The sequence below is a fragment of the Argiope bruennichi genome, chromosome 9 (assembly GCF_947563725.1).
Source record: "Argiope bruennichi chromosome 9, qqArgBrue1.1, whole genome shotgun sequence".
NCBI lineage: Eukaryota > Metazoa > Arthropoda > Arachnida > Araneae > Araneidae > Argiope > Argiope bruennichi.
The window spans coordinates 102,943,855-103,201,720 of NC_079159.1; the positions used below are offsets into that span (position 1 = coordinate 102,943,855).

At 31.4% G+C, this 257,866-nt stretch overlaps 1 protein-coding gene across 1 annotated transcript; it reads left to right on the plus strand.

The window, feature by feature from the left end:
* Window positions 1-11,728: 11,728 nt before the first annotated feature.
* LOC129985037 (sodium/potassium-transporting ATPase subunit alpha-2-like) lies at window positions 11,729-229,325 on the plus strand. The gene is made up of 36 exons (XM_056094964.1): window positions 11,729-11,827; window positions 16,439-16,642; window positions 18,426-18,539; window positions 26,561-26,813; window positions 28,206-28,474; window positions 36,184-36,382; window positions 38,719-38,827; window positions 42,327-42,462; window positions 66,204-66,405; window positions 77,211-77,380; window positions 78,919-78,981; window positions 99,183-99,319; window positions 105,525-105,742; window positions 106,242-106,398; window positions 114,023-114,177; window positions 131,420-131,550; window positions 137,129-137,230; window positions 157,477-157,536; window positions 160,509-160,709; window positions 164,370-164,483; window positions 168,071-168,323; window positions 170,682-170,953; window positions 172,321-172,516; window positions 173,647-173,758; window positions 180,197-180,323; window positions 183,177-183,372; window positions 187,047-187,222; window positions 192,068-192,201; window positions 195,292-195,509; window positions 197,862-197,963; window positions 200,809-200,963; window positions 207,546-207,640; window positions 210,487-210,661; window positions 218,578-218,708; window positions 224,086-224,187; window positions 229,083-229,325. The coding sequence occupies exons 1-36, from the start codon at window positions 11,729-11,731 to the stop codon at window positions 229,204-229,206; spliced, it is 5,661 nt and encodes a 1,886-aa protein (XP_055950939.1). The 3' UTR covers window positions 229,207-229,325.
* The last annotated feature ends 28,541 nt before the right edge of the window (window positions 229,326-257,866 follow it).

Here is a 257,866-nt window from a genome sequence, read left to right on the forward strand (position 1 = left end):
CAAAGGAGCATCCAAGGTAGAATAGTGATTTCGAAAACTTCAGATTCAACATATATGAATATTTGCTAAAAAGTCCAAATGGAAATGCACTTCGCTTGACCAGAGCAGTTTAAGACTTTCGGAATTGATTCTGTCACGAGGAAGAATTCATAGCAGTAACTAGAATAATATATCAAAAATTACGTTGAAAGAATTGCGAGATGAAGGATTTTACAGATAACATGAATGAGTATTCTGTTGGACACGTATACTGTCATGATAGACGTAATGGTCTTCTCCTGCATTACTTTCACAAAAGTGATATTTTCGCTTCTTCCAAGACGAACAGACAATAACTGTTTCTTTAAAAATGATGGAAAAAAAATTGAACCTTATTATCGTTTTCTGATGCTCTTCCACAATGGTTAGACATTTTTGGAAGCACTTCGTAATCCAAAGTTCCTTTGGAGGCTTCTGGCGTTAGATCAGTGATTTGATAAAACAATTTAATTAATAAAGTGTAATTTTGTGAACTTAAGAGAATTGTGGAGCATGCGAACAGCGCAAATAAGATATTTATAAATGCTTGAAAGTTTTTTTAGTTACTACAAAATGTTTACTCTGGATTCTTACTATAACATATCATTTGCTGACAATATTTTGAGATGGAGCTTGTTCATAGAATGTTTACTCTGGATTCTTAAAATAATATATCATTTGCTGACAATATTTTGAGATGGAGCTTGTTCATAGAATGTTTTTTCTATACCTTTATTAAGTAGTTTTCAATATTTCACACTTTTTTGGTCAACGGTTATGATTGCAAACAGCTAATGAACTAAATACATCTAATCATGTATTTAGATGTATTTTTGCCATTTGAATAAATATATAATAATACTAATAGATATTCTATGTGCTTAAAAGAAGTTTATGTACAGAATAATTTAAAGCATCGGACAAAAATGCAAAAAAACAGGAGAGAGGAATAAACACATTTTGTAATGACAGGTTTGTTCAGAAACAAGCAATAATACAGACGATGATGAGGAGTTTATTCTTAGTTGTGATTAACACTCATAATTCTTGACTTGGAGCAAATGATTTATAAAAATCATATCGCATGCCTATCAGAATAAATGTCCATTAAATATTCAGTTGTATGATACACAATAATTTCCTACATTCTTTTTTCGACGATTGGATAGGTGATGTACAGTTTTCTTTCTGCAAGATATCTCACCGGAATTTTCCGATGCTCTTCAAACAATGCAAATTCAAAAACGTTTGTCTTACTATAAAGAGGTACTTCATTTCAGTTATAAAACTAGAAAATACTTCGTATATCTAAATTGTTATTTAAATTAAATAAGATTGGATTAGTTAAACATGTACTCGACAAAAAATTCATCATGTAAAAACTACAGTTTCTGTGACTAGATTAACATGTTAAACGAGTTATGCTGTGCCCAATGAAATACTGAATCTCAAATTGTCAGTTGCTGTTGAATACTTGCTTCAAATACCGCATACATTTGCTGCTTTAAGCTTGATTTAAGTCACTTTCAAACCACAATCTGTAAAAGGGTGAATGTTTTTTGGGGGCATAATCGATCTTTCTTTATCTGCTGTTTATGGTTTGCATTTACACGCGCCATTTTCATACCGGCAACTCATTATAAAATCTGCAGATAGCTGTCCTTTACATTTATACTTTTGCTTTTTTTAGTATCGCAGATATCTTAAAAAATTGTAGAAACATATTTTACTTTATAAACCATTGCTAAAGTTTCGACTTGTATTCAGTCTGATCTGTTTCTGATTATAATCATTCAATAGTTTTAGAAATGTAAAACAAACGGGTATTTTACAAGCAAAATAGCTTTTTTTTTGAAATATTTTTATTTCCAATACTCTAAATGCATTACAGAAAATGAGAAATTATTCTAAGTTAAAGTAAGAGCATATCTGTGCTTATCAAAAAAAAAAAAAAATTACGACTTTCCTATGAATACAAAAATTCTGAATTAATATACCTAAATATTCCATTAGCATTCCAAAACCAAAGCCTCATTTTTTTTTTTAGCTTGTTAAGTATCTGCTCTAATTTTTTAGTGTTTTTTATTTACAATTAAATTTTTATATTTTATAGGTTCAAAACATGTTTTATTTTAGTAAAAGCGTTTTCTATTTTTAGGAGTGGCACTGTATTCCTCTAGATGAATTAGTGGAAAAATTAGGTACCAATTTGGAAAAGGTAAATTTAAGAATTATAAAATTTCTATTTTATTAAAATCGCTTATAAATGGTATCTGAATGAAACTGTTTTTAATAGTTTCATACTTTAGAGAATAATATATTTTGAGGAAGTATTTCTAAAAAAATGTGCTAAGTAAGTTGGAATCTTTTGCTAGAGGCATACCATGCGCAATTTGGATATAACAAAGTAAATAACGTTGCTGCTGTTTAAGAACGTTTTTTTACAAAACAGCTCATTATTGTCAATTACACCCGCGAAAAAGTAATTCAGAACAAATTTCATCAATTAATCGATGAATTTTAGATTACGGAAAATTCTAAATAACAGTTTCGTGTTTCACAGTGGATAAACAGTTTGTTTGCATCGAAAATTCCATAGTCTAGGGATGATAAAAATATTTACTGTTTCTAATGAAAAATATAAAGGGAAAAAACTAACAAATCTGCAATATGAAGACAAAACTAGTGATACAAATATCCCATACTTAAAAAGTAAATACCTTTACAACCATGTAATTTGCATCTCCATTTAGGAATTATGTATGGAATTTTCTAAAAGTCTATTTGGCAAAATCTGTTACTAAAAGATTGCAATACAAAGAGTTTACTGCTTATTTTCTGTTCGTGACTAAATGATATTAAAACAGAAATAATCTATATTATTGAAGGTGCTAAAAGCGAATGAGATTAGATTGCTCAACTTAAGTTTCCTTGCAATTATAATTTGTTTCTTTTAATATTTGGTATTATAAGAATGCTCCTCATAGATTTCTCTATACGAAATAAAATTCCTGTTAGATCGTGTGTATCTGCAAAGAATGCGCTATGAATTCAGCAAATCAGAGTAACTATCTGATAATGACAAATTTTCTCATCGTTAATATGGGAACTATTGAGAAAAGTAACTGATTTTCAAATCATACAATTTATAGGTATAATCCCTGTATAGTAATATTCTTCAAAGAATGTGCGTGATGCCTATTTCGATAAAAAATAAATATAATCTGTTTTGTAAAATGGGAAGATTGGACTCAAGAATTTACAGCAATTATTATTTTTATATGGTTGCTTTAAAAGAATTAGACTACCATGGAGAAATCTTTTCCCTTAGTTGATATATCTTTCAATAAATGCGGTATCCTGTTGTACCCTTCGACACGATTTTTCATTTCATAGTAAGATTCATTGATGAGAAAGAATCTGGAATAACAGTAAACCCTCTTATCAGTGTGTGTCTGTGTGTTATTGCTCTACAGCTACCAAATTTCTTACGTATATACCTAGGAGGGCGGAAAAGTGCATATTGGAAGAATTTGTTTGAAACTTTAATTAATTCAGATTTAAGCTGACTTTTGAGGTTTTTCCCGCGATAATTTTCCAAAATATTAGTGCACAAAAATAAATTTTATAGTGTTTCAGAATTCAATTTTTTTTTTCAATTTTCAATGTGATTTTTTTTTCTAATTTTAGGCATTTTTGAAAAAAAAATATTTGTCTAATTCCTAATACTAGATTACATTGTTGATTTGAAATTGAAACTGCGTTCATTGTTTCATTAAACATTTTATCACGTGATTTTCTTCCATTTCTTCCATCCACTAAGGAAGAAACATTTTATGTAAGAATAATAAAGAAATAAAGTTACGGTACCTTGAAATGCTGAAGAAAGAGGGATCGGACAATTGTGTTTTTATGATGTTATGGAGCTGGTCTTAATCAATAAAGTCTATTTGCACAATGAGCAGAACATATGTAAAACTTAAAAATGACACGTTTTTCACGGGAAATTTTATAGAATAATGAATATCGAATTATTCTTAAGCAGTTTGATTTAAAAGGAATATAACCAATGTTCCCGGCAAACCAGCTGGTCGCCAAAGACGGCTAGTTGAAAATATATGAGAAAAATAATAAAGGAGACTCTGAGTCGGATGATTTTCCTTTTCTTTAATTTTTGCTGTGAGAATAGAGCTTAAATATAACAATGATTATATTCATTTTTCGCTCACTTTTTTTCCCTTCACCATCATGTCCCATTCTTTCAATGTTTTGTCTTGTATGGGCACTAAAAACGAGCAACCAAGTCTGTAGGAGACAGCAACGTGTTTCATCCATCATCACATTAGAAGTTCCACCGACCGTAAAGGCTAAGAAAGAAGAACACCATTTCACGATCCTTGGCTTTTTCTCGAGCGTTAATTGTGAATTGTGTCTCCCGAAGGCCTCTCAAGTGCTGCGCTAGAAATAAGAAGTAGGATGTGTTTTCAGACGACGTTATATAAAATAAAAAATATTGAATGCATCGTGTCTCAGACCTGTGTTGCAATAGTGTGCTGATTATTCTTTCATCAATAGAAAGCAAGCCAATAGAAATAAAAATATTATAAGAATTTCAATGATTTAAAAATATCAGATATTATAAATTTGAATTTAAACATAGGAAACAAGTAATGCGAAGGCTCTCTCTGAAATTTTCTCACCCACTTTCTTTTAAAAAAATACTACCCTCCCTCCTTTTCTTGCATTGGAATTGTCTAATTTGGTCTAGGTCATCAACGCCACAAATGCTCAGATTTTTATTTTTACATATGGGAGTTGCGTATTTTTAAGTACATGCATAATTGTTGTATATGAAAGAAAGACGGGATTTTTGAATTAATTACATTAGAGAATAATTATAATGAAAAACTGTTCTTTAATGCAAATCTAGAATTTCAACTGAAACTAGTGTGCAGTTTTTGACTATATTTTTAGGAGATCAATTACTAGCAATAATCACTTTCTTATGCACAAGTATAAAAAAAATCGAGTATATATTTTGGGCTCCTTTTTTTTCTAAGCTATTAAAAACAAAATTTAACACACCTACATTTGTATTCCAAGATCACATACAAAGTTTCATTTATCGAAACTCTCAAGTTCTTGAATTATTGTTTTCTTGAATGCTATAATACAGACTGACACACAATCAATCCATTGAGAGATTTGGTTCAAAATTTGAATAGATGCTTTAAGTGTTAAAAATGTGAACCAGATTTCATTTACCTAAATTATTATAATTTAGAATTATCGCTTTTACGTGCATGCAGACCGACCGACTTTCAGTGTTTCAAAGTTTTAGTTCCAAATTTAATATTGCTCTACATTTTCTAAATTTAATATTGCTCAAACCTGAGTATCAAGTCTTATAGCGCTTTAGGTTTTGCAGAATCAAAATCACTTGTAATTTGCATCTAAATGGATTATATTAAATTTAAGAAGCCTATAAATTTAAAAAAGAAATCTTTAAATTTAATGCTAACCACAAACGAAATATAAGTAAATATTTATTACGGCAAATTTCGTCAGTCTTTGTTTCAATCAATTGTTTGTTTTTGAGTTACAACACAAGTAAATATTTATTACGGCAAATTTCATCAATCTTTGTTTTAATCAACTCTTTGTTTTTGAATTATAGTATCGACAAATAGATAGCCAGTGAAACATAATTTCAAAAATGTATTTTACGAATTTCAGGAAGTCAAAATGTGGATATTCATCAAAATTTCGTATTCGGATTTTTTGGCGATTACAATACTTTCTTTTCGTATACGAGTATAAATGATAATATAAAATATGGAAGAATGCAAATCATGTCAGAACAAAGAGTTCAAAAAACTTTAAACACTTTAGATCATTCGCTATACTGTTATCTTGATAATAATGGCAGCACGAGCTTTCATAGAATCGAACTCAAAACACAAAAGATTAATTTAGCTGAACTTTAATTATTTCCTATAAAACGATATTTAATAATAAGGATTTCGTATTCTCTAAGCATCAAAAAGTTGGCGAGTCTTTAAAAGCTCATTTTTATAGTTAAATTCAGGCCATCTTGTTTTTAAAGAATTAAAATAAATTATTTACTTAGAAACTGGAACAGCCGGAACAAAGTTACCCAAGTAGTCTGGACGTTTTTTATTTGATGCAGCTTTTTTGCATTATTACGTCTCAATGAGTTGTTATTCGCTGTTAATGGTAGATAGCATTGTCCTTACAAAAACTGTATCTTAAAGGTCCGTAAAAGTTACTTTTATTGTTTCAAAAATTTTACATTCGTTGCTAGGATTTAGATTTCCTTTCTGTTAGTTGAACTACAGTTTTGAGAACTGTTGAATATGAAGCCATTGAAATAAAATAAAGACCCTGCAAAGATATGCTTTTTTTTCTTCCTCATATACAAAATATAGAAGTATTGTAATCGTTAAAGATTTCAAAATCGAGATTTTGATAAATTACCATGGTGCTGAAAACACATTTTTGGAATTATATCTATCTGTCTGTGAAACACATTAAAATAAATCATACATCTAGCTTTCAAACACTTTGAGAAAGGTGGATGTAATTTGGTAAATGATTTTTACACCAAATTTGTATAAACTTATCGAATTTTGAAGAAAATCCATTTTAAGACAGTCTTTCTGGCTTCTGAAGGGCAAGTAAGCAGCAAAACTCGAAACAAAAAGATCTAGATAGATAAAATTTGGTACTTAAATTTAATGTTTAAAATCTACACTGCTATCAAATTCAAATTAATTCCGTCTTGTGTCATTTAGAACTCATTCCGAGAAGGAATCAAAATATTCATTTATATGTATCATATTAGTTAGAATCATGTTCTAAAGCCGTTTGAATTAGCTAACGACTGCTTTAAGATTTAAATTTCAGCTTTCTCGTATATAAAGTCTGCAAAAAAAAAATCTGAATTGCAATGGATAAAAAACAATCACAATTAGAAATCTTGACAAATAGACACAACCTCTCTGATTCCGAAAACAACACATTTTTGAAATTGTATTTGTCTGCGAATACGGTAACACATAAATGCTTTGAGCTGACGTATAAAAATCGGTAATGATGTTTGTACCATATTTGTACATTTCTATCCCTTATAGGGGCCGTGGAAACCTGGTGGTAAGGTCTCAGCTCGTGAACCATAGGGTTTCAGGTTCAAGACCCGATTCTACCGAAGAACCGTCGTGTAAGGGAATCTGTTGCACGTTAAATCCGTGAGGATCAAACGGCCTCCCGCTGGTGTGATGTGGAGAGGGGGGGGGGGTGCCAGCTCAGGTGCCATCCTCGTCATCTGATCGCAGTTCAAAATGGCGAGGTCCGTCCCAAAAATAACCCTAGTGTTGCTTTAACACGGGGCGGTAATATAACTAAACTAAAATCTATTCCTGAGCAAAATCCATTCAGAGAAAACATCTCTCTCCCTTTTCGAATATAAATTAACACGATAATTTTAAAACGAAGAGAGTTGGGCAGATAAAACAGAGTGAACATCTAAAATACAGATGTTTGTCAAATTTTATTTCAAATATGTCAGCGGATTGACCGTCTGTCGCGTTATAGTTTCTCAAGCAAGTGAATGCGATAGCTCCAAAAATGCAATGATTTATGTATATATATGAAATTTGGTAAGTGATTTTGTAACTACTGTGTCAAATTTTGGTTTCAGTAGGTTGGGACAAAAATTTGATTTTCGGTTACTATTAAACGCACGCCAAACATTAATCGCCCTCCCCCAAAAATCGCCAGGATTAGGATTCCGCTTTCGCCAATGCCGTGGAAGTCATAACCTTATCCCAGATCCGCAATTTTGCGCGAAGGCGATGAGATACACCGTTATTGGAATGTATGAGAAATTTGGGGCAACCATTTCTGTTTGTAAATCAATTGCACAATTCGCTTGCTTCTGCCATTATTAATATTAAATAGCTTTCTAAAGACATTTTTATTTTTACTTTTAATACACAGAGTAAAAACCAAAATCTTAATATGATCGTGTAGAATTTCTATTTTTTGAAATTACTTGTAATTTCTTTAACTGTTTAATCTAATTTTATCTCATATTTTAACACTCTCTTTGAAATTTTTTCAGTGTGTCCAACAGGTATACCATCAATATTTTTCTATTGTTTTTCAGCTTGAGTTTACTTCAAAGGTTTTATTTTACTTAATACGTGTGTGACTTTTTATTGCATTAATAACCAGCTAATCCACCCGAGAAATTGATTATATTTAATATCTGTTACATCGTTTAAATAAAATTTCACATCCATGATTCTGTGATATTGTCAGGGATTAAAACCGCGTTATTTTAATAGTTTTGCATGCGTTTTATACATTGTGCTTATGAACTTTGAACTTTTTAAATGGAGACTATTTCCATGACATCGCAGTTTTGTTAAAAGCGTGAATGTCTCCGGTTCCCTTATTTTTTATATTTTATGTTATTGTAACTTCACTTTTTTTTCTTGTAAACTAACAGAAATTAAATATAATACTTCTTGAGCTTTCTATAATGGAACAAAATCGGGAATTAAATATTTGATGAATTCTCAGCAATGAAATATGTTTAAAAGTTAACTAAACCTAGACTAAAGAATATTACAACAACAGTATTCGTATCATGGAAAAAATAACTTTATGGGGCTTTAAAATGATGTAAAAATAAATTTTGTATGGGAATCATTTCGGAAGTTTTGCAAAAAAAATCTAGCTTAATTTTTAATTAATTAAAATTTTAAAAACCTCTTCCTGTTGCGAATTTTTATCCGCAATATCTGTGCCAAATTTGGAAGTTGTAGGTCAAATGGTTTGCCCTGTAGAGCTCGGACATATACACACACGTTTATCTTTATTATAAGTAGAGATCATTTGCCAAATGCGAAACCAAAACTGTCATTCATCCTAAAACTTTAATAAATTAAGCATGCAGACTTGCAAAATTTGTTTAAAAAATTAATTTGGAAGCACATTTTTCAAATTCTTATTCAGCTATTTTACTAAGAATCTTAGAGCCATTAGTTACAACCATACATTGCAAAAAAAAAAAAAAAGGGGTTTGCAGTGTAATGGTTAATATATCTTGGTATACCCACTTTCATACTTTTCACTTGGTATACACACTTTCTTGGTATAGTATTGCTTGGTATACTCACTTAAAATATGACATTCATTTTTGTCAGTGACGTATGGAGTTTTTACAAAACTTGACATTGAATATATAAGGGAAAAGCTAGTTATTTTCAAAATATTTAAATATCTTTTCTTTTACAAATTTATTATTTATCAAATCATTGGGAACGATTTGCTGAATTATATGAATAAGAGCAATTACTATTGTAAACACATTCTGAAATTCCTAAATCTTGTTTTATTTTGTTCTCCTGAAAGCATCTTTTAACACTTTGTTTCTTGTAGGCAGTATGTAAGTCTTCTCAGTACAGCATCTAACAGCAGTCCACCACCTTGCATATACCACATAGAAGACGGTGGTATATACGCTCCCTCTCAGTGGCATCTTAGCGAATTCTTTCGCTCTGTGGATCACAGAAAGCATTGAAATGCTCAGAAAAGTAACTGAAATAAGAATTAAAGAAGTACGCTTTCAAACTCATCAAACAACCCAAATCTCTGAATTCCGTTAACATATTTTCCACGACACATTTAAAGCTGCGGTTATTAAAATCTCTTAAGGCCTTTCACTTATTTCTATTTTACTTCAAAAAGCTTAAAAACGCTTTCGAATATCTGAACAGAGGAAAACACCTTTAAATATTTTTGCTTCCGGCAATCTTGGAAACTTTCCAAGATATGTAAAGCATTCTCCTTCTTTTGACTGAGCCTTAACAAATTATTTGATCCAGCCAAGCTTGATGTGAACGGAATCAAGAAGGTTTGACTGAGATCAACCAAACTTTCTTTCTTTACTATATTTTTGTTCCCAGTTTTTGATGCTTTCCTATGCAACCATTCCTTTTTAATCCAGTGACTTTTCTTATCCCCAATTGTCCCATTCACACACACACACACACACACACACACACTACTTGGCATATACTGTTTATTGTTTAAGAAACATGGAAAGCAGTTTTCGATCGCTGTATAATATCCACACACTATTTTTATATTTCAGTTTGGTAAAAATCGAAGCTAAATTGTCCTAACATTCTTTCAAATGCACAAAATGACAAATGGCGCTGAAGAATAATAATTACTATTATGCAAAAACACTGCTTTGAGACATTTTTTATTTGAAGGATCCACAAACAGCCACAACTCGCTCACGTTATGCTGTATATTATACATCTCTATCAATATAACGCCGTTTTTACTGTAAATCAAACCATTATTTTGAGGAACGTATTGAATAAATATCGTTTCTCTCTTTCTAAACCATAAAAAGCGGTACCAGGAGCCATTATATTCAATTTCTTTAGTCTAGACAAATAAAAACCATTTAGAAATAAAATCTGCTGAAATTTTTTGGAATATTATTTATCAAAAATTGTTTTTCTTTTTTAGTACCCCAGTCTGTCCAAAAAATCTCCAATTTTTGTAAATAATCAGTTCAGTTTTTGTAAGTTATGGAATTGCAGGCTCAATTCCTTCTTTAGTGGATTATAACACAATGGATTGGTGGCTACGAAAATCAAAATTTTCTATTTGTAAAAAAATGATATATGATGGAATTTTTTAATTTTCCTGAAATCAGCAACTAAAAATTTATCCGTATCATCTACTGATTTCTAAACACTTTTGAATAGGCTGAGGTCTGTTTTAATATATACAGGGTGATTGTAATTAAAGTTACGATTTCAAAAATCGATAATTTTAAAACTACTGGTCAGAATGACTTAATATTTTAGCAGAACAATCTTGAGGCAATGGAATTTTGTTTTGCGAAGGAAAAATATTCCAAAATGTGCCGATAGATGACGCTGTTAGGGGAAAGACCAAAAATGGATTCGTTAAATATAGGAATATTGTTAGCCAAAAGGAAACAATGGAGTTCAAGAGTTTACTAAAAAAAAATTTAGCGATAAGACAAGAATATATGTTTATAGCGACAACAGTGATAATGACCAAAAAAAAAAGTTCCATGGAACAAACACCTTACTGATGGGTGGGTAAGGCATAAGTTGTTCGATATGCCCTCTGCCTTGTTCCACTATTAACTGGAAGCGCAAAATGGCATGCTCCACAATAGATCGGAGGGTATCTGTACTGATACAATGGATGTGGTATGTGATGTTTGCCTTCAAGTCCACTAGATTCTCAATCCTTCCGCTATAAACAACATTCTTCAAGTACCCCCAAATCCAGAAATCATACAGGTTTAAGTCGGGGGAATGTGGCGGCCATGCTGTTGGAAAATGTTGGCTTATGATCCTATCATCTCCAAAATGAACACTCAACAGCTGCTTCACAGGAGTAGCAATGTGTGGAGGAGCGCTATCTTGCATGGATATTATGCGATCGACAAACTGACGCTACTGAAGTGCCGGAAGGACATGGCTACGCAAAAGTGCTTCATACCGATTGCCAGTAATTGTGCAGATAACGGGACCCACAGATGGAATCTCCTCGATGAAAAATGGACCGACGATAAACGCTGTCATTATACCGCACCACACAGTGACCTTTTCAGGCTGAAGTGGTAATGGCTGTAGCTGGAACGGATTCTCGGTCGACCATATCCTGCAATTTACAGAACTGTGCAAATGGAAGTGGGATTCGTCAGACCACAGAATATCCCATGGTCATCCGTTGTCTACTTCCATCCGGCAAGAAATTGTAGTACAAAAGATTTACGTGCTTCAAGGTCCGCAGATTGAAACTGCTGCACATGTTATCTTGTCCGGATAACAGCGCAAGGTGTTCCGTAGGACTTCCGTAGACACCGTGCTTATCAGCATATTCAGTTTTCGGCTAACTCCCCGTGCACAGCTGATTCCAGCATCGCCGTTAATCTGTTTTCATAATTCTGTAGCCACATCTTTCACTTCAAATGAACCGTTCTCTTCGAATTTAGCAATTATTTTTCGCAGACCATTAGTGGTTATTAGACCCGATAGTATGGATTTTAATGCCCGAAACTTCTTAATAGGTGTAAATACACAGTCATCATTCTTATTAAAAAGTTTCAAGTGTAGAGCGCGATCCTTCATAGTAAGAATCATGATGAAGCATTCAGGCAAAGAGCTGCTGCTCTGCATTTTTATGATAGCTATGTCTACCGTGCGCATGTCATGTATAAGTAATTCGTTTATCTCCAGACAATATGAACAATGACAGCGTCATCTATCGGCACATTTTGGAACTATTTTTTTCTTCGCTAAACAAAATTATATTTCCTCATCTGCTAAAATATCTTATTCTGACCAGTAGTTTTAAAATTATCGATTTTTGAAATCGTAACTTTAATTATAATTACCCTGTAGTATATATATATATATATATATATATATATATATATATATATATATATATATATATATATATATATATATATATATATATATATATATATATATATATAATATATATTTGGCTTAAGTAGAATGCAGGTTCGAAGCAGTGAAGAGACTTGGTATTTTTAATTTCGTTTTAATATCCATTTCGGGAAAGAATAATTATTAACAAGAACACGCAGCGCGGCACAAACACAGAAGTAAGAAAAGGGCCGAACAAATGATCACTAGTCTTATATAACATAGGATTCCTAACCAGGTACCAATTCAATACACGTGTTACCTTTGACACCTTTTCAAGGGCAACCGAAGATATGTAGTACTGATGGCGCATTATTTTTACAGAAGAATTAATTAAACCGAAAGTGGAATTGGATCACCGAATAAGAGAATATTTTTAGAATGAAGTTACTATGGGCTAAATTAAGATAAAATCTTGGAAATTATTTAAATTGAAATTTGAATTAAAATATCATTACATATATATATATATATATAATATACACACACGTAATATTGCTTTTTTAAATAAACTCAGGTAAAATACAACTAAACACAGGTGAAATCAAGAGATCTCTGGCTTGTTTTCTGAAAAGAGGGCACATAGTGGCACGTAATTCCAAAAATGGCTGTTTTAATTTTGAATTGAAAGAGACCTGAGACGTCGAATTTCACGAAGACCTTCGAGTAGCAATCGTTTTGAAGATTTCACTAGGATGTTTTCAGCATTGTATAAGGAAAAATCTTTGAATGTAAAGCAACGTGCGCTGAGAAATTTCAACCATTTTATGGGCACAATTTGCTTAAAACCAGCCAAAATGATATCCCAAAATTTCTAGCATAATCTCTAATAAAGATGTTATCCCAATGCACGCCTTGCATGCGATTGATGTACAATAGTTACAAAATATTAGCCTTTGGCGTGCATTTTTGCAGAACCTTGCGTGTAATCCTTGGCGAGTATTTTGGCGATAAATCCCTGCCATGTGGATAAAAGTATCCAAAAGTCGAATCTGTGTTTTAGGCACATTCTTTCCAACTGATTGAAACAAAACGAAATTTAACACTACACTAGAAATTGCAAAATCACATACCGAATTTGATATATTTAAGTCATTGTGTGTTTGAGTTATCGTGTTTACATGTTTCTGAAAGTACAGATTGACAAATGGTTAATCCCTTATTGGATTTTACCACCATCTTTCTACCGAAATCTTAGGTAAATCTTTGTACCGAATCTTATCTATATAGCTCTCTTCTTTTCAAGTTATCGTAAAATTTATATTCGAATAGCCGGGTAGATAGACTTCCTCTGAATGAATTTTGCTCAAAATTGAATAGAAATCTACATATTTGGTTTTAAACTTGTATACCAAATTTCATCCTTTTAACTCAAAGCGTTTTTGAGTTAGCTTCGTCAGACTGATAGACAGACATTTTCCAAAAATATATTTTTTCGAACTCGGAGAGCTCTAAAATGTGAAGATTCGTCAAAGTCTGGAGTTTGTTACTATACCTCGTTTACGAGAAAGTAAAAGTAATGCAACTTTTTTTCACGCTTGCTATTAGATTTAATGTCTCATTGTTTCGGTCTTAACCAACTTTATGCAAAAAAGCTTTTAAAGTGCGTGAAACCTTGGACATGTTTTAAAAGTTACTTTCATCTTCTGTTGATAAAAAATGGGGTTTGAATGGTAAATCCATTGCCGCATTTTAACGGCTGTAGACATATTGATTTCCCTCAATAGCAGTCGCAAAAGTGAAAAATGGACAGATCCTTTCTCGGAGTCAATGTTTGAAGTTCCGTCTTCTTCGCTATCGAAGGAAAAAAAGATCTTCTGCTCGAAAGGATTAATTATTCTGCCACAGGGAGTTTAAAGAAGGATTTAGAAGCTGCCTTCCTTGCCCTTTTTTCTTTCCGGACGGGTTCTCTTTGTTTTGGCGAATTCTGTAAACCGAAGGCCTCTTCGTTGGGGCGCTTCGTTGCTGAGATTAATGTACCGTGAAGTTTTCCCAAATTTTGCAAAGTCATGGTTCTTCGTGGGTGGTTGGAACAGAATTTTGATCGTATACATAGGAAGATTTGGGAAGATTCTAAGTAGGGAAGTGAAATGAAAACACATAAATGCAAATGTGAAACTGGAAGTATTTGTTATCGCATCTTCTTATCTAAATAAAACGAGAAAATTATTATAAAATTTCAATGAGGATTGAATTTAACATTTTCTTTACTTTTTTAATTTTATATAATTTTACTCATTATATGGATTTTTTAAAAAATATGCTTTTTATATTCGAAGACATGGTACAAGCGTAATTGGACATGACATGCAATTAGAAAAGGCCGTAAGCTGTGGTGTGATGGCACGTATCTTTTGCATTTGGAATGGGCTATTAAATTAACTTGACGAAATATGTATAATATAAATTGACCCCATTTTGATTTTTTTCGCATTTTTTCTTGTCTAAATTCACATTTGATTACCAAAACTCCTTTCATTCAAATTTGTCGTGACTCTGATGCAGCGACATTTTATTGCACCCTATATGATTAAATGGAAATAAGTGTCGATTTAATAGTGCATGGATTAGATGTGCTATGTATATTTAAAGTATTTTTTGACTATTCAAAAAATGAATACTTTATTGAATTAAAAAAGCAAGCTTAATGTTTAAGCTAAGGCTGTTTTATAGATCAATATATTGTTATGAATTTGTGGTTCCTTCAATTTATTAGTCGGTAAAGAAACAGTACTTTAAAAGTCTGTAATATTTATTCCAGAAATTCCAGTGAATTCAGGACTTTACACTAAGAAACAAATATACAGCCAAAGGCACGTAATACACAGCAAGCCGCAATCGGTAGTAATAGCAACCACAGCACACTAAGCGGCCAGACAAAATTAAGCAGCAGAAGGAGGGAATCTACGTATATTCTACGGTGTCTCCAAACGCCTACAATTCTCCACTGTCTTCTCGCTTTAGCTGTATCCAATTGCCAAATCACTGCTACACGACTGGCTACTTCATATACGACTCGATGTTGCCTCTAACTCCTATAAACTCCAGGATTCGGCACACAGCTCCACACAACGCTTGCGCTTCGTTGGACTGATACAACTATTCTCCGTTGACTCGCTATGCGACTCTAAACCTTCTGGTGACTCTTTCTATAACTCTTCAGCTTAGACTGCCGGCCTTTTATAGTTCCAGGAGCCGGGCATAGAAGGTTATGGAACAAACAGACATATTTCGGCTCCTATGGCTTCTATCACCAAAATTCTCGAAGATTCCAGTGTTATCTATTTTGACGCCAAATTCGTCACCAAACGTTGACTAGGTTTGTCGCCAAGCCCTGGGATTATTAATTCGGCAATCGATTAGCATTCAGAGCTGATTGTAAAACAGTCTTTCCATTGATTGAACTAACCGTGGTAGGAAGCAATATTACAGATTTGTAACAATATCAATAGAACAATGCTTATCTCAAAGCTATATAGCCTTAAAATATTTATTTGGACTTTTAAAAAAAAGTTTTCATAGATTGCACACATGCAAACGTTTTGATAAACCTGTCCAAAAATGTTTTTAATGCTTGTCATTTGTGCTATCTCATTGTATCGATCACATCACTGACATGATTATAAAAGAGAACGGAACAGTATATCAAAGTGAAACAAACATTAACTTAAATATTACTAAAAAAATATAAATTAAATCAAGTAACAATTAAGTTATAAACAGCAATCAGATTTAATTAAATACCAAAAGATTTAATGAATTAAATATTCTTAAAGACATTATGAACTCTCCAATGTCGCTGAATGAATTTTGTGTATGTTTATCAGTTTTCAGAGAGAACCACTAACAATTTTAATTTTCAATTTTTTCAATTGTAGGGCATAACGTTCTGTCATGCAGAACATTGCCTATCAAGAGATGGTCCGAATAAGTTGACACCTTTAAAAGAGCCACTGCGTTTGTTCCATTTTACCCGGCACCTCAGAGGCATCATTTTGCCCCTCATGATTGCTGTATTGCTATGCTTCATTACTGCCACTATGCCGGATTTGCAACCCATTGGATCACACTCTCTGGACAAGGTAAACAGATATCAATTACCTTAATTTTAATGTTATAATTTTTTTACAGAACTTTTTTTAAATTATTACGACGTGGAAATATTGTTATCAATATTCCTACTGTTGTTATTGATGAATTCACCCACCCTTGGTTTTAGAACTACCGAGCTTAATAGGATTAGCAAAACAATTGATACAGTTGGTGTAAAGAGGAAGCACTAGAATCTATACTGATAATATAGATGAATGTGCGTGCGTGCGTTGGTATTATACAAGCCATACCATGAGATCTAGAGCTACCAAATTGGACACATGCATACCTTGGGAGTCGGGAATGTGCACCTCTGAGGAATTTTTTTTTTTTAATTTTAATTTTGGTCTTTTTCTGCGATAACGAAAATATTACTACATAAAAATAAATTTTAAACCATTTTTTAAAAAATTAAAACATTTTCTTTTTAATGATACCAATTTTATAATTGCACAAAATTTGTTTGAATTTTTTTATATATATATGTACTTTTTTTTTACTCTTTCTCAACGTTAGAATACATTTTTGCTATGGAGTTCCAACCGTTTTCATTGTTTCATCAACTATCATGAGATTTTTTTTTCATTGTTGAAAGATAGAACTTAGATTGTTTGTTTAAGCAAAAACCATCTTACTTTAGCCAATGTTCAATCGCTGTTCATGTTTCATATGGTAGGGGGCTATTTGGTCAAGATAAAGATCCATCAGAGTATGACTTCGAAAAGGTTGACGATTGCACAGGCATTGATATGTGGATTATCTTCCGCATTAAAAAAACCCTCTTCTTTCAGTCTAAATTCATGGCACTTCTTTAGAATGAACGTGGTACATAACCATGGATACAGAGACGCTAACATGTAGCGGTTCGTTTCATCCATAAGCCCAGCGAGCGCCTTGTCTGTTACAGCAATAGAGTTCACATGTTAGGAGCATATCCGTGAAACCAACCATCCTATTATTCATACGATTAACTGTTTTTCTTTTCATTTGTGCTTAGCTTATTCTTTACACTTACTTTTAAAGTTTAGGAAATCTTACTCAGGTGATTGGAAATGACTCTAAACGTGACATTATATAAAGAAAAGAAGTGCATTCTGAAGTGATAGTTACTTTTGAGCTCGAATGGGAATAGAGAACAAAAGGATCTTTATAGTGATGATAAATTTGTGATTCAAATGTGAACTTCAGATAAAAAGATGACTGAATTTAGAATTGACAATAACGTACTCAAATACTTGATGTTAGAAGTATCGACCCCTTTCCCCTCAAAAAGAAAAAAAACACATGTAGTCATAAGATTTTAATAATAAATCTAATATCTGAAAAATTATTTTGGAATAGTTTTGTATTTGCTTTAAAGGTTTTATTTTTAAAAAAAGTTTTTATTTCATGTGTTGCTTTTACTTGAGTTCTTTGCTATCGAATATTTTTATAGTATTGTAGAAGATTTTAAAACTTAGAGGAGAGCAAGCAACATTAATAGAATTGAAAATGAAAGCCAGCTTTAATCAAATGTGTTACTGAGTACAAGGTTACCTTTTTAAATTGGAAAAGAATTTGTATCAGACAGAAAAATGCTGCCTGACGCTGCACTAATATAGAAAAAAGAGATACAGCATGCAGAGATCTGTTTTGTTCGATGATCAGCATTTAATCAAAGGATTTTAATTAGGAACGCAGTCTAATCATTTGGCACAGAATAAACTTTTTGTATCAGACATTTGTTTGATTTTTTTTATTAGTTTGAAAAAAAATTTTCTTCTGTGATTACAGGTATATCTCGGAGTTTTGCTAATTCTCTCCACGATTATCGTATGCAGCTTCTCCATCATAGTAGAAAGAAAAAGCAAGCAAGTGTTAGAATCTCTAAGAGACCTCTATCCTCAGGTAATCGATAGTTTCATCAAGCACCTCGTACCCTGATGGTAGCAAATATTTTATCTCTTTAAGGTTAAAAACTCTTTTTTGGAGAAAATTTCTCAATTTCTTCTCTGGAACTACAATCAGGGATAACTGATATATGGACATTTCAGAATAGCAGCAACTTATTTCAGTGAAGGAATTTAGCAGTTACTTTATTGAATATACCATATCTAAATGCAAATACATGGATAAATTAAATTATTATTCACTTTCATCTTCCACCGAAAAACAAATCCACAGTTCAGTTGCTTCCTTAACCTGTTAACTGGGTATGATGAAATATTTCAATGCAAAATGAATTGAATACAAGTTAATTAACAGGTTAAGAAGGAAGAAGTTTCTTAAAGGACTTTAATTGTCCTCAGTTATAGCATCTTTTTGCAGCAGAGATTAGCTTTTCTTGAAACTTTCTTTTGCTTCATTACTGCTTTCACTGAAATAACAAAGATGTGCGTTCTCATGTTTTTAAAGTACAAGAGCTGCAGAAAAGTTTGGCTCCAACGATGCTAGAAACGGAACTTTAAAAGTACACTAAGGAAATTTTATAAATAAGGAACAATATTTACGAGTAAATAAGATAAAAGTAAAAATAATAATACATTTTATAAACGATACTATAATTTGTCATCATGTGCCCCATTTAAATTTTGACATTAACTCTGTCAGTACTGAAAGGCTCCAAACATCTATTCCAAGAAACTCTGGAGGAAGGCGCGGTAGCCGTCTGATTTTCATTACGGAATATCATCACCCTTTCGTAAAATGAGACTTATTGAGAAATGAGACTAAAAATTATGAGACGAAATGAGAAATATGAGCATCCATGGCGCATATTTTATTTCTTGAAGATGCCCAGGTGGGTTTGAGAGGTAGGGTCATTTTCCGTGAATTCTCAAAAAATGTCTGAGCATACATTTGCTTCATAATCATTAAAGAAATCGGAATCTGTCATTGAGGTTTCCGAGTTGGGAGGGAGGTATGGGATTTTCTTATGTTTGAAAAAAAAAATATCGGGCGTTCCAGTACTCAGAGGTATCTGAAATAGAATCATCTTAGGAATGAGACAAAAAAAAAAACAGTTGTTTTCCTTTCGGTAATTAGTTATTGCATTTGAATGCGTTAATTTCTGTTAATATCATATTTTATTTATTGAATAATAAATAACAACACAATTAGAAAATACAGGAAACACATTTTGTATTTTTGAATGTATTTTATGCATTTTTCTTTTGGAATGTAAATGCTTGCAACGTAAAAGATTTTATTTTATCAATTGCGTCAAATCTTAAATCTCGTTCAGATATATTTCAGTATGTATTTTAACTTGATTCACCCGCGATGACCTGGTGGTAAGTTCTCGGCTTCGGAACCGGAGGGTTTCAGGTTCGAGACTCAATTCCACCGAAGAAGGGTCTGGTGCACTTTAAACGCCCTGTCCAAACGTCCTGCCGCTAGTGTGGTGTGGAGAGGGGGTACCAGCTCAGGTGTCGTTTTCGTCATCTGACCGCGGTTGACATTACGAGGTCCGTCCCAAAATAGCTCTAGTGTTGCTTTAAAACGGGACATTAATATAACTAAACTAAACTAATCTTGAACTTGAGTTGTCTCAAATAATATTCATACCTATACGTACTTTGCATAACTAAATATAGACTTACGAGCCTTCTGTCTGATCTTTAGCTAATGATAAAACCTAATATGATTTCATGAATATTTTGAAAACGTTGGAACTAGTGTTCCCAAATCGAAAATGGTGTAATATAGGGGGGGGGGGGATGTAAATTACAAAGTTATAAAATGCAATAAATTTAGTGCAACAAAAATGCATTTTGTGTATATTAATACTAAGAAAATAAAGCTTAAAATATTTATTCTGAAACTGTGATGTCACAAAGCATGGTTAAAAGAGAGAGAGAGAGAGAGAGAGAGAAAAAAAAGGTTACTTTTCAGGGAAAAAAATATTCCAATCTCCTCTTCCTTGTGGGGATAACTCAAACAGCAAACATAAACAAACAACAACATTGTAACATTTCTGCCAACATTGCTAGACGTTTGATGAGGCATTAGTAGTGTTTGTACTAGCGCACCAACTGATATTCAAACAATGTCCAAATCATCATTGTAGAAAACGGAGAGCAGTTTAAATAACGAAGACATAGGTGGTAGCTTTATGTTTCTTCTCTTTTTAATACAATTTGTGGCGTTAAAAGTCGCGAATAAACAAATAAGCAATTTGAGTGTTTGTACTTTGCGTAAATGTCTGTCTGATGCCTTTATTGCTAAATTAAAAACTTTAAACTTTATTGCTCTACAACTTTGAGTCTCTTATTGACTTGTATTGTTATCGAGATAGGAAGCTTACTCTACAGTTTTCTGTCAGATGGCATAATAAGTGGTCTCATCATATAGAACTTTAATATACCTAGATGTCACTTTCATGACTATAGCTATCGTGATTCTGTTGTCTAGGGGGTTTAAAGGTTTTAAATGGGTATTCTGTATTTGCTACATTTATATACTTCTGAAAAGAATTAGCTTTCTACCTTTTAGGAGAATCTTTTGGATATACGATAGGTTATATAATCGCCTATAACTTTCCAGAAGTTATACAGCTTAAAAATTGTTTGATGCAATCAATATACTTCATTTTAACTAAAAATTAAATTACAGATTGGAAAAACGATTTTGTATCTTCCATTATTTAATATATGAAGATCTTTTTTGTTAAAAATATCTAATTCATTTTTAAGAAATACATTTATTTTTGTATCCATCAACTGCTAGAAACTAATTATTTCAAACTAAATAAATATTATCTAAATATTAATTTCCCTATATTTTAAAAATATTTTTATCCCGAGTAATGAGTGAACTTTAGGTAATAATATGTAATAATTGGGAGATTTCAGCTTTCTTGAAATCTAAAAATTTCCGCCAAGACAATAGATTACCCTAGAGATGGCGAAACATCAGACTATTCCAATCCATTCGAAATGACATAACTGCCATCTACGATTTCTGATGGAGATGTGCTCCAGCCATGAGGGAACCCGCTCCCACCACCGAGGGGGTTGTAAATTAGTCTCTGAAAACCAATCAAAAGAGTCGGGAATAAATCTAGCTAATGATCTTTTATTCCGTTGATATCTTACAAATTCCTATTTATTCGGTAGGGTTCCCTCTCTTGGCCTCACATAACGGAAAATTTATAAAATCAGTTACTTTTCCAAAGTATGGCCGCTTGACAAAGGATCTCGGCGGGGGACATGAAGAGGCGGCCTTGGCAGCGTGCGCAAGTCGCATATTTTACGCGCGCACACATTTTGCTTGTCATACTTACCACTAAGTATCCATGTCATTTGTTACCATCGTGGGCACGTGTCTGTTTCAATATGAATGGAGATGCTGGTGATACGAGGCCTAACGCCCTCTTATCCGACGGAGCGATGACTCAGAATATTTATTCGATCGTTAGGAACCTATTACATAAATTGAATTCGACTCTTATAAGATGTCGGTTGGTGCTTGAGGGTCATTATTTCAGCGGGACAACTTAAAAGATTTGTGTATAAGCAATGTCAAGTTCCTATTAGATGTGTTTTCGTTTCATGCACTAATTTACCGAAAAAATGGGTGGCATTGGTTAGTCTGTACTATCTCACATTAAGCCATGGGTCTCTACAATTTCGTCACCATAACCATTATAAATGAGATCAATTATTTGACTTTAAAGTTATTTATTTACAAGTAAAAAAAAATTCTTGCAAATTGCTGATATCATGCAAGCTATAAAAATATTATGTCTTAAAATATCAAATATTTTAATGAATTTAAGTTCATTCTTAGTTGGTTGTTTTCCCCACTTCTATTTTTAAGCATATCTTCATGATCATAACGGGTGACCAGAAAAAAAGCTCCCCAAACGTAAATGAAACAAAAAAAAAGATTAAATAGGCGTGTTTTATTCCATTTATAGAAAAGATATCTATATATTAATAATTTTATTGTTAGTATTGTTTATTCCCAAAGTTTGAACGATTTACGTGCAGTGGTTTTCGAGATATTATAGTTGCTTATTGGAGCATTTATTAGTGGTCAGCCTGTCTTATGAAAAAGTACAATTTTTTACGTTTTCAAGCACTGAAATTATTAATTGAAAATATTCAAGTTGCAATAATTTTCTTTCTTTCTTTTTTCTTTTTCGATGAGCCGAATGGGAATTTGAAAATATTTTGATTAAACACTAAAAAATATTCTATCGTGACAGGAGATAACAAAAACGTATATGTCGAATCTGCCATAAAGGCATGGTGTATTTCAATTTCATATAAAAGGAGAAAAAAATCAGAATGTGCAGACACATTTGCCGCGTTAATAATGTTCAGCAATATAATTGTTTCAGAAGTAAGGTTATTCACTCTGATAAGATTAACATTCAAACTCGACAAAAGGCAAATTATTAGACAAAAAGATACCGAATTTTAAATCGAAAATATATTAAATTCAAGTCAATCTTGATGAAACCGTACTTAGAAAAGAAACTACTTGTCTTTATTTTTTCATTATATAACTTTTTCTCCTAAAGAGACCTTTTCTTTCTGTAGAGGTAAAAGCCATTGCAAGAAAGCGATATTTTCTCATTTAAAAAGAAACGTATTACGAATAATATGCTCTTATACAATAAATTATTGTCCTGCATTGCGAAAATTTGAAATCGTTGGTGTAATATTCATCGTATATAAATCAGCAAAGAAACTCTTTTCTTTGAGAAACTCTTCTACCGGAGGACATCACAATTGCGTGGATGCGAGATTGACTCTCGACTACTTAAGTAACGCTGTATGGTCGAATTATCTCCATGTCCATGACGGAATGCACCTCCTACTATGGATTTGAGCTATGGAGATGAATACTGTTATTTAATTACTAGTTCTTATGACTCATGGTAATTTTCCTTCAGAAGTAGTGAGGATTATGGTCATTCAGATCAGTATGAATGCATAAGCAGTGCAGGATAATTCAATTGAAATTATGTTATAAGGAACATCGGAACCTGTTTCATTTTCAATCAAGGAAATAGAAATGGCAAGCTCTCTCTGATTGCAATATGCGTCAAATATCACTTCAAATGATAATGCCATTCAGTATACTCATAAAATCCTTTCTAAATGTTGCTTTACCATTCTTAAATATCTTATGTATTTATAAACTTCGATGTATTGATGCATCCATTTTCACCTTAACGGGGATATCAACAAGCACAGATGTAGAATTTGAATCCAAAAAATTGTTTGATATGGAATCTAAGAAAACCTGAATATATTTTCTTGATACGAATCAAGAAAACAGGAAATTAAAATTTTCTAAAATTTCATTCCATTCTTATCTAAAGTCGCAGCATAACCAGGTTTTACTGTCATATTCACAATTAGGTTTTTTTTCAACAGCAGTCTGTGAGAGAGTCATAACATCTATCAGCAATATGCCAGTTTATAGAAAATTCGAGGGATATAAAGTAGAATGAATTTTTTTGAACACGGAATGTATTATTTCTACTAGTAATAGAACTGAATGTGTGTTTTGGTTCTCTACAAACTATACTGTTTGATCTACAAGTACCAAACGTGGAATATTTATAGATATAAAAGATGGAGGGTGGAAACATGCACCTTGAAATGCTATTTTTTAAATTCTGAAACAACTTCCGAAATGCATTTCAGCAAAAAAAGAAAAAATCATACCAAAATTCAAAACATTACCTGTTCTAGGATACCAATTAGTTTTCCGTGTATTTTTTAAAAAAAATTCCATCAATTTTTAAATAACGCTTTTACGTAATATAAGTAATTGCAATTCATAATTATGTATTTCATGATACAAGAGAAATTCAAATAGTTTTAATTGTTGCATTCATTTTATAATTCCACATAAATAGCACAGAAATAGGAAAAAATACCTCCCAGTCCAAAGAGATAAGTTCAGATTGATTCCTGATCACGCTGTCATCTTTCAAACTATTTTTTTCCAGCGGAGAATGTCTGTTCATAAAATGGACCTTAACAAAACCATTCTTTCAGAAGGAAAAACGCATCTTCTCCAGATACACGATCCAATCTGTTTCCAAACTTTTCTGTACAGCTACATTGGGTATTCTTTCAGATATTCACAGCCAGATGATGCATGCTAATTTAAATTACCTCATTTTATCTTGTGCATTGCTATTATTCGATTGTAATTAGAATATCAAAATATTATTGATATTTTCTTTTGGGAAAAATTTAAACCAATTTACTGAATATCGGCATAATCTGTGTGACAGAAAAGTCGTTCAAAGAGTATAAAGTAGCCGATAGAAAAATAAATTCTGCTCTCATGTTCTACCATTAATAAAATAGCATCATCTGCTTCTTAAGAAAGAAACGACAGTGCTTTAAAATAAAATAGAGCGATGCTATTATTTATTTTCTAAAACCTTTAATTGCTGTTTTGCTCATGCATGGTCTTTATCGAATGCACATTTTAGAGATACCCTTTTTGTTCCTTCGAAGGGGTTTAATTACTTTCTACAAGTAATTAAATGCATATTCCTTTTCATTTTAATATCGCACGGCACAGATGGCGATTTTCCGTGAATAAAACCGTGATTTCGAGGATTAAACGGAGCATGCCTCTGAGTAGCTGTTACCCTGAAATAAATAGTGGCTTGAATTTGTGTTCTTTCTTCCATTATGCAGAGTCTCATTAACTTCGAGGACTCGAAGCGCAGTTTTGTGAAAACTCTCGATTTTTTTTAATATGCTGGATTAATGTTTATTGTGGCATGTGGAAAAAATAGTTATTGAATTTTCTGGAAATTACCTGGTTTTCTTCTTCCTACCATCATGTAAAAAAGAAGAAATTATGATGAAACTTTAAAATTTTAGAATAAAAAAAAAACCTTTTTCAATAGATCTTGAACAAATGATATTAGGATTTTTCTAAAGGTTATAATTATTTCTTTTCTCCTTTAAATTTCTTTTTGATATTATTTTAGCATTATGAACTAGTAGAGCTGGTCTCCCCAAAATTTCCTCGCATACTTGGTAATAAAGGTGTTATCCTAGAGAATGTATTGCATAGCATTGGCGTACAATAGTTACAAAAGAGTCATCTTTGGCGATAATTTAGCATTTTCCCTCTATCGTGTCAACCTTGGTGAATTATTTGGCGATTACTCCCTGGTATGCCGATAAAAGTAATCAAAAATTGAATGGTGTTTTATATGGGTTCTTCTTAACCCATTGAGACAAATATTTGACATAAAACTATACTTAAAGTTGCAAACTCCAGCACTAAATTAAATGTATATAAGTCATTGCGATTTTGACTTATTGCGTTTACATGTTTCTAAAAACATAGATCGATAGACAGTCAAACTCTTGTTGAATTTGACTCAAAATTGACAGCTATCTAGATTTTGACAGCATCTAGACAAGTACCTAGACGTATCTATAGATATTAATTCTGTGAATCAAATTTTATCTATGACGCTCTCTTCGTTTTGTAGTTATCGTAGTAACTTATATTCGAACAATCGGACTGATTCCCTCTGAGCGGAATTTGCTCAAAGTTTAATGGAAATCTACAAATATGATATAAAGATCGTATGACAAATTTCAGTCTAGCTGAAAGCCTTTTTGAGTTATATCTGGGACACACAGACCAAAAATTTGACCAAAATTTCCACAAATTTGTTCTTTGAACTCAGAGAAGTCTAAAACGTGGAGATTCGTCACAATCTCGAGTTCGAATTTTGGACGATTACAATACTTTATTCTACTTATACAAAAAGAAATGAAAACTCTTTACATCCAGATAACGTTGAGAGGATTACTTTGTATAATTTTGCTAAATGATCTAAAAACTATCAATTGTCATTAGTATTATTATAGTTTATGGTACAAGTATCAGTGCTTGTAAATATAATTTTCATTCTTCCCTTATAGTTTGCAGTAGTTCTACGAAATGGCGAAAAATGGCGAATAAGAGCCAGAGACATCGTGGTGGGCGATATTGTCGTGCTCAAACAAGGAGATTATGTTCCCGCTGATATCCGAATTTCTGAATCGACTGATCTCGAAACTGATGATTCGAGAATCATCGGTACTTTGGAATGGCGCCCGAAGAATCCGTACAACGTGAAGCCAGACCCTTTGGAAACAGAGAACTTGGCCTTTTTTGGAACTTATTGCATGAGAGGTAAAATTTTCATTTATAAGGCTTTAAATTTCAGTGAAATTTATATGACCTAGCATATAGAATTTCATTAGCACGGGTACATGCTTTTGAACGGGATATAGTTCTCAATATGCATCAGAATCAGATAAGTATTATTGCAAGAGGTGCATTCCTGTATTTGACAGCGTTGGAGAATTCTCAGTGTTACTAAGTCATAATCAATGATTTTGATTCATGGTTATAAAACTCGCTTATTATGTTTACATCTTATATAGGAATCTCTCACTTGAATATCTAGATGTATGGTATTAACAAATATTTATCGGTGAGGCTTTGCTAAAATTTTTGAACTAAGAGCTGGTCGATCGGTGTTTGATGAATGAAATATTATTTTAGCAAGAATTGAAGGAATCATAGAAAATTGAATTATCATGGTATGGCTAATTGAAGTCTTTTTTTACTTTTTTTCTGAAAATCTTGATAACAATTTTTGTTAACTCTGATATATTTCGCTGTTTGATTGCTTTATACTGACATTTTGATAAACGAGTTTTTTCCATATTCTCAGGCAATAAATATCACATGTCAAAAAATATTTTAAAAGTATCGTGATTTAAAACCTGATTTCTCTGCATTCAGTAACTATTCTGAAATGCATAAAATGAAAGAAATTTTTTCTCACATTTATTCCCGTTTTTCAAATTTCCAAAAGTTTCAACTTTTTCGAAATTTTGGCTACAAGGAAAGCAGCGAATTCAAGAAAGATACTCCACACATGCATATTCAGTTTGTTGGAACCCTCTTGCTGGCATCCATTGAGAGTTTAGGGAGAAAGCTCTAATTCAGTGTTCCCGTTGTAATTAAAAATCGCGATACTCATACTCAAAGATCTGTATACTGTTTTAAAACGGACTCGAATCAATTTATTTTTCATGACATCACTTTATTTTGAATGATTTGATGTTGCATGTTTTTATTGTAGTTTATTACAATTTCATTTATTTTCTGATATAGACAGTAGAAATTTATTGTAATTATTTACATATATATCAAACATTTAGGCAAAAAAAATATATTTAATATACTATATGGATAAATTTTTTAATATACTATATGGATATCATACTCGGCCACGTTTTTTGAATGTGAAAATTTATTTTCTGTTTTATTTAGATTCTTATACTTATCTTTTATAGATATGAGAAATATTCTCCATTTCCTATAGTTTTTCTGAATTTTCTACAACTTTTCAAAGTTTATACGTCTAAGTTGTGAATGACTACATTCAATGCAATGCCATCAAATCAAGCACATGAATGATGAAATAATCCTCTATGCACACCCTGAGAAAAATTTATAAGGATTACCTCTAATATTATTTGATTTACGGATATAGTTTTCTATATTCCTCAGGTTATGGTAGAGGTATCTGCATAGCGACTGGTGACGAAACGATTTTGGGGCAAACTCTGGACCTGACTGTGGCCCTTGAAAAAAGAAAAACGGCTATTTATAACAGCATAGAAGGTCTGGTTCATTTTCTGGCTACCATGACTGGAGGTCTTGGAATTATTCTCTTTATTTGCAGCTATCACGTTGGCTGGTTTTGGCTGGATACCGCTCTCTATTTGCTCATTTTAGTCATCGCCAACATTCCTGATTCATTACTATCTGGCACAACGGTGAGTTGAGTACTTCAAAATTCAGTTTTATTCTATTGCTGAGTGATCAGTTTTTACAGCTTACTCCAATCAGATTTCTAGTAAAATGTATTTAGTCTAATGCGCTTTTTTTTCAACATCCAAAGCAATTCACAATTAATGAGAGTTGCCAGGTATCCTATGTTGGGCAACAATAACTTTCGGCGTAATTTACATTTTATTTTTTCTTATTAATTTTGAATGATTTAATTATTAGTCAATAAAATGGTATAATAGAACTTTTGAATTGATGTAAGGAAGAGTTAAAAAAAATTTCCGTTTTTTTTATTGACTTTCATTGAAAATATAACTTTAAAATGAGTATTTTTGTCTATTTTCTTCAGTTTTGATAAAGCACTTTGTCTTTCAAAGCTCTGTCTTTCATCTTTAAAGGCAGGATGAAATATGATTTAACGGTACTGACTACTGGCATTTTAAAAAGTTCCTGATTTGCATAACGACACAATAAAAATTGTGTGAAAATTGTCATCCAGCGATGAAAATTTAAACTACTTTTTTCCGATTTTCTTTTTCTATTAACCAGAATGGACTATGCATAAAGCTGAGTAAGGCCATTTTATTTGTAAGTACTTTGTACATAAAGAGAAAATATTAAAATCTTCAAACAATTGGACACTGAGATTCCGTTGAACCATCACGTTCCCTATCTATCCATTTTTAGAATTATGTTTGTGTCTCAATGAGATAATTCAAAAATCCTTTTAACTGGGGAAAGTAAATTTGATATACAATATTAATACTAAATTTGTAATTAGTGTATTTGTCTCTCCGACTGCATGTAAAGCCGGTAACTCAAAAAGAAAGATTATTGATACATTCTCTAATAATGCACTAATAAAATTTGAAACAACAAAAATCGAGTAGAAACTTTTTCATTTCTTTGAATAAAACAATAGTTTCTCGAAATCATTCTAATTAAATCATCATGAATATAAACGATGAAAATGGCTTTTTAAAATATCACTGAAACTTCTGCACTGGATTTCCGTTAGCAAAATTTCCTGATTCGGTTATCTGGGAGATAGCCCGATCTTTCGGGGGAAATGGTGAGGGATTTCCATTAAGGCTTAGGAGCGGTCATCGCCGTTCTTCTGTAAGCATTTCTAGAGTGCATCATTGGTTTCCTAACCTCCCGGAAAGTGACGGGAATCCTGTAGTAAATCCCGATGGGGGGGGGGGGATTTAGTGCTCATTGTGCGCACCATGTGGGTAACGATACATTAAGCAGACGTAGTCTTTTGAAGGGAATTGAAAGAAAATATTTATGTTGTCTCAGTATACAAAAATATTCAGAAGAGAAAATTCCTGGTTGTTTTTGAGTTAGCAAACATACGTTATTTAATAATTACGCGGGGAACTATCTGATACTAGCCGTCTTTGGCGACCTCCGGTTCGCCAGTATTAATGCTCGCTGAAATTTTCAATTAAATATTTTAAATAACTTGGTCTCTTAATAACTTCTTCAGCAAAATTGTTTAAGCTTCAAAGTTTTATAGTCCTATAATTCATTTATATAAGAATGGAGGTCTTGAGCCATTTTGTTTATTATACTATGTATATCTTTAATTTTCAGTCAGCCCCCGGGAAATTTCAACTTTAAATTAAAGTGGAATTGATTAAACTGCAAATAATATAAAATAGTTTTTTTTATGGAAGATAAATATATTATTATTATTTAAAAATGAGTACAGAAAACAGAGAAATTGGACGTTGAAATCTTATGTGCACTACAAAATAATTTTCATAAGATACCTCAAAGATTTATTCTGCAAAAATTTCTCTGGTTCATCATAAAATTGAATTTTTAGTTTTACTTTCAAAAAGATTTAAAGGATGTAAATAATATTTTGTTTTTGTCTATAAATATATTTCAAAAAATTATGAAGTCTAATTTTATACAGTACTTTGGTTATGGGGTATCATATTTTGCAAAATATATTTATTATTTTATAATATTTATTTATTTAAAAATACTTTTAAATAAATAAATAAACGTTTCTATCTCAGCGATCAAATCTGACCGATTTACGAAATTTTAAATACTACTATTTCAGGCCAATCAACATTTTCATTATCTTAGGCCAATCAGGTTTGAGAAACCCAGGACGTTTGAGAATATTGATGCCTCAAGAATATTTTACCAAATATGATCCCCCCCCCCCAGAGTGAAAGATCTGTCCAACATTATAAAATTCATAATTCATTAAAGCATTCATTTCTTAAGTTACATAAAATATTTATTTCATTGAGACCATTTTGTAGCAGATGTATGTCTATTATTAAAGGTTTACAAATTAACTGTTAGGCTTTGATTAGAATGGATATACAGTATATATTAAGCCATGTTTGCTTTAAATAAAACTAATTTATTAAATTAGTAATATAAAAATTGTAAAAGGTCATAGAAACCTTTTTCTTGCACCATGTTTTTAGAAAATTTCATAATTCATATTTATTTCATTCCATACAGACTCGTGTAGAAAATGACATCTTTTGAGGTTTAATTTGCAGTAATAGTTAGCTTAATCTTTCAGTTTGAGATTTTGTCAATATAATGGCAACTCGTTGATATAAGCTAATGTTTTCTCATGCACGCGTCACGTGCTGATGTAAGTTAAATTTTATTTTGTGCGAAATAATTTGTTGGATAATATGTTTAAAGTACTTTTTTTTTATTCATTAAAAATAGAAAAGTGATTTTTCAATTTAAAACACTGGTATCATTGAAAATATTATTTTTTTAAAGTTTAAAAGAATGTGAAAACCATTTTTGTGTTGTAATATTTTAGAAGTCATTATGTAAAGATGGCAAAATTTCGCTTAATTTTTAGTTAAATAAATTAAAATTTCAAAACAAAAATCTTTTCGAAATGCATATTTCCACCCTCCAAAGTATGTATATACCAATTTTGGAAGCTCTTCGTCAAATGTTCTGATTTGTAGAGCGCCAACGCACTCTTTTCTCACTTACTCACACACATACACATTCATCTGTAATATAAGTAAAGATTGGCTAATACAATAAGTAATAAAAAAAAAACTCGGTTCGCTTTATTTATTCGAAATCAAACTTTAGTATGGCTATATACTTATTATCTAAAATACAGGGTTAGCAAAAAATAAGTTACCCACTTCAGAGGGCTCTAAAATTCTCTTGGTCAAAATAAGATAAAATTTGAACTAGATATTATTCATATGATGCGCTTTACATTTATTAAATAAAAACATTTAGTACAAAAATTTACTAATAGAAGGCGTGGAACACAAATGCATTTGCATATATTGAAAATGTGAAACATAATGTGCGTTACAGTGCATGTTTATTACCATTTTTCTTTGGACGAAAAGAAGGCGGATTCTGCACGAACATTAGTTTTTTTTTTCTGTGTACCATGCCTACCTTGCAAGAAAAAATGCTGCCGGTGAAATTGTTCTACCAGAACCAACAAAACTCCGTTGCAGCTCTAAAGAAATTTCGTTGTATGAAGCAGATACGAAGAGGTCCAAAGTCTCCAGGTGCCCTACGCAAGATGATGCAGAAATTTGAAAAATCTAAGCAACTTGGCATTCTTCCAGGTAGAAGACGGAAAAAAAATCCTGTCTTCCAGCGTTGAAAATGTTGCGACCGCGCTCGTTGAAGCCAGCAGTCAGTCGCCGCATAATAGTGTGAGTTTGCGAGTTGTTTCCCGTGTTCTGGATATGCTGTATTCAACTGTACGAAAAATCGTATGGCAGATTTTGCATTTTTATCCATACAAAGTCAAATATGTGCACATGTTGCAGGACAGGGACTTGGAGGTCTAGAAAATTTTGCATTTCAGTACCTTCCTCGAATGGTGGTTGACACAACTTGGCCACAGAACATTCTGTGGAGTAATGAGGCCCACTTTTGCATGAATGGGCAAAATGGTCGAATTTGGGCAGAAGAAAACCCTCACGTTATCCAGGAACAACACTTGCATCCTGAAAAAGTGACAATATGGTGTGGATTTACAGCTACCTTTATCATTGGACAGTATTTCTTTGAAGAGATAACTTCAAATGGAATCCAAACCTGTTCCGTCACAGGACAACGGCACCATGATATGCTGAGGGATTTTGTAATTCCAACTCTTCTACAACGTGGATGCCTTCAAGACATCATTTTCATGCAGGATGGTGCACCACCTCATATTGATAGTCGTGTAAAATGATTGTTAATACAACATTTCACAGAAGCACGAGTTATCAGCTGTCATTTCCAAATAGCATGGCCTCCTCCCTCGCCGGACAGCACTCCTTGCGACTTTTAATTCTGGGGTTATTTGAAGGACAATATCTACCGTCAAAGACCATCATCACTACCAGATCTGAAGGACAACAGTCGTCGCCATATTTTTAATATTCCGGCAGACTCACATCGGTCATCTATAGAAAACATGGTTCCCCGATTAGAGTATATTGTTAAAAATGAAGGACATATTGAGCAATTTTAATTTTACTTTATTTAACAGTTATAATCCATATTAAATGGTTTTATGTGTATTGCAACTCCACCTAATAGTGAATTTTTGTACTATTTTTTTATTTAATAAATGTAAAGCGTATCATCTCAATAATCTGTAGTTCAAATGTTATCTCATTTGGATCAATAGAACTCATTTTAAAGCACTTTGAAGTGGGTAAATCATTTCTTGTTGACCCTGTATTTAGGAAGTATTCAGATTTGAATTAGGAGAGAAGTCTAGTCAGAGTTTCTGCCAAAAATCAATCTCAAGTTCCGAATTCCAGTTATAGTTACGATTAGAGAAAATACCGGGAACCATTTCACATTCCTTAAGTGTACTTTCAGAGTTTCATCGATCACATCTGATGATTTGACCGCCCGTGTTTACATTTATTTAATCGCACAGTTGCGAAAGCAATCAATACCTGCGAAGGCCCGCGAGTAGAATATTTTACCTTTGACCTTTGGAATTCTGAACTGTCTTCTGTTACTGATTGATTATTTCGGTTATTTTTGGGAGCAAAGGCAATTTTTTTTTCGTTAATACTGAAAATCTAATAATTGAAATCAGTTTGTTAATTTCCTTCTAATTTGTACTTTCTCTTATATTAAGTATACATAAAGAATGTTTATAATCGTCGAAAAATTCGAACATGAATTTTTGATAAATTTCAAAGTCTTGGACTCCCCTGAGTCTGGGAAACACATTTTTGGAATAATCTCTGTTGAACAATGAACACGATAATAACACGACGCTTTAAGCTAAACAGATGAAATTTGGTTTGCAGTCTTTACATGAAATTTGTAGATATCCAACAGATTTTAAAGGCAGAATATTTGAATTGGTGCATAGAAAGTCTTTTTGGCTATATGAGTTCAAATGAACACAAATTTCGCGTTTGAAGAATATATTTATATTACATTGGGGACCAAATCATCAGGGGATTGACCATCTCCTCTTCCGCATGCATGCAAATGCGACAACTCAAAATCGCAAAGGCCAAATGATATTGCATTAACTCAAGAAAAATGAATAATGAAATTTACTATGCAGTTTTAGTATCTGAAGTGCAGATATTTATCAAATTTTGTGCCAAATCTGTCAAAGAATAGAAAGTTTGCCAATCTGTACTTTCGCATCATCTAAATGTGATAGCTAAAAAGCATAAAAATTTCGTTAAAGAAAATTCGGTACAGAGTTTAAACATCCAAAATGTTGATTTGGGTCAGATTTTGAAAAAAATCCGTCAAATAATTGTCCGTCTGTTTTATAAACACGGTAATTTAAAAATTCCACAATTTAGTATGTGGTCCTGTGAGGCCGGGATAGCCTGGTTGGTAGAGCGTTGGATTCGCGTCCCTTAGGTTGCGAGTTCGAACCCCGCCGGCCGAAGATTCCCCTATTGCTTGGTGGCTGACGCGCGTATCGTGATCTCAAAGTCCTCCATGTCGAGAGTAATAACACTGGTGGCACTGGATCAGGGGTGATCGTTCTCTGATTCAGGTCTTAATTACGATCTGTGGATGAGTGAATGAAATGCGAGAATGAAGGGTTGTGTTGTTCTTCCTGTTCTATCTGTGAGATGTGTGAATGTGCCCTCCTGTAAAAAGGGGTTGTGCAAGCGAAGGAATGATGCGTGTGTAGTTAAGTCGCACTCTTGGCCCTAGTTGGCTCTACGATAAAAACAAGAGGCGCTCCTCCTTAGGCTTAAATCGGCTGCCTTCGAACAGCGGGCTTGTCCGGGGCAAGTTCCATAAGTAACAACAACAACAACAACTGGTCTTGCAACTGTAATTATAATTCTGTGTCTGACTTTGGTTTGAACCGAGAAAAAAAAAAGTAAAATAATACATATATGCATATTTTATTTCTTTCTGTTCTACGAATCGCAAAACTCTTTTTTGCTGGAAAACAAAATTTGATCTTGGCTTGCCTAAATCCACAATTTTTTTTTTACATGAAATAAGAGGGAATCTTTATCAAAGAGTGTGCAAAAAAGATTGACTATTCTTGCCATTTCGAATGATATTCATATTTGACATCTGGATAGATTTGCACACAAGGTTTCTACCGTTTCGTATACGTTTTGAGTATAGTAATCGTCAAAAAATTCTAACTCGCGAGTTTTGCGGAATTTTAACGTTTTAAACTTTCCCGAGTTCGGAAAATTCATTTTTGGAAAATGTCCGTCTGTCTGTGGCAACATGTTGATAAAAGCTATTTCTTTTCCCTTGCACGCATGACTTGTTCGAGCAGGTTAAATATTATTTTTATTTTGGGAGAAATAAATTTGGTTCAAGTTTTTTGTACTTTCTCGCATACGTAGTATAGAGAAACTATTCTAAATCTTTAAAAAAATTCGAACAAGAGATCTTGATGATTCTCCACATTTCAGACCTTCCTGAACATTTTTGTCATTATGATTGTTCTATATTACAGATAACTCAAAAACACTTTTGAGCTAGATGGATGAAATTTGGTATACAGTCTTTACGCTAAATCTGCAGATTTCTGTCAAATTTTGAAAAAAATATGTTCAGAAGAAATCCGTCTGTCCGGCTGTTCGAACATAAGTTAATACTACAATTGCAAAACGAAGAGAGCTAGGCAGATAAGATTCGGTACACAGATCTACAGCGTAGACATCTGCCGATTACGTATTGACCTTCTGTCGTTTTTTCACTTTCAGAAGCATGTATACGCGATAACTCAAAATCACATTGGCTTAAATATATCAAATTAGGTATGGGTTCTTGTGACTACAAGTGTAATTATGCATCAAATTTTTGTTTTAATCATCTGGTGAAAGCGCATCTAAAACAGAAATTCGATTTTCGGATATTATTAACCATACTCCAGGGATTAATCGCCAAATAGCTCGCCAAGGATGACGCGATAGATTCAGTAGAAATGCTAAACCCTTCACCCTAAAAGATAATATTTTGTAACTATTGTCCACCAATGCCATGTAAGGCGTTTTTTGGCATGAAAAGTTTTTTAGAGATTATGCTAGAAGGTTTTGAGGAGACACTACGGCTGATTTTATTGATAAGCAAAAGATAAGTGTAACACCAATAAGCTCGGATTAAATATAGCTTCCCAATATGTACCACTTGTTCTATATTATCCTGTCATTTCTTGGAAAATTCCATTTATCAACTACCAGATGCCCTTTCTTTCTAGGCGAGTCTGGCAATATCGGCGAAACGCATGGCCTCTCACAACTGCCTCGTGAAAGATCTGGAAACCGTGGAGAACTTGGGGGTGGTAACCGTCGTTTGCTGTGGGAAGAAAGACGTCATCACTCAAAACGTGCATACAGTTCATTATCTGTGGCTGGACTCGAAGATCTTCCCCATTAACTTACATCACAAGGAATCAGGTAAAGAATTTGAGTCAAATCGAGTATCTTTTAGATTACGGATTAATCAAATTTGAAAGCAATCGTTTTAAACTGGAATTCTAGCTGAGAAACAGGAGAAAGTCCTGTTTTTCAATCCTTTGCCAGTTTTGAGGGCAACTATTTTTTTTCCTTCTTCGTAATATGTAATAATGCATTGTATTTAACGCAATGTAATCCTTGCTCTATTAAGCCAACCAACTAACCAGTTAAACATAGTTCCTCTCTTTAGCCATCAATTTAGTTATAGTAAATGTAATAATATGTAATAATGTTTTGAATTTCCTGCATCTAAATTATGAAATAACTGGAAATCTTTTTTTCAATCCATATTGTCACTCGTACATTTTATTAAAAGATTCGAAGCATTCTTTCCTCAAAGTTTTGAGTCATTGCATTGATTTAGTCACTTCACTTGGCATCTTGATTCACAGTTACTTAATCAGAATCGTATGATTTTGCCAGAGCGATAACCATAGTTGATATATACATCTACTGAATCTTAGCAGAGTATGCGTATGCTTGTCTTTTCTATGCTGTGTGTAATGTAGTGTATGGGATTTTAAAAGTCACTGTTGGTATGGTAGAACGAGCATCTGCTGAGTAAGATGCAGCTTTCGAAACTCTAAATACATTCTAAAAGTGTGTTCATCTTAATAAATGTTATTTTAAAAGTATTCTTTGGCCATACCTGACGAAAATTGCTCATTCCATCATTCACTAAAATTCGACAATGGTAAAGAAAGTTTTTTTCGTAATCTGGAAAAAGTGTTTTCGTAATCAGAACTTTAATTCAAGATTCCTGTCCCTGATATAAGATTTATGACCTTTATGGATTCAAATGGGTGAAAATTAGCAAGGGTACTTGGCCCTAACAGCAAATGCTGAGGAGTAAAACCATCCGCAAAATGCTTATTGGATAAATAAAATAGTTTTGTTAAGTAAAGAATTTTTGGACGCAAAATGCAAAGTGTGCACTGGGGACCAATTTATAATGGTGCAGCATTACTCAGAGTTGTTATCTCAATTTCTCAGAGGGTTTATATTGTTTTTTTTTGCCCAGAGGTTTCTAAAAATTTATTTTATTCGTTAGAATAAAAGCGAATTACTGGATTCTTTGACATTTCAACTGATAATAATCATAAGGATATCATTTTTGTAATGACCAGGTATTGAGACCATGAGTTAATTTGATGACGTTGTGGTGGAATTTGTATATCATTATTACACTCATTTGTGCCACATTTCTTCTTTTAAAAATCGATACGTGCAACTGCCGATCAATCGTTCCTCTCGCCACTCGAACTAAACAAGAATTGAATTGTTGAAGCAAAAAAATCGCAAAGTGGTATTTTCGGAATCGGAACACATCTTGATTGTGATTGCTTGCCCGATCTTAACCAGAATTTTTATCCGCAATTTATACCAACTCTTTTTCCATTCTAGGTTCTAATTCTGGTCACAAATAACAATAAGAAAAGAAATAAATCTATCTCCAACATAATGGTTGCAATATTAAGTACATAAACAAGGGATCTAAAAAGATTATAATAATGATAATTTTTTGAAACAAGCTCATTACTTAGTCTAAATTCAATTGGAATTTTTTTTCTCAAATTTTCTTTCCTGCCTGTTTCAAATGCCACATTAATGGTAATAATATATTAATACCAATCAATTTTGATGAAATATGTTTAAACAAAACAAAGAAAATTATATTTTAAATTACAATTGAGTAATAATTATAGAGTATTCTGATAGGTTAGCTATCCTTGTTGAACGTTGAAATTAATTGGCAATAACAGTTGGCGAAATCAGTTCAGTTATTGAAGCCACAGACATTTTATGTTGTAATCGCTTTGGAAATGGAATGAAAGGATGATGATGACTCTTAAAGACATTTTAAAGTTCCTGAAATATCACAAGAAATAAAAATGGACTAAGTAGGTTTATGGCATATTTTATTTAGTATCTGTTACTAGAGGATTCTTCCACTTTTGTTCCCCAGCGAGAGATTTTTTAAAATTTCTCTCTGGAATGAAATCTTGTAGAGAATAAGAGAACAATGATATCATTAACTTTCATATGAATCAAAAGTTGGCGAGATAGGCACTATGACTCTCTCCGAGCGACTGATTCGTTGGCTTTTTTTCAAGTTCTTTAAATATACATGTGATCAGCTCGTCGCCAAAGGTGACTAGTAATGAATAACTTCATGGCAAAGAGTATATCCATCCATTTTTATATATTCAATACGATAAACTGAAATTTGAATTTTTATTTATTTATTATCCTTATTATTCTTTCATGTGTTTCAGAATTCAGTTGTATTACGGCCTCTCCAGGGTGGGTGGACTTCGTTCGAGCGGCTTGCTTGTGTAATTCTAACGAAGCGCAAACTTCCTTCACGAAACTCAACTCTAGCAAGTACGTATTATATTTAAAGTATCAAATTTAATTTACTCTTTAAATTACGCCCAATGGGGGGGACCTGAAAAATGAGGATGAGAAGTTTCCGGTATGATGTCTGATTTTCGCCAGCCTTGTTGGGTACAGAAAGAGACGGGAGTTGGCTACCTGCCATCGATGACTGGACATACTTCTCAAAGGAAAGGTTGTGCCGTAGCCGGCGATGGCCCTTAGAACTGGACCACAATTCGAGACAGTGTTGCTGTCACGGTGATCATGCCATTCATTTTTTTTCCATGTGTCTACTGGTGGGTCAGAGTAGTCAGTGATTACTCTTTAGATTAAGGGCTGAAGTTTTCTCTTAATATCGGAATTTAGAATAAGAACTAAGATTCCGTAGGAAACCTTTCTCCTTTTCTTCAAAAAACTGAAGATTGGGTCGAAGTCGTTTTGACGTTCAAATGAAGTAGTTCATAATTTCATCTCACATGGGAATATACAATAAAATTAGAGAGTAAAAAATATATCTATATAATAATTAAGATATGTATTTAAGGTATTTATGTAATAATTTAAGCGTAGGGTATATATATATATATATATATAATATAGGTGTGGGTTTAGTTTAGTTTAATTTAGTTATATTATCATCCCGTTGTAAAGAAACACAAGGGCTATTTTGGGACGGACCTCGTAATTTTGAAACGCGGTCGGATGACGAGGGCGACACCTGAGCTGGCACCCCTCTCTCTACACCGCACTACACCAGTGGGAGGACGTTTGGTCTGACGGATTTAACGTGCAACAGACCTATTTACAAAACTGTTCTTCGGTGGAATCGGGTCACGAGTCTGAAACCCTACGACTCACAAGACGAGACCACCGCGACCTTCATCTAGGTGTAGGATATATTATATATTATTTTATACACAAAAGACAATATCTACACAAAAGTTGTATAAAGACGAAGGAAAAATACTGATAGTGCATCTGAATCAGCTGTAAGAAAATGGTTGATTCTAAAACAAAGGATTTTTATTGACAATATTTTGTAGATGCTTCAATCTAGAATATATAAATCAAAGGAAGAGAAGCATAAATGTTTTTTTTTCTTATACACTCAAATTAAAAGACATAATACAGAGTTATGAGTTAAGTCATGCCATATCTATGGTATAAATCATTTTACCTTTACTTTCACAGGACTATAATGAAACTAATAACACATTTCATAAACAATAATGCACTTGAATTTAAAAAACATCTGCAACCAAAATTTCAAAAAATACAAGTAGAATTAATTTATTGCTGAGTGTATAATAAAAGCGCATATTACTAACCGTTAGAAGATCTCTATGAATTCCCAACTTAAACTGAGAAATGAAAAGCAAAACATAATCCCTCAAGGTTAACTTCTATACTGACTGAACAACTAATGATATACCATTAGTGACCAACTTTTACCAAGGACAGCAGGAGGTTTAATTTAGTTTGCCCAATCCCATGAAATTACGCGATGGTAATTGAAAGGCCAGACGAAAGAAGCGAGAAATAATTTTGAGAACTAACTATCAGACGAAACTAACACTGCATAACCTCAAATACTACTAGATGGCTAAGCAAAAACAGCCGAACCTACCATGATTGTATTATAGGTCGTAATGCTGAGAAATCGAAATCCCAACGATATTTAAGTCCAACCATTGAGCCACTTTTTAATAAAATATTACGAATTACTAATTCACAGTTTTTATCATTTAATTACAAAAAAATCAACGTTGAAATATATTTTGAGGAGTTGTTGTCAAAAACTGAAATTGAGATTTACAAAATTCATTTTATGAAAGAAAAAAGAATGAAAGAATATAAGAAGTGAAAGGAATTAAAAATCATTTACTCTTCCCTCAAAAAATTTATTATCTGTGCTCAATAAAAAACACTTTGTTGTCTGTAATGCTGTAGAAGGAATGTATTGGAAAAAGCGTAAGAAATCAGAAGCGGAAATTCAACTCCCAAACCGTAGAAATAAATAAATAAAATAATAACAATAAAAAAAACACAACTTCACAGAATAAGATCGCAAGAGAAATAGTAAACTTTATCTCAAGAATCCTAATTAAGTTGAACGATTGGATTACGGTCAGGAATCCCAAGATCATGTCAGAATTTCAATTCTGTCAAAATTTTGGGACAGTTATGTGCAGTCGGCCATTTTACCATTACTGAACTGCGCAGTAAAGACAAAAATGCGACCGACCGTTGTTTAAATCCCTCTACAGCTACATCGCTGGTCAATTTATTAAGCTGATATCTTCTTAGGAACGTCCAACCCCTCCCCTGACTCAAGGGACAGGTATTTTAAAACAGTCCCATGCCTGTAGCCATCAGTCAAGACTTTGAGACAGACGGGATTGGGGCTTATTTGGCTGCCGAGATCAATTCTGAATACAAATAACCGCCATCGCTTTATTGTCCCTGTTCCATTTCTTCAAGAACAACTCAAATTTTAAATCTATAATAAATTTTCCTTGCAATTTTAATTTTTACTTTCTCGTATTGGCAGTAAAGAGAAAGTATAGTAATCGCTCAAATAATTCTTACTCCAGATTTTGACGAATCTCCAGGTTCCTGAGTTCGAAAAACACATTTTTGGAAAAAGTCCGTCCATCTGTCTGTGACAAAGATAACTCAAAATCTCTTTGATCTAGACGAATGAAATTTGGTATACAGTTTATATAACAAATTCGATTTTCGGATACTGTTAGCCGTATGCTAGGGATTAATCGCCAAATAACTCGCCAAGATGACAAGACAGATTCAGTAAAAATGCTAAATTCCCTTCAAAGGTTAATATTTCGTAACTATTGAACGCCAATGCTTGGCAAAATGTTCTCTGGGACACTAATTTTATGCAAGAAAGTTTCAGGAGAAGTTTCGCTAGTTATTTAACAAATCGTGTAAAAGTTAATGGGCATAATATTGTAACAAAAATTATGGTGGATGGTTCGAGAAAGAAAAACAGTATTTGATATAGAAAACAGGGTTGCAAATGACTCATTTCAAAGCTTCTCGTGTGCTCACAACAATCAACCGACCGGATCACGAGATCTTCAAAGAATCTATAAACGTTTCATAAATTAGTTGCTTTAGATGACTACAGAAGAAATCCAATAGATTTGGATTGGGAGGGTATTGTCCACCTCTCAACACGTCATGTTTTGAAAGTATCTGGCAGCAATGGTACCTGTTTATTTTTTTCAAGTGTAAACATAAAACATAGTTTTGTTCATTTGCCATTCTTTATTATATAACTTATTACTTTAATTTTTGTTATTTATCTAACCATATTTTGATGAAGGTATTCCTCTATTAAAAAGTAAAATTTTTGTTCCATGAAAAGTAGGAAAAAAAGTGCAAGTATTTAAATGATATATAAAACCCACAAAAGTGAGAACTTGTGCTTACATCATTTACTCTCGTATTACTGAATTAAAACCCTATTTTTCCAAATTTTTAGAGAAAGTTCTGGCAACTCCTTGGAGGAAGCTACAATGGTATTCCTGAAGAAGTGTGCTGTCGACGTCAGTCATTATAGAGAGAATTACACGAAAGTATTTGAACTGCCTTACAATCCGAATAGGAACAAATTTCATGTAAGAAAGTAGTTTCTTTTCAAGATTTTGAATAAAAATTTCTTATAAGTTTCCAAAATAAGTCTAGATGAAATATATGATTGAATGCAAGAGCAAATTGATTAGTTAATTAGTATTTTGCCCCTTGCTAAAAAAAGCTTTTTATTTTTCTACATTAAAATGGGAGTAATTTAATCGATAATGCAACTTCATGAAAATAAGTTAATATTTTTGCGAAAGAGTAATCCGACAATCTGTTTGGTTAAGTAACATACTTTATTTGTTTCTTGGAACTTGAGGTGACTAAATTGTGCTTTTCTTTGTAAAAGTAGTGAAATGAAAGTCTTAGAGAAATTCTAGGGACAGAATTAAAAATTAAAGAATAGTTAAAGTAATATATAATTCCTTTTAAATGTTTTATATACGGAATGCTGAAGACCTTATGCTTTCTTTAAAGGAAAAACCTTGTTAATTTCTATGCATATAAAATAAAAGTTTCTAATGGCGTACAGGTTCCATAAATTTGGTTTAGATAAAGAAGTGATTTCAAAGAAGTGATTTTTTTTTATGTTTGATCATTTTTCTTTTATTGCTTGATGATATAGTTTTAAACCAGAATTTCATCAAAATTTTTTTTTCTTTTTCTTTCGACGTTGCATATTGTGATTTTTTTTTCTGCCCCTTATCTCAACAGCACATACAAGATGAATAAGAAAATCCACATTTAATTATATTATAAACATTCAGTAACTTAGTTAACAAACTTCAATAAAATGTTTTTGAAACTAAAATGCCTTAAATGATTTTATTTATTATTTATGAATAAGATAAAAGTTGAAGCTACTAGATTTAATCCAAAAACCAAGGTTCTATAACTTAACTTCAGTTTAAGTTGAAACCTATAATGTGAGAAACTCTGATTTAAAAAAAATATTCAGGGGAAAGAAATATTTGCAACAAAATGAAAATCCTGAATGTTTTAGTTTCTCTTATATGGAATCTAGAAGGAGAGTAGTATTTGCCGAAAAGTAATAACTTTAAATTTTAAAAGTTATATTATGTATTGATAAATTTTATTTGTTTTTAAACATTCATTAGGAAATAAACTTCAAACTTCAAAATAAATATTCAATACTAAAGAGCTCTACTTTCATAAAAAACTAGATTTTGTATGTTCTCGAAGAATACTAATATAAAGTATTCGAAAAGTATTTATATAAAATAAGGAAAGCAAAAGTGATTTTTTAAACAGAATTGAAATTGGCTGTTTCTTTAGTTCCAATGTGTCTAACAAATACTCCAAATAATTTTCTCCACCTCTATATTATTATCCGAAATGTTCGCCAAAATTCCCTAAATGTTCCTCAGTCTATAGAGAATTAAGCAAAAGTTTCCAAAATGCATGCATTAATTTTCATAAAAATCAGTTTTACGATAAAATAAAATTTTAACCCTTTTCACTCGGAAAAGTAATTCGATGCATAATTATTCACCTAACACAAAGACGTTTTTATTGCTCCAAATATATATATAAATTGCTTTTAGTTGAATTCACCGTTTAATTAATTTGTATCTTATTATTACTCTGTAGGTATTTTTAACACTCAAAATTGAAAAATAAATAAAGCTTTAAAATGATGCATTGTCTTGAATGGTGAGCGAGAGTCATCATTATAGTACAAAGGGTTAAAATTAAAAGCATTCCATTAACATTTTAAATCCACATCAGGTTAGAGCTATTTAAAAATCTTCTTCTTAAATTTTTTTTTATCATGTCAGAACATGTTGTTTTAGTTGGGGGGTTTTGGAGCTCGAAATCGGGTAGGCAATGAATAAAGCATAAATGGCAATTTTCATTCGTCATCTTTTAGTCGCGTATATTTTTTTACCTGCTTTCACCAGTATTGCATTATTATTATGTATGCTTCTTTGACAGCAGATGCGTTTTTAAAAGGTTGACGTAGAACTATGACATCATAACTGTTATTTCATCTCAAAATCGGTCGAGTTCCAAAACTTTGCTTGCCAGCTAGAAAAATTAAAACTGAAAGTTTAAAAAAAATTATATATAGAGAGAGAAAGGGGGGGGGGGGTAGAGACCGATAGAGAAGTCTCATGATTGTTTGAAACCGGTTTAAAGTGGTTAATGACTTAATTTAATTAGAATAAATAATGACTTGAAAATAATAATGTTCTCACATGATAACTTGAAATTTGTGATCGTAGATTTCATTTTATTTTAATTTTTATTTAATTTTATTCCAATCTTGCTCTACTAGATTTGTAATAATAAGGTAATGTTATCGAATGATAAAGCGTCTGCACCAGAGACTGTTCTATCTTTCTCTAGCGTTTATTCTAAGAATACTTTTCACACCATTCATTTCCCTATGTTCTGAAATGTGCAATACTGAGGTTTGGAACTCATTAGTTTTTTTTTTCCCGTAATACTCCGAATAAAAATGCCTTAATTCAAGTAACCAGTTGTGCTCGACTTGACGTGCAACCGGAGTTGTTTGTTTTCTGTGGCATTTCATTAACTCTCTGATTTCCACTAAGCTCTTAATATTCTGAAGACCTTGCATGGAATGACATTTACCAACCGCAGAAGGGGATGAATCTTCATATTTATCTATAGAAACAACTCAAAAGAAATTTTTTAAATTAAAATTTAAAGTTTTTCTTTACAAGCTCATATTTTCTGTTTCAAGAAGAAACTTAATATTTGTTTTACATTTCTTTATACTCTTATCTAGTTTGAACCATTTCATGTTCCTAATTTCCAGATACGATTGCGTGTTCCTGATAATAATAACTATTTTTATATTTTTAGAATTTGATTTTCAAAGAATGGAATTGATTTAATTAAATTTTGATTCGATACAATTTTTATCAAATTTTAATGAGTTTTAAGAAGAATTAATTTCTAGCTTCAATAATGAATTATAAATTTAAATACTAAAATGAACGAAACAATTAAAATGAAATATGCTTCTACTTTTACAGTAATAAAATTATTTAAAAAAACCATTTTTATGGAATTTATTTTTACTCATGTAAAAAATTCTCAAAGGGAATTCAACATCTGAAGATAAAATTGGTTCTTTAAGTTTCGCTAGAACTATTTGGCGACTGATCTTGTAATTATAAGCCAATCTGAGTGCGAGTTCTAATCTGTCCTTCACATTACACCAACGAAGAGGCATCTCACTCGAGTTATTAACACTAACCTCTTTTGGCTACCAACCTATTCGGTCAGGTTACTGCCTTTTTAGGTTGTTAGATGATTAATATAAAATGTATTTTTTTTTTTTCATTTCAACTGACTTCTTGATACAGCTGTAAAGCGTGAAATTAATTGAATCAATCTATTACAAATTACTGAGCGCACAAATTAAAAAGTGCATATAGTACTAAATAAAAGTGGAAATAAAATTCCGACATTGGAGTTAATGATTGGTAAAAAATATGATCGAATGCTTTGATGGATGCGTTTGAGTTTCATCAAAACTTTGTTGCAGATTGTACATCAAATTAAATCTGAAATTATTATTAACCAAAAAATATTGCACGCGAAAAATTGATATCATTAAGGAAATTTTTGAATTTTAAGATAATGGGAAATTTTTTTTTTTCTAATGTAATATTTTTGGAAAATATGAACATTGCCCAATTGACGACGGTTAAGCCTATTTTCGCTCTCAATAAAATTTTCTTTTTTACACTGTTTACCCCTCATCTACTTCTTTAAATATCTAATTCTTTAAACTAAATAAAGTACTGTGACATGGCGAGCCCTATTCAGAGCTTTTCCAACAATATTTTGCAATTACGTTAAGTGAAGCATTGCGTGAAATGCAACCGAAAAAAAATATCTAATGAAGCAATCTGAAATTAGTACAATAATTTTTAACATTAGATTATATAAGAGTGATTTTTGTTCCACGTATGTTAGTGTTTTCTATGTAGAGATGCGTGAACGATTGTTAGCTTTAGTGCTCAATACAGTTTGTTGAGATTGCACAGAGATTCTCAATAATTTCTGAAGATACAATACAAATACATGCATATTGGTATGCATTAAAAAACATGATACATGTTTGTAGGGATTGTTGAGAAATATTAAAATATTAAAGGTCCATTTTATTAATTGAAGATTCAGCAGAAGAAGTGATAATAATAAAATTGGTATACAAATAACAAAATCTCGAGATCGAATTCGTTGATGATTGCATTTCTCTTTTTTGCAATGAGAAAATAAAAAAATGCAGTTAACTTATATTAAACGAAAATTCCTCTGTTTAAAACACTGAGGTTTCCGTCTTTTAGACGATTTAAAAAAAGCGGCACTTTGTTTTTATAATCTACTTAATTTAGGAAACTGCATCTGAGCGATTGTCTCGACAAAATAAATTTACAAGTGCAAATCGTTATTTTCATTTTCAATTTAAAAAAAGTGAACTTTTAAAATATGTTTATTTTCTCCTGTTATGCTTAACAATTTTCTGTGAATAATAAATTTAAGGGCTGTAAAAAAAAACAACCTTTTGGTGCTATATGTGTTATTCTGGAAACATTTTCTTTATGTGGATATTAAAAATGAAATTTAAAAAAGAAAGGTCAAGAGAAACAAGTAGAGAGAAAGGGCGAAATAAAGAATGCTAGTTTATTTTCCCTATGACCTTTAGGTAAGTCATTTCCTCCAAGTATTTTTCACGATACACACCGAGCACAGTTATAGCTATTCCTTGCTGAAAGTCCGACAGTTCATGATTTTAATTTCGACACGTCCAGATGCTTTGGGAAGGATGGAAGGTTTTTCTCTTTTCCAATAAATTTTCAGAATACAACTAATGAATGCAGTCGGACAAATCATGAATTGTTAGGAAATAAAATTTGATAAATGTTATGAAATAATCTAATAAATATCGCTCAGAAGTAATATGTGCTGACGAGGGTATGTTAGTTATAGTTCTGCATTCCCAATAGACGAGCCACCACTACCAATTAATCATACTGATCGTAATATATATATATATATATACATGTGTGTGTGTATGTGTGTGTGTGTGTGTGTGTGTGTGTGTGTGTGTATGTATGTGTGTGTGTGTGTGTGTGTGTGTATATGTGTGTGTGTATGTGTATGTATACATGTGTATGTATGTGTATGCATGAATATGTGTGTATGTATGTGTATGTATATGTGTGTATGCATATGTGTGTGTATGCATGCATATGTGTGTATATGTGTGTATATGTGTGTATATGTGTGTATGTATGTATGTATATGTATGTATGTATGTATGTATGTATGTATTCAATAACGTTGGAGACAATAGTATATTCTATATAACAAGAAATGACATACCTATCTTTTATTATTAATATAGATATAAAAGAAAGTTTTATGAAGACAACAATAGGATAAAGAATACTAAAGTTAGTAAAAAAAAAATCCCTTATTTTACGGATGTGTAGTGTGTGAAAAAAAGAGCTAGTGAAAAACGAATGTTCAGTCTAAAAAATTTTCAAAAATACAATTGTGCTTTAACAATTACAAGAAATATTTTAATTAATGCAACTTTCTTCAAAAGTACAATAATAATTATATAACATAAGTATTATATAGACATAATAATTAAACAATAATTATAATTATAATAAAATATAATTATAATTAATATTATTTGATGGAAAAGTATACTTTCCATCAAATTCTTTAATCTTTGCATGCCGTTATGGCGGTTGGCAAACATTTACACAAAGTTTTCAATGAATCTGAAACCTAGATGTTTTTCATCTCCTGCAAAATGATGTATCTTAATTCGTTATATAATTTAATAAACAAAATTAATGAATTAAACTATATTTATCCAACAACTTGAATGAATTCCTTTTCATAAGTCGATCACAATTCTAAAATTATTTTAATGTACCATTTACAAGAAAAAAAATGGCCCTATAAAGGGTAAAATACTGATTCACCATCATCTGAACTAAGAATCATTAAAAGATAGCTCTTATTTAACATGGTATCGCAATTTGTCTTCGTAATATTTTGGCGTCCCTGTAAACCAATTTAAAAGAATTGTTTTATAGTTTGATTTACACTTTAGGCTGATGGAGGCATATAAATTTTGTTGCTAGTACTAAACATTTTTCTTATAATATTTGTTTTGTTTGCACTCTTTTTCCAAGGCTTTTTTTCCCCCCACTTCCGATAGTGTAAGTTTGCGGTGACTTCTTGGCTTGCTTCGATGCCGGAGGATTGCATGTTCGAAACTCGTTTCTTGCAATTATTTCCATTATAATTTGGCATCGATGCCCAAACCTCGCACCATTGGTGTGGTCCATAGTTAAAAGTTGCTCCCAGTTCAGTTATCGTCATCCTTATCTGACTGCAGTCTAAAATATTCCACCAATTATTTCAAAACAAGACATTAATTTACTGATATGAATGTGATAAGAGAAAATATGTTTTACAATCATTGAAACCTTCATTGTTTTATATATTATTTTGTCGTATCGTCATATCACTGACTCTCTGAGGCGCCTCAAAGGCATACAGATTAAAAAAAAAACTGAATGACTGGACCACCGCTACAGTAACATTAGCGGCGAGAACTGTGGTTGAGTACTAAGGGCCATCACCGGTCACGGTACAACCCTTCCCTAAGGTAGTACGTAGCGTCATCGATGGAAGGAGCCAGACTCCCACCTTTTCGTGTGCACTCCAGGGTGGCGCGAACCAACCACTATGGCGGAAGCTTATCATCCTCAATTACAAGGTGCGCCCCGGGGGTTTACTTTGTGGTATTCCTAATTTTACGCGAGTTAATTTTTTCTTTCATATGTATTTAATTTTTTATCATGTTATCTTACCTATCGATTTCATCCACTCTCAAATGGAATTATTTGTATAATGTAGGATGCCATGTTGCTTAAAGATTTTTTCACACCCCGACACTCAAACTTTTATACAGATCGAAGATTTTCTGTGATAGAAGATAATTTGTAGATAGTAAGTTCACAGATAACACTTTTAACCTGTAATTGTTGGCCTATTTTATGATACTTTCGCAAACCATCACAAGGTCTTTTCTTTCTATCATAGATTCAATTAAACCTATTTAAATGAACGCAGCCTTAATTTATGGAGGCAAGCACATTTTCGCAACCGCTGAGTTATTACGGACGGCCATCGGGCCATAAATGACACATGCACTTGAAATCGTCCATTACGAAAAGGCCGCGTGTCCTTGGCACTTTCTCCGGCCTTGCACGAAGTAATTCTCTCTTCCTTCCTGGTTGTCGTCACGAAAATTGTCTATCTTGTTTGTTTTTATGGTTCTTTATCGTAAGCGGCAGATTATCGGAGATGCTCGTGTCGGCTGTTAGCGGAGCCATTACGTAGGTTGGCAGCAGGTAAATATTCCCGATGGTACTTGACTGGCTCGGATAAATGATGTGAAGATTATTTTTATGTTCGGGAATTTACAGCGAAATTCCTCGTCTTGACCACTCGTATGCGGAAATTGTTATAATAATTAGTGGGTCCACTAAACATAGAAGACAGAAAGTAGAGAAAATAAAGACAATGGAAGAAAATAAAGTTTTCTTTCTCATACATGAGGAGAAATAAACGAGTTTTTGCTATTTAGGATACAAACAAACATACGAAGAAATTGAAATCTGTTATCGCAATTTTCACGTTATCATGTCAGAACATTATTATTTTTAAGCCATTATTTGACTTTATTATTTTAAGTCATTAAATAATTTAAACCGGTTTGAAGCAATCAAGTGGCTATCAGATTACACATGCGTTATTTAGAAAATCTTTTTTTTTTTTTTTTTTTTTTCGTCTCAAAATCATTCGAGCTCCAAATTTTTATCTCGAGACCAGAATGTTTTGCAAAAATCCGGTTTAAACTGGTTTGAAACGATCACGTGACTATTGTATTGTGAAATCAACATTTAAAAAAGTGATGGTTTTAGCGATGGCTCCAAAACTTCTTTTTTGCATCTAGGAAAATTAAAAATTTATATATATATATATAATATAAAACTTTCGATACCTTTCCTCGCTGTTCGCGCTCTCCCCATTTTCTTCTATGTGTTTCTTTGGGCGATAGTTTATTTAATGACCAGATAGGAGAATCGGGTGCACAATGGACATTGTAACTCAGCGCCGAATTGTAACTTTTTGCTGGTGATAAGTCGCCAAATGTGACAACCTACTTTATCGTTTTCTAATAATCCTAAAAGAGAAAAATTGATGCTTCAAAAGCGATAAATCGCCAATTTTCTCACGTTCCTTTTGTGGTTTCAAAAACCTGAAGCCAAAATAAGATCTTGTTCTAACATAATAATAATAATAAACTTTAATTTTGCACGAAATACGTTTTACTATCTTACCACCCTAAGATTCTGCTTCCATTTTAAATTCATAATGATTTTTTTTTAATCTTTCTTTTTCATAGAAATAAGAAATAAACCACTTTACATCATTTTGCAATCAAAAGGAAAAGATATGGTGGATTGATGTTTATCTCATATTTAGATTTTAAAAAAAACACTAAATTTAAAAAATTTTAAAGGCAAATTTTTGAAAATTTAAGCTTAACAAATTGCAAAATTCTCTAAAAAGGTTTGACAAAATAAGAAGAAAATTGTTATCAAAAAAATTCAGCATTTTGGAAAGCTCTGATGAAGCAGGAATTAGGCTTTTTATTTTGAAATTAATGCAAGTACATTTTTTTTATTGTTCCGAAAAAATTAAAGTTTAACATATTAGTCATTTCAAAAATATAAATTAATCATGCCAAATGTGGTAATGTTTCTACTAATTTATCAATTAATTAAAGTAATGTATATGTATGGGTTATAAATGTTCCATTTTCCCATATATTGTTAGATTTAACGTAAGATGTTGATTGTTATTACTTTGAGCTTTAATTGTTAGAAAATAATATTAACTGCCCACTTTTGGCGACCTATTTGTTTGCCCAGAATACTGACTTTTCTGGCTGCTAAACTATAAAACATGGAATACATTTATTATACTTTAGCCTTTTTATTTAGTTAGACAGAAAATTTTTATTTAAATGGAAGCAGTCTATACAAATTACTACTTGGGTGAATTAAAATAAGTATGAAAGACCGAAATCTAAAGACTATCGACTTTCACCAGTGAATGTAAACACTGACATAATCACTTAGTGCATATCAGAAATATTTGCTAAATATCCTCATTTCTCAACTTGCACTAATGGCGAATGTTGAATATATTGGAGATTTGCATTTTCTTCTCCGTATATTAGGTGCGATAAAACGTCACACGGGTGACGTAATTTTTTCGCTTCTCTTGCTGACCGGAGTGACCAATCAAAGTCAGGACAGGATTTCGTCACTCTTTAGAGACGTTTTCACTGCGGGATTAACCGGAGTATTTAAATGCCTTGGTGAATTTAAAGGGCAAAGCAGGATTTTTTTTTTATAGACATGTAACTTTAGATTACAGCATGAGAAGAAAGAATTACTTGACTTCTTAATATTGATAGTAGCTGTACTTGGATAAATGTTAAGCATAAAGATTTTAGTTTTGTTTAGTCAACAAAAAACATGGGAATTATACCATTCTTGACTTTTCTGCTATAACCACGGCATTAGCCTTCGCGAAGAAATATCTTCTCCAGAATAACTAGAATAAAAATATTTTTGCTACGTTTTTAAATCCTACTTTATTATTAAGGCGATCAAGTGCCCAAAAAATCTCAGAAATATCAACTTTTTTTGTGAAAAGGAGAATGTAATAATATTCAAATATTTCTTTAATAATCATACTCATAAAAAAAGAAAACGATTTCAAAAAATCCTCATTACTTTTTACGTTATTAACTTTTCAATTAGACCTCTTAAACTTATTTTTATATAATAAGTTTTAACAGCATATATATTTGTTTGTGGTTGTGTTTGTTGTTTCTTTTCAACCTCCAACAAAGCATATCTATGCTTGTCGACATGATATATTCGGTGATGGTCTGATTGTATAAGATACTGAACAGATATTCGATCTTTCACCGGCATATTTCGTATGTGTTGACATTCGCCAAGTGAAAGTTGACATTTTCCCATTTTGGTCTTTCACAGTAATATATATATATATATATATATATATATATATATATATATATATATATATATATATATATATATATATATATATATATAATTTCCATTAAAATGTAAAATTGTTATTTCATATTCCTAGTTCCCAAACTGACTGATAATGGTTATTATTTCCTACAATTTCTTGTTATTTCATAAAATAATGTACTATATTGTATGAAACAACGGATTTCATGCTTTACCGATGCAACTCACAGCGATAATCTGTCTAACCATGATTAAGCCTAATTTCATACTCATTTGAAAATTTTGATATTAGAATCTTTATTTCATTTGCATTTCTTTCCTCTTTCCATATAGAGGTTTCGGTGACGTACCTTTTTTGGAACCTTTTTAATACTTTTTTGTAGTTACATTTATTAATTATGAGAAACGTTGAATTTAATACAACTTTTAAAGCGTTCGATAAAGAATGTAAAATATTTTTATAATAGTTTGTTTGCATATTTGACAATACCATTTGGCAATAAATAATAAGACCGATTTCTGTGCCTTTTATATTAGCATAACGTTAGAACATTGTATCTTATTAATTTATTATTTCTCTTTCATTATGTTAATATGAAATTATCCATTTTTAGAAGTTTTGTCACCAGTTTTTCGTGTTTAAATAAAAATTGATAATCTGAAAAGAAACATTTAAACTAAAAGTGGTAGGTATCAAAAAGATCTATACAGTGTGCTATAGAACGTAATAATAAAATGAGGCGTAAATATTTTAAAAAATACGTTTGGGAAAAATACTTTTTTTGGTTATTTGTTTGGAATTTTGGAATGTTTTTAGAGTTTGTGTTTTGGATGTTTGGAATGTTTGGAATTTTATTTAGTTTATAGAGAAGATAACAATTAGTAAAATTTTCAAGTCACATTCTGCATCTTTTTTGAAATAGCGAATTTGTTTAAAAAAATAGCGTCGTCAAAAAAAAATTTATAAGTAATTTTCTATCTCTCTTATCTTCGTTACAATCTTAATACTTTTCTTCTTATCTTTCAGATAAGAATTTTTGTTCAAAACTTTTTAATAGTGTGAAAGTGTTCTAGCGTTTATATATAAATAATTCATTTATATATATCTACAAAATAATGTTTTTCCTTCTCTTTTAGCTGCTTGCATTTAAGGTGAATAATTTTTAAAAAAACGAATTTATAAGTGTAAAATTTTAAATAACCCTTGTACATTTTGTTTCATAATAACGAAACCAATTTCTGCTTAATTTTTTTATTATTTTGAATGAGTGAATTTAGATGCAGTATATACCTATTCTGAATTTAAAATGTTATACAGTGTTCTTAACAGCTTCAAATGTATTGTTTTTCACCAGTGAATAAAAACACAAATTTAGAAATAAAACTATCAATTTTCACGAATTAAAAATACTCAAAATCTCAATTGTTAAAGAACATAGAAAGTCAATGGGAGCTGTCTTTCTTCATCTTTCTTGCTCAGATACAAAATGTGCCACAATTTAAACTAAAATACAAGGTAATTTGAAGATAATTGAGCATCCATTCGTACTTTCCCTTTTTAGCCAATTAGTCTCAAAAGGTGAAACTAATTATAAGTTTTATATCAAAGCCATAAACGAAATTTCATTTATATATCTCGGTGGATTTCTCAGTTATCTTGTTTCCAAACCCAGGAATGACAGACTTTTTGATAGATTTCATCCAAAATTTGATAAATATCTACAACTTTGATAATAAAAATACAGTGAAAAACTTCACCAATGTAAGTAATGACATTTTTCAGTTTTTTTATTCATAGCTCAGGTACACAGTTATACTTACCGACGACGAATTTTATCCAAGTTTCAAGGAAATCTGCACTTTTCTTGGCCAAAACCCATTGCATACAATTCTGAATTTTAATGATTTTCTTCATAGAAAGACAGTCTAAAGATATAATTTCAAAAAATATTTTTTTCTGACTCAGAAAGGTCTGAACTGTCGAAGGTTTGAGGTGGAGTTTCGGAGAGATTCCAAATTTCCTCTTTTAATACGAGAAAATAAGTTATCTTTAAAGAGCACCATCTAAAAAAACGAATGATTTAATTGAATAACAAATATTTTCAAAATTTTTTGGATAGATTTTCTATGACTGCATGATATTAAAAATTCTAAAACGAAAAAAAAAAAAAAAATACCGCTTGTTTTTCGACTAATTACATCACAATTTTTTAATTGCTAAGATTATAATTCTCCTCAAACAAGATTTCTGGAAGCAATCATACGAAATTTTTTTTCCAAGTCTTGAAACATAAGATAGGCTATTTTTTACTGTGAAATGCGCATAACCCCGAATTTTGATTTGTTGTCAACTATTTTTAAACAGTTTTAGTCAATGTTATTCCAAATAAAGAGCTATTCCCTGTTATTGAATACCCATTTTTAAATCTAGGTATATCTACTAGTTCATTAGAGTGACATTATTTGTAATTGATCTTTGTATAGTTACAGATTGTTTTCCTATTTTCTACAATCCTACCAATTCTTATGGTGAATTTTTAATCACTCTACAAAATAATGGATTCGGCATATACAGAAATAATAAGTCTTGGCAATAATTTCTTCACACAAATTTTCTAGTTTGAAATTTTAATTTCGTTGGGATTCTATCTCAGAATTTATGTCCCAAATAAAGCTCTCTTTCTCAAAGTATTTTTTCCTGTGCACACTCCGCCGAGTCTCCGAGACTTATTCGATCCGGGAGAGGCTTTAGGGCGAGATAAAAGTGTTAATCCTTTCCTTCCAACTTCCAATTACAGCTGACGTCTTTGATTTCTCGGAGCGGAGATCAGTAATTGTCTTCACGACTCCATTACTTGCCACATCCAAGGAATTAGCAATGTTGCCAATGCTGAAAGGGACAGCTGTTCCCAAAAATGAATCATTCGTAGAAAATGAATAAGAGTTAGAAAAAGATTTCGGGCTCAATGATATGAAAAATGTTATGAAACAACTGAAAATAATTGAAATAAATGGTTTTTTTTACCCATTCCCCTTCCATCAGATGATTATTATCGTTCCCTTATTTTCAGTCTTACAAGTGAAAATAACTGTGAGTTCGTCTTAATATATATTCTTCCTTCATTTAATAAACATTTGTTACCCAAGTATTTTTAAACAGCTTTCTGATAAAAAACAATAACTGAGATAAGGAAGCAAAAAAAAAAAAACTGCCTCTACTATTATCTGTCTTTTCCTTTACTTTTTCATACATTAAGAATGCAAAGTAGAAAATCTTCAATGATGAGAACTCATTGAATCTTCGCATTGTAAACCTATAATTTAAACCAAGTACGAATTCAACGTTTTTATTGCTAAGTATCTCTTCACATGTCTTTGAGGAATCGATAGGGCCGCGGTGGCCTTGTGGTTAGGTCTCGGCTTTGGTACCGGAGGGTTTCAGGTTCGAGACCCGATTCCACCGAAAAACCGTCGAGTAAGGGGGTCTGTTGCACGTTAAATCCGTCAGGGCCAAACGTCCTCCCGCTGGTGTGGTGTGATATAGAGAGGGGGTGCCAGCTCAGGTGTCGTTATCGTCATCTGAAAGCGGTTGAAAATTATGAGGTCCTTTCCAAAATAGCCCTAGTGCTGCTTTAAAACGGGACGTTAATATAACTAAACTTGAGGAATCGATAACTCGTAAATTTTGGTGAACACTTTATACTAAAGTTGTAGATTGCCTTCAAAATTCGAAGCAGATGATGCTTGTGTTCAGATGTCCGAATACAACAGAGCACAATTACTATAAAATGTAAAATTGTCAAAGCTTGGAACACAAGCTTAGCATCTAATATATAGATCTGCATGAAACTAGGATCTATGTGATTCAACAGATTGACCATCAGTCGGTCCGTACTCTTGCACACGTGTAAACGCGATAACTCAGACATGTAATAATTCAGGTAAAAGAAATTTGGTTCCCAGTTTTAGCATCTGAAGTATAGATTTTTATCAAATTTTCAATCAGATCTTCTAAAGGGGTGGTCGTCTGTCATCTTACTTCTGCATGCATGTAAATGGGTTTAGTTTAGTTATATTAGCGTCCCGTTTTAAAGCAACACTAGGGCTATTTTGGGACGGACCTCGTCATTTTGAATCTCAGTCAGATGACGAGGACGACACTTGAAAGGGACAAATATATTTTTTAGAAAATATGCGAGAAAGTTTTGGATAGACCACTTCCGCTGGTTTTTCGAGATTACTTTAAATACCAGTAAACGTACTTGCACCGCAATATCAAAACATTATGAACATAGTCAATGTCTCCAGGGAGATTTGGACTTCGCAGTGGTGTATTAGGTAGATAGATTTATTGAAAAAGAATATTAGATACAAATTAAAATGTTTCTCTCTTATTAGGCAGATCTTTTTTTTTAATTTCATACTTCTAATACGTTTTAAAATGCAGCCAGAGATCACTGATTACTTTTTAATTTTCTTATACGAGATTAAAATTACAGTGGCTGATATTTATAACATTAACACTGTTTTGCGATTAGCATAATTTACATAACAGCTTCTGTTGTGAAAATTGGAAGAAATATATTTTTTAAGACATAGTTTAAAGTATTAAAAATAAATACGTAATCTTAATTAAATTCGAAAGCTTTAGCAAGATTTTTTAAATGCAGGCTTTAAAAGAAAATTTTTTTTATCTTATGAAAAATGCTTGAAAAACTTTTCTCTTTTATCGATGATTTAATGGTTACAAGATTGTATACAAAAGATGAGACTCCCGCATGGCCTCTGGCTAGTTCGGGGTATTGCCTGCATCATACAAAAGATGAGAAGTGGCTTTTTTTCAATTTAATCTTTTTAGCAAGTCTAATACTTTGACTTCAGTGAGGCAGAGGTGAAAAAACATTCAAATGTGGGAGAAAAAAAGGAGAGAGAGAGAGATTTTAATCGCCAGTTGTTAGAAAGAATGGTAATATAAAGTTATCTCCTTGATAAAAGTATGTATTATTATTAATTAATAACATATTTTGAATATATATTATTTTCATAAAATATTTTATTATTAATTCAAAACATATTTGGAAATATGTTATGATTTAATAATAATTTTTCAAAATTATATATATATATATATATATATATATATATATCCATATTTACAGCTTGTTGTAAGAGGTCAAATAAAAAAATCGATATTAAAAAACTATGTTTAAAACTAAAAGCCAATAACTTAATTCTTTTCCGAATCTCTATAAAAAATATTGTGTGATAATATGATTCGAAATATTGAGGAAAATCGTTAATATTTCAATCAATTTTTGATTAATTAATTGTTTACTCAAAATTTTCCCAAAACTTTTTACTATAAGAAACTACTTCCCTATAAGTAATTTCGTGTGTTAAATGTGCATAATAAACTAACCTATAAAACTCTTAGAACGTTTCTTTGTTATACACGTTACATGACGCAATTTACAGGTAGTATCCAGACGATTACGTTATTTTAAAATTTTCTCTCAGAAATAACGCAACAAAATTTTTATTTCAAATTGCATTTATTTTATTCATGTGACTTTCTATTCAATATCAACCTGCAACTGTCTCATATTAAAATAATAATTTTTAAATCGGAGAACACCAATTCAAGACCCAATTCCTTCAAATGTTCAGCACATTTAATGCGATACTCCTCCAAGGTCTTGCGTTGATTTAAAAAAAATTATTGTAACTAATGGAATCTAATAACATCTAGGGCGCAGCTAATTTAACTGTAATCTCCTTTTTAATACTTTAACTATACATAAAAAAAATTTGACAAGAAATAAATTTTATAAAATTTGTTGATGTTGTTTGTTTGCATTTACATTCTAAATAAAAGGAATTTTATTCTTAGTAGAAAAAGACATCCGGTAAATACCTAAGAAGTAACTACGTGTCGAATTATGTAGTTCTAGATTCAAAGTGGAGCCATTTTATTGATTAAGTGACTATGAAGATTCAGTTTGCATGAGATCACAGTGACGGTCAAATGTGGCTACAAATAATATCTAATTGTACGTTATCCTGGGCTGTGCTGATATTTTCTTTTCACCAAGACCGATGATTAACTTAATCGGCGTGATAATGTTGTTGTGTTCACTGATCAAATCAGGCAATTTTCTACTTGCTTTTGAATATCTGCATGACTTTTATTTCATTTAGCATCAATATAGCAAACACACACATTTTTTTTTCAATTCAGTATAACATTTTGACATATTTTTAAATTCACTTTCACAAATCCCGTGCATTTAATTTATTATAAACGTAATCGCTTTTGGAGACTAGCTGAGGATATTGATGCTTGATTTAAATTTTTAAGTTAAAATAAAAAAAAATGTTAGGTGTAGTTTCTCCTATTCTTTTTCATTTAATTTAATTCCTCCGCTTCCATTAAATCGTCAGACATAAAAGCAATGTTATTTCAATTGTTTTAAAATTTTCTATTCATTATGCACATAAACATTTCTAATAGGGACAAGTCCCATGACATCATAGCGATATGAAGAAAATAAATATCTTGTAACTTTTTGGGGTATTGAAACTTCACTTTTTTATTTGTTTAGTAAACAACATAAATATTGAACAAAAGGTTTCTTCTTTTGCTTTCAATTATGGAAGAAAACCACGAGATTAAATATTTGATGAAAAATAAAAGTTTTTTTGAATCATAAGGCAATAATGTAATCTACAGGAAATTAGGTAAAAATAGATAAATAAAATAAAATAAAATAATGGGGAAATTAAAAAGGAAAAAAAAAAACGCGCGAATATTTTATTAGTATCATGGAAAAGAAAAAAATTTGAACTTCTAGATAACATAAAACTAGATTTTTATGTTATAATAGTTTTGGAAGATGGGGTAAAAATGTCTTAATGTCAATTAATTATTAATTAATGGAAATTCTAATTGAATTCTTTAAATAAATAATGCTCCAAGCCATACATTTCCACACTCCATAATTAATATGCGCCATTTCAGTGGATCTAGGTCAACTGGTCTGGTTTATACAGCACCAACACACACGCATTCATTTTTATTATTAGTAGGAAAGAGCACATACCATCTTTTTGTATTTAAAAAGTAATATTTGGCGTTCCATTTTACCCCACGGAAACTGTCAGAATGCCATTTAGAAAGAAAGTAGGTATTATTTCGTATGGTTGACCTTCATTCGTCATATAGGAACGTTTAGCTTCTTTTTGTGCTTCATTTTTCTTCTCATGTGTCGCGTGCAGCCCTACAACCCCCGTTACCCTCTCTTTTCCGAAAGTATACTGGATCCAGCATCTGTGTAATGGAATGGGCTCGAAATAGAACAGAAAAAAAGCTATTTCCGTAGAAAAAAAAATGAAAAAAAAATATTAGAAATCCTTCTTGCAACCCCTCTTTTGTTTTCCATGGCCGACAGAGAGATTAATATTAGGTTGTTTGGAAAGTAATTTCTTCTTATTTTGTGAAGATGAAAGACGATTTTCTTATAGTGAAAAAATATCTTATTGAATTATGTGCTGTCCATTCTGGTCCAATACCTTTTTGTCACCTTTCTGGCAGTAGCATAATTCCACGCTCATAAAAGTTTTGATCTTTGTGGAAAGAAAACTGATCCAGATGATTTTTGATCTTCTCATTTGGTGTAAAGGTTTTGCCTTCTAAAATTTTTTGTAGAGATAAGAACAAATAATAATCTGAAGGTACAAGGTCTGGAGAATACGGTTGGTGTAGTAATATATCCCATCCAAGCTGTAAAAACTATTGGCGAATTACCAAACTTATATCAGGTCTCGTATTATCTGGGTGGAATACTATACCTTTTCTAATAATCAATTCTGGCTATTTCTGTTCAAGTGAGTCATTCAATTTGTCCAGCTGACGACTGTACACTTCAGGTTTGATCATTGTGTTGTCCATTAGAAGCTAAAAAAACGATTGCTTTGAAATTCCACCAAACAGACAGCATTGCCTTTTTTTTTAATGAATATTTGCTGTTGAAGTGCTTTGAGTCTGTTCTTTTTGACTACATGATCTCTTGCGTTTAACATCGTTGTAGACGACTCATTTCTCGTCCCCAGTGATGATGTCCTTCAAAAATGGATCGTGTTTTTTTTTTCAATGTTTGAGAAAAAAATTACAGACGTCAGCGCGACGGCACAGATTTTTTTCCGTAAGAACATAAGGAATCCGTATGTCGAGCTTTGAGATTAAACCTAGGGGTTTTAAATGATCATGAAAGGTATAATTCAATCAATTTAATCTCTCTGTGATATTCACGAGTAAATTATTCGTCGGTTTGCATCATTTTATCGTGTCTTTATCAGCTTCAATTGGTCTTCCAGAACGTGGCGCATCAACAACATCAAAATTGTCGGATCGAAATTTTGAAAACCAGTTTTGGCACAGGCGTACTGTCAATACATTTTCTCCATACACATTGGGTAATTTTTTTCTTTTTTGTACAGCATTTTTAACTTTTCAATAATAAGAAAGCAAAATATACCGAAAATGTTGATTTACACTTTGCATATTTGAAAGGGCACCAATTAAAAACTTTTGCGTAGAATTAATCATACTTTTTCTAAAGCAAGCCTTGCTGTTTCAGTTGTCAAAATATATCATGATTATGCGGCTTAAGTGTGAAGTTGGCCGTGAAAAAATATAATTAAGCCCACTGTTGGAAAAAAAATCATTTTTCTGACAACCTAATAAGTAAGACTGTCCTATTAAAAAGGAAATAAATAATTAGTTACTTTTACAGTGTAATCTAAATTGACTGCATCACATGTAAATTGTGCTGCAATCATAAACATTCTTTAAATTTTGCTTACAGTTTCTTCTCTTTACTCTTCGACAAGAATTCTATTCATCAATTTTCCAATTTCTTGAATTTGACCTCGTAAAATTTGAAAAATTGGATTTCATAAATTTTATCTAAATTTGGAATATATTAATCTAGTAAACCGATTTTTTAAACAACTTCAAATTGAAGGATATTATATCAGTCATTCGGCGATGCTTGTTTATAAGCCTCATTCGTTTCTCTGATTTACCCAGTTTTTAAAAAAATGTTATTTTTTAAACTGGGTTTTTCTTAAAGTGTTTATGTTTTATTAAAGAAGAAACAGCCTGAACAAAGAGAAATAGCTTTAATTTTTTTTCTTTGCGAGGAATAATCAAGTGCGTTTTTTTATAGATTTATTTTCAAAAAGATATCTTTTTTTTTTTTTCTTCTTGATGGGTTTTTTTTTTTTTTTTCGAATCCTTTCTAATTTTTCTATTTCTAATTTTTAAAAGTGAATGTGCCTTAAATTAAAGAAGTAATTATGCTTTTTTATTAATAAAGAAATATATAAATAAAGGATTACAATATAAAATGCAAAATATAAAATTCTTTAAATTATTTTCATTTTTGATTATTTTAAATTTATAAAAAGAAATATCAGATTTATATGGAATGTAAGTTTCCTAAAACCATATATAAAATGAAAATATTTACTAGAATAGACAGAACAATCATTTATTTTCCAACATATTCACTACTGAAATCAAGACATTTGTCTTGTCGTGGAATCACGTTCCGTTTCCCTTTGTTGTTTGGAACAGAAATCAGTATAGGCCAATATGTGTTTGGCTATCATATTCACCTGGCTCTTAATTTCTGAAACAATAACTAGTGACAGCGTCTAATAAAAAGGTCTGGGAAACCTAATCAAACATCGCTAATAACGTAACAATAACGAAAAAGTTATTGTTGAACTCAATGATCATCAAATGATTTTTCTCAATTATCAAATCTCCTTTGTCATTATATCGTCCATTATCCTTTTGAACGTAAATTTTGTGGTGACTTTCGAATGAACTTACTTGACCTTCAAGATGACCGACAGACTTTCACCGACATATCATCAAAATTTCCAACTTTATTTTAATGCAGTTACATTAACGATCGTTTTAAAGCAACCCCATGGCTATTTTGGAACTAGTATAATCAGTAATGAGGACGATGCCTGAGCTGGTAGCCCCTTCTAAATATACCCTGGCCCATACTAACAGACAGACAATGCTTTGAGGGAGAATTAGTAAGAGCTTTCAAATTCTGTAATTACAAAAATTCGAGCTATACCAACAGTTGGCTGTAGCATATTACAATCATCCTGTAAATTTCCCAAGCATGAACACAAATCTTTTGCATTGCTTTCGTCTGTTGAGGTGGGAAAACGAGTCTGATTTGTTAGAAAGAAACTGAAAGTCACGAGTCGAAATTTCTGTACGTAGCTCTTTTTTCTTTTATTTAAAACAGCGTATTTAATTTCAAAACTTCGTCTTGGAAATAAAATCGCTAGACGTTCTTAGTAAATAAGACTTTACACTTTAATCTAGAATAAAAAAAAAAAAAATGAAAACATTAAAAAAAAAAACTTTTATTTCACTCAACAATTTAACAAGGTAATTAACAAACTTATCCAATCCGACTTTGAAACTAATAATGGATGGATATCCTTTAGAATATAAAATGAATTAGATCTTTAATTATTTATGATCCTCTGTAAGATTTTAACAACAGATTTTTCGAGTATTCCAGATTAAGTTAAATGATCAATTTAAAATAAAAACCAAAAAATACAGATGACATTCGATTGTTAATTAGTAGTTCGGCGATCGAAACTTCATCTCAAGATATCACCAAGTTGTATTTTAAAAATAGTCATAAATTTTCAGTCGAAGCTAACAACGTGATTATCTAATTGGCTACTTATTTTTTGAGTCGTCAATGATAATTTGAATGAGATCAAAGTGAATCCTTTCAACTGACTTAATTGGATTTTTAATGAGGATAAGAACTAGAGAGAAATAAGCTGTAGCAATTACCATTTTAATGAGTTCGTAAATGAAACGGGTGATACTTCAAAAAGTTCCGCCCTTTTTTTTCTGCCAGAAGTGCATCAAGTGCAAACATGCAGCAGAAATACACAGTATAGAAGAAGGCAAGCATATATTTCTGTATCCTCTTCCTGTTTCAAAAGTTATGAAGAAAGTATTTATTTCTTGTTATACAAACATAAATATGGCTTCTTATAAATGAGGAAGATTATCTTCTGTTCTATAACACACAACTACCCCCCCTTCAAATGATCTATGCAGAGCATCAGCAAATCATATAAGTAGTGACCAGATGCTTTACTTATAAAGATTTCAAATTTGCAGTTCTCTCTGTTAATATAGTCCATTACAACTAGAGCAGTAAGAGGAAAATTTATAATTTTTTAAAATGTTTTCAAATACCCTTTTGATCTTACGAAAATGAGGAACAAAAACGAAATAAAAAGTCCCAGCCCTTGAGGGAGGTGCCCCTCCCGACAACTCTCCCTTCTTGGCTTTTGAAAACGTTAAATCATAAGAGGGTTGAATTTGGTTTATAAAGCTTACATGTATCATAATTTTGCTGCAACAAAATATTTTATAACGAATAAATAATAATACCAGTAAAATATTTTTCTATGATATTTTTTATAAAGTCAGCCAAGAAAATCTATTAAAATTTCAAGCTTAAATTCTGTATAAAAACTTGATACTAATTTTACGCACTGTTTTACATGTGTTAATATTTATGCAACGCAGCCCATGCTTTTTTATTTTTCTGGCACATTTTACTTAAGAATGCTCTTTACATGCTTTTATACATGCGTCAAGAAGAATACATCATTTTTCCTAAGATGAACATTTGGAATATAGTTATAAATTATGTGTTTAAGAATATCGAACGTGTGAAAAAAATCTAGATTATATATCAATACAAATTATTTTATTTCAAAATACTGTAATCGTTAAAATTATTGCTGGGTAACTCATGCAAAACAATGTAATTGTATTGGATTTACTTCATAGTATCCTTTTTGTTATTTCGGTATTGGAGTAACTTTGATCTCGGCTGTTGTTGGACATACATCTGATGCTGACATATCAAAACAATGATCTGTTGGAGCTTTGTGCAGTAATTTATACTGACACAATAAAGAGATTACTTAGAATACATATATTGATATTTTGCAATCTTTCCAGTAAGGTCGTTCCTTATGAATTCACTTTTGAATGCTGATGCTTAATTAAAACGAGTAGGAGTGTTTTCTCAAAAACTATCGCATACACTGTAATATAGGTGTTATCTTAGAACAGCCTTGCATGGCTTTGGCGTACATTAGTTAAGAAGTGTTATACTAATTTAATTAATTAATACTGTTAATTTAGCATTTTTACTGAATCTATCATGTGATCCTTGGAGAGTTTGTTTTAAGGATTAATCCCTCGCAAGGGGTTAAAATTATCCGAAAATCCAATTTGGGGTTTAGACGTGTTCTTCCCAACAGATTGAAATAAAAATTTGACACAAAATTACACTTGAAATTGCAAAACCCCATACCAAATTTGCTATATTTAAATCACTACGCTTTTGACTTATTACGTTTGCCTGTTTCTAAAAGAACTAACCGACAGATGGCCAACCTCTTGTTGGATTTGTCTCAGAATTTTATAGGTGTTTACACTATAGATAATTATTCTGGGTGCCAAATTTTATCTGTCTAGGTTTCTAGTTTTTGTAGTTAACGTTAATTTATAATCGAACAGCTGGACAGACAGAATTCCTCTAAACGGATTTTTCTCAAAATTTGAGATAAATCTACAAATTTGGTATAGTTCTCTTTTGTTTTCAGCATCGACAAGAAGTCCAGAGCTAGTCGCGTTAAAAATAAGAAGCTCTCTGTTAAGTAAAAGCACTTTCAGTCTTCTCTCTGTCTCTGAAATTGAGGATTTCAATCATAATTCTCGTGATAACAACTTTGCAGTATACCTTTACAGCATATGAGATAATAGCACAAGATATGCTTTGAAGGTTTTGAACTTTGCAAGAGAGATATCATTCACTTACTCGTTGAACTAATCCCACAATCAGAGTTATGTCAGATTCCAGTGCACCTAAAAGCTTTTTTGTACTAACATCGATGCCAATGATATGTTGCTTCAATATATTTCTTGCAGTATTTTTTTAAACTTGTTGGATGCTTTTGCACAGTACTATCGAATCCGAGCTTCCCTCAATTGGTTCAATTGGCTTTCTGAAACGCACCTTTATTTCTATATTAGAAATCTCTAATAAATGAGCATTGCCAGTGTTCAGTTCAAGGAATCGTATTCTCAAGGTATCATTATACACTAAATTGAAGTGGTTATTGAACGTTTTTATATCTCAAATAGTTTTTGAGATGGTTGATTCTCTCCCCACTTCGCTTCTAGAAGGCACTGTGAAGGCAACCTGATCAATTCCACATAACCATTTTACTATATATTGACATTACTCAGTTTTGAATCATTCTTTTAGTTCTTGGAGAATGTTATTGAAAACAATGTATATTAAAAATGAAACCCGTTTTGAATGCTAAAATTGCTAAGAAACAAGAGGTGAACTTTTAATAATTTTATTATTTGAATTAGCATTTAAATATATCCTATTATTCTCAGAGGAGTAATTCCTTGGATTTACAACAATTTTATTTATATATTTTTTATTTAACAGGTAACCGTCCATGAGGAGGCAACAACATGTGAAGAGCCAAATGGCAATTACATCTTAAGTGTAAAAGGTGCACCAGACATAGTGATGTCTTTTTGTTCCAGCATTTTGGTGGATGGTGAAATGAAGCCACTGGACAAATTTTACTTGAATGATTTCAGTCAAACGGCCGAGAATCTTTTATCTAAAGGAGAAGTTGTCATTGGTATGCAATATTTTTTCACCTAACTTTCTTATATGACAATATATTCTATTTAATTTCGATGGGATCGGATACCTTTAAGTCAGCTCGAAGAGGGTGGCACAGCATCATTGTAATTACAATTGATATCAAAATAAAATACATAATGGATTGCAGGGTTTAGTTTATAACTTACAAATACACTAAATAAGAAATCAAACCATTGTAATAGCAATTTATTATTAAGGGTAAGTCATATCACTGACTCTCCAACCCACCCGAAGACAAAAGAATACGAAATAATTCTATAAAAAATACTAATACTAATATAATAAAGAATACTAATTTCGGGACCGCCGCAACAGCAACACTAGCAGAAACTGTGGTTGAGTACTGAGGGCCATCACCGGCTACGGTACAACCATTTCCGAAGGAAGTACATCCCTCATCGATGGGAAGAGCCAGATCCCCCACCTTTTTATGTACCCTCCAGAGTGGTGAGATCCAACCACCATACCGGAAACATGTCATCCTCTTTTTGAGGTCTATTATTAAGGGTAAGTCAGCCATCTGACTCTCCGACCCGCCACGAAGGCACACGGATTTAAATCATAAAAGTTGAATGACCGGACAGCCGCAACAGCAACATTGGCAGGAAATGTGGTTGAGTCCTAAGGGTCATCACCGGCCAGGGTACACCTCTCCCCGAAGGAAGTACGTCCCGTCATCGATGGGAGGTATCAGATCCCCCACCTATTTGTGTACCCTCCAGGGTGGCGAGATCCAACCACCATCCTCATTTCGAGGTGCATTATTAAAGAGTAAAAGAAATTATGTACTGAAGCTAAGGTTAGTACATATAAAGGAAGGGAAAATTGCCACTTTCAACACACTTGCATATTTTTTTCTCTGCAATAATTTATCTTAAAAGTGGTTTTAATATTGTTTCAAGAATAATAATTTAATATCCGATAATCGGGTTATTCAGTAAAAGCGACCAAGATGTAACATCTTTTTCCACATTTTTTTGAGAAAATGGTATTTCCAGGAAGTTCTTTCAAATTATTCTCAACCAGAGTCCTTCTAATTTTATTAAGAGGGCCACGGTAGTCTGGTGGTAAGGTTCGGAACCAGAGGGTTTCAGGTTCGAGACCCGATTCTACAGAAGAACTGTTGTGTAAGTGGGTCTGGTGCAAACAAATCCGTCGGGGCCAAACGTCCTCCCACTGGTGTGGTGTGGAAGTTTTTAGAGGGAGTGTCAGCTCCGGTGTTGTTCTCGTCATCTGACCACAGTTCAAAATTACGAAGTCTGTTCCAAAATATATCTAATGTTACTCTAAAATGGGACCTTATATAACTAAGCTAAATGAAATCCAATTTTATTAGGATGATCTTTCTAGAATTTTAAACTCTAGTGCTTTCTGGATAAAAAAACAATCTCTGAATTATTAGATTATGTTTTTCCCTTACGTAAATTCTGGCAATTTTCTGGTCGATTCATAATTGCAACACTGACTTTTCGATCTAAAACCTTTTACAGATTGCATTTGATGCTGCTTCAGAAATGATAATAATCATACGATTTTATATTTTTAAGAATAAGATAATTTGCCTAAACATGCAAAGTGAAGCATTTCAAAGACAGCCTTACAAAGAGCGAATTGGGAACATGGGAGATCCCAAATATTTATAAATAACTAAAAAAAAGAGAGAAAATTATTTCCTAATTTATCCCAAAAAGAAATCCATAACCTTGAAAAAGATTGCAAGACATTTTGAGAAAAGGAGTGAAGAATAGGACAGCGAAATAGAGGTTCTGGAATGTAGATATCTCGTCCACAGTTTTCAATGGTTAAAGTGGTTCTTCAACCCACACTTTTCAAATCCTGTCTAATTTAAATTTTTTATTTAAAAAAAAGAAGCAATCTGGCTTATTATTCACGAATATCAAATTACGTCACATGTGAGTGATTTTAGATTGTCCAGTTGGCGAGTTAAATTTAACCTACTTTACGCAATCCTTACTAATGAAGAAAAATATGTTTGCCTATGTTTGTAATAGTTCTCTACAGGATAAATCTTTTGACCTAGAACTACCAAATTTGGCACAGATATACTCGAAAATGTGCACTTCGGAGCGATTTTTGAAATGATCTTTAGAATTTCATTTAATTAAAAATTACCAAAACTTTTTAAATTTTTCGAAGTAATTCTTGTAAAATTTACACCACAAAAATGTTTTTACACTTTAAAATTCAAAGTTTATCTTTTTAATGACAGAGATTTATTAGTCTTGCAATTTTTCCTAAATGTGTTTCAATTTTTTAAAAATATTTTCTTATATATTTGTTTTAACAATAGACCTCTTTTTATTTAATAAAAATAAAAAAAAAATTATTATTCCCTCAAATACTTAATTTCGTTCATTTTTTCATTGTTGTAAGCTAAAGAAAAAGGATTTTGTTTAGTATATGTATATTTTATATCAGAAATGAGACAGTGAGGTTAAAATACTATGATAGATTATCCTAAAAGTTACATTTCAATTGTTCTATTATGTTATGGGAAGTGGGGGGGATGATTTTATTATTAATGTATGTACTTACAGATGAAGTAAAAGGCCATTAAAATAAAACTGCTTGTGCCCCTCCCTTACAGTAAGATTTTATTGAAAGAATCGGCAACATCAAATTAAGTACAATTCAGACAAAATTCTTGGCGAACCAGCTTATCAACAAAGATGAATTATAGATAAAAGTCCTAAGAATTTATCACGAAAGCTAAGAGTCAAAATTCATCTTTCTCTTCTTACATCATAGCTGTCTACTCTGAAGTTAAATTAGCAATGGCGTGAAGATTAACAAACATTCTATTTCATATCCTACAAAACAAAGTGGTATAGTTATCTAATTACATATCAAATAGCAGATGAGAAATTTTTCAAATTCAAAATATTTTTTTGAAATTTTAATTAAATATTGAAGCATTTCATTACATTTAAAAATATTTTATGATGCAGTTTGTAGTTGATCCAGCCGCAAAGGCATTTCATTAAAAGATTATTATTTCGCATGGAATGCATTTATTTCACCAATTTTGAAAGAAGTTAGGTTTAGAATCATTTATTTATAAGAAAAGAATTTCCATTTTGAAATCTTAAGACAATGAATTTATTTAAAGAAGATTTTATTACTGATGGAAAGGATTATTAAACGAATTGTAAATTTATTAAACCCACTTAGAGGATTTTTTGTCAGTTAACGAGTAATTATATAAATTCTAATAAAAACATCATTAGCTGAAATTTAACGATATCGCGGTCTCTTTTGCTCTCTTGTAGCTCATTAACAAGTAAGAACCCAGTGCCTTTGTACAGTTAGTACTAATTATTGCAAAATAAACTTTCTGCGGAGCCTTCAGCCGAAAAAACTAGACAAATTCCGTTGATTTTATTCGCCAGTCTGTATATAAAAAATATTTAAAAAAATCAAAGAACAAATCCTTAGCTCTAATCTAATTTCACTAATTTTTATTTCGTATATAAACACATGACTAATAGATAGATCATTAATGGTCACTTGTCCTCCACTTTCCTCCATTTTAGAGGGAATTTCAAAAACACGAGTTCCATATATAATTTCTATGGGCAAAAATCAATACAGAATTTCGCACTCATCACCAATGGGCCGATTTTGATCATTTTTATTTCTTTGAACTCTAGGTAGTCTCTCCTATCCCCTCCCCCTACAATTTCCTAAAGTTTCGATAGATATCGCAAAATAAAACTTTGGAAGAACTTCTATTCTGAACAACTGGACCAATATCGAAAATTAATTTGATCACTTTTCAGGCACTGTTTAGCCATCAGAATTTTCCATTCTTATTATTGTTCCTTGTTCTCCTTGGTTTGAACGCCAGTTTAAACCAAGTCCAAGAGATCGAGCAAAAGAAGGGTGCAATAGCTTCTGAGTGTAAGGAACCCTGAGCCCCCGAGAGCAGAAGTCTGACTTCTACCTCATATGAAGATGACACTCACACACTCTCTTGCACAACCCCTTTTTACAGGGGAGGGGGTCTCTTTCACACACCTCACAGACAGAACACAGGGTAAAGAACATGTATGCCCGAACCGGGACTCGAACCCGAGATCACGGGGGGGGGGGGACGCTGTACCCCTAAGCCAGGACGCCGGCATCTTTGTTGTGCACGTGTTATATAAAATAGAACTTTCTTTTGTTTTATACTATTGTAGCTCATCTAAGTTGCGGAGATGACTAGATTAATAATATTAACACGATGAATTAGTAATCAATTATATATAATTATAGTATATTGATAATTAGCACACTAAAATAAACAAATGCCAAATTTCATATCCATCAACATATAATTAACATCCTTAATTTATATTTAAAAATGTGATTATTGAAAGATAAAGATATATCAAAGATCAATTAACCTTGTTAGTCGAGAAATCTATATCCTTTTATTCATATCTTTTTCTGTTCGGAGTGTTGGAAAGGAACAAAAATTGTTCGTTAAGATTGAACGAACTCTTCTCGTAAATGATTGAAGTATTTTATTTTACATATTGCTGTATAATCATTCTACTTTGGAACATTTAATCGATACGAGATATAATGGATCTATTCTTGTACTAGAAACGAAATATGTCGTGACTTTATTGGCTGCACGAAAGGGTTAGTTACGAATGGGGCTAATCCGTCGCAACGCATTGAGCGAAAATTAATAATGTTAATTCATTTTCGAAAATAAATTCCTGCCCATAGAGAGAAATCAACCACAGATTACCAAAATAAAAATATAAACAAAATATTTCAGATTAAATTAGAAATATTTTTTTTAAATTTTTCTTCATATTTCAAGCACAAAACAATTAATTAAATTATTACGGAATTCGATAAACATTTGTTATTTTCTCTAGCAATCTCTCTTAGAGCTTAATGTTATTTTTAAACTACTTTCTTCTTGTTGAAAATCGTTTTTCTTCTAAGGTTAATCACTGATTTCCCTAGCAAGGTTCTCCTTTCCAAATGCTGATGACTTATGGTGTTCTACGGGAAATTTCATAATAAATAGGTGGGATGAAAAGTTATCGGGATTAAGAAAATCTACACAACCCTAACACCAATGAGGAATGCATTGACCTTGTGGTAAGGTCTTGACCTGAGGCTCCACGTTCGAAACCCGATTTCATCAAAGAACCACCGCATATGCAGATCTGATGCAAGATAAATTTAAAGTCATGGGCCAAACATCATCGCATTAGGATGGGGCGGCAATTTGAAGAGGAAGCACCAGTTCAGGTTCTGTCCTTGTCATCTGACCGCAGTTAAAAATTTCGAGGTCTGTGCCAAAATAGTTCTACTGTTGCCTTCAAACGGATATTCATATAACTAAACTGAAGTTACTTAATGCAGATAGGTGATAAAGAAAAATATACAGTAGAAATTTCCAAATAAATATTAATAAACTTGATGATAACGCTAAAACATAATGGGGAAAATGAGCCTTATTTAACTTCCCTTTACTGGAAGATTATCTACTGGAAGCGATGGATTACTGCAGTTCTATTACCTTTTGAAATTGTTCTGCTTTGACTTATTTTCACTTATTTAACTTATTTCAAAAAATCCCCTCATTTTGAATACTCATTTTTATGGAGGTATAAGTGAGGATAAATGTATAAAAAATTGAAAATCTTTTGCATCAAGATTTTAATATACATATATTTTATCATACCTTTTTTATATACCTCATAAAAAAGGCTTTATTTCTAGATTTCACAAAAAGTTTGTTGCAAATACTAGACTTATTTGGTGTGCAAAACTGAGATTTAAATACGGCAAATACTGTCTCCACTGTTGTTCAGACGGAAATTGAATTCGTTTCTTTAAGAGCTATTGGAAATTTCTTATATATTTATATAATATATGAAAATATTGTTTAGAATTCTCTTACTCCGTTTCTTTACATCTAATTCATTTGTTTACTTTCACTAAACAAATATTTTAAAGATGTTTGGAAGATTCTGGTTACATTCTAGCAAGACGTGAAATCTGTAAATATATCGTGAATACAAAAATCATTCTATGTCGAATTGTCTCTCTCAGACGAAGTATTCTTCAATAAATTTTGCCTTTCACATGCTTGAATAAAAATTTTATTAACTTAGCATTGAAATTTGAAAGCATTGTCAGTAAAGATATTTCGGTGTATTTTCATATATTAAAATAATCCTCCCCGAGGAGGACATCAGACATGAGGATTTGAAGCTCTATTTGCTTCTTTCCACCTGGTGCGTATAGAAATGCCGTGGGGTCGGCTACCCTTTATCGATGATAGGATGAGCCTCCTTTGAGGGGGGTTGCACTGCGGCCGGCGATGACCATTAGGACTCAACCATAGCCTCTTCTTATGCTGTCGAGGCGTTTCGATCATTTGAAATTTCCTTGCCTATTTGGACAAGTCGACCTAATCGCTTATGATTATTAAAGAGCCGGCGTCAGGCAAACAAAAGGGCAAGCATATGTAACGTCTCTTAACCTTTATGTGATAATATATACTGTAATTTTGAAATGGTGCTTAATTTTTCTTTCCTATATTATTATATCTCTTTTTAATAAAAACTCTTTAATTTCAGTTAAAGCATTTAGATAGAACTTCATATCCATGATACCATCAAATTATCAGATTTTGCATCCCCGTTATTTAAAATTACTTACATATGTTTTATTCATTGTGTAAACGAATCTTTTTAATGGAAATCACTTCCAGCACATCAAAACTCTATTAAAAATATAAATTTTCTACTTAATTGGCTTCTAAATTTCATGGTTTTATAACTTCGTCTTTTAAAACTATATGCATATTATACAGAATTCTTCTTCAGGTTTGCAGCAACGGAAGAAAATGACTCGATTAAATATTTGATGAAACAACGAAAACGGTTTTAATTTCAAGTTTTCACTATAATTTATTGTTTCAAATTAACCAAAAACTTTAGATAATTGACAAAATTCTCAAAACATTTCCATTACCTTGAAAATAATATCATTAAGAAATCGAGCTTTTAAAATTTTTTAAAGATATAAAATTAATTTTTGTGTAATAATATTTTCTAAAGTTAATTCGAAAAATAACGTCAAAATTCTGCTCAATTTTTAACCACTGAGAACTCTTCTTAATTTAAAAAAAAAAAAAAAAACTCGTTTTTTTTGCAAATTTTCTGTTTTCCAGATATATGGGTGCTAAAGTTGGTAACTGTAGGTTAAATAATGAGACCTGTAATGAGTCAATACACCCACACACTGAGACTCCACCATTTATCGTTACTTTTTGAACAGCAATAGGCTTCACAATCCATGAGCAGATAAATTTCAAAAAACAGGTATAGGATTACAGTGAAAATTCTTGTTGACAAGAATATCTGCTGTCAGTTTGGGAAAAGTCTGATCAAATAAGTTCCGCCATGTAAGCTGTCCCAATATTTTCCATTTAGGCTAGACCACTTATTAGCAGAAAAAAAAAAGGATTTTTTTTCATGGTAAATATTTTTTGTAGAATTTATTCAGCATAAATGTGAGATGTTACTTTGTCGTTCTTTAGAAGTGACATCAACTTCCCTCAAAAATTACCCACTCGAGTGTAATTTCCGTTAAAAGAAATTTTATTTAAACGAAAAGCGAAACTTTCCATTTGCACTCCTGTCATTTTTCAATTCCGCTTCTCGGAGAAAAGGGAAAAGTGTTCGCTCGCCTGTTTGAAAGAAAATTACGAAATTCATTGAATTGGCACGCAATTTTTGATTATCGGTCTTCAACAAGAAGATTCGCTTTAGATTTTTTTTTTTTTTTTTTTTTTTTTGCAATCGTTTTATTTTCTGTGATATGCTTTTGAAAAGAAATGAAAACGGAAATGTTCTTTTTCTTCATTTTATTCCATTAAACGAATCTAGACAGGATATTTTCCGGCTATTCGAAAAAAAATGCCCTTCATGTGTTCGTTTATTCACCATACAAAAAAAAGACAAATGAAAAAGAATAAATTTAATCAAAACAGTTTTTAAAATAAACTTTCATTAGTGTACTAAAGAGCATTTTTTTTTAATTTCATTGTTTTATACTTCTTAATATTTTATATAAATATATAGAATTTTGAGATCGATTATTTCAGAAATTCTCTACAAGATAGAATTTGTCCCAGCGAATTCAAAATTTATTTAAATGAATGAAGTTCTGATGATATTTAAATAGTATGTTACTATCATGAACACCTAGATATGAAAAATTTCAAAACGCTGGCAAATTCTGAAAAAAAGTCAAACATTGATTAAAATACTTCAATATTACAAACATGACATGAAAGTCAATAAATAAAAAGGATAAAAACAGCGAAATGTTTGCTAAAAAGGAAAACAGGGGGACATAGACTCTAGTAATAATTTTATTTATATTATTAACTTTTTCATTAAACGCAAAGCTGCAGACACTTTCAAAACAACAAATAACATTAATGTTGGAAATGATAATTATTCAGATTTCTGATCTATTAGTAGTTTCATAAATGAGTTATAGTATTTCTCCAATTGTGATTTAATTAACGTCAGTACGATTACATTGAAACCTCTGTTAACCCTTTCTAGGGCCGTGGGAAGTATGCTTCCCACCAAATTTATCAATCTTTGTATGAAATTATGTAGGTTGGCGTAAATTCTGACGAATTTTTTTAGAAAGACTGAAACTTAGATGCTTCAGTTCTTTATCTCAGACAAAATGATGTGTCTTAATTTGTTACTTAATTATTAATTAACTAAATTAATTAATTGATCAAATTAAATTTATCTAATAAGCTAAATGAATCTCTTTTCTTTTTCGAATTTCGAGCCTAAAAATGTTTTAACATAATATGACTTGAAAAAAATGGCCCTTTAAAGGGTTAACAAGCATAATTCTTTCCTTAATCTTACTAGTAATGCAAAATACTGACTAATCGGAACTATTTTTTCCGTACTAATCCATGTAAAATAGAACAATTCGTTCCACTGAGAAAAAAAATATTTTTCATATTTTTTCATTCAGCATATTTTTTTACAAGAAAATTGTCTAAAAACATTTGGCTACAGTTCAAAATTTAGTGAAAACGAGACAAAATTTGGAGAAAATTAGCATTATCGTTAAATGAATTGATAGCGCGCATAGCTATTACCTTATCAGGACGGTACTTCTCAATACACGATGCAATAATTTCCAATGCTTTCAGCATCTCACTTATTTCACTGGAAGTTTATTGCGCTGTTGTCTCTTTTATTTATTTTCTCGTGACCAAATCTTTTCCGCAACTTTTGTTGTGACACAGAATGCAGCTGCTGAAGTTTTTCGGTAATTTTAGTTATATGTTCTTCTATCAGCTCATTTATTTCTTGCTGTCCTCCTGTAGTCCCATAACTTGGTACGGTGACACCATTTCGTCAAATAAGGCTCCACCTGCACTTACTAACTAATTCGACAACGCTACATGGCCAAGATTTCTTCCTATAGATATAAGGGTTTTCTTCAAACTAGCACTCAATACAGACTGATACAATCCAGTGTGACTTTACGATGTCTCCTCTCCGCTCGCTCGGTGAAGCATGACTCGTTAAATGAGTCACTTTTTTATATTCCTTTTTCTTGTGTATGCTAATCACTGGTTATGCGAGACGCTCGTAAAGGGCGTCGTTGTACTAGGTTCCTCCTTTTAAAAATAAAGACAGTTAAAAAGATTATTTACCAAATAGATACAGTATTTAAATATTATTTTCTATTGCAAATTGATTTTTCTTGCTAATAACGTTAAAAACTGTCAAATGGCTGAATTATAACGAGAGCAATTTCTTTTTAAGAAATCGTTTTAGTTAGTAATCTATGTTAGCACAAATATATTTTGGCGGTTCCGATAAATCTGGGAAACATAGGGAACAATCTTTAAAATATCGGTTAATCTATTAAAGATGTAAAAGGCAATGATAGTGAAGCGGTATGGGACGCGGGAGGATAGAACCTGGGACCTTGGGGTTAACAGTCCAGTAACGATCCGGTTTTGCCAAAACAGTTGTCCGGGTAGAAGTGCTGTTACTGGCTTATATGCAAGTCACCACAATAGACATGAAGTAAGCTTGGATCTTTTTCTCTGTGGCCACTTGAATCGTTGATTGTGCATACCACCCGAAGGCACACGGAAAAAATTGAATGGCCGGACCGCCGCAACAGCAACACTGGCGGGACCTGTGGTTGAGTCCTCAGGGCCAGTACCTGAGGACTCATCCACAGCCCGGCCATGGTACAATCTCAACCCGGCCATGGTACAACCCTTCCCTTAAGAAGTACGTCCAGTCATCGATGAAAGGCAGACCCTCCTTTTCGATACAACCCACAAGGATTGCGAGAAACAACCACCGTACCGGAAGCTTCTTATCCTCAATTAAGAAGTACCCCCCCCCTTGGAATTTGGTGAATGCACAAAGAAGTTTCAATCTCTTACACATCTCCAAAACATAACGCTCAAAGTATTCTCAAATTACTCAGAAAACCATTCGATGTCTTCTTCGGCAAAGAGTACTTGGCTACACCAGGACGTAAAAAAGCGTGGATAATGCATCAAGCATGTTATGTGGATTCCAAATTTACTGTAAATTTCATGATCAATGTGGAGCTAAATACTTAATATTGCTGCTAAGTTATTTCATGGCATTTAAAATAGTTGTGAAAATTCGAACAAATTATAAAATATCTATTTTGAAGCTAATGTTATATTAATTTTTTTTTAAGGTTTCTGTGATATCGAAGTACCTAAGAGCGATTTTCCTACCTATTTCAAGTTTGAAGCCACTACCATCCCACTAAAAGGTTTGAGATTTTTAGGAATGATATCCTTTCAGGACCCCGTCCGTCCTTCGACTATTGAAGCCATCAGAAACTTCCGCAATGCAGGAATAAAGGTAAGTATCGTTAATGGGTTAAACGCTGAATAATTTGAAACACACTTTCATGTCCTTGCCATAGATGCAAAGGGATTCTTCCATTGTACTGTACATTACTGGAAAGGAAAGAGCAGCAAAGTTTTCGTTTGTGTTTGACAGTTTCCAATTAATTTTTTTGTATAAAGGATATTTTTATCAACATTAAGTAACGCCTATAATGCTCTGGGAGATGTTTTACTTTTTACTGAAATCTGTATTAGTATGTTGACTCTTGACAGCACAACAAATTTGGAGAATTCCAAAAACTAAATTTTTATACATTTTACATATTTCAGCATAACTCTAATTCCAACGTAATAGTTTGCTCATCGCCCTGCATAGTTTCTTTAACTAATCGGTCAGTTTTATCAATTTTTGCCAAATTTGTCTTTGATTAAATCGTGAATTATGTCATAGACGATATTTAAAATAAGAGGCACGAAATAAAAGTAAGAATCGCTTACTGATGACTGACATGGCGCTTAACGTGTTAACGACATTAGTCACCTTCTATTCTATTTTATATTGCATAATGTAAATTTTCTCATGCACATACAATATTAGTAACGAAGAGCACTTTTTATGACGAGGTATTAGAAAAGAGAACAATATCTGAAGCTTCAGTTTGTTTACACTAAATGTTGTTTTTAAATATTGAAAGAATGAAATGTCCACTCCAAATCCTGTATATATATCCAACCTTAAATGAAACTCATTTATTGAATTAATAATATAGATATTTTAAAAAATCAGAGAAAACTTTTTCTTGCATTTATTTTTTACGAGCTATCCTATTTCATATTTATTTCATTTCAAACAAACATGCTTAAAATTACACTTTTTTAAATTTAGACTGCAGTAAGTATTAAATTAATCTTTTAATTTGAGCTTTTGAACATAGTGATAATTTTTTTTCTATGCACGCGTAACGTTCTCACTCAGGTTAAATTTTGTTTTTATTTTAATATTTTTAAAAATTCATTGGGAATAAATATTTAATTTATATGTTAAAACATTGATATCATTGAAAAAATATTTTTTTTAACTTTATGATGATGCAAAAACTATTTTCGTGTTGCAATATTTTCAAAAGTTATCATGGGAAAATACCGCAATTTCGCTTCACTTTTAATTACTACAAATTCTAATTAAAATTTCAAAAAAATCGGTCGAGGTGCATATTTCTAGCTTCCAAAGTATGTGTGTGCCAAGTTTGGTAGCTCTAGGTTCACTGGACCACAGAGCCCTAAAACAAAAACACATATTATAAGTAAAGATAACGACAATACTTTGAAAACCACCGAATTCTGTGTTAAATTTAGAAATAAACCAGCGCTGATAACAATGGAAGAAAATGATGTTTTACGGTTCCTATAATGAATCTCCCTGATTCAGAGATCACAATAGCTTTTGTATGCTGTTATTGAAAATATAATGAAATTAATTACAATTCGGAGAGCAACTCATCATGGAATGTTGAGCACAATTTTCACCAATTTCTTCCTTGTTTTATTCAGGTGAATGAGAGATACGGAGATGGATTAAAAATCCATTTGTGCTCTGTTATCGATAAAGTTTTCGTGAGAGGGATCGCTTTGTAAAGAGCCTTTTATGAACTTTGGACTTTATCTCCGGGATGCATTAGCATGAGCTGATTGCTTAATTTCACCAGAATCTAAGAGGAATTCGCATTTTCGATTGAATAGCTATGTCATACATAGTACTAGTTTCATTCTTTTCATAAACGATGAATAGCCTGGATATCTATTTTCCGACAGTCTAGATATCTATTATCTCTTTATTGACTGTTGGTTTTGAAGTTGCAACAAATTTCAATGGAAAACAACGAATGGAAACGAGCTTTATATAAGCCTCTTTATATATATTTATAATATTAGAAACTGGTTTTGATTTATACCTAGTTGCCTAATGTCTTTGGAGGCCAGCTGGTTTCCCCGGAATATTGGTTATATTTGATATCAGATAAATCGTTTTGATATAGCTTCATATCCATGAACCCATATATGCATGAATATCTTCATATCCAAGCTAGTCTGATATTAAAGCTGTGATGTTTTGATTGTCTTACTTTATTATGTGCATGGACCTTTCTAATGGAGACTAGTCTCCTGACAACCTAGCGTTATTAAAAAAATAAATATCTGGCTCATTTATCTCCCAAATTTCGAGTTAGTGTAAATTCACTTTTTTTATTCATCTTGTAAAGTACACAGATATTGAAAAATATTCTTCTTGTTTAACTTTCAACAATGGAAGAAAACAAAATTAAATATTTGATGAAAACACCAAAAACGATTTGAATTCCAGGACAGCGATGTAATCTATTATTGGATATCAGGCAATAAATATTTTAAAAAAAATAACCAAAATGTAGAAAAAATTTATATGACTGTTAACCTATTACCATTAAAGAGATATTTTTACAGCATAAATTTTATTTTTGTGCAATAATATTTTCGGAAGTTATCTTGAAAAAACGCCAAAATGCAACTTAATATTGTATTAATAAAAATTCTAATTAAAATTTCAAATGAATCGTTAAGATACGCACATTCCTACCCTCCAAGGTATATATGCACCAGCTGCAGATCTGGCTTGTAGAACGCACGCACACACGCACACGCATTTGTTATTTTTATAGATTTGAGAAGGCTGAAAAAGAATATATTAGTAAAAATACTTTATTACCCTCCAAATCTAAGGAATTTCATTTATATTTTTTGGTTTATATTATTATATAGCAGTTATAATTATATTGATCTTTTACATATGTTTGGTGCACACACGCGCGCAGCACGCACGTTCATCTTTAATATAAGTATAGATATGGTATAAAACATTGATTGATTTGGGGTTTTCATTCTAATGGCATTTATTGTGGCTTCATTTCTTTTTATTATATTCATTTTGTGATGCTTTTATAATTTTATTTAGAAAATCATTTCCAAATTCTTGGAAAAAATACGCCTTTATTAATTTACTATTTTAACTATTTGTCCCTTGTCCTTAATATATTATATAATTCATTATTATAAATTCTGTGTAATCTATTAATCATTTCTTCTCAAATTTAGTGCTATAAATGTCCATGCTTATGAATTAATTGTATAGTTAAATTTAATCTATTAAAAGAAATTTAATTCTGAAAGCATTAAAATAGCGTAGAACCTATGAGGACACTGGTATTATTTCTGAAATTACATAATTTTGGTAGAAATGGCGGAAAACCCGAGTTAAAATATTTCACTTTTATGAATATGAAACAAATCTAGTTCAGTAAAAGAGTACAACAGTTTTTCGTTTCAAGCTTAATAGTGTCATATATTGATGTCAAAATATTTTCTCTTCGGTCATTAAAAATCATGTAGACGCACAATGAAAAATACTTTGAGTATTGAATAACCATGAATATATTGTTTCATTGACTATACTATTACAATACCTGATACAGATGTTTCAACTGTTATACTGATACGTTTCAACTTTCTTTTATCGATTCACCATCCCGATTGATTGAAGTACAAAATTCATAAAATATAATCATTTATTTATGTGTTCAATAAACCAATGAAAGTGGTCTGTTTCTATTTTCTTGGACATTGATATAATACGAAGTGATTTGTGAAAATAAACTGATTATATGCATTTTATACACCTTATGGTCTACCGATTGGACCTAAAATTTTATATGGATTTGAACTTTTCGTATCTAGGTAACATATAGAATTTCATTTATTTTTTCATTGCTCCAATATTTTATTTTGCATTAATGAGTTCATGTATCTGCTATTCGGTTCGTCCGACGATTGGCCCGTTGTCGGTAATGGGTCCAAAATTTGATATTGATTGATATACAGTTTCCATGAATACGGTGAACTGTGTATCAAAATTTGATATTGATTGATATACAGTTTTCATGAATACGGTGAACTGTATATCAAATATTGATTGATATACAGTTTTCATGAATACGGTGAAATGTATATCAAAATTTGATATTGATTGATATACAGTTTTCATGAATACGGTGAACTGTATATCAAAATTTGATATTGATTGATATACAGTTTTCATGAATACGGTGAACTGTATATCAAAATTTGATATTGATTGATATACAGTTTTCCTGAATACGGTGAACTGTATATCAAAATTTGATATTGATTGATATACAGTTTTCATGAATACGGTGAACTGTGTATAAAAATTTGATATTGATTGATATACAGTTTTCATGAATACGGTGAACTGTGTATAAAAATTTGATATTGATTGATATACAGTTTTCATGAATACGGTGAACTGTATATCAAAATTTGATATTGATTGATATACAGTTTTCATGAATACGGTGAACTGTATATCAAAATTTGATATTTATTGATATACAGTTTTCATGAATACGGTGAACTGTATATCAAAATTTGATATTGATTGATATACAGTTTCCATGAATACGGTGAAATGTATATCAAAATTTGATATTGATTGATATACAGTTATCATGAATACGGTGAACTGTGTATCAAAACTTGATATTGATTGATATACAGTTTTCATGAATACGGTGAACTGTATATCAAAATTTGATATTGATTGATATACAGTTTCCATGAATACGGTGAACTGTATATCAAAATTTGATATTGATTGATATACAGTTTCCATGAATACGGTGAACTATATATCAAAATTTGATATTGATTGATATACAATTTTCATGAAAATATATTATAAATTTCATCCACTCCAACTCCATTATCAAGTTATTGCGCACACAGTTACTTGGACAGATATACAGTAGATTAATTCTTTCCAACGGGTGGGCATACATAGTAGTTCCACAAATACTATTTTCAGATCGAAAACATTCTGAAATATGGAGATTCATCAAAATCTGGTGATTGATTTTTATTTATTTTGAGTATTGTAATACTTAATTTTTATAGACTTTCTGAGCGAAGAATTAAAAAATACAACTTGAATCATTCTTCTCTTTGAGCTCAGGAAAAAAAAAAGCAGTTGAAAGCGAAGATATGTTTTGGCGACGCCGAGTCTGAAGAAAGAATTCCGCAGAAAGAATTTCGATATTTGAGAAGTGTAAGCAAACTTCTCTTTCAAGACTTGATTCCCGAGAGGGTAAATAGAAAAGGATAGAATTTTCGTAGTTGCCGAAGTTGCTGTTTGATCTGTGAAATCGCGAAAGCTTTTAAATTCTATCATTTTTACGATAGCTTTTAATTTTATCATATTTGGTGGTTATGAACTAACATCCGATCTAAGCCATTTGCTCAAGTGGTACTAAAGAAAAAAAAAGCTTATGTTCGAATTATAGGTTTACGTATTTTTATACAATTGTTCCAAATGAAGCTATTTTATATTTCTAAGGCCTGTTTTAGCCAGCTATACTATATTTTAAAGATTTATGCAATTTTTGGTTAAAACAGAAATGGTAATAATGTTGGCCCTAGAAAAATTCTAAAAAAGGATCATAAAGTCAATCCATTTCTCACTCCCATTTTTGAGACTTTATTTTCATATACACAGACAAAAAATCACTAAAATATACCAGCGTGTGTTTTTTTACTCAGGTAAGTCTAAAATGCAGAAATTCCGGAAAACTGCGAAGTAGAATTGTTTTTAATTTTGTGCACGAAAAACAAAAATTGACAAAGAGAGTTTTTCTTACCGTTTCCATACAGGGGTGGAGAAATTCCTCAACAGTGTAATAGTTTATAATAGCAATAAACATATTTCGCCATTCGATTCCGTCAGACAACGGTTCCCCTGATGTTCGGAGAAATTCTGTATCTGAAGTTCGCTTCTCTTTTACATTCAATAGAACCGCGTGGTAGATGCATTTCATTTTCTTTTTCCTCATTCATTATTTCTAGTGGAGGTTCTAATTTTCCCACAGATACATTATAGAATTTTAGAATGGGACAGAAAAAAATTATTTTCAAGATAAAAAGAACCTTTTACAAAATAGTGCGTAGGAAATTTTTAATGTTTTCTCAAAAAGGCATTTCCATCAACTATCACATGAAAAGTCTTATTGGCCCGCTTGGTCTAGCGTAACTTAGCAAGACTTTTGTGGGATCTTTTATTCCTTAACTCAAAGAGACATTAGAGCATGCGTCTCTATATGATAAAACCCATCTTATCCCTATTCTTGTTCCCTAACCTAACCCTTCCTTAACACACTAGGAGAGGCCATTCTTGGATATAGTACTTGATCAAAATATGAAGAATAAGCTTATGTTATAATTTATCAGCTATGGAGTCATTCTTTTGTGATACTGTGAGTAATCTTATTCTTCAATCTGATTGTATCGCCCGCCGCAAGTCCTACAGATGAGAATGGGGCAAAAAAGTGCCCGAAAAGAGATATTGAAGAGGACAAGAAGTCTTATCTTCCGATGAAGAGAAAGAACAGGATAAGATTTTGTGATTTATTAGGAAAAATTGCCAAAATTCGTTCTTGCTGCGTCTGACATATGGTGGATCTCGCGGAAAACAATTTTTGCAACTTGTGATGTTGTAATAATATTATTGTTTGTTAAAATACGCTTTTAGTAAGGTTTTGGTTTTTGGTTTTAGTTATATTAACGTCCCGTTTTAAAGCAACACTAAGGCTATTTTGGGACGGACCTCGTAATTTTGAACCGCTGTCAGATGACGAGGACAACACCTGAGCTGGCACTCCCTCTCCACACCACGCCGCACCAGCGGAAGGACGTTTGGCCAGGACGTTTAACGTGCCCCAGACCCGCTTACACGACGGTTCTTCGGTGGAATCGGGTCTCGAACCTGAAACTCTCGGGTTCCGAAGCCGAGATCTTACCACCAGGCCACCGCGGCCCCTCTTTTAGTGAAGACTGAAAAGTTGAAATGATTTATTACTCAAGAATGTAGATAAGCTTAAAAGTGTTACGCATTAGTAATAACTCTGACAGTAAATAGAAATTTCAGACTTATTTGATATAGTTTAAATTTTTCAAGAATTTGAAGAATTTTTTTCTCTCTTCAGACAATTTTTACTGACATTTTTCTTTCTTAAGAGAAATGTGAAAATTCTTCGAAGTCGAGATTTCGAAGAATTTCCGCATTTCAAATATCAATAAATACGAAAGATACATTTTTGGAATTATGTCTTTCATTGAACACGATAACTCAAAATAGCATTGAGCTATGTTGCTGAAATTTCGTATATAGACTTTACACCAAATTTGTAAATATTTATCAATGTTTGAACAAAATCCATTCAGAGGAAGTTTGTCTGTCCGGCTGTTTGAGTACTGAGCATGGTATTTACAAACGTAAGTAGGTAAAATCTAGCACAGAGAATTACATTTACGTTGTAAATCCATATCCAATTTGCTACCAAATTCAGTTTATACTTTCGCATAGATGTTAACGAAATTACTCAAAATCGCAATAAAAAATGCCTTATGTGATTGATATGTCATCATATGATTATAATTTTTTCTTTGTTAAATTTTAATTTCATTCTGTCAGAAAAATGTGTCTAATTTATGTATTCGATTTTCTGACATTTGTGTAATTACAGTATACCAGTAATAACAGTCAAAAAAATTCTTCCGAGGTCTGAATGCTAAATTCAGTAGAAACGTTACATTCATATCAAAGATCAATATTTTGTATTTATTGTAGGCCAATGCCATGCAAATAATACCCAAGTATCTATCATCTTTATTATGTTACGGAGCATACAACACTCATGGTGGACTTTAAAAATAAAAATCTGAGCACCCATAGCAAACAATACCTTATCCAAGGACCACAATTTTATTCGATGGGGGAGGGGAATAGTAATGTTATTAGGGAGTAGGCGAGAAATTTTTGTTACATCAAAAACTTTTGTGTAACTATTATGTTGTTCAGTACATTAATAAAAGCATAGATTGATAGTTTTTCATTCTTATTATTTTTTACTTATCATCGTTTTAAGTAATTTAGAATCCATTATTATAAATATTATAAAATCTTTCATTTTTTTTTTTTTCCAATGGTACCTTTGAGTTCAAATTAAAATTTGTTTTATCATTGATAATTTTACTATTAAAAATTGTAACATCGTCATCAGTTAATTATTTGGAATTTTATGGTGCAAGAGCCAGATCTTGGTTCCGCTGAGTTCGAATGTTGTCATCGGAAATACATACAGTACATTCTCGAGGATCCGTCCTGATGTTGCGGAAGGGCACGCCGGATAACAAAAAAGCAGGATTGGATGGAGTTCTATGAATTCATTTCTTTGCCCACCAATGCCAGCTTTTATACCAAAACTCACTGTTATAACACGTATTTTCTCACTTCTTGCTGAGTTCTATACCCTCCATTTATCTCAAGCCACATAGAATGTGACGGCGCCAAATGTCGTGGCTGGTTCGTGAGTGCTTTCAATAAATAGGCAAATAGAAAACTTAACAGATTTATTTCAGATTCGTTCGAGTTACTCTGCTCAGTAACTCCTTCTACTCCAAGAGCCAACCCTCGAATCACATCACTCTTTTAATTACACTCGCGCTAGTTGTCTAGCGCCATCTATGAACGTTTATTTCCTAACGCTTCAAAATCCAATCACTACAGGAGTGTAACGCAAACGATGTCAGCAATTGGTAATAAGATACCTCGTTACATGCATAATGAATCAATCGTGTAAGAAAATAAACGTTTGCAATAATAAATCATTAAGAAATATATATCTTTAGTTCATTATACAGAGCATTGTTTATTTTTGTATTTTTTAAAAATATAAAATTACCTATCATTATTTTAATTTTTAATAATTGTTCAATTTTCGGTATTATTTTGTAACCGAACCTTGCTGTTATGAATCTTTCCAGTGGAAATCAGTTCGATGACATCATAGTTCTATTAAAAATGTAAAGATGCGTTTCAACAGTTTTTTGACTTTTGCAGTATTGTAACTTTTTTTATTCGTCTGGTTAAAAAAAAAAAGTGGGAAATACTTTAAAAGCAATAAAAGTTGACTTTCCTGTTGACTCGTCATTTTTTTGTGATTTCTTTAAGAGAACTATCTTTTCTCACCTTCTATTCACCGCGGAATTCTTGCCATCTAGACTTTTATAAAAATAGTCTTCATCTTCTTGTATCAGCCTCAAGTCAAGAGTGCATATAGAGGATCTTAAAGAATACAGTAGCGCATGAAAATCTTCAGAAAATTGGGAAAGGGATGAAGACGGCGTTTTATTTTATTTTTATCATCGGAGCAAAATTTTCCGCCGACAGGGCTTTAGAAACTTTTTCTCGCGTTTTTATAGTAAAGCTATAAAACTGTCTCAGGATTTTCTATGTGGTTTATAACTTTTCTTTGTGCACTATGTATGCTTATTCTCTCACAAAAAATGCAAAGAATACGAATTTATGCTAAATGGTTGAATAATCAGGTATCGATTTTCAATCCATAGTGTCATTGTGATTATATGAACTAACCAGAAGGAATGGTCTCCCTGAAACTTTCTCGCATATTATTCTTCTCGTCCAATACTTGCATAAAATTGTAGACAAAGTCCCACTCATGAGAATTGTGTGTCTCATGGCATTGTTGTTTTAAATATGGTGTTTCTGTATAATTAAATGCATTGGTGAACATTTATTACGAAAAAGCATATTGAAGTATGATTTTCGGCGATTTTTGTACTGGAGATTAATCGTAGATTTTTTTTTCTTGTCATATTTGTTTTTTCTAAATGCGATTTTTTAAAATTTCCATCATCATTTTCATCCTACATGTCGAACAATTTTACTAATACACTCTTGAAATATAATTAATAGAACGAAAGTTTGTAACTAGATATACATTACAAATCTGTACAAAACACTGTCCTCCCAGCGCATATTTAGTTAATCCTCGTAGATTATTATTTGCTTGTTTTAATGGCTTATACTTCCTTCCAATTTTTTTTAATGATTTATCACTGGCCATTTACTGTCTACAGAAAAAGCAAGAATTCTTTTATACTTGCCCTCTTTAAATTACAACACACAGATGTATTATTAAATTCATGAAATTAAACTCCTATTTTAAAGTTTTTATCATTCAATCTTGTATTGATTTAGGCTACATCTCTACAGAATTAATAGAATTGTAACATATTGCCCATTCTTTTTGTTTTTGTTCACATTTTTCCCTTTCTTCTATCTGTTATTTTTCTTTTTCCTTTCTTTTTTACTTTCTCGCCTACGAAGTATAGAGAAAGTATTGTAATCGTTATAAAAATAGAGCTCGAGATTTAGATGAATCTGCGTTTTAGCCTATCTGAGTTTGAAAAACACCTTTTTTTTTTAATAATGTCCACCTGTCTGTCTGTGACAAAAATAACTCAAAAACAATTTGAACTAAATATAGGAAATTTGGTATATGGTATTTGACCAAATTTATAGATTTTTTTATCAACTTTTAAGTGAAATCTGCTCTGAGGATGTCTGTCTATCCGATTGTTCGAATATTAATATGGAAAATACAAAATGAAGATAGCTAAACAGATAAAATATGGTATGCATATTAATGTAGATACCTTTCAAGTTTTGAGCCAAATCAAATGAGTGGTTGACCGTTTGATGGATTGTACTTTCAGAAACATGTAAACGCGACAGCTCAAACACGCATATGCATAAATTTATCAAATTTGGTGTGTGATTTTATGATTACAAATGTGATTTTGTGACAAATTTTTGTTTCAATCGATTGGCAAAAAGGTGTCTAAAACACAAATTCTATTTTTAGATACTATTAACTGCATTCCAAAGATAAATCCCCAAAAGATTTCGCCAAGGATCACACAATAGATTCATTAAAAATGATGAATTCACGCCAAAATTTAATATTTCGTAACTAAGGTATTCCACTGCCATTTAAAACGTCCTTTGAGATAATACCTTTATTAGAGAGTACATGAGAAAGTTTCCGGGAGACCACTGCCTCTGGTTCATTGGTTTACAGTAGGTATTTGTCCATGCCCAAAAGAATTAAAATAAAGAACTAACATACCTTTAATTGGCCAGCATCCCAGTCTAGGAGTAGTGATCTGGACGTCCCATGTCCTTCCTGGTTTGGGCATGGTTTTTCTTTACCCTGTTCTCTGTCTGTGAGGTGTGTGAAAGAGCCCTCCCCCCTGTAAAAAGGGATTGTGCAAGCGAGTGTGTGAGTATCATCTTCATATGAGGTAGAAGTCAGACTTCTGCTCTAGGGGGGCTCAGGAGTCTTTACCCTCAGAAGCTACTGCACCCCTTTTTCCATTGTAATGCGGACACGGCATTATCATCATCATACATTTAATTTAGAAGCGATTGTAACAGGCAAAGAACTCCATGGCAGTCAATCAAATGCTGTGGTATAGTAAAAGAAATGTGTCTGCTATAATAATTTAGACAAAGTTAATTTTTGCTTTTAAAATATTATACATGAAGATATTTAAATTCCAAACAATGCAAGATATAACAGCTTGAGTGCGCATATATATTGGACATGCGATTAAAAGTCATTTCAATGAATAGGGAGCATTACCGACAAATAATATAATTCATAAAAAGATTGAAACTCGTGGACCTTGCGGAAGAATAAGTAGTTAATCATGAAAAGTTCTCATGCGCCATATAACGACGAACTTCCTTTCACGTCACCTTATGAGATCGCTGTCACCGCGGATTCCCAATCAACTTTTAAAACTTATAATAAGCGTGGCACATGATAATAAGTGGCTCGTCAACTCGTCCTAACAAGCTTCCGAAGGCCGCCACCTGAGAATACAGCCACACAGCAAAATCGATTTTCCTCAAACCGAATGGAGGCAAGTAAGTTTGGACGAAAATGCCCCGGCAATGAAACACAGACAGCCAAAATTCGATTTTGGGTTTTATACCTTTGGGAGGGGGGAGGAATAGATGAATGAGGGTTTTAGTTCGAGCCCTTTGACGCTCCCGCTTATTTATATGGGCGGGGAAAGGAGATAAATCAAAGTAACCTGTTGTCCCGTCTTCAGCAGTTTTGAAATATGGACAGAATTTGTTTGCTTTATTTTAGTGAAAGGGGAAGAATGCTTACAATAAAGCTTATAATCAGATTTATGGGATATAATAACCAGGATGATTAAAATAAATATCCGAGCTTAATTTTTTTACAGAATTAATTATTGATTTTGTAAATTAAAGTTATGTGAAATAGGAATACAAATTAAATTTTTTTCGTATCCGTTTCATTATTCCTAAAATTTTGCATTATAAAGCACTTTAACCTCTTCGTCGTCCGTAACGTGTCTAACGCGTTCAAGTGAAACTTCTGCAAGGGTTCTTCTACATTTTAAAGCTTTTAAACTTTAAAACGCTTTGTAAATGTTTACTTGTTTGAATCTTTATTTTTGTTTGTTCTAATGCAGCAAAAAACAGAGAAAAAACGGAAATTTTCGCGGAAAGGAGAGGACGGCGAAAGTGTTAATTAATACAAAGGAACTTTAATCTTAGAATTTGAAACTTAAGAATTTGAGGCATTTGCAAACAGAAACAACTCGAATTGTTTACCGGGAACTTTCACGCATACGCTTCAATAAAATTTTTATTTTAGTTCCCCCCCCCCCAGGCTTAGAATTATGGATTTTAACTAAGATCGAAAATGATTTGAATCGCATTAATGAATAATAGATGAAAGATACAGATCTTTGCCACGAATATAGCCGTTTAGTGAATCTATAGAGCGAATATGCATTTTGGACTCCTTTTTTTCCTACAGATTGAAACCGAAATTTTACAGAATTGCAATTATAATCACAAGATCACATAATGAAATTCCTTGAATTAAACTATAGCGTTTATGAGCTATTAAGCTTACTTGCATGCGAAAGTACTGACCGATAGATGATCAACCCTTTAACACATTTCGGTTCAAAACTTGGTACAGATCTATAAATTAGATGTTAAATATCTATACCAAATTTTATATCTCCAGCTCATTGTTTTGTAGTTATTAAGTTCATATGCGCATGAAATGGCGAGACAAACAGATTTCCTCTGAATGGATTTGGTCCAAAAGTTGATGTATCTCGAAGTTTTTGATCTTAAGGTGGGTTTACACTCAGCCAGTTATAAGATCCCAGTAAGTCAGGCATGCGCAGAAAGAAGATTGCACGTGCGTTGAGAGAGCAAGTTCTTGTCTCGACGGGACAAGTACTTGCTGCTGTACAATTTCTGCGCATGCGTTGTCCTACTGGATGGTTTGTAGCTTTCTGAGTGCAAAGTCGCCTTTAAATCCATATACCAAATTTAATCCGTCTCCTCCAAAATGTTTTGGAGCTATCGTGTTTACAGACAAACATGAACTCAAGAATGTATTATGGGGGAAATTTTGAAACCAAGAACTGTCAAATTTTGATTTCAAATATTTTTACAGTTGCAATACTTTCTTTGTGTTTCGTATACGGGAAAATAAAATAAGACATTTGCAAAAAGAAAGATTCATGGCTTTGTTTTTAGATTTCCATCTTTGAATTTCTTTTCCTACAGAAATCTTTGATTCAAAAATACTTCATGAATTTTTTAACTTTCTTTATCTCTATAGGAAGTGACGGGCTGTCATAATTCTGATATTACCTTTGGCATTATTTTCCTCAGGCGTGCTTCTCTCTATAAGGGTTTCATATGAATCCTCCAATTTTATTCCAAAAAGGAAAAATAAACATCTCAGATTATATTATGGCCTTACTTTTCAATCACAAAACAACTATATACAAACAAGATGTTAATATATATTGCAGAAAATTCAATAAAACAGAGGAAATAATTTCCATAAACTACTTCGTGGATACAAAATTGCATATTCTGCTTGATAAATAATTCATTGAGCTTCTTTTCTATAGTTCGTCTGATGCAGTATGATTACTTCTGTTCATATGACTTCTAAATTTGCCATGTTCAAATCAAATAACAGTTGATATCATCTTGGCATTTGTAACAAAAACAATTTCTGCAAAATGAGTAAACTTAAGTAATTTATTATCTTTTAGGAAAAATTTGTATCTGTTATTTTGAAGACTTTATTCACACTTTTTTTATTGGTTTATTTTACCGTCTTGAAAAAGATTTATATATAATGGGGCAAATTCAGACTTTTTTTAATTAAAAAGAACAAATTTAAGATAAAATCGTGTCAAATCAAATATTACTTCTATGGTTTGAAATCTGCTTACATTTTTGATGAAATTTCGAAAGGAAATATAGTTTGCTTGATTAAAAATATTATTCTTAATTTTTTTACCCTGTTTTAGTGTTAAAAATTCTTGAACCAAATCAAACTTTTGATATGTACTAGTTAAAATGCACTTTTAATTCAGTTTCAAATTAGTATCTAAAAATGTCAATTAGCAATACAAATTCAATAATTATTTTTACACAAATATTTGCAAAACTATATCTTCCTATTGTACATATGTCCAAGAAAAATTTTAATATTGTTGTAGACTTCTTTAAAATTCTTTCTATTCATTTGGAGACAATTATAATATCTAAAAAAACTTCGGAATCTTTCACCCTTCCTTTGGATGTTCCAATGAACCTGTTATTGCCTACTATATATGAATTTTATCAACGATAAATGAATTTTTGCCTGTAATTTTAGACATTTTAATTATTTTTCAAAATCTCAAAGCAGCTGTTTTTTTAAACAAACATAAAAAAAATTGGAATCGAATCTACATAAGTAACGAACTGAGGCAAGCGTCCAAACTTTTCTTATTGGTTTCTGACTTTTTCCCTTGTACTTCCTCATTGTATACAAACTGTAGAGAAAATACTGAGATCGTCAAGCCTTTCGAACTCGAAATTTTAAATCTACATTTCAGATCTTGCTGAGTCAAACATTTTTGGCATTATGACTGTCTGCGGACACGATAACTCAAAAGCACTTTCAACTAGATAGTGGAAATAGATAATAATAATATAATATAATCAATAATATATAATTTGATATAACGTTATATATAATTAAAATATATAAAGATAATTTATAATTTAATGAATGAACCTTTACACGAAATTTGTAGATTTGTTTCAAATTTTGAGCAAAATCCTCTGAGATATATAAAATACATTTTTAGCTTTCTGATACTTGTGTATTAACTGGATCTCAAATGCCAGTTGCTAAAATCACTTGAGAAAATATATGTCGCCAAATCGGAACATGAAAGAGCTGTTTTGTAACTGTTGTTCACAAATGGTATGCGATTATTGATATAAAGCATCCATTTTCTTTGTTATACTCCAAACACACTACTCTCATATACGGGTCTGTGGAAATAAGTATTTGAACATTCATGGTGTTTATGGCCTTACTCTAGATACATAATTTTATGTAGATTTATGGAAGATAACATCTTTAGTAGAGAGTATACGAGAAATTTACAAGGAGAACATTTTATAAATATATGTATTTAAAACAATAAAAGCGTTATGAATAAGCAATCAAATCGAAGTGTTTGAATAAATGAAAAAAATTTTCCAATCATTGTTAGAATGCTGCCGCTTGATGCTTATTTCCATGATAATTCATTTTATTATTGGATTTACGGCTGATTCATCTGCGATCAATTGATGCCATATGGCCCATCTTATTATCGAAATAATACTACGATATTTCGTAGATTTTCAAACATGTCAAAAGCATTCACGACAAAATGCTATATTTCCTTTTACATATGCAGGACTACTGGAAAATGGGACTAACGGGAAAGCAAATTGTTTTCTTTTTTTCCCCTGAAAATCGGTATTTATAATATCTGCTTACTATTTTCTCTTTGTCTAAAACACTAATTAGCAATCATGGACGATGGTGAGAATGAAGGCTCAGCTGATAATGTGAAAAATTTCTTTATTAATTCAAATCAGATAATTCTCAGGATAAGGTAAGGATAATGGGGATTTTAATCTTCTTCTGAATGGTAAGAAATACATTTTCTATTGACTGCTTGTTTTATTGTATGAAACGAAATAATATCTTGCGTATTTCCATATATATTCCTTAGTAAGATATTGCAATTTCCGCCTTTATATAATATGCTTGATTTAACTCGAATATCTCATTATTCCTTTATTTTCTTTCTGAATACTCTGCAGAGGGAACAAAGAGTGAATTTTGATAACAGTCATTCAGCAATTTTTCTTCTAAATCCACCAGTTGTTTAATTTGTGAAGGAAGTCTGGAATCTAAAGCTTCGGCTTATATCTTCGTAGGGCAACCTTTTAAATGCCCCTTAATCTCTTACGAACGGAGATTCATTTGGAAGACAAACGACCTGTTATGTAGAAGACCCCTCTGATATTTCTTCTCTCATCCGCTTATTCAAGAGAGCCTCCATTTCACTAATCTTGTTAGCTGCTTCTTTTTTCCTAAAAGAATCTTTGCTGTAGTATCAAGAATTAATTTCAGGGTTTCTTTTTTTTTCTTTTTTTTTTCTTTTCAAGTAAAAAAGCTATGTTTATGTAGAGTATTTTTGGTGAATCAGCGCTGCTTGTTTTCCTTCTTTCTTCCTTTTACTTTTTTTTATCGTCTCTCATTTTTCTTCTAAAATTTATTTGCGTGGATTGCATAAAGTTTCAATTTTTGGTAGACAGAAACTTGAAAGAAAAATAAAAGAGAGAAAATCTAAATTTAAATTAGTAAGATAATAAATAAAATCATGAATTCCTAAATTCTTGCAAATGTTTCCAGTATTTTATTTACCAGAAGTTTAAAAAATGTCGCGCTTTTCTAAAAAAATTTTTAATATATTATTTGGTAAATTTTAACAAAATAATTTTGCAAAATAGTTATAATATAATTGGCTTATAGTGTAAATTTGATACAATTATTAATCATTGGGTAGAATTTTCTTTTATTATGGTGTTTTCTCAATAGTTCCTTTCAAGTTGTATGCAGTTGACTCAACGTGTCTACAAAATTCCAAACACATAATGTCATCCATCTTTTACCTTCCAGAATCTTCTACTTTCTTTAAAACAGACACTGATGAGTGAACACTTTGGTCGTTTAACACCGATTTTAAGTGAGGAAAAGAAAACATTATTTAGAGCTAACTCTGGAATCAATGGATGCTCGAGGACACATATGGTATTTTGTCGGCTCATATAATATTGTTACGGAAAATTTCTGCGCACAAAATTCTGTAAAATAGATAGGTTCGAAGTAGTGGGTGTATGGTGGAACAATCAACCGGCTCAGTAACAAATAAGGACTTCTACTAAACACGAATACACAGACGACAAAACACAGTCGAGACGTACACAGCAATATATGTAGAACGAACATCAGTCCACAAGTAGTAATCGGTCATAAACAACAACTACAGTACACAAAGCGATCAAACAAAACTCGGCAGGAGGAGGCAATCTACTTTGCTATTCACCAAACGCCTGCTATTCTCCACTGTCTCTTCACTTTAACTGTACCCAACTGCGGATTCACTATTCACGCACGACTCGATGCTAGTTCAATAATAAAATCCAAGATTCAGTGCACAGCTCCAATCACTTGATCGCTTGAGCTCCACTCAATGCTTGCGCTTCGCTGGACTGATCCAACTGACTCGTTAATGACTATCTATACGATTGACTTCAAGTTGGTCTGTAGGGCTTTTATAGCTTCCAAGACAGGGCATAGAAACTTCTCGAAGGATCGCTATAATTCGCCTCCTGTTTGTCTTTGCCCTCATTTTTGGTGATTCTGGAATCATCCATTTTGTCGCCAGAGTCGACGCCAAGTTTGTCACCAAGCCGACGTTCAATTATCCGGCATCCTATCGGGATCCAACGGAGCTGATCATAAAATTGTCTTTCTTACACCGAACTGCGCTAGGAGGCAACATTATAGATTCTTAACGGTATTGTACAAAAATATGGAATTCATGAGAACAAGCATTATCATAATGTAAACGACAGCCCTAAAGCTGCAACTTAGGATACTTCTGTGGAATATATTAAATTAACTTCTTCAATATCTTCACACATAGTAATTGTTGTTTGCTTAAGTACTTCATAAGGATAAACCATTTTATGATACCCAAAGAAAAAAATCCTCATTATTCATTCTTACAATCGAATAGCTTTGGCTTTGAAACGCCTGTGAATGCCAAACTATGCTCACTTATTTGTTTTCCGGATGCAATGGTGAAATCAAATCTTTCAATTTTTAATGATCAATAACAAGCAGGTTCCTCCAAGATCCATTATCAAACTTTGAAGTTCTGACCATTCGAAGATCTGGTCAGAACTGTCTCTTCTCACGTTAAGACAGTTATATATTATAGTTAGTATACTTTAATATGTCACTTCTCACCCTGTTCATTGATTATTCAGAATACTTCATAAACATTATATTGCAATGATATTGCCGCATTGATAAGAGACATTCGATTCTCCATGGCCGAATGGCCATAGCACTGATCTCATGGTCAAGAGATTGTGAGTTCGGATCCCGCTGGAGATCATGCGATTCACAGTTTGTGTAATTTCTTGATTTTATGTTTCCCTTTATTTCATGTCCCAAAAGATTCTGGACATTTCTTTCGTTTACCAAACAAGTGTTCTGGACTTTTCTTACTATCTCCAGAAAAGTATTCTGGAACTTTCCCTGCTAGTATAAAAGCAGAAGATCTGTCAGTCACTGTGTTCTCAGTTCAGAGTTGAGTTAATAAATTGGTTTAGCTCTACTTCTTGTGTGTCATTGAGTTCCATACTAAAGAACCTACGTGACAATATAAAATTCGATTGGCGTTTTTAGAGGATGATATCTATATATTTAAAATAAGAGAAATCAACAAACCAATCGCCTAGCTCAAACCGCTGGTCTTTGCCAGTATTTGGTTTCATATGAGCACTTATGATATTTAAATGTCATCAAGGGTAGCTTATACTCTTTCGCCCATCCCCTTTTTCGAGAGAAATTGTAAAAACACAGTTTCATACTACATTTTCTTACAAAAAAACTTTGTGGCAGAGTCCGCCATCGAAAACCCATTGAATCTGTTTCGATAATTTTAATTGCGCATCAAGACTCAAGACCTCTATCATCAGGGGTTGCCAATCTTCCTTCTCACTTCATTCTCGAGAAAAATCGGCAGGACAGAACCTCACTAAACATTCTCTTTGGTGAAATCCCGCAACAAATTCAGCCAGCCCCAACCACTGGCTGAACAAATATCAAAAGATAATATTTCATATGAAATCTCATGACCTCTAGATATATCATCATAGGTGATCTTCTCTTTACACTCTTTCCGAGTGAAATCGAAAACACACTGTTTCTCTATAGATGTTCCATGGAGAGAACCCCTGACAGAATTCTCAGCTAATTTTGAAAATTTTTGCTTCAGATGAAACTGCATGCTCCTTCAATACATCATCAATTGGCGTCTATCCCCATCCTTTTCATTTTGATGGATATTGCAAAATAAAACTTTGGCACAACCTTCAACCTCAATACCTGAAACGATTTCGTCAATTTTCTTCAGCAACTTCACAATTTCGCTACTTTGAAATATTACTATCTAATCAAAATTCTCTGTGAACAATGTGCAATTTATCTTAATGTATTGTAACTATACTTTTGTTGTAAGATGTTATTCATCAGAAATGACGGAAATGAATACAAAATTGTATGTATACTGACCGTCTCCGGAGGCAATTTTAATGATATTAATATCATCATGTTGACGAATTTTGATGAACTAAATCTTATCAAAAGAAACGAAATTGCTATATTTTAAATTACAAATGCAAAATAATAGAGCATTCTAACTGACTAGTTGTTGTTACAAATGCCATAATTAATTAAAACGAAAATTGACGAAATCTATCCAATTGTTGAAGCTAAAGTCTCTATTTGTTTTATTTTGCACTATCTGTCAATACTGAAGACGAAAAAAGTAGACGACCCTTGATGGCGTGTCCGGGGATTGTAAACCTTCATACGAAATTAAAATGGACAATATCTGTAAGTTAGATATTTTATTTAGCGGTAATTATTGATCAACTGTTAAGGTTTTCCTCTCATGTTTCCTATAATGTTTTTGAAATGTCCTTCAAAAACGGAAGGTGGTTGAAAAAAAGGTACTATTGATTTGATATATAATCTTCCTATGACCAGTGGAGGTATTCTTTTTATGTGAAAACAAAATGGCTTCTATATTTGTGACTGGGAGAAATTAACTTTGAATCGGTTATTTTAAAAGATGATAGGTGATCATCTGGTCGCCAAAGGCAATTAATATAGACTAAAACTACAAATGAGTTCGATATTTATTTAATTTGATCAAAACAAAATACTTTTCAGTTTACCCAATTTATTTCAACATCAAAGGCATAAGTTGCCATCGAGTGCTTGAATATAGAATTATAATAATAAATTATTTTTTATAATTTCTAATAAAAAGTAAATTCAGAAAAATTGCTATTAATCTCAAAACTGTCCACATAAACACTTTTTTCCCAAAAAAGTGGAAGAGTCATTATAAAAAAAAATTAATTGGTTAGTAACATTTTTTGAAAGTCATCAAATATTTCGTGTGTACCTTTTAATCTTTCCTTTATTACATTATATCTTTAATGATTGCTAACGTTTGACATTGAAATAATGAATTTGGATCGAATGAATAACATGCGTTATTCAAAATTAATGCCATTAAATTATATGTAATGGCAAAATTAATTGCCATTAAATTATATGTAATTTTATATATTTAAATTGTAGAGAAATGGTACTGAAGAGTTTTTTTTTTAAATATGAGAAACTGAAAATTATTTTTAAAAACTTTGAAAGTAAGAAATGCAGCTGCTTTGCAAGTGTTATTTCAAACTAAACAGTTGAAATAACACTTGCAAGCCAGTTAGCTCACCGGTGTTATATTTCAGTTTAATATTTTAGATATTATTCCTTGTCCGATTTCATCAAATTGTCAGCCACGAAACGTGTTATTAATTGTCCGACATATTTTCTACTTATAAACCTTCTAATGGTAACCAGTCTCATGATATCAAAGCGTAAACTTTCGATTCATCAATGCTCTAATTTTCGCTATATTGTAATTTAGCATTTTTATATGTCCTATAAATTATACGGAGCTTGAACTGAATCTTTCTTACTTAGCTTTCACCAATGGAAAATATCATGTTATAGATATTTGATGAAACAATAAAAACGATTTGAATTCCAGAACAATAATTATATAACGTTGAATTTTAAGTCAAAAACATATAATTTTAAAAGTTACCAAAATATAAGGAAAATTTACATGACTATCAATTCATCTGCACTACATGATAAAACAATTTTTCAAATTTAGAAATAGTGTTCAAAATTTATTATTTGTATTTATTATTAAAGGTTTCAAAATTTATTTTCTTGCAGTTATATTGTCGGAAGTAATTGCGGGAAAAATTCGAAATTTTGTTAATGTTTAATTAATTAAAATTTCGAAAAAATCTCTCCAAGGTGCACATTTTATCTCTCCTATTTATTTAAATGTCAAATGGCCTATTTGACTTCTTGGTCAAACTGTCTGGTCTACAGAGGTCAACGCACAGACACATATACCTTCGTCTTTATTATTAGTATGAAGACAGATGATTCGTTTTTACATTTGGAATTATCACTACATTTAACCTTTTTTTCCTTGTGAAAAAATTTGCTTTCAACATGCCATTAAATTTTGCATAATATTTTTCAACAATGCAGGTGATGCTTTTGACTGGCGATCATCCAATACTGGCAAAATCTTTAGCTACACGAGTTGGAATAATTGGAGAAAGCAGCGAAACGAGAGATGAACTAGCCGAACGACTGCATATATCCGTGGAGGACGTGGAACCAGGGTAAATAACATTGCTCACGTCATTTCCAAAGGCGAAACAATAGTAAATAAACATGACACCAGATTAAATTGATGATAACAGGAAACGGCAACATTTTTTCAAGTTTCGGCATACTGGAACACTTGCAAAGCGAAAAGAAATAAGCAGAATTTGTTCTTTTAATATTATTTAATATCTTATAGTATAGAATATGAAGAAAAACAATAGTAATGATAAGAGTTGTATGTAACATTAAAGAAGGCATCATGAAAGCTGGTAATTTAGGAAATTTACCATGGTCAGATATACTTCTCGAATGCAAAATAAATAAAAAAATTTGAAAACTTATGATGATGTGCAGATAAATATCTATTTTCAGTGATTCTTATGGATTTGATTCAAAATTAGGTACAAATCTATTTGGTTTAAAAATCAAATACAAATTTTCCTTTATGATTATCGTTTTAGTGGCTAGTATGTGACGCAAATATTCATTAATATTTTGAACCGAAAACGAATTTCGTTAATATTTTAAAACGAAGAAAATGATTGAGCAATAAATTGTGCTTGAAAGAAAGAAATATTAAGAATTTCTGTCCGAATTTCACAATAAAAATTAAACATTTCGTAAGTCGCGTGCATGACCGCAATTTATCAAAGTATTCGATTGAGATAACAGATATTATGCAATCATTTTTAAATGCTTCACCGATTCTCTCGCTTTTTACTAAAGTTAATACATTTTCAATTTCAGAAGTTTTTCAAAGTTCACACACTATCCATGTGGATAATGGTATAAAAAATGCAAATCAAAAAAAGATGACTATAGATTCCCTCCTAAGGCAGTATTCCTAACCAATATTATTCGAAAATTGGTAGACTATTCAATGCTTTACAAAAAAACTGCTCGTGATTGTTGAATTCACTGTTCAAGGTTTAATCTATTTCTATTCTAAACACAACTATAAGCCAGTTCCCGAAACGGCATCTGAATATGGAAGATAAGTCACCGTTTTGTCTCAAGTGTTCCAAGGTGTTTTTGAATAACAAAAAATGTGATGTTTCTCTCCATCATGCGTCGTTGACTCAAAAATATGTTAAACTAAGCAAGAATAAGAAACAGTAATAATAAGAAGAATATCTAGAATCTTTAACTTGTGGACTTATCAATTCACATTTAAGTAAAGAGATAAATGAAAGAGAAAAATATCATCTCATCTTCCCGCAACTGTCAAAGAGTAATTTGATGAATATAACAAGAGAAATTTATTTAAGGTAACCGACTACGTTCGAAGCAATATTTTTGAAAAATTGGATTTTTAAAAAACTATTTATGGTTTTTAGATGTATTGTGAATTATAAACACTATCTATACAAAAAATTATTTGGAAATATAATAGATTTTGAGAAACAGGAAAATTTGTAGTAAATTTTAATAAAATTTATCCTAAACGGTTAACACTCTACACAAAATTGTAATGTAGCAATCCTATTTTTCTTTGTACACAAGTTATAGAATATAATGATGAATGAAATGAACCAAAATCTAAGAAACATTTTGAGATGCAAAGAAATTATGGGTAAAAATGTACGTATATATACATTTTTCCCATAAATTTACTACTTAATGTTTCTAAAAACACCTATAAATGGAAAAATATTTCACCAACAATAAAAGTTTTGGATTTATTTCATTGCCCACAATATTTAAAACACACGCTGAAATTTTTATGTAAATACCTTTATTAGTTTTTGAGATATCATGTTAACGGTGGATAATTTTTATAAAAATTAAAGTTTGAGAAAATTGAAGTTAAAGAAACATTTTAGCTAAAAAATTGTTTAAAATTATCCTGGATGATAGATCAGACCTTCTTTTTCCTAGAAAATACTATTTTGGAAAGAGGAAAGACTGAACTACAAGAAATAATAATAAAAGAAATAAAATAATAATAATTCGCCAATGTGGTCGCTAACCAGTGTTTTTAACGTAGTCGGATACCTTAAATCAATGCATTTCTAAAAAATGAATTTTCTGCTGACCTGCATTCTTCTGTAAGATATGCTGTTTGCTTCGGAATTCCACGTCGTCCATCACTTCGCACAATTTTGCTCTACATTGAATTAGAATAGAGCTTTTACTAAGTTCTTTGATAGGTGCATTTTTTTTTTTTGCGGTTTTTCTCACCATTGTTGATTTTCAGTTCTTCTTTTAATACTACTGTTTTGTTTCATTCGAAACAATGTAATGTTACTATGTATTTCCTAATAAAATATTCAGCATTTCTTTTTCTGACTTTGATATCCTCCCCTTTTATTTTTGCTATTAAAATTAACTATCGCGTCAAACTTAACTACTAAAAAACGTCAATGTTTTCTGAATCTATATCTTGATTACGTTTCCTTTTCTTTTTATGAGCAAATATTTATATAAATGTTTAAGAAAGCCAAATAAATCAGTTCCCCAGACCCAAACATTTGGGGAGAAACGTTAGAAAATGCGATACGTTCTTATGCAATTTACAGTTTTCGTTTGATTTTAGATTTGCAGCAATCTTTTGCCGTATTATGCACATATACATTTCAGGCATGTGAGAATAAGTGTGCCTTTCTTTTAATATTTCGCTTTTGTTAGGGTAAATATTAAAATTCAAAATCTGTAAATGTGTGGATGAATCAAGTATTGGGGTCGGGTACTCTTCGGTCACCCCACAGATTGGTTCGAATTTTTTTAATTTTTAGTTCATATAAAAGCACGTACCCCTAGATTTATATAATAGATGGTAATCTTTCCTACACCACACCCCATTTTTGGAAGGAACGCTATTCATTGCACTTTTCGCATGAGGGGAAACCTTGCCAGAGTCCCCCCAAGAACCCTGACCGCTGCACATATTTCATAGATTTTTCATTACATCTGAAGGATCGTAATCCCTAGATGGATCATCAATGGGAATCTTTAATAATTGCAATTTCGCCAACTGATTTTACCACTTTGTATGCACAGCGAACCTGCCATATAACTCTGTTTCCTTTACAAGTATAATTTAAAATAGTACTCGTACTGTCTTTTATTGTGATAAGAGATAGTTCATTAAAGGTGGTTGGCATGATTTAATTAATAAACTATTAATATGATGAGCGTATATCCTGCCATCGAAAATGGTTTGGAATTATAGTTAAAAAAGCACGTTTATATTTCATACTAGCTGACCCGGCAAACTTTGTACCGCCTAACAATCAATGAACAGTTTAGTTACACCTTATATAACTCAAGAACGGCTGTTCCGATTTTAATCATGTTATAATAATATAAGGGGGAAAATTCAATAAGACTACAAAAATAAGTATTACAATGGCTTGTCTGAAAGATATTTTCTTTATTCAATCTATGTATACATTCGGGTTTTTTTTCTTGAGTCAAGCACCTTCTGATATACAACATTTTTTGTTTCCTTATCAGGCGCAAGAACAAATAAAGCAGATGGTTTACCAACACGTGAACATGCCACATACAATTAACCATGAAAAAACATGGGTTTTCTAGATTCAAACCACAAACACTCAACGATTGGCCTGGTGATTTGTTAATCGTCATCGCGAATGCAACACGAATTAGAAATTGAATTCATTTACACTCAAAGGGCATATCTCTTGGGATCATGGGAATCCTCGGAATGAGAACTTCCTCATCTTTGTATTTTCCTTTGAGTATAATCGTGTGAATCACATTGGTCATCAGTTTTTTTTAAATCGCCAAACGCGTTCCATTGCATAGTTTTGGTTGGTTTAGGTTTCGAAGCATCATGACCACCGAGCCAACCTTCAACTGTAAATTGTGCGGTAGTGAGCCAGGCACATCCAAGGAGTTTAAAAATTCACATGGATAGTTGGTGACTTCGTCTTCGTTTGTTACACAATCAATAGATTTGAATGAATGCAGAGTACCAACGATTTGATTCTGAATTACGAAGTTTAAGTCATCTACATCTTTGTTCTTAGCCGCCAAAATTGCTCGCTCACTCGAACATTTGTGATTTTGTGCTTATCAATGATGTTCGGGAACACTTTGCTGATGAGCTCATCTTACGATGAAACAAAATTGCAAAAATTCCGAGGAAATGAAATCAATCCGCTCGATTCATCGACAGGAACACAGCCATTACCGATAGTCAACAATTGCTTGGAGAAGTCTTCAGCAGATGGATCGTTCAGCAATGCAACTGTCATGTTTGTTGTCAGTTGAAGTTTCTTCACATAACGCCACAGATTTGATGATTTGTGCAAGCTTTTATTTCATCGGCAGCAGTCGATCTTGAAATGATTGGCAGTGTTTAGCGGAAATCGCCAGACAGTAAAATAATTGTGCCTCCAAAGAATCTCGAATCATTGCGCAGTTCTTTCAATATCCGGTCAAGGGCTTCCAATGCGAGTTTGTGCGCCATCGTGTTGCCTATATGATGATTTTAGATGCTACTAAACTTTTGGCCATTGCTGACTATTTCGAAATGTTACATTTAACTTGTTCAGAATTTTGTAGATTTAACGGCAACTTTAACGCTGAATGAGTCGTACGGCATTCTTCTAAGAATATGACCGCTATGCCAGAAGAAGCAACTGCTACCGCAATGTCCGATCTCGCACGAACAGTGGCCAAAAGCAATGATATGAGGAATGTTTTCCCAGTTCCACCAGGGACATCCAGGAAAAATTAGCCACCATTTCGATCATCAATTGCCTTCATTAATGTATCATACACTTCCTTCTGTTGGTACATTCATTTGAACTGATTGGTCTAATTCATGCCAATCATATTCACGTTCACGTTCCAATTCTCTATTAAACGCGTCGTTCATTCCACGATCTGGCGCTGGCATTCCTAATAAACTGCCGCACATGAAGTATTATTTGTCTTCAATCAACAGCAAAGCCTGGTTATGCATCTCCTCAATTACTTCAATATTGAGGTTTCTTTAACTTACACGAATTCGATGTAAAATGTCTTCTGACATGTTACCCTTGTATTTGTTCCACAGGTCACGTGGATTGGATTAGAAGCATGTCGAAAGAATAATAGCCAATAATGTGCATATCTGATTTAGGGATGCAGAAATAGTTGTTTCTGCCATTGTCGTATCTCAATGATTATCGTTTTCAAGCAAATTTAACTCTTGACATGCAGCATGAAATGTTGGGCGCACTATACCATTAACAGTTCGTAGTGATTCCAATAATGTTGGACCCCGAACATTCACCAGTAACAACCGCAAATAGAAGCATTCATCATTCAAAGGATGAACTGTATAAATAGGCCAAGAGCATCTAGAACACACGTCCGGATGACCAGGAACCGCGTCGCCTTGCTTCCGACTTTAAACTTTTTTCTATGAAGCGTTCCAAGTGTAATAACGTGGCACCTCTAAGTAAAGCAACGTTCGGAAAAACGGATCGCTTTGGCAAGTCGCGAAGAAACTCGTCAATGTTGTTGCTGGAGGTGTTCAGCTCGTTGAGCAACATTCGATGCGATGAAATTAACTCGTTGGCCACTATCCAGATGTACCGCCAAATGTACAACGGAGGGATGACGTTCGTAAATAGAGAATGAGAATATACGCCAAATCGCCTCATTGTTCACATATCGACCAACTAGATAGCTGGTAATTTCATCATTGATATCGGTGGTTTGGATGCTAAAATCCGCCATATCATCATACCGTGGTAGTCCAAGATTAATTTTTTCCTTGAACTTTTACGATATTTTAATGGTTATTCCGCTATTTGGGGCTGAAATGAATCCAAAAAAAAACAAAACAAATATCATTAAAACGGTGCAGCCGTTCTTGAGTTATAAATGGTGTAACTAACACGATTTACGACTTTGTTTTATATATATAGATTACATTGTCTTGTATTTTTCTATTTCCTAACACCGAAAATATAAACATGTAAATGTATGTATAGTTAGAAAAATAATGATAGTGATTGTAATTTAGATAAATAGTTTTGATTGTCAAAATAATGTTAACATCATCTATGTCTAATAACACGTTATACTGTTATACTGTAGCGATATGTCTTCCTCTTATAAGATATGCAGTGGTAGCCAAATTGAAACTGACATTTCATTTGTAATGTGTATCATGTGATTATGTTATTACTCTAATGATTACCAAATAGTCATTCTAATATGGCCTGCATTGGTTCATAATTTTTCTGTGGTCTTAAGATCTGTACAAGCCGTTGTGATCTGTGGCGACGAACTGAATGCCTTGAAAGACGCTGAACTCTTCGAATTACTGATGGCCTACGAAGAAGTGGTATTTGCCAGGATAATGCCGGAGCAGAAATCACGCATTGTGAAAGTTTGTCAAGCCATGCATCACTCCGTTGCCATAACTGGAAGGAAATTCGAAGACTGTGAGGCTTTAAAGCAAGCTGATATAGGTACAAATCAAGCTATTTTTCTATTTGTAATATTCGATAGAATTTAAAAAAATGGTGATATTTATTAGCCTATGTTATCCTATAGAGAATAACTGCAGCCACCACCGCACCAGTTAAAAAAATGAATAGGTCAGTTTACAGGACTAGACATAAGCGGTTGTAGGTCAGATTTATCTTCCGTTGATGAGCGTTTTGTACTAAATGCTTCGCCAACGGACCAACATGCTATCCATTCTACAAAATGTTTAATGCTCCGATTGGGAGTCAGCAGAGAAATAGCGCATAGAAAGTTAGCATCTCTTTTTTTCGAGCTATTGTTAAAAGAATTACTACTTGTTAACTGTCTTTCTTGACAATTACAAATTGTACTTTTGAAAAAAAAGCCACTTATTACGGCGTAATGGCAAGTAGTAAGTGCAGTGGATAAGTTTAGGATTTTGCAATGGATGAGTTTGTGAAAATCAAAAAGTCTTGCTCATGAAACTGAATTTTGTTTCAGGTATAGCGATGGGGAAGAATTCGTGTGATTTATGCAATGAAAATGCGAATGTCATCTTGCTAGACAAGAGCTTCTTGACTTCCGTCACAGCAGTAAAAGAAGGTAATCTCTTGCCTTTCTTTACAAATTTCGACACTGTACAAATGGACAACCCTAGGTAGTGGAAATATATTCTTGTGAATAATGCAGATGCTAAGCTGGCAGACATTTCTCCTTTATGAGTGGATTGACAGAGCTCTTAAATTATCCAACCAAATTGGAAAAATTGCAAATTGCAGCTCCCCAACTATATTCAGTGTTCAGTTATAATCATTTATTTAGTTTTGCATGCTTTTCTAAATCCATCACTAATTACCACAATTTCCTACAGTGGTTTTTTTTTACAAGAAAAACGCATGCAAAAACTGTTTGTTGATGATCAAAACAATAGACGGTATACATAATTGGAGAAAACTTCGTAAAACCCCATATAGATTTCCTGATGTTGCGCATGGTCAAAAACAAAATGCATCCCTTTTGCTACAAGGTTCTTGGAAAGAGGAAGGTGCAATCGAAAATTATGCTCTAGAAATATTGGATGCCAGGTTTTAAACGTTTATCCTCTGAAGAAAAAAAAATTTCCGGCTTAAAATTTGAAAATAATGAAAAATGAGAATTAATTTATGATAAATAAAATTTAAATAGAACTGTGCAATAGAATTAATTCGAATTAACTGTGCAATAGAATTAATTCGCAAATTAATTTGAATGCAACAACTTTTCATTTTATTATTTAAACCTTACACTTCCATGTTTCTAAACTGGAGTGCATTCATTTTTTTTTAACAAAACATTTCATTTCACAAAAGATTTTCATTTTTTTAAGAAAGATAGAAGAATGTATAATTAAAAAAAAATATTTCAAAATTATATTTATTTAAAATTGCACCTAATTGTAATTTGTGTGAATTACCTAGCCAAGTAAGAAAAATCTAATTATTATTTGTTATTAATTAATTTTTAAAATAATTAGAAAGGGCAAAATTCAAACTATGACTAAAGGCTTCCGTAATGTCTACACAAGTTAAGCACTCCCATGTCTACAATGCAAGAGTCAACATGATGCTAAGCCATCCGGGCTTCGTTTCTCTCATGGGATCAATCTGTATCAGTTTCGAAAAACAAATGATATTTCTGCCCTTGCCTCTCCTATTCTTTCATCTCAAGTGTGTTGAGAAAGGTTATTGCTAGAGAACTCGGGCAATATTAATAAATTTACAAACAACCGAAAATGACAATAGAATGGGAAGATAGTACTCTCCTGTTACTCGTAGAAAACCCGGTGTGGGTGACTTTGAGATTCTTGGTACTTCATTGGCTATAAACACACGGTTTCACTGATTCAGTGACTTAAGTAAAATCGAATGAATTCACATGGGAGCTTTAGTTAATAACTGGGGAGTCACTTAGTTAATCACAGGCTAATCACTTATTTAATGAGAGATATTGATCTTGTTTTTGATCATCACTCTACTGATACCTATTCCTACTGATACTACTGATACTGACTAATGAAATGTAAAACCTACTATACTTGATGATACCATAGATTTGTTTGAAAATACTAGATATTTGCATAGTTTATGGAATGAAAATAGCGATTCAGTATAAAATATAATTTTTAAAGTTGATATATCAAATATCATTACATATATTTTAGAATACAATATCATTAATCAAAAATTCTTTTAGCAAAGATTAAAAGTATAAAAGTTTTTACTTGTCTTGATAAACAATGAGGAATTTAGAAGCATAAAATGTTAGAAAAAATATAGGAGATTCGATCCATTACTCCAAAGCATCGTAGCATGAAAATGTTCCAAGCTTCAATTCTCAATTTTTATTCCATTTTTAATTATTTATTCATTATTTTATGGCATTGATAAAATGCACTAAATGTTAGGGCATATTTAATTAAATAAACACGTGTACAATTTATTAAAATGATTAAATGCATTGTTGTGAAATTTGCTAAAATATGTAAGGAAAATTTAGTAAAAAATTGCGAAAAATATTACATAGAAGTAAAAAAAGGTATCGAAGAAAAAGCAGTGTTTTAAATTTTAATTTAAATGGTGTAAAATATGCATTTATTCTTCAATATTACCCAAACTAACTGTGGAGGTGGGAACTGCAATTAATTTTTAATTAAAAATGAAGTTAAAATTTTGAAAAATCATTTTTAAACAAGTACTTACAATACAAGAAATAACTACTTTCATGTTTAATAGTTTTAGATGTAATGTTGTGCTCTATAGAGCTCTTCAGATAATTTTTTATCATGTCGCATTATACATATCCCACGACGCAGTTAACACTGTAAAATTTCGGCCCAGTGCATGTTAGAGCATTTTAATTCTCTCACTTAGTTCATCGCAAATAGGTACCAAATCCATCAGGGAATCGAATTGCTTCCTTAAGGGCAAAGGGATAAGTTTCGGCTGTCGAATCGAATCGAATTAATTCTGAACCCATGTGACAAACTCTGTTAAACGACACTGGATCATATGCGGAGGAAAATACCATTGAGTGCTTATACCTTTTATTTGTAGTTTAAAAAAAAATCAGAGAGTAAGTTGAAGATGATCTTACTGCAAGCGAATATGAAAACTAAGGCTAAACCATTTTTGCTGTATTTGTTCGAGGAAGTTAAAGTAACAGCTCTGTTTTTAGATGAAAGTAGAAGTTAATTAATTCATGTATTAATAGTTATGATTTGTGAATATTTCATTTTCTTAAGATAATATTAAATATCGTCTTTCTGATAGTAAAATCCATAACAAACTAGATGTTTTGAAGCATTTATTTAAACAAGCATTCATTTATTTGTTTGCTGAAATATATACTGTGTACAACAGAGCCTCGGCGTTCTTATGGCCCTTACTTTCTTTTAACTTTCTTCTATAGGATATATGTAAACAGTAGGTATTGCAAAAATTCGGACTCGAGATTTTGACAAAGTTTTACGTTTCACACATGTCTGGTTTCGAAAAAATCATTTCTGGAATAATGTCTGTTCGTCAGTTTGTGAACGTAATAGCTTAAAACTAGGCGGTTTTGAACCAAGCGGATAAAGTTTGATATGCTGTTTTTATACCAAGTTTATAAATTTCTATCAAATGTTAAAAGATATCCATTCACAGGAATACTCTCCCCAGACTATCAGAGTACAAAGGAACTCGATAGTCACGAAAAGTAATAATCTAGATAAACAAAATTGCGTCCACTGAGTGGTTAGCACCTAAAGTATAGATCAGTATCGTATGTTGAACCAAATCCAATGAGCAATTGATCATCTTTCTATAGTACTTTCTCATGCATATAAACACGATAATTCAAAAACACGTCCATTAAGATAAATGAATTCGGTGTACAATTTTAGTATCTTATATTTTGAGGGTTTTATAAAATTAAATTCTGAGTAAAAATTGTCCAATACATCAAACCAAGAATTGTCCAAAAATTGCTATCCATCTGATGGTTTGTGCGTTCTCATGCATGCTGTTGTTGTGACTTATGTCACTTTACAAGCCCGCTGACAGTTATCTGTCAGCGATTTAAGCCAAGTAAGCGTCTCTTGTTTTTACAGTAGTGCCAACTAGGGCCAAGAGTGCGACTTAGCTTTTACCCTTTTTACACAACCCTTTTTACGAGGCGGACTTCATTCATGCATTTCATTCATTCATCTACAGATCGTAATTTAAACTTAAATCAGAGAATGATCACCTCTGAAGAAGTACCCCCAGTCGTATTACTCTCAACATGGACTTTGTGACCACGACAGGTTTATACGTGCGCCAGCCACCACACACACGGAGTCTTCGGCCGGTGGGGTTCGAACTCACAAAATAAGGGATGCGAGTCCAACGCCCTGCCAACCAAACTATCCGGGTCTTCTCATGCATGTAAACACAATAATTCAAAGACCTAATAACTTAAATAATTAGCATTTGTTTATGATCATATTGATAAAATTATAGTTTGGTAATAGAAAATCTTGAAGTCAATAAGCAAAAAAAAAAAAAAAAAAAAAAATCAAAATGAAAAGAGCAAAGTAAATAACATTTGGTGTATAAACTTAGCATCTAAAATTTGGACTCTAGTAAGATTTCGAATCAGATCAGCTAAACGGTTCACCCTCTGTCTCTCTGTACTTTCTGTACTATGTACAAAAGGACAATTAATGAAATTCAGTATATAATCTTGTAACTACGATTTTAGTTCAGTGACAAGCTTCGGTTTCGATCAAAGAAAAAATGGCGTCCAAATGATTCGACTTTCTGGTACTTGTGTATTAACCACATGCCAGCGATTAATAGTGAAAATACGGCAGCTAGATTCAAGCCAAAACTCTATCCTACATTGCCTAACTATTGCTCGCTGTTGGCATGCAATTAAGGCACAAATACCGATTTTCTTTACTATGCATCGAAGCATAAAACTCTCATATGTGAAATCAAGTATCTGAGCATCTAGTGATTTTTCAGGCCTTGCCTAATGTCCACACTTTTATGTGGAAGTGGGAGGAGAAATAAAACATTTATTAGAGAATATTATTAAAAATATACAATACTACTTCCGCTATTTATTTACTAATATAAAAATATAATAAAAGAAAGAAAAAGAAGAAAGAAAAATATAATTTAATAAAAAATATATATAAATTTAAGAAAATATACTACTTTCGCTAATTAAAGCATAGGAAATAAGAACGTTTTAATTCTAGTCATTCTGCGAACAATTATTCTGTTTTAATCCAAGATTTAATTTCATGTTCATTAGTTCAATTTTCATCCTCTCGCAGTTTAATATATTTTTAAGCATTCTTTTAATATTTAAGAGTCTGTGATATGATGAAACCACACTTGCCTCATTGTCACAAAAGATTACACATTCGTGTTCTTCCTTTTCCTTATCAGTCCAATTCCTCGTTTCGTCCGTAATTGAAAGGTCAGACTGCTAACCTCTCGCTCATCACGCGAGCCACCTCATGCAACTTCCCTTCGTTCCTAAATTTCATTCATTTTCAACGCTCATGCAAAACACACGTGGACGACTTAACATTTTCTTTATTGAAATAATTGAACTGTTTTTACTTTCATGCTACATTTTACTTTGTCGTGAAATACATAGAAAAAATATATTTTCTACGAGATGGAAAATTTATGCTAAGATTTTAATAAATCGCTTTCTATTAGGACCAAAAAAAATCATATATCTGTATTACTCAGCATCTGTATAGCTCTTTTGCTATGTGAATGTAATAAGACTGTTAACTGAATTAAATAACTGTATGAGGTTTGGCAGGAGTCGCCGAAATATACAAGGGCTGTTCATATGAAAAGGTAAAAAATGATACTGTGGGTATAAATGAAGACTTTATTCAAAGTATACACCCTAGGCCTGAGCACAACGATAATATTGATTAACGAGCCGAAGGATTCCTTGTTTCCAAAATTCCAGCGGCCGTGACAAGACTCTTCTTCACAGCATCCTTGAGTTCACCGTCCGAATTTAAGCCTTTCCCTTTCAGATGTATTTTCAGGGGACCACACACATGAAAATCGCAGGGTGACATGCCGGGGCTACAAGGCGGAGGATCAAGCTGCTCCGATTTGGACTTGGCCAGTTCCGTGCTTGTGACCCTGAAGACATGTAGACACGCGTTATCATGGAGCAGAACCACACCCACCGTGAGTAGCCCCGGTATTTTGTTTCTTATGGACCTTCGTAGTCTTCGGAGTGTCTCACAGTACACATCGGAGTTAATGGTATTCCTGTGCTCCAGTAATTCAACAAGCAGCGGACCTTAACGGCGAACTCAAGACGTTGTGAAGGACTGGGTCTCGTCACGGCCACAGCAATTCTGGGAAGAAGGAATCCTTCGGCTTGTTAATCAATGGGATCGTTGTGCGCAGTCCTATGGTGTATATTTTGAATAAAGTCTTCATTTAGACCCACAGTGTCATTTTGTACCTTTTCATTTGAACAACCCTTGTATTAAATTATGGATGCAATTCGCCTTTGGGAAAATATATATTTCTAAATACACACTCGATATTTTTGTTTTTAAGTTAATGGATATAGTTATAGATATTATTATGAAATGTATGATGGAAAAACATTGGCCCTAGAGCTCCAAATTTGGTTAATGAGTGTTCCTTAACTTGTTGTTGCTGTTCCTTATGGCACTTGCCATAGACAAGCCTGCTGACTAGATCAGCGATTTAAGACGAGTTTGTACAGTAGCTTCTGAGGTTAAAGATCCCTGAGCACCCGAGGGCAGAAGTCTGACTTCTAGCTCATATGAAAAGGGCGCTCACACACTCGCTTGCACGACCCCTTTTTACAGGAAGGGGGGGGGGCTTTCACACACCTCACAGATAGAACATAGGGTAAAGAACAAGCATACCGAACCAGACTCGAATCCGGGACGCTCAGATCACGGGGAATATGAGCTATCCCTAGGCCAGGACGCCGGCATTCTTTAACCTCTTCGCATAAAATGACGGGTCTGACACGCGAATATAATTACTGGATTTTTAATTTAAAATCTTCAATCTGTAAGTATTAAGTAATTTAAAATGCAATAGTCACTCAGAAACTCTTGAAATTCCTAAATGCTCCTTATACTATTATAAGATTCAAAATAATAATAAATACACCCAATAGGACGTGTCATTTAATTATGAAGTTAATTAAATTCGTATGTCAAGAAGTTAAGAAAAGGATTTCTCAATTACATGTTTACTTAAAGATTAATCAAAATTCTCTCTGTAATTTTTTCTCCCAGTAAATTTGGAGAATAAAACTGAATGCTTTATTCCACTTCAAAATTAAACTGTATGTGTGTGTGTGTGCGTGCCAGCACGTGTTAAAATCAAACCAATTTTATGTTCAGACAATTTGTCTTGAACTTTAATAATATTTTTTAATATATATATTTTAATAATATTTTTTAATATATATATATATATATATATATATATATATATATATATATATATATATATATATATATATATATATTTTAAAATATATATTACTACCATACTTTTCATTGTTTTGACTGCATTCACATTCAAGGGAATGCGATAGTATTAATTATGTTTTTTGAATGAGCATTATCGTTTCTATATCCTTACTTATAATAAAGTTGACTGTGTGTGTGCCAGTGTTTGTATGTGCGTTGGTGCTTTATAGGACTATTTGAAATCTGTAAAATGCTTAAAATCTGAGACGAGCTTGAATTTTTTCCCCTGAATAGCATGCCTACCTACTTGTTGTTAGTACTACTAGAAAGATGTAATAGACGTTATTATAAAAATCATTTAAATGTTTCGTACATAAGCGAATCCCTTTTTTGTCTTATAAGTTATGTGTAAGTGCGCCAAATAAGGGAATAAAATATCTGCTGTTCATAGAAAATAAATCCCCACATTGGAAAGAAATAATGAATTCATTTTCTTATATTCATATTTCAAAATCTACTCAGTAGAATACTTCAAATGACCATAATTTGCATGGATCGCAAAGGAAATTACGCTGTTTGAGTACTCGCCATCCACGATTCTATAAATTCCCACAAAATAGCGTAGAATATAACTAAAAATTCTTAATTCAGAAAATAAATATTTGTAGAATAAATAACATTTGCGCAATAAATCTTTATAATCTGGAAGACGCCTATTCTTGTATTGCCAAAATCTTTCCAATCTTTGAGTTTATTCTATTTGTTGCAGGTCGATTGGTGTTCGACAACCTCCGCAAGTCCATCGCTTATGTAATGACCTGCAAACTCTCTCTGATTCTACCTTTCTTTCTGCTACTCACACTGCACATTCCTCTGCCGATGGGCGCCTCGCTCATTCTACTCATATTTTTAGGAACAGACATGGTGAGGATTTTCCTCAAACGAATCGAGTTTGCATTCGGTAGGAAAGTAAAGAACAACTACTCCAAAAAGGAGTTATTAAGCCACTTACGTGTGTAAAAAGAATTTCATAAAGCTACTATCATTTTGAATGTGCAGGGTGGTTATAATTAAACTTCCCCTATAAACAGCATCCTACAACGCAAATGGATGAACGGCTTGCAGAGAAATTTGGTACATAGACTGCACACGAGATGCGCTCACGGAATTTCGAAAAAAAAAAAAAAATTAATTCCGAAATGTCCACCAGAGGGCGCCTTTTTCGAAAAAACATTAATTTTAACACAGTAAACGACCAAAACGGAATACAGAAACAATATTAACGATCTAGAACAAGAATTTTCAGCAGTAAAATATAAAACCGGGAAAAGCTGTCAATTTTTGGAAAAAAATTTCGAGATTTGCATGCTTGCGAAGAAGAGGAAGCTTTATGCAAAACAGGTTAGGGTAAGAAATGATTGCAGTCTTTGTCATGTTTTATGTCGATATTTCTGGCTGTAATGATGAAGGTATCTGGTTGCGACGTTGAATGACTTAAAAAAACTGATAAGCCACGATCTGCTGTTGAACACACTGTCCATCGACTTGAAATTTTGCAGGGTAATAAAGGTGGTCACATGCAGCACCTTTCCCACGACACGATTAACAACTGCTCCTCTTGTGCTATTTTGTCCTAATCTGTTCTTGTTTCTGCAAACCGAACTGCTTTTTTTCCCTCTAACAGCGTATTGTTATTTTTTACCTTACTTTTACTTAATATGGTTCGATGACCAGGTGATCAGAAACTAGTCAATAAATGTTAATATTGTTTCTGTATTCCATTTTGGTCGTTTATTGTGTTAAAATTAATGTTTTTCCTGAAAAAGCACCCTCAGGTGGACATTTTGAAACTTTTTTTTTCTAATTTCCGTGAGCGCATCTCGTGTATAGTCTATGTACCAAATTTCTCTGCAAGCCGTTCATCCATTTGTGTTGTATGATGCTGTTGATAGGGGAAGTTTAATTATAACCACCCTGTATAGAACTATACAGCATCCGATAAATGTTATTTAAATCCACCATTTAGCACCTTGGAGAAAATCAGAGCATTTTAAATTAAAGTTTTTGTGGTCAAATAGCGTTCAACATGCTCTACTTTTCTGAGTTTACTTTTCCAATAGAAACGAGCAGTGAAATCTTTTGACAATAATTCTAATCTCATTTTAGAGCTATACAGAGAATATGAATTTTTCAATACTTCTTTGAGCACGAGGTATCCAAAGAGAAAAAACTGCGATCATAGCCAATCTAAAAAGATATTTTTGAAATAAAGTTTGCGCGTCCATTAGTAGTATATGAATATGATAACTCAAAAAACAGCAAGAGTTTAAAACAGGTACAATTTAATATGTATACAAAAAGAGATGACAGTATGTAAGTCCATATGTTAAATAAGTCCAACCTGCTGAATAGATCTCTAAAATTGATTAGTTAATTCTTTTTATTATTTAGAGATATGAAAACACTTTTGTCCCAAATAATGCCAAATACATCAGCTAATTTGGACTAAAAAGAAATGGAAGACTTAACATAATTATTTGATAACGCTGTGAGAGCATTTAAATAAACATAAAGCAATACGAAAACATTCTAAAATTGTGGTCCAAAGCGAAGCAGAACTCTCTTCTTCTGAGTAATGACCAACACTCCTCTTTAATATTTGATGGCAAGTACCAAAGACGAAGACTAATGTTTCTTCATTAGACATTAACGAGCCGCTCTACATTGCCACCGCAGGATCTTTGCTCAAACGCTTTTCCTACAGCCTTGCCGAAGCATCAGCTGTCGCGCTTCAATGGTTAATGATAATGGAGGGACATTTTCCCCAGGGTTATTCTTTTTTAATTGACTCTCAAGTACCATCCTTGTTCTGCCCAACTATCCTTTTACCACAGAAGATAGCACGCGAGCCAGCAATATAAGAAAAGGGGAAACGATTATTGCTTGCAATATATTAAATTCTGTGCCGAACATTAGTTTGTAAATTGGAGAACTGTGATGTACTTTAATGTCAATTGACCTTAATTTTACGTGTGTTAATGCTTTTATTGGTATTTATATTGATTTATTTAAAGTAATGTTGTGCAATTTAAAAAACTGTCCAGAAATGTGAGTATGGATGTTGTTTGATATTTTATGCATGACTTTTCGGTTAATTAGATTATTTGATCGTTAAGCAGTCATGTATTAAGCAGATACCTTATAGGAAGGCTAATTATTGCAATGATTCTCATAATATGACTTCGGAAAAGTGCTGGAGATCTTCACGGATCATGGTCTCTAGAACCCAAACTCATTACTCTTACTGAAGTTGTGTTTTTTCGATTTCTCTAACAAATGGAAAGTGAAGGAGAAGAATAAACTCTTGATAGCATGCCTAGAAGTCATGAGCTTCAGTATGAAATAAAAATTATTAAAATCGGTTCAGTGTTTTTGATTGGAGGGAGAATGTATAATGAAGCTATGTTTTTGATTTCTCTCAAAAATAAAGAGAGTAGAGTAGGTGACCTTTGTTGGCATATGAGGTCATAAGTTTTCATATGCAACAAAAAAATGGTAAAAACGAACCATTGTTTTGGACTCAAGCACTGCCTTATTGCTTTTTCTCATTAATTTATATATAACTCATGTTTTACATTGAAGATTCGATTACGAGAGGTGGGCTGCGGTGGACTGGTGGTAAGATCTCGGCTTCGGAACCGGAGGGTTTCAGGCTCGAGACCCAGTTCCAATCGAAGATTCGTACTGGAAGAGAGTATAATGCCCGTTAAATCCAAAAATAATTGCGGATCATTTTGCAGAGGGGGAAGCCAGCTCAGGTGTTATCTTCACCATCTGACCGAGGTTCAAAATGACAAGGTCTGTCCCAAAAGTGCCCTAGTGTTGCTTTAAAACTGGATGTTAATATAACTGAACTGAATACGGTCGCGAGATCATTTAGGGAGCTACCGAAAAATGATTAAGAAGAAAAGGATTTGGCTCAATCCATTTCGCAGAAAGCTGTTAATGCTTTGGAATACACACCAATGGTTTTGTTCAATGCGCACGTGCATGTTATATGCATGCATTTTTAATAATAGCATGCCTATTCAGAACGATATAAATGTTTTTAAAAAATCCTATATTTTTTCAAATGTTTTTTATCTTTGTTTATAATAGGCCATTTTCATCAAAATTGTATCAAACTTAAAGAATATGTGACAATATGCTAGATAAGTTTTATATTAAAATTTTTAAAAAATGCTTTGAATATTTGAATAAATTTTTATAGTTATGGGAAGCATAAAATATTTATTTTTTTATATTTTAAAAATCAGACATATATCAGGCATTAATTACAAAAATTCCAGTTAAATACCATAAAGAGTTTTAAAAAAGGCCGCAAAGAGAGAAACGAAATGATGGGGATGGTGAGAAATTTGAATCTTCGAATAATAGAATTCAAGTGTGTATAGAACAGAAATACGCTATATATCCAGGAATACTTATAAATTAAATGCCTCATTTCAGTTGTATTAAATCGCGCATCATAAATAACAATACATTTTTATTGTCTTTGTCATTATTTGCGCAAACATTAGAATTGTTAGACTATGTGTCATGATATACACAATATAATTAAAAGCATTCACAGGATCTTTAGTTAATGGGAAGAGGAGTCAAATCTTTAATCTCCGTTCATTCGATGGAAAATTTTCAACTATATATCGGACTTCAATAATTATAAAATACTTTTGTGTTTTATTTAATCGGCAGAAGCATCAATCATATGATTGGGACCATCTTTTCAAACAAAAATGTCTGTCATTCTATGAGCTATCCATTTGTGTTTAGAATATTTCTGCGCGATTTGCACGCCACTTTTTGCAAAAGAAAACTGATACGCTGTGCCACTAAAAAGGGACACTATGACCTAGCTTGTATTCGACATTCCTATTCATCCCACAAAAAATGTTTGTATGTATTTCATATTAGTATTTGACGAATCTAAAAAGTGAGTAAATCATAAAAATGCCCTGATGCTTTTATTCAGGATGCTACACTGTAGATTAAATAACAATTCCAACATTTGTCTAAATGAAGGAAATATAGTTTTAAATATATTGTTATTTATTATGCTTACTTTAAAGAAATTTAAGTATGGTACTTAATTTACAACTACACAGAGAAGATTTAGCATATTTTTGACTTTTATGTAAAGTTCCTCATTGCTTGGGTTCTATAAAAGAGAAATTGTAAAAGAATTCTTTGCAATGCTAATGTCTTTCTGAATTTTAATCGTTTTCATCTAGAACTTTTGTATAAATTACCCTATATTTCAGGTTTTGAAATTACAAAGTGTATATGTGCAGTTAAAAATTATTTACAACAAAGACTCATATTTCCTAGGGTATTGAAATTATTTATATCAAATGTTAATACAATGTATAGAAATATAATTGTCTAGGAAATTCTTAAAATTTCTGATTATTTGGTTGAAAACTATGCACAGGAAAAACAAAAAACAAAACTTCAAAAAATTAGGAATCTTTTTAAATATAAATATTTAACATCTTATCAGATATATAATTTTTTTATAAAAATGCATAGAAGTATTATCCACTCAATTAACTAAACTAAACTAAACTAAAACTTAAAACTAAATTATTAATGAAAATTGCAAATAATTTACAGTTTTCTTTTAAGTTTACTGAATGCTTGTATTTTTCTTTGGTAGATAGTTTTCTAAATTCCCCCTTCGCCGAATCTGCACTATAAAATGCGAGCTCATGCATATTATTTACATTACCGAAATTCAACGACAATTTGTCCACACTTTCTTTGCTCTCTCTCACACACACACACACATACAGATATATACAGTGCTGTACAAAATTGTAGAAATCCTTTGGAAAAAATGCATTTTGGGTATTTGATTGCTCATGGCAGCAATAATATTTGAAGTAATATTCTAAAGCTGTCTATCATTTTAAAGATAATTTAACCAAGATTCCAATGCATTGAATTATTTTCAACTTTCAATTATCTTTATTTTTTAAGTTGTAGCTAAATAACGAGGATAAAATAGCACACCTTACTTAAGAATATAACCTGTTTTCATTTGAATATAGCCAATGATCAAGAGTTTTTAGAAAGCCAATAAAGTGCATCTTGTTATCAATAAAATTCAGCAATTAATACTCTATTTTGGAACTAGGAAATGTGTTTTTTCAATTATTAACAAGTTGTGTGTGTGTGTGTACGTGTGTGCGCGTGTGTATTTTTCTATTTTATAATATACGAAGCGTAATAAATTACACAAAGAGTTGACGGATCATCCAACAGACGGTGTATAAATTTAGTATCACATAATCAAGGTTTTAGTTATAATGAAAACAGTAAATTAGTAGAAATATAACTAAAGGCGTTGTTTCTAAATTCTTGATGAATTATAAGGAAATTCAGTCACTAGAAAATCAAACTAGTAAATGTAGAAAAAAGTATACAACATCAAGTGATAATATATTGATTAAAAGACTGTGTCTACATGATAGAAAAAAATAATTTGGAAGTATATAAGCTGAATGGCATGTTGATTACGAGAAACACTCTAATCAGATAGAAGAAATCTGGTCTACATACAAGAATGCTCTCAAGAAAGCCATTTTTAAATTCGAAAAACACTTGAAAGGATTAAACTGAGAAAAAAAAACCTGTTAATCATATAGCACAACAATGAGTGATTTTGAGTTACGAGATCAAAATTTCTCAATTTGTTAACGATGGCATTAAATACATAAGAAGATGAAGAAGAAAAGATTTCTATCCCGGTAGCATTACACTTTCTGTTAAATACTGAATCAATATCATGATCTTAGATTATATACCAGTAAATTTCATGAGCAGAATTTGTGGGAAAATAAATACCTCTACTTCAGCATGTGATCTTTTAATTAAGGTATGGTAATTAAGAATTTATACTTCATTAGGATTCAGCTCTATATCATGCTGCCACTGTATATAAAAGCTGGCTTCAGGACAATCGCATTTCTCTAATGGAATGTCCTGGGAATAGCCCAGACTTTAACCCAATCGGAAATCTGTGGAGTGGACTAAAGACATTTGTTACACAGAACTAACACAGACATAAAACTCAATTAAAGGAAGCAATAATTCAATCATGGTATATACATCATGATACAGCTGAGAAAGAGAAAGCATTGATGAGCTACATAGGATGATGTTGCAAGAGCATAATTGATGCTAGAGTTTATCCAAAAAAATATTACCATAAGTAAGAACTTTTGTATATGCCATTGTTTCTATATTTTATTTTATTTCTTTATTACTGCTGTTTGAATAAATATATATTATGAGAAGTATTTTATTAAACTTTGCGTTAAATTACCTTGAAGATGTTATCTAACTTCTTGGTATTTCAATTAATAAAATTAATATTATGAGTCATCAAGTCTCAAAAATGCGATTTTTGTTCAAAGGGATTCTATAATTTTGGTCACTACTATAATATATTTGGAATTCAGAAATATGAATTTTTAAAATGATGAAAGTTATCACCCCGGATGATATTATAAATTAGCAGAGTAGCTTTGGTTAGTTATATTAATGTCCAGTTTTAAAGCAACATTAGGGCTGTTTTGGGATGGACCTCGTAATTTTGAGCCACAATCAGATGACGAGGACGACACCTCATCTGGCACCCCTCTCCAAGCTTCCACACCACACCAGTGGGAGTACATCCCACTGGTGTGGTGTGATCCCAAATCCATCGGGAGTTGGTCCCGATGGATTTGGCGTGCACCAAGCTCGTTTGCACGATGGTTCTTCGGTGGAATCGGGTCTCGAATCTGAGGTCCTTTGGTTCTGAAGCCGATACCTTACCATCAGGCCACCGCGGCTTCAAATTATTAAAGTACAGTCTCGGAAAAATAAAACAAAACACTAACATTAGATTTAAAGTTTAGAACTGTAATTTTTACTAGTTATTAGAGTATTTTTCTCTTATTTTCACTGTTCTGATAAAATGTTGGTCTGAAGTCTATTATTTATATGTTTTCATAGTTTCCTGCATTATCCCTGATTTATGAAAGAGCGGAAGGTGATATTATGCACAGAACACCACAATCACTGAAAGAAAAGAATGTGGTTGATTTACGGTAAGTCTATGTCACAAAATGTAAATTTTCTTCTATGTTTCTAATTTGGTCGGATAAATTGTTATAATTTTTGGAAATTTTTTACAGAAAGTGAGAGAGGAAACTTCTGATGCAGTTTTTGATACTTTTATTACTTAATCATCTTGACTTTTGCTGTCATAAAAACTTCATAAAATGTCACAAGTACAAACCAAAAGGCAATAGAAAATTCAATAAAATAGTTTAAAAAATCCATTTTATTTATAAGTTAAATGGTGTTAAATCATGCAATTTACTTTCCGTCAGTACTGCTCAAGCAAAACTATTTAAGTTTTAAGAGGAAGGAATGATATAGAAACTTAAGGGGTGTTTATGTTCTGAAAAATAAACTTTTTCATGTATAAAACGTTTTTTATAAAAAACTTTTTCTTTTTCTTCATGAGCACAACATTCCCTTGCGGACCTTGGCTGCCTCAAACACTTGCACTTTCCAGCGCTTTCTATCTTCCACAACCCCCTTCTAATTCTTTATCCTCAGAACACTCAGGTCTCTTTCCACATCATCCAACCATGCAGTTGAAGGTCTTCCTCTGGCCCGGGATCCCAAAGGATTTTTAAAAGTGAATATTTTGAGGGTGCTCTTTTCAGGGCTTCTCCAGATATGGCCGAGCCATCTTAACCTATTGCTTCGGATAACCAGTGTTATCTGTGTTTACTTATAGAGTTCGTATAATTCAAAATTAAATTTAGTTCGCCAACATTTTCCCTCTAGTACTGGTCAATGATAGTTCTAAGGATCTTTCTCTCGAACATGTTCAAAGAATGTTGAGTGTCCAAGTTAAGAGTCCAGGTTTCATTTGTATAGAGCAGAACAGTCATAATAAGAGTATTATAAATTCTTAGTTTAGTTTTTCGACTGATTAAGTTGGATCGTAGTTGTATTTTCAGCCCAAAGAAACAATTATTAGCCATTTTTATTCTGTTGACAATTTCTGCTTTCAGTTTATTATTGTCATTAATCATTGTGCCAAGGTATCTGAAATGATCGACTTTTTCGAAGCTATGACTATTAATGCACAGAGGAACACTGTGATAAAAAAAATATCAGCTCTTAATAATTTTTGGCTAGTTCAGCTCATCACTCCCTGCTTGCTCAAGAAAGTTCAAGACGAGCTAGATTTCTCGTTTCAGTTCAATGATAGAATTTATCTTCGTTTAAGTGTCGGAACTTTCCACAGAATAAGATTGAGTCCACAACACGACACGATATTTATGAAAACTAGTTGCGTTTTAAATTAATTTTTTAAAAATTAATTTCTCTTTAAGTATCCTTTAATTATCTTGACAAAATGTTATTTTTATTAGAGAGTAAATTTTGCCGTAGATCATGTTGAAATAAAACTACTGGTAATTAACATTCTCAAAATGAGTATCAATTGGTGATTATAGTTTGGTTTTCTCTTATTTTTGAATTGGTTAACAACAGCTGTTTTTAAAAAACTTTATGAAACATTATTTAAATTTAGGAAAGAATATATTTATTGTTTTCTAAAACACAACTATTTCACTGAAAATAACAGGCATGTCAAAACAAAATTCGGTATTTTCCTAATAATTTCTTAGAACGTATTCCATTGCTGCTCATTTTTCCAGTTTTTCTTTTCATTATTACATATTTTTTTTAAAAAAAAAATCAGTTTTTCTTGATTTATGGAAGCATAAATGACTGGTAAATAAATTTAAATGTTTTTAATTTTTTTTTTATTTCAAATGTTATAAATTATTTTTAGAAACCACAGAACAAAAATTTCAGACTACTAAATATATCTGATTAACCAGGTGGCTAGGGTCAATCGGCCTTATTAGCCCTTTGCAGTAGTAAAAGTAATTAGATGCATAATTATTCACTTAATACTAGAATTTGTTTATTGCTCCGAAAAATAAATATATATATATAGTTGTTTTTAACTGAACATTCTTGAAAATTCAATTTACATCGTCTTACTACTCTGTAGGTATTTTTAACAACAAAAATTAAATAATTAATAAATAAAACGACAAAACGAGATTTCCTGAAAGTAGCCATCCCAGTGCAAAGGATTAGTATTAAAACATTGGGGATATTAGTAAAGTAACAATGCAATATAAAAACTTAATTTATTTCATTAGTGGGTTAGCAATCTCCGGTGACCAGCTCCGTCGACAAGACTGTTGTTTTTCATGTTTGTTTAACCATTAATATAAGATGCACAGACATTTAAAATATCACATTTGATCAGACTGAAAAACATGACTATAAACATAGGTGAAATTTATGTCATCTTTTTCAATATCTGCCTTCAAGAAATAGACATTTTTAAAATGCGGTATGTCGAGTTATTTATCTAAATATGAATGGTCAAGTTTCTCACTATGAATTCATAGGTGAAAAAATTTGCAAAATAGTTAAGTCATTACGCATACTGTATGAAGGAATAATATGATGCTTTGAATAACTTAAAGTGCCTTCGTCCTGGCATAGGGGTAGCTCATCTTCCCCGTGATCTGGGCGTCCTGGGTTCGAGCCTAGGTTCGGGCATGGTTCTTCATCTGTTCTATCTGTGAGATATGTGAATGTGTCCCCCGGTAAAAAGGGGCTGTGCAAGCGAACGTAATGCGCGAGTAGCAAAATCGTACTCTTGGCCCTAGTTGGCGCTATTAATAAACAAGAGACGCTCTCTTTTGGCTTAAAATTGCTGACTTCGATCAGCGGGGCTTGTCCATAGCAAGTGCCTTCAGAAACAGTAACATAACTAAAAGTTGATACCCTAAAAAAGAAAAGGCAGTAGCAAGAGCAATGCTTAGAAATGATTTTAAAAGAACTAATAGTGAGAAACCACCGTATAATAAATTTTGCATTGAATAAAAGTTAATTTCCATTTATTTTCTGGGTAAAAAATTCTAAAAGAATGGAAGCTTGAATATAATAGAGAAAATTAAATGAAACCAAAATCAGTAAATAGACATCAAGCAAACGTTCAATATCGATTAGAAGCTTCTCTGCTAAGAATTATTCACTAAGCAAAATTTGCCACTTGAGATAAAAACCAGTTCATTCATTGCTTTTGATATCATAAAGAAATTTATATTCATAAATAAAAACATATTTTGAAAAATGCATAGCATCAAAAAGGTAACAGGTAAAAATTTATTCTAAGGTTAAGAAAGAGCTAATTAATGTATCGAAAGAAAGTAAACTTTGCAAATTATAGTTTTAACAATGGATAAAGATAACCTAATTAAAGTATTTGAGGAAAAAATGAAGTTAGTTTGATATTCAGTACAACAATTGAAAGTTTTATAATAAATGATAAAAAAAGAATGTTTTTTTTTAATTAGGAGAAAGGCATGCTATTTAAACTAATCTATACTTATAATAAAGCTCAATGTGTGTGTGTGTGTGTGTGTTGGCGCTCTACAGGCCAGGTCATTTGACATACAGCTACCAAATTTGGTACATGTATACCTTAGAGGTCGGGAATGTGCACCTGGGGTCCCTTTTTTTGAAATTTTAATTAGAATTTTAATTATTAATTAAAAACTAACTTTCCCGCCAAAAAAATCTTCCATTTTCCCCAACGCCAAATGATTTAGGCTTTAGTTCTTTTTTTCTCCCAACAGTAATGAGGCTAGGGTTAAGATTTTTCGGCGGATTATTTTAAACGATTCTGCTTATTTTCTTAATGTTTTATGCATTTAAATTTAAACATTGTTAATTAATCCATGTTTCAGATTCATTCTGAAGTACTTTTGAATTAAAATAACACAGAATAAAGGAAATTAAAAAGGTATAATCTGCATAGCGTTACCCCAACTGGCGTAGAAAAATTCACGCATTTGCGTTACCGTAAAAGGCGAAGAAAATTCACGCATGCGCACTGTGTTCTGATTGTTGGCATGGCAACCATTATCAACGGACGATTTAAATTACTTTTAGGTTAGTTGTATGCTTTTGTAAGTAAATTGTATTTATGTTAGTTATATATTTTTTGTATATGCTTATAGTTTTAAGTACATCGTTTTTTAAGTAGTTTTTCTTAGCCTGTTTTCAATGATTTAAATTATTTTTAGGTTAGTTGCATGCTTTTGTAATTAAATTGTATTTATGGTAGTTATATAATTTTTGATATATGCTTATAGTTTTAAGTACATCGTTTTTTAAGTAGTTTTTTTAAACCTGTTTTCGACCGATTATTTTAAACGATTCATTTTATTTTCTTAGTGTTTGATGCATTTAAAATGAAACATTGTTAATGGATCGATCCGTTCATGATGAATCTGAGAAAATTTTGTTGACAAATTCTTGAGATATTATATAAATTAAGAAAGATATTCTTTAGTGTCCATAAAGTTTAAACGCTCAGTGACTCTATTATCAGTAATCATATTATTAAAAAAAATGCTTTGTTTCAGTAAAAAATATTATTATATTAATTGCAGATTAATCCTTTACACTTTAATTTAAAGCATAAATTCTACGAGGGGTAACAGAAAATTAGAGAGATACATATCACGTTATGACTGAAGGCCTTTATAATATTATGAGTGAATTATATGACTATCAAAATTTGAAGTTTTAAAATATTTTGCTGAAGAATCTATTAAAGTTGGAATTGCATAAAATATTTAATTATTAAAATTTTAACGAGCATTAAGATTGGCGAACCGGCTGGTCGCCAAAGGCGGCTAGTATTATATAAAAGATGTTTTTTTTTAACTTGAAGATGATGTAAAAATCTTTTTTTTTATATAATATTTTGGGAAAATATAGCAGAAAAATTCCAGGAACTTACTTAATTTTTTTAAAACAAAATATGTTAATTAGTGTTCAGCCTTTGTCGTGTTTTATAAAGCCTATTCTCGTAGTTACATCAGCGTTCGGAAAAAAAAGGATCTTGTATCAAAAGCACATGCAAAACACGCTGCTGTATATGTTGATATAGATTAAGTATTTGTATAGATTAAATTAAAAAAGAAGTAACTCTTTTTCCCTGACATACAAAAAAATATACTGTAATGTAGAAAGAGCTAATTTTTATCACTCAAAAGATATTAAATAGCATTAACTTCAAAAAAATTATATATCCTTTCAAAAGAGAAAATGAATGTAAATATGGCAACTGAAGGGGTAGTGACAAATTTTTCAGTTAATTTTTTCGATGAAGGCTTATTTCTAATTTAAGTGAGATTTTTTTACTTACCATTAGTATTAATTATGATAAACTTTTAAATACACAATTATACCATTCTTCGTAAACATAAATTCACAAAGTGAATAAAAAACTCTTAACAGACTTCCGGTTGATTGTTTCATCCCTGTGGTGGATTAATCTCTTAAGATGGATCCATGGATTACTCCACTTTTATTCTAGCTTGTGTGAAGGCGTCAGATGGATTGCATGACTGCTAGATGATTTGAAATATTACTCAACTTACCACAAAATTACTCTTTTTTAATGATAAATTTTATTATCATTATCTTGATACTGCTAGTTAGCTTGTCATTGATAATAAGTAATTACATAAATCACAACATGTATGATAAGAATTTTCATTAAATGTGAACATCAGATAGAAATACTCTGCAATAATCATCTGTAACATTATAATTAAAATAAGCTAACGGCGATCATAAATCATATTACAATATTCTTCGCATTCTGGTCTTTGACATTTTCCAATCATCTAAAACATTTTTCGTTGGTCTCCTTCGAAGAAGCTCAAGTAATAAGGCGGTTTATAACAAATTATATTTTCCTCCAGTCTACACATTAAATTATCTGTTCCCTTCAAAGTATGAAAGAATGATAATACAGTGCACTCCCGAGTATTCAGTTCGCAACTATCTCGCTTCAGTACTATAAGGCCTAGTTTCCTTTTATCGTAACTGAATTGAGGAAAGCAAGGCGTTGGTTGCATTGGCAACATTGCCAAGGCATTGGAAGCGGGCGTTTGCTAAGATTTTCTTACGGGTCGTGTGCAAAATAGAAGTTGTGACAGGAAAAGAGCAGCGTTCTGCTCTTTTCAGCGTGTAATGGACCTCAATTGTTGCTGCTGTTATTTATGTTAAAAGGTGAACAGTTTATATCTTTTAACTTAACTTTTCTCTGATAGATTCTTAGTGCAGAAAAAAAGTGAATTTTGATATAAAGACTTTGTCTTCTGTTTTTTGTTTGTTTGTCGTGTGACTATTTTTTAAGTCTAATTTTTGCGCAGTAGCTTCTGAGTTTAAAGACCCCGGAGCACCCGAGGGCAGAAATCTGACTTCTAGCTCAAAAGAAGATAGCACACACACACTCGCTTGCACAACCCCTTTTTATAGGGGGGCTCATTCACGCACCTCACAGAGAGAACAACCCTCCTCGAACCAGGACTCGAACCCGGAACGCCTAGATCACGAAGAAGACGCGCTACCCCTCGGCCAGGACGCAGGCTTTGTCTTCTGGTGGACAAAGAAATAAGTTTATAGAATTTCGGCCTATTCGGCTTTTTTGTTATCCGGCCTGCCCTCCCGCCACATTAGGCCTGATACTCGGGAGTGTGCTGTACCATGAATCATCTATAAATGATTTTAAAAAATCTGCAAAATCTACGATCACAAATCTAAGATTTAAACCGCAGATTCATCCACCGGCTTCTTCACAAATCATACTGCTGTCTGGGAGTGACCATCTGTCTGGCAGGCATCTACACCTACTTCATCATCATGGCGGAGAATGGATTTCTGCCACAAGACTTGATGGGCGTCCGAAAGGTCTGGTACTCTCCTGCCGTTAACGACTTGAAAGATCATTTCAATCAGGAATGGGTAAAACAGCTATTTTTTTTAATTTAAAAAAGCCAAGCAGGTATAATTGTTACCTAAATTAAGTTTAAAAGAACTTAAATAAAGAAGAAATTTTCCTTAATAAAGAAGAAATTAACAATCTCTATCATATCCGCTGCCTAATACGTAAAACGTAAATGCGTAATACGCTGCCTAATTTTGCTGTAATCGAAATAGTCGTTAAAAAGGAGTATAAAAACTAATGGGTGAGAGTAGTATTATTAATCCCATTATAATAAGAAATCTGGCATGGCCTGTCCCTAATGAAGCATCGAAATTAGGCAAAAGAACTTTACTAATTTAATAGATTGAGAATGTTTTCAAATCATAAACTTGGAATTAAAGAAGTTCCGCATGAACAATAAAAAAATATTTCGAACACCGATGGTTGGCATTTGCAATAAGATATATGAAGAATTAGAAGCTCAGTTCCAATTGCTGGTGGCTTTTGATTTGCTATAAATTGGAGAAAGGTGGCACCAATTTTTGTCGTGAGAGCACTTCATGCAAGTGGTCTGTACGCGAAGTAATTTCTTCCATTTGTATGACATTCACATTGAATTATTCAGAGAGTAGTTGATGTCGGATTATCAATAAAACGGATAAATGGAAGAATCATGCAGAAATGCAGATTTGCAAATAGATAAACTTCTGCAGTTTTGTCTATTTGGAGATAAAATATTGAGGAATTTCAAAAGAGACTGCTAGTCAGAAAAGTCATAACAGGCTTGAAATAAAAAAAGAATTTATACTTAAAAATTGATTAAATGAAGGTTATATGGAAATTTCTGCTTAAATTAACATTATGTAGCCTAATATACTGATACACGTATTGACAAATAATGCTTTATAACTCTATCACTGATATAAGGCTTCAGATGGAGGACTTGACAATATTTAAGGGCTAAACACTTTAGAAATTCTCAGTAAATGAAATTTATTCCTAAAGGATTTATTACTCTTTTTTTATGGAAACTGTTATCGAATTCATTTTACTTGTTTCAAAAGATCTAATTAGTTAAGGTGTGTCAAGATCTTTTCAGAAAAAAACATTTTTTTCCAGATTAGTTTATGAAAATTGATAGACCTAATATGAGAATTGAAAGTGCAATTAGACTTGAATGTTTCCATTTTCGTGTTGCAGAATTGTAGGTTTATTCACATTGCGGATTTCTCAAGAAAATATTTTAAATATCTATTTGTTTTAGTCGAGATTTGAAAATTAATATTAAGAATTACGAAACATGATATGATGTAAAAATAGAACTCTGAAAGAATAAAAGAATTTTCATTCATATGTATATAGATAGATAAATATACACTCATGTCCAAAATTAAGGTCACAAACATAAAATCTGAGAAAAGTGAAAAACTATTCACTGTGTTGATACGAAATTTGGCACAGAGGTACACTACAATGTAAGAAAGAACACAGACACATAACAACATGGAAAATATTTTAATTGGGAATTAAGAAACAGGGTATATCAAAAAGTGTTACATTATTAATCAGAGATAAAGCATTTATCTCAGGAAAAACCTGCCTCAATATGAAGTTTGATCACCGTGCACTGCTATACAGGCTTCAGAACGAACTTTAATACTGTTTATGAGAGTGTCAATAAATGCTTGGGGCAACAAAGCCCATTCTTCCAAAACCGGGGCTTTTAAATCTTGGAGAGTATTAGTAAGGGGGTTACGCTGTGCAATGGCTCTTCCGAGACCATCCCAAACATGTTCAATAGGATTGTGATCCAGAGTCCTCGAGGGCCAGTCCATACGTCGAATATCCTCTTCCTCAGGAAAATCATCAACAATCTGGGTTCAGTGCGGACGCGCGTTATCGTCCATAAATATGAAGTCTCGGCCAAAAGCACCCAGGAACAACCTCACATAGGCTTCAAGGATCTCATCTCTATAGAGATGTGCATTGACACTACCCGCATCGAAGACGTGCAGTGGTGTACGACTGCCCAACATTATGCCACCCACGATAAGGATTCCTCTGCCATCAAATCTGTCGATTTCTTTTACGTAGGAGGGATAATAGCGATCTCCTAGCTCTTTCCAGATGAAGATTCGACGAGTGTCACTCTGTGTGGTAAATCTCGACTCATCACTGAAAAGAGCACGCCTCCATTCTTGCTGTGTTAGGCACCACAAGTAATGGTCTTTCTGTTGGATACAGTCAAAGGGGCGCACTCAACTGGTCGCCGGGTATAAGGGGCCCTCTCTTCTAGACGTCTGTATACTGTTTGTCTGGAAATTCTTATTCCAGACGCAGCAGCAAGGTCAAGATCAAGTTGAGGAGCCGTTGTCAGCTTATATCGTCGTACGCTTAATGCCAAATAGCGATCCTGTGCAGGCATCTTTGTTCTGTGACGGCCTTGGCCGGCCTTCCTGGTTACAGTACCATTGTTTGGAATTGATTCCACAACCTGGATACGACTTTCGATGCCACTTATAATCATCGAGCCACCTCCGCTTGAGACGCCCAGCTTCAAGCCTGCCAACGGCTCTCCATCTCAAAGAATCCTCTAAACGATTATGAGAACTCATTCTCACTGGAAACATGTTAAATATTTTGTTTTAGTTCAATATTCACAAAATTGCAAACAAAAGTCCCAGATGCCTAAACGGTCTAATTTCATTAGTTCCTCAAAAACTAATGCTAAATAACCTTTTTTCCGACAAGAAAGGTTAATATCGTGTTGCCGGTCCTTCACAATGTATAAAATATAATTTGTTTAAATTTTACTGCTAGCCATTCAGAATTACTTTGAAAAACATTTTGGACATCAGTGTAGATATATGTCACTGCTAAAATTTATGTTCTTCAACAGGAAGATACTAAATATTTATTTTTCAAATTTAAGCATTAGTTATATATAAATCAAGTTTTCCCTTTTCCCTGCAATTAATGTTTGTTTTTTTCTGTGTGAACACAGAGATGAATTCATTCGCCCTGAAATCCGCATTACAATCTTTTTTTAAAAAATAACAACTTTAAATGACGGCTGCTTTATCACTGCCATAAAATGCTGTTCTACTGTTTGTCTTCGAAAGCATCTAGAAACAATACTTTCCAAACAAATCGTTAATATTTACACTATTATTACACCCGCCGCTGTTGACATTTTTTTTTTCATTCTTTTGCATCCGTTAGACGTATACCGCCCGAAAGGATCTGGAGTACTGTTCCCAAACCGGATTCTTCATCACCGTGGTCATCATGCAACTGTTTACACTCATTATACAGAAAACAAGCAGAGAGTCACTGCTGCAACACGGAATGAGGTAACAGTCAATTTCAATTTATAATGAAAACAAAGAAGGAGCTGTGTGTGTGTTATCTTTCTGCGGGTAAACCGTTGTGTTTGGAACTACAAAGTTACGAACAAATATACTCTAGATAATGGGTATAACACTCAGAAGTGACTTTTGATATTTTAATTGATTAAGAATTTATTGAAATTTTGGAATTCTCTTATGATAATAATGTCTGAAAATATTATCATAAAAAATCAATTTTGCATCATATGAAATATATATGCAAAGTGTACATACAAAAAATTTATTTAAAACATTATTTTATTTATAGACATATTTTCTTTTTTTATTTTAATCTTTATTTCAAACATTTTTTTGTTAAATTTTTCAACAATTTACTGCTGTATTAGCCAATGTTATATAGATGGCGCTAGCATCGGTAACGGAAAATGTCGCCAACAAAATTAAACGCTGAGAGTGTTCTGTGGTTTCATGAGAATGAATAACCAATTAGCGCGCAAAGGAGATTTAAAATTACATATGGACGCAAACTGGGACGGTGTTGCTAAGTGTTTGCAGTACTGGTTTTCAATATGGACACATTAAAGGAAAGAATAAAGAATGCGAAAAATAATAATGAAAAAATAATGAATAATGAATGAAGGAAGAATGATGAATTATGAAACCAAATAGCCCTAGATCTTCAAATAATTTGAGATAGAAAATGTGTCGAAAAATACACTAAATGTTTTAGAATTTTTTTATGATTTTGCCAAGAAATATTCACCAATTTGTGAACTAAACCCTTAAACTGCAATAATAAATACAACAACAAATTTGCTAGTTTTAAAAATAGACGAAATTGATTAATAAATTAATTTTAATTTCTTCTGTCATTTAATTTATCTAATGAGATTAACCTTGAATTTGCCTTCAGAAAGATGCACATAAAAAGATTCATGCTGTCCTTATTCACAATATTTGTTTAAAAAAATAAAAAATTTCGCCCAGCCTATAGCAAAAAGAAATCCCGTAATAATATTAAACAGCTTTTTGTTTCTCCTGCATTTCCTTTAGATTTCTGATATGATTCTATTAGAGATTCTTTGTACCAACAACTCTCATTTCCTGTTTCAACTATTCAAGACCCATTTACCTGATCAAAAGAAGTTTAGTTTAAAACCCAACCAGAAGCAATTTATTTGCCTAGAGCCATGTTCCTTTTAGAGTTAATTAATAGCCCCTTTCTCCATTAATGTTGTCTCATTGAAGTAAAGCATTCGGCGTGCAAGACGGAAGAGAATAGGCTTTCAATCACTTGTTATGTCTGCTGGCGATGCGGGTGTTGCGAGAAATGTTGGGTAGTTTTTCAAGGTCTCCTTCTGTCGTTTTCAGTGATTGCTTCCGAGTGAAGTGTCATTCGGAATTAAATATATTTTCCTAAGAAATTTCCTATTTATTTAACACCAGTGGTACCTCGTGCCTTGCAGCAAAGGAAGGAGAGGGGTTGCTGTATCTTACACTATGTTAGGCAATGATGACTTTCAGCCTAACTTAAATTGTACCTTTTCAAATTAATTTTTGATTTAAATCATAGCAATAAATAATAATTAGATTTTGTGTCTTAATTGATATCAACTTTCCAATTTAACAAGAAGAATTAGGAATTTTTGTTATCATTAAAGAATATTTCTGATTCAGTGTGAATATGATAATGGATATTCATACTAAAAGTGAAAATACAAGAAATGTTTACCAGTGACTGCAGAAAATTTCGCTTCCTCTGGCTACATTTGGTAAATTTAGAGAGGTGATTTTGTTCGTAGAGTGACAATTTTTAATTTCATATAAGCAAATTGATTATAAATAAATATGTTATAGTTTTTATTAATTTCAAATAAAAGGTAAACTACCACATTAAACGTTTCCGTGTTTGTTTGTTTTTCAATCCCTACTTTATGTATTTTTCAATCCTTTTTGAAATATAAAAAAAAACATATGAAAATCTTACGAATGGTGTTTGATATTCGAGGAATGAATTTTTCGAACCGAAATCTGTGATGGTTTGATTCTTTCTGTTTCAAATTTATAAATCTCTGCAGCATTCAAGTTGTCCTTTCATACATTTATGCAAATGAGTTTTATCTATAAATTAGAGATTTAAAGCTCATTGGTACTCGTTTCTTTTTACGACTTTCCTCTTATTTTATTAATCTTTTGTAGAAACTTACTTTTGTCTAGGCAAATCTTAAATATTTATAGGATTTTTCGAGAATTTATTTCGGAGGCTCTACCTCTTGTTACTCATTGTTATTAAATGCATATTAGGCTAAACACTTAGTTACAGAGTGTTAGTTACTAAGTGTTTCATCAAGACTCCAATATTTACAGAGACCAAATTCATGATATGTACTTAACAAAAATTAACAAAATTTTATTTGCTTTTAGGTAGCCTTCATCTTTTTATATTAAAATTTCAGCTTTTGGAAAAAAAACTGAAATCGGAAAATGTGTACACCTTATTCTTAACGTCCTGGGGGGGAAAAAAGTGCTGTTTTTGGGCTATACCAACTATTTCAAAACCATAAAAATCAGTAAAAAGATTGATTATTGACGGATTTACATACATAAAGTTCTAATTAAACAAATCAGCAACAATATTTATTCACTGAAAAAGGAAAGAAGTGTTACACTGAAAAAGGATACAGTCTTTAAGCACAAGTCGTTAATGGTAAGAGCTTATAGCTGGATCGACATAAAGAATTGTTTTATTAATAAATAATGCAAAAATTTGATATCTGTATAATGGTGAATCTTTTTTCCTCCACTTTTTCCGATATCAAAATAAATCTCTTTGACTCTCTCCCCTTTCCGACCTTCTCAAATAAATCCTATTGATCGATTGTACCAGCAAGAAACTCAGGTTTCTTTAACCCTTTAAAGAACCATTTTTTCTAGTCATATTATGTTAAAATATTTTTAGGCTTAAAAATAGAATAAGAAAAGGGATTCATTTAGCGTATTAGATAAATTTAATTTGATTAATTAATTAATTTGGTTAATTAATAATTAAGTAACAAATAAAGACACGTCATTTTGTCTGAGACAAAGAACTGAAGCATCTAAGTTTCTGACTTACTAAAAAAATGTGTCAGAACTTATGCCAACCTACATAATTTCATACAAAGATTGATAAATTTGGTGGGAAGCATACTTCCCACGGCCTAGAGAGGGTTAAGATATTGAAGCATTAAATTGCTATCAAAATTATATTGTATTACGTGGGAATTTTTTGTGTTACTACTCCATATAATCTGGCTGATACTATTCCCTCTCCGATTCCCCTTCTATTTTTTTAAACTTAATTTTTACAAAAAAGGTCCGTTTTTCTTAATCTCTGTCTAATAATCAGAGGAAGGCGTGAAAAGGCTCAGCGAACTGCAGCACTCTCAATTTTCCTTCAGTGTACTAATAAAATTATTAGATCGTTGATTTGTACAATAATTAGATTGCATTATTAATTGTTGGTTGAATACAATAATTGGATTGTTGATTTTTAAATCCATCAACAATCTAATGCAATTTCTTTCACAACTTTCAGCATTTAGGGAAAGTGAAGGGGAAAGACGTTATGTGTGTCTTTGTAGAAGGAGGAAACTTCTCGAAAAGTCGAAAATCAGTGTCGATTTATTCTGCTAAACACATACTGAAGCCAAATGCGTTCCTTCCCACTGCATGATTTATGAAGGAAGCAATCTGGTGTCGAGAGTATCTGTCCCTGACATTTTAGAAGCGAGATTCTAAACAGTATTCTGCTGCCAATAAAATTTTTGTGAATCTAAAATTTAAAATAGCTAAAACTCTCTCAAAAAATAATTCATGAAAAGTGGATAATTATTTAAAAAATATCATACCTTGAAGTTTGTCTTATAAATTAATACAAAAATAGCATTCCAACATGTGTATATATTGAAATTTATCAATTTTAACTGCGTTTACTTGAATTTTTATAAGAATAGGGTAAAAAGAATTTTAATTACAAAAATTTAATTTATAATTAAAATTAATTAAAAATTATTCAGTTAGAATTTTTTCTTATAACTAAACTACTTCTAATCAACAGATTACCTTGAAATCTGTCTCGTAAATTAAAAGAAAAATAGCATTTCTTCTTTGTATTATAATGAATCTTATGAATTTGAACTGCATTTGCTTGAGCTTTTATAAATGAGAATAAAAGCGAAAAGAATTTTAATTACGAAAATTTATTTTAAAATTTAATTTATAATTAAAATTAACTAAAAATTAAAAATAGAATTATTTCTTATAACTAAACTACTTCTAATCAACAGATTACCTTGAAATCTGTCTCGTAAATTAAAAGAAAAATAGCATTTCTTCTTTGTATTATAATGAATCTTATGAATTTTAACTGCATTTGCTTGAGTTTTTATAAATGAAAATAAAAGCGAAAAGAATTTTAATTTGTAAAATTTATTTTAAAATTTAATTTATAATTAAAATTAACTAAAAATTAAAAATAGAATTATTTCTTATAACTAAACTACTTCTAATCAACAGATTACTTTGAAATCTGTCTCGTAAATTAAAAGGAAAATAGCATTCCTTCTTTGTATTATAATGAATCTTATGAATTTTAACTGCATTTGCTTGAGCTTTTATAAATGAAAATAAAAGCGAAAAGAATTTTAATTTGTAAAATTTATTTTAAAATTTAATTTATAATTAAAATTAACTAAAAATTAAAAATTATTCAGTTAGAATGTTTTCCTTAAAACTTAACTTCTTCAACCGAAGAGTTCTAATCGTTACTTTTATTAACTATTAATTAAGAGACAAAATTTAAGTCATGCTAAAAGACATCATATCGCAGTACTATCTAAGTTACAGAACATGTGTTGCTGCAAGATTCGAACAGCTACTGTTGATAGTAGTCATGGAGAGAATCTCAAAACACTTATCTTTAAAATTTATTCTCGTGTCTTTAAAAGCTATTTTTATGAGAAAAAAAACCATTTCATATTTAATGAATCTAAAATTATGTACACCTTATATTAGATTAGTTCTAAATGTTCCAAGATTACAATTGTCTTTCATTTAAAGTTCTAAATCAAAGTCGGACTTAACTTTTCTTCCTCAAAACTGTTTTCTTAAACGTGCAAAAACAAATAATTTTGGTTGTATAATTGAAAATCGGGGCAAATCCAGAACAATGTTTCGATCTGAGGCAAGTATCGAATATAGGGATTACTCTATCTAATTTGAAAAGCTTGGGATCACTTTGCTCGTGCTGGAAGTTTCGTTCTATTTGGATAGACCCTCACTAAGATGAGAGAGGCATTTCTGGCAAATACTTTTCGTTACTTATTTACCGTCCGATTTCCCGGATCTTTCATTGTGAGAATCGGACTGAGAATTCCACGATGGAAGATTCACAGGTTCTTTCGTCGTGGGAATCGGACTGAAAATTCTTTTGCAGTATAAACAAATCCATGTTATGACTTTGTCATTATGATTAAGCTAATTAGATTTTATTTCTTACTGATTGTGTATTGCGCATACTAATTTATGCCTTATTTTTCAGGAACTATGTGTTGAATTTCAGCCTATTTATCTCTCTAATTCTCGCACTGATTGTTTGCTACGTACCAGAGCTAAATCATTTTCTTCTTACGTGTCCATTAAAGTAAGATATTCTGAATTCTAAACCAAACTTTTTGAAAAATATTGTTTTTAATGCAAATAAGGTTTGTCCGGTTCTTAAAAATTGGTGTTAAGTTGTAAAATTTTTACTCCGAATCATATAGTTCCTTCATAGAAAGATATTCCTATTAATTTTGTTGAAATACCTAGAAATTTAATACTTAACGATCTTCATTAAATATAAAAACCAAAACTTTCTGTTAGTGAAATGTTTATACTGTAAACTAAATGGATACAAATATGCAATCTGCAAACGATCGTTACTTTGTAATCTTCAATTCTTAACTGCAGATTGTAGTAAAAATGCGCACCAATTTTAGTCAAAAATGGCAACAAGTAGCTTAAAAACAATTATTATCTTTAAAACTCATTAGGATTCTTTTAAAACTCTAATATTCATTTTGCATTGTTCGAATTGTATGTTAGTGTCTAAACCAAACTGTGAATGTAATTTTCATCAAATGTGCTTCACTTAAAAGAATTTATGGGGATTTTTACATTTATGGACATGAAATTCGCGATGCGAAGTCACTGCTGGAAAGTGAGAATAGGCTCGAATGAATTGGCCAAGATGCTTTCCTTGTTTAAACCCACTCTGATAATTAGTTTTGGAAAGACATCAAATCTATCGGAAAAAACATAAAGCAAAGGAAACTCTTATTTAAAAGTAAAAATTTAGATTTCAGTTGTTGAAAAGTCGTTGTGTAGTCGTTCCACCAAGAGTAGATTATATCTATCTGTTTTCTCTTTTTTTTTTTTACAAATACCCTTTTTTTTCTATCTTGAAACTTTCATTTAAATTAATTGATGACAATCAAAGACAATGAATAAAAATGTACCATGTTAAAAATAAATTCCTAAAATTCTTTATAAATAGTTCCATTTATTGTTAGGGCCGCGGTGGCCTGGTGGTAAGGTCTCTGCTTCAGGACCGAAGGGCTTCAAGTTCGAGGCCCGATTCCACCGAAAAACCGCTACGTAAGCGGGTCTGGTGCACGTTAAATCCGTCGGAGCCAAATGTCCTTCCACTGATGTGGTGTGGAAGTTTGGAGACGGGGTGCTAGCTCAGGTGTTGTCCTCGTCATCTGAACGCGGTTCAAAATTATGAGGCCCGACAAAAATAGCCCTAGTGTTGCTTTAAAACGGGACGTTAATATAATTAAACTAAACCATTTATTGTTAATATAGATTAATGGAGTTGTGATATATGTACTATACGTTAAATATTGATTAACCACATTAATTAGAGAATTTTTGTATGTCATTATTTTGTACAGCGAATGTTGTTCCTCGTTCTCTTACTTCTGCTACTCCTAAACCTCCCGAAACGAATGAGGCTCGAGCAACACATATCCTCAGCAAAAAGAACAACAATAAAAGAAATGCCAGCCATAAACTCTCCTCTCACGCAACGAATTTGTTAGTTCACAATTCTTAGCACTTTTTCTCTCTCTGGCTTTGTTTTCTTCCACTGATCTCCACTCTTTGGAAACTTCACTGTCCATTTAAGCCCCGCGTGCCATCCCTGTAAGCCGAGATCTTTTGGTGGCTGGGATTGCCTCCTTAGCTAATCGGATAAGACCTTATCTTTTAACGGATAAGACCATCTTCTTTATTACCCAAGAAGCTGATTGTGCGGTTCCCTCAATGCCGGAAATGGTCGCCTCTTAACCGTGGAAATTCTTTCTCTTCTTCTGAACTTTGCTGAGAAGTATTTCAATAAAACAACGCTGAAGAAAAAGGATTAATTTTCGCAATGGCTAGATATCTCTTTCAATTTTTCTAAATGTGTACATAAAAGATAAAACAAGGCTTTGTCTTGAAGTGTTTTAAGCTTCATATTATTTATTTTTATTGTTAGCATTAATCCAAATTTAAAGATTAAAGATGTGCACACACACGCACACGCAAGCACGCAGACACACACACATATATATGTAAGCATTATTTTATGTAAAGCAGAATGCATTTGACAGTGAAGAAACTTTCGATTTCGTGAAGTCGTTTAATTTCATCTTGGAGAAGCAGGCATTATTCACAAGCAGGAGCAACGAGCAACACAGAAAGAAATGCGGAAAAAGCACTTGAACGTTTTATCCCTGGTCTTATATAACCTGAGATTTTGATAGGGAAAATATTTCTTTACAGTGCTAATATATTATTTAGATTTCGATAGGGATTTTTGCTACACGCGTCGACGAGGTAAGGGAAACACAGGGATCTTTTAAAAAAGAATTTGTCTCGTCAGCGGTACTTAGTCCCTTCACTCGGAGTGTGGTAAAGTTAGGCTTTCAGCCGATTCAGCAATTTTACAAAGCTTCTCTTGAATTAATTAATTAGTGAAAGTGGAATTGGATCAGGAAATAAGAAAATAAACTTATTGGAAATATTGACATTAAAATAAACAGTGCTTGAAGAAAATTCGCAATACTAAGAAAAGGTAGCCGAAAAAATGCAGAACTTCTCGTTGTAAAGCAGGATAGAATGAAATACTACCAAATTTTCTTCAATAATGGAATATAATTTGAGTTTATTCATGGAAACAGAGAAAAAATCTATGCCTACAAAATACATACCAGAAGAATGAGACCTTCATTTCCGAGGTCATTTTAAATGTAAAATATTTTACTATTTTTCATTATTTACGCTCATGGTTTTAATAATGTTACAATGTTTTCATGTGGTTTGTGAGTCTTGTAATAAATTAAACATGAAGGTTTAGTTTCATTTTAAAGTTATTTTAATTATTAAAATGTAATTTATTATTATTTATTATTTTAAGCTTTTGTATTATGAAGAGATTTATAATAGGCAACTTTTCCACATATTAGGTGTTTTGATATAATAATCTAGATTTCTTACCTTTCATTCTACTGTGAAAGTTTTTGAGAGAGAAATTCTTCAGAAAGAATATGTGGAAGAATTCACCGATACGAGAGATTTTAATGTAAGGGATTTATATTTCTTCACTCGGAGCGTGAGAAAATGTTGAGACCATCCATTTTATAGAGTGTGTGTAGAATTAATTACAAAAAAAAGTGTGAATTGGATCAGGAAATATGATACCATTTTAGAATGAAAGTAATATTTAATAATTAAGATAAAATTTAGGAAACTAATTAGAATTTAAATTAGATTAAGATATATATAATATTTTATAAATTTGAGATTAGAATTAATTATAAAGCAGGATATTTTCATTATTAAATTCAAAGTCATTTCATTTGATTTAAATGATATTGTTTTCTTGCGCGTTTTATTCGACTTCTAGCCGAAATCCTCATTCGGAACAAACACTCTTTTCAACAACAATCAAACAAAGGTTCAAAAAAGCTTTCAATACAAACAAAAGCTTCAATTTTAAATTCTCAGTTAAGATTCCTGGCATGACAAGATATGCGTGAGATCTTGCGACAGAAAAATATTACTACATGCAAATCCAAAACACTTGAAAAGAAGTAATTTTACTGTCAATGACAACTCAAATTACATCATCATTATCGTCACTACTTCAGAATCCTCATTGTATGATGTGATTTTAATTCTATTCATGCTAATGCCATAAATCTAATGCTATTTTACTACTGATTTGATATCTATATTGATATTAACAATATCGAAGACACTAATGATTTAGAATTAGGGGCATGCACGCTACAGGGAGTCTGTTTCAGAGCTAGCCTTCTAGCAATCTATTTGTTATAGTTCACTAGGTCTCTCTGATGCCAGTAGAAACTCGAATGTTTGTCCTAGATGCATTATTATATACCATGGCCTTGCGGCGAATGGATCAGCCTTCCTTCTCAGTAACGGTCTAGTCCATGTGTATAACTAGATTTCAGTATTTTAGATACATTCTCTTCCCATGGTCACTGTACTAATAATTAAGTACAGTGGATACTTCATTGCTAAGTCTTTTTGAATATCAGGAAAAGAATATCCAATTTCTTGTGACGTTGTGACATGGCCTCGTACAAACTCAATACGCAATTGATACTACTTTTTTCATCTACTCAAAGGCATTCCTGCTTCAAATACAGCTGGCTCAAATATACTCAAATGGAAGATAAACTACTATCATGAATGTTACATCTCCTATTCATTTAAATCGAATGCGCTTTGCATGTCATCGACGCCACTCTTATTTGTCCGTCAATAAATTTGCATAGACATCATTTTCTTTGTCGTGTGACTATTTAAGCCAAATATTGCGCAGTGGCTTCTGAGGGTAAAGACCCCTGAGCACCTGAGGGCGGCAGTCTGACTTCTAGCTCAAATGAAGATAGCACACACACTCTTGCTTGCACAACCCCTTTTTACAGGGGGGGGGGAGCTCATTCACGCACCTCACGGAAAGAACACACAAGGAAGAGAACAACCATGCCCGAACCAGGACCCGGGAAGCCTAGATCACGGGGAAGACGCGCTTCCCCTAGACCAGGATGTCGGTACGTCATTTATTAAATGTGTAAATAAGCCATTCAAATTTCGTTTATCATCACTAATCCATCTTAATATTAAGATTTTATTTTTCTTTCGTGTATATTAAATATGTATATTCCCATTAAGAACATGTACATCTTTTACAATTCTAAAGAGACATGACACTATACATCTTTACTGGTATTTTGTTGCTTTGACCGATGGCTATTTCAATTTTCCTTGATGAATGGGAGTGAAAACAACATTAGGTGCTATTAAAACATTTTTTTTTTTTTTTTTTTTTTGGTGACTGCAAGTAGTTTTAACGAGGAATTATCATTTCTGTTATTCTTTAGGTTCATTTGGTGGCTTCCCGGATTACCTTTCGGAATTTTTGTTTTCGCTTACGATGAAACCCGAAATTTTATCATACGCCATTCTTCCCCGGACGCATGGATTGCAACGGAGACGTACTAAATTGTTTTTTTATAATCAATATTTCCAAACTAATCCGAATTGTTTCTTAATACTTAAACTCTACCTTAAAATAAATTACTGTTATCAGCTAAATGACAAAAACTGCGCTTGCTACGGAAAAAAAAAATGTTTTCTTGAAATTAAGAATGAAATTGTCTGCAAAACTAATGTGTGCTACTAATGAAGAAAAGTTATCTCGTACTTTATTTATGATAATGAGTCAAAATCTAAGTTTACCTTGATAATTTGACATTTATTGTGAATAACAGAGAAAAAAATCAGGAGATAGAGAGTGGGGATGGGATGATACTGTGTGCTTCGGAATACGAATTTTTTTTTCTAAATTTAATAGAAATTATATGACTTTAAAGTGCGTTTGAATAATTTATTGTTTCTTTTATAATATGTCTGTTCATGATAAAATAATATTTCAAAAAAATTTGTATTACTTTTTCTTTGTAAAGCATCTGTTGAGGAGAGTTCTTTGCTCATAGTGCGAAGGGTTCTTATTCATTGCTATTGAGAAGAGTCTGCATCTCTGAATGTATGGGGACTGGTGGGGAGGCACTGCAGCTCATAAATATATTAAGAAACGAAATGATGTAACAAATAAGCGATATCAATACAGCCAGTGATACTAATTACCCAAAATTCACGTATAGTGTTACGATATTTCGCATCTTGTATTTCGTAGAATAATGAAGAAACGGGAGAATACATTTTCTTATTTGTCCAAATTTTCCTATTATGTCCAAAATTTTTTTGTCAATACACACTCTTACTTATAAAATTATATGCTAAATTTCATTTATCAAGTTGTTCTCTTTTTGAGCTATCTCGTTTACATCTTGTGAATAGAAGATCAACAAGCAATCGATTCCTTTCCGAATTCGCTCCAAAATTTGATAAAAATTTACATTATTGATACTAAAACTACTTACCAAATTATACGTGCGGGGCTCTTACTGTTTTAGAGTTATGATGTTAATATGCATACGGTCAAACAGACTTCCCAAGGTCGAATTCCGTCCAAAATTTGGCAATAAACTACGATGTTAGTTTGACGGTCATGTACCAAATTTGAATTGCCTCCGTAATTTTTTGAGCCAATGTGCTCGCAGACATATATGAATCATAAGAGTGCGTTTCTCAGACTCGTGGTGGCCTAAAACTTGTAAATTCATCCAAAATCTCGAGCCCAAAATTTTTTCTAAGATTGCAATGATTCGGGTGTTGAAATTGCTAGAAAATGAAATCATGCTTCAATGAGACCAAACAAAGAAAGCCTGTCCTCACCATCAAGAACCAGTGGGAATAGCGTTCTCATACATCTAGCATACTCTCCAATAAAGGACTTACCATTCTTCCACCGCATAAAATTGAGGACTTTCTGTAAAGTAGCGAATGCTTTGAGTGACATTGGTGGATAATAATTTCGAAATAAAGATCTTTGGCGGGAATCTATCATACGAATAGCAGGCCGTGGTGGCCTGGTAGTAAAGTCAAGACTTGTGAGCCGTAGGGTTTTAGGTTCGAGAACCGATTCCACCGAAGAACATTCGTGTAAGGGGGTCTGTTGCACGTTAAATCCGTCATGCCAAACGTCCTCCCGTTGGTGTGGTGTCGAGAGGAGGGTTCCAGCTCAGGTGTCGTCCTCGTCATCTGACCGAGGTTCAAAATGACGAGGTCCGCCCCAAAAATAGCCCTAGTGTTGCTTTACAACGGGACGTTAATATAACTAAACTATTATACGAATATGTGTTTTGGACTTTTATTTACCGACTGATTAAAACCAAAATTTGAAACGGAGTTATGTCATAAGAACACATACCAAATTTCATTGATTTAAGCCTATGCCTTTATGAGTTAACGCATTTGTATACATGCGACTTTACTTCTTTTTTTTTACTTATCATACAGACAAGTAAACGTTCAACACTTTGACAGATTTAGTTCAAAACTTGATTGGAATCCACATTTTCAATGCTAAATATGTCTTCTAAATTTTATCAATCTGGTTTTTTTTAGATTTTGCAATTATCGTGTTCAATTTTATTCGAACACCAAACAGATTTTTTTATGGATTTCGTTTGAAATTTGATACAAGTATAAAAATTTGATCTAAAATACATATATCAAATTTCATCTATCTAGCTCAAAGCGATTTTGAGCTACGCTATCCAAAGACAGACATGTTCCATAAACGTGTTATTCGGATACGAGAAGTCCTGAAAAGTGAAGATTCCGCAAACTCTCGAGTTCGAATTTTTTGGCAATTAAAATATTTTCTCAGCACTTGGTATTCTAGTAAGTAAAAAGGATACGAATCCTCATCCACATATTGTACAATGAAGAGTATGACAACAAATCTATAATAAAATTGTCAAGAGTACAACAACACCTTTGGGTGAACACTTTCCTTTTCCCTGAAGCAAACTATTCGGTTTCATCTGATGCGAATTTTACAGTCAATTATTGATTTGCATTCACAGAATTTCACATGTGCCATTTGCCTACCTATGGGTAATATACTCGATTAACGGATGTTACTGCCCACTTATTCGTAATCAAGTTAACGCATTGCGAATTGAATGGTAAGGCGAATTAAGCTCTGGTCGATGTCCTGACGCATTACTGGCGGCTATAAACTAGACGATACGGTACGAGCCTTGGTGCACAGTTTTAATCCGACTGAATGAAATGAAGGCTTGGAGAAAATTTATAATGCCAAAATGCTGATGATGTAGTTTCAAGAAGTTTGTTTGAATTAAATGTAAAAGTAGTAGTTCAAGTAGTTTGATTGAAATTTTTTAAACTTTTAGATCATTTCACACATTAGCATTGATTTAAAAAACGTTATTTTCGCCTAGTATTACATTAGAAATTGACAATTATATTTGAGATATTTTCTAAAGCGTACTCATTAAATAGGTATAAAAAGAAACTTGAAATAAAAAAGCAATTGGGATATTTACTGTTATTTTAATTTTCATGATAATGTAGAGTGTATTTGAGACTTTGAAATGCTTTTAAATGATTTTTGCATTTCAAATTATTTAATACTTTAATTTAAACTGTCGATTTAAAACTAAATATTCAATAATTCAATGTGCTTATGGGAAAGAGTTAAAAGTGTAAGAATCTGATTAAAATTCTTGTGGAACAAAGAAGCCTATTCTTTCTTCGATTCCTTTTTAAATACATCATCTATATAATATATTATAGGCAGAAATGCTTTCGTATGGGTATGATAACCTAGTGGAGAATTTTTGTGTCGTTGCACAACTTGTGGTAGAAAATTCACTTTTACAGCAGATTAAAATTAACTAATAATAATAAATAAGTTTATAATACTAGTTTTTTTTAATAAATTTTTCTCATTAATTTTAATAAATATATATTTAAACTCAATTTATAGCAATACTTTTCATTGTTGTAGCAACTGCGTTTCGCATAAATCATTTTTAGATATTAAAAAATATGTAATTGCACGTTATCGCTGCTATAGAATTAAGAAGAATAACTTTTTAAAAATAAAAACATTTTCATGCTAGGATTAGACATAAGCGAACTGAAGATTACATTTAATCCTTACATATTTTTTTTTATATTTTAAATCATTTTTGGTGAAAACATTTGCTTTCTCTTTAACTAAAAATCTTGCATTTAGTTTCTTCTCAAATAAATATCATACTCTCTTTGCTTATTTGTATATATATATGCTCTCAGAGAAATAAATTTTATTTTTACATTTTATGAAATACCCATAAGTTGTGACTGAGAAAAAAAAAGAATTTAATTGCGTTTGATGTTGAAATGAATTTGTGTTGCTCATTTTGCCCATTTTGTTCTTTTGGTAAAGGCATTATGTAAACGAAGTTACCCGAGAACTTTCATCTCAGGATTTTAGACTTTTCTGGATCGCGAAAAATAAAACAATTCGCTTCCTCATAATGCATATACAATTTCCGAAAAAAAAATGGCCGCAGAATCCGGCAAACGATATTAATCAGTGTTATGATGATTAACTTGAAGTTTCATGGCGGAATAATGAATTGTAATGTGAGAAGCAACAAGAGTTGAAAATAAACTAAATAACAAGGAATTTATTGTAAAAAATGAACGCTAATTGAAAATGACAGTTAATCTGAAAAATCGGCAAGTAACGATTCATGTAATTTTTTTACGGTCTCGAATACAAAAGTATTATAAACAGCAAAAAAATCTGAACTCAAAATTTTGATGGAGCTTTATATTTAAGATCACAGCGAATCCAAAAAAAAAAAAAAAAATGTATTTTTAGTATTATGTTTGCTACCTGTGAATACAGCATTGAGCTAGAGCCATGAAGCTTTTCTGTCTGCCCGTATGAGTGCAAGGAATTTTATGTATAGTATCTAGTATGCAGATTTTTGTAGATATATATTATATTTAGGATCACAACTGTCAAGTACTGTATATTCATGTATATGCGAATGCAATAGCTAAGCCAGCGGGAGTGGTACCTTTAATTTTCTTTCTGAGTAAATGTTCAAGTTAGCAAAAAAATAGCATAGACGTTCAAGTTAGCAAAAATATAGCATAGACGTTCAAGTTAGCAAAAAAATAGCAATGTTCAAGTTAGCAAAAAATAGCAATGTTCAAGTTAGCAAAAAATAGCATAGACGTTCAAGTTAGCAAAAAAATAGCATAGACGTTCAAGTTAGCAAAATTTACTATATATTATATTTAACATCACAACTGTCAAATTCTATATATTCATGTATGTATGAATACAATAGCTAAACCAGTGGGAGTGGTATGCACAATATTTTCTAGCATACTCCCTATTAAAAGTGTTATCCCAAAGAATCCCTTGCATGGTATGGGTGTACAATAGTCACGAAATATTAGCCTTTCGCATAAATTTAGCATTTTAAGGAATCTATTGAATCATCCTTTATGAGTTTTTGGCTATGAATCTAAAAATCAATTTTCTGTTTTAAACGTATTTTTCGCAACCGGAAAAACATTTAAACCGATCGGAAACAAAACTTTGATGCCAAACTACGCTTATAGTCACAAAATGCAGTCAAATTTGATATAATTAAATCATTCCGGTTTTGAGTTATCGCGTTTGCATATTTCTGAAAATACAAACTTTGTCCGTTTTGGTTCAAATTTTGATACATATCTACGCTATAGACGTCTTATTTAATGAGCTGTCTACGTTTTGCAGTTATGTTAACTTATTATATTCGAACAGTCGGATAGATAGACTTCTTCTGAACAGAGTTTGCTCAAAATTTGACAGAATTCTACAAATTCGGTATAAAGACCGCATATCAAATTTCAACTGTATAGCTCGAGGCCTTTTTGAGTTATCCTTGCCAGAGACAGACAGACAGGCGATCATTTTCCTAAAACTTGTTTTTCGAACTCAGATGGGTCAAAAACGTGGAGATTCGTCGAAATGTTGAGTTCGAATTTTTTGACGATTGCAATACTTTATCGATATACGAGAAAGTAAAAACGCAACAACATAAATAATTTACATTTGGTATGTGATTACAGATCTGAGACAAGATTTGGAATCAATCAGTAGAAAAAAATGCGTTCAAAATGTATACGCAATTTCTTTCGTTATATTATGAAGTATTAAACTCGATACTGTATCACTACAAGCTCAAATTGTGATCGCTTGTGCTCTAATATAGCAAATGTTGCACCTTGAAATGAAATGCACTTGAAAATTTGCTTGAACATTGCCTTAATTTTGTGATTATTGTAATTCTAATTTTAACAGCAGCTGATATCATGATAAATGTAGATAATGTAAAATGTTAAGATAAATGCAAGAAATATTAGATTTCTGAGAGTAAACAAGCTTTTGGTCTCAGATATAGTGTCTTAATTAATTGTTAATCTCTTAATTTAAAATACATCGCGTCGTATTTGCCATTATCAGTTAAGAAGCTCTGAATTTTTCTCGCGGCTGTGTATATCTTGCCAAGTTTTAGAATAGAAATTCCAAACAATTCTTAAATATTTACGTCAAACCATGAGGTTAAGAATGTCGTTTCACAAGGAATTTTAAAGTAGTAATTAATTGATTATTATTAAGAATAAGAATCCCAAAGTTTTCTCTTGAAGTACTGAATATAAGAATTCGAAAATTGCTCGGAGTGAAGCTGTCTCGTCTGCTAAACTATGTCTAGTTAACAAATAAATGGGATGGATCAGGTGTAGAACTGGTAATATATGGATAAAATAAAGTAAACAGAAAATGAGCGTATGCTATAATTGAATCGTATACATATATGTAATGATGTTTCTTAACCACTTAACTGTTTTATTTTCTTTACTATCTAATAAGAGGACACCTTCTATTTTGGAAATATTTTCTTATTTTGATTCGAATGAAAATCCGTTGAATACTTAACTTATCTATGCATTCGAAGTAATTTTAATATTGAATTATAATCGTTATGATTGGTTTATTTTCTGTTTACAACTATCAAAATTCGATAAATCGATGCAAGTATGACACTCGGGCAAAACAATTAAGCAGTTAATCTCGCATAAAACTTAACCCTTTGCACTTGGTAAGATAATTCGATGCATAATTATTTACTTAATACATGGACCTGTTTATTACATCAAAAATAAATACATTCATCTGTTTTAAGTTGAGTTTCCCTGAAAAATGATTCGACATCATTTAAACATTCTGTAGGTATTTTTAACAATTAAAATTTAAAAAATAAATAAATAAAATGTCAAAATGGTGTACCGTCTTGAATGTTGATTAGGAGAAGACATTCATATGCGAAAGATTAATTGTTTTCCTAAATTTTCGTCAATATTATTTCATTCTAAAATTTTCTCCTATTTCTTGATTTAAATCTCACTTTTTATTTAATAATTCCTAATACACTCTCTAAAAAATTGATGAATAATACAATTTCTAAACCTTTCACCAAAAGGATAAAAATCCCTTAATCCCTTCATTCCTATCAAAGATACCTAAGATTCCCTTTCCTAAGTCAACACGTGTCAAAGAAATCCCTATCAGAATCTTTAGTAAAATCGCATAGGGGAAAAAAAATTTGGCACTTTGCCCATGTGCTGCGATGTAAACAGACGCGTCTCTTTATCATTGATCTTCCCCGTGTGCAAATGATTCCTCCAGTGATAAAATGAATTGAAATTAAATTCTAAGTCTCGTCCTCTTGACCACGTGTCTACCAAGATTATGCTACCTATATTTATTTGTTGTGTGAGGAGAGCATGTACCTAATTACTTTTTATGCACTATCTTAAGTTAATCCTTCCGCAAAGCCAAATTGGATTTATTATAAAAGTTTCTTATCATGAAGTTATTACTAAATTAATATGAATTCTTAAATTAATTTTCGAAACTGCATAAGAAGAGTTTTTAAAGAAGTGCGCCTTCCTTTAAAGTTAAGATTAAACGGTGAAGGCTGTATTCAAATTGGAAATCTTATTATCCAAAATTTTACACCGCAAGACCTGCATATGCTGGTCCCATCTGTCTTGACTAATTGTTTTGTCAAATATTTTGATTAACGCAGATAATATATATTCCTAATTATTGATTAAAAATGGTGTTTCGGTAGATTTTAAAAGATTTTCTAGATTGTGAGTCTATTGATAATGGAACCGAAGTCCTCTCTTTTACGTAAATATCAATCCACAAACTGTCTAATACTTTGATGCCTCATTTCGATAAACCTGCTTGAAATGGATTAATATTTGTTTGTAGAAAAAGCAAAACTGTAAGATAAGTATTTTATAAAGTAAAATTAATTATTTTATGATTAAATACTATTAAATGAAATATTAAATAAAAAATAATATTCAATATACTTGAAAGTTTAAAACTGTAAAAGTTTTTAAAAAAAATTCTAAATAACGGTTACAAAACTGCCCCAAAATTTCTCATCGTTAAAGCCAAATTGAAATCTAAACAGTCTGTGACTCGATAAGAGAGATTTTAATTTAGATAAGCAAAATTCAGCGGTTATTTCATTTTTAATAATTGACATTACAAGTCTGATAAAAGCAGACATTTGGAGTCGCAAATAACGAAAGAAATTTTTTTTCACTTCAACTATGGCGTCTAAATGTTGTTATGTTAGAGAAGCGAATAAATATTTTTGTATGGATTGTGTGAAATATATTTAAGTTAATTTGGAATGTACTGATAGGCAAATATGGTCAAAAGAAGACCTACGTTACGAAATTTTATAAGATCACCATTAGAGGTAATTGTAGCCATTTTTATTTCCTTTTTTAACATGATTATTAAATTTACAAAATAAAGAATGCACTATAGTTCATGATCTACATTATTCTTTAACATGTTATGAGTGTTAACGATATTAAAGTTTGAATATCTGAAGTTATCAATATTTTAAAAGGATTGAATTTTGGGAAAGATTAGTAGAATATATCGTTGCTTAGATCCTTTTATGTTTAAATGATACCAGTCTGAACTAGAGCTGACACTGATTTTATTTATCCTAATCATGAAATTCTCTTTGATCGTATAGAATGAAATTTAAATCATTTTGTAAGAAGTAAAAATGCAATCATCAAGGAATTGGTTTTAGTTTTTTATTTATTTTGTGCATGCGTTTTCTACTGTTTTGCTTATTTCATAGATTTCTCACTCATTGCAACATATATTTTGTCTTTATCAACGTAAAGAATCAGAATTTCAAAATGTTCTTTTCTTTTCAATTATTTTGAAAGTTGCAACATTCAATATAATTCAATGTTTGAGTATTCAATGACTGTGAAATTGAAAAAACGACACGTATCCAAAAAGTAAATATTTTTCTCAGTACATTTTGAGAACAAGAGTTATTTAATGAAGGATTGTTGCACCACTTTCAAATAAGCATTTTGAGGCCACTGAATATAAAAACAACAATTAAATTTTAATATAAATAAGAGTTATTTAGAGTATTTGCTGTTAATATAAAAATGCCGTTTGAAAAATATATTATAAATGCATAATTTAAAAATTAAATTTTAAATGAAAATTTATTTTTTGTGCATATTAGAAATTGCAATTAGTTAAAATTAGGGTTTGATGTAATTTTAAAAGAGTTAGAGAAAATGTCTTCTACATTTGTTGCTTTAGGTCGACAGAAACTCAGGTTCGAATTTGTATTCAGAAAATTAAGTATTTTCTAATCATAACAATGCGTAAAATCACCCAAAATATTATAATTGAAAAAATAGAGTACATATTTAGATGTTAATCAACAAAAATAATGAAAAAAATAGAACTTTGAACTTCCCAGTTCATGCAAAGGAAGTAATTTTGAAAAAAAAGATGGTAAAAACATCGAAATGTTCCGTAAACTATAACTATAAAGATTACGACATTTGTATACTAATAGCATCTAAATGCTTCATTTTCAGTTACCTAGTGAATGAAAAAACTAAGTTTAAAAACCATGCACTGCATTTTAATTTCGCGAGGAAAGTACAAAATTAAATATTTTTACTTGAAGATGCATTATTGTATTTTAAATTGTGTGTATTTCGAGTTTGTGAGTATTTAAATTGTAAATGTATTCTTTTATAGCTCTTCGGTTATTTTAGAATCATTTTATACAATGATTCAGAAGCCATGGCGAGAAAGTGGTAACAATTTAGATTCTAGTACAAGTAATCAACTACATTGTCTAAAACTCTAATTTTCTTTTTCAAGTTTTGATACCGTGGAACTTGAAAACAAAATTGGTCTAAATTAGTCATTTCTATTTCCTTGTTTTTAAACTTTTTTAAGGACTGAATGACTAGTTTGAAGTATATTTCAACAGCTAGAGTATGACATGAAAAATTTGTAAAGATCCAAGTAAAGATTTATTTTCTTAAACTGAACGAAATGATTTCTTTTGTCCAATTTTCTGTCATTGGATAAAACGACATCTTCCATTTTCATCCATCTGTAATTCGTTGCATTCCAATTTCTTCAGAATCTTATAAGTTGTTTCAGATTTCGAAATTTGGGCTTTTACCTTAATACCGGCCTTTAATCCAATTAAGTAATATTGTCTTTATTTACTAACATAGTTAACAACGTGTTTAAGACATGTTACACTCAATCACTAGATCATGAAGATAATGCTGTTGTTTCTAAAGTCTCGTTACCTGAACTTCATTGAGAATATCTTACATCGTTATTTCATTGTTTGATGTCAATTAATATCAAGCTAAATAAGAGAAAATGTAATCAAAATGTAGTTTACGAGCATCATGAATTCGTTTGTAGGACTTGTTTGTGAAATAAAAAACCATATTTGCTACTTTCGATGACCAGTTGTTCTTCTACAATCTATATACTTAAAATATTTGGCAAAACCTAAGAACCAATCATCTAGCGACAACCTTTGTACCGAATTTGCAAAGTTTTATTTCATATGAATGTTAATATAACACCCAGATGCCATCAAGGGTCGTTTGCCTCTATTTTCGTGAAATATTCCAAAATAAAACTTAAAAAAAATACATAAGCTCAAACACAGTACCGCATTTCTCAATTTTTGCCGGCAATTAGTTTCGCAGCGCTGCAAGCATAACTAAACAGTCAGAATATTCTATCATTGTTATGCTATTATGATTGAAAACTATACTTTCTTTAGTTTTAATAAAATTTATGTAATAAAAATTGTATGACCTGACCATAAACATTAATACGGTCACCAAAGGTGCTAATAATAATAAGCTTAATTTATGCATGTTAAATGATATTGATCAATGTCTTAACAATTAGAAGTCAAATCACAACAGTAACATAAGCAAAAGTAGACATTAAATTATACTTACAAAATACTAATAGAGGATTCTGATTACTTAGTCATGCTTCAAAGTGAAGAAAATTGTCGACTTGGCGACCAAAGTTGATGAATTAGTCCAGTAACTGAATCTAGAAATTATTCCAGGTAAGGAATTCTGGCAAAGTTAGCAAAGTTCTGGCAAAGTTTTATGTTGCTATATCTCTCGAAATGGAGAGATAGAGAGTAGTTGATGATTGATAATGCATATTATATTACATATTTATGATTCAAAACTTTCGTATGAAACAAATGATTTTTGTAATAAATAGCATGTGTGTGGTTGGAGAACCCTGGAGCAGATTTTACTTTTGATAATGCGCTATGAAGCAGCATTTTCTCGATTTCACGTAAAAGTAGAGAGTTCAGAAGGCCAGGTGACTTTTGATGATATATTAAGCGATGATAAACTTTCATGTGAAATTAAATTTTCCGAAATAGGTCAGACTATTGGGACTTACGAATTCTGTCGCGGTTTTCCACTTTGACAATATACAGTAAAGCTATGTTTTTTTTAATTTATTTAATTTCTTAGCAACCCAGAGGGTGGAAGAGGACAGTTGACCCTTGATGACATATCTGTAGATCATGAGTTTTCACATGCTCAAAAAAATTTGTCAAAATCAGCACAATGGTTGGGGCAATCATCTGCTTTATTGGTTTTTCTATATTATTTTGACTAAGTAAAAACCCTATTTGCACAGCTCAACCATCGGGACAAGTTTTGAGTTCTAGAATCTTTTATAGCAGGATATGAGGCATATATTCTTGTCTGAATTGCTCCGTCAGTATCCGAGTGCTGCTGTTGTCCTTTACTAAGATCAGTTTTATTTACATTGCTTAAAAAATTGTAATGGACAATTTATCATGATCAAACAATACTTCCCATTTCGTTCGTTTGTTTGTTTAAAAAAACGGCATAAGTCTTTTTGCCCAAGTATTCATATAAATATGCATTTTGGCTGGTTTAAATTAAATGAACTATTGCAATGAGCATTGAATGTTGCGAATAAAAATATTTTTCTGCTCTGTGATTGTTGTACCATTCTCATTCTAGTCAATCGCTTCTAGTTTATTGATATCAGTGTCGTCGTATCAATATCTTCTAGTTTATTGATCCAGCTACTTTGCATTATTTTACTACAGGTTCTTCTCGTCAGTTTGCGTGGCTAACATATCGTCTAGCAGATTCATGAATCATGCTATTATTTCTCATTTTTCCTTATTGCTCGATTAAAACCCTAGTATAATATAAGCCTCATTTTTTTTCTTGAAAGATAATATTGCAACAACGTATTACCGTTTTATCTTCTAAGTGCATCCATTTCCTTTATTGCTCTGTCAGTCTAGTCTTTAACCTATCATTTAATAATTTAGCATGCATATTTGTATAGAAAAGTGGTAGGGAGTGGTCTCATGATATTTTCTTTCTAATAAATGTGCTAGTGTATTATTAAACACGTACCATTGAAGAAGAATAGTTATGAAAGAGCTTATTAGCGTACAATGTTTGGCGATTAATCCGTACAATCCGTACAATGAGGTAGCAAGTACCAGAAAATCAAATGCATATTTTGGATGCCTTTTTATCGAATGATTAAAATCAAAATTTAATAGAGAATTTTAAATATAGTCATGAAATAATACTAAATTTTACACACAAGTTATGTCGTTTATATGCTTGTAAAATTACAGCCAACAGATGTTCAATCTCCTGGCTGATTTGGTTTCAAATTGAATACATATCTATTCCTTAGATGTTTAATCTGAGTATCGAATTTTGTCTATACAGCACTCTTCGTCTTGTTGTTATTGTGTTAACTTATATTCGCACAGCCGGAAAGACAGATTTTCTGTGAATTGATCTCATTCAAAATCTGAAAGAAATCTACTAATCCGAGTTAAAGACCATATTCCAAATTTCATTAATCTAACTAGAAGCATTTTTCATTATCTTGCTTACAAGCAGGTATATTTAAAAATCGTGTTTTTTGAAACGCTTTGAAACATGCAGGTTCGTCAAAATCTTAAGTTCGAATTTCTAGGCGATTACAATATTTTCTTTCTATACTTTGTATACATGAAGATGGAAAAAAAAGATTATTGCCTTTATGGGTGAACTTAATATTTCTGATTTAAAAAAAAAATTATTATCATTCACAAAAAGAATAAAATTAGGCATTGTTTTATACCAAAAATTGTTTGTTAGATTTCAGCCTAAAAATAAATGTTGGCTTTTTTTTATTTCTTTTTTTCCAAACATTATGTCGTTTGTATGAATTGAAGAGTCAATATATAACATTTTTTCAATATCTTACAGCTGATATGCAATTTTTTAACCTTGTTATAATTCGACAACTGAAAATTCAATTGCTTCACTTCATCCTATTATGAACTTTGAATTATGAGAGCTTAGGAGTAGCAATTTAATGATACCGAAATGAATACATATCAAATAAAATCAAAATAACATTTCCAGAAAGTCAAGAATAAAATACTCAAAAGAAAATAATGATGCAAAAAGTCAGTGAAAGTTTCGTAAAATAAAATACGTGATTCTTTTTAATAAATTATGATCCCTGACAGTACCAGGTATATAAGTTAGGTTAACTTTTGAAGCTGTATATAATGATATTCCTTATTATTTATGAATGTGTTATAAGCTTGAAGTTTAATTTTTTAGTATCTGAATATTTTTTTTTAGTTTTATTAGGCTGAAATAAAAAAAAAATTGTTTCGAGCTAAAACATTTAAATCAAACAAAAAAAAATTAACAGATTCAGGAGAGCTCTGTTGCATTATTTTGCAATCAATCACATGACAACCGCAACTAGGCATGGCATCTGACAATTAATCGTACATTGCATTTTCAGACGAAGAAATTATTTCTGTATGATAATATCAAATGTTAATAAATATATGATTTTTTTTTCTTTGCAAATTATGGTTATTATCCAAAAGGGCAATACAAATGAAATACTATCATTTATAATATGTTTTCTAGACACAAAATGGTGTATTATTTTTTTTAGATCGATTCATATTAATTATTTTAAATCTTAAGACTATTTGTTGTATTATGACGTGATGAAAAACATATTATATCTCGTTAATGTCAAAGCCTGTCTAGGAAAGGCATTGAATATTGAATGTAGAGCGCTGATGCACGAACATATCAGACTAACTGCGTAACAACTGGAGCAATTATGTGGAAGATATGCATACTTTAATCCGTCGTCATTTATATGTCTGTGAAATTGCTGAAAATACTGGCATAAGAAAAGCGCATCTGAAACAGTTTTAACTGATAATGTGTAGGCGCTCACTATCTCGCCTTTTAACTAAGGAGCAAAATGAGCATCGTCTCGCAACTAGTCTGGAATTAATGGATCGTTCCAATGGGGATCAAAACTTCTTAAAATATTATAAAACAGAGTATGAAATATCGTTTTATGTAAAATACAGTGAAACAAAAAAATATAATCTTCGCAATGGATAAGAATTTCTTCACCAACACCAAATAAACTTCTCTGCCATCGATCGAAAAGTGAAGGCATTATTGATCGCTTTTTTCGATAGGCCAGGAATCGTTCAGCCCACGATCGCTAAACAGGGCAACATTTTAAATTTAATATATTTGTTATAAGGGATTAAAGGAAAATAATGCGACGAAGGACTCAGAATTTTACAGAACCATTATTTTGAAGGTTTCACTGTTCAGAATCCATCTACAAAAGTAGAGAGCAGAAAAAAATACAACATAAAATTTTAAAAATTATCTGCGAATTTTATACGCTTTCATGCGCCCAAAAAGACGTTTTGCAAGTCAGTTGTTGTTTTTCTCACTTGGAGGCGGTATCTAAATAGAGGATGGAAATATTTTTAACGAAGCAAAACTTATTACTAGTGGGTTTGTTTCTAAATTCTATCTAATTAAATGGAGGAATTATTCAAAAATCTTAACAAATTGAAATCTGCTATCGCGAATTTCAAGTTATCATGTGAGAGCATCATTATTTTTTGTCATTGTTTGTCGAATTATTTTAAGTCATTAACTAGTTTAAACAGGTTTGAAATATTCCAGTGATTATCAGATTACTACCCTTCTCTTTACTGGACAGACAGGAGAATCGGGTACATCTCGCCAAGTTGTAACTTTTTGTTGGCGATAAATCGCCAAATGTGATCGCCTTTTTTTTATCATTTTCTAATAACCCTAAAAGCGAAAAATTTATGACTCAAAAGCAATAAATCTCCAATTTTTTGGGCCTTGCATTTTGTGGCTTCAAAAACCTCAAACCAAAACAACATTATGTTCTCACAAGATAAAAAGACATTCTTAGTGATTTTTGATTTAACTTGAAGTATTGGTTCCTTTTTGGACAAATTGCATATACTTCTTAAATTTTGAATAGCAAATAAATTTCATTTTTTCATTTGCTATTCTTCATTCTATTTTTCTTTTGTTACTTTTCAGAATGATCATTATGTGCCTCTTCCAGCACTTGTGGAAAAATTGGGAACTGATCTCGAAAAGGTAAAATTCAAAATATTGAATCTTGAGCTTAAGATTAGCATTGTTGCACAGAATCTTTTACTTTAAATTCCTTTAATCAGTGGTATACCGTGACTTAAAACCCTTTATCACTTTATCAAGATATATTTGGAAGAATCGAGCATTGCAACTTGAAAATCAAAACTAAACAAACTTAATTGACCTTAAAGAACTAAGACATCTTGGAAGCTGGATACTGATCTTAAATGCTTCATCATATAAGACAGCGGTTCTTAACCTATGGGTCGCGACCCAAAATTGGGTCGCGAAACATATTTCTTGGGTCGCGCTGAGTCGAACCAAAAAAGTTAGTAATACACCAAATTTCAGACATTTTAGAAATGACGACTTGAATACAAGGAACGTGAATGCAAGGAAGCATTTTTAGAAATAGGTTTTACTTGCATTTATGATCGAGGAGTGAACAAGCCGCAATGCGTGTTGTGCAGTGAAATATTAAGTAATGAATCGATGAAACCGAACAAACTTAAAAGACATTTTGATGCAAAACATAAAAAATTTTCCTTTGAGGGAAAAGATCGTACTTTTTTCGAAAGAAAAGGAGCCCATTTAAAAAGACAGCGTTTGGATGCACCAAGTAGTAGTGGTTTTATAAATTCTGCCAAACAAGCTACACTTGCTTCTTTTCATGTGGCTTGGCATATTGCAAGACAAAAGAAACCCTATAATATTGCTGAAAAACTTATAAAACCTGCTGCCATTGACATGGCACGTATAATGTGCGGAGATGAAAGTTCAAAGAAATTACAAAAGATACCATTATCAAATGATACAATTCGTTTACGAATTAATGATATGTCATTTGATATTAAGAATCAACTTATTTCTGCTATAAAAATTGCTGGTTTATTTAGTATTCAACTGGATGAAACGACAGATGTAAGTAAAGATGCTCAACTCATGGTTTACGTGCGGTATCCAGGTTTAACAGATATACAGGAGGACACTTTATTTTGCAAACCAATGTCAACAACAACTAGAGGTGAAGATATTTTTCTTATGGTCGATTCGTTTTTTAAAGAAGAAGGATTAAATTGGAATTAGTGTTTCAGTATTTGCACCGACGGTGCAGCTGTCATGACAGCATCTAAAAAGGGATTTTCGACAAGAGCAAAACAAATGAATCCACAAATTATATAGATTCATTGTTTGTTACATAGACAAAATCTTGCTTCAAAAAATTATCACCCGAATTATGTATCGTTTTGGATGAAATTGTTGCGGTAGTCAATTTTATCAAATCAAGAGCTCTTAACTGTAGAATTTTCCGCGAACTGTGTTTCGAATTTGGTACAGAATACGAACATTTATTATATTATTCTGAAGTTAGATGGCTGTCCCGGGGCAAAGTTGTTCAAAGAGTATTATCATTACGGACAGAAGTCGAATTATTTTTGAGAGAAAAGAAACACCCATTAGCATCTAAATTCTCCGAGTTGAAGTGGATTACTCAAGTTGCTTATTTGTCAGATATTTTATTTGAAATAAATAATCTAAATACATCGGGTAATTTGGGTCACGGCTTAAAAAGGTTAAGAACCACTGATATAAGACTATAGCTTTCCATGTTGCCATCAATTCACCTTTCCCGCTCTGACTGAGACACTGAGATGAATTCTCCTAGTGCATTGAATGGTGAGATAATGCAGTATAATATGGTTGAGAGCTTAGACGAGATACATGAAGAAAATGCCGGAAGAGAATGCTTTAATTTGGCGATCATTATCATTTTTATCTGTCATATTAATTTAATTAGAAGTTATAAAAAGCACCAGTAAATCTCATGTGCATATTATATACGTTTTATTAAAAATCAAATTTTAAAATAAAAACTGTACTTTTGACATATAAAAAGAAAAAAAATGAATGCATATAATTTACTAAAATATTCTTCAGATAGGAATTTCACTTTACAAGAAAAAGGGGGTGGGAGGGGAGGGGAAATTGGTACATACAATTTTCTGAAATAATTTTTTAGATGGGAATATTTTTTTAATATTTAAACTATGAAATTTTAAGTAGTTTTTTTGAGTTTCAATGTTTGATGAATAGTTCGAAAATCGCTATCAAGTATTTGCAGATGATCATTTAGTTTGTATTAATATTTTACAACTCTATTTATTAATTAAATGAAACGTTAAATTAAATGCAGCTGTAAAAACGGTCCGTTAAGCAGTTTGAAACACTTGTAGGGCGGTTTGTTTACATTTGACCATTGTCATTCGACAATAAGCAGTAACAAAGATTTCTGTGTCACTCACGCTAGTGTTTTATAAATATAAATGTTTAAATTGATTGATTTATCGGTTTCTCATAAATCTTACTAATTACCATAACTAATTTTTTTCATGAAATAAAAATTACTTATATGATCGTAATGTATGCATTTTGATTATAATTTTTATTCTAGGTTGTAGCAAAGGGTAATTAGCTGAGGTCTTACATTATATTATTTTATATTAATTCTCATTCACCGTGTTTTTATTTCGCGAACCAATTGAAGGTTATTGTTAATATTTTTTTCCAGCATTTTGTGTTTAACATTATATATTTTTTCTGTTAGTGTAAAAATATTTGTTTCAATTCGATTTTGTGATTAGTTTGGATCTGAATGGTCGTGAGTACTGTGTACAGAAAAATTCCTTCACAAGGAAACAAGGATTAGCTAGAGAGAGAATCGCACATTGTTGAACAAAGCCAAGAGACATTAAATTATATTTAACACATTGGCTGCCGTGCTGAATTTCTTACTATGCGATTCATATGGGCCCTTCGGTCACCGGTGATCCCCACGGCAGTCAAGTATTTAAGAAATTAGCACAATGATATCCCTTCTAGACAAGCACAATTTCTAGATATCTATTTTGTGTTCGATTCTTTCTTTCACAGTTAATGAAAGGACATAGTAATGTTTCGCTTGCTTTCTTTGCCAGGGTTTAAACAGTACACAGGCACGAGCAGTTTTAGAAAAAGATGGCCCGAATGTGATTAGCATTCGTCGTGGAAGGACATTCCGAGGAATGCGCCGCATGTTCGGACCTTTCACGGTTATGTTGCTCTTCGGTGGTATGCTGGCTTTTGCTGCATACGGCCTGCAAGTATACGAGCATTATAACTGGCAAGAGTTAGATTACGTAAGTGAAAATTATTCATCATCATATTGAAATTGAAATTAATATATTAATTCATTAGTATGTTGATTATGAGAAATTAATAGAGAAGTAACTTCAAGGTATAACTGCAATAATAATAATAATACTAATTTTAAAACGCCACAAGAGAAACTTTAGTAATTGCAGCAAATGAAATAAAACAAAAATTAACCATGCTTTTAGACTAATGTCTAGAAATTATTAAATGATTTTCTCTTGTTCCTATCGATTACCAAAGTCAGTGAGTTAAATGAGCAGTCCGGAATTCGAATTGTTTTGAAGTTTCCACAATACAAGCCTTAACATTGGAAAATTGCGAGCTCATTTCGTTAATGCAACAAAACAAATTGTCCAATTTATTTTTAATCTTCAAAGGCTTGTTTAATTTCCGACAAGTACAATCTCTGAGTTTCTCCCTTACAGCGCTACTCTCCACTTAATATTAACACTTTACCGACCGGTAGCGGTTCGAACATACTATGCCATTTCACCGCCCGCTCAGCTGCACCCAGCTGCACTCGAGAAAACGACAGCTGAATTTTTTTCAGGGCATGCTGAATTGGTGGAAAACGTAGTCACCACAGATCGGTCAAAAGTCGATTAATCGACGACCGGTCGGTAAGCGCTGGGGAGCAAACGTCGAATAATCGACGACCGGTTGGTAAGCGCTGAGAACAAAACGTCGATTAATCGACGGCCGGTTGGTAAGCGCTGAGAACAAAACGTCGATTAATCGACGGCCGGTTGGTAAGCGCTGAGAACAAAACGTCGATTAATCGACGGCCGGTCGGTAAAGTGTTAAGTAGGTTCCTACGTTAAAACTTACGCTAACTCTAAATACACTAATAATTATGCTTGTTTTAATTGAAATCCTTTACAGCGTATACACGTTGTTTGCTAGTCGTTATACAGCATGACTGTAAATCGTTAATAGAAAAAATGGGTATATTTTGTGTTCGAGTTGAGATAATGTTCGCTTTCTTCGTTTTTATATAACTTATTATCTCTAGGAAACAAAATAGTCATTAATATTTAAAGGATATGTATGACTTATCCAGAAGAAAACATTCATCATTTCGCATGAAAAACAAGCAATGTTCTAATAAGCTATTGTAATTCAACAGTTTAAAATTTTAACTGCCATGATCCCCATTTGGAGATTTTGGAATTTTACATATACCATTTTACATCAAAAACATTATTAGCTTCATTCTGTTGCAGCGATGTTTCCTGGTGCCTCATTTTAGTTTTTCTTGAATGTCTTAAAAACTCCTCCGTTTTCACACTGCACGCTTATACCAAATTAAAGAATATAAAATTCCTTACATTTTCAATCTTTTATTTTTCTTCAAGTTTTAATATTCTTACAAAATAAGAGGTTTAAACTACTTTTTCGTTTTCAGTAGTTTACTATCCCCTGGACATCAAATTAACATGTTACCTGCATGAAAAAAAAAAAAAAAACTTTTAATAATGTGCTTTCACGCAAAATAATTCATAATTGAAATATTATTTGTTATTTTTTTATTAATTTTTTTTACAGTTTCCCAAAATTTTTTGACTTTTTATATTTTGGCAATTTTCACCTACTAAACGTCGTTTGGGACCCTATGTTGTATGGTGAATTTTTATCCTCTTGATGCTTACTATCACCTCTCTGAGTTTGTCGGTCGAATTCGGCAACACCCTGTATATATAAGTCAATATTATGTGCAGCAGAAAATGTGTATTCTGTATTTTGTTTCATTACAATAAGCAGATAAATTTGAAATTCGTCTGTAAGTTGAACAGAATAGAATTGTCTTATTTAGTGCATTCTATTCTTGATTTAATTTATATATTATAATAAACTACCGTACATAAATATGTAATTTAGAGGTATATAGTAGATATCTGCTACTTACTCAGCCTTTAGTTTTTTATTAAAATGATTTTATTGATCATTTTATAACGATATCCTTTTTTTAAAAATATCAAATATTTTCAAAACAAAACATAATTTGAAAATAATTATACTGTAATACAACTTTTTGTGCATATATATAATTTAGCCGACCAAGAATTCCAAAAAAAAAAATTATAAATTTTGTAATTTGACTAGCAAAAAATAAACACTCATAAAAAAAAAAACCTGTTTATTTATAAGTAAAAACGCATCAATTTGCTGTATACGTTACGGAATTTCTATAAAAAACATTTCCAAAATAGTTAAAAACTGTGTGTGTTTTTTTTAACTTGCATCTAATTTCTTGATTTCTTCTATTTTTTTTCCTTGCATTTGGTAAATCTATAAGATAAAACTTAAGAAAATATCGATTTTAAAAGATGACAACCTAAAAGCTTATTTGGTCTTAATTACTTAATATTTCTTTGATGTATAGTTAGTTTAGTAATTAATTTAATAATTCAAATAGATCTCTTAATATTAATTATTACTTATAATAGAATTCCAATACTTACAAGATTCAGATAAGGTTGAGATAAATAATGGTTAATGGGGGGGATACTTGAACTGTAGAAACGACGTTAAAGTAAACGACGTAAAGTTAAAAGAAGGCCAAAAATCTGTAGTTTGTCAAAGCTAGAACAAAATGTCCGTTATCTCTTTAATATGTAGTGAAAGCTTATAATCCAGTTAACAGATACGCTACACGAACAATTGCTTTTGTATTGTGGTCATGTTACTCGGCTGCGAACCACAAGGTCCCAGGTTCTATCCTCGCACGTCACAATCCTCAACAAATGAAGACTTTGAAGTATGAGCAATAAAATATATAATAATTCGATAAAAACTATGAAATTTATCAAGTCAAATAAAATGTTATTCTTTGAACACAAACTGAAAAAGCCACCATGAAAAAAGACAAATGATATGTCTATTGAGATACTAAAAATTGGAATGTGCTAAAGCATTGCACAAAATGAAGGCAGACAATCAAAGAAATCGCTATCATTTTTTAAAAACTGCATTCGAAGATAAATTATCGCATTCGTATAGTAAAAGATACTAAGAAATGAGTTTTTGGTAAAAGCACGTGAGTTAGAAATGTGATTAAAGAGTACCGTAGACTTAATATTTCGATGGAAAAGAAAATCAATAAATTTTAAATAATTTAAATAAAAAATTTTTAAATGATAATAATTAAATTAATAATTTTTAAAAATCCTTAAAATTAGAGATACAGTTGTACGAAAATGAAATTTATTTCATTAAAAAGTTGATTTATAAATTTTAAAATGGTATAAAAGTAATATTTATTCAATAATGTGTTTCAAAGTTATGGCGGAAAAGCATAAGCCCTTCTACCCTGGCAAGGGCCATAGAAATTTTTCAATGGGGAATTTAATCCTTCTAGGTGCTAAGGAATGTGTATGAGAAATGTCTTTCAATTTTATGTTAAAGTGTGGAATGGTACAAGATTCAAAGCAACTAAATGAGCAGGCATTTGATTTTATATGTTTATCGCTTGCCATAGTGTAGAGTAGTTTTAATAGCTTTCAAATTATTTACGTACAATTTTTGATATTTAAAAAATATCTCATTTGTTTCTGACCATCAGATAAGTCTTAGTAAACTCTTTCAATGTTCTACTTATTTTATAATTTTTAATCGAGAGTATTTGCTTGTATTTCTCATTTCAGGTCTATTCTGGCTTCATTCTGTTCTTTATATCTTTTATCAATGCAATATGTTTTATGTATCAACACAAATCGCAAACGAAAACTTTCGAAAAGTTCCAAATCATGTGGCCGAAGGTAAGAAAGCATTCAAAATTATCTAAATTAGAACATTAACCTTCATTTGTAATCTTACGTAACAAAAGCAATAATTTCAAGTACAATTAAAACTTCCCTAAAGCTCAAATACCTATTATAGCGAGTAATTTGCTTTAAAAACTAAACAAAACATAAAAAGAGTGACTCGCTTAGAGAGCAATGTTTTGCAAAACGAATGATGAGGAGGCACCGTTACATCACATGCTGGATCGGTCTGTTTTGAGTGCTTGTTTAAAAAGAACGTGTACATCGATATGGAAAACGTTTTGACTGAATTTGTCGAATGCAAATCTGAGGGGTGTGAGGAAGAGCTTGAGGAACTTAATCGTCGAGATGGTGTCTCTGGCCAAGATTATAGATTCAGAGGCGAAGATCAATGAAATGGATGAGCTGGCGGTAGAACGTAGCTAGGACTACCGAAGAACGTATGGAGTTGCAGCAAAAAGCTACGAAAAAGATTTGACCGGGAAAGGAGGAAATAATAGAGCAAAACAACAATTTTCTAGTGAAAAGAATGGGACAATGGCTCAACTGGCAGAAACATCTATCAAATCATCTCGAAAGTGTCCTTTAACCCATCATCTTGGAATAGGCTTGACCATTTCCCTTCATATTTCAAGAGATTCCATATTAAAGGATCGGATCAATGTGGCTGCGGCGAAGTAGGCGATCCCCTTCATTATGCCACTAGCTGTCCTCTCACCACATCTTTTCATCTCAAAAAATCCACCCACGACCTAGAAAATATCTGGTGGACCAACGTTATGAGAAACAAGATGTCCAAGGTCAAAATTAAAAATCTTGTGCGGTTCCTACAAGAGAACGAGGAATTGATTTCTTCAGACCCAAACCCAGTATAAATTTTCATTTCATTTCTCAACCAAGCTCTTCTCCAGAATATATTAACTTCAATAGATTTCATCTACTCATTCTCCCCACCGAACACCTCCTTCATCATTATAATATTGTATATAGTTACTTTTTATGTGTATTGTATATGTAAACTAAAAAAAAAATTTTTTTTCTTAATACATACTCCCACGTATATCCTTTCAACGGACAGGGATTCTTAGAGATTCCAAGTTCGGGGATATTCTGTGGCGAAAGAAAGAAGTGAAACAAGGGAGAAAATGAAAGCATGGGAAATTATTGCATCAAACATTGATAAGTATTGCTTTATAAGGCAGCAGTTATGCAAGCAACAAATCCATAATGGTGTGTCTAATTTTTGCACCATTTTGAAGAGTAGTTAAAGCATTGTTCATTAAAGAATTTTCTGGTAAAAAAGTATACATTATAAATAGTAAATTAATTTATTATAAATTTGGTTGAATATTTTTTTTTTTTTTGGAATATCTCATGCCTGGAAGACAGTGTCCTATTTTACAGTTATTCCATTTCTATAAAAAAAAATTGTTTCGTTTATCGAATATTTCATAATAAGAGTAAGATTCAGGGAATAATCAGTTAATCGAGATTTTACTATACATGAACTCATTTTTTGCGTTTGTATTTTAATAGTTTTAAAAACCCAAAATTTTCACAGATAAACATCAAACTCACTGGTTTTTTTTTTTTTTTTTTTTTTTTTTTTTGCACTGCCTGAAAATGTAATATTAAAAGTTATAATATAAAGTTTACACAATAAACTATTTTTATTTCTAACTTTAACTAATTTTTATTTCTTTCTTAACGTCGTGTAAATATTAATTACATTTAGACAGCACGGCGCTTTCACAGTAGGGAACCAGCGTTCGATTTCTGGTTAAGATGTGGTTGTTCTCTACGTATCAGATGCCTGACGTCTACTGACAGGTTGTTCGTTTAATAGGAAAATGGAATCAACCACAGTGATTAAAATAAAGTCTTCTTTCTTAATAAATTCTTGATAAACAAAAATTCCTAAATTTATTTTTCATCTATCATTTATTCAATTGAAGATTAATATAAATTTATGTAGTAACCAATTTCACAGCATTAAAAAATCATTTTGAGTTCGAACATTTTCTCTATGCACTTTCTTTTTTATACTATTCTAATGCATCAAAGATTTGAAATGTCTTTACCCTTATAAAAACTAGTTAAACATTTTGAAGATTTAATTCTCTTATTTAAGTTTAGAAATTATTTTAGAAATTTATACAAAAGACTAATTTTGTAAGAGAATTGTTTTGAAACATTTGAATACCAATTTCAGTAAACAAATCATAACGATTAACTAGCTGGAGATGGTTAAGGCTATATTTCCACTCGATTAAATTTTCTCTTTGAAACCTATTTCTTTTATTTCTTCTTCCTTCTGAATGTACTTTTCGATGGCATGGTGGATCATTCCCAGAAAATTTGTTTTGATATTTTTCAGCTCCATTAATTAGCTAAAAGAAGAGTTGGTTCTATGCGGCTATAAAAACATTCAGTGAATCAGCCTGAAATTAATTTGATTGTTTATAATTGGCCGTTGCCATTCGACATTAAGTAATAAACGAGATTTATGTGCCACATACGTTAGCGTTTTCGATATATAGGTATACAATTCAGATCAAGTCACACATAAATGGTATTCGATATAAGTACATCAAAAAGGATCTTTATAGATTTCAAATTGAACCAGTGGAAGTGCTCTCTCCGAAACTTTCTCGTATTCTCTCTAATAAACTCATGCCAGACAACAACTAAAATGGCACTGGTGTACAACAGTTACGAAATATTACGTTTTGGCGTGAATGTAACATTTTTACTTAATCTATCGTATCATCCTTGGCGAGTTATTTGGCGATTAATTTACTGGAATGCGGTTAATAATATCCGAAAATGAAACGTCTATTTTAGACATGTTTTTCTCCACTGATTGAAACAAAAATTTGACACAAATCTGTACTTGTAGTCATAAATTTCCATATAAAATTTGATATATTTAAGTCATTGCGTTTTTTAATTATCGCATTTGATTATTTCTTAAAGTCCAGACCGACAAACAATCTACTTGTTGTTGGATTTGACTCACACTTTGACAAATGTCTGCTCTATAAAAGTCTGTGTACTGAATCTTACCTATCTAGCTCTCTTCCTTTTATAGTTACAGTAATCCTGTGAACTTATATTCGAACAGCCGGACAGACAATTTTGCTCGAAATTTGAGAAAAATATGCAAATTTGGTGTAAAAGACAGTGTATCAGATTTCATGCGTCTAACTCGAAACGTTTCTGAATTGTCTTTGTCACAGACAGACAGACAGGCGGATATTTTTAAAAAATGTGTTTTTCGAGCTCGGGAAGTTTTAAAACGTGCAGATTGATCAAAATTTCGAGTTCTAATCATTTGACGTTTACTACACTTTCTCTGTGCTACGTATTCGAGAAAGTAATAAAAGAAACTGCGCACATCCAGAATTGGAAACATCATATACAATGTATATAAAAGTGAGTAATTTAGTAATTAATTTTAATTCATGAAATTCAATACTACAGAAAGAAGCTCAAAATTATAAACAAGCTATTATTTATTATATCAGTCCATTATTGTATTAAATTATCAATATATATATATATATATATATATATTCCAGAAAGCTTGTGTGATTCGCGATGGTGAGCGCCAGTTGATTCCTGTATCTCAAGTGGTGAAAGGCGATATGGTTGAAATCCAAGCTGGTGAGAGGTTACCCGCTGACATAAGACTGGTGGTCGCCCACAGCATGACAGTGGATAACCGCTTTATAACGAATGACAGTACGCCGGTTCCGAGAAATGTCCATACCAAACATAAGAATATTCTGCGTTCGGAGAATATGGCTTTTCTCAGCACGCAGTGCATGGACGGTAAGTACACTCTGGGGTCTGTAGCGGAGGTTGTATATCGGATCTGTAAACTTGTAGCATTCCTTGCAATCCCAACAATTTCATTACCAGATGTAAATTTATGTAAAATCATTCATTGAAAGTATAAATACTTTTCATTAATTCAAACTAGAGCATGGGTATAATAATTGATCCTGTTATTCAGAGAAGTATTATATTTAAATATAATCAATATTTCATGAGCAATAAATGTATGGAAACTTCCGTGCGTTCGATCTTTCACCACCACCCCTATCGCTGAAAAATGATTTTGTTGGATTAATGAAATAAAATACTCGACGAAATGTGTATTTAGACATTTACTGATGGGAATCTAACATTTACCATATATCTTTGTATAAAATATCTCAATTTCAGATTATTTTTAGCTTATCAATCCAACAAATCTTTACTGTTTTCAGTAACTGTTCCAAAAATAATGTTAGATTGAATGAATCTTAAAAAACCCACATAAAGTTTTCTACGAGCAAACATGGCAAGCATAATCCAGTTCCCTTCCTATTGTCTTAGATCATAGGCATTTTTTGTTTTGCCTTGTAATTTTATATAGCTTTTGCCCAGTATTTTTTAATCGATTTGAATAGTTGTGAAAAAGATTTTGATATGTCACTTCGTTTGTTATATAGATATTATTTTCTATTCCAAGAGCACATTTGCAAAATCCATAATAAATAAATCAGCGTATTATAAATTATAATCAGCAGGTGCTTGGAAGCCACCTATCATAAGATACATTTGCACATGAAATTTAGAACGAAACCTATCTCGTCCCGGAGCATGTATTGAACTTACTTAAACAGAAGTCATGTCTAAAGAACTTTTCAATTGACAAATACTCTAGAAATAATTTCTTATTTTGCTGGCATTATATACAAATAAAATTTTAAATTCAGCACAAACAAGAACTTCTGGTAAGTTAATCCTGCCCTCATGACAACAAAGAAACGTTAATCCTTTTAAATAAAAGAGTTTTGCATCACAATATTTCCAGATTTTGTTTATGGAATAAACAGAATGTTTTGTAAGAATACAATCTTTTTTGAAAAATCCTTGCACGACATAGAGGCATTGGCTTTTTGAAGTGCACTCACTTTTCCCAATATCTGTTTTCAATTGTTGGGACTGTGAAGATGGGGTGGTTGCAATTTCAGTCGAATTCTTTGCTACCGTTGCTTCGTTATTTGGGCAGACTGTTATTTTTTTTATTATAAATGATCGATTCTCTTAGATGCTCTTTGGGAGTTTTTTTGTTGTTTTTTTACGTTGTAAGCCCAGAAAAAAAACCTTTTTGGGATATCTGGTTTCTTCTTGGGTTATTGGGAAGATGTTTCTCCTTTAATAATAACAAAATTAATTTTATGAACAAGAAAATTAATAAGTGAAGAAAAATTCTAAATAAAAATACTCTTTATGATTTTTATTGAAATTTTGATTAAAATGAAAAAATGAAGTATTGACTTGAGCTCTCAAAAAACATCCAAATAAATAAATTTTTAATATAAATTTTTAAAAATTTGAAAAAAAATCAAACAAAAAATTATAAAAGCAGTAAAATTACAAAAGTAAATCTAGTATTAGAAACAAACATTTTACACAATACGAAGCCGGCGTCCTGGCATAGAGGTAGCGCGTCTTCCCCGTGATCTGGGCGTCCCGGGTTCGAGTCCCGGTTTGGGCATGGTTGTTCTTCCTGTTCTATCTGTGAGATGTGTGAATGTGCCCTCCTGTAAAAAGGGGTTGTGCAAGCGAATGAGTGATGCGTGAGTAGTCAAGTCGTGCTCTTGGCCCAAGATGGCTCTATGATAAAAACAAGAGGCGCTTCCCCTTAGGCTTAAATCGGCTGTCTTCGAACAGCGGGCTTGTCCGTGGCAAGTGTCATAAGAAACAGCAACAACAACACAATACGAATGCTATCCAAATACCACGTGCCAGTATGATTTTAATATATTTCTCATTACCGAATATAAGAAGTGGATATGAAATCAATAAAATCTATGACCCAATAATGTCTTATTCATCACTGTAAAATGTGCATTAATTAAGAAAAAAGATGTTAAAAATAAAATAGAAGTATAATAAAAACACAAACACCTGTATGAAAGAGTGTTTGTAATTTTATATAGTGTAATATATATAATAATAATATATAATAGAATAATGTATAGCAAATAATATATAATAGAATTATATCTCATATTTTATATTTAAATATACAGAAGTTTCAACAGATGACTTATCACTTTAGAAAATTGGAAAATCTTTGCAAATAAATATTGGGATACAAATACATATATTTAAATAATAGATTTTTCTTTACAGGATTTGGCAGAGGCATCGTGGTGGCCACAGGGGATCGTACAGTCGTTGGAAAAATTGCAAGACTGACTGTCATTCTGGACAGCGATATCAAACCACCTCTTGCTTACGAAATAAGGATTTATGATAAATATGTTGCTGTTTTCGTAACTCTGGTCACTGCAGTATTCTGTGTGTGGGTGACACTCGGCAAATACAGCTTATCAGATCTTTTAATTAATGCCATCACAACAATTGCGAGTAACGTACCCGAAGGACTGATACCAACTATAGGAGTAAGTTCTTCTAATCTCAACAAAAATTTCCACTTAGCAATTTTTTTTTAAAAAAAAATGAATAAGATTGCTTGCTTTTTTTCTAGAAATTTCATTCCAAAATTCAATTCCAAGATAGTATTTCACTCATACAGATATGAGTCCATTTAAAAACAAGAAGTCAAGATACTTAGAGAAATGTTATTTCACAAACTGAGAGCTGATTACCATCATCAAAGATTGAACTAGCCCTAAAGCACAAATAATCTTTTTAATTATTTATCTTGTATATATTCAACATCTGCAATAAGCTAATACCTAATAAAATTGTTTCTTTTATTTCGTTTATATTTTGTTTACTAGTCTGTGGTAGCTTCCTCTGTGGAGTTGAAAGATCTCAGATTTAAACCTAATTGTTAAGAAAACGTTGTGTTTTGTTTTGTTTTTGTGGCAACGAATCTTTTTTTTCTAGTGCGTTCGAAATATGTTGCCTGAAATCAAACGTTCAAATTTGGTCATAGCGAGGAAATCTGTAAAGATTGTATTGATTCAGATGATGTTCTTGTCATCTGCCTGCAATTAAAAAAAAACGAGATGTATCGAAATAGTTCTCCTGTATCTTAACTCCTTTTAATTACAAAAAAACCACACCTTGAAACTTATATCGCAAACTGTAAATCTGAAGTCATAAATTATTTTGGTGTCAAATGCTCTTTTCTTGAAATTACTTCTAATTTCTTATTTAGTCGTATTTGTCAACAATTGTCCAATCAAGATGAAAATAGCCCATGAAAACGAACGCGCAAAGAAAATATAGACAACGAATCCTTAAGAAATGCACACCTAGTTGAAATAAATGAAACATTTTACTGATTCAATTTTTTTAATAGGTAATCATAAATGCCATCCTCTATAATAATAAATATTTAGAAGTAATATGTGGAATGAAATATGTGGAATGAAATATTAATACTAAAACTTTCAGAGATGTTACATATATTGCTAGTAGCAATTATTTTCTGGATTCTAAGCGTTTGACGGGATTGGTGGCACTTTCACAAATTTATTTCTTTAGTGTGCCCTCAGGAGAAAAGCAATCCATATATATATCTGTTCTGTAACAAAACGACAGATCTGAACAGTATATTCCAATGGAAATTTCCAGCTAATGTCGTCGTTAAAAAGAAATCATCTTCAAAATCTGTGTCTCCCATCAGGGCTGATTTTCTTTTACTGCACATTTACTATAAGATATTTTAAAATCGCCTCTTATGTAGGTTTTTTTATGCATTTTGGATAAAAGTAAAAGAAAGTTATAACAAACAATATTATTTAAAATTAATTGAATACTTCCACATCACAATAAGCAATCTTTCTTTTCTTCCCAGGTAATATTAACTGTTATGGTGAAGAGACTTGGAAAAAATCGATGTCTCATGAAAAACTTGATGACCTTAGATACCCTTGGTTTGACTTCAACAGTCATCTTGCGAACCAAGTCTCTCACAACAAAAGAGATGATAGTGTCTCATCTTTGGATGGACGATAAAATATATACTGTCTCTGAAAACGAGGATGACCCAGGTAAAAATTCGAAAAATCCTGGAATATTCCCTCTTCGATTTTGTTGTGTACTATTACTTAAAGAAGAATTATAACGACAAATTTTGCCTCTAACTTCTTACGAGATATTATTTTGCTTTTGTAATGAGGAATAGAAATGAGAAACGTACAATCACATGATAATTTATTGGCGAAAAGTACATAATTATGATAGTTTTATGATAGGTAGGTATGTTTGTACCCCCATATTGCTATTGCATTAAAAAAATTTAGTTTTTTGGTGACGCCAATTTTATTTCCCTTATCTTATTTTAAAATTAATAGCTTTTTAATTTTTAATATAATCTGTAAAAATTGTTATTTTTACAATAAAAATGTAACCAATATTTTTATTTCATCAGATCTATCAGTCTCTAGTTTGTACCAATAAAGTTCGTTATGATAAAAAAAATATACATATTCTTTGGACTTTGATTTCAAAGTCCTATTAGTATAACTCTTGGGCGATTAATCTCTGGGATGAGGTTAACACCTAAATACCAGAAAGCCGAATGTACATTTTGGACATTTTTTAAGCCAAAATTTAAAGGCATAGCTGCAATTGTAGTCTCAAAATTACATTTTAAATTTCCTTATTTGAGTCATTGCATTTTTGCGTTATCTCGTTGGCATGATTGTGAAAATTTCAAACATACAGACAGTCTACTCCTTATCCGTTGTGACACCAAATTTGATATAAATCTACACTTTAAATGCTAAATCTGTATAACAAATTTTATTCATCTAGCTTTCTGGTTTTTGTAGTTACAGTGTTGAATTATATTCGGACAATTAGACAGAAATATTTCTTCAAAGTTGATTTCCTTCATAATTTGCTAGATATCTACAAAAAGTCCTATACCAAATTTTATCCTTGTAGCTCAAACCGTTTTTGAGTTATCACGTTCAGAGGCAGATAGTCATAATGCCTGTGTGTTTGGAGGTCTGAAACAAAGAAATTCATCCAGAATACGAGTTAAAAAATTTTGATGATTACAATACTTTCTGTTAGTGCACGAAAAAACAAAATGCATTCCAATTATTTTCTAAGCATATGAATGGGTTCTAAGTATGTGCAGCCCACAAACTCATCTCTTTATTCATTTTTTCAGTCAAGGCGGAATACCTGTCGGCCAAGTCCTTTTCCGATTTTTCTAGAGGAGCCATTTTGAGTAACTGTGCGGAATCTCCCTATAAAAATCCGGAAAACACTTCCGTAAAGAGGTAAAGTAAGTTGTTTTGCAGACTATATCCTTCAGTAATGGTAAATAAAAAACTGCAATATGCGACTACAAAGACTTATCACAAATATAGGAAGAAACCGCCGGCAGAATTTTTGAAGCAAATGTTTTATTTTAAATACAAAGGTACTCGTGCACTGAAAATGGTCAAATATAAGGAAATAATCCGTATCGTTCTTGGTATTGTTAAAAATATTGCAACAAGATTTCGAAATGGACTGTGAGTTATTTATCCTATTCATCTTTTCTTTTTGAAGAATTTTAATCTTTCCATGGGTTCTAAACTTATTGAGTAAATAGTAGCAGGGCTATGAATATTATTTACGCATGGAAAAGATTAAGGCAAAAATGTAAGAATAACAACTGAATATAGCCAAAACTTCCGCCTCGAAAATATGCCACTAATTTATTTTTTGTGTTAGGAAATAATCTGTTATTTACTTAAAATGAATGTACAGCCGTTACTTCAAAACAAGTTAACAAATATTCTCATCGAATTATTTTAATATTATAGCATTTAATTTGTAAATAGCAATAAAATTCTCTGATGTATTCATTTTCTATAGATATTAATTTTAATATGTACCAGCAAGGATTAAATTAGATATTAGATTTAAATATTGAATCTTGTGTGTGTGCGCGCTCGCGCGCGTAAGAAAACAAAAAATTATTTTTAAATCAATCTTTCTTAAAATTCGTAATGGGAATAATTTACTCTTAAAAGTTTAAATGCTACATTTAAAGCAATAATTTAATTTCTTTTTGTGTTCACACAAGCGAATAATTGACATAAACTTTAAATGTATTTAAACACATAATTCGACTAAACTGCACTTAGCATGGCGAAAGTACATAACAGCAATTTTATTGGTTTAAGTTGTTTCCAGATATTTGTCCAAAATATAACTCCAAATATAATCCACTTTGAAAAATTTCCGGATAAGGAGTAGAAGTTGAAATTATGTTTTTTCATACTTATATAAAAATCTAAATTTGTGTGCAAAAGTTAAAATTATGTTTATGTGTATCAAATATATCTATAAAAGGAGTTGTCGAAAGCTATGATAGTTTACGTCGATCAGAAGTAAGTTTTTAAAAAGTGTAAATTTAAAAAAAAAAATTTCACTTTTGTAAAAATTAAAACGAAATTTCAGAATTCCACTATTGTACGAGTTATATGGAAGGAGATAACTTATGCAAATTTTAAATCGATATCTGCAATTTTTTATAGAAATTCTACAAACGCTTCGGGAAATACTTGTACTATTTATCTGAATATGGATAGAAAATAATCACTATTTTGAAAATGTTATTCTACAGTTTTAAGTAGCATGATAGTGGCAGACTTTCGAGAAAAGGATAAATGTGAATAAAACAAAATTTGAAAAAGTAAAAAAAAAAAAAAAAAAAAAAAACCTGACTTTGTGAAAATTTGTTCTCAAAAATAGTAATGGTAACTGCAAACGTAACGGTCATCGAAAAATGAAGCAAGCTTATTTTTTTTTTCTATCTACCAGTTTTCTGGAATTCATTAGCTAGATTTAGTTTAGTTTAGTTGTATTATCGTCCGTTGTAAAGCAATACTAGGGCTATTTCGGACGAACCTCGTGATTTTGAACCGCGGTCAGATGACGAGGACGACACCTGAGTTGGCACACCCTCTCCACACCACACCAGCAGGAGGACGTTTGGCCAGACTGATTTAACGTGCAACAGACCCCTTACAGGACAATTCTTTGGTGGAATCGGGTTTCGAACCTGAAACCATATGGCTCACGAGCCGAGACCTTACCACCAGGCCACCGCGGCCCTCAGCTAGATTTGGATGAGCTTGCACCAGATATATTATAACCAGTCAGATATCAGCGACCATAGAAATAAAAATCAAAAAACAGTAAGTGAATTTATTCTACTGATCCTTTCAAGTGGTCGTCAGTAAATTCAATATTTAGATATTGTCTATTGTTATATATTAACATGGTACACTATTAAATTTCAACTATAATTGTTTATTGAAAAAGGTTAATATTCCATTAGTTGGGGCACAATTTTATTCGAAACTTCGATCATTATTCAACATGCTGAATCACTAAGCTGCACAGATATTTATCGGAAATTACCACTGATAATGAATCTGTCATACTAAGAATGGAATTTCATCCTCCCAAAAATAATTAATGTGACGATTGGTGCTCCTATCATCGAATCGTTTATTTCAAAATTGATCATACCATTTCAGTTTAAGCCACAGTTAACACCCTAAATTAATATTCCTGAGGGAAGAAGTATTAGATTTTACCTCAAGGCAAGTCCATTTATGTAAATCCAGATGTCATTTAAAATCTGATTACAAATGTGCTTGACTGTATGAATGCCATGAAGATGCCAGTTATATCACTATAGTATTATTTTATTGCTGTTCCTGGACTGCTGTCAGCAGCAGGATTACTTGCAATACAAGCAAGAATACAATTTCCTATTTCGCTTGTACCACTTCTCATCTTTCCCGAAAAATTTAAGACCTGCAAATTTGTAATCGCTGAACGATTCTTTAAAATTGACTCTTAATAAAAAGCCAGAAATGCAAAAAGTAACATACGTATCTTGATGCACGTGGAAGCTCGGAAAAGCAGAAGTGCTTGAAGTATTATCCTCATCATTCGAACTAAATTCAAAATCTTGATAACTCTTGATCAAAAATTAGGATTTTGTGTCAATTCGAAACAGAATATTAGACTCATTAATTTTACTTTAAGTCAAATTTCTGGATTCTGACATCGAAATCAAACAATAACATTTTTCACAACAATATTTGCAAAGGATTAAAGTTTGTATTTTTTTTTAAAATTTCATCATTAGCTGTAGTTTTGAAATTATCTATCAGAAGTTTTATCTATCTTTTAAAGCATTCTGAAACTTTTCTTTCGTTAATTTATATTTTTAATGATTTAAAAATTTCTTAACTTCTTCATGGAAGGATTTTACATTTTAAAATAAAGGGAGTTTATATTCCTAAACTTTTTCGCATATTCTATGATAAAGTTGTTATTCCGTCAATTTGGCATAAAAATTATAGACCTTAAAAAACCAGTAAATGTCAGAAATATTCAGATTTTTAATTTTTAAGATCCACGCGTGAACGTTTTGTGTTTTGTAGCATTTTGTAATCATTACGAAGCATTGTCGATAGACTGAACCTAAGTTTCATTCGGATCTATAGTTTTAGAAATGCGATCGCATACTGGAAATCATTCAGCTAAGTTGTTTCATTTATCAGTTACTGTGTTTATATGTATGCTAATGTACAGACTGACAAACGGCCCAACAACCGATATAGTACAAAACCTGATACAGATCTGCTAAAATTAGGGACTTAAGTCTAATCCGTATACCACTTTACGTTTCGTAGTTATTTTTGGTCACCTTCTTTCAGATGAAGAGAGATATTGTCGATAAATTTCTTTCGAAATTTGATAGATTTATATAAATTTAGTTTTTATTTTATGTAAATTTAGTTATAATATCAAGTTTCATTTACGTAGTTAAAATAGTTTTTGAGTTATGTTCACTGAAAGGTAGACAGATAAATAGACATGATTCCAAAAACGTGTTTTGCAGACTCGGGAAGTTCTGAAATATTTGAAAAGCTTGGATTAATTTTTTTGACCATTACAACATTTTCTCATACTTTTCTTTTTCTATGAGAGAAAGTAGAAAAGAGCACATAATGTTTATTGTTCTTCAATAATTTTTTCTAAAATTTTAACTTTATTACATAATAACTTAATTATTATGTAAGAAACATCCATTAAATCTCTCCGTCAAGGTCAGGAATGGTGCCAAAGGCGAAAGTGAGTGTCATATTTCAAGCGCAATCTTTCGACATTTCCCGTGAAATGCGGTTTCTGAAATACGCGCAATGTGAAACGATAAAGAATAAATTCATTTAAAATAGTTTTAAGTCTATGGAGCAATAACTTGTCTTCTCTATCAAAGGAATTCATAGACGCATGCATTGAATTCTGTACATCAACATAAAAATAACTTTGCTCTTATTTCGTAATAAAAGTATAGGACATGTCTCAAAAATTAGACGGAAAGCATAAAAATGAATTTCGCCATCTTTATTATTTTCATTACTTTTTATTGTAAATTCAGCTTGAAATGTCTTCAAAAAATAAAATCTGCTTTAACAAGTTTAGTAACATAACTTTGATCTTTAATCAAAAAACAAAACTTTTTATATTATAACTGCTTTTTCTAAACATTTATAGCCATTGTACCCACAGCTTCACTTCCATTTTTTAGCATATACACAGTGTCTCAAAAGAGTAGAAAAAGCGATTATTTTCCAGAGTATCGAACCTAGACATATTTTTCCAATCGTAAAATTTCATTAAATAAGGAGATCAAATTTTATGAATACATTTTTACTTCGATGGAGTTTAATTATAAAAAGTGTAAAAGATTAAATTCTTATATAGATACGTTTGTACAAATTAAACAAATTAAAAAGTTTGTGCAATTATGTCAATAAGTAAGACATTTTCTTTTCACATTCATCTATGCACATATAGAATTTTCATTTTTATGTACAAAATATTCGTAAATTGTAGATAATTTTGCCTAAATTTTGAAAGCTTATCACATATTTACATGAAGACATTTGCTTTATAAAAGCGAACTTATTCAACAAAATATTAAACTTTCCCAAGGAATATTATATTTTAATAAAGAAAAATGTTTTGAAATGTTAATGATTTCGAACTTTTATGCTGACGTAGCTGAAAACGAATACCAAAGCAGTTTTCAAAACTCTTCGAGGAAGTGTATTTACAAAATATTGCAGCGATTTCACAACTTCGTGATAGAATGGTGGCGGAAGGAGAGGGGTCATACAAGTGAAACAAAAGTGACATTTTGGATTATTTTTCAAGTAATTTATGTTATTGCTCGAATAATCAATTCAAAACTTAACATTCCTTAATATTATTTCATGCAGAAACTAATTAAACATAATAGCAAGCATCCATGCAATGTTCTTAGCCTCTATGATAATAAGATAATGACCGAATTCTAGAGTCTTGAAATGGGGTTCTACTTCATGTAGAATCCAATCCTCCTGCCTCGAGAAATATAATTTGGACAGTCTAATGTTGTTTTAATTGAGATGAAGATATCAATTGCCAAAGCTATCACTTTTGGAACGATGAATATCCATTTTTCGCACAAGAAGTTCATCATCAAATGCAATTTTGTATAAATATGTTGTGGAATGGTTCAAATGGTAATGGAATGTTATTTGATTCTACTCTGTACAGTAACACACTGTGGATGTAGTCGATGCATTCGGTAATTTTTTTATGTAATTATATCTAATTTGCTGTATTGCTTTTGGTAGTACTTCTATACGTATTGTTGTAATTAATTGGTGTACTTCTACCACATGTCAGTTAATACAGAGCTCTCTGAATGATTACAAGGACCTGGTGAATTTCCCTCAAGATCTCAAGATCGATTGAATTGATGCTTATTGATTTTTATTTATGGGCTTGCCGATGCTCTTCTTTATATAAGAAGCCTCCAGAAGACGAGACAAATTTTTGTTGACAAATTCAAGAAGTCTTGATGTCCCAAACCATGCTTGATTTTTTTACTAAAATGGCCGATCTAATCCTAATATCAAGAACTCAGACCTATTTGACTTCCATTCATTTCGACATTGACTGTCCTTGTCTTTCTAGATCAGATGTCTTGTTATTCTTATATATCTAGAAGTTTACGCTTATCCTTTCAGGAAAAAAATGTGCTTTCGCGTGCAAAAAAAAACCGTGTCTGCCGCTTTAAAATAGGCTGTCAGTACTGATTGTTACAGAAGTCCCCTATCAAGGAACGCATGTAAAACTTTTCTATCAACTCTAACTCCAAGCGTCAGGGGATTTATATTTTCTAAACTCTACTGTTGTTGGCTTTGAAAAGTTTATTTTTAGATTTGGTCTCATTGATTCAATCTTTAAGCGCAACGATTTTTATTTTAGCAGAGCGACGTGTTTTTATTAATATCTTTCCTTTAACATAAACACATCAAGCTGATACGAAATTCATCTTATTTTGCTAAGGTACAAAAAATTTAACATATGATAAGAAAACGAGATCATTTTGTCTGATTTAAAGCATCAACTTTTTTTTCTTTAAACTGTCGTGTATATCAACCATTAAAAAATATAATTTATAGTAATATGTAATTATGAATGCTTTTTATATGCATTTTAATCTTATTCGAATATATTTTACTTTGCAATTTTTGAAAAATAATATAAAATTTCACATTTCAAATCCTCACAGAATTTCAGCTTTAGATTATATACAAACTTTTATTGCTCCTTTCAATAACTCAGACGAAGCTCTTTTTTCTTTCCAGGCAATGTGAAGAAGTGGATAATGCTATTCTAGCATTCATGGAAAAAACTGTTGGAAATGTGATGGAATACCGAAGAAAGAATGAAAGAGTTCTTTCTTATCCATTCAACGCAAAAAGTAGTTACAGTGTAAGGGTCTTTCAACAAAATTCTTTACGTCCGTTTAAATGATTTTGCAGTTATTTAAGGCTCCATTCATTGACATTTTGCAGTATGAGACGGGAAAAAATGAAGGATGGGTAGATAGGAAAAGTGAAAATAATATAAAAGTCTCTTTCGGCCTATAAAGAACATATCCGATGATGCATTCATTACTTCAATTTATTTTTGTGGATTTTTTTTTCTGGAATAAGAAAAGATATTTTATTTTTTCAGACATATAATACCTATTTTTTTATCGCTTGTGAAATAATTTTGAGATTTAATATACATTTCTGAAATTACAAAAGAAATGCTTTACGAGAAGTGTTTATAAAAAATATTAATTGATATTTTAATGATATTAATTGCTATTTTAACTCATATATGAAGAATATAAGCGAGATGGTACGCTGTGATAAATTTTAATACTTTCTAAGTTCTTCCTAAATATTTAAACAAATTTGATTCCGTTCAAACTATTATCGCTTTTAATAATAATATTATACTTAAATCAAAGGCAAAAAACATTTATTTAATTCTAAGAGATACAGAAATAAGTAATTTCAAATCATACCGATTGTAATTCTTGCAAATTGAAAACTGATTAACGTATTTGAAGAAAAATTAATTTAAAATTAACATCTGAGCTTAATAATCTGTGCCATAAAATAATTTATTTACGAGGGAAAGTGATGAGGCTTAGCTTCAAGACATGATTTAGCCCGCTGAAGTATTCTATATATTTTCAACTTGATTTGTTTGTCTAGACTTATATATTAATCACCTCGTACAATTAAAATATCCTCCTGCCAAAATATGTATTTGTCGACATAACGTCTCTGGTTATTCTTGTGTTATATTCCAAGAATGTATTTTTCAACACAAAAAGTCGGAGACATTAACTAGATGAAATTGCGGGAAGATTTAGCTCGTCATTGATGCCATACGTCAGAGAGATAATTCCCCCTCCTAGTTGAATCTCATAGTAACAAGTTCTTTGATGGGTGAAAGTGAAATATCTCTTCAATATCTTTAATGATTTTATGTCCGAATTTTCTATTTCGTCTTTTTAGTTGTGACATTTCAGTTTGCTCGGTTTTGATAAAGTTAGGAACACAATTTTTTACTCTGATTGATTCTTAACTGTAAAAAAGTTTTAATTTGCTGCATTATTCCTTGTTATTTGTTTTAAAAAATCATGCCTACATGGGCTATTTTTCCTTTATTATTCATATTTGTATCTTATTTTTGAACGTCAAGAATATCTGTTATAACAAATGATTATTTATAAATGGGAGAGTATGTGTCGTTCAAAAATTACTGCGAAAATGTAAAAATGTTGAATGTTTTCTGAATGTCAAAAAAGAACTACTAAAGTTGTACTTTGAACAATTGTCGAGTTTGTCGTCATTCCGATAATTATCATTCTTTTTGCGTTATATAGAAATATTCTTTTGAAATATTTTAGTGTAAATAATAAATTTTTACAGGAAGAAAATCACGGAGAATAGCTCTTTCTTATAACCTTGCAGTACAGAACCATTTATCAAGAGAATAGCTATATTTTTTTATAAAACATGATGCGAACTATTCTTTCAATCTTCCAAAAATTCGTTTTAAAACAAGATATCAGTTGATCTTTGTAATCCATTGTCCTAACCTACAATTTTATTTTAAAATCGTTTGTACGCGCTACTATGGTAATACTAGATCTCCCTTGAAAAAAATGAGTAAGAATAGTCATCATTTCCTCCACTTTGTTATTTATAAAAAATAGCGGTTTCAGAATATCAGAAAAGATACTATTTAGAGATAATAATTCTTTGAGATGGATTATATTTCTTTTCCTCAGAAGTCTAACAGTCTTATGTCAGTGAAAAAGCTTCATTGTATCTATTTCTTGTCAGTTCACAGTTAACACTAAAAAAAAAGCACAGAACAAAATGATTATCAGTTGTGATAACCATTTTGTTCTGCTATAATACTGCGTGAAAATGATTTTCAAATGCAATCCAATGTTCCAGTTCTATTCAATCGATTTTCGTCTATTCGGCACGCTTGTTTAGACAAAGCATCATAAAAGAGTCAAAATAATAACTCGCTAACTTTCAAACGAGTTAACTTTGCTCTTTCTCCAGTTGTCTCCTTACCAGTTTCTCCTTTGCTTTGCTCCAGTGTCCTCTTACAAAAAATAAGAGCAAATGTTGTTTCTTTGTTTAAGCTTACAACTGTTAATTCTGTCTTAATGAGTTTAACAAAAGCAGCAAAATTGCGCTTTGCAGTAATCATCTTAATCATTTCATGTTGCTTATATAATGGGTTGTTTTTATTGTGATTAACGAAAGAAAGTCATTGAGAATGCAAGGATCAAAGAAATAAAAAATATATAGTTTATTCTGTTTAGCATATATTATAAACTTATATGAATTATTCCGTTTTTTCTTTGGTTTACATTTTTTTATTCTTTTGCTTTATTATATTTTGTTATATATTTTTTAATTTAAAAAAATTGTAATTATCAGTTTTGAAATAACCGTACGAACTTTCTTCCTCTGTATTAACTATATAGTTTAAAAACTGATAGTTATTTCGTCAAAAAGGAAACAAATGCAAAGAAATACGATTAAAGTAAAGTTGGTTCAAATTTCCATTCATTCCAACACGCTGATAGTTTTACAAAAAAAACCTTCCTAAATAAACGGCTCGAGAAAAAAAAAATTTCGATCGATCCACTTTATGTATTTTTAAGGACTTCATAAACTGCAAAAACTTTTAAATTGGAAAGTATTTTAGTAGTTGCGCTCGAAAGCTTCACATTTTGAAAGAAGCTGTCGATTCCAGGTAACAATACATAGATTCACTTGCAACGATGCACCGAGCGAATACGTCGCCTTCATAAAAGGCTCTCCCGAAATTCTCTGGCAAAGAAGTTCGTCCCTTCTTCTGCGCGGCGGTTTTGTGGAGATTGATGAAAATTTAAAGGAGAAGTTTTGGAGGGCTTTCAAAGAATTTGGAAGACTTGCCGAGATTGTTGTTGGTAAGTCTCTCTCGCATTATTTTATACTACAGAAGGCTCCTTAATTTTTTGATACATAAATAATAAATGGATGAAATCTCGAAACACCCTTTTAATCTTGAATTTATTGTAGAAATCATCAAACAGCTTTGCTTTTTTCAGATAATTTCAAAATATGGTTTGAAATCAATTTCTCTTGATGTATTCCATTTTCTTTCTTTTGTCACAAGAAATAAATCCAACCTTCACACATCAGATAGCACAATATACTAATAGTATAATTGAGTAAAGAATTGTTGGAGGACGGAGAGATTTAGTCACAAAAAGAGTGGAATTCCTATAGTTCATTGATCAGTTCATACGCAGAAAAAATAACTTTCTTGATCTATAGAACAGCAAAATTCCGATAACCGTCAAAAATGGAATTATGATAAGCAATAATAATCACGCAGTATGATTAACAATATTAGATATATTTTTTTTTATTTCTTATCTGCGCCATTCAGTAAAAAACATTCTACCAATATTTGGCTTCTTTATTCATGTACTAGTATCCCAAGACTGGACAGATCCTTACTAGTACCATAAAATCAATATTTTCTTTTGATCTATGGAGTAAAATGGCAGATAAAATTTCCATATGAAGCTTATGAGTAGAACTTCACTTTCGCCTTACACAGAAGAAATGATTTGATATGTGATATTTATATCAAGTTGAATCACCGTTAAAAAGTTTCATGAGAAAACAAGTACATGAAGCCAATATATCATAGAAGTGAAAATAAACGTTGTTGAACGGCGTTTATATCAAGTTAACAAAACTAATCTATAACATTTTATCAGTTTAAAAATTTACACTAATTTCTGAAATAATTGGTTTAAACTACCTGAAATTAAATTTATTTTGTACTTTTCCATTTCGTCGGAGCAAACGATGAAGTCGTCAAAAATGATATAATTAATGATACAAACAAAATATCACAGAACTATCATTTTTTTTTCGCCAATAAAGTCTGTTTGACGGTATTTGCGCCGGCGAAATAGAAAAGTTTCGATTATTTTTATACTTTAATATTAAACAATTTCATTATCATATTGGATGGAAAAACCTGATTTTATACTTAAGTTGCATAAAGATGTAGGAAGAGGTTTTATGAAATTAAAAATGGGAAAAAGATTATTAACTGAAAAATTCGGTGCATTCAACTCGGTTAATATGAACTCTAAATTGACTGGAAGTGCCTATGCATGCATATTTCACGAAAAAGGCGTTCTCATCACTTCCGTTTATGTTATTAAATAAAAGAGCTGATTCAATTTAAGTGCTTTTTTTCTAGTAAAATGAAACAGAATTGAACTCCTTTTTTTGGATAACTTTTGTCTGGAGGCCTTAGAATTAATATCCTCTGTCATGCATTAATTTTTTCTATCTTAAATGCATATATTTATGATAAACAAGGGCAATTTCTTTTCCTGAAAGAAATTGCAAATATCAAATGGGCCACATGAAAACTTATGTTTATTCACGGAATACTTTAATTTTCTTAAAACGTAAGCTGCGGGACAGCTTCTTTAAATAAATTAGAAACTTAACTTTAATATGAAAATATTGTGCTGGATCAGTGTTTCACACTGTGTAAAAGGTTTTCGCATTCTCTTGGCCACTTGAAGGCAGCTATAAAAGTAATCATTATAGCCATAGAAATAAATGAAGCAAAAACAAACTATGAAATATCAATTTTGGAGTATTAAAAAATGTCTAAATTTAATTATTCAATGATGTTCAGTTAATGGTCATTTGTTTAACATTAAAATAATTTATGGTTTATTATACTGCTTAAAACCGTTATTTAAAAACAGCAACAATATCAAAAATTTAATACGACTACTTTAAATGTTGCTCATTTGTTTATACAACTTAAATAATAGAGATAAGTCCAGCTAGAGTACAAACGAATAGTTATTTTTTTAAATTACTTGATAACTTTTCCTTTTAGAATTACACTGAATTATCTGTATTACTGTCAAATAACTTCTTAATTAGGTATATATATAAGCTTCTTAAATAATAAATCATTAATAATTAGGTATGATATGCTGGATTATTCTGAAGAATACCGACAAACTTACAGGGCAGGTTCTTAATGTGCTTAGTGAGTACTTTTTCATATTTTTGAAGCAAAGACTCGATTTCAGAAAATTTTCAATGCAGAACTGAAATTAACTAAACATAATGAAGCAAGAGGTTATTTGAACAGCTTTCACGATATAAAAGAAACAGCAATACTCTTTTCTGTTATTCGTACCGTGTGCTAATTATTGTTTGTAAATACAGTATTAACAGAACAAATTTTCATTCCATTTGCAACTTTACCAAAATGAAAACTGGTACATGTATTCTAGAAATTCTGTAGTGTAATGTTAAGGGTTATGACTGTCACATAGTCACTATAATTGACTGTTCACCTCAGATCAAGCAATGTTTTTTAGCTATTATATATGACTCTCGCATTTGTATACTTTAAAGTAAAATACGTATTAATTTATACTTATAGGCAAAAAAGCTGTTTCAATATTTGAACCACCTTTAAAATGTATCGAAATTCATAAGAATCATCCAGAAAGTTTTCCATCAGTTATTCTACTTTTGAGGAACTGGTGATTCTTGTACTCGATACAATTAAATAAAGTAGTTGAATTTATTTTAATGCAGCGTTACTCGAATTTATTTAGGGTGAAACAAAGAACAGATACATTACTTAAGCATAAATTTGTAATTTTAAAATCATATTCCTAAACGTCTTTCTCTCGTCCCTTTGGAGCCATAATTTGATGCAAACATACAGATTTAGTGACAAGTTCGTGCACCAAATTCATGAAAGACTTAATACTTCTGAGATTGATTAAGTGTTTACTTATAAATACATAGATAGATTAAGGACAAACAGTCAAACATTTCATGATTCCATTCCTCCGGCGTCCTGGCATAGGGGTAGCACGTCTTCCCCGTGATCTGGGCGTCCCGGGTTTGAGTTCCGGTTTGGGCATGGTTGTTCTTCCGTTGTTCTATGTGTGAATGTGCCCTCCTGTAAAAATGGGTTGTGCAAGTGAATGAATGATGCGTGATAAGCAAAGTCGTATTCTTGGCCCCAGTTGGAGCTACTATAAAAACAAGAGACGCTTCCACTCAGGCTTAAATCACTGTCTTCGTAACAGCGGGTTTGTCCGTGGCAAGTGCCATAAGAAACAACAACATGATTCTATTCCAAAATTTGACATAGATATGCAATTCTGATGCTGAAACTATATTCTAAATTTCTTCCCCTGTCATTTTTCGTTTTCGAAGTATTACCCCCTTACGCCTGGGTGGACAGACAAGCAAATTTCGCAGGTATGGAGTTTCTTTAAAATTAGGTGGTAAAATATAACTAGATGCAAAATCCAAATATTAAATATCTTCTATCTAGCTCGACTCAATTTCGAGTTGTCCTATTCATAAACAAATGGAAAGGCAAGCATAATTCTTATAAGGGATTTTACGGTATTGGAAAATTTTAAGATCGAATTTTCTGTTGATTATAGTACTTTCCTTTGACATATTTTGAACTCAAGATAGTTAAAAGCATTCATTTGTTCGGCAAAGTAGTGTCGGGAAACATCATTTTAAAATCTATTAGCGTCTGGTGATCTTTCAGGTTTATGTGACTATGTATTGCCGAAAGAAGAATACGGAGAAAACGAATCTTTTGCTTCTACCAGTATCAGTCTTCCTGATAGTGGTCTCCGCTTCCTCGGTATGATATCTTTACTAGATCCTCCGGAGCAAGACAGCATCGAAACAATCGTAAAACTGCGTCAGGCTGGAATAAAAGTAAGAATTTATAAACATCCCGTCTGAGTTTCTTCGAAAATAGTATTCATTGCAATAATAATGAATTTTTCATGAGATAAACATAAAAATTTTTTTCAAGAAGGATGTTGATTTGCTACAAATAGGAATTTCTGATGGGGATAAAATTCTCAAACATATGGGAATCGTGTAAATATACAAGATAAAAAATTCATCTTTTCGTGGTAGAGGGTATTTAGAACTTCCATGCTACATTAACATCTGTAATAAAAAAAACTTTTAGACTACTATATATTTCACTACTATAAATATAAATGTTTTCACTACTATAAATGTAATATGCACAGCCATTAGGAATTGGCCGATTCTGAACTGCTTTTAATGGGAAAAGATTCTCAAGATACTTTATACAACGAAGCACACTCCAACAGCGTTATCAGGGTAATAATGATATAAAATTTAGCCGCACCTAACATATTTCGTATTCATTTGTGTCCAAGTATTAAACAGCGTTTAGTTTTGTTTAGGCAAATAGCAGCGAAATGGTTAACAAATCATCAATAATGAACAATAATAAATTGCTAATAAGCTAAAATATTACTTGATTAACTTTTTTATTGCTAAGATTCTTCAAGTTCAGATTCGTCAGAATACTGGAACATCCAAATTTCTGAATCAAAAATAATTCTCCCATCTCCCCTCAAAAACCTCACTCCCATGCTCGTAAGAGATGGATATTCAAAAGAATACCCTCTTTAATTCATGGCTATTTACAAATACCGAAAGGGGGGGGAGGAATTTCTCAATAATATCCGGATGTCAAGAGTTCTCGTCATAGTTTCCTTGAAAGGTCGTTTGGGGCCTTTCATAACTGACAGAGTTAATTGGCTTCAATCCTAAATACCTAGATGCGGATATTTAGGATGAACAGACGATCCAACGGTCCTTGTAATGTGAAATACGATTCCTATGCTCTGAATTCCTCTGCCATTTCAACCATGGTGCTCGTGGCATTAAGACAATGGTGAATAGAGCATGTTGACCTAGTGCTTTAGATAATACGATTCTCTCTTATTAGATACATGAGGAACCATTCAAATTTTTTTTTAATTTCATGATCGGATAATGGGAGGAGGCCTTGCAGCTCATAAATATTTCATACGAAAAAGTTTTGCGAAAATATACTTTCGAAAGTATACTAATCATTATTAAATACATTTATTTCGCTTTCTTTTTTTATGTTTACAAAGAGAGAACTTTTCCAAAAAAAAGTGTTCAACTACCTTGTGGTATGATTTGGAAGGATTTAGCATGTCTCTGGTAATAATAAGAGGAAATTTTAGTTTTTTTTAGAGCTTATAAGGCAATAGAGTAATATGAGTGAATTTTTGTGTCATTTTAGTCAAATCATTTGGCTAAAATTAATTTAAGGAAAAAACGATTTAAAGATTTAAAAAAAAGATAATAATTTTTAAAAAATATTCTACTTTTTAATATATTTTACTACTCATTTCCAATTTTGGGATAATTTGAAAACAAAAAGTTTTTACTCATAAATTTAATGGAACAATTAATATTATTTTTATTTATAAACATTTTTTTTGCGTATTTAGTTATTGCTTAAAAACATTCTACAAAAAAAAATTGGAAAATTCCTTTACAAAGGAAAGACTCTCAAAATATTTTTTTTAATTATCCTGATTAAAATTTAGAGGGATAATATAACTTGAAATATTAATTCTATCGATATTTTGAAAAAGAATTTCCGGGAATTAATAAAACAATTCTAACCAACGACCGTACAACAATACGATTAAATAGTTGCTAGTGCAGCCATTATTATATTATTGAGTCTTGATTCTGTATTTTAAATTTCGATATTTCCTAATAACAAGACTGAAAGCATTGTAATGAGTAAATTTTCGTTGCGTGTGTTGAATATGTTGCCGACTTTACAACACAAACAGCACTAGGACGAATTATTAAGGGATTAAAGGATGAAATATACAAGGAAATTCCTCCTCCTTACGAGAAAGTGACATTTGAATTACTGTTATTCACTGAAATTATAAGCTCTTGAAATTACAAACTCAACTTTTTTAAAAAAAATAAAGGTTCCATCCTTCAAGGTCTTTTTACGAAAATCCTTTTAAATATTATCAAATGATTTAATTTGTTTTTTTCAGCATATATTTGGTTTTGGATAGAAGTTGTAACTTCACACGAAATTATTTCAAAATGAATAATTTAGAAAAACGGATGACAGAAGTTTTTCAGAATAATTTATAGTATATCTTGTTTATCACAATCTTGCTCCGAAACGGAAGGAAGTGGATTAGAGAAGTTTTTTAAATCCGAAATAATTGCAAAATAGTCATTGAACTCTTAATAAGTGAAAGGCAGAATTTATCTTTTAACTTCCTCAAATACCCTTTTTTAAAGTCACGTGTATGTAATGACTCATATACACGTTGAAAGCAATCCCTTCTTTCTGTGCATCTGAAATAATACTGAACACATAGACTTGCCCCTCAAAGCGTTCTTCGTCAGTTTTGTCATTTCGAAATCATTGGTTGTTTATGTTAATAAAGAACATGCATTTTGAAAGATTAGCTGACAAAACTGAAGCTTGTATTCCTGCTGCGTTACCCATAGAATTCGGCATATCAAGCTATTCGTAAATTGAAAATTTTACAACTAATTGTTCTGAAAATCTTGCATTTCTGATTACATATAAAACAGTATTGCGTACGGCCACGACAACTACTTACATAAAGTTTCATGGTGCTGAACAAGTTCCGAAGCTTCTGGAAAGAATTAAGATACTATATTCAGGATAGTCATTAAAAAAATGCCGATATATGGACCTATAATGGCCAATCTGTTCAACCTATCGAGATGAAAATCCAGATGTAGTTATTCAGAGGTATAAGCTTGGGATTCTATGAACGGCAACGCAGTGGCTTTCATGATTATGGTTATAAGTACGGAAATTGTTTTTAATACGGAAAATAAGTACGGATGCTTTGTTTTTTAAGATCCTTTGCATTATTTTCATTTTTCTCGTTTTTTTTTTTTTTTTTTTTTTTTTTTTTTTTTTTTTAATTTTACATAGCAATTCCAGCACATGCATAGTTTATTTTAGTCTTGCGAGATTGAATCATTGATTGGATAAATAGGTGCAGTGGTCGGAATTTCACCACATTCTTGTGATGGTTTTCCTTCTAGACAAGGGCGGAATCCTAAACCACATTAAATCTAATCATTTCAGTTAGCTTTCATTCCCTAACCGATAATCCACTGATATGAAGAACCAGCCCTCTCGTTTCTTATTCTAAAGTTTTCAGATTCTATATAAATGCCTGTTCCCCATAATTATTCGCTATTTTTGTTTTTCAGAACTTAATTTTAAGTTTAATTGAGTCATTTTGACTAAAGTTTGATTCTTTTTATGAGTGAAAGGAATTAAAGTTTCGCTACTTGAAAGCAACGCCATATGAAGTTTTAAAAAGTTGAGTTTAAAATATCATAATATTTATAAAAATTATAAAGAAATTGTTAAAAATTATAAAAATAAAAAACAATTACAACTATATTATAAAATAAAATAATTAGTAAATAAATAACATGCAAAAAGTATTTTTTTAATTGTTTATTAATTTTATTGATAACTAGCCTCCTTGGGCGACCAGCTGGTTCGCCAGTATTATTGCTCGCTAAAATTTTCAATTAAATATTTGATGTAACTTGGTCTTATAATAGGTTTTTCAACAGAATATTTTTATTCTTCAAATGTCGATAGTTATAATAATTTGAAACCCTGGCTTATCTTCTTTGAGACAGTCGACAAAGTGATATAAAATCAGTTTTTATAGAAGAGTGATATTTAAATTTCATAAAATAATTAGTTTAGATGATGGATTTAGTTCATTGGAGTACAGCTCTTTTTATTTAAAATACTGATGTCTTAAGAATATTTGTTAAATATTATTCAAAGGATAGAGGATCTATGTAAAGATTTAAAATTCCTAATTTATCTGAGCATTACTTCAAGTTACATAAAATATAATTATTTATTTCATTCAGACCATTTTCTTAACAGATATATACACTAGTTAATAAAGGTCTATAAATTAGCTGTTCAGCTCTGATTAGAGAGGATACCCTGCATATATGAATATTTGTATGCCTTAAATAAAACTGAATTATTGAATTAATGAGATAGCTATTTTAAAATGTCACAGAAAAGTTTTTCTCACTTTAATTTTTTTATAGAAGACATTACATTTCATATTTATTTTATTTCGTACAGACACGTACTTCAAATTACACATTTCTTGGCTTAGTTTGTTATAAACGTTAATTTAATCTTTTATTTTTAATTTTTGTCAACGTGATGGCAACGCGCTGATAAAAGCTAACAAGCTAATTTTGAGCGTGCAACGTGCTCGTGCAGCTTAAATTTTATTTTATGAGAAATAAATTGTTAAAAAATATGATTAAATTATTTTTTTAAAAAAGTCAATAAAATAGAAAATTATTTATAGGTTAAAACATTAGTATCATTAAAAGGAGTATTTTTTGAACTTCAATTTGATGCAAAAATCAATTTTGTGCTGTAATATTTTCGGAAGTCATAAGGGAAAACATCGAAATTTCGCTTAATTTTTAATTTATTAAAATTCTAATTGAATATTTAAAAAAATCGCTCCGAGATGCACATTCTCGACCTCCAATGTATACATGTGCCAAATTAGGTAGCTGTAGGTCGAACGGTCTGGCTTGTAGAGCGCCAACACATACACGTTGAGCTTTATTATAAGTATAGATATAGATAATGCTAACCTAAAATTATTAATCCAACAGGTTGTGTTGGCAAGTGGAGCACATGATGCAGCAGCTATCGGTATTGCAAAAAAGTATGGATTTATTGCCGACGAACCTGCTCTGAAAACCGTGGAAGAAATAAATATTATGACTCGAAGGTCAATCAATCCAGAGTAGGTAGAGTTGCTTTCACAGTTATCTGTTTTAAAGGTTTCGCAATTTTTTATGATGCTCAGAATGATGAGAAATTATGAATCCATGAGGTAAATCATTAGCTGCTATTCTATTGAAATTAGTTTCTTCTTCAGCACATCAAATGGAAACAGAAAATCTTTTTTTAAAAATATTTTTTTAGTTCCATCTACGTTCTTCAAAAACTGCCGAAAGAATCGGCAAACAGTATGAGATCTTTTTATGAAATTCTGATATTTAAAAAAATACTGAATTGTCACGTCTTAAATCTGATTGCTTTTATTTCAAGTAGTCACTGATTTGATTCTTCGAACGAAACCAATAGCGGAATGTCGAGTTTTCTACTCAAGTCTCTATTCTATATTTACTACCTTGCAAAATCAGAATTTAAATGTAAAATAGATCACTCGTATTTTTGGACAAATGTACCATACATAATGGAATTCAAATAGTTTTTAAAGTAAATTCCAAGTGTTGTTAGGATAGCAGATATTAATAAAATTGCTGAAGTAATCTATAAAATAACATTTTATGATAGTGTCTACCTTTTGGAGATTTCTGTAGTACTCAAATGATGGCTTGTCGGTCAACGATACTACATTAACAATTGAAATCATTTCAAAAATAATTTTTTTTACGTTCGTTCTTGTTGGAATGACAGCAAATTATGAAAACCTTTTGCGCAGTTAACACAAGTAAGATTTCTAAAATAATAAGAGTTATTTATATATTATAAAAAATTGAAGTTCAAAAATACTTTCTTGAGGAAGTTATTAAGCTTATGTAACGTATAAATGATGTAGCTCAAATATTCTTCACAACCATAATTCCAGCGAACTAACTAGTCGCGCAAGACAATAAAAAAATAAGAAAGCAGGTTGTTGTTTCCTGTTTTAGTACCTGAGGCATCTTTCAGAATACCAGTTTCCAGAGCATTCTGAAGGAGTGGTACTTCCCTAGTCACATCTTAATCTCCGAATGGAGATTTCATCTGGGCATTTCGAATTTTTATTGGACTGGTTTAGTTGTTACGTTGCATTTTCGTAATTTTTTATTCTTATTTTTTAAAAGCATTATTAATTTTCTGAATAGATAATTTATTCTCGGTGTTTATCTTTTTCACATCTCGTGCGAAAAGAGACAAAAAGGGCAATGAATCGCTTATCTAGATATTGTCTGAAAAGGATGATGATTCTTATTTTCGAATCACTATAAACTTAGAAATTTAAATGAAGTACTATAAATAGTACCTATAAAAGATAACTCTGGATTTCTAGGAAAGATAACTCTGGAAAGGAGAGAGATTTAATTCTATCCAATGTTTTAGATGCGGAATTTGAAAAAATTCGCATTCATTTTATTTGTCTATTTTGTTAACATTTAATTAATTAAAAAAATTAAGCAGTAAGGGGAAGGTTGATTGAAAGTGATAAAAAGTTGGATATGTTCAATGCTGCTTGTGAATACAAAACCAAGATGCTGGCAAATATTAATTAATTAATAAGCGAATAGTCCAGTCCCTAATGCTATGCAGTTGTTTTGAGTGATTTAAGTATTAGTAGAAAAGATAATATATTAAAATAAATTATATATCCCAAGGGAGAAAGAACTTTTAACAAAATTACAATTGCTGCCGCAGTTTCAAATCTTTTAATTAAATTTAAAAGGATTCACGAAATTTCCAATGATGGGGAGTGGAGTGTCATTGTAGCGTCCGGTACCAAAAAAAGGTATTCAGTGATCAATTAATTCTCGAAGGCGAAGGATTAATTGATCGCAATCAATTAATAATTCTCGAAAACGTAAGCGTCAATTTATCAGCCTGTTTTTTTAAGAATTGATAAAGAAATTTCTTTTGAGATTTGGAGAGTGAAGGCTTGCTCTTGAATAATTAACTATTTCCTAGCGAATTAGAGCACGGTATTTAATTTCCCTTTATGTTCCTAAACACAAATTATTAAGTTACCCCTATAGATACCTATTTGTATCGAATTTACAATAAATAGGGTAGAATCTTTTCACTTTCTCGTATACAATCTGTTTATTTTCACCATATTTTTTAATCATAAAAAAATTAACTTGAGAATTTTATAAATCTTCAGACCTTTTTAAATTTGGAAAACTCTTTTTTAGCATTAAATCTATCTGTCTATGAACTCAGAAACACTTTGAATCAGACAAGTGAAATTTTGACATTAAACCAAATTATAGATTTCTACCAAAATTTGTACGAAATCTACTCAGAAGTCTGTCTTTCCAGCTATCCGAGTACAACTGAATTACTAAACGTAAAGAGCTAGATAGATAAAATTTGGTGCACTGGTTGGTTCTGTATCAAAATTAGAGTCAAATCCTTCAGGGGATTTTCTTATAGTCTTCTTCATTTTGCATTTTTATGGTTTTATTTTGATATATATTTTGTTTACTTAGAATATTTTCTACCTTTCAACATAATAAAAAAATGAATTTTTACCATTATAACATTTTTTTTTCCATAATTCATTATTTTAACTATCATGGGTCTAGGTTTAAAACAATTTCTTCAAATGCAATACCAGATAGCGCCTCTCATATGGAATTAAAATTAATTGATTAGTTCATTAATTTCCGCAAAATAATAAAGTAGTGTCTTGTCTTTAAGTATACAAAATTTCAAATATAAGGAAATATAAGGAAGTGGGCATATAAGGAAATGGGTAAAAAAATTGCTTCCAGCATTTCACCCTAGCAAATATAAAACCAGATCAGCATGTGTGGTGGTAACATTATAAGCCAATTAACAACTTCCGGAGAAGAGTATACACTTTTGTCTAGTGGCTTTGTTACTCGGCTACGAACCCTAACGTTGCGAGTTCAACTTCCGGAGAAGAGTGTACACTTTTGTCTAGTGGCTTTGTTACTCGGCTACGAACCCTAACGTTGCGAGTTCAACTTCCGGAGAAGAGTGTACACTTTTGTCTAGTGGCTTTGTTACTCGGCTACGAACCCTAACGTTGCAAGTTCAAATCTCAAACTTGCACACATGTATTGAATGAGAACCTCATTGATTCTCTTCTTCATTTCTTGAACAGGGAATGCAAATCAGTAATAATCACTAGAGAAATACTTCACTCCCTGGAAGCCGAAGATCTGGACAAGCTGCTGGGGAGTGACTCGGAATTAGTTTTCACGAGGGTGACTTCTCATCAGAAATTCATGATAGTGGATGCCTTGCAGAGGCGCGGGGAGACGGTCGCTCTCGTTGGAGAAGGAATAAGTGAAGCTGCGTCCATCAAGAAAGCGGATATAGGTAAGAAGATTAGCAATAGGCAGCTCTCAGCAGCTGAAAATAATTCGCTTCTTTAACAACTACCAGATATGTCATAATTAGAGTGGTTCATTAGTTCAGTAGTATTACGCTATGTAGTGGTGATTTCTAGATTGGAATGTACATTGAATGGGCTGATAGATGTAAGGATGTGTCTGGCGTGTGAGAGCTGTGTAAGTAAAAACTCGTTTCTAATAGAAAGGACAAAATAAATAACGCTGCATCATGGATTTCAAACAGGTTCAGGAAACAGTCAACCCATTTTTGTTTGTAGAAATGTTTATAGAGTCGTCATTCACAATCAAGGGATTATTTATCCCGAAGCGCAGTTTCATAATGGCGAAATTATTTTGATCCTATTCACATGAGCATTGATGGCATGCCACGAACAGATCAATTGCTCTTAGTCATTAGTGTAACATTCTCTCCGCACTGAAAAACTTCTTAGCATTATTTTCATATGGTGGAACTGATAAATTCCATTAATGACGGTCCATCTAAAACCTTTTATTTTGCTCTGAGTCTATATAAAAAAATCTATTATTAGACGTTGTCTATTTACATTTCATTCAACAACGCAACATTGCAAATCAGGGTAATCCTAAATTACGCGTCCATTTGCCATAAAAATCTTTAAATTCTAGTAGCTGAAATTATGACTAGAACCATAATACCATTTTCATTTGGACGTATCATATACGAAAACTTATTATTAGTTGCTTTCCTTTACTTAAAAAATCTTAAGGTGAGTGCTTTGATGCATAGTAAACACAGTAATCTTAGTAATCCACCCTTTCTTATAGTCGAGGCGAATTTAAATGTTAAACAAGACTCTGCCTCCGGTTTTTAGTGATCTTGTCACAACATAAGCAATAGGATTTTGTAATATTAATTACATTAAATATCTTTTAATATGATTTGGTACATTTTTGTTAATACAGAGTGATTTATATTGAAGGCGACAAAAAGAATCGCATAATACAAAATCATACTCAGTTTTCTTTATTATACTATCAAACACGAAAGGCTGAATACTTCGTCCTTAGACTCGAAAGTCGGGAGAAAGGATCCTCTCGAGAGAAGGACTGCCATGACCTTCGAGGGGCTTAGTGCCTAATTCTGTGCATTATTCCATCTACAAAAAATGTATAGAGGGGTGGAAGAAAGGAGAATAGAAAATAAGGTGTTAGATTGTGTAAGTAAACGAGGGGGAAACACTCCTCTGACTGATTTTAATCATGAATAAACCTAATACTGTTTATAAAAATACTTGCGGCAAAAAATAAAGTAAATAGAACAGTGACATTTACAAGTTCATCTGCAAATTATGGAAATAATTCCATGAAACTGGAAATATGCCCAAGAGACACGACTAAAGATATACCAGATCAACAGGTGCTAGAGCATAGCGGTATTTAATAAATTAATGAAATGTTACAGAGCATGCTTTTGCATATCGCAGTAACAGTTAAAGTGAATGTACAATACCAAACGCTATATATCCGAGGACATTGATTTATACATGATAAATGTCCTCTTATCACGTCTTCTTATGGCTCTTTTCAAGCACTGGTGTCATAATGACCTGTCGATGCGAATTCGGATTCGGGAGAGTTCTAGTTTTAAAACCCAATTCCATAAAAATAATAATAATAATAAAAATAGAAAAAACACTGTGCAGGTATATCTGATGCACATTAAGTCCATAGAGACCAAATAGAATGGAATTTAATGTTGAGGAAGTAGGGTAATAGATCATGAGTCATCTATCTCTTAAGAGCATAGTCCAGAATAATGGATCCATTCCAAAATAGCTTTAGTGCTACAACAAAATTATAACTGAATTTAAGTGAACTAAAATTAGCTTCCACCATTGCTCTTGAAGGAACAAGGATGGATAATGTATTCAAATGAATCGAGATTCAGCTAACAAAGTGATAGTCATCATCACTTCTTAAGGAATACAATTTATTTGTTGAAGTGCTATGCATGTAAAAAGAGAAAGCATATAGTAAATTGCTTCATGGAGGGACTTTGAATGGTATATCGTAATAAGACGAGATTTTTTTTATTTTTATGAGGGGAATTTTCAAAAGTTAAATTTTTAACTAGCATCTTCAAAAAGGAAAATTTGCGTTGATTACTTTAGAATCAAAAATGTTGACAAATGGATTGTTTAAGGAAATCTCGTTACTGAATTCCCGAAAAGCATGTCTGTGACCATCCGCCTATTTTGCATATTTTAAAAATTCTTAAAATAATGATATTAATAAATAAACATTTTGACTTTTTTCTTTTGAATAATATGCTCCCATATTACATACTGTTTTTTAGGTATAGCTCTGGCTAACTTTGGAAGGGATACGGTAGTTGAATCGGCTGACATGGTACTTCTGGACAACAACTTGTCCGGTATTTTGAAAGGCATTGAATTGGGTAAGTACTGAGTTGAAAGTAAACGCTCAAACTTGCAGACATTTTAATTCACCTCTAATCAGATCAAAGAGGCCAGATCGTAAATAAAGTTCAAACAATTTACTATCCACTTTCTTTTTCACTAGATAATGCATATAGTTTCTTTGAAGGAAACATTTACCAGAAATAGATTGCTTAAAACTACATTTTTTAAAAACTTTTTTATCATTTGATAGAGAAATTTGCAATGCACACTGAACACTGTTCAGTTTTTAATCTACGTCTAAATCTCTGTAAGGTAATAAAAAGGTCATTAAATAAGGCAATTAAAACTTCAATATATAGAGTATTAAGGGAGATAAACATATAAACAAGTCAAAATTAAAATGGAAAATATGATCGAATATGGGCTAAAGGGGTATTTTTCTTAGCTCTAGTCATTTTTAGTTCTGCAGGGAGAATATGCAGCAGTTTTTTTAATGCTGAGATGCCGCCCTTATTGCAAAAATCGCCATAGCTGCTAACAATGTCAATTGAATTTTCTAAAGAGCTAACGATTTATGCGATACCCCTGATAAGAATTAATGATAGTAATTTGAGCAGTTGTCATGAAAATAGATGTGTTCATTTACAATCTAAATTATATCCAAACAAAGAGTTTTCACACATCATTGCCATTTTGTTTCTACATCTTCGTTTCATCTTCCAGTTCAGTCGGTCAGTATTTCCTATCATATATTCTTATGGAATTCTAGCTTATTAACTCTTGTCTTTTTATGCTCTGAATTTTAAAGTAACACGTATAGTTTTCAATTAAAAATTAATGACGAAACTACTCGTCGATCTGTATATAACAGGGTATTACTTATTTTTCGATATTTTAATTTCCTTCGCAACTGCCCATTTTTTCCCTTTCCTCCAAGGAAGAATTAGAGACCTCGCTTGTTCAAATAAAAAGCAGGGATCACGGATTTCAACGCAATAGAAATGGTTCAGACAATTGTTTTATAGGAACAGATAGCGAGTTGCTCGTTCTGGCCTTCCTCAATCTGTTCTAGTCACTGCTTGAGTTAACTATCATAGCCGCTTTTAATTTGAAAAATTGTTATCGAAATATTTATTTAATTGATAGTGATTGATAACGAAATCCCCTTTTTGACATCAAATTTTATTCTTAATTAGAAATTGTAAAAAGGCCCTTAAATTAAAATACTGTTCAAAATTAGTTGAGAAAGTGTATGATACTTCCTACTGAGCGAAATCTGACATTGTTATAATCTACATTTATTATTCATGATTTGTTAGTTCCGTGGGTAAGATGACGTAAGATACCGTTTATTAATTTTGAAGTCCTGAGTTCAAATCTCGAGGCAAATAAGAAGCAATATTTTTGCAAATGGATTTGAAAAAATAATCAAATAATCTGTACGGTAGTTATAATTAATTGTGAAAATATTTGTAGTCCTGGGAACTAATCTGTACACTACTGGGAAATTATGTAGTACAAGAATGCATTTACCATTATAACAAAAATTTAATATTTTACATTTTTTCAATATTATAAAACAATAATTCACAATAGTTTTTACCAATTTTTACATTATTCTAGGATATACTGTCTATGTAGGAACTAAGAGTTTTAGGTCAAGGATTTAGATCTATAATAACCTAATATTCCCAAAAACTAGATAACTAAGTATCATCTGGTGAAAATAAAGATTTAAGGATGGAGTATAGGACGTTCTATATAGAACTACCTCCCACATTACACAATTCATAGTTTATATTCTTATTAACATAATATATGCTTTTAGTAATGTGACCAAATATAGCTATCTAGGATTAAGCACACTGTACCTTATGGCAAATCTTGGGAACTAAAGATTTTATCGCAAAATTGCAACAGATAATAAAAAAGATTCATTACAAAAATATAGAGCACTAATTCTGTATAAAAAGGATATTCTGCACATACCAAAAAAAAAACTAGAAAATTTAAAGCTTAAGCTTTTTTATATAATCAGTTTGAGCACACATTATTGCAACGACTGATCCATAACATTGAAAAACATTATTTTATATTAAAATACTTCATAATATCTTGCTGTTTAAAACTCTCAAATTTAATAGTTAATTTTTTTCTTTCTTGAAATGTCCCATTGCTTCGTAGTAAAGTTGTGATAGTGATCGAAAACACAGTGATATACATTTTTTAAAGCGTGAGATCATTTTATATTTCATCTTTGGTGCTCTATATTTTCACAAATATTATTCTTTTCCCATATGTCTTATTTGTTAGTATTTGCCGTAATCTTTTGGATAAAACTTTTAATTTTCGTTCAGTAGGATTTGACTCAAATGATGACGCATAGACATTGTATTTACAAACTCATCTCTTGCAAAATGTCCTTTGAAACTAAACATTAGTACCCTGAGATTTGACAGCTTCCATACTAACAGAAAGGAATAATCAAATTTAGATTCAAAACCAACTAGTCTTCCGTACGCTGCAGGGAATTTGAAATGCATCACTGAAGGAGCTCTTATTCTTAATGCCACTAAAGCAATTCTATGCGTTTTCAGAGTATCAGGCTTGAATAACTTCCCCTTGAGGATTGATCATGACAACATGTGGAAACTAAAGCCGTTTGATATGGTTCTTATGTTTACAAATTTGAATGATAATAATGTCTAATACGGAAATCAGAGAAACTAATACATATAGTAATTTGCTGTAATATAATCGAGAACATTCGATTTGTGATTACATCAAAAGTTTTCTTTCAAGTCGTTTTGTTAATAAAATTCAGTTTGTTTGAAATGTGACGTTCTTTGTAATGTCGATTAGATTAACTATTTCTTCTAGGTCGCCTCTCGTACACCAACATCAAAAAGTCGCTGCTTTTAGCCATGTCTGCCCATGTTCCAGAGATGCTCCCGTTCTTTCTGAATATCGTTGCTGAACTTCCGATGCCACTGATGGCAAAGGCATTTCTTTGTCTCAACATAGGCATTGATATTGTAAGTTAATCACTTCATTCGTTAATAATTTTTTATAAAACATTGATGAGCCTCGATTGTCGCATAATATTATCCCTTTTGGGAATGGCTGATTGAAACTCGATATGCTTCGAACCGATATTCTCTGTTCATATCATATGTTTTCTGTTGCCAGTTTTCGATTTAACAATTTAATTGATATCTTTATTGTTTTTATTGAATTAAAATCCGGGACAACTGAAGCTCATAGAATGGACAATACAAGAGTGGTCGCATCTCGGGTAATAGGAGTGTTTTCATGCACCTTATAGCTTTAGGATGGAGAATATGAAATTTCATAGACAAATGATCAATACTGTCAAGAGAATCGTCGGAACCGTTTAGCACAACTTAAAAATAAACTAGAACTATCGAACGATTTTTTAGTTCGATGTAACTAATGACTAAAGAAAACAAAAAATTTGACCACGATTTAAAAGATCTAAAATTCGTGCTTTCGAAGAATATTCTGAAATATTTCTCCAGAATTTTAAAGAAAGATTTATGATCGTCGTGATTATGAGAAAACAATACACAAAAATCGTAATTAAAATGGCAGCTCTTAGGTTATTCTCTTGTACCTGAGATTCGAATTATAAACAAACCGATAAATTCATCAACGCTCTCACGGTTGAATCGCTGAGATTGCTGATAAAGTTTCATTCTGTGGAAATATTTCATGAAATAAAATCAAGCTATGATCAAATATATCAATTACTTTAAATACATTGTGATAATATCCATGATAATTAAAATGAAAACAGCGATACTTCGCAGTGGAGCTAAAATTGGTTAATTCTGATGTGGTTGCAAATTGTAAAAATTTAATGTAAAAAATATCAGGCTTGGTAAAGAATTTTGATATTAACCTATTTACAAACAAAAACATAATAAACATAAAAAGCACGGAAACCTAATAATTTTTAAAATATTGAACAATCCACGAGTCATCGATATCAAGCAATGCACTTCTGCGATTGATTTAAAATTAGATTTCTCTTGTGACTTTATCGCTAGTACATGCGGAACATTAACAGAATATCATAATTCTTGAAGCACAATGAGAAAAGTCTCTTATTAAACATAAGTGAGTGCCATTTATCGCTGTTTTAATTAATGTCTCATTTAAAACCTTTCGACGGGGTCATTCATCAAAATTTATGATACGAGATATTATCATCATGCTTGTTTAACAGCAGCATACTGGGTCGTAAAGAAAATCGTTTTGAAGGACCTCAACAAATAATAAAAAAGCTCCTAATTCTCCTGTTTCACAGCGTGCGACCAGTTCCAGCCAGTTTAAATGCGCAAATGATTGACGTCAAGACTTAATTATTATTCGCAAGAATAGGTCAGAGTGAACTCGATTTGGAATATTTTTTCGAGGAGTTGGCTCGGATTCTAGGAAGTCCGAGGTGAATGATGCGTCTGAATTGCTTGGGGTTATTCTTTTATTTCTTCAGATCGATAAAAAAAAGTTATAATCCGTTGAAGATACTGAAAACGTGTTTGAAACAAATTCAGATTTTTACTCAAATGGCTAGATTCTCTTTGAATTCAGGTTCATTTAAAAGAGACGATGTAAAAGTTATGTGAATTAAACAAAAACTGTAATAAAATTTTCAGAAGGAATGGAAAAAAATATATATAGTTTTAACTATTACAAGAAAGGATGTATTAAAAAGGAAGCAGACTGTTTCATTATTTTTGCTTCATATTGTTCCATCTGTACAGATTATAACATATGCTTGAAATTAAATTATTCTATTTTTGATTTTAGAACATTTTAATCATAATTATTTACCTGTGGTCGAAGGCTTAGGTAATTCTAGATGGTATGTCGAATATGTAAAGAATGTCGAGAATTTAAATCATTTGCTCTCAGGATGTGTGCGTGTGCGTGTGTGTTGTTGTTGGTGGTGGTGCTCTACGGGTCAGATCGTTTGACCTGTAGCTACTAATTTTTGCACATGTCCATCTCGAAGAAATTTTTTTAATTTTATTTAATTAAAAAATGAGTCTAAATTTGGTGTTTATCAGTGATAACTTCCGCAAATATTATTATATGAAAAGGAATTTTACAGCCTTTCAAAATGTTAAAAAAAAAAATCTTTTTAATCATACCAATTTAAGAGTAGTACAAATGTTTGCTAAATTATATATCTATTCATAATGTTGGCTAAATTATCATGTCATTTAAGGTAATATAAAAAAGGTTTATCATTTACTTAGGAACGTTTTTTTAGATATATAAAATAAAAGAAGATGTATTCTCGCTATCGCTTTACTTTAGAAAGACACTACCAACCCCTCCATTTCCATCCCGACCATTTAAAAATCCTATCTCTTTCGAAATATAATCTCATTCCTTTAATGAAATTTTTACATGTACCATATTTTACATCAACATTTGAAGAAAAAAGTGGCAAATATCGCTTTAATTTCAAATGCATCTCAAAATGGTAGTATGTCATAAAATCAGATTAATGACCAATGATTGATATAATATTTGTTTCAGTGGATAATGCTGTTCAAAAATTTAAGTAGAATAACGTTCAATTCATAGGCTGCGGGAGGATAATAATTCTTACGCTTGAAAAGACGAAATGCATAGATTTTATCTTAATTTTACTTCCATATTTGTGGCCGAGAATTTAAAGGAATGATGATTTTATCACTTTTGTCCCATTCTCATCGGCCCTGCGCGATAAAACGTGCTTTAGGATCATAAACAAGATGAATGTTTCGGAAATTGTATCTCCAATTCACGATCCTGCGGACCTGCATCTCAGTTACCAAGGACCCATCAATATGCCATTCGTGGTTGTGCCTAAAAACCGATGTAGAACAATTTCTATGAAATTCAATAACTTTTGATTAGAATACAGAACTTTGTTAGATGTATAAAGGATTATTGATCCATAAAACCAAATACTGTTCAAATATATGAGTGATTTCGTTTTACATTCTAATCATATATTCATTCATTCAGCATGCAGAAGAGCCAGCTTAATCCTTTGGTTTTAAAACAGAGATTTATGAAAATTTCTCTAAGCTCCATATATTACATAATTACTTTCCCTCTAACTAATAATCTCAGTTATCCATGACATTAGTTAAATGAACCTGTCTCTTCCAAACACACCTGCGCAGATTTAAGAGGATGAACCCGAATTGGAGGAAGATTTACGTACTCTACAGACACACCGAATGGCGAAAAATGCACCCAGTATATAATTGACCCAGTTTCTCCACCCCTGGCAAGCGGGATAAATTTTTATGGGCCAAGAAACACTCGCGGAATTTTCATTAAACAGGAAGAAGCAATTAAGGCGACAGATAAAAACTGCGATATATGCTTTTTATAGCTCCTCTGGGGAGAGAAATTTTTCAAAAATGTGCTCGCTCTAAGAATATGCGCATTGCAAAGTCCACGTTATTGGAAAATATGGTTTTAAATTAATAAAAAGTTGGACAGTCATCTTTATTATTTTTCATAAAAGCAATTGTGGAAATGATGCATGTATATGTATTGGCATCTCTTAATCTAATTTAAATCCTAATTAATGTTCTAAATTTCATCTTAATTTAGCCCTGTATTAACTTCATTCTAAAGTGCTCTCTTATTTCCTGATCCAATTCCCACTTTTTTATTTAATTAATTCTTCAAGCTCTCTAGAAAACTGCTGAATTTGGCATGTTCTCATGATCTGAGCAAAGGGATAAAAATATTTAATGCTTAGAACATTCTTTTAAAGGTACTTAAAGTTCCCTTTCCTAAGTCTAAAAGTTTCAAAGAAATCCTTATCAAAGTCTCATTGTAAAATCACTGAAGGGAAAAATTTCTGTCTCTTTCGCACTTGTGTCGTGATATAGTCTGATGCATCTTTTATGATCTCTTAATCTTTGTACTAAATTATGCCTCCCGTGGTGAAATAAAGCGAAATTAAAATTCCAAAAGTTTCTTCGATTCGGCCACGCATTTGCTAAAATATGTTTTACATATATATATTTTGAAAATGAATGCATCAATTCTACATTTATTTCATTTTTGCTTAAATTGCAACCAAACAACAAGTGAACCAATTATTAAATGCATAATGAAACTTCTTAATATTTGTGGTGTGCGAAAGTTTCCAGAAGGGATCCCATTTGAGATGTCGTTCTCTTCATATTCTCAGAATATAAATCGCGAATCAGATTCGCCCCCCCCCCAAAAAAAAATTCATGGTTTTTTTGTTTTTTTTTCAAAACAGAAGATTATTCAAACTAAATTGACATACTTACATCCTAAAACGTGTTGGATTTTTTTATTTATTTTGCAAATGCAACAACTAAACAGAAAGAATAATTTTACTACTCATTTCAAATTTGTCTGTATCAGATGAATTACATTAATAAATTTCATTCTCAATTAAATGTTTCGTCTTATTAACATGTCTTATTATCAATAGCTTATTGTTAGCTATACTTTATATATACAGTGGCTCAAAAAATTAAGAGTACACCTTACTTTTACTTGATAAATCCGACTTTCAATATAAATAACACATTACCGGGTAGTGCAAACATGTTTTAATTTTTACCCATAACAAATGGTTTAATTTAGAGTAAAAATAACGAAAACTCAACGAAAAACTTCTAAACAGAAAAATTTCAGAAGCATTTTAAATAAACATACGCAGAATTTTGCCTCAAAAAATTAAGAATACACCAATGAAATTCTTGTAATATATCGCATAGAAACTACTACGAATCGGTACTACGCCGTTTAGAGGCCATTATAAAAGCCAAAAGACATGCAACTAAATACTGACACGTTCTTTCTATGCGAGATATTACAAGAATTTCATTGGTGTATTCTCAATTTTTTTGAGGCAAAATTCTGTGTATGTTTATTTAAAATGCTTCTGAAATTTTTCTGTTTAGAAGTTTTTCGTTGAGTTTTCGTTATTTTTACTCTAAATTAAACCATTTGTTATGTGTAAAAATAAAAACATGTTTGCACTACCCGGTAATGTGTTATTTATATTGAAAGTTGGATTTATCAAGTAAAAGTAAGGTGTACTCTCAATTATTTGAGCCACTGTATATAACTTTATCTATGTTAGCTATACTTTAATGGTAAAGTATTTTTAAATAAAAAATTGCTAATTGCTATTAATACTTTTGCCTACAAAACAAAACAAATCTTTCGTTAATTAAAATCTCCAAAAATTGTTTTGGAGCTGCATGAAATGTCGCAATGATAACTCTGAACCGACGGGGGCCGAAAAATGCATATCGTTTCTCCATGTCCAACTAAGTGAAAGTTCAAAAGAAGAAAGAAAAAAATTAATAATTCATCCCTTGATAGATTTAACAGTAATTGCCATGCAATTAAAAGGTGACACTATTAATCATTAATACATAAACTATATCTACAAAGCATATTAGATAAGAATTTACTTCATAAATATCGTATATTTTCCTCAAACATCAAAATTTATTGATAGTATCATTTTATAAATAAATTATTCGTTTTCTAATTGATTAATTCTTTTATTTCAAACAGGACTTTAGTTGGACACATGAATATATACTTTATTTTATATTGCAAAATATATGAGGAATACTATATACTTTCTTTAACTTGGATATAAACAGTGAGGGATATAGCGACAAAGGCCGTTATTCTATAGAAGCGAAAAAATTACAGTTAATGGATATCAAAATACTTGAGGGCTTCAATAAAGTTGCTTAGATGATGTTTGCTTGAGAGAGCTTGAGGCAAAAGAAGTGTTCGGCTGTTCCATGTTGAGTTTTTTCCAGAGCGCTTCTCTGTAGATTGAATATTTTGAATATTTTAACAAAATGTGGGAAATGTCATTGTCTTCGTTACATTGAATGCACAGGGGATTATCTAAGAGATTGAATCTGTGAAGAAGACTTGGAGTAATGATCATTTTACAAATCACCCACACAATAAGTTTATCTTAAACCTTATTTCTAGTCTAGTTAGTGATTGTGCTGATGTCTTAGAAATCGCCGATCAAAGCTAGATATTTTTATATACCTTCTTTTATAATACCTTCTCTTAAAATAATGATTTAAGATATTTATTTTCTCTGATCTTTAACTTTTTAATAGCGAATTAATCGATGTAACGAGTCCTTAAACACAAGAAGTTGATAAAAAATTAATTTTTTTCCAACGGTTTCCAGCCATTATTTTTCTTGATTCCTTACTTTGGAGTTGTATAAAAGACAGATTCTTCTCCATTTAATCCGCCATCTTGAAACATTGAAGACTCGTGTAGCAGATACTAAACAGCAGAACGAAAACAGGACAGTAAAGTAGTACCACAAGTAGTAGTAAAGTAAACAGTACCACAAGTAGGTACACGGAGACGCAAGTTGAAAGTAACTGTGGTAATTATTAATGTCATATTTCAGATTCCATTGTGACATTAACAATTTGCAAAATCAAATATATGTCTAGATATAAAAATTATCGTGCAGTAAATTTTTATAGAGACGAAAAAACTTAGTGCTCATGGTGCATATTTGTTCCTGCTCTTTTCAGTTTCCAGCAATATGTATCGGTTTCGAGAAAGAAGAAGATAACATCATGTTGAGAGAACCCAGACGTCGAAAAGACGACAGACTGTTCAGCTTCAGGTGAGGACATCTTCAATTCGCCGACGTTGAGAAAAGACGATTTGTGGATTTGCACATTCTCGAAAATGTAATAAAAAGAGATTTAGGCTCCTTTTCCTTTCTCGATTTTTCAGTAGGATTTCTATGTTTTTTCTCTTGGGAAAAAAAATCTTCAGCAGCACTAAATATCTTTTGGAATAAAGTGAAAATGTAGTAAAATTATGGAATTCCAAAATAGTAAGCTACCAACGCTTTACCCAAATTAATGAACGCTTATATACGAAAAGCTAAGAAAACGAAAATTTAAGATCTATCTCTTTATATACCCATTCAACACATACCCATTCTTTACAGAGTTATAGAGGCTCACTGTGTTCAGGAATATGCTGTGGTAAAAATAACGTTAATTTATCTTAGAAGTGATAAATTAAACATCGCTCTTACATATTTTCAATGACTGCTTCAGCTGAGGACATTGTTTTTCTGCATGTATGTTTGTTTAAGAAGTGCAGAGAAACTTCTTACAGTCTCCATGAGATCAATATCTATGAGTTGAAGTTTCTAAGTAAAACTAAACCTACCTATAAGGATATGAAATAAATTTTCGTATATATTTTTCAAGAATATATAAAAATCGACGTTCATTGTAGTTGTAAATTAGAAAAGTAAAATAGGGTTCTTTAATAATCAAATTAGTAAGCTACAACTCACAATACTAATGCTCTATCCTACGAACCATACTCATCTCTATTTTCCACAGAAAAAAATATTCACTTAAGGTAGGTGACTAACTTAAAAAAGCGATTTTTTTTTTTTTTTGCGAAATTATGATTTTTTTTTTTAATTTTATATTTTTAATGTTTGAACAAGTTTCTGTATAAAATTGTTAAATTTTGTTTCTAAGTCTATTTTTTTGGGAAGTTAACTGATTTTCATGTTTATATTTACTTACATTTTCATGCAATTTTACATCTTTAAAAGTTATTTTCTCAAATTCTAATATTTGATAACAGTATATTTGATAACAGTACGAAAAACCTCATAAATTAAAATCTAATGCATGTTTTTGTTCAAAATTGGTATAAAATTTTCCAATACGTTCTGCAGTTCCTGAACTTGAGAATAAATAATTTATTTATTTAGAAGTAATTTATAGTATTTCATTGCTTCCCAATGATTAAAAAAAAATTGAAATTTCGTATTATTTACCAGTCAAACCCCAATATTTAAAGAATGGATAGAAATGGAACGTATTTTTTAGTTCAAGGACTAGAAAACGTTGTTCTTAAACTATCTGCAAAATTTTAAACAAATGTTTTGGTAAATCTCTAAACTAGAAGAATTTTGCTTTGCACCTATTTTTAGCCACATAAAAAAAAAATTCCAATTAAATAAAAAACTTTTTCCTCTTAACTGATTTATTTTGGATTCATAAATGTTTTTACAATCTTTTTTATGCAAATATTAAAAAATATAGCTATTTTCGAACCTTTTTCAAAAACTTCAGCACGGAGGTAGACACATACCTTAAGAAAAAACAAATATTAGCAATCATAGACACTTTATTTACTTGTATTCTTAGCCTATATATGCCAAGCAAAAAATCGCATTGGTTTGGAAAGACATCCTCTCTAATGATCTCCTTGAGATAACTGACCTCTTCATCGTAATGAGAAGCATTTATACTACCTCTCTCCATTTCCACTCTATCTTATATCCATTTTTCGTATAGATTCCTTCTAGGAAATACTTATGGCCAACCCGTATAGGTACCTGGAAATAAATGTATATATACATGCAAAAAAACCACACTCGTCGGAGGTTAATCGGTATCGCATCGTGCTTAGAAGATCGTGATTAATAAAGTTAAGCAAAGCAAGACTCATTTAAGATACTTCAGTGTGAGTTGAGTTAGAAAAAATAATTCGAGAAACAGATAACAAATGAAGTACATTTTTTACTCCCTTGTAAACGAAGTACACAAAAATATATAGTTTATATATTATAAATAAAATATTATACATTATAAATAAATTTAAACTAAAATATATACTTTTATATATTGCAATATATATTTCACTTCTATATTGTTATTCGAGACAAAATTCGAACTCGGCATTGTGACGAATCTTTCTGTTTCAGACCTCCTCTAGTTTAATAAACACATTTTTGGTATTATGTCTGTCTGTCTCTCCGTTTGTGAAACTGTTAACTCAAAAACGAACTATATGAGTATACGTGAAATCAATAACTACAAAGTTTGTTAAGCTAGAAAGATAAAAATCTGGTAAACAGATTTAGCGCCTAAACTGTAAACTCTTATCCAATTTTGAACCAAATCTGTCGAAGAGTTGCCCGTCTTTCAGTTTACGCTTTCATTTGCAATAACTCATAAACACGATGGCTTAAATAATGAAATTCGGTGAACAATCCTGGGACTATGAATGCTGCTCCTGTCAAAAATTGATTTCAATCAGTTTGAAAAGAATATGTCCAAAATACCGATTCGTATGATAGATTAAGAAATATGCTAGATTTACGATAGATTCAGAAATAGAGCTAGATAGATTCAGAAAAATGCTAGATCTATATTTTGCAATTACTGTTCACAAATGATATACAAGACATTCGTGGGCATATCTAAGTTCCACAATTTTATATGTATTAAATGATATGTATTGAATTTTGAATTAAATTTATATCTACAATATTATCTACAAAATACACCTTTTTGTTGCTTCACACTATAACTAAACAGAAAATACATCGCGTTATAAGAGTTTGCGAAAAATTGAAGGAGAGAGTAGTAAGTATTTTTATCTTAATTTTATAAAGCTTCTTTTCCTAATGTCATCATGTTTACTTAGAATCCTGTTCGTGTCCTACATGCAGTATGGTATTTGGCAAACGATGGCTGGTTACATGAATAATTTCCTGATCATCGCCGAAGACGGCTTCACTCCGGACATGGTGTTCGGAATTAAAACGGTGTGGGACTCCAAAGCCATCAACGATTTGAAAGACCACTACAATCAAGAATGGGTATGTATGAATACAAGCTGTACATGACTCATTTGTCTAACATTTAAATCATTACAAGAAGTTATGTTGTAAAGATTAGAAAATGCTAGATTGCTATCATTTTTAAAGCAGCTTGTAACCTATATTAGCTATACAGCGAACATTGTAGAGATATTCCTGAGTTGTTTGAAGCACAAACATCTGTCCCCTTACAAAAAACATATTCAGATGTTTCTTCAAAATATTTTAAAGTGTTGTTCGTTTCAGGATCCCGAGACTAACACTTTGCTAAGCACTACACGATTGCCCTTTGCTAAGAGATTATATGCAGGAAGATAAGCAGTTATTACGCCTCCTAATCTGTTAATATCCTATTTCTTCTTTGGTTGAATGCAAACAGCTCCTCGTCCCATCCTTGATGAAATAAACGCTTCCTGACGCGTGCGCAAAACCGCGCAGAGTTTCAGAATCCCAGAATGAACAGTCAGCGACGGAGAAAAGTGAAGCACCAAGGGAAGCGGATGTTTGTTACCATCACAAATAACGGAAGAGATATCAGGTGACACCGAGTGGAACTGGTTCTTTTCTTGTACCAATCAATCATATATATTTCACGCCAGACAAATCTGCCCACTACGTGAACGTAGATATTAATCCGTTTGGAAGTGCTCAGGCACGAAAATGTTGAATGAAATAAACCTACCCATTTTACATCATCCCACATCATTCTTAATGGGCGTTGCGAGCTCATAGAGGAAACGTATTTGGAAGGAGGAGGGGTATGGGATGCGCAACTCTCTCGCAAATGTGAAACTAAGGATTCTATACACTGTACGTTAGATAGACATTTTCTGAAGATATCAAAGAAGATAGAGGGAAAAGTAGAGAATAACATTTCCAGAAAATCTAAGTGGATTCATTTTCTTTGCTTGGAATATTCCCAAATGTTATCTGTCTTATAGAAATATTCCGAGGCTGAAAGATCGATACTGTTTCGATCCGAAAAAATGAACTCTGGATGTGTATCGCCGCCGCATTGAATCAATTATGAATACGGTAAAAGTCGATCATTGAGCAGTGATGACTATTATATGGATGAAAACTTTGAATATAATTTTTGTGAATATAGATAAGACTACTTGTATGATAAATCAATAAAAAAGTTTGATATCTACAATTAATCTCTGCCATAAAGATTAGTATCTGCTATGGATCTATGTTCTTTTATTCGAAAATAATTGGTCTTAAAGTCAATGAAACTGTGAATCCTGCTCAAAGCTCTGGCTTATGTACGTTATTTAGTTAGAAGAATTTTTTTCCAAAAACTCGTCTAACTTATTTGTATGTATTTAGTCAGAACATTTTTTATTCGCTTTTTTATATAAATTTCGATCTTTTTTTCGGTCTTAAATGCTCACCAAAAATCACAAAACTTTTAACGTTCATTGGCCTTATTTTCAAATTCTAGGAAAACAGTGAAGCAATAAGATAAATAGTCTTACAATCTGACTAGGCCTTAAGAGGATGTATTGTGTATGTCTTTATATGCCCATTCTCACCAGTACAATGTAAAAACTTCTCACGGCAATCTGGAAAGCAAAGGTACTCCTTTACATTTAAGTTACTATCTGGCAAGATAAATTGTTGATGTTACAAAAAGTCAAAATTTGGCTTGAAAATCAAGTTTCAGCCCCTAACTTCTAGGATATTGCAATTATCGAAAAACTTTTAAAACAAAAGTTGTTTGTCTTAATGAGGCGCTAATTTGCTAATTAGATTTATTTTTCTATCTTCAATATTAAGAAAGTTGTAGCGAAATGAAAATTCCAACCCCTTCCCCCACCACCACCATTTCCACCTCCTTTTGAGCTAGACGGCATTGACGAACTCGTCCGAGATTTTTACGGATTTAACAACATATTTCAATCAAACCTGTTAAAGTCCAAACAAAATTACTCTAGTTTTCCTGTTCACAAGATAACATGGGCAAAGCATAATACAAATATATAAATTTTTGAACGAATGGTGGTTTTGGGTTCAGGGGCCATGATCGATGAAGAACTGAAGAAATTTTCCCAAATTCTTGTCATGAGAATCATTGCAATAGGTAGTCTTCCTATAGGAATCTACCTAAAAACTAAGGCGATATTTTAAGCATAAAAAAACCATGAAAGATTTCTACATATCTGAGAATTCTTGTTTAAAATACCATGAGAAGGCAAGAACATATATTTAAAGTATCATGCTAACAAAATTAATTCTGATCTAACTGAAAGGAAATGCTAATGATGTATGCAATCCTTTCCATTCTTACTTTCTTAAGAATCTTCTTATTTGTCTAAGAATGGAAAAAGAAATGAAGATAGAAAATGGATTGTACAGATTTTTGCAGATAAATGATTTCACAAATAGATGAGAAAAAATGGTGAATGCTATGCAAAATTGTATCTGCAAATACTTATATTTCGTTGGAGAAACGACTGGTTTTTTTACATGGGTCATTTGCAATTGTATATCTTTCTGAGATTTGAGTAAACTTCAGTCTTAAATAACAAAGAAAAACAAAAAAAGAACAGTCAAATAACCGCAACCACTAGCTTGATTTCACCACTTTTTTTATAAGAATAGCTCATGACCTTTAATTATGTTATCAATTCTCGCCTGTCATCAATCAGTAATACGATGTTTAAGAGAAATCGCGAAACAACTATTTCACTAACATGAGGGCGATTCATTAGTTTAGAAGTAAGCAGTGTTGATAAAAAAAAATTTAGATTAAAATTTAAAGAAAAACTATTTTATTCATTTGTAATCGAAAATTTTCATTTCAAACTCATTTTTGAAATTTTGCGCTCCGTTTGATTTGTCAGAGCTAGAGTAATTGGCATGTAGTCCCAATCCCAAGTTGGCAGATATCTATGCAATTTTTAACGAAATCTATTTAAAGGAAATGTATTTATCTATCTTCTTATCCGTTTTCAAGTAAACACTGGCTCAAAACCGCAAAGAGCTAGACGTGTTCATAATTTTATCATCAAACGTGTAGATGTGTATTATTTTGGACGTGCTCCCGCTTGTTTACCAATTTGATATGCCTTTTGTGATTACAAATGCGGTTCTATATTAAATTTTAGAAGAAAACATTCGAATTCATATGTGGCTTTCATCCTTATACTTCGAAGCACAAAACTCTAAGCAGTGAATCACAATACTGTTACAGAAATTAAAAGTCCCGCTAAAAGTCTACAACAGATTCTCCTGTAGTGGATGTATGGTGTAACACAATCAACAGGCCTCAATAGCAAATAGCCACGTTTATTGACACGAAGGCACAGACTACAAAACACAGCCGAGATGTACACAAGCAATACACAGCACCATACTTAGAACATACAGCAATCCGTAAGTAATAATCGGTATTAAACAACAACTACAGCACACAAAGCGGCCAGACAGAACTCAGGGGGGAGAAATCTACGTAGCTATTCACTAAGATCTCACCCGACGCTTGCTATAATCCGCTGTCACCTCTCTTAAGCTATACCCAACTGCCAACTCACTACTATACGACTGGCTATTCCACACACGACTCAATGCTGCTTCAATACCTGTCTCCAAAACTCAGCACATGACACCAATTCTCAATACACTAATTGCTCGAGTCCCACTCAATGCGTGCATCGATGGACCGATCCAACTAATTCGTCGTTGACTCAATAGATGACATACTTCGGCTTCTCTAGCCGGCCTTTTATAGCTTCCGGGGCCGGACGCAGAAGGTTCTAGTACAATAAAGCATAACTATACTCCTATTGGTCCTATCACCAAAATTCTTGGTACATTCTAGTATCATCCATTTTGTCTCCAAAATCGCCAAGTTTGTCGCCAAGCCCGAGTATCATTGATCCGGCATCCAATTTTCTCTCCCCATTCTCAACCCTCCTCCCTTCTATGATACGTTCAGGAGGAGAAGTCTCTAATAAAGAGAATTATAAAAGAAGGTGTTATAGAGTATAAATATACAAAAACGTTTAAAGGAGATCACTCTTCCTGTTTATTTTTTAACATTTTTCAGATATGACTTTAAGGTGATGTGGTACCTTCAAAATAAGACGTTTCTTTTTTTAATTTTCATCTTGTCAATCTGTAATTTAGCACGTACCATAAAACACCACAAAAGATAACACATTAAATTTAATTTTAATGTCTTTGCTTATATCTGTATAAGCATAATTATAATACTTAATACCAATTAATAGATCAGCGCTCTAAAATTATTAGAAAGCAATCGAAAATTTTCTATCAATTTCATTATTTTCAAGCAAAAGTTGACATTACATTTTGTGCTCCAGAAGGGAACTTCTAAATAAATATATATAATAGCGCAAAAGTATTAATTTGTAGGAAATATATCCAATATTTAATTTTAAAGGAAATATACAACTTTAATTTCAAGATAAATGTATGTCACCATCTTTTCTACATAATTTTTTATGTAGTTATATGAAAATTCAGGGAATCTGAAAAAAAATGAAATACCTGGAGCAACATAAAGTTTGAAATTTTTTTCTTGTTTTAAGATAAAAGCCTTAATAATAAATCAATTCTCGCAAATGTTTCAGTTAATGAAATGTTAAAGTTGACCCCTTAATTTAGCTGCAAGTCACAAAAATGCTAAAATATGACAAAAATAATAAAAGTTGATTAATCCATATCCATTTAAACTCTAAATATCATTATATTGTTAAAAAAATATTTTTAGAATAATAAAATATGAAAAAAATAAATTGGTTGGCGTATTATAAAAAAATGGATTTGGCATATTGTAAGTGGATAGTGGATTTTGAAAAAAAAATGACAAAGATATGAAATACTATTTTTATAATTTTATCACCAAAATATACTCCTATATTCAATTAAGCATTCTAAAGAACATTGTTCTGAACGGCATTCTAATTATACTCTGAAAGAACTTCTAATTAGATTTAATATATTTCAAATGTTCCAAACGTCTTAATTTTTGAGAAAATTTTATAAAATTGATAACGCCTAGTTTGGTTAAACATTTAAAAAAAATGGTGAATGCATTTTATGTTTCGATTTCATTAAGGAAGTTAAAAATTCTAGTTCAACAAAACCCAAAATTCTTGTGAAAATTCAATGTGCGTCCATTACTAAAAATTAACTTTTAATTGGAATTCCAAAATATACCTAATTTTGCATTAAATAAATCTATATAAGAAAGTAAGGCAAATAGAAAAAATTTAAAAATGGAATGGGAAAATGGTGACATGAAATATTTTGAAATTTTTTAAAAATTACATTTTTTTTTTAATTTTTAAAAAAAGCATATTTTTAAAAAGGCTTTTTAAAGGCATTTTACACATTTATATTTTAATAAATATGCATAAAAAATGCATTATTCGAAGTGAATAACTCACAAAAAGGTTTTATAGATCCCTTCCCTTAATTTTGAATGCTAGTATCTCCACCAAAATTTATCAAAATATATATTTTTTTTTATATATTTAGCTGCTTGTGTCCCCTAAATTAAATGTAAATGTTTAATGTAAAAATTCAAAAATCGGTTTTTCTTCTATCAAAAATTTAGTAGGGAAACCTCCGAGTAGCCTTCAATGAATTGTTTTTCTTTGAAGAAACATCCATAGCTTTCAAATCTCCGAAAGCGATCATCACTCAAAATGACATTCGGAATTTCAATTATTTCAAATTGAAAGTGGAATGATTTTTTTGAGAAGACGATCTGCCATTTCAAAAAAACATTCATAAAAGAAAATGGATTTTTGATTGATCTCCGAAAGCTTTTAAATGTAGAAAGCGCATTTCACTCGCTATAATAGTGAAAGTCTTATTTTAGTATGAGAAACGAACAGAAGTTATGAACATTAAAAAAATCCACTTAGTCTGCTCTACAAAACTGCGAGAGTAAATAATTTGCCTATGACATGACACGAAAAAATCACTAAAATAATTTGTTTTCTATGTGTGACAGCAATGTAACGGGTTGCTAGTAGAGTTGAGAAAAGGAAATGCATCCATTAGTTTTCAACAAAACAGTTGGTTTTGATATAAAGAAGAAGGAAGCAGTATTTCAGTATTTTGCAAATTCATTACAGTGTTAAATACACAATTATGTTATTACTACTTTGTGTGATACTGAGATCGATTATTGATATTTCTTAAAAAACAAAAATGAACATTTTGTTAAAGCAAAGCCATGTTTAAAAAATTATGATAATAAATAATAAATTGAATAGATAGCTCAGCATTTTTAATACTTTTAAAACGAATTGTTTTAACGAGCCGATAAAGAGTTAAAAAGATTTAAACGGGAATATACAGAGTTAATTCAATAGTTTTAAGGGTCGCCTCAGTTTCGGAACCGGAAGGTTTCAGGTTCCACCGAGGGGCCGTCGTGTAAGCGGGTCTGGTGCCCGTTAAATCAATCGTATCCAAACATCCTCCCGCTGATGTGGTGCGGAAGTTTGGAGAGGTGGGTACTAAGACAGGTATCACCACCCTCGTTATCTAATCGCGGTTTCCGGCGTCCTGGCATAGGGGTAGCGCATCTTCCCCGTGATCTGGGCGTCCCGGGTTCGAATGCCGGTTCGGGCATTGCTGTTCTTCATCTTTGTTCTATCTATGAGGTGTGTGAATGCCCCCCCCGCCTGTAAAAGGGGTTGTGCAAGCGAATGTGTGAGTTTCATCTTCATTTGAGCTAGAAGTCAGACTTCTTCCCTCGGGTGTTCAGTGGTCTTTACCTTCAGAAGCTACTGCATCCCTTTTCCGTGGTAACACGACATCGTCATCATCTGACCGCGGTTTAAAATTACGTGGTCCATCCTAAATTAGTCCTAAAGTTGCTTTAAAAACAGGGCGTTAATATAACTGAACTAAACAAAGTAATCAATAATTTTTAAATCAGAGTTAATTTAATAGTTCTGTGGAAGGTTTTTGAAAGAAGAATCTTTTATGTACATAAGCCAGTCAAAAATTTAGTTACTGTCTTTGTTAAAAAGTTTCGCTAAAAGACTATTTTAATAAAACTTTGTGGCAATACCTCAAACATTTATCTGTACAATCTGATATAGTGGCATTCACTCGCCAATTTTAGTTTGTCTTGTAATCAGTTGAAACATGTCTCAGTGTTTGCAAATGACGCTCAAATTGGAAATTCGGGCAATAAAGTGTAACTGTCTGAATTTTGTCAATAGTTGTATGAAGTTTATGATGAAAATGCAATGTCATGCCGAAAAGTTGCGAAATGGTGTAACATGTTTGGGCATAGACGTACAGATGTTGAAAACACCTGTACACCTGTTGAAAATGGAAACCGACAATTGCGACAAATTCTGAGATCGTTGTTCGCATGCTTGACGTTGGACGGGATTTCTTTGCAGAAAGCATTAAAAGCTTGTATTGAAGGCATTGAAAACATATTGATTGAATTGATAAATATTGATATATATACAACATATTATTACTGATAATATTGACTGAATATATTGTAATATTTAAATAATAGAGTTTATTGTATCGAAAAGTAGATTTTGTATGAAACTTTAAGACAAAAATATTGTCAATTTATGTTGTTATTATCATAGTTATTTTAAGCAGTACTACCAACTTGACTTGTGGCTGATCCTCTTATATAAGTTTTAAAAAACCAAATTATAATTAGCCTTGTTTTTCTTTTTCTTATTCAAAATGAAAAAAATTTTAATATTGTTGATGAAATTTATAGTTAATTAAACATCCATTCGAAAAAAATACAAAGCACAAATACTTTTCGATAATTTTATAAGAAAAATTTATATTTAACAGTTTTATTTTTATATGTACACTATTACTACGTATTTTGTGTTGGGAATATTGCCTTACTGATTTTTACTTATTTTTTAACTTTCTTTAAACAGACATATTATCATCGGAAGAAATTGGAGTACTTGGGCCAGACCGCCTTCTTTAGCACAGTTGTTGTAATGCAACTCTTCAATGCAGTCATGTGCAAAACTCTGAAGAATTCTATTTTCCAACAAGGCATGCGGTACGTTTGAAATTATCTGGTAATTACTATGCCGATGCTCATTTTATACATTCAATAATTAAAACGCGATTCATGGAATGATTGCACTGGAACGCAAACGAGATACCCATCTGGTTGGGTTATTTTTCCCCAGATTAATTATTTATTCCTGTAAAAATATGTACTCATTTATGAGAAATTAAATAAAATTCTTTCTTCGTATATTTATTTTCTTATTTTTTTAATTTCATGTATCCAATAGTAAGGTTCTTTCCCTATTCTTTACCTATTACCTACCATTACCTATTTATTTTCTTATTTTTTAATTTTATATATCCAATAATAAGGCTCTTTAGCTATAAACCACCGCAATAAAAAAATGAAATTTAGTTATGTGTCTCTCAAGTAGATGTTTCTTGTGTTGTTTCTTATGGCACTTGCCATGGACAAGCCCGCTGTTACGAAGACAGCGATTTAAGACGGTGGGGGAGTGTCTCTTGTTTTTTTAGTAGCTCCAACTGGGGCCAAGAGTACGACTTTGCTACTCACGCATCACTCATTCGCTTGCACAACCCATTTTTACACGAGGGCACATTCACACTTCTCACAGATAGAACAACGGAAGAACAACCATACTCAAAACGGGACTCGAACCCGGGACGCCCAGATCACGGAGAAGACGCGCTACCCCTATGCCAGGACGCCGGCATGTATTTCTTGTATTCTGCATTGCAAGCAAATGCAATAATAAATCAGAACCAAGCCTATAAAACTGTTCACTAATGCTAAAAGATTACTAATTTTCTATTGCTATGTTTATTTATGATTTTAACCAGTATTAGCTAAAGATAGGTATTTCCCCATTTTCCACTAATATTAAAATTTTAATTTTCTGATATCGGTTTCGCAATATAAATATATTTTGTCTTTCTTCTACTAATCCACAACTATAAATGAGACTTCGGCCTATCATAATAGGGAAAATGTGAATATTTGGTAAATAGGAAAATGGGAAATGTTCCCACAGGGATTAAGAATTACAAGATAAACCCCATAACGAGGGCGCCAACAGTTTCAATTATCAATAATAGAATTGCTGATCAGATACTTCTAGGACCATCAGTGCTGCCAGAAGTCCTATAGCTTCAGATCTTTATATTCCAAGTGTCTCCCTCGCAACAGAATCTAATAAAGAAATTCGAAATGAAGAAATTAATAACCACATTCATTGTAGAGATTCTGTTATTTTTCATTCGCATTAATAATATTTGCCCAGCGTTTAATTAGGAAAAAAGAGCTGTCAACGTATAACAAGAAAAATAAAATGTGCTCTAGAATTTCGGAATTCAAGCAAAACTGATAAAAATATAATTACACACTTATATGAACACCTATACTGCTGTAATAGTATCAGTTGTCATTATTGCGAAAATTGCAGACTTTTTTTTTATTTGGAAACAAATATTTGTAAGAGATATTTTCATCAATTTTATATTGCAAAGAAATTTATATTATTTTAAAAAGTGTCGTTTTAAATTAAATAGCATACTGTCATTTATCCTTGGTCTTCCACAGTCGAATTATTGTTTCAAAAACTCAGCCATAAAATGCTTTTTTAAAATATAGAAAATAAAATAATTGATCATTCTATTTATTTATTTTGTGAAAAAAAATTAAGTCAAGAAACTTGTAAATATAGAAATCTGTTTGTTAAGTCAAAAATTTATCAGTAATGTATGTATCAGTATCTATAGTAGATTGTATATACAAATTGTACAAATTGTTCAAAAGCATTTTTGTATTGATTTATCAATCAAATTCAGAATTATGCGCATCTGCTGAGCCTTCAAACTCTGCGGATTATCGGAAATATAATGTATTTCGCTTTATTTATGTAATAAAAGGAGAAAAGCATTCATTTAACTATTGATAGCAAGTTTTAACTAACGACGGGAAAGACTGCGCTAAAAGTTTTCTGATAAACAACATTTGCTCTTTTTGATGTCTTAGAATCATTAGAGACTAAAAATAAAAACTTCAGCGAATTTGTCGTTACACCGAATCTATTTATACTGCAGATATTTAAAAAATAGTTAAACTCCGAACAAGTTTCGATTTTTCTTTTTCAAAATAAACAAACTAATCTTACGATAAGCAATAATCTACAGTTAGGGATTGCAATACCGGACCAAAAGTTCAATACCGGTATTCGGTATTTTTTAAATCTTAATACCGGGATACCGGTTTTAATACCGGTATTAGAAATTTTAGAAAAAGAAAGAAAACATAATAAAAGAAAGAAACACCTGTGCACAGGTGTTTCTTTCTTTTATTTGCCAGTTTTGTTAGAGAATGTAAATATCACAAAAAATAATTTGTAACTTATAAATTATAACAGTACATAATCACAAAAAAGTAAAGAAACATCTTATTTATTTAAATCACAAAAAAGTGTAAATATCACTATTCAGTCTGGGGTACTATTACAACTTTTTGAAATGTGATCTTAAAAAACATAATGCACCAATTGTACTGTCATTAAGCCTGAAAAGTAATTTTGTGTAAAAATTACCTGCTGTCGAAAACGCTCTTTCGGCATCTACGCTAGTTGGTGGTACTGTTAGCAATGCGCGATGTACTTTTTCCAAGTATTTACCTCTAAATCCCTCATCTTCAAATAAATCCATATCTCGTCGGATGGTTTTGGATATAGCTGATTTCTGTATTTTATTTTGGTTCGTTGAAATTTTTTTATTTATCGCTAATTCTAATTTTTGTTCAAGAGACAATTCCTTTTCACTATCGACAGTAGTGACATCATAATCTTCGATAATTAAACTGAATTCTTCTGAATTTGGATAGGGTTGTGGGTAAAAAATTTTAAGAAAATTTACTCTAAACTTAATCAGATTTGAATTGGTTATTTTCTTTTCTTCTTTTTCATTTTCACTTTTAAAATCCTTATAATTATGTAAAGAATACCGAATACCGAAATAGAAAAGACATTTTCTATTTCGGTATGCCTTTCTTCCGTGCGATTTTTCATTGTAATATATAATTCTTCAGATAGTGATGTGTGCTGTTCTTTCAGTAACTGCAACATGAAATTTATTGCTGCATTAGCTGTTAATAAATTAGAATCTCTCCGACATAATGCCTCAATAGTCAGTTTTATTGGAAGTAGAGCTGATATAGTTCTGAATATTAAGTTGAATTCACTATCTGAAAAATTAATTTACAGGTTTAAGTCGATCATTGCTTTTTGGATTGGACTTCTCAGTTTCAAAAATCATTTCATCATAGAATCTAATATTAACATATATTCTGTTTTATTTTCAGTTAGTATATATTTTAGTAAAATATCCTTTTTATAGGAGAACGTTTAAATATCTTAACAATTTTTCGAACTTTATAAATTATAGGAAGCAATTCTTGGATATGTTAATATTTCATAATCATTAGCAATATCTTCTTCAACAATTACATTGTCATTATCTTCATTGTCAATATCACTCTCACTCTTACTCTTTTCAAAGTTGGAATCCGAAGTTTCTATATCTCCAGTATTTGGATTCTTCTGTTCTTTATTTTTTTAGTATAATACATCTATTACTGCTAATTGAATTCCATGTGCAAAGCACAACTGCTGATTTGCACCAATCAACTTTCCAACTTTTTTCCTTAATTGTTGCTCCCTCAGTCGTTAAGGGTACAATATTTTCTTTCAGGGATAATCCATGTTTCGCTCATTTAGATTTAATCAATTAATTAAGCTGTGAATTAGCTAATTAATTTCTCCCGTTAGGGAGACATAAATAGAAAAACGTATACTATTTTGCTATGTTCGCGATACCTGAACATATAGTGGAGACAATTTTAAAAAATTCTAGTAAATACCGAAAAACCGGTATTTAAACTTGTGAATACCGGTATCACAAAATTGTACAAATGGCTCAAAATACCGGTATTCGGTATCCCGGTATACCGGTATTGCAATCCCCATCTACAGTCTAGTGCTTCTTATTGCTTAATAAAGATAAATTAATTCTATTTTTAAACGTTCATAGCAATATTCTGATACTAATGAATATCTTCGTAATTTTCAATGATTTTAATACATTAAAAATTCTGATAGATTCTTTAAATTTATAATACTTATAGGCTGTCATACTAACTGTAAATTGCATTACAGGATTGATGAATGATAGGCGAAAATACTCTATAAATTAGTCCATTAATTAGTTAACAAATTTACTTCTACAATTGCTTATGTACACTAAGGAAGGGTCTTTCAACAATTTAAATAGATTATGATGTAAAAATTGATAACAATCTCAATACGTTTCCTCAATAACTTTAGAGCAAATTATTGTATAAAAATCTTTTTCGAACCAAATTAGAATTTAAGAAATAAGTTTTTCATTCACACCAATTTTATATTTGTGGATTTTCTTAATTTTAATAAAGTTAGAGAATATTTTCAACAATAATTTCCATTGCTTTAATTTTTGATTGCTAGAATTATCAAATGGTTATTTCTAGAATGCAGAAGTGCGTTTTGTCGTGATTAAATAATTTTTTGTGTATGCATTATCACTGTTATAATCTTAAAATTAAAAAAATAAAATAAAGATAAATCAATTAAAACTAAAACATTATCGATATTTCTAATTAGACCTTCGAATCTGTTTTTAAAAAATTACAAAGAGGAAGGTAAAGAGTTTTTATTATTCCCAAATATGCCAAAACAATCCACTATAAGTCACAGCGAAGCCACACAAAGTATCGGATACTTTATAAAAATCGGGAAAAGATCTGTCTTCTAAATGAAATAATTTTCACCTAAGCCTGTGCTCCGACGAACAATCTCAATCGACAGATAGCGAATATAATTTTTATTTCTGTTTCACTTGCTGATTTGTGCAGCACATTCGTTGGCGATTCTGTGGCAAAAGCATGTTGACGTACTTGGGGCACCTTTCCACTGTAAGTGGTTAAGCTTTAATTACATTCTGATCTTTTCAATAATATGTGTGGTACTTTGAGAGTTTGATATCTAATACGAAGTTGGCCACTGTGAATGAGTAATCAAACTTATATTTACTCTTATTTTGGCGTTACGCATCATTTCAATATAATAACAGTATAAAAATTGACACTTTTATAGGCACAATATCAAGGTATTTTATCATTTTAAAATTGAAATAATTTGAATAAAATTGATTGAAGAAATTTTTTAAATGCACCAGTATTTAAAAATGAAAAGAACACAACTCTTACAGGACAAATGTAAATTGATTTACTAAAAAAATGATATCAAGTGATTTTAAATATACTGGTATTTTATAATCACAATGACATTTTATATTAATACCTTGTAATTCGTGTTTCTTTTCAGGAACTGGTACTTAAATTGCAGCCTCATCTTCTCTCTCCTCATAGCAGTTTCGGCCGTTTATACACCCTATTTCGACCACTTTTTTAGGATGGTGGCTATGCCGTAAGTTTTTTTTTTCTAGAAATGCTCTGTTTATCCTTTAATGTAATTATATTTCAGATGATAATTATAATAATAAGAAAACGTATATAAAGATTTGTTAAGAATGCCGGAAAGATTGCCGCTTAGGTGGTGTGGGTGGCTCTTGGTATGGTTCTTGGTCTATTAAAATAGCTGGACATGTGCACATTCTCCTAGAGGTTTTGAGGTAAAAGAGTTGGATAGTAGTTTCACTCACACCTAGATATGAAACGTGATTATGTTTTGTGGTATCATCAGGTCGATCCACATAGCCTCTGTCTGAGATGGAATTTGAAGTGCTAGGCAATGTGTTCATTCGTCTGATCATTCTAGTGGAAGAGTCATCGATGCGAGAATCGATATCGCAGTAATTCTACTTTTTATACAGCACATTGAATTAAATCATGCGTCACGTTAAGATGGTGAACATGTTTGGGGTGCGGATGACTATATTATTAGATGCCCTCGCATACAATTAAGTGAATTCAGAAATTTGTGTAATCATGTCATATTTCCTATCCCTTAATTTGTTATTTAAAATATGTTAAACTTTGCCAGGAGGTGAAATACCTAATTATTGTGATATTTAGAGTTGTAGATATAAAATTGTGGAAAACAATATGATAAATATATAACTAAGAGGAATCTTACTTCATTATTTTATATATTAACCGATCAACGCAATTATTTAAGTGAATGATTCATTTTCGTTAAAAAAAATACATTAAATAAAGAATCAATCAATTCTTAAGTCAATTAAAATATAATAACTGAAATTATATTATTTAATACTATTAATAGTATTAAAATATTATTTAATAGTATTAAAATACTATTAAATAAACAAATTAATTCTGATTTTATAGGTGTAGGTTTCCTTTTCTTTAAATTGGTCAACTACCCTTCTTTATAGCTGTGAAGAAACCATATCCTTGGAAAGTTAAAAGGTGGACTTTTATTTCCTTTCTAAAAGGAGGCATAGATATTTAAGATTAAAGTGAACTGTTTCGGTTTTAAAAGCATTATAATAAAATTATGACCGATGGATTCATAAATGAACTAATGGAAATAAATAGTACCCAGATGCCACTTAAATCGATTGTTTAGCTTTATAGTGGGAAGTTAATACAGCAAATATATGTTTAAGAAATTCATAAGCGGATTAACTATTCAATTGGTTTGTTGTTCATAATTTAAAATGATCCTCCAAATCTATAAAATGAATCTTTAAAACGCATAATTCAAATAGCGGTTAGATATTTTGAAATGTAATCGTCATCAAGTTCAGCATAATAAATTTATTTGCACGATGCATAGATTTTCGTAAGGCGTAAATTTTCTCACCTTCCAGAACGATTCTTGTTGAGTAGAAAATTAATTTATGTTAGAGAAACAAGACAGAGACATGTTTTAAAATAGTGTCATGCATTTAATAATTATATTTCATCATTTAGAATAAATCAACAGAATATAACATATAAACCTTGGTTTGAAATCTGTACCTCATTGCAGAAATTTTTTAACTATAAAATTTTAAATATATCAGCAGTATGAAGAAGATAAAATTTTTACTTTCTCTTATGAGAAGTATACTAAGGAAAAGTACTGTAATAGTCAAAAAATTTAAATTCCAGATTTTGTCGAATCTTCAGACCTTTCTCAGTTTAAAAAAAATTGAATTCTTGTATTTGGAATTATTATCTGTCTGTCTATGAATACGATAACTACCTGTCTATGAGTAGGATATTGTCTCTATGTCTGAATACTGTCTGTCTGTACATTGGCAAAGACATAAACGCGATAGTTCGAAAACTTGACAACTGAGGGAAATGTCAATTTCTGGGTAAATAAAGTGTACTCATCAAATTCTAAAGCAAATCTGTAAAAAGATTAACTGTCTGACTGTCTATGTTTTCTCTTGCATGTAAACACGATAACAACGCACTGATTTAAATATATGAAATTTATGATATGATCTAAAGGTGTAGGTCTTGATTTCAAATTTTAATCTGTATAAAAAAAGTATCCATTCTTTGGCGCGTGTATTATTCGCATCCCAGTGATTAATCTCCAAAAAAAATCATCAAAGATTGCTTGCTAATACACTCTTTCGTAACTATTGTTCATCAATGACATGCAGTTAATAAACAAGCGCCGCCGGTTTTCCTTTCCATATTACGAAGCATACAATTCTAAGGTATGGGACTCTGAAAATAAAAATCTGAGCATTCGCACCTTCCGCATGGTGCAGAATTTTATACCTAGAGTTTATACTGTAGAGAATGTGTGGAATTTCGGAGGATCACTCCTATTCATTTGTGAAAACAAAGTAAAAAGTTTCTTTCGTACAAAAACAAGTGAAAATACACTGAAAATAAGTATTCTGAACATAAATTGGACGTAGGTGACTTAAAAGGAACCATATCGAAAACAATATATATGAGATATAAATGTTTTCATAAAACTATTTCAAATTATGCATTATTCCAAAATTCATTAATTCCATTTCAGAGAGTCCATTTTGTAACAGGTTGCCATTGATTCGATTGTACGCGACACATTGATAAAGTGCCAATGCATTTGCTAATCTGAAATCCATAAAATAGTAATTGTTTCAATGCGGCATGACTGAAGCAGAAAACACAAGCCATACGTACCCTATAAATAAAGCAGATATGTTGTTACGACTTATGGAACTTTACAAGCCCTCTGACAGTAATCAGTTAGCGATTTAAGCCGAGTGAGCGTCTCTTGTTTTTTCAGTAGCGCCGACTAGGGCCAAGTGTGAGACTTGGCTTTTCACACGTTACAACCCTTTTTACGGAGCAGACTTCATTCATACATTTCATTCACTCATCCACAGATCGTAATTTAGACCTGAATCAGAGTACGATCACCTCTGAATCAGTATCCCCAGTGGTATTATTCTCGACATGGAGGACTTTGTGACCACGATAGATTTATATGTGCGCCTGCCACCACACACACGGAGAGTCTTCGGCCGGTGGGGTTCGAATTCGCAACCCAAGGGATGCGAATCTAACGTCCTATCAAACAGGCTATCCCGGCCTTTCAGCGGCGAAGAAAAGAAATTCTAAAAACTTAGAGATCCCTGTATTAGGAAATTAAAATCTGAGAGAGTGGTCATTCCAAAACTGTTTCGCACATTCACTAATAAAGGTACTTGTGTATTAGTAATCGCATGCCTTTGGAAAACAATAGAGACGAAAGGATATATTGGCTTGCCATCTTTAGCAAGGGAAGGCGATAAATCACTGAGATACGGTTATTGCACAAACATAAGAAAACCCTCATGTTTGTGTAATAACCTCATATTTGTAAATTTGGATTTTGGATTTCTTTTCTCCGATTGATGGAATCCAAAATTTGAAATCAAATATATCGAATTGCAATCGCAGCCACAAAATCGCATTCCAAATATCATATATTTAAACCATTGCGTTCCAGAATTGCATTCGTTTAAGTGCTTGTAAAAAGTACAGACCAACAACTCTTTGGAGGATTTTAACTGTTCTAATACTTGGCAATGACTGATAGAATATTGTACTTTTCTGAAAATAAAGTATGTGAGTTTTGCATTATTTTGTGCAAAAAGAATTTCTGATGTAGCTTACACGACACATAAGAAATATATATGCATATTATTTTTTTATTTTTTTTTTTACAGAATTCGAAATTCCTATTTGCATAAAAACATGCCTCTGAAAATTCATTTTTCTCTGAGAGCAATGAAATAAAGGGAAAGTTGCAGATTCCTGCAAGATCCTTATACTGTTGTCCGGTACTGCAACGCACAATACTATTTTTACTTTCTCGTATACGAAGTCTGGAAAGAGAAAATATTGACACCGTCAAAAAATTTGAACTCGAAATTTTGATGAAACTCCATGTTTCAAACCTATCTGAGTCTGAAGAATACATTTTTGGAATTATGTTTCCTTATTAGTGCGTCCGTCTGTCTTCTTGTTTGTGAACACAATAAGTAAAATAAAGCTTTGAGTTTACAGAAAAGAGTTTGGTATATGTCAAGTAGGCTGATAGAGGGGTACGACATGCTCTTCCATAAAAAAATGAAGTTTGATTCCTAAATTGTCTTTTTTTTTCTGGCACTCTTCTGCAAAATTATGTAACATTGTAACATCTCTTTTTCCCCTTGAGCAGAGAGCACCCCCCTTACAGAAGCCCCTTGTGGCGTTTACAGACAAGCAGTTGAACGGGAGACCTGCATCCTGAGGTCGACTTTTTTCTATGCGCAACCCTTGCGCTAACGCTGAATGCTTTCGGTTGGAAACGGTGAAATCCCTCCACCATACTGTTTACTTTAACTTACTTGTCTATGTGTGTTTGTAAATTTTTTAGTGTAGCTGTGTTTGTGTAGATTAAAAATATTATACTTAAAACCGGGCAGTTCAGTAGAAAATCGCAATACACTCACTATAACATGTATATTATAATTCACAGCTGCACGACAATCATGCTTGTTCACTATTATATTTATTCAAAATTGTTAAAATATTTTATTCATGTCTAATAATCGCATTGCTTTTTTACTTGTAATACTTATAATACTTGTATTTTTTACACACTTATTTGTTTAGCAAAAAGCTCCATTTTTAATCGTCGTTCTTGCGGTCTCCTTGCAGCCAAGTGACCCCTTGTCGGAAATACCCATTGGTACAAACAATGTATCACTAAGTTTAAAAAAATTTAATCGCACTAATAACCTGAAACCACCATTCTTTTATTTAAAAAATCGTAAAGTAATGAATTAACTTTAGATTAGTACATTTTATTGCAATGTTTTTCATTTCTCGTTATAAATTTTGATTTAAAACATTAAATTATTTTGCTTCCAGTATAAAGTTATGGTTCGTTCCCGTCCCTTTCGCTTTGTGGCTCTTCGCTGTCGAAGAAGTCCGCAAGTGGTACATGAGACGTCTTGGTCCTGGTTCTTGGCTGGAACAGATCAGTGTGACATGAATGAAATTACATTTATTTCCTTTAGATTATATGCTTCATCTTTCTAAATGCAAAAGAAAAAATGCAGTGAATTTCAGACTACGTATGGAATTGAATGAGCGAAAATCGCAAATTCACAAATGAACACAAAAATAACTTTGAAATATTTTTATATATAGTAGGTGGCTTACACATGGAAAAATTAGGAACTTTAGATTACTGTACATACGAATTAGTAATTTTTTTATGTATTAAGCATTTCTTCTTTATTTGTGAGTGACGAAAACTGTAGTTAAGAAAAATACCGAAGATAAGTCACAAAGAGGAAAATCGAGAATTTACTGTATATAATTTTTTTTTCGTTCAATACCAATAAAGAAAAAAACTGATATTTCTTGTAGCAACCATTCTATAGCTACTCACAGTTCAAAAACAAAGACTTTGTTACAAACACAAAATTATCATCGGCATAATCTTACGTTAAATCAGCATTTTCTGGAAAAGAGATTCTGATAAAGAAGGTTACTAATAAAACTGAACAATTGATGTCTATTTTCTTTGCAATGATTAAATCGGTAAAAAAAGCAACAAAATTTCAAGTAGAAAGATGTTACCATTCCGTTCAAAATAATAGCTGATCACTTTTCAGGAAAACAAATACTGTTGAAGAGTAACTAGTAAATAAGTCGTACTATTCCACCCAATACTTTTTAATGTGAAGTATCCATATAACAGATACAAAAGTTACTGAGCTAGACTGAATTCTGTCAAAGTTTGAGGAAACCAAATGGTATTAAAACTTTCAAAAGATATTCATCGTAAAATTTAACAAAATAATATTGTTATCAAAATGTTGTTCAAGTGATTTACAAAAATGGCCTAGTATTTCTGTCAGCACAAACTTCCTATTTATTCATATATCTACAAAAATATGTTTTCAGATATAATTGAAAAAAACTTATTAAAGGCTTACAATAACGGCGTAATTGTTTCGAATTATTCAAAAAATAATTTAAAGCAGTCAAATACCATATAAAACTTAAATCGACGGCATTCACTTACATATTGAAGAAGATTTAGATACGGTATACAAAATTTCATAACAATTTAATGATAAAATGTAAGCATTAAAACTTTGTTGATGGAATCTATAGCCATTCCACTGTACCTTTTTGTATGAAGAGACTTACATATTCACAAAATAAATTACTTAGAAGTACTTAGAAGTAGAATCAATTCAAATGGAATTAGAATGTGGGAAATGATAATAAACCGTTATCACCACAGCATGTCTTGTCTGAGTATAAATAAATTCAATTATGGCTATGAATGTATATATATATATGGTTCCGCGTCTCTCCTCCCCCCGCTTAATCGAATTTTCTGACATCGGTACAGAGCAAAAATTTGAAAAATGGAATCTGGGCTAATTTGTCTTCCTCTTCAATCGGTCTCAATTTGAAAATCCCTAAACGATTCTCAATAGAATTTATTATAAAAATTCTATCAAAAATACTGAAAAAAATCATGCACTGAATGCAAGATATTCTGCAATATTTCTTATTAAAAAAAAGGGAAAAAATGTCTGACAAAATTTTTTTTATAATTATGTAAAAAAAAAGAATTACGTCTCTGAATTGTTCATATTTAGGTCGTTCTCAGATTTGCATTTACATTATTATTTTTACATTGGATTTTAATTCAAAAATAATTATTTAAAAGTTTTCGCGATCAAAAGCAAATTTCAAGTAATTATAAACTGATATGACTTTAGGAGCGCTATAATTTTGGATATATTCCGTTATCCATTAATCTAATCTTTCCAAAACTCCATTTTAAAATTAATGGTTAAATGGTGGGATCGAACATGTATTTATCTCTCCAAGCTATCATTAGCATTAAAAATGATAAATGAATAGAAATAGCTTTTAAAATATATTTTTATTAATGTACTAAAAATAATTTAATTTAATTTTGATTACTTTCTTCTTCTTAGTCTTTAGTTTATAATTCATTAGCCTTAATACTCTCGACTTCACGAGCGTTTTTAGGTTTTTTTGGGGAGAAAAAAAGAGCAAAACACAAATACCATTTCATCATACAATATTTAATCACCTAAAAGGTTTGAGAACCCTCAATCTTTATTTATAACTCCTAATTAATCATTATTCTAGAGTTTTCGGTTAGATGACAATTATAGTATCACTATTTGACTAATTTATACATAGATTAATTGAAGTTGCTACTCTGGAGCATATAATTTATAACTAGCCGAGAGAGAATTATGAATTTTCTAAATTAATACAGGAAACTGTAAGAATTTGTCCTTCAGATCTATTGATCGCAATTCCGAAAGCAAGACGAACTAGAAATTGAAGGCATTTAAAATCATATCGTATATTACTTAGAGAAATACGGAGAATGAAAATGTTCCCTTTTGTGTACTTCCTGTAAGAGTCGTTGCTTGAATTATATGGGCTATAAGCTTGCTGATACACAATCTTGTACCATTGTATAATTTAAGGGATTTTAAATTTGTTAATATCATGACTGGCGACCATTTTTAGATTTAATACATGCATTCTATGTGGATTCATAGAATTCAAAAATTCTGTAGGATAGTAAAGAAGTTGTTTTTCATCCGTTATGATAGTAATAGAATTACAGGTAGTAGAACTTCCTGATAATTCTTTAAGGATAATTTTATTTACTTTATTAACAATTTCCTTTTCGGGATCTAAATTTACGCGTTCCCAAAGTCAAGTTATTTATTTAAAATGTCCAAAAAAAGCTTGTTGTGCTAATTTCTTTAAAGAGAATATTAACACATAAAAAGAATTTGGAAGAGAAAATTTTACTCGGATTATGTAGAGAATCTACCATTCACCTAAGCTAAGCAGCTGTTTTGCGGCGTGATTAGAAGAAATATCACCGAAATGGTATTGCACATTTGCTTGTTAGTTTTTTAAGTGTTTCCTTTTGACGTATTGCCAAGAATATGAGGATTAAAAATATGCATTCAATTTATTTGCCGGTGCTTCTCTTAAAATGATAGGAAGAGTTTTATGAAACTCATCTGATAGTCAAATAACCGCTCATCCCATAATTCTGTTGTCATTTTGGAAGTGACGCTCAGTTAGGCTTAGACCTTTTAATTCTGCATTATGCACACGCCCCAAGCGATATGGTTGCAAGTTTATAAGACAATCGCTTTAACCGGTCTTTTGTTTATATTACATACAAGATTCTCGGTCTGAGTGCAAGAGTAATTGCAAGCTAGCAATGTAAGAGTAATTGAAACGCTGAAGTACTGTCCTGTCACCATCTAAAAAGACGGAGGTTATTTCTGATGAAGCTGTAGTAGAAGTTATATGATGTTTGGATAACATTTCAGCAACTATCAAATTTATTAAAAGCTATCCGTCTTTGACGACCAGCATGTTCGCGCAGATTTCTTCCTTTTTTAGGTTATTAAATAATTAATATGAAAAGAATATTTTTTTTAAGAAATTATCTTTATATTTCATACGACTAAAAGATATGAATTCAATTTAATCAATTTACTGCAAATTAAAGCGTGTAGATATTACTAAATAAAAATCCTACTGTAGAGTTAAGAGCAAGCGATCGAATGTTTTGATGGATGCATTTCTGATACAGAATAATTTTTATGTTGATTGGTTAATTAATTTTATCTTTAATTTAGTACGAATCATTTGATATCATTTATTATCTCTATGCCAAGTTATAATAATTACCAAATGTGTTGTGTACTTTAATTAATTAAAGACAGGCAAAGAGAAAATTTTAAATAGTATTGTTTTTATTATTACAACTTTCTCCACGTATATTACAACTTTCTTCATTGACGGAGCGAATTGTAACAGCCTACAAGTTGAGAAAAAAAATACTTTTAGTGTTATGTTTTTGAATATTTTTAGTCCGTATGTATGAATGTTTAAACTATAAAAAAAAGAGCGGTTATAATCAAGGAATCTAAATTATATTTAAAAACATAGGTTTGCTTTGCTCCTACATGATAATGTCAAGAATAACATTATAACAATAAATAAATATGTTTTCTCCCAAAGCCCGCTTCGTTTTGGTTCGATTTGTTTCTAACTTGAAGACCTTTGTTTATTGGCCTGGTATTTTTGTGGATGCACTGACCCTTTTCCTCCGACAACATTAATCTGGCTCAGGTTGAAATCCCTATTTACAGATATCTCCAAACCGCACATTAACCTCTATTTTATTCAGATATCAAATTTAATATAGAATTATAAATAAAAAAGAGAAATACTCAAACACAAGTAAATAAATATATAAATAATTTCAGATAAATATAGAATGAATACAAGGAAAAGAGTGAAGAAATGCAGAATGTATATTGAAGCAAATGTCTACAAATATAAGTATATTTCTTTTCGACTGATATGCATTTTCTATACTGACGAGATGCCTTCTTCTCTTCTTGCGTACAGCCGACCACCCCGCCACCACTGAACGTAGCAGTATCGACAGGATTTGTTGTGGCCGACTGCTATCTTTAGCATTGTCCATCCTTGCATTGACCGATTTGTCAAACTGACATTCTCTTCGAGGTCATTAGCCACAAAGTGGTCAATTCTTCCTTATCTACAAACTCTCAAATAGATGGTAAAAAACTGACAATTTTGGACATCATGTCCTTCACAGTTTTAAGATTACCTGGTACCATCAGTACTGTACTTAGGTCATTATTTATAATTTTCAGATTTTTTCTTAACTCCGAGATTTCAATACATTCTAAACATAAATAGATTCCATACATAAATAGTGGTAAACAGTACCGATTCCACCACAAATGCATTTATTTTCCTGCATTCTTCCAAATACTGACAAGATACCGTAAGATAAATGATACAACCAAAAACAAATTACATTCCGCCGCGTTAAGTTTTAAGTGGTTGAAGTGCTTTCGTCTTATCTTAGGGTGAAAACTGTTATTCCTTCCATTCTGCCTAGAGGAACTAAACAACTCAAGACAGCAAACGATACTAACAGTTAGATCAAATAAATTATTGTTTTTTAAACGAGTGTTTTCATTGAGCTTTTCTTCTTGGCATTAATGTGCACAAGGCGTCTTTTCGCACTAAATCGATAGCCCTATAACAGTTTTATAATTGACATTTCCCTCCATCCTATACCATATTTGAGATAAGAAACTTAACTCCGGAGTTTTCCGCATCACGTAGCGCATAGTTCATTTTACTATATTCAGACACCACTTTCATGACTATAGCTGCCATCGTTCTGAAGTTAAGGAAATAAGGAATTTAAGTGGGTATCTTCATATGAATTGAGATCTCTAAATATGCATTATATAGGAGAAGGTAAAAATAACTCTTTCTATATTACGATATGTAGTAATATAGAACAAAATTATGAAGTTATTTAACATTGCACATACCACTCCCGGAAAACATGTGCCCGAATTTGCAATGAAATTAAATTTGATCAAATGACCTTGTTTAAGAACATGAATATCTTCAATGGCATAGGTAAACATCAGTAACGACATATAAATCTTTGGCGTGAATCTAGCATTTTTAATGAATTTATCGCGAGAATATATATTTTGAACACCTTTTTTGCCAATTGATTGACACAAAAATTTGACATGAAACTGCAGTTGTAGTCATAAGATATCATACCGAATTTCATTGATTTAAGTCATTGTGATTTTGTTTATGAGCTATTGCGCTTACATGCAAAATCAACAGACTTTCAACTATTTGGCGGATTTGATTCAAAATTTGATATATGTATTTTAAATGATAAACTTATGTATTAAACTTTAGTTTCCTAGCTCTTTAGATTTTGTAACTATGGAGTTCACTTGTATTCTAACAACCAGACAGACTTCTGAAAGGATTTAGTTTAAAATATGATAGCAGTCTACAGATTTGATCTTAAAAACATCTTGTGTTTATAAATTATTATTTTTACAAGTTTGAGAAGGAACAGACCAACAGGCGGTCGACCGTTTGACGGAGTTGATTCAGAATTTGATAAGAATCTATATTTTAGATAATAAACCTGTGCACCAAATTTTATTTTAATTACCTTTTTTTAGCTTTTTTAACACATTTTATTAGCTTTTTGTATTTTGTAGTTATCGAGTTCTATTGTTCTCGAATAGACAGATGTATAGAGTTCCCGTGAAAGGATTTCGTCGAAAATTTGATAGGATTTTCTATGAATCTGAAATATAATCATAATTCCATATGCCAAATTTTAACTGTCTAGCTCAAAGTATTTTTGATTTATCATATTCAAAGAAAGGCAGACATACATAATGTCAAAAATGTGTTTTTCTTACTTGAGGAGGTCTGAAACTTGGAGATTCTTCAAAAATTCGAATTCAAATTTCTTGACTATTACAGTACTTTCTATCTACTTCTTATGCAAGAAAGTAAAAAAGATTTCGATACTGACATAAATATAAGCCGATTTCATTTCAATTATCAACTGCAAAATCAAAAAATCGATCATCATAAGTTGTATCTATATAAATTCGAAATCGGTGCCTAATCTAATAAATGAATGAAATGCAAACTATAAGTTTTATCACAAAACAGTAATATTTATTTTAAAAGTTTATCAAATAGTACTCTAATCTACTTCAGCGAAAATACTGTACTAATGTTTACCAACAAAAAAAGAAAACGCAGAATAAAAATAAACTTCTTACATCTTAACGCTCCGCACTAGTCTATCTAATCTCGTCTAAGATAACGAAGTATAAATACGAAATCCATCGACAAACACAATATCGAAACCCAAACTCAAAAGAGGTTGGTTAGTTTTGATATTCGGAATTATCTTTTCTTCCTTATCTTCATGATGTAAAATGTTATCGTATTCTCGCGAGAAGAAAAGAAATGAATGTCGCCAAATAAAGATGATAAACAGTTCTTAATGGTAGCAGCCTACAGCGTAGAACAGAAATTGAATTGGAAAAAAAAATGTAATTTTGATTTGAATTTTCGTCAGATGATTTTGAGTTTGGATCTTTTAAAAAAAGACTTTTTTTTATGTGTGTGTGCATGAGAAATTCGTTTGCGAAACATTACTTTTTAATTTTTCCGTCATACTCCATCGGAATTGTTCTTGCCTTCACTTTAAGATAAACTTACTCTTTGTGAAAAGTCAAAGCAATGTTTAGTGATATTTCGATTTTGCCTTTCCCTCTACAATAAAATAAAAAAAAAAAACGAAATAAATCATTGCTCATGTACAGTGAGTAAAAAACGTTTCCGTACGGAAGACTAAAATAAAAATAAATAAGCAGAATTTCTATTCTTTGCTTTTTATCTTTATAAATTACTTGTATATGGTTAATATGAGTCTTTAAAAGGGAGTTTCGCAGTAAATTTATCTTTTTTACAAAACGCAGCAAGTCCTTTTCCAGTTTTTAAGATAAATGACAAAGTATCATGCAAAAAAAGTATCCTTACGCAATATGCAAATTCTTTCTGACGTGTTTTACAACTGACTCACAGTAAATATTCGAAGTTTGATACTTTGTCAGAGTGAAGAACACGACATAGCAACAATTGTTTAATTTTAATTTGTAGCTGATCGTCTTTAAATGGAAGTTCAGAAAGCCATTGGAGAATTAGTCATTCGGTTGTGAAAAAATGGATTATCTATGAAAAAAATCAGTGAAATCACTAACAAAGCGAAATCTACAGTGCATTATATTATTAAAAGATACTGTGAGCTGCAAACATTTGAGGATAGAGATCGATCCGGAAGCCCTGCGAAGTTAAATCACTCGCATGATAGAAATATCACGTGTAAAGTGCAAGATAATCCCGCGGATTAGTGCACCTCAACTTGCAACTAATTTAATGACTGATTATAACATTAAAGTCGCAACTTTAATGGTGAGAAATGTCATTAAAAAGAAGTTTATAATGGACGTGCGGCCCATAAGAAGTCTGTTATAGGTCTATGCAACAGAAAAAAGCGTCTCGAGTTTGCAAAGAATACATAAGTAGGCCTCTATCTTTTTGGGAATCTATCCTTTTTAGAGATGAATCAAAATTTAATTTCCGTGGGTCAGATGGTCGAGTTAGGGTCTGGCGAAAACCAAAGCAGCATATGTTAATTAAGAATTTATGTGGAACTGAACTGTGAAGCACGTTGATGGCGGGAACATGGTATAGGGGTTTATGAGCGCTGCTGGTGCGGAAATTTATGTTTCATAAAAGGAAGTATGGATAGGTACTTGTATCTTGATATTCTAAAACAAAATGGCTTAACCAATGTAAAAAAAAAAAAAAAAAAAAAAAAAAAATGTCCTTTGAAACTGTCTTTACTTTTCAACAGGACAGCGATCCTACGCAAACCTCCAAGATTTGTAAAAAGTAATGTCTCTATGATGTTAAATAACAGCTTCACAGCCCTCCCCAGTCTCCCGATTTAACCCCTATAGAATATTTATGGGAAGAAATTAGTCGTGAACTAAAAAAATATGACACACAGAACAATGTTGAACTCAAAAGGGCCATTCAATACATTTAGAGCAATATTTCTCCAGAAACAACAAACAGACTTGTGGAGGTTATGCTACAACGTTTGAGAAAAATGATAAAGACCAAAGGAAGGCCTACCGATCATTAAATGCAAGTTGGTCAGCATTAAAAAGATCTTTCTTTTACTATGTAAATACCAAAAGGAAACTTTTTTGTTTCTTATTCGTGGCATTTTTTGATTCTTTCAATTTACGTATTTAATTTTCTCCTTAGTTTTTCTTTATAATATTCATATATAATAAATAAAATTGTGTTAAACCATTTTTCAAATTTCCATTTTCATAACAAAATATTTGGCGTTAAAAATTTAACTTGCATTAATAGTTATAGTTGCGTACGGAAACTTTTTTTACCCACTGTATAATTTAGCTATGAAAGGCCGAATTTGTTTCATCACTAAACCAATTTAAATTTCCCAATTTGAAAAAAAAAGCACTTTCTAAAAAACTTTCAGAAAACTAAGCAAACATTCAGTTATATTCTAGCAAACTTTTCTAAACAAACTTTCGGTTATATATTATATGATTGGATTTTTAAAAAAAATAACAGCGCGGTTAGCAACCGCCTTTAGTGATGAATGCACTTTTATTTTATCCTAATTATTAGTAAGACATTGAAAAGTATATCTGCTATCCAATTTATCTATTTTGAATGCCAAACCTCAATAATATTACCATTACTAACTAGTAACTCTTATTGCTACCATTCTTATCTTTCTTAACTCATAATATCATAGTCTCTTATCTGATAGTAACTTTCGAAACCAGAAAATATATTAAGAAACAGTTTAGTTATAAAAGGTATTTTAACAATAAATTTAAGAATCAATTATCATTATTATTTCAAAGCAATAATACGCCGATGCCAAGCGCTTGAGATGAAAGCTTTCATAAGTTCTTCCCTTATTCTTCAATGAAACAAAAATAGATGTTATAGTTATTTGTCTCGAACCATATCGAAGCATCTTAATTTGTTTTTAATTATTAATTAAGCAAATTAATAAGTGAATCAAGTAATCTAAATGAATTTTTTTTGGTCTAAAATCTATCAACAATCAAAAAAATATTTTTATGTACTGGAAAAAATAGCTTTTAAAAGGTTAAGTGAGATTAAATGTTGTAACCTATGTAGAAAAAGTATTAGAATTGTTTGATAATTACTTTGAGTTCTATAATTTTTATGATTCTTGACGAAAACGCTTTCTTCTTTAGATATACTTAGGAAATTATATTATATATATCAGTAACTACAAACAATTATTCAGAATATTTGTGAATAATTTTTCATTTATTTAGTTGCATGCCATATTTTTGCAAATTTTCTGAATATATAAGACAGCTTTATAAATATAGTATATATAATAATAATATATATAAATAATATAAATATAGTAATAATATAAATATATAAATAATATAAATACTATATATAAATAATAATAATTTTTTTAGATTATTTATAATTTGATAGATTTATTACAAAATGCCACATTCATTATCTATATTGTTAATCATTTTTTAACAAATGTTTATAAAATTAAGATGTCTTTGTTAAAATATTTATGGAATATTTATTTGATAAATTTTATTTCAAATAAACTAGTTCCTTAATAAACGAAATAATCAAACACAAAACCAAACAAACGAAGTAAACATTCATCACAGGAAAGAATTCAAGAAATAGTTTAATATAATTTGTTCTAAAGGCAAAATATTTTAGGAATATTTAATTTCGAATATTTAAGTGGGTCGCAGACGGCACTTAATATTGATTCATGTTGAAAAATATGTTAATGGCTCTAAAGAAAAAAAAATGGCTGCTTGCCAAATTAGAGTACATTAGTAAGATTCCTAAGACATTTGGACCTTTATTTTTGTAGATTTGTGATAGAATGCCGATGCTTGAGAATCATTCATCTTCATTAAATGAATCAAGTTTATAAATGATGATCCAGGAGAACAGTTTTTCACTTTTCTACAGATTCAAAAAATATATCACCTTGTCTTTAATTTTTACTTAATTACTATTTAAAAAATAATGCAAATGCTCTCTAGAGGATTTGTCAACATATTCAATTATAGAACACTGACTTTTTAAAAATTCAGCACCTGGAACAAATGTATATGGAAATAAGCTTTCTATTATGGAGAATAATCAGAGTTCAAGGTCCTAATTTCTTTTATAAAATATCAAATTTCATTATACGCAGAATTTTGCCAACATCTTAATAAAGGCTGAAGAGAATGGTTAGAATTGTCTCTTTTTTTTCTTTCCTTGTTTTGTTTTGTTTCTTAAATTTTTTCAATATTCTTCCTCTCAACATCTACAGCGACTTAAACTCAAAATTTTTTTATTTTTTTAGCAGATAAATGAATCCTTAGAGAGAATAACGTTGGAGTTAATTCATAAAATTTTGAATGCAGGTTTTATAAGGTATGCACTCTAGAATGATGTGAAGAACAATTTTCCAAATTTCTCAGTTATTATTGCAGTGACAAAGCTTTGAAATTTTTCAAATGACATGCCCTGCCTTTTTTTTTTTTTTTTTTTTTTTTACGAAAATGTAATTATAAAAGTAAAAACTGAAAATAGAATTGAAGCGGTATTTTTAGCCCAGAAACATCCCTCAGGGGCACACCTTCTTCAGTCGGGCTTCACGACCCCGAGTTACCCTAGTGATCTGGCCTGCCTTCCAGATTCTCCTCCTCAATACCTGCTGCTGTCTGCTGTTTTTCTTCCTTCCCTCGACGGCAAGAGAGGGTGTTCACCATGAGAAGCTGTCGTCGCTCTGTTTCTTTTTGCCTCTCATGGACATCCAAAAACCACATGTGTTGGCCGTTCATGGAGACCCATTAGACGGTTGGGGCACTGTGGTCCCCGTGTATCAGTCGGCTGGTATTCCAGACACATAAGTGGTTGGCTGCTAGGGATCAAGCGAAGGTATCACTTTTTAGGTTTGGTATTAAGGCTGGTCACTGTCCCCAGAGATGGTTCTTACCGTACAAATTCCTTCTAGCACTAAGGTCAGCGCCGAGGCTGAGAATGGCCAGAGCCGGTGGCTTCCTACCCCTGTGGGGCTCCGTGGAGAGCGGTGCCATCAGTCCTTAATTTCAACCAATTCTTTTTTGAATAAAAATAGTTTTTTTTTTTCGCGAATTAATTCTTAAAATGAATGTTTTTGACACATAATTCTATAATGTGTTTCACATCATTTCTCCCCAAAAAATTAAATATTGCTAATCTAAATTTTCAAATGCTTAAGCTTTTACTGTGTTTTCTTTAATTAAAATATTCGTAGATTACTGAGATGAATTTTTTTTTTAATTTGATGCAACAGCAACAACAACAAAAAAAACCCTGCATGAAACTTTAGAACCTTTCACTTATTTTTCGTTATCATTCGCTAAATAAAATTGTTTATCCATCCATAAAATTAAAATATATAAATGAATGCCATATGACGTAAATTTGAATAGTGAAATCTTTATTGCAAATTAAACAAAATTACGCTTCAATGGAATTGATGTCATAATGTAAATAACATATTTTTAATTTGTAGTTTCGCAAATAGCAGATTCTTTTTTACAAAAAGGGAATAAAAAGCTACGAATTAAGCTACGAAAGGGAATAAAAACTAAAGCTACTACTATTATACCCGTCAAATACTCTTGAATATTAACACAATGTATTCGGAATCAATTAAAAAATGTGAGCAGAAGATAAATAAAAAGCTATGCAAATTTAAAATTATTCCAAGCTTTTCAAAACAAGTGCTGTTTGTTTAGAAACGAATAGAAAGCATTTAATGAAGCAATAGATTGTACAAAATTATTTTTCTAGCGACTATAATCCAAAAAATGTTAATTCATACTTAGAATGGTTTATAAAAGCACAACCATGGAGATTGCTGGAATGCGGTTCAATACACGCTAGTAGAACATCACAAATGTAGAATCAATCTCATTGGAATAATATTCACAATAGCGTGTACCAACCGTTATTAGAAATCTTTCTACTTCGATTTTTTGTAAATTACATTTCAGTTAGATCTTGCAGACGATGTCCAACCTTGACCTTGTTAAAGGTAGCACTTATGAGGACACCGTCGACTAGCGTGACCCACATCTATTTTCAGAGGTACCAGAATGTTATCAGCCGTTGGCAGCAAGAAGTCGCCAGCCGTTGCCATGTCGACCAACCTAACAAATACTTGCACTTTTAAAGGGAAGAGAAATGAAACAAAAAGAATGGGGGAAATGGTATAAAGAGATGGCTAGCTGCGGTTATTTAGAGAAAGCAGCCCTTACAAAATTCTGTCAGCTGCCAGCAAAAGGATTACGACCTTGTCCGACTAAATAAGACGCCAAAAGTTCTTTACAAAAGTTTTTTTTTTTTTTAAAGTTGGTTCGAAAGTACTCGCTCATTATTAGGATATACTTTAAGAACACATTAACTTTCCTTGCTGCAGTATGGATAAAACATAGCTGCAGGAGGTTTAAAACAAAGGAATTCGTCAAAATCGGGAGTTCGAATTTTTTGACGATTACAATATTTCCTGTATACTTGATATTTGAGAAGATAAAAAAAAAATCCTAAATAGACTCTTGTGAAATCTTATGTGAAAATTCTAATTATTAGTTATCGTATTAGTATCACCCTTAATACAGAAATATCAAAGATCAGTTTTAAAAAATACATTACAGCGTGAGTGCTTTTTAAAGTGCAAAATACAAAAAGTCTCAAAAAGAATTCTAAGTTCATATAAATGTTAAATAAATGAAGGTTACAATTTTTGGACAAACCTCCGCCTCTCACAGATAACCATGTAAGTGCTGCTAAAAATCCTAACACTTTCTTTCCTCTTCATCATACCATTCTTACAGTTAACTAAATTTTTTTTAAAAAAATGGGGTTTCGTTTAAAGGTTTGTTATTACAAAATTCTTTATAATAAATGCAATCAAAAAGGTTGTGATCCTACATCACCTTGAGATCCGATCCGTGGTGAACCATTTTGTATCTTGATTCATTTGAAATGTTGATATAAATGCAAAACAAATGGATCATGGCCTTTTAAGAAATATATAAAATATGTGTTAGTAATTATTAAATTAGGAACAATAGATTCAAACAAACACTTATTTAGATTCTTTTCCAAAATCAATTTTATAGTTTTATCAACTAATGAATGTCACTTCTTCAATTTTATATTTTAAAAAATGAGGCGAATTTCCCACCCCAAAAATGTAGCAATTTTTTCTGTGATTGATAAGTGCATTGCTGAAAGCTTGCCTTATAAGCCACCAACTTGGGTTTTGACCAAAGATCGACAGATTATCTGAATCGCATTATTAAAGCACTTTTTAATATTTAACATGAAATCATATCTCATGTTTAAACTTTTTAGTGATTGTATTAACAAGAGACTTTCAGTGTAGATTTTTATTTTGGAATACTTTTTCTACGGTCTAATACGTCGCAAAATGAATGGCCTCAAACTAGGCTTGAAAACCGAATTCAACTTGCAGCAATGTTTCAAGAGAAGTTCTTCATTTTTGAAGATACTTTCCATAAATCCTGGGTTCCCGTCAATCTTTGAACCGTCCATGAATACTACCTTATAATCACAATTTTTTACATTTTCAGAGAGTTACAGCTCATAAAATTTTAATACTTGAGCCGAAAATAATCAATAATTTAGCGATTCTAATTCCACAACCTTCAGAAGAATAGGATAAAAGTCGCTATACAAAATGAAGCTAAAAGAAATGCATTATTGAAAAATATCTCTATCAGAATCCAACGTATATATATAAGGCTTTCTATAAATACACTAGTTTTAAATTTTAACCCTTTGCTGTCGGAAAAGTAATTCGATGCATTATTATTCAGTTAATATATGGACTTGTTTATTACACGAAAAAAATAAATACATACAGTTGTTTTAAGTTGAGATTCCCTGAAAAATTAATCTACATCTTTTAACCATTTCGTAGGTATTTTTAACAGTTAAAATTAAAAAATAAATAAATAAAATGTCAAAATGATACACTGTATTCAATGGTGCTTCAGAGAAGACACTCAAGTGCAAACAGTTAAATATATTTCATGTTTATGACCATTTCTATCCTATTTTAAAATGTTAAATTGTTAAATCTGATAACCGTTTATACATTTTGGTATCTATAAATAAAGCACTTTTTCTCAATGTCGGTAAAACATTTTGTAGAGCAAGAATTAATGTATTGAAACTAATAGTAATTGTGATATTTTCTTCTACCAATTATTTCTTTTTAAATAAAATGACATTTCTAACTTCCTATAAATCTCGTTTATTTTGATGGGAAAAAATGGAATCTAGATTGTCAAATTCTTAGAGCTAAAACTAAATAGTAGCTTGTTTTTGCTTTAAAATTTCTCGTTTATTTTTACAGTTCCAATTTATTAAAAAATGTAATTTTCAACTCTATTTACAAAAAAGACTTAATTAAGGATAGCATGGACTTAATTCTCTTTACACTAAGTTTTTTACTTTTTTAAATTTACTGTGTGCTTATGGCGATTTCAAGAATAGCAAAAACTTTTTTAAAACAGAAATTTGTTTAAATGAGTTTGTTTTTATCTTTTTTTTATGAAATAAAAACGCCACATCTTTATCTTATTCGGAGCTTTAGCAAATTAAATTTAAAAAAAGCACATTTTAGATAAACCAAATTTTCTATTTTTAATTAAATTTTAGGACGAAAAATATGATTATATTTCGTCTAATTCTGAGCTTCAAGGAATGAGCAAAAGTTCAGATTCTATCTAAGGTCTTTCAAAAAAATTATTTAAGTAAGTTTCATTGTTTTCTTTCGTTCTGAATAATTTTACATGTTTTCCATTTATGAAACATTTTATAGAAATTTTATTTAGCAAAATATATTTTTGTAGCGAAATCTATAGACAAAGAAGTGCGTTTTTTAATTTGAATTCATGTTACTTCAATAGTTTTGTAATGGCTTAATTTTAATTATGATTTGTTTCTAAATTAAGCTTAATTATAATTAGTGTATGATTTGTTTCTAAATTAAACTTAATTATAATTAGTGTATGATTTGTTTATAAATTAAACCTAATTATAATTAGTGTATGATTCGCTTATAGATTAAACTTAATTATAATTAGTGTATGATTTGTTTATAAATTAAACTTAATTATAATTAGTGTATGATTCGCTTATAAATTAAACTTAATTATAATTAGTGTATGATTCGCTTATAGATTAAACTTAATTATAATTAGTGTATGATTCGCTTATAGATTAAACTTAATTATAATTAGTGTATGATTTGTTTATAAATTAAACTTAATTATAATTAGTGTATGATTTGTTTATAAATTAAACCTAATTATAATTAGTGTATGATTCGCTTATAGATTAAACTTAATTATAATTAGTGTATGATTTGTTTATAAATTAAACTTAATTATAATTAGTGTATGATTCGCTTATAAATTAAACTTAATTATAATTAGTGTATGATTTGTTTCTAAATTAAACTTAATTATAATTAGTGTATGATTCGCTTATAGATTAAACCTAATTATAATTAGTGTATGATTCGCTTATAGATTAAACTTAATTATAATTAGTGTATGATTAGTTTATAAATTAAACTTAATTATAATTAGTGTATGATTTGTTTATAAATTAAACTTAATTATAATTAGTGTATGATTTGTTTATAAATTAAACCTAATTATAATTAGTGTATGATTCGCTTATAGATTAAACTTAATTATAATTAGTGTATGATTTGTTTATAAATTAAACTTAATTATAATTAGTGTATGATTCGCTTATAAATTAAACTTAATTATAATTAGTGTATGATTTGTTTATAAATTAAACTTAATTATAATTAGTGTATGATTTGTTTATAAATTAAACCTAATTATAATTAGTGTATGATTCGCTTATAGATTAAACTTAATTATAATTAGTGTATGATTTGTTTATAAATTAAACTTAATTATAATTAGTGTATGATTTGTTTATAAATTAAACCTAATTATAATTAGTGTATGATTCGCTTATAGATTAAACTTAATTATAATTAGTGTATGATTTGTTTATAAATTAAACTTAATTATAATTAGTGTATGATTTGTTTATAAATTAAACTTAATTATAATTAGTGTATGATTTGTTTACAAATTAAACTTATTTATAATTAGTGTATGATTTGTGTATAAATTAAACTTAATTATAATTATAGTATGATTTATTATAAATTAAACTTAATTATAATTAGTGTATGATTTGTTTATAAATTAAACTTAATTATAATTAGTGTATGATAATTAGCGTTCAAAAACGCTATAACTTAAATATATCGAATTTGGTGGGGAATTTAGTAACTACAAGTGCAATTTTGTGTCAATATTTTTGTTTCAATCGGTTGAGGAAAACATGCCTAAAACACTAATTCGATCTTTGAATACTATTAGCGCATGCTAGGGATTCATCTCCAAAATTCGCCAATACTTCAGTAAAACTGTTAAATTCACGCCAAAAATTAATATTTTGTAACTATTGCACGCCAATGTCTTGTAAGGCGAGTATGCGTGAAAGTTTCAGGATGGCCATTCCCTCTGGGTTTTATAAAAATATTGGAAAACCATTTAAGGTACTTATTGTTAACCAAAGCATGATCACGTGATATTCACGAAAGGCGCTTTCTTTTCTTTTCTTTCTTTATTTATTTTCTGCTTTTGCTATTACGTCGGAGTTTCTAAATTCCGATATATGTTATATAACGATATATGTATAGTAACGTTTATTGAGTGACTGATAATATTATCTTTATATATATGAGTATGAACGCATTAATCAAGCACCTTAAAAAATTTTATCCATTTTCTTCAATTTTTTTTTTAAAAATGTAGCATTATATTAATTGAAATTAGCAGTTTATTCGAATCTTATTTATGAAAAAGAATGACTCCTCGTATCAATCATATTATTAATATAAATGATTATGATAACTTCAACCCATGATGATTTCATGTGATAAAAGAATTTGTCAGAATTTAGTGTATTGAATCCAACAGATTTAAATTTATTATCTAGTTCGTGAAATCATTGGCCCTTAGGATTGATTGAAACTTCAAAGTGAATGTTTTAGTTCTCAGGAGAAACAAGAGAATCTTCTAGTTATTGAAAGAAAAAAATTTCATTTAAATCTCAATATATATATATATATATCATAACAAAATTTAATCTGTATTCAGTAAGATTGCTTTCAAAAGCATTAGTAAGTACCATTCGAATGAAAATTTATTTTGCTGCAGAAATAAACTTTTCTTTAAAAATCAATCCTAAGTTTTAGAGATCATCTTTTTGTCACATTCTTTGCTTATAAGTTTTAACAGATTCCATCTTCTTTTAACTTGCTTTCGAGAATCGATTTTGAAATAATCACCTTTTTATGATCAGAGCTTGGCACGAACGTCCATGCCTTTTCTTTAATTAACACTTTATGTGTGTTTTTTCATTGCTTTCTTCCAAATATTTTTATTGTGTCCAGTGAGAACTTTTCCAATACAAGACCGTTTCAAAACTATCAGACATTATCGAATTTGGTTCATTTTCAACTCAATTTTTTTTTTCTTCATTAGCAGCTCCTTTTTTTTTTTTTTTTTTTTTGCTAATACACAAAATTTTCGGTTTTCTGAGAATACAACGAAATGTTCAAATTTCCGATAGTGTTATATCAGATGCTTAAGTTCCATTTTTGGAATTATGCTATAAAATCGTTTTTCTTTATTGGAGATGCATCTCCTAGGTCATATGACACATTTTCTTTTATTCCATTTGAAGGATATTTTTATTTTCAACTAGAAGTCAACAGTTCCATCTGAAACAAGAGGAACACATTTTTGAGTTATTAATTTTCTGAATTTCTTATTCGCGTAACTGACATGCTTCTATTTTGTGGAATATCCAAAGATCATATAATTCCGCTCAAACTTCACTTTTCTGCCTTTTTTGTTTCGCACTAAAGTTATTTGCCGAAAGACTTTGAAACAGACACGCTTGACTTGATCCTATAGAAACTACGTACTAAGTTGAATTCTCCTCATCGTATTATTTGGCGATTATTCTCCTCGTGATAGGTGAACGACGGCGAATGTAAATTACGTAACATTTGCTCCTGCTCAGCAGTTAGAAGTAAATCCAAATTATATCAGCGGGTGTGGTCTTTCCAAAACTCTCTCGTTTACTTTCAAATAAACGTGTCATGACAGAAAACGGCTTACATGGCATTATCGAATAATAGTTACGAAATTTTTTTTGGTATGAAGTTAGCATTTTTACTGAATCTATTGTGTCATCCATGTCGAATTATTTGGCGATTCATTCCTGGCATGCATTAATAGTATCCAAAAATCGAATTTGTGTTTTAGACACGTTTTTCCCAACCGATTGAAACAAAAATTTGACACAAAACTGCAACTCTAGTCACAAATTTCCATAAGAAATTTGATGTATTTTAGTCATTGCGTTTTTGAATTACCGAATGTTTACATGTTTCTGAAAATACAGAACGACAGATAGTCAGTCCTTTGTTGGATTGGCTTCAAAGGTGTCAGGTGTCACCTTTGTCAGGTGTCTACATTATAGACGTTAAATTTGTGTACCAAATTTTATCTATCTAGTTACCTTCATTTTGAAGTTATCGTATTAACTTATAATCGAAAAGATGGACAGACTAACTTCCCCAATTTCTATCAAATTGTGAATTTTATTATATTTCAACAGTCTAGTTCAAAGAGTTTTTTTTTTTTTTTAGTTATCTTTGTTACAGACAGATGGACATTTTCCAAAATTGCATTTTTCGAACTCGGGGTGGTTTAAAACCTGGTGATTCATCAAAACACCTAGTTCGAATTTTTTGACGATTATTATATTTTCTCTACACTACGTATGAGAAAAGGTGATAGTCATTTCAATGACTGTACGATGTGTTATTTTTGCTGCTTAGTTTTGTTGAAGTACTGAAAATGTAGATTTTTTTCTTTAAATGTCTTGTTTCTGAAGGAAAGTTTTAAATTCTTCACCACAATATTAAAAGCCATAATCTGTTCGCAAAGTTTTAATTTCCTTTATACTTTGATTCGTTCTGAAAACTTTGTAATAGTTTATTAAGGTTTCATTTTTGGTTTTCAGAATTTATTAAATGATTTATCATCAGCGTCATGATTTATCATCAATATCCCAATTTATCATCAATGTCATTATTTATCATTAGCGAAGATAATAAAATCATACGAAACTGTAACGAATGGCATTCCCACAGATTCTCAGATGTTCAAAATTGAAAGTAAATCCTATCCCCATTCTTTGTGTCTTAAGTTTCATACATCATTCTTCTTCTTTTCTCCCTTCTATTTCATTTAAATTCTCGAATTTTTTTTATGCCGTTTTTAGAATTCGGTGACGATTGCAGTTGTTTGAACTTCCGGCTTATAAATATCTTTTGCCATTAGCTGCCTTTACATCTTTTACATCAGATTCGACAACATTATGCTGTTTTTTGAAAAAAAAATCAATATGGTGTTCATTGTTGCTTTTGATATCGATATCAAATTGCTTTTTTATTCCGGTGCTCTAACGTATGCTTGGTATACTATTGTTTAGGAATTTTGAACGATAACGCGAATGAAAACTTTGTTATTAACGCACTTTCATTAACAGTAAATGTAAAGGAATTTCTTGTTTCCATGCTTATTTCGCAGAAAAACCTCTCAGTGTTGTACCTATGAGTAGCCCTACTGAACATGAGAACATTTCATTCTCCTCAATACAGCCTTATTGGAAGAAATGAGGAACAAAGGTCATTTTCCGGTTTTCACAAACATGGGTAAATTAAGATTCAAATACTCATTTTCAGTCGCCTACTTTCTTTCGGCATTCCGATGTTTTAGGTTTAAAATCTCGGAATCATTGCTCACCAGTTTTTAAAAGGATTTCATGTTCGCTGCTTTATTTTGGCTTGCATTACAATTCTCAAAGTTCATTTTCGAAGATTGCATATTGAAGAACTGAAGCATACTGTGTTACTGCGTATACCTGCCCTTTTCTGGCTTCAAATTTAGTGCTTTGAGATTCGATAATTTATTTCTGGATTTAATGATGCATATTAGTTTTCGGAATAATATGGAAGGCTGTAAAGAAGTAAAATTAGCTAAATTTTTATCAGCTCATCAATGGTTAAAAAAAATTCTTTTAGATGTTCTAATACAGTTTCCAATTCATTCACATTTCATAAACATTGTTTACTTTAAAAGCGAAATCTTTTTATTTTCTCGTATATAAGTAAAGAAACGCATTGTAATCTCGTATATGAGGTAAAGAGAATGAATTCGAGATTTTGTCGAATCTCTCCGTTTCAACTTCTCTGAGCTGGAGAAACGGATTTTTTTTTTTTTTTTTTTTTTTTTTTTTTGTAGTATGTCCATTTGTTTTTGAACACGATAGCTTAACACCATTTTGAGCTAAACGGATGAAATGTGGCATGTGGTCTTTAGATAATATTTGTAAATTTCTATCAAATGTTGAAAGAATTCCTTTCAAAAGAAGTCTGCCTGTCCTATTGTCTCAATACAAGTTAACACGGTAACTACCAAAAGTAAAGAGTTAAATAAATAAAATTGGGTACAACAATTTAATATCTAAAATGAATATTTATCAAATTTGGAATCAAATCCTTTGAGGAGTTGATCTGTACTTTCACAAGCAAGTAAATGCAATAATTCAAAAATGCCAGAAATTAAATAAAATTTGGTACATGGTATTACGACTACAGTTATAGTTATGAGAGAAATTTTGGTTTCAGTCGAAAAAAAGGCCTACTAAATGCTTATTCAGTTAATTGGTACTTTGTAACTAATAGCATTCCAATGATTAATCTTTAAAAAAAAATTCGCCAAATGGCCGCATGCTGTTCAGTTCTTTCATAACTATTGTTCACAATGATCTGCCGTTACACATATTTATTACAGAGTACACGAGAAAGTTTCGGGGAGACCATTCCAATTGGTTTTTCATAGATTTATTATGTAATTCTAATATAAAGCGATGTAATTATGAAAACTAAACTTACGATGAAAAGTACCCATCAATTGGGTAGTTTTCATTTTTTTTTTTTTTTTTTTTTTGTAGTTATAACAAAAACGATGGCCGTAAATGCTGATACTGTTTGGTGCACGTTTAAAGGGTCGTAGCTCAAGCTATCGAGGTGTAAAGGCTTGAATAGTGTCCTGGTCATCTGACCATAACTCAATAATATAAAGCCAATATACAGAAATCTCAAGTACCTGTAAATGAAGACCGAATTCAACATATGTATTAATTTTAGTAAAGATAATAAAGAGGAAAAAATTTTTAAAAATGTGTTAAAGAAGGGTATCATGCAAAAAATATAATGAAATCTGGAACGTTCAACAAAATCGGATGAAAAATAATCTCACTAAAAATCTTCGATTACCATTTACAAGAAATTAAAAATTCATTTTAAACATAAGTTCGTTTAAAATCTACTGGCAATTTAAAAGAAATACACTCTATTCAGCTAATAGAAAAAAAAAGTAAAACTAAACGTAAGTCAATATCTAATAGAATTTTTTTTTCACTTTAGCAACAGAATGAATGTCTAACAAAGATTTTGAAGAGTTAGTAATGAGTGCACGCTATATTTACATAGTAGTTAAGCTTTGCAGGTTTTGCGGGGTTTTATCTTCTTTTTTTACGCTGAAAAAGAAATAATTTCGTTATCTATGTAAATTAATTACGGATACCAGACAGTAAAGTAAATAGAGGATTTCTATTTTTGACGACGTTCGAACGACGGGAAAAATGTATGCTGCTGAATTCTGTCAAAGTGCATTAAATTATAGTTATAGGTGCCAGCCAATGAAGAGAAAATCTTATTAAAATTTTTACTTTGCCATGGGATATTTATAAAACTATTGCTAACAAGGCGGTTTTCCCAAACCAGCCAAAACTGCTTTAACTTATTTAAAAGCATGTGCGATGAAAGAATAGTTTGTATACAGCAGAAATTGTCCGTTCTAGACAATTACTATTCGTTTTATGATGTTCGTTCTAGAATTTGTTAATATATTCTGGAAGAATATTTCTTCTATCTTTATTTCACCTGTTATATTTAGTACTTATACTTGTATATTGACAAGATGTTTTAAATAAATATCAGTAAAACATAGACAGTATAGATAGTACAGGGTTTTCATTAATTATTGTCGGGATTTTCGTACCTCATAACTTTCGAATAAAAACTATTACGCAAAAACCGATTACGTATTCGTAAATTACAACTCAAAGAATTTTATTAATGATATTAAGTGTAAAGCTTGCACAATTTGCACTTTGTAGGCATTCAGCTGAAGGCGATTATGTATTCGTAAATTCTCTGAACAAATTTTGACTCGAATTGAGGATGATGAAAATTACCTTCGGAAATGGTTCTTCAGTGACGAATCTACTTTTCATGTGTCAGAAAAAGTGAATAAACATAACTGTAGAATATGGGGCTCGGAGAACCCGCACGATTATCAAAAGTCAAAATTTGTTCAGCGAATTTACGAATACATAATCGCCTTCAGCTGAATGCCTACAAAGTGCAAATAATGCAAGCTTTACACTTTAATATCATTAATAAAATTCTTTGAGTTGTAATTTACGAATACGTAATCGGTTTTTGCTTATTTTTTTTTATTCGAAAGTTATGAGGTACGGAAACCCCGACAATAATTAATGAACACCCTATATACTATAGTATATTCTCAGATAATAGTATAGCAATTAGATTATAAATTATGGCGAATAAGTATTGTAATGCCACTTTGTTTAGATTTATGTATTAAAAATTTTAAAAAAATAGAATAATCGGGGGATGAAAATGGAACATGGTAAGAGAGAATTCAAAGTCATAAGGAACGGTGAAAAGGGGGGGGAGGTATGACAATCCATTATCAACACCAGATTTTTTTTCTCCTAGTCGGAATATTTTGGTCATTAGTTAGTAAAATGGAGAAATATAACCGAATATAAAATTTTATTCTGTATGAGGATGACTTGTGGATAAATATGATTCCAGCGTAAAATCTGTAAATGTTTCCTCGAAACTTTCTCACATAGTTTCTCACATGTGCGTATTAATAACCGCCTGCCATCAGCGAAAAATAATTACTTATCAATATAAGATCTTTAGAGATGTGTTTGAAATTGATGCTGAGATGCGGTTAATATACAAGTACCAGAAAGCCAAATATGTATTTTGGACGCCTTTTCTACAACTGATTGGAACCCCAATTTGGCCCAGAACTATAATGATAGTCACGAAATCACACACTGAATTTCATTGTGTTTTTGAGTTATTTGGATTTACATTACATGAAAGTACAGACCGTTAATCCCTCGACTTATTTCGCTTCAAATATGAAACATATCTGCCTTCAGATGTCGAATATAGGTATCAAATTTTTTTTGCCTCTACTTTTGGCATTCAGATGGCTTTATACGCTCTCTTCATTTTGTAGTTGTTGTGTTAAGATAAATTGGAATTGATTCAATGTAAATTTTATGATTTATTCAATGTAATTTTTTTTTAGTTGCGAGCTGCTGCATGCAGAGATAGATGTGAAACACTTTATGCTAAATGTATCGCTCATCCTAATTCGCCAGCAGAAATCAGCGCGTCAGGAAATGCAGTCATCATCACGTTTCCTTCGGTTTTCCTGTGAATGATTAATGATTCAGTGGAAAGGGTGATACTCCTACGCTATTCTTAGTTTGACCGTAGAGATCAAATTCTTATCTTGCTTAATTGCAAATGAATCGGCAATCAATTCTTTAAAGTGCAATCAATCTGTGACTGGTCAAAATAATCAATTTTCGAAGCATAAAAGAGAAAGATCACTTTTTTTTTCTCTTCTTCAAAAAATCAATAACAGAAGTTCTATTAATTTCGTAAAAAAAGCGCGCATTCTTTTTAAAGAGATATCTGTTTAAGCTGTCTAAGTTTCCATAAATATTGCCAATGGCGTTTCTGTCAATTTCATGAAAGGCATGCATTCCCTTTAAAATGGAGGTATGTTTAAGCAGTCTAATTTTCTATAAATGTTGCCAATAGAATTTCTATCAGTTTCATAAAATGTGCGCATTTTTTTAAGGAGATGTCTGTTTAAGCTGTCTAATTTTCCATAAATATTGCTAGTCAATATTTAATATTTTTTCTTCGATTAAGACAGCTATTTTTTTTTCAGCGTTTGGTCTGTTTTTGTTTATTTAAAACCAAAATTTTCACACATTCAGGAAATGTATCCTAGCTCCAAAAAATGATTCATATTAATATTTCAGTTCGAGTGTGTTCGTTTCTTGGCTCAAATGCTATTTTGGCTAAGCTGCGCCACATTCACTGATATTTCAGATTTTTCTATAATTATTTTTCCTTCAGTAACATATAAAATAAATCAATTCTTTTTCTGCATCAAAAACAAAATAAAATCCCTTGTTTATTTCAAAAAACATTGCAATTCTATATTAAGTCATAAACTGCAGTTAAAACTTTTATTGATTCATTTCATGAGGTCATGAGATTAACATTGTGCATCAAATTGCAAAATACGAAAATCTTTTCTTTCCATAATTAATTTTACTATCGATAGTACTTTTTTTTGCGTAACATCGATAATCTTTCCAGAATTTTTTTTCTTTTGCATCTATCATTAATTCCATAAAAATACAATTAAATTTTTCTATAAATTTTTGGAAATCTGCTTTTACCAACCTTATTCATAGCTGGCTTAATTTATTAAATTAAAATTATCAATATCGTGAAAGAATAATTTTCAAGCTCATAACTGGTTCGTTTTTTTTTAAATAAATTATTTTAAATAACTTTTATTTGATCCATTTTTTTGTCAATATATAAAGGATGTGAAAATTTCTTTTAAGATCAATAAGAATAAATAGAGAATCAATATTATTCATTTTAAAACTCAATAACGATTAAAAACAATTAATACTGAGATTGCATTTTTAAGATCTGTATTTTTCTATAAGTATGCCCTTTTGTTTAAATATAGCATTTTTAATAATTATGTAAACTGTAGTGTAACCACCAAGTGTACTTACTATGGCAGAGCGATCATTTCTCCTGTTTTATAGCATTAATGTTGTTTGAGATATATCTTGTTTTTAATGATATATTTTCAGTCATTTGATTTAATATAAGACATTTTCTGCTTTAAAAAGATTAGATTTCGGATGATACAACTAAATGTGTGATTGTTGAACAACCAAAAAGTATTTGCAAGAATCAAACATATCATGGTTCACAATTTTTGACTATGACGGTATTTTACTGCCATTATGATATTATTTTTTTAATAAGTTGGTCAATTTAATTTGAGATGTCAATATATTTTTAACTTTTAGAGAAGTCTGTTTAGAATAGATGTCTATTTATTTAACTTTAGCTTTATGTTATTGATTTAAGATGAATTTTTCCTGTTTTTTATTTTACTGACTTTTTTTAAATATTCAGTTTTATTGCTAATTTATCGCGATTTATTAATAAGTGGTATCCAGTTTTGCCAGTTATTCGTAGAACAGTTCCAGAACAGTTACTTTAGACACTTGGGTTCATAAATACTGTAATAACAAAGCGAATATGCGATAAAACTTAATCAATTACAACTGACATTATTATTTTATAATTTAATAATTTATTACTCATAGAATTTGAACTTTTTGCAAATTCATTTATTTGGAAACTAGACATTAATATTAATTTAACCTACCTAGCTGAAGCCTCTTCAGTCTAGTGGCCTCAGGTATTTGCTTAGTCGGAAATACGTCACTGATCTTTTAGCTTACGTCTAGGTGTTGGAGAAATTTCCTTTATTCTATAATAAACAGGCACTATCAGCAATAAAATATGTAGAACCTTTGTTAAAGTCAGTAAGAGAGACACTTATACTAATTGCATGCAAGAATCTCATATTTTAAATGGAGGAGGAGAAAATATGACGTGATACTAGACATAATTTGAGTGTTTTAGCTTATAAGCTATTTTTATTAGTCAGATTTTTTTTGGCATAATCTTTTAATGAGATCATTAATAACACGGATAAGTAAAGGGAAAAAAAGGGGACGCACTAACATAATTCAATTATTTCATATACATCTGTTAAATAGTCGATGAACGAGTAGCTTTGTGTACAGATTTTAAAATATAACTGGAGACTAACAAGAGTTTATTTTTAACAATTCGTTTCGCTTTGGAAAAACTAGCCGAAAGTGTCACTGTTATATAAACATGTCTCTTCATTTTGATCATTTTTTTATTGGAGTTTACATTTTTGAGATGAGTTTCATGCGCAAATAATCTCTCTAGGGAAAATAGAAAAAATTTCATTTATGTCAGAATCATCTCTCCTTAATAATAATAATAAAAAAAAAGAAGTAAAATAAATTTTGAAACAATAAGAAGTTTACTTTTAAAAGAATTTTCAAAGAAGCAAAATGTAAAACAAAATCAGTAATAGATTTTTTTTATTGCTTTTGAATTTTTTTTTTCAGTAGGCTGATTCATCTATTGGTTCTATTTCATGTAACGTAGAAAAGCGGGGGAAAATTCTTAGAAGATAGTTGTTTGAAATGTTAAATTTGGCTAATCTTTCCTTTAAAAATACGAACTATTTCTTGATAAGAAAATAAGTGCAATTCGGAATATTTGGAATACTCTAATTCGAAATATTTAATCAGACACATCGGGAAGTAATTAAAAAAATCTATTCCAAGTTCAATTTATACAAACTGAATTAAATAAAAGCGTACAAAAACAAATTAAAAGCTTTATAGAAATAAATAAGGAAGGGAAATTGAATATGGAATAGAGACACAAATATGAAACAGGTCGGCTCTTTATATTCTCGTATATGAAGAATAGAAGGAGTAATCATGAAAAAATACGAATTCCAGATTTTTTCGAAATATTCTTGTATTCTTGTTTTAGAGTTTCCTGAGTTCGAAAAACACGTTCTTGGAGTTATATTTGTCTGTCTGTGAAGTATGTATGCCTGACTGAATACGATAACTACAAAATGTTGAGAGTTAGTAGAAAAATTTAATACACAGAATTAGTCTCTAAAATATAAATCTGTATCAAATTTCGAACCAAATCTATCGAAGGTTTGACCATTTATTGATCTTCGTTTGCATGTGAATACTATAATTCAAAACGTATCAACTTAGATAAATGGAATTTGGCATATAATTTTAGCAGTTAAAGTGAAGGTTCTAAACGAACTCTGAACTAAACCTATCCAATGGTTGACCGATTATTGGTCTATACTTCTTTATGCTTAAAAATGTGATTAGGAAAAGCCACAAAGATTTATATAAATAAAATTTGGTATGCGTTCTATAACTAAAATTATAATTCAGTGTCAAATTTTTTTGTCTGAAATAAAGTCTTAAAAATACATATCCTATTTCTATTAAATGTGTAGGGAATTAATTATAAAAAATCGTTTGTGGTGAAAACTTATAAGCCAGTTAACAACTACGCTGCACGAGCAATTGCTTTTGTATCGTGGTCGTGTTACTGGACTGCGAACCACAAGGTCCCATGTTCTATCCTCGCTCATCACGCATCTCAATTCGCCACACGTTAAAGATCACATGTTAGGTTTAGTAAGAATGCTAAATTCACCCCAAGGATCGATATTTCGTAACTATTGTCCGCCATTAGTATAAAGACACAAGTACTGGCATTCTTTATTATACTACCAAGCACACATGTATGGAAATAAAAATCTGAGCGATTCTGGCGTTCACGACCTTGCAGTGGCATAAAATTATGCAGTGGCACCTCTCTTAGATAGTATGCCTGAAGGTATCGGGGTGAAAACTTCCTCTAGATCTTTTCTACGTTGTGCAGTTTAGTAGAAAGAAAGCGAAAATTTTCCCTTTAAGCCATTTTTGCCGTAGTATCATCTGCCTTATTAAAGTAGTTTCAAGTT

Bases quoted from the DNA above. Each gene is read 5' to 3' on its own strand.
- LOC129985037 (XM_056094964.1), top strand. From the start codon at position 11,729: ATGGCTGTAGCTGGAACGGATTCTCGGTCGACCATATCCTGCAATTTA. The intron at 36,383-38,718 runs GTAAAGAATTTG...CATGTGTTTCAG, and splicing joins CTTACATCACAAGGAATCAG to AATTCAGTTGTATTACGGCC. The intron at 200,964-207,545 runs GTAAGTTAATCA...TGCTCTTTTCAG, and splicing joins TCAACATAGGCATTGATATT to TTTCCAGCAATATGTATCGG.